The sequence below is a fragment of the Diadema antillarum genome, unplaced genomic scaffold, assembly GCF_040938485.1.
Source record: "Diadema antillarum isolate AM-2024a unplaced genomic scaffold, OU_Dant_1.0 scf00000221, whole genome shotgun sequence".
Taxonomy (NCBI): Eukaryota; Metazoa; Echinodermata; class Echinoidea; order Diadematoida; family Diadematidae; genus Diadema; species Diadema antillarum.
This window is the reverse complement of record NW_027271110.1, coordinates 210,777-488,700: the sequence shown is the minus strand read 5'-3', so window position 1 is coordinate 488,700 and position 277,924 is coordinate 210,777. Positions and strand designations below refer to the sequence as shown.

General features: G+C 38.4%; 10 protein-coding genes across 10 annotated transcripts; 6 read left to right on the top strand and 4 right to left on the bottom strand.

Annotated features, from left to right (window-relative positions):
• Positions 1-13,851: 13,851 nt before the first annotated feature.
• LOC139724563 (regulator of chromosome condensation-like) lies at positions 13,852-31,200 on the bottom strand (the record flags this gene model as incomplete). Its single annotated transcript, XM_071635696.1, has 8 exons — positions 13,852-14,021; positions 15,488-15,646; positions 22,785-22,898; positions 23,720-23,875; positions 26,753-26,969; positions 28,905-29,084; positions 30,115-30,308; positions 31,170-31,200. Coding segments are annotated over 8 exons (1,221 nt in total), but the record flags the coding sequence as incomplete, so codon positions are not given.
• Positions 31,201-38,741: 7,541 nt separating this feature from the next.
• Positions 38,742-93,172, top strand: LOC139724569 (tyrosine-protein kinase STK-like). The gene is made up of 12 exons (XM_071635701.1): positions 38,742-38,899; positions 47,182-47,749; positions 54,205-54,322; positions 67,497-67,592; positions 70,254-70,357; positions 74,160-74,315; positions 75,167-75,322; positions 77,512-77,657; positions 81,178-81,291; positions 83,403-83,556; positions 88,404-88,535; positions 92,515-93,172. The coding sequence occupies exons 2-12, from the start codon at positions 47,584-47,586 to the stop codon at positions 92,721-92,723; spliced, it is 1,551 nt and encodes a 516-aa protein (XP_071491802.1). The 5' UTR covers positions 38,742-38,899; positions 47,182-47,583; the 3' UTR covers positions 92,724-93,172.
• A 9,617-nt stretch (positions 93,173-102,789) lies between these two features.
• LOC139724562 (uncharacterized) lies at positions 102,790-103,635 on the top strand. Its single transcript, XM_071635695.1, has one exon. It carries the CDS (start codon positions 102,790-102,792, stop codon positions 103,633-103,635), a length of 846 nt encoding a protein of 281 aa, XP_071491796.1.
• A 3,911-nt stretch (positions 103,636-107,546) lies between these two features.
• LOC139724561 (transcription initiation factor TFIID subunit 2-like) lies at positions 107,547-143,465 on the bottom strand. The gene is made up of 28 exons (XM_071635694.1): positions 143,407-143,465; positions 142,687-142,741; positions 140,748-140,820; positions 139,704-139,794; positions 138,094-138,212; positions 136,973-137,076; positions 135,479-135,717; positions 134,598-134,700; positions 134,024-134,142; positions 133,066-133,279; positions 132,374-132,700; positions 131,766-131,858; positions 131,164-131,340; positions 130,663-130,772; positions 129,631-129,696; positions 126,947-127,079; positions 122,519-122,638; positions 118,954-119,094; positions 117,279-117,389; positions 116,244-116,354; positions 114,538-114,754; positions 113,916-113,985; positions 112,902-113,006; positions 112,088-112,187; positions 111,400-111,495; positions 110,307-110,486; positions 109,501-109,609; positions 107,547-107,815 (listed from the first exon to the last, which is right to left on the bottom strand). The coding sequence occupies exons 1-28, from the start codon at positions 143,463-143,465 to the stop codon at positions 107,547-107,549; spliced, it is 3,711 nt and encodes a 1,236-aa protein (XP_071491795.1).
• Positions 143,466-157,888: 14,423 nt separating this feature from the next.
• Positions 157,889-174,559, top strand: LOC139724554 (gamma-aminobutyric acid type B receptor subunit 1-like). Its single transcript, XM_071635686.1, has 18 exons — positions 157,889-158,218; positions 158,577-158,714; positions 159,369-159,539; positions 161,557-161,658; positions 163,593-163,658; positions 164,254-164,469; positions 165,337-165,426; positions 166,083-166,235; positions 166,945-167,008; positions 167,628-167,705; positions 168,528-168,678; positions 169,270-169,411; positions 170,654-170,767; positions 171,381-171,506; positions 172,430-172,607; positions 173,004-173,173; positions 173,666-173,791; positions 174,302-174,559. The coding sequence occupies exons 1-18, from the start codon at positions 157,889-157,891 to the stop codon at positions 174,371-174,373; spliced, it is 2,487 nt and encodes an 828-aa protein (XP_071491787.1). The 3' UTR covers positions 174,374-174,559.
• A 2,645-nt stretch (positions 174,560-177,204) lies between these two features.
• Positions 177,205-200,689, bottom strand: LOC139724560 (gamma-aminobutyric acid type B receptor subunit 1-like). The gene is made up of 18 exons (XM_071635693.1): positions 200,345-200,689; positions 198,378-198,515; positions 197,771-197,941; positions 195,505-195,606; positions 191,039-191,104; positions 189,474-189,686; positions 188,623-188,712; positions 187,936-188,088; positions 187,432-187,495; positions 186,233-186,310; positions 185,258-185,408; positions 184,176-184,317; positions 182,300-182,413; positions 181,671-181,796; positions 180,295-180,472; positions 179,887-180,056; positions 178,264-178,389; positions 177,205-177,279 (listed from the first exon to the last, which is right to left on the bottom strand). The coding sequence occupies exons 1-18, from the start codon at positions 200,687-200,689 to the stop codon at positions 177,205-177,207; spliced, it is 2,502 nt and encodes an 833-aa protein (XP_071491794.1).
• A 31,181-nt stretch (positions 200,690-231,870) lies between these two features.
• Positions 231,871-238,652, bottom strand: LOC139724552 (cathepsin L-like peptidase). Its single transcript, XM_071635685.1, has 6 exons — positions 238,416-238,652; positions 236,513-236,668; positions 234,762-234,986; positions 233,925-234,090; positions 233,181-233,286; positions 231,871-232,068 (listed from the first exon to the last, which is right to left on the bottom strand). Exons 1-6 carry the CDS (start codon positions 238,650-238,652, stop codon positions 231,969-231,971), a joined length of 990 nt encoding a protein of 329 aa, XP_071491786.1. The 3' UTR covers positions 231,871-231,968.
• Positions 238,653-238,795: 143 nt separating this feature from the next.
• Positions 238,796-245,340, top strand: LOC139724559 (uncharacterized). The gene is made up of 4 exons (XM_071635692.1): positions 238,796-238,832; positions 240,436-240,532; positions 244,682-244,950; positions 245,048-245,340. The coding sequence occupies exons 1-4, from the start codon at positions 238,796-238,798 to the stop codon at positions 245,338-245,340; spliced, it is 696 nt and encodes a 231-aa protein (XP_071491793.1).
• A 296-nt stretch (positions 245,341-245,636) lies between these two features.
• On the top strand, positions 245,637-246,248 carry LOC139724558 (uncharacterized). The gene has a single exon (XM_071635691.1). It carries the CDS (start codon positions 245,637-245,639, stop codon positions 246,246-246,248), a length of 612 nt encoding a protein of 203 aa, XP_071491792.1.
• Positions 246,249-266,364: 20,116 nt separating this feature from the next.
• LOC139724551 (uncharacterized) lies at positions 266,365-277,146 on the top strand. Its single transcript, XM_071635684.1, has 2 exons — positions 266,365-267,503; positions 276,268-277,146. Exons 1-2 carry the CDS (start codon positions 266,985-266,987, stop codon positions 276,919-276,921), a joined length of 1,173 nt encoding a protein of 390 aa, XP_071491785.1. The 5' UTR covers positions 266,365-266,984; the 3' UTR covers positions 276,922-277,146.
• The last annotated feature ends 778 nt before the right edge of the window (positions 277,147-277,924 follow it).

The following is a 277,924-nucleotide window of genomic DNA, read 5'->3' as shown; positions in this document are numbered from 1 at the left end:
ACGTATGGTATGATCTCTCTCTTTCTCCTAGTATCGTGCCTCGTGCGTAGGCATGTTATATCTTACTATCTGCTTTTATATCTATGTAATAAGTCAGAAGGTGAAATAGGGAGCCAGCCAGTTATAATTGCCATGATATCATGCCGTATATTGATCCCTTTCAAGCTTTCCCTTTTCCCTCTTGGTCGTGGAAGATATCACGATGTTATGCAGTTGTAGTGTGTCGTGTATTTAACATCTTGTGCAACACGTTCAATTAACATCATGTAGAAGTTGCTTACTTATCTTTTCTTCTTCGTCGACGTCGTCTTCTTTCTTTCCCTTTTCTTCTTCTTCTTCTTCTTCTTCTTCTTCTTCTTCTTCGTCGTCGTCGTCGTCGTCGTCGTTTTCTTCTTCTCTTCCTCTTCCTCCTCCTTCTCCTTCTCCTTCTCCTCCTCCTCTTCTTCCACTTCTTCTCTTTCCTCATCCTCCCTACAAACTTCACCAGTGGTGATATTATAAATACGAGGAAATTGGTTGAACCTATAGACAGAGAATAATTAGGCCTATACGAAAAAGGACTTGTCTAATTGACCAGATTTTGATGCTCAGAGTGCTACATTGTGATAGATAGATAGATAGATAGATAGATAGATAGATGTAGATAGATAGATAGATAGATAGATAGATAGATAGATAGATAGATAGATAGATAGATGATTAGATATATTTCTAGTCCGAGTTCACCTTTCTCTTGAAAGTGTAATCCAACACTGACCACATGATGGAATCATTGTCTTTTTAAGAAAAGATATGTAGAACCATTAATGTGCAATGTGCACAAGTTACGACTTCCCGTAACTTACCCTATATATGAATACAGAATTACATTGATTACAATAATTACGATTAAAAAGCGATATGTTATGATGACGACTATTCATGTATAGGACCTAAATCATATGTTCTAATTGAAATCCCAGGACTCATATTTATAGATAACACATTTCAAAAGCAACCACTATAGAAATAATAGATAACGTCGATAACGACATCAGCAAATAAAATGTCTTTTTTCATTGTGTCAATAAATTAATCGTGTCATAAACTCGTGAAAGTGATATGTTAACATCAGCTTTTGATAATGATGGCATGTCATCAGAACACCAGACAGCTCGATCCGTTTCCGTAGGATATTATACGCTGTTCACATTGCAATGACTTACTTCAGGTTACCTGTGAATTCAGATTATATAGTTTAGATTCAATCACTGACAATTGTATAATAAAAAGTTTTCATTTTTGAAGGCGTGCTTTAGGAGATAAAGCATATTCTTGACCGCGTCGAGCTTTTCAGAGTTTGTTTGTTTGGTTTTTTTGTTTTTTTTTTTTTTGTTTTTTTTTTGGGGGGGGCAGCTGAACGCAAATTGAAAGTGATTGCAGACGATGCATTTACGTATGGAACATATCGGGTCTTCTTTTTCTTTCTTTCTTTCTTTCTTTCTTTCTTTCTTTCTTTCTTTCTTTCTTTCTTCCTTTTTTTGTAGTTTATAGTCACAAATCGCGTAAAACTCTATATGCACTCATCCCAATTCTTAGGCGCGAATATAACGTTAACGTAAAAATCATGCTAGAACATAAGTATGAAGCGGTAAACCTATATCAGGGGCCGCGGCTGCAGCCCCCTCATCCCCCCCCCCCCCTCCCCGCCTCCCCCACCTTATATTGCCACTTCAACAAAACAAAAAGAACATAAAATATCTGAAAAAAAACAAGAAAAAAATCACAAAACCAAAGACTCTGCAAGAGTTCCGTTCGGAGATTCTTCCCATCAAAAAAAAAAAAAAAAAAATCACAGTTTTTAAGTTCCCTTCTATCGATGTACTCGATATGAGATTTGCTAAAGGGCGTGGTATAGGAACACTCGTATAAATTGTGTTATTCAGAGTTCCGAAGCTCTAGAGCAGCGTCGTTAGGGGGTTGAACCAATTCTCTTTTCCTCTGTTTAGGAGGTTAATTCCCAGTTCCGTTTTATTCAAGGCACGCACGCAGGGGCAACTTGCGCATCTGAATTACACCTATATGTACACTGACTCCGACTTTATTCAGCAATGTATACACAATGGAATTAGAGGTTTACTTTGTGAAACCGAGAAATTACGAATGAGATGATATTATGAATATGAAACAATAGACAAATCTAGACTGATAACACAAACATGCACACATTATGTTGGTATTATACGCAGTTGATTTCGTTGGTTGCCTATATATGAGAGCGAGTTAAAGCAAAATGTCGTTGTTGTGAAGGGGAAAGTTTCGTTTTGCCACTCTAAATCCGTATCCGGGCAATTACCCCGAGAGGGCAATTACCCCCCGGCTAAATACTGGTTAGTGGTAAGCTTAGAGTAACGATTAGGGTTAGGGTTAGGGTTAGGGTTAGGAGTTTGGGTTAGGGATAGGATTAGGTTCAGGATTAGGATTAGGATTAGGGCCAGGGGAAGGGTGCGGGGTAATTGCCCAGGGGGTAATTGCCCTAGACCCCACTCTAAATCAGTCAACGATGTGAAGAGCACGCTAGAGGTGTTTATAGTTTCAACTTCGACAACTTGTTGTCAATACATTTTATTGTATGATAGAAATACCAGTAATCATGACATAATAATAATAATGACAATACAAAGGATGTGACAATAACAACAATGAGAATGGGCGCCACAGTCGTGAAGTATGATGAAAGTAGTGCTAGCATAGTTAAAAAACGAAGCTTATGAATATGAAACAATAGGCATATTATATTCTAACAAAGAAATTTAAAAGAGTTGCATTCACTTTGTTGAGCCAACAACAAAACAGATAAAGATAGCAATAGACCTTTCGAGTGAAACAGTGGTGATCTATTATTAAAATATTAGGTTATTCCCATGAAATGAAATGAAATGAAATGAAATGAAATTTATTCATATTCCACATAGTGGACATTATATCATAAGTATACAGGGTATAACAAATAGTGAACATAATATCATAACTATACAGAGTATAATATATACAAAATATCGTGATATTTTTAGACAGAAAGTACAACATGTACAAAATGTGGAGGGGACTAGCAGCACTGCTTGTTAAATGTGGTCCCCCTACAGAATATAGACAAACTAATATAAAAGATAAGGCGAAATGGTATAACGAAAACACCATATATATATTATTTACAAGGGCACAATTATGAACCCTGCTATGGATATAAAATAAGTCATGTAATGTTACACAGTACAGGCTTATGTACAAAGTGTTTACAGTGTGCATTATATACCATTAGAATAATGAATGAAACAGAAGATAACCTTCCGAGTATACTTAATGAAAGTACTTCTAGAAAACATTGGTTGAAATATACAGACATTTAATTACCATGAAACCGATTATTAGTACTTATCAAGAAACATATTTTTTAGCTTATACTTAAAGCTACAATTCTCATTTACACAGGCCCTATTTTTGTGAAAAGGACTAGTGTGAAACATGGTATAGTAAGTGATGTCCATGTGCAGTACTTGAACAGATACGGCTAACCTCCAATTTGATCAACTCGGATGAGTGTTTATCATATATTGCATGGTCTTTTCCCTAAGATCTACCGTGGTCGCATGGTAGAGATTTGCTTCTTACCATTAAATTACCCTCTTTAATCTTAAGACTAACAGAAACAAAGAAAGAATACGTAATTTCTAGGTATGATTATTGATTCAGTCGTTCACCAATCTGTTCACACGCTATGAAATGAATTTTAAAAAGTCGCTATTTCATTAGTTGTATGTTCATTGCCCCCCCCCCCCCCCCAATTCATCAGAGATGATATAATGCGTAATATAAACTGCAACGCTCTAATTTAATCCCTGCTGAAAGGGCAGGCCATGCAGCTCCGAAAATTCGGGTAAGAATATAAAACGTTGGCTTTCGAATGTATGCCAACCTGTGAACGATCTAATCATGATAAGGTATGAAGTTGAGCAAGTTGTTCTCCTTGGATACCAAAAATCAAAACATGGTAAGACAGACATATAAATTACAGTTCCCCTAGGCCACCCCATTCATTCTATCACAATTTTTACACCAACCGTCTTTCATGGAAAAATGACATCAACACAACGTGTCTACACTTAATGCGCATTGCATACATTCACACGAACGACATGTTACACATTCGAGACACCAGTTAGCAACAGCCAATCAGGAATCTGGATTCTTGCCGTTACCATGACAATTGCCATCCCAGCAAGAGTTGTTATCATATCAAATTTTTATGAAACGGCGCCCAGAACATTGACTGCATTGGTCAGACTGAGCCGTAGCGCGCGCACGCCATCTACGATGAATATAAGCACAGTCAACAAAGACCGGAGTCTTTATTCGGAGGCGGGACTTTGAAGCTTGGTAGGCCTATATTCATGGTTTCCGGTGTAGAGGAAACTTGCATTTGAAAACAGGAATGTCGCTCTTTATTCTCAATTAGACTTCCGCGAGGGAAAGATAAATGCGTTGGCCGCTCCTTACACTAAGGTACAAGTATTCAAACTCCAGGGGATTACATAGCTTAATCTTTGCTGATCATTATGAAAATATTGCCCAAAGGCCTTCAAGAGTGTTGCTAGCAAGGAGTATAAAGCGCGGAGAGGGCTTACTCTCGATTTTACACGAAGTGGGTGTAGTATTCCATGGAGCCAAACAGCGGCCATTTCAGGAAGCAAACAGCAGGATTATCAAGGGCGTAGATTACAGGGCCGGCGGAACAGGGTGGGGGTGGGGGAGTGTGGGGCTCCCCCCTTTTTTTGGATAATACATAGGAATACATAGGGTCTAACCACTTGCCCACCCCCCCCCCCTATCACACACACACACACACACACACACACACACACACACACACACACACACACACACACACACACACACACACACAATCTCTCTCTCTCTTTACCCCGGAAGTAGCATTAGAAAAAAAAAAATGTACCAGAGGGCTTATAGTGTAGCAAGGCTTTTTGTTTGTTTGTTTGTTTGTTTGTTGTTGTTGTTGTTGTTTGGCTTGTCAGCTGAAGAAACCCGGTAGTGGCAGAAAAGTTGCTCTGAAGGGTTTTTTTTTTTTTTTTGCTTGTCAGCTGAGGAAACTCGAAGTATCTCCAGAAATATGAACTGCCCCCCCTTTTTTTTTTTTAAAAACGTGGCGCCGGCCATGGATAACTTGATCCTATTTATAGTAAATTCTGCATCCCTGTCATTTCCTCCGTTGTAACCCTATTCCCACCAGGGGGGGCGGGGGGGGGGGGGGGGGCATTTTTTGCCCCCCCCCCCCTCCGCAACGCGTGATGCTCTCGCCGCGACATTTTATGATTTTTTTCTTTCAAGTATCGCGCAACTTTTGAGACCAAATTTGTCACTCCCGGGCATACCATTTTGAAGACACGCCCCTTTGAAAAAAATTCGTCAACCCAAAAATTGCTCAAAAACATGATTTTGTGTACAAATCCAATGTTAAATTGTCTTTTTGCAATTAATTCATATAAAAATAAATATTTTTACTTTCAATGGCTGATAATGATTTATTTTAGCCTGATTTTGCTTTAAAAAGTTTCTGCGACAAATTTTGACAAAACAACAAAAACAAAAAGTAAAAAAACAAAGAAATACATAAGAAATTCAATAAACAATAAAATAATAAGAAATAATATTATGAAGCCGAATTTTTGCTTCAATATTATTGTTGAGAATATTGAAAAGAATGTGTTCACCAAAATTAGAAGTCTTGGAGCTTTATTTTTTTGTCTATAGGCACACAAAAAAAATATTTTTGCATAAATTAGCATAAATTAATATAAAATACATGAATTAAAATTTGAAAAATCCAACTATACAGTCTTGTAGATTACATTGGCCTCTACCTTAGCGCAAATTTTCGTGAGGATTGCGCTATCCACGACCGAGTGGTTTCAAGTCCCTCAAAAAACCCGGTGGGATTAACTTACACCAGTTGAAGATGCACATAGACTGTGGATCCTAAGAGGCCAGGAATAATTATGGATTTAGCCATTCACATTTCCCAAACATTTCCTTTTTTTTAAATTGCAAATTGCAAATATTCCACCAATTTGCATCAAATCGTATAATATCAATTCTGAGAATACAAAAGCCCTCTCGTGTGTCGGAGGGAGATATCCGCCATTAAGTCCCACTCCCTCCCCCCTCCTTCCCCTCCCCCCCCCCCCCCCCCCCCTCCAGCCCGGGTCCCCTTTGGTCGACTTTTAGTCCAAACTCAATAATATTGTAGAGCACATGCATCGTGACGACGGACAACGTGGATCAAAAGATGACAGATACCATCATTCAGCTAATCACATTGTCCTAGCATTCTCTTTGCACTCTCTTTGATTAAAAACATTCTATACATTATTCCACCAAAGTGCGCACCGAGATTGCTGAATATTTATTTTAAAAATCCAAAAGCTTCGAAGGGATGGAGGGGGCAGTGACGTTGACAAGTCCTCAGACCTGGAGATATGCGTTGCGGCCAAGAGATTCAATCTGAAGATTGCATACGAATCAATCACAAAGGTGGAGATGGGTACATAAATGAATAAATAAATAAATAAATGAATAAATAATTCTATAAATAAATAAATAAATAAAATGAACAAATAATAAAAATAAAATAAGCAATAGCTCGACTTCAATTCTGATCTCCACCCTGGCACAATCAATGGACAAAATTCGATTCCACAGCTGCCTTCTCAAACAGAGAATTTTATGAGCACGGAGAATCGAAAGATTGAAAACTCTACCAGTGCAAAGTCGACTTTGATCTATCATATCATGTTGGTAATACAACATTGTATTAGAATAATAGTCATCATGGCTGGTACATGTATCATGTTTCAAAAGTGTGAACAATTTTTCTAAATATTGAAGGCAACTCAAACTTGATCGATTTTATCTTTTTAATACAGTATTAGAATAACCATCATAAAGTTTGGTATCAACTGAAAACTTTGATTTTTATACAAAAATTTAGAAAAATCCTCTTTATTTTTCTGTAATATTGATAGTCATCACATTTCAGTTGTCACATTGGGTATTAACAATTCTTACAAAACGTGAGGAATCTCAACTTAGATTGATTATATTCCTGTAATATTAGAATGATAGCCATCATGTTTGATTTATAGCCATCTTAAACCTTGAACAATTCTTATATAAAAGGTAAGAAAACAAAATGTGAGGAAACTCAATTTTGATTGATTATATTCCTGTAATATTAGAATGATAGCCATCATGTTTGATTTATTGCCATCTTAAACCTTGAACAATTTCGTATATAAAAGGTAAGGAATATTGACTTTTATCGATTATACACGTATTTCTGTAATATTAGAATAATCGTCATTGGTATCATTCTAAAGCTTACTGTCTTCACTACCGTATGGTCCGATCTATGGGACGTATGTCGAGGTTCGAAACCGTAACTTTGGCTTAAAGGGATGGTACAGTATTGGTGGAGATGAGAATTGGGCTTTTAACTTTTTGCGAGATACCAAGAAAACACTTATGATATAGTACAGAGCATACCATTTTAAGAGGAATTCAAAGTTTATTTGATGAAAATCGGGTTTTGAATGACTGAAACATCCAAAAACAAAGTAAAACAAAGCGATCGTAATAAAGTGTGCGTCCCACACTTTATAAGAATCGCTCTTTTTTTGATATCTCAGCCATTTCAAAACCAATTTTCATCAAATAAACATTGAATTCCTCAAAGAATTACATGCTCTTTCATATTTCATAAGAGGTTTCTCATTATCTCACCAAAAAATGTTAGAAACCTGAAATTAGCTCTCAACCAATACTACACGATCCCTTTAAACCGTAACTCGCCGCCTACGCTACCAGAAATAAAATATCTGCCAGTGCGTACGCGCAGGCAAGCAGCACATTCGTGTATGCATGTTGAAGAGCTTACACGGCAAGTTACGGAATAAACCAAGTTCTGGTTTAAGGGCGCGACAGACATACGTTGTGTTCTTGTAGTATCCATCCATTCAAACTTGACTATGTATTTTGTTCCTTATAACTGGAGCCAAACATTTTCGGGACAACTTTATTTTTGGACATCTCAGCCATTACAAAACTGATTTACATCAGATAAACTCGGAATTCCTCTAAGAATTGTATGCTCCTTCATATTCCTCGAGTGGTTTTTCATCATCTTAATATAGAAAAAAACTAAAAAAACTGAAATTAATGTTTTTCTAGCTCCCCAAAGTTCATTGATCCCGCCTATGACCTTTGACCTTGTGGTGACCTTCAACTCCCAAGGGACATTTACCAGCCAAGTTTGCTCACAAATGGACATAGGGATCAAAAGTTATGAGCCATAATCGAAACGCGCCGTAAAAACTTAACATTGTGCCCAAAAAGTTTGTTGGCCCCTGTCTGTGATCTCTGACCTTGTGATGAACTTCAACTTAACATTGGGCCCTAAAAGTTTGTTGACCCCTGTCTGTGAGCTTTGACCTTGTGGTGACCTTCAAATCCCCAAGGGACATCTGCCATCCAAGTTTGGTCACAAACGGACATATACATCAAAAGTTATGAGCCATAATCGAAACGTGCCGTAAAAACTTAACATTGGGCCCTGTTGTTCATTGACCCCTGCCTGTGACCTTTGACCTTGAGGTGACCATCATGTTTTGGAAAATGTGTAACTTTATATAACCACTCTTCCCTCCAAGGTTGATTGAAATTGAAGTCCTCAGTAGAGAGTTATTCAAGTTTTTGTAGCGTTGACGACGGACGGACGGACGACAGATGGACAGACGCCGCAGGCGATCCCTTAGTCTCCCCTCACCTCTGGTGGGCTCGACAAAACTGTACCATACCTTTAAAGTGAGTCTGGAGTTTCAGTTTGTGAGATGGCTTACATCCATGCAAGATGGAAACACACGCAGACAGTGGCAAACTGCACATCAGTTATTGAACCAACTGATTTCACACAACCACACTAAACTCGACATGAATATTTTGCCAAATTTGTTGATGAAAGGGCATGGTTCTTGTTGCTCTTTTGTTTTTTAACAACCCAAAATTATGATATAACTTCTGATTAGGGAAAATCATACATTCATACACTCCCTAGCCAGACATTCTATTCATTCACACACTCATTTACACTTCGTTTTGTGTAATATACCTTCATTTTTTTTTTTTTAAACACACTCAATAGAAAATTGAAAATGAATAGAGCACTTCATACAAAATATTCACATTTAATCAAATGAACAAGGTGTCTATCAAACAAATTATTTTTTATAGTCTGAAAGGGGGTAAGCTTGGGTCGTATTTAAAGGCACAGTGCAGGATACACAATTCACATGATTAAAACAAATATACAAAGAAACGGATGTCATCTCTAAAACGGCAAGGGGATCAATGACTAGGAATCCATTCCATTTGCACACGGGCCAGCCTTCACCCACAAGATTCCCAGAGTTGAGCACGCCATATTTTGCACCAGGAGTACACACCACATCGTAACATTCTGATTCTTTCTGCTCAGTTCAGCTGAGCTGGATTCACAATCGTACAACTTTCTGGTGGGTCAGTAGCCTCCCCCAAATGTTGAACTTAAATTTGTTCTCAAAATTGTGACATTATTTAGCTTCATTTTGAAGAGTTGAATTAGGTAAGGTGAAAAAGAAAATGATAAATAGTTTGAAATTGGACTTAGAAGCTCTGTGTTCAAATAGGGGAAAATCTAGTGCACTATATTTTTCATTCACATGTTTTAGTTACATGAATGACTGTGATGAAAGCATGCTGAACCTGGCAGCTAATGTGCAATGTGAGGTAAGGTGGCTGTATGCATCAAATAGCAATCGAATACTCACAGTCATTATGCAGTACAATATACACAGCCCTGCAGATCTTTGCTTGATAGGACTGCCCAAGGCAGCTTAGTCCTAAGTTGTTTTCTACATAACCTGCCCAATAATGCTGCAGCATATCATGAAAAGAGGTAAAAAAAAAAAATCACAAAACTTCTGGATGCTAAATTCCTTGGAGCTATTAACCCGCTTAGGACGAGTCCCGAGCATACTCGGGCAGGTGTCTATGGGAAATGCGTATTGTAGCAAAATCAGTTCGTCCTCAATGGGTTAAGAGAGAGCCTCCCTATAAATACGGCAGGTGCTCAACTGACTTCGTTTTCTTTTTGTTTGTATGTTTGTTATTTCTAGGAATACCCAGACTGATAAATGAGATCACAACACTTTCGAGTTTATCACTCACCCTCTAGAATAAGTCTCTGGTAACCATGGAGATAGAAATACATGTACATCACAGAGAATACATAGAGCATCATGGGAAATTTGATTGACAACATCAGCAGTATCAAAGCCCTGTCAACTGTTGAGGAACACAATATTCTAATCTGAACAAATTTTTACACAGAGAAGTTTCATAAACCAACATCATGTGAGATGAACCCTGTGGATTAAAGAGAAGATTTGGAATCTTGTTCAGACTGGTGGAAGCAGATTTTTCAATGGGAACTGCCAAATCAGGTGCTGTTAACTTATACTATTCTGGACTTTCTGGTATATATGTGTGAGAGGTTGGTAACGGTGGATTGATGGTGAATTTTACTGTTAATTAAATTGATTTCAGGGAGGGATCACATTCAGTGGCTAGTTTCTAGTCTAGGTTTAAGATCCTCCCTCGACTGAATCGTAATCTGTTGAGGACGAGTCTCGAGTATACTCGGGCAAGAGTCTATGGGAAATGCATGTTGTAACAAAATTGGCCCGTCCTCAATGGGTTAAATGTGAAAGGCAGGCTAACCTCTTGCCAAAACGGAAAAAAAAAAGAGAAAATTATAAAGATGAGATCAACAAATGAAATATACAGGTATGAAGATTTTCCCAGTATCATTACTCAACTTTCTCTCATGCCAAAGCACATACAGTGGATTCCCGTTATAACCAAGTCCTCGGGACCAGCAGTTTTCATTTGTTATATCGAAATTTCGTCATAATGGAACAAATAAACAAGAAAAAAACATAGAACAGATAATTTTGCGGCCTGAATTACTACTTCGTTGTAACCGGAATTTCGTTACAACTGTGTTCGTTATAACGGGAGTGCACCGTATGATTACATTTTGGACAGGTGTGAACCTTTTTCGTCATGAGATTATTTCATTAATGCACGACAAAATATATGACCCAGCAGTATTTTCTAAACATATTCATAATAAAGGCGACACAAGATGCAAATACTGCAAGTAATGTTGGTATGGTTCTCATGTATGCATGTACAATTGTAAATGATAGAGAAATCCTTATCAAACTCACCCAGTCCCATGTATGCTATTTCATGTATGTAGAATCTCCCCTCTTCCCCCCCCCCCCCCCCACACGAATGTATCAAACAAATGAAAAAGCATGCATGCATACATTGTATAATGCTACTTTGAGCACATTTATGGTTGCGCCAGGTATGGCTAATATCATTCTTCCTTGGACACATCTCCATACTGTTTGACCATAAAATGACAATAAAATAGAATGAGAGAGATATACAACAGAATTATGATCATACCACTCATATATTACAACTACAGTTTTGTATGCCCACTTCTCTAGTGCACAGCACTATATCAACTGCTAACCATCCTACACGTACAGCACGAAGGGACAGCGGTGCTGAACAACTATGTCTTTGCCGATGGTTTGAATGAACTGCGGATTAAGGTACATGAAAAAGTTTATTCTCTTGTTGACGTAGCCAACAAGAAAATCCCTGAAACACATACTTAATGATTGCACTAGAGCAGTGGCACTGTACAATACCCTCTTTAAGACTACATTGCATGCACTCATATGTAGGATACACCGTTTTTCTTTCTTTATCTTTATCTACAGTATAATTTCTGTTCACACATGGTATCACAAAGGGATTCCAATGTAACTGGTGTTGCCAGTGTCGTGCTTTGCATTATGCCGTATGGTATTGTGTGTTCGGTCTTTGAACTAGTATTTTCACAATGATAGTCTTTTACCAAGTCTTAAGTTGTATTCCCTTCCCTGTTTCAGTTTAGCAAAAATAAAAATAAAACTAGTGGAAAAATACTATGAAAACTTGATTAACAAAGGACTATGAGGCAGAATTTGTTGTTGAAACTACTTTGCTACATCAGGATGTCAGCAAAAACAAATAAATGGCAAAGGAACTGATGTCAATGCAACCAAGGAAGACAAATTGCTTTATCAGGCATTTTTTACATCAGATCTTTTCGTACCAATTTTCCAATAAATCATGGACGTTACCACTGCCTGTAAAATACGAAATGAACTCGCACCCTATCATCCTTTGTTCTATCCCTCTACCTCAGAATCAGAGCACAAAGTCCGTACAGAGATCCTATGGGAGGATCCCAAAGTTATATCGTACCTGAAGAAGTTTGTGCCCACAGTAACATTTGGGCTACGTCATGAGACCAATGGATTAATACGGACATTGCCACTGAGTTAATACACAAAGACACCAATTACGCTTAAAATCTGACAAAACACAACATGAAGCCCACATACAGAGAATGCAGAGTGTACGAAAAGCTGGCACACATCCACGCATTTCCACCAAACAGCTGCATGTCCATCTCTAAATTTCTTGCCAGTCATGTTTTAACCATTCCTGTTTATGACCCCCAGAACTGGTACATACCTTCTTTTTTTTCCATTATGGAAGAATCAAAACACAGAGATATCAATATACTGTACACTTCTTTAAAAACTGACAATTATATCTAGAAATGGTAGCCCTCATTTGCACACACACACAACAACAACAAAAAAAACGGTGAACAAAAACAAATAAGTGGACGGCGTCTTAGTCTTCACCAGAAATATATAATATTTTTGGAACTCTCAACATACACACACTGCAATATTTGGGCTCATACCTACTACCACTGTATTGCAAAAAAATCTACAACACACTTCCATGCAGGTGGAAACCACTATTAGCTCTGAAATACAATGAGAGCAAAAAGGCATCAAGTACAGCTTTACTTGTTGCTGCTTCGTCACAATGTACTGTAAAAGCTGCTATTTTCGCGTCCAGATATTTTTTTTTTTTGCGAATGAGTTCACAGACATTTTCGCAAGATGTTGTTTTCGCAAGTTTGACACCGAGAATCTCATAAGTGCACCAATGCCTGTCTGTTTGCAACATTTTCGCATTTTTTTTAAATTCGCGGCCAAACAGTGATTCGTGAATTTCGCTAAAATCACTCCCTCGCAAAAAAATGATAGCTTTTTAGGACAGAATTCAGAGCACTTGGGATTATCATCAGCTAAGAATCAGAAAGGCGTTATCACAATTTTGGCGAGTATTGAGTTATTGGTACATGCATCACGTAGTAGAGCACTGTCTCAACTACAGTATAGTGTTAATTCATTTTCAGTAAGTTGTTTCAAGTTGAAACCACAAGAGCACTATTCTATCCTATATTTGAAATGATGCTTATTAATTCACTCACTTTTGATTACATAGACTTTGTATTTTCTGAATATTGACAGTTTTCTTAAATTATTCATGCTCAAATCTTAAAACACAATAGCGCCCTTCTGGTTCTCATCTGATGATGTGCAAAAGTGTATTTTCCAGTGCAGAAATCCTCCTTCAGATAAGACCATTGAGATATTATAAATGATGTTGATGATGATGATGATGTTGGGGAGTTTGCAAATGAGGGCTACCACAATCAAACTTCCTCCTATCCATACAAAAGAAAAAAAAATGATTAGGGTGTGGCCGGTCTCATTTCTCCACCGCTAGGAGCACGGTGTGCTGCCCCCCGGCGTCAACTTTGATGGCTTTCCTCGTCTCCAGCTGTTTGCTGGCGATCTTCGTTGGCACGTGAAGGTCCTCGTCTTCGTCGCCGTTGCCTAGCTGCAAGTTGCTGCCCATGCCGCAGGCGTACACGTCACCTGAAAGGGGGATTTGGGGATGGATGATGTTAAGTGATGATGTCTCTGTCTCTATATGTGACCCTGCACCTCAAAACAAACAAAAAGTCGCCAGACATGAATTTTTAGTTAAGACCATATTCTGAAAGAGCAGACTTGACAGCTTTAAAATGATGTATAACTCAAATCAAATGGACTCTCCTAACCTATCTAAATATTGGAAAGAAAGCACAAACTCAGGAAAAGTGTGAACTGAGAAAAGAGGCTCTGAAGTACAGTGCCTATTCAAGCGCTTAATCTTTACCAAACCGTGCTGGCTGTGCGATGAATGGGACAAAAAACAGGAAGCAAACCACCAGAGTAACAACAATGAAGGGATTATCAGATTAAACTGAAATTAAGCATGCCTCAGTAACACATTCTGTCCATAATTAATGCCAACTTTCAAAGCAGTAGCACTATCCTTTCAAAAGTTATTAGAGTTGAAAGTGAAGAGTGTGGACAAGGTTTTTCAGAAATGAAAAAGGGATTCTAAAGACACACATAATCACACTATTCTACCAAAAATGGTCGAGATAAACTGCTAAAAAAACACACTTTCCTGCCTGTTTTATGATACCAAATTGCAGCATAATGTAAAAGAAGACCCGATCTTTCAGAAAATATGAAAAAGTCAAGTTCGGCTAGGTTGACCCATTTCACTTATTTTCAGTCCTCATGCAAAATCAGTGTGTGCGACTTCATGTTCGTTTTGAGGTGCACGGTCACATATTGCTGCACCAACGTGCTCTCTGATGGTATGACGACAAAGTTGTGGTGCAGATGGAAACCTAGAATCACATCACGTTTCAAACTGTGATTCACCGATCTGCCATACAGCATTCATAACCACACTTCAAACTAATCAATGTGTGATAAATTCAAAGTTTACAATATTCATGATGTGCTAAGGTTCTATCTCTTTGTTTTATTTTGCTCGATTGCTTCTGTTTTTATCCCCAAAGTGCATCGAAAGAAGCTACAGTATCTTCACTTAAAGCACACTGGGACTGATGTATTACAAATCATCATTCACATCAGGGATAATTTGCATCAACAAATTAAAAATATAAACAAATTAAAACAAAAAAACAACAACAATTCTTTCTACATAGTAGTTGAGCATAACAATCCCTTAACACCCTCCCCCCATTAAAAAAACAAAAAAACAAACAACCACAACAAAGCGGGAAGAGCAAGGATGTAAAAAATGTCTGAAGAAGATCTGGTTTTTTTACACCCTGACTTGATCAATTCATCTGAAATAGATTGAAGATTAAGCTAAACATTTCCATGAAATATAAGGCGGCAGTAGTTGGTATGTATGAAAAGACATTCATCAAGACCAAATATGGTCCTACACACTTTCATCATGGCCAGCCCCCTCTCCCCTCCTCCCCCCCCCCCCAAAAAAAAAACAAAACAAAAAAATGAATAGTCCCACATACCCGTATCTGTGCAGGCTAAGGTGACACTTGCTCCACACCCAATGTCGACAAACTTCTCCAGCTTTACTGCAGACATGAGTGCAGGTTTATGTGACTCTTCGCACTCCTTCCCTAGACCAAGGCGCCCATAGTTGGTGTTTCCTAGGGCATGCATGTGACCTGTTGAGAGATAAGTAGAGGACAAGCAAAATGTGGATGAAATCAAACTACTATCAGGAGACCAAAAGATGTGTTAGAAACTGCAAGTAACACTTCAAACTTTTTTTTTTGTCCTGAAAGATATCAAACTTTTGTGAGCAATATGTGTTGCTGAACATAAAAGGAGTAGTTTACTTTTCATGGGAGTGTTTGACAAAAATGCACAAAACTTCAATAAGTTAAACTATGAAATTTGCTTTCTGTTGAAGGTATGCAAGCAATAAATGCACATGAGTAACTAAGTCCACTTAAAAAGATCATGCAGTAAGAAAAAAATTGTCTTGCCGAGGGGCACAACTACTGCTGCCTTGGGACTTAAAAAAGGGACTTATAGTCTGTGGTCTTATCCACTAACCTACAACAGCTTCTCAAAACGTTACCAGCAAGTGACAGGAGACAATACCTGAAAATTTTCAATGCTGTTACTCATATTTTATACACACCCCTATTAAAGCTGTGCTAAGGCCCCAGTCACATATATACACCGATCCTCAAGGCTCTACACAGTGATCCACGTTAGTCTCGACCTCGATGGAGTGTCGACAAGCGTTGATATGACTGTACACATGGTATCAACACAACAGCTAGACGGATAAGGCCGGAAGAGCACGGCATCTACACGGACAAACACGGCATCTACACGGATCAACACGGCAGCTACACGGATCAACACGGCAGCTACACGGCGGCCACACAGACCATCCCGGATTGCTCTGCCAACACAGCAATCCCAGGATGACGCCGGATGTTTTTGACCTCCAAAAGTTCCCGTCGTGTTGGCCTCTTGGATGTCCCTGGATCTACACGGACATACACGGATGTCCAAGGAGGCAACACGGATCTCTCCCCGGATCACCCCGGATTAGATTTTTTCTGTCTTTTTCCCCTTGTCTATGACGTATTTTGCTCCTGACATTCAAGATTAACAAATACTTCAGAATACACTGACAAGGTCACGTTGTGATCCAAAGCCAACTGTGAAAATAGCATTGATTTTTTCCTCTGTACTGTACTTTTGGGTACAGTGGAAAAGCTAAAGCCCCAGTCACATAGACACAGAGCTACCAAGTCTCACGCATTCTGCTTGAGACCCACACATTTGGGGTCCGTCTCACGATCTCACGCATGGCACCCATTTTTCTAACGCATCGGGACATATAGCTCAAAGGATTATGTGATAGTTGCAATTGAAGGTATATTTCCCTTTTTTCTTTTAAAATAAGTAAAAAAATAGTCACTTAAGTATGCACCAGATCGCACCATTAAGAGCTAAAGATTGAAATAGCTCCCTACCATAGGAGGGGGGACACCCCCCACACCCTCTCTGCAATCGGTCGCTTCGCTCCCTTGCTTGCGCGCATGCACACGCGCCGAGATGCCGAGTTGTGAAAATCTCACTCATAAACAATTTTAAAACTTGGCATTTCTGTAGACATCTCGGATCACCCTGGATCACCCCGGATCAGATGCCAAGTTTTAAAAATGTTTATGAGCGAGATTTTCACAACTCGGCGTCTCGGCGCGTGCGCATGCGCGCAAGCAAGGGAGCGAAGCGACCGAGTGCAGAGAGGGTGTGGGGGGTGTCCCCCCTCCCACGGTAGGGAGCTATTTCAATCTTTAGCTCTTAATGGTGTGATCTGGTGCATACTTAAGTGACTATTTTTTTACTTATTCTAAAAGACAAAAGGGAAATATACCTTCAATTGCAACTATCACATAATCCTTCGAGCTATATATGTCCCAATGCGTGAGAAAAATGGGTGCCATGCGTGAGATTGTGAGACGGACCCCAAATGTGTGGGTCTCACGCAGAATGCGTGAGACTTGGTAGCTCTGTGTCTATGTGACTGGGGCTTTAGCTTTTCTACTGTACCCAAAAGTACAGTACAGAGGAAAAAATCAATGCTATTTTCGAATTTGGCCTTGGGTCACAAAGTGACATTGTCAGCATATTCTAAAGTATTGTTAATCTTGAATGTCAGGAGTGAAATACTTATAGACAAGGGGAAAAAGACAGAAAAAATTGTGTGTCCTCCCATGTTTCATATCCTCTGTCTGTGTCAATAGTGTCTTGTACAGAAAGCTTTGTACGCAAGTTAGTATGGCCAATCGTATAGCTACAAACACAAAACTATGCATGTCATTATACCAGCTCACTGGACACCAGTACCTCTCTCTCTGCCCCTTCATACTGACCTTCCTTGTCTAAAAGAACCGTGTGATGTTGTCCTCCCGCAACGGACTCGACTTGGACATCGCTGAAAGACAAGATGGGCTGGGGGGTGAACCAGGACTTGACATCCTCCAAACCTGCAGACAAAATGTTTCAATATTGAGCAAGTGTTACCATGCCTTCCCCACCAGTAGAGGCACAACACTCTGTCCCTTGAAAATGTAGATATTTGGTAAAGAAGCTTATAATGTCCATCAATAAAACCCTGGATTTTAAAAGACTTGAGGAATTTTGAAACAAGAAAATTATCAGGTAATAAAATTTGAAGTGTATAGAACATTCTAAAAGAGAACTGACTGCCATCCTAAGTTTAGTTACTTCTACAGTCATGGAAAATCACAAAATTTAAACTTTCTCTGCTTTTATGTTGTCTGAGTAAGATATACATAGGCCCTTTACGCGAATCACGACCATGTTCGGTATGTTATACATATGAAATGCATGCCACATAAAAAGTGATGCCCTCTCCTGTTCAATATCAGTGATGTCATATTGTGTTTTTCTGAGTAAATAACTCAAACTGGGTATCCATGATGTGGTCAAGGTTGGTCAACAAAAGATTTAACCCTTCCACAACCACTAACTCAATACCCAACAGAGATTATGATACTGTACCATAGCTGTCAGAGGTTATTATTTCTTTAAAAGGGAAAGTTTCCCCAAATATACATGTGCATAAATACAGTAAATGTAGCCATATTAGTAACACAACAACACTTGTTGTTTAGTCTCATCCAGTGATGGCGACACCAAACCTTAAAAAAAAAAATCATAACTTTTGATCGGGTTGTCCAATTTTCCTCAAACTTTCACTGATGTGTTCTACTAACATTACTGCATTCATTCAATCCACACATATATTTGGGGACACCTCCCTTTTAAACAGTCCCAAACATACCTAGATGGTGATAGTTGTTAAGTCCCCAGCCGTAGTATCCCCCTCCCTGCACCCTGGCAAAAGTGCAGTAGTTGGAACACCAGATTCCGTCGAAGAGGACTTTTCCTTTACCCCTCACCCTCTTGCAGTAGACAACAGAAGGATCTAGAAGAATACCTGTACAGTAACAAAGGGGAACAAGGAAAAGTAGAAATTACGCGGTGCGTAATATATGTCCCCGCCGGAAGTAGCATTTTGTAGCAAAATGTGCAATATAGGTAAAAAATCAAGGTCAAAGGTCAAAGAAGTCAAAGGTCAAAATTCTGTGTAAAAGTTTTGAAGCCCTCACCTAGTGCCATCACATAAAGCAAACGGAAGGAGTAGCATTTTGTAGCCAATGTACAATACAGGTCAAAAATCAAGGTCAAAGGTTAAAGAAGGCAAAGGTCAAAATTCTGTGTAGAAGTTTTGAAGCCCTCACCTAGTGCAATCACATAAAGCAAACGGAATCGAAATCGGGTTAGAAATGGCGAAGGAGTAGCATTTTGTAGCAAAATGTACAATATACATTGTAGGTCAAAAATCAAGGTCAAAGGTCAAAGAAGGCAAAGGTCAAAATTCTGTGTAGAAGTTTTGAAGCCGTCACCTAGTGCCATCACATAAAGCAAACGGAATCGAAATCGGGTTAGAAATGGCGAGGGAGTAGCATTTTGTAGCAAAATGTACAATATAGGTCAAAAATCAAGGTCAAAGGTCAAAGAAGGCAAAGGTCAAAATTCGGTGTAGAAGTTTTGAAGCCCTCACCTAGTGCCATCACATAAAGCAAACGGAATCGAAATCGGGTTAGAAATGGCGAAGGAGTAGCATTTTGTAGCAAAATGTACACACATAGGTCAAAAATCAAGGTCAAAGGTCAAAGAAGTCAAAGGTCAAAATTCTGTGTAGAAGTTTTGAAGCCCTCACCTAGTGCCATCATACAAAGCAAACGGAATCTAAATCGGGTTAGAAATGGCGAAGGAGTAGCATTTTGTAGCAAAATGTACAATATAGGTCAAAGGTCAAGGTCAAAGGTCACGACTGAAATTCTGTGTAGAAGTTTCAAAGCTCCCATGTAGTGCTATCATATAAAGCAAACAGAATCAAAATTGGCTCATAAATGACAGAGAAGTAGCAAATTGAAGATTTTGATCACACACGGACGCACACACGGACACACGGACACACGGACGGACGGACACACGGACGGACGGACGGACGGATGGACACACGGACACACACACGTACGGAGCCCGTTTCATAGTCCCCTGCTCGAACTCGTTCGGCGGGGACAATTAAACAGACATCATGTGGTGGTCATCTTTGCAAGTCATATTTCAACCAGGAGAGAACTCTCAAGTGTGTTTTGCATAAGGTGCGATTACATTCTCATACCATTTCACAATAATGCATTAAAAGCCCATTTGGATTGGACTGTCAAACCAGAAATTAAATTTTCGTGAATAGGAACGCACAGCCTTTTTCGCAACGTGAAATTTCCGCAAATTGCCACTGGCATTTAAGGCATATAGTGTAGACTAGAACTTTCATGCGCATTTTAACTTTGCAAATTTTGGCTTCTTGCGAAAATTTTGGGTACGCAAAAGTTTATGGTTTTACAATACTTTGTGCAGGAAAAAAAAAATGAAGAAAGAGAGATTATAAATCAATAGCACAGCTTCAAACAGCAAGCAGATGAAACATAAGAATCTATACGAGAATAATCATTGGGAAATGTCACTAGATTCAAAGTTTCCTCATACAGAAAAAAAAAAGGCCTAGGCAATGTTCTTGCAAACTTTCACGTATTTTCCAAATTGGTGCAAATAAATTAAATTGACTTTATCTTTTTCTGTCTTCCAATCTTGTTCTCTTCATTCTAGCCCTTGACGTTTTACAATACCATTATAAGGAGTGCACAAAAGAGGAAATTTGGGCTGAAAGAGTCCATCTTGGTAGCGAAATTCCATCTCTGATATTCTTCACTTTATTTATCAGACATCAAAGTGATATTAAGATGAATATGCCATGTTAAAAACAGTGATATCAGTATAACAGTCTGAGCTGTCATTGATGGTGTGCAAAAAAAAAAAGCAGGCCTTATCCACTAACCTACAACAGCTTCTCAAAACGTTACCAGCAAGTGACAGGAGACAATACCTGAAAATTTTCAATGCTGTTACTCATATTTTATACACACCCCTATTAAAGCTGTGCTAAGGCCCCAGTCACATATATACACCGATCCTCAAGGCTCTACACAGTGATCCACGTTAGTCTCGACCTCGATGGAGTGTCGACAAGCGTTGATATGACTGTACACATGGTATCAACACAACAGCTAGACGGATAAGGCCGGAAGAGCACGGCATCTACACGGACAAACACGGCATCTACACGGATCAACACGGCAGCTACACGGATCAACACGGCAGCTACACGGCGGCCACACAGACCATCCCGGATTGCTCTGCCAACACAGCAATCCCAGGATGACGCCGGATGTTTTTGACCTCCAAAAGTTCCCGTCGTGTTGGCCTCTTGGATGTCCCTGGATCTACACGGACATACACGGATGTCCAAGGAGGCAACACGGATCTCTCCCCGGATCACCCCGGATTAGATTTTTTCTGTCTTTTTCCCCTTGTCTATGACGTATTTTGCTCCTGACATTCAAGATTAACAAATACTTCAGAATACACTGACAAGGTCACGTTGTGATCCAAAGCCAACTGTGAAAATAGCATTGATTTTTTCCTCTGTACTGTACTTTTGGGTACAGTGGAAAAGCTAAAGCCCCAGTCACATAGACACAGAGCTACCAAGTCTCACGCATTCTGCTTGAGACCCACACATTTGGGGTCCGTCTCACGATCTCACGCATGGCACCCATTTTTCTAACGCATCGGGACATATAGCTCAAAGGATTATGTGATAGTTGCAATTGAAGGTATATTTCCCTTTTTTCTTTTAAAATAAGTAAAAAAATAGTCACTTAAGTATGCACCAGATCGCACCATTAAGAGCTAAAGATTGAAATAGCTCCCTACCATAGGAGGGGGGACACCCCCCACACCCTCTCTGCAATCGGTCGCTTCGCTCCCTTGCTTGCGCGCATGCACACGCGCCGAGATGCCGAGTTGTGAAAATCTCACTCATAAACAATTTTAAAACTTGGCATTTCTGTAGACATCTCGGATCACCCTGGATCACCCCGGATCAGATGCCAAGTTTTAAAAATGTTTATGAGCGAGATTTTCACAACTCGGCGTCTCGGCGCGTGCGCATGCGCGCAAGCAAGGGAGCGAAGCGACCGAGTGCAGAGAGGGTGTGGGGGGTGTCCCCCCTCCCACGGTAGGGAGCTATTTCAATCTTTAGCTCTTAATGGTGTGATCTGGTGCATACTTAAGTGACTATTTTTTTACTTATTCTAAAAGACAAAAGGGAAATATACCTTCAATTGCAACTATCACATAATCCTTCGAGCTATATATGTCCCAATGCGTGAGAAAAATGGGTGCCATGCGTGAGATTGTGAGACGGACCCCAAATGTGTGGGTCTCACGCAGAATGCGTGAGACTTGGTAGCTCTGTGTCTATGTGACTGGGGCTTTAGCTTTTCTACTGTACCCAAAAGTACAGTACAGAGGAAAAAATCAATGCTATTTTCGAATTTGGCCTTGGGTCACAAAGTGACATTGTCAGCATATTCTAAAGTATTGTTAATCTTGAATGTCAGGAGTGAAATACTTATAGACAAGGGGAAAAAGACAGAAAAAATTGTGTGTCCTCCCATGTTTCATATCCTCTGTCTGTGTCAATAGTGTCTTGTACAGAAAGCTTTGTACGCAAGTTAGTATGGCCAATCGTATAGCTACAAACACAAAACTATGCATGTCATTATACCAGCTCACTGGACACCAGTACCTCTCTCTCTGCCCCTTCATACTGACCTTCCTTGTCTAAAAGAACCGTGTGATGTTGTCCTCCCGCAACGGACTCGACTTGGACATCGCTGAAAGACAAGATGGGCTGGGGGGTGAACCAGGACTTGACATCCTCCAAACCTGCAGACAAAATGTTTCAATATTGAGCAAGTGTTACCATGCCTTCCCCACCAGTAGAGGCACAACACTCTGTCCCTTGAAAATGTAGATATTTGGTAAAGAAGCTTATAATGTCCATCAATAAAACCCTGGATTTTAAAAGACTTGAGGAATTTTGAAACAAGAAAATTATCAGGTAATAAAATTTGAAGTGTATAGAACATTCTAAAAGAGAACTGACTGCCATCCTAAGTTTAGTTACTTCTACAGTCATGGAAAATCACAAAATTTAAACTTTCTCTGCTTTTATGTTGTCTGAGTAAGATATACATAGGCCCTTTACGCGAATCACGACCATGTTCGGTATGTTATACATATGAAATGCATGCCACATAAAAAGTGATGCCCTCTCCTGTTCAATATCAGTGATGTCATATTGTGTTTTTCTGAGTAAATAACTCAAACTGGGTATCCATGATGTGGTCAAGGTTGGTCAACAAAAGATTTAACCCTTCCACAACCACTAACTCAATACCCAACAGAGATTATGATACTGTACCATAGCTGTCAGAGGTTATTATTTCTTTAAAAGGGAAAGTTTCCCCAAATATACATGTGCATAAATACAGTAAATGTAGCCATATTAGTAACACAACAACACTTGTTGTTTAGTCTCATCCAGTGATGGCGACACCAAACCTTAAAAAAAAAAATCATAACTTTTGATCGGGTTGTCCAATTTTCCTCAAACTTTCACTGATGTGTTCTACTAACATTACTGCATTCATTCAATCCACACATATATTTGGGGACACCTCCCTTTTAAACAGTCCCAAACATACCTAGATGGTGATAGTTGTTAAGTCCCCAGCCGTAGTATCCCCCTCCCTGCACCCTGGCAAAAGTGCAGTAGTTGGAACACCAGATTCCGTCGAAGAGGACTTTTCCTTTACCCCTCACCCTCTTGCAGTAGACAACAGAAGGATCTAGAAGAATACCTGTACAGTAACAAAGGGGAACAAGGAAAAGTAGAAATTACGCGGTGCGTAATATATGTCCCCGCCGGAAGTAGCATTTTGTAGCAAAATGTGCAATATAGGTAAAAAATCAAGGTCAAAGGTCAAAGAAGTCAAAGGTCAAAATTCTGTGTAAAAGTTTTGAAGCCCTCACCTAGTGCCATCACATAAAGCAAACGGAAGGAGTAGCATTTTGTAGCCAATGTACAATACAGGTCAAAAATCAAGGTCAAAGGTTAAAGAAGGCAAAGGTCAAAATTCTGTGTAGAAGTTTTGAAGCCCTCACCTAGTGCAATCACATAAAGCAAACGGAATCGAAATCGGGTTAGAAATGGCGAAGGAGTAGCATTTTGTAGCAAAATGTACAATATACATTGTAGGTCAAAAATCAAGGTCAAAGGTCAAAGAAGGCAAAGGTCAAAATTCTGTGTAGAAGTTTTGAAGCCGTCACCTAGTGCCATCACATAAAGCAAACGGAATCGAAATCGGGTTAGAAATGGCGAGGGAGTAGCATTTTGTAGCAAAATGTACAATATAGGTCAAAAATCAAGGTCAAAGGTCAAAGAAGGCAAAGGTCAAAATTCGGTGTAGAAGTTTTGAAGCCCTCACCTAGTGCCATCACATAAAGCAAACGGAATCGAAATCGGGTTAGAAATGGCGAAGGAGTAGCATTTTGTAGCAAAATGTACACACATAGGTCAAAAATCAAGGTCAAAGGTCAAAGAAGTCAAAGGTCAAAATTCTGTGTAGAAGTTTTGAAGCCCTCACCTAGTGCCATCATACAAAGCAAACGGAATCTAAATCGGGTTAGAAATGGCGAAGGAGTAGCATTTTGTAGCAAAATGTACAATATAGGTCAAAGGTCAAGGTCAAAGGTCACGACTGAAATTCTGTGTAGAAGTTTCAAAGCTCCCATGTAGTGCTATCATATAAAGCAAACAGAATCAAAATTGGCTCATAAATGACAGAGAAGTAGCAAATTGAAGATTTTGATCACACACGGACGCACACACGGACACACGGACACACGGACGGACGGACACACGGACGGACGGACGGACGGATGGACACACGGACACACACACGTACGGAGCCCGTTTCATAGTCCCCTGCTCGAACTCGTTCGGCGGGGACAATTAAACAGACATCATGTGGTGGTCATCTTTGCAAGTCATATTTCAACCAGGAGAGAACTCTCAAGTGTGTTTTGCATAAGGTGCGATTACATTCTCATACCATTTCACAATAATGCATTAAAAGCCCATTTGGATTGGACTGTCAAACCAGAAATTAAATTTTCGTGAATAGGAACGCACAGCCTTTTTCGCAACGTGAAATTTCCGCAAATTGCCACTGGCATTTAAGGCATATAGTGTAGACTAGAACTTTCATGCGCATTTTAACTTTGCAAATTTTGGCTTCTTGCGAAAATTTTGGGTACGCAAAAGTTTATGGTTTTACAATACTTTGTGCAGGAAAAAAAAAATGAAGAAAGAGAGATTATAAATCAATAGCACAGCTTCAAACAGCAAGCAGATGAAACATAAGAATCTATACGAGAATAATCATTGGGAAATGTCACTAGATTCAAAGTTTCCTCATACAGAAAAAAAAAAGGCCTAGGCAATGTTCTTGCAAACTTTCACGTATTTTCCAAATTGGTGCAAATAAATTAAATTGACTTTATCTTTTTCTGTCTTCCAATCTTGTTCTCTTCATTCTAGCCCTTGACGTTTTACAATACCATTATAAGGAGTGCACAAAAGAGGAAATTTGGGCTGAAAGAGTCCATCTTGGTAGCGAAATTCCATCTCTGATATTCTTCACTTTATTTATCAGACATCAAAGTGATATTAAGATGAATATGCCATGTTAAAAACAGTGATATCAGTATAACAGTCTGAGCTGTCATTGATGGTGTGCAAAAAAAAAAAGCAGGCTTATGAAAAAGAATGTGTGTTGAGAATGATTGCTACACTTGTTATTTGCACCAAAATGTTAAAATTTCATCATCTGTGCCTGACTAAAAATGTTTTACAACAGTTTTTCTAGAACACCTTTTAGTAGAATAGTGTGATAAGGTATGTCTTCAAGAGGCCCCTTTTCATTTCTTAAAAATCCTTTACACACTCTTCACTTTCAACTGTAACAACTTTTGAAAGGATGATGCTGCTGCTTTGAGAGTTGGTATTGGTAATGGATAGAATGTGGCAAAAATAGAGCAATATGCTTAAAGGGATGGTACAGTATTGGTGGAGAGGAGAATTTGGCTTTTAACTTTTTGCGAGACACCAAGAAAACACTCATGAAATAGTACAGAGCATACCATTCTAAGAGGAATTCAAAGTTTATTTGATGAAAATGAGGTTTGAAATGACTGAAACATCCAAAAACAAAGTTAAACAAAGCGATCGTAAAAAACTGTGGGTCCCACACTTCATTAGAATCGCACTGTTTTGGATATCTCAGCCATTTCAAAACCAATTTTTATCAAATAAACGTTGAATTCCTCATGGAATTACATGCTCTGTCATATTTCATAAGAGGTTTCTCATTATCTCACCAAAAATTGTTAGAAACCTGAAATTAGGTCTCAACCAGAACTATACGATAGCTTTAATTTCAGCTTAATTTGATAATCTGAAGAAAAAAAAAAATGTTTCAGGGTTTTTTTTTTGTACATTTAAATATCATAATACAGATCCATCAGCAAACTGGGACAATCTATGTTTTCTTTCATTACGCTACCATGATGTTCAATGGGCTTATTTTGATGATTTGCATCCAATGCCTTTCCACTCAAGCAGTAATACGGAGTGAGAATTCTGACCCCAGGAACTGAAATGCCTCCGGACTCACCGACTCCTTTCCTGCCTCCTCGTATCGAGAAGCACTCGGCTATCCTCCCTAGCTGGCCCTGCTCCCCGCAACCCATGGTGTAGATTTCCCCTTTACCGGTCAGCATGCACAGGTGGTCATTGCCGGACGCTATCTGGACAACGGTCTCCTCAAGCGGCACGAGGTACGGCGTCTTCTTCAGTCCCTCCACTGTGAGGCCTATAGGACCATTGCCATCCTGTGAAAGACGGTTCATCAACAAAATGGATGTACACATAGAATTGACAAGATCTCACAGCTTAAAGGGATGGTATAGTATTGGTGGCGATGAGGATTGGGCTTTAATCTTTTTTGCGAGATACCAAGAAACCCCTTATGAAATAGTACAGAGCATACCAATCTAAGAGGAATTCAAAGTCTATTTGATGAAAATTGGTTTTGGCTGAGACATTCAAATACAAAGAAGAACAAGGAAAAGTAGAAATTACGCGGTGCGTAATATATGTCCCCGCCAGAAGTACATGTAGCATTTTGTAGCAAAATGTATAATACAGGTCAAAAATCAAGGTCAAAGGTCAAAGAAGTCAAAGGTCAAAATTCTGTGTAAAAGTTTTGAAGTCCTCACCTAGTGCCATCATATAAGCAAACGGAATCAAAATCGGGTTAGAAATGACGAAGGAGTACTAGCATTTTGTAGCCATTGTACAATATAGGTCAAAAATCAAGGTCAAAGGTCAAAGAAGTCAAAGGTCAAAATTCTGTAGAAGTTTTGAAGCCCTCACCTAGTGCCATCACATAAAGCAAACGGATTCGAAATCGGGTTAGAAATGGCGAAGGAGTAGCATTTTGTACCATTTTGTAGCAAAATGTACAATACAGGTCAAAAATCAAGGTCAAAGGTCAAAGAAGTCAAAGGTCAAAATTCTGTGTAGAAGTTTTGAAGCCCTCACCTAGTGCCATCACATAAAGCAAACAGAATCAAAATCGGGTTAGAAATGGCGAAGGAGTAGCATTTTGTAGCAAAATGTACAATAGGTAAAAAAATCAAGGTCAAAGGTCAAAGAAGTCAAAGGTCAAAATTCTGTGTACAAGTTTTGAAGCCCTCAACTAGTGCCATCACATAAAGCAAACCGAATCGAAATCGGGTAAGAAATGGCGAAGGAGTAGCATTTTGTAGCAAAATGTACAATATAGGTCAAAGGTCAAGGTCAAAGGTCACAACTGAAATTCTGTGTAGAAGTTTCAAAGCTCCCATGTAGTGCTATCATATAAAGCAAACAGAATCAAAATTGGCTCATAAATGACAGAGAAGTAGCAAATTGAAGATTTTGATCACACACGGACGCACAGACAGACAGACAGACAGAGGGACGGACACACGGACACACACGCGTACGGAGCCCGTTTCATAGTCCCCTGCTCGAACTCGTTCGGCGGGGACAACAAAGCGATCATGATAACAGGTGGGTCCCATCTTTTATTAGGATTGCTCTACTTTGGATATCTCAGCCATTTCAAAACCAATATTCATCAAATAAACATTGAATTTCTCTTGGAATTACATCCTCTTTCACATTTCATAACAGGTTTCTCATTATCTCAAAAAATAATTTTTTGAAATCTGAAGCAGTGTCTCAGCCAACACTATACAATCTTATTGACTTAGTGAATAGCGTTACAGACCCGTTAGCATGGAGAAACTATGCTGGCCTGATTGAACCAATCTTCATCTGCTGCCCACCGGGATACATTTGAAGAATTCATCTCGTGCAGGCCTGCTAGAACGAAATTGCTCTTCAGCTAGTATGTGCAGCGAAATGTATGCCTACAATTGTATCAGTTGAGATTCTTCAAGTGCTGCGTGTAAAGCTGTAGACAATTTGTTGGAGGGATTGCTGAATATATCCGAGTCACCCCAACCTTTACAATTCACAGTCTCCCAAAACTACTGCTACAAACTTTAACACAACAGAACAGTAAATTTTTGTTGAAACCCGACGATGAATAAGTTACGAAATTCTTTAGTTATGCATATTTTTCTTCTATTCTTTTAGCATTGTTTGCATCAGGCTATTGTGACTGATAACAAAGACATCTTTCACAATAACAAACTGAAATGAAGGCGTGATGATGCGATGGTAATATCATCTGCCAGCAAAGGAGCAGAGCTCACCCGAAATGTTCCCCAGGCGTAGACCTTGCCCTCCTCAGTCAGGGCTGCTGTGTGCGAGTCTCCCGCTGACACCTGCACGATCTTCGCGTCCAGTGAGACTAACCCCGCTGTGAACTCTGACCCCTCCTCGCTCGTGTCGCGACCCAGGGCTCCTTCGTCATTGCAGCCAAATGTGTAGACCTAGGAATAGGATGGGCAAACAAGGCACATATTTTTGAAGACCTTTTCTAAATCAACATGGAGATGATTTTAAAAAATCCAATCTGTTATGTAAACTTTAATGCAAATTTAAAATGCATTCAATTCGAATATTACAAATGAAGAAAATATATCCAAGCATGATTCTACTTGTGTGGAGGTTATTAAAGAGAAAAGAAACTATGTGTATTGTTGAACAACATACACTTCAGTTTCCTTCAGGAACAAAAAATAATAAAGTATGTTTCATTCAAACAAAGACTTGGACATTGTGTTCCACCACAGATGAATAAAGTAGCTTGACTCAAAATATGAAAATACAGTTGAACCTCTCGTATCCGGACAAGTCGGGACCGGGGCTCATCCGGATAAGGGATTTGGCCGGATACGGGAGACTCAATGCTTTATACATGTACATATACATACACATGTACTGATGTAGCCCATTGTAGTACCACATGTAGTAATGTGTATACTGCAACCTTTTCATTGTTACACTCAGTAACAGACCCCAAAATAGAGGTTTGTGTTTGCAAGAATGAAATCATTTTCTTTTATAAATTCTTGAGATGATTTACCTAAATAATTATTAAGAAATGTATCAAGTATATGTAATTCATGTGTGTTTGTGTAGGAGTTCTAAAGGAGTTGGGAATCCCCCTTTCCTCCCGTAATTATTATTTTTAAAAAATCACGGCGAGATTGCGTCCGTATAATAGAGAGATACGGATAAAGGGAGGCCGGATAAGAGAGGTTCAACTGTACATGTATGTCAGCTTCCAAGCTGCATACTGCATGGTGTAATTCTCATTCTCATGTTTTCTCTTTTTAAGAAACGCAAGAGTAACACAAAAGATATTTCCCCACTTGCCCAAAAGAGCACTTTGGGGAAGTGCCATCTTATATCAATTGCCCCAACAGAGCATTTTTGTTGCTCCGATCAAGTGGGCAAGAGGGCTTTTAACACCCAGGCAGTACAAAATTAGTTATGGTTTGCGTCAGCTTCCCTTACCATCCCATCCTCTGAGATGGTGACGGTGTGCATACCACCAGCCACAACGTCCACCATGTGCTTGGAGTCACCGATGCTGGGCAGTGCTGGCTTCTTCCTCTCCATAATGTCCTCTCCCAGACCAAGCTGACCCACATCGCCCTGACCAAAGGTCAGAACGGTGCCGGGCTTTGACCGGTGGGACCAATGAGAGACTGAGGGTTAGACAAAAGAAAGTTAAAGGTCCTGTTTACCTTTATAAGCAGTGATTTTAAAAATGTTCGAGATATCACTTTTGATCCATACATGTACATTTTGTACATGTATATGTATGTCAGTTGTATCATAAAACATCCTACCATATAAAATTTTTGCAATACAGCCTAAAATATAAGGAGATACAGAATGTATCTGTATTCTTCTCAATAAACCGTAACTGTGGACGGTTTAGTCTGGAAACATTTTTATTGTAACTATTGTTCACATTTTGTATATTTAACAATACTTCACATCGATTTTACCGATTCAAAAAGTTTCTATCCCTAACTCACATTTTAGAACTATTTCAGAGCACTAATGCTGGGTTTTTGTTTCATCTGCAAATGGTAAATTATGCCTTTACAGCGTAAGATGTTTTTCTCGCAAAGTTGTTGAGCGTACTACAACTCTGCAATAATTTGATTGAGGGTAAAATCTTGATTTCATCTCAAAATTGTGCAAAAATTTGTATTCAGGTCAGTGGAAACAATGTGAGGCAATAACATCATCACCAAATTCGATTTGCATAATACATACATTGTAGTGTACCAATATTTTGTGAACATACAAGTGTACACCCTACTCAAAATAACTTGGTTAGATCATCTACTAAGAGAAGACGTCTTGGTGTGTACATGTATACAATTGTGCTCCTGTAGGCCTACAGTGTACCTAGCTTTTTATTCTTTTATGTTCAATTTCAGTGGAAAACTCAGATCACCTGATCATGTTCAATTTATCAAAGTAAATTTGTAGAAGTTGTACATGGAGAGGGCAAGGTGGGAAGTGGCAGTTTCAAATGATGTTGCTCTGCTTACTTTTGACTTTTTTGGCAGGCACTTCATCTACATGATTCTCTGTTGTAGGTTTGGGGGTAGACTGCGTCTTTCTCTTTGGAGGCATTTTTTGAAGACCAAGCGAGAGGCGTTTGATCCGAAGCTGTTATTCACTCGACTCGTGTATCTGTAACAGAAATGAGGACATCAAATTCAAATCACACACAGAGACAGAGTTACATGTACACTGGTTTTCACCTTTGCTTTGGCCCAAAGAGTACATAACAGTACATAATAGTCTTTAACACACCAGAAGGTAGACTGTACCTCACAAGAAGAAACAAGTCAGCATAAGGTAGGCTTACCAGAATTCACTTCATACACTGGCACAGTCGTTCACAACAGGAGAGTCCCTTAGTCCCCTCTAAAAATCCATCCAAAATCCCAAATCTTGCTGTCAAAAATGCAGTCTGTGCAACTTTACCAAAGTGAGCGCGAATTAAGCCCAGTTCTAAGAAGAGTCAGGGTCGCCGAAAAAGCCCTAAAAATCGAGAAATATGCCATTCTCTTGCGAGATTTTTCGCCTATCGCAAGCTCCGAGTGTGACGGTATCCACAAAACGCAAAAGAAAAAAAAAAATCTCTGTGCGTGCTGATGCAGTAACTAAATGTACAGGGGTCGAATGCAAGTACTGACTTGCCAGAATTCGGTCATCAACGGGCGCCGCAACGTCCCCGATGCAATTTCGCACCAACACAGTATGGCGCTGCGCATTTTTCAGCTGCCTTGAAAGCGCATTGACAATGAACATGTCAAATTCTGATCGTGTTGACTGTATTCTGGGGGATTATCGAGGTGATATATTTTGGGATTTTGTGAAATTGGTATGTATTTAACAAAATAAAAATTTAGATAAAAGAAATTTGATATATTTCACAAACATTAATAATTGTTATATTATGACTTTGTATTATTTTATTTAAAAGAATATTGCAGAAAAGCTTTAAGTTAATGACCGAATAGCAGAATAGATCTACTGACACTGCCATAACTGGGACCAAGTGCTGGTTTAAATTTTACCCTATAGATGTGTACCTACATGTATGACCTATCGCCTATACTGCAGTGTCTACCACTACCAGTACACAGTAGCACTAGTAGTAGTCAGTTGGGCCTCGGGTAGCTCTACTACTACTAGGGTATAGTACTTTTCAAGTACCAGAGATGCCAAGTTCAAAAAATTTTTACGAGTGAGATTTTAATGACTGGGCATCTAATGTTAGGTGCAAGCGAGGGAGCGAAGCAACCGAGTGGGGGGAGGGTGTGTGTGGGAGGGAGTCACGTTGTCCCCCCTGCCACGCCACGGTAGGGAGCTTTTTCAATTTTTAGCTCTTAATGGTGTTATCTGGTGCATACTTAAGTGACTATTTTTTATTCATTTTGAAAGACAAAAGGGAAATATACCTTCAATTGCAACTATCATTTCAATCCTTTGAGCTATCGTCTCGATGCGTGAGAAAAATGGGTGCCATGCGTGAGATGTGAGACGGACCCTAAATGCGCAAGTCTCAGCAGAATGCGTGAGACTTGGTAGCTCTGAAGTACTCAGCTCAGGTCCACAGTCTCTACACTATTGTTTACACACACTACACTCCTGCAGAGAGTTACACAAAGTGTAAACTTAGTCTACTGTTACGTAGTGTTAGACTAACGTTAGAGAGAATTCCTTTGCTCTGCCTGGAACTCATAACAATCAATAAGAAGACATCTCATTCTCAATCTAGACAGTCCCTAGATCTGACCCTATCTGAAATGAAAAAAAGGCTCCATTGGCAATGACATCGCAAAAATTTACCTTTGTAAGGGTAAGACAACTTAGGCAGGAACTATGCATCAAATGCTTACAACTTTGCAACCGATCAGCCCCAAGATAAACCACAATAATGTCAATAGAGCTAGATGGAGCATTCTTTCGCGTCGCGTCGCGTCGCACCACTGCTCGCACTGCATTGCATTGCATGCATGCTGCACTGCTCCTTGCAGCCTGGATGGCAAATGCATTCACACATACACATTGTAACTGGTACACGTGTTACCACTGCTCAAGTTTCTGTGTACTGTAAAAGTACACAGCAGTACCGGTGCGAGAGCTACGGAACCGTACACGAAATCCAAAGACCCACTTCAAAGTCCAATTCACCATCACATCGTAAGCTTTTCAAATAATTTACATACCCTCGAGAAGCAAAGATTCAGCAAAGTTCACTCTGTGGTGCTGTTTCCCTCACGTCACTGCATACGACTAAAAAATCACGTCAATTACTGCAGTATTCGGCACTTCCGTACGGAATGTTGGCCTGGACTTCGTACCGTACAGTACGTTTACGCTTGAAAGTACGTGCAAAATTTTGCGTATGCCGCCTTGTAGGAAGTATGGATCGCCAGGCCTGAGTATCCACTATGGGTCGCCATATAGGTCAAGTTAATTTTGATAAAAAGCGAAGAACTAGTCTTGTTATCTGTTCAGAAAAGCTGACTTGAGCCTACTATTACAATGATACATGTACTTTGTTGATGCTTCATGATGTTTGAAATGCCTGCAGCTTACAAAGCATGTTTTAAGACTGTACCCATAAATTTAAGATTTAATGCTGTAATCTTCACACTGGGCAAATTCAAAGAGCAATCATATAAGTATATGCCATTCAACAACCTCTCGAATATTAAAAAAAAAAAAACATACACAGCGATGGAAAAAGAAAACTGAACGACTGAAAATCACTGTTCAGATATTGACCATAATTTTAATCCAAAATAAAATGCACACGTTACAAAGGTTTTGCACAGTGGCTAAGATTTAACAACTGGAAAGAGGTCCTTTTATTTTATACATCATAGAAAATGCATTTCAATTCAGCCATTTTTTTTTTCAATCCAATTCGGTAATTCATTTTCATCAAAAGAAAAGTAATACACAGACTATAGGGCCTACATTCGGCAAATTCATTTTGAAAACTCTAAAGAAGTATAATGAGTATGATGCAAACTTGTATACAAATTAGTATTAAATTAGAAAACAATTCACAATTTGTAATGGTGTCAAAATGCTAAATAAAGCGATGGAAAAGAGTGATCTATTGAAAGCCGGAACTTATAAGAAGTGGATCACTTTCAACTGATGCCAAAAACTTATTATATGCAAAATATATCGTTCTTGTTATTATTACCGATGTGAATGCCACGCAGAAAAAGAGGAATCACTAATGATAAAGTTTAGAATGTTCAATTTTCACCACATATTTGTAATTTTGACATAGTTATATCTATAGTGCTAGTTATTAGATTAATGAGTTTGGTTGTATTTCCCCCTTTCATCCAGCATGAGTCTCTTTTTTTCCGGGTTTGAAAGACATTATGTTAACTCTTAGGCCATTGTTTCTATTTCAGAATCGATCTTTATGACTACTATCTCATATACAAGCATTACAAAGTCTCGACAAAAAAAAAATAGTTAAAAGCATCGTAGTGATCTTTATGTCAAATATCTCTCACTGCGTGGGTTATTATCATACTAAGTTGCAGAAAGAGTAAAAATCAGACAAGCCAAACTCTAAGTCATGCTTTAATCGGACCATAACAGCTTCATCACACGGTTGCTGACTTTTACCGCTGCATAATCACTTTTTTCACAAGCAGTCTTCATGCTTGGCAAATATACTGCATATTGTGAGCTTCGTATTATGATACATGTTATCACATTGTATATCATCTGGTTGCAAATGACTCAACGAGGGTGATTTTTACAAGAGGAGATTTGTCTCTCTTTTTTTGTAAGGCAAATCATTTACAAATAAGTTTCGATTATTGTTGAACAGCATATGAATGAGTGTATTGGGAGTAACTCCAGCTGCAAATGTACAAATTTATATGAATTATGATATTACAGAAAATGACATGCAGAGTCTGTTGCACTACTGCGAGATTAGCGCCCTCTATTATTAAGACCTGCTAACCAATACTGTCTTGTATTTTTTTTTTTTTTTTATTCTCTCTTTCTGCTATTCTTTCAAAACTAAGCCGCGATCACTCTGGCAACACTTCTCGAAGTTTACTCTTCCGTTCACACCGGCGCTCAAACTTCTCGAAGTTTTCAGCAGTGTTCTCGATAAGTTCTCGACTTTTTTGGTAGGTAGTGCGCATGCGCTCAAAGCACAAGCTTACATCCAAAGAGATAATCTCTTTGCTTACATCAGGGAAGTGATCACCTCCCTGCTTACATCTTTAGAGAACGCTTCGGAGGCACCGTCCGCAAACCGTATCAGGGCAATTACCCTCGAAGCTATCACCCCACCCCCGGCTAGATAATGGTTAGTGATAAGGTTAAAGCAAAGATTAGGGTTAGGGTTAGGTTTAGGGTTAGGGTTTAGGTTAGGATTAGGATTAAGTTCAGGATTTAGGATGAGGGTTAGGGTCAGGGGAAGGGTCTGGGGTAATTGAAGACCTGAATATAAGAACGATCCAAGTCCAATTTTTGGCCAAATTCAGTTTGACATGGGAAATTGTAGCTTATGCATGGACTCAACTTGTGTATAAATGATAAATCCTAATTACCCCCGGAAGTGCCTGAAATGAATGAGTTAAATCTTATATGAATGTGAGAATGAAGGACTTGGGTCATTTTTACATTCATATCATAGCGCCCTCTCTCATCCTTCTCTCATCTCTATAGCAGAATATCATGTATATGATTTAAAGACCCAAGTCCATAATTATGATTCAAAGAACGACCCAAGTCCATCACACAAAATGGCCTCTCCACAATTAATGTAAATGTTAATTTTCATAATAATAAATGTTCTAATTTGTATATACAATGTTGCTTTCCCATCACAGTTAAATAGAATATTATTGAACAAATAAAAAAGATATGAAGTTTTTTTTTAAAGTTTACTCGAAATGGTCTTCCATGGACTTGGGTCGTTCTTATATTCAGACACTCAATTGCCAGGGGGTAGTTACCCTAGACCCCCGCAAACAGGTGGTATAATCGGAATGGTCACGGGACAAACTTTTCAACGTTTCAGCTGCGAGCGTTCAGGCTGCAAAATAATAAGAGAAGATTTGCACTGGGATTCTTTACAATTTCGCTAGGTTAAAGGAAGAAGTTTCGAGAACGAGAAGTTTCAATTTTTAAGTACTAAGTCTTCGAGAAGTCTTCCCTCCACGGTGGCGCGGCCATACTTCTCAAATTTTGGGTCACTGGACATACTAACAGGTGCTCGTGTGCAACATAGAAGAAAGCGCGTCACGTCTGACAGCTAATAATTGTGACGTATCAATGCAAACGCATACATCCCAATGATCGCGCTCTTCGGAGCCACGGGGGCGCGGCGCAAACAGGTGGGAATGGTCACGTGACTAAGAAACTTTGCAAAGTTTCATTTGCGCGCGTCCAGAGTGCAAAAACTTTGCTGCTATGGGCTCGGGAAATTTCCCGAGTTTTAATAATAAGTTTAAATATGCGAGAAGTTTCGAGATAAGTTTTCGGAAAGTTTGTGTTCACACTGGCAAACCTTTGAGAATTTTAATCTTTGCGATGTTTTATAGCCGAATGTCATGATTTAATGTGAGCTGACTTCTTGCAAGCATAGTAATAAGCCAGTTCCACTTTGCGCATGAGCAGAAGAAAGGTCATTCGTACCAACAGGCATGTTGATTTTAAAATTCACTGGGGTAAGCATTTATGATGTAATAATTATTCATATATAATCCTTATAAATGCTGCTTGCCAGCACATCCGCCTGACAGAGAAAAGTGGTATTGGCAATATTAATAGAAAGAGATTGCCAATACATTCAATGCAAAATAATGAAATGGATGCTTTCCAAAGTGTTAATTGACGGATCATTCTGGTCATCTGGTCTACGCAGGTTCATTCTTCGTTTGGACAGGCTCAATGAATTCCGTAATATTTGTTACGTAAAGTTTACGCATTATGTCGCTCAAAAACTGAAAGACTGAAAGAAAAGAAAGGTCATTCGGACCAATAAAATGTGCCCATGAGCTAACCCCGAATTGGTTTATGAAGATGGTGACTGGTATGAGCTATGCTATTGAACTCACGTAATACTCTCTTCTCCCATGACGCTAAACAAGTCTAACAATTTCTTCATTTTTCGGGATACAAAATACATTAACAGTATAAATGTCTTGACAGCATGATCAATGATTCTCTCACTGTAAAAAAAATAATTTTCTCTCCAAGATAGTTGGATCAATTTTGTTTGTCTGCCACAAGGGCTTTAGGTGAATTAGACTCTGATGAATCAAATCTGACACCAAACCTCGTTAGTCGTAGGTACAATTATGGATGTACGAACAATGTATGCATTTATTTGATTGAATATCTGTCTGTTCTTCTACTCTCGATCATTGATTGAATCGTGTTTCTATCATTTGTATCATTTGTGGAGTAAAGTGGAGTCAAAGGGGGCCTAAGCTTTCGATTCCAGCTGAATCTTCATCAGAGGAAAAGTGACAAATTTTGCCTCTGACGAAGATTCTGCTTCGGATCGAAAGGTTAGGACCCTTTGTACGCCATATAATAATCCTCAACTGAATCTACAAAGTTGTGTTACCTTGATTTTTTTTTCGATTTTTTTAAAGGAATGGTATAGTTTTGGTTGAGATGAGGGTTCAGATTTTAACTTTCTGTGAGATGATAGAAACCACATAAGGAATTTTAAAGAGCACACAATTCAAAGAAGAATGCAAAGTTTATTTGGTGAAAATCGATTTTTAAATGGCTGAGATAATAAAAAACAAATTGAAATCTCATAAAAATGGTCCTTGTAAAAGGCGGGTCCCACCTTTTATTAGGAGCTCTCTGTTTTTGGATATCTCAGTCATCTATCTCAGTCATCTCAAAGCCAATTTTCATCAAATAAACTTAGAATTCCTTTTAGAAATTGTATACTCTCACAATTCATGTGATGTTTCTCATCTCACAAAATTAAACCTAGTTGAAGCCCCATTCCAACCAAATCTATAGTTCCCTTTAAACACGACTCTCTTCATGCAATTCATCCCCTCATCCTTATCCGTCCAACTGTCGCCTCTCCTCCTCCTCCTTCTTCTTCTTCTTCCTCTTTTTCTTTTTTCTTTTTTTCTTCTCTTCATCTTCTCCTTCGATCTTCTGACTTCTCCATTCTTCCTCCTTCTCCCATATCTTCTACAGTCATACGTCTTTCGTTCTGTTGAATCGGTGATTAACGGGGTAATGTTGGGGACACACTCTTGTTAGTCTGTAAGAACTTGTATGATGAACTATACAACTCTCTGACATGTTGGAGTTTTTAAACTTTTACTCAAACACGACGAAAAGATTATAATGTTGGGGGCGAACATTGCCCGGGCGGTGGTTGGTCGCGGGATCTGATAGGAAGCGGTACTACGGTAGTGATGCGGAAGTGCGCAAAAACAAATCCTTGTGAAGTGACACAGGGTGCATAGTGTACGCACTACCACCGCAGGAATGTTAGCTATTGAATTTCACCGACCTGTCATTACTTCGTACAGTGAAGTAGTGTACGTCCGACTCTAAACCGTATTGAACTGCAGTGATTCGTTCAATGATATCTACCAGCCTTTCCTGTAACTCTTGTCCACTGGAGCTAGCTGGGATCTAACATCGTTAATAGTCAAGTTTGTCGAAATCCGCTTCGCCAGACATTTGCTCCCAAGTTTGGGAACACGGATCTGCTCACTTAATGGTGAGTTTTGTCGACGAAGATATCGGAGTTGACTAGACTATCTATCGGTGTGTGGTGTAAACTAAAGTGTGTAAAGTTTCGAAAATAAACGATAATGGATCTTTTGGAAGTTATCTCTCGTATAAATGTGTACTCGTACTTATCCTTCCTACTTGTATTTGACTAGGTAGCTGGGATAGAAATTGAAAACCTCAGGCTTCGAGAGGGCATTACTTTAAACAATTTGCCACACGCTTTATCTGATTTCAGGGCACCACTTCAATCCACTATTAAAGTAAGACGAGTCTTCCACTAGCATGACTTGGGTTTCCTATACTATATAATAGTGACACCTGTGTGGTGCTGTGGTAGATGGTGCATGGTGGAATTTAATGTCTGCGTTGTGCACACTGGGTCACAAATCATGAAAAGGCAGGATATGGCGGAGGAAGAGAACGCCATTAATAATGATTAGCATACTGAGCTTTGTAAAAGTTTAATGGAACAGCTGTGCGTGGTTTGTGTGTTCCTCACTTTAGAAGTGTGTCATTTGTTAATAGAACCGTATGGTGATCACTCTCGGGGAATAAATGCCAAGATTTTATATTTTTGTTTCTGGTGGCCTGCCTGCTGCACTAGTGCCAGCTGATGTAAAATTTACCAAAAAAAAAAAAAAAAAAAAAAAAAATTATTAACCCATTGAGGACTGAATGATTTTGCTACAACATGCATTTCCAATAGACCCCTGCCCGAGTATAACTCTGGACTCGTCTAGGGAAACTTTGAAACATATCTTTGATTAAGGGTGTTTTGTAAGTTTATGTAAGACACTATCAATGCTATTAGTGTACTACGTGACTCATGTGCATTTAAACTTGCCCAAAAGATCGGTCTGTATCTGGCCGTCAGGGATATGTTCCGTGGAGAGTGCGTCTGGCTTCATGGAATCCCTTCCGAACTAGCCTATATACGGAGGAGAGCTGATAAAGTCAAAAACTAAAAGACTCCTCCGAACAGACAGATTTTTCTGTCTAATTTAAACAATCAGCACAAAACGAGCAACTTGTCTATTTGACAGAAAAATCTGTCTGTCAGGAGGAGGTTTTTTTTAGCATTATTTTTTTGACATTGATGGCTCTCCTCCGTAGACAGGGGGGGATTCTGTGAAGCCAGATGTTCAATGTGTAGTCTCTGCAGAACATAGGCCTATCCCTGATGGCATAGACCAATCTTTCGGTCAACTCGTCTCTGTACAGACTCTAGCTTACTGATGTTTTTCTGAGTAGCAGGATCCCAAACACAGGAGGCATACTCAAGTGCTGGTCTTACAAATGCCTTGTACGCTCTTTCCTTGATCTTACTGGAACTTATTTTGAGGTTTCTTCTGAGGAAGCCCAGTGTTCTGGCTTGCTTTATTGTATCTGAGTAAGCTATGTCATGGTTGTTATATAACCTCGTCCCAAACTATTCTTGAGATATTAATATGAGATTCAACTAATAGACTCGTTGCAGAGGACCTATCCCGCAGTGCAGTGCATATTATTAAAGTGAGGCAGTCCTCAGGAATTTCAAAAAAATATGTTGTTGTTGGTACCTCCAATGAACTTTTTTCACCAAAAACAAACTTTCAAATCATCAAATAAGCTCATAAATTTTGATTGAAAAAGTGTGAATCTGCATGGTGAATATGCTAATGAGCAAGTCTTGGCGGAGAGTCAGACGTCACCGAGGCACAACTCTTCCCAGCCGTGTTTTGCTCGTCATGCGTACGCTCCCTAGTTATTTATAAATTCATGTTTACTCTTTATTTTTATATCAATTATATATATAAATAAGCTTCGAATATTTTGTTTGAAATAATAAAACCACATATGGTAGTGTCCCCCGTGTGTGGTTTAGGTCCTTCATCTAGCTCTCTCTGTTGTCCTTCTCAAAAGGTTTTTGTGGGTCTCATCCCTCTTCCTCTTCCCCTCTGGAGTCCAGAAGAGTGCTTTGTTGGTAACTGGACTACAATGTATTCCCAATGGGAAGGGCAAAAATAGCAAAATTCAAAGTAAAGACAATGCTCAGAAATTTTGTTTCCAATTGTATCTAGATGGATTGTTGTATATTTCATAGAAAAAAAACACTGAACTTTCTTTATTTTTGTTGTACACACTTTTAAAGTTGGAATAGTATTAATTGTGTTTACCTTAGATTTGACAATATCAAATGAAAAACAAATTTAGACAACTTATGTTTCTCTGCTATGTCTATACTTTGACGTTTATTTTTTCTTGTAATGCTTCAATAATCACATTTTATGAGCATTCAGTGACCCTCAGTATGATATTTTTTTGAGAAATCTTCAAAATCTACTGACAAAGTGATTTAATTCCATTACTATGAAATTGAAATATTAAAGTTCCCCCCTGAACAAACTAATCACTAATTTTGCAAAACATTTTTGAAGGTGGGATGGGATGGGGGATGGGATTTGCAGATTTGCAGGTCATTGATTCTCTACCCCCCCCCCCCATGGCACAATTATAGCTAACATGGTATCAAAAATATTGTAATCACCATTCATAGTTAAAAGTAAATATAAGAGAAGTATTCTCATGATCTGAGATTGATCAGGAAATTCACATTTTAAAAGTTCACCACAAGAAATGAACTGTAGTGAAAAATAAATATAAACCACCCCAAAATGAAATCTTTATGTGTTCCAGTCTTTCACACAGAAAAGAAAACTGGCAGCTGGTATCAAGGGAAAACATTCACCCACAAAGTTTGATATAGTTGTGATGTTTAGTGTAGACAGATATACTGTTCAGTGTGTCTTGTGGCATGAAATGAATTTTCTGTGAACAACTTAAAGGAGGCAATATTATTCCAGGAATTTATTCTTTATCACTCAGTTTTGTCATTTTGTACAGGGAATAATTTTACTCGTCAAATTTGATTAGCATTTCTGATAAATGGGAAAATACTTTTAACAAAGTTCCGTACAGTCCTATGTAAAAAACCTGCTATGCACAAGAAATTTTGTATTAGCAGTCATATAAAAAAAAAAATGCATAGCAAATTGCGATGCGATATTACACAGGAAAATTATTCCTTGTTGTAGTAAGTTGTACTGATTGTGTTTTCTCCAAGTTATGGGTGGGGAAGTTACAATGTACAGAGTGCAGACATTGGTATGGTATCCATACAGTTTGTGGCAGCGTGTGCTTCACTGTGAAGGGATATCCTCCTGGTGATAACGATTGTGGTTCTGTTTCCTCTGCCGTAGTATCCTTTCACAAACACCGCTCGTCAGTCGGTGAGGCCGCATATGTATAAAGGATGGATGATTCATGCCGCGGTATTTTAGCAAAACTCCCATTGTCCCAAATAAATCAAGAAACTGATCAAATTCGGCCGTGAGCGACCAAAGCCTGCGGAATCTCTCTGTGTTCACGATGTGTATACCTGCAGTTGTACGTGTACCAGGTGCGCTCTTACCAATCCACTTAAACATAGGCTTGCATTAATAGTGAAGTTTTGACAGAAACGCCACTTTATTTTGAGAGAAAATTTGAGTATATTTGGTAAAAGTGCAGTGCCACAGGGAGCTCAAATTTACAAGGTTGACACGACATTTTCTCCAACGACAATTGCTCTGGTCTTATTTTCTCCAAGGACTTAGGGTTTATTTTCTCCAAGGACTTAGGGTTAGGGTTACTGTTGTGATAGGGTTCTAGGTTTAGTTTGATGCGAGGATTAGGATCAGGGTTAGGGTTATGTTTGTTGATAGAATTTATATTTGGCGTAGCATGCAGGTATTTCATGGGAGCAATATTGTTGCAGGAGCAAATGCCATGGAACCCAATTTTGCTTTCGAATAAACAGTGACTATAAAAGTCAAAGAAACAGAGTGATTAAAGTTCATGAGACGTAAACTGAAATAAGAAAGATATATGGAATTGGTTGAAGTACATTGATCTGTACAATGTAGCTCACATTTTCACAACACTTGATATATTTTTTGTAGTCTCATAAGACCTCGCTAAGAACTACAGTTTTCAGAACGAAGGTTTTAAATGAATATGATGAGAGGAGGGAGGGAGGGGATCATGAAAATGTTTGCAGTATTATGGGATAGACATGATAACCAATTTTAGTGATAAACATTTAAATCCACCCTATTTGTACCATGTACATTCAAACATTTTAAATCAAGCCTGTATCAATGTGTCTATCTTAACTCTTTATGTGCCATGGTGGAAACCCCCTGTGTGCCACGTTATTCTGAGACACGAAGATAGTCATGCTTAGAGAAAGAATTCTGTTTTTCCAATCTGTATAACTTCTACAAATTTCTGTTAAGCTGGACATAATAGTGTGCAAAGTTAAAGAGGAATGCCAAACTTTGCTTCCATATACAATGTATAACAATTCTATTTTCAATTTTTCTTTTGAATTACCAGTTGCTACATTACTGTAAAGGAATGACTTTTGCACATAAAATAGTGACAGAAACTTAGTGTACATGCAAAATCTAGTTGGGAACACTGCTTGATAGTCATTCACCACATAGAATGCAAGCAGTATGTGAGAGGAACAAAAGCGCGTGAAACGCTTTGATTGTACTGCGGGATTAGCGATTTATCAATCGGTTTTGGCGGCTTTGTTTGTTGAGCAGAATATGCGAAGTTGGCACGCCGTCGAGTCAGACGTGCGAACGTGGCACATAAAGAGTTAATGTTGTATTGGAGAGCCGCCAAGTCTTTCTGATCCTGTAAGAGACTTTCTGAAAAATGAATATGAAATAAAATGTATTTTAAATGTCTATATGTGACCCACCACAACAAAAGGATCATAACGTCGCTGACGGCTGAGTCAAGAAAATCAAGTTTGAGGTCAGATCATCAAGATTGGTCAAAATGATCGGATTGCTCTTTATGGTATAATTTTGTAGTGTAATGTATCGTGTATCATCTGCCACAATTTCAAAGATCAAAGGAAAGGCAAGAAATCAGCGTTTTTCTGGGTCATGATTTTCTGACTTTCAACGGAACAGAAATGTGTCCAAAGATTTGGATTTAGCGTTGCAGCTAGTCTCTGCCCCTAGTAACGAGGGAGTGATCTTATTGGTCAGTGCGTGGCATCCTGGTTACTAGGGATTGGTTGTGTGTAGACCGCTGGGGTTAAGCTTGAATGAACATCGCGTAGGTTGCTGGGAGCATACCTTCTATTGTCAAGAGGTGAAAACGATCTTGCCTCCCCTTGATCATGATAGCGTTGGAAGGAAAACTTTGAAGGCGGTTTTCTCGAAACCCTGATTTCCTAAACCACTCAACATGTGCTAATAAATTCATTGATATCTCCGCAACCGAGTACTTTTAGGAGTGGTGTTATCAATTATATGAAAATAAAGTGGAAGGGTAAGAGAATAAGGTCATGTCATTTTCAGAAAATTGCCCTGTCCTGACTTTCGGATCGTATATTGTAGCGGGTCACATATATATGTCCTGACATGAGAATATTTCTACAAACCTGAGCTCTATTTTCAAAAATCATCTTGCATGATGTACATATTGAGATGCACAGTGAGAGACATGTATGTACAAGCATATATCTACCTGTGAGATGAGAGCTCTTTGGAGGAGTGCTGAGTTTGATATACAATGTGAGTGTTGATGGCCCTTGTCTAGATAAGTGATTTTAAGCTTATTGTCCCCGCCGAACGAGTTCGAGCAGGGGACTATGAAACGGGCTCCGTATGTGTGTGTGTCCGTGTGTCCGTCCGTGTGTCCGTCCGTCCGTCCGTGTGTCCGTCCGTCCGTCCGTGTGTCCGTCCGTGTGTGCGTCCGTGTGTGATCAAAATCTTCAATTTGCTACTTCTCTGTCATTTATGAGCCAATTTTGATTCTGTTTGCTTTATATGATAGCACTACATGGGAGCTTTGAAACTTCTACACAGAATTTCAGTCGTGACCGTTGACCTTGACCTTTGACCTATATTGTACATTTTGCTACAAAATGCTACTCCTTCGCCATTTCTAACCCGATTTCGATTCCGTTTGCTTTTGCTGATGGCACTAGGTGAGGGCTTCAAAACTTCTACACAGAATTTTGACCTTTGACTTCTTTGACCTTTGACCTTGATTTTTGACCTGTATCGTACATTTTGCTACAAAATGCTACTCCTTCGCCATTTCTAACCTGATTTCGATTCCGTTTGCTTTATGTGATGGCACTAGGTGAGGGCTTCAAAACTTCTACACAGAATTTTGACCTTTGACTTCTTTGACCTTTGACCTTGATTTTTTGACCTATATTGTACATTTTGCTACAAAATGCTACTCCTTCGCCATTTCTAACCCGATTTCGATTCCGTTTGCTTTATGTGATGGCACTAGGTGAGGGCTTCAACACTTCTACACAGAATTTTGACCTTTGACTTCTTTGACCTTTGACCTTGATTTTTTGACCTGTATTGTACATTTTGCTACAAAATGCTACTCCTTCGCCATTTCTAACCCGATTTCGATTCCGTTTGCTTTATGTGATGGCACTAGGTGAGGGCTTCAAAACTTCTACACAGAATTTTGACCTTTGACTTCTTTGACCTTTGACCTTGATTTTTTACCTATATTGTACATTGGCTACAAAATGCTACTCCTTCGCCATTTCTAACCGGATTTCGATTCCGTTTGCTTTATGTGATGGCACTAGGTGAGGGCTTCAAAACTTCTACACAGAATGTTGACCTTTGACTTCTTTGACCTTTGACCTTGATCTTTTGACCTATATAGTACATTTTGATACTAAATGCTACTTCCGGCGGGGACATATTTTACGCACCGCGTAATTTCTACTTTTCCTTGTCAGTTATGAAAGAGGTTGCTTTCAGACAGTGAATATTTGATGAAGAGAATCATTGTTGTGTGGTGAAATTCACTAGTAAGCATCATTCTTGTGTGGTGAAATTCACTAGTTAGTATCATCATTTTATGTGGTGAAATCCACCAGTTCAAAGAGAACAGAGTCCCTACATTGTTGATTCATTCAGTTATTTGAATTACTAAGAAAATTTACATTATATGCTTTAATAGCTGAATTTATGTCTTCAGAAATGAATTGTCCATCTCAATATGCAAGATGTCTTCAGAAATGAATGTTTGATCACATGAATTGAAGCTCTTTTCCGTTAAAATTATTGCTGTTGATTTTCACAGGTATAACCAAGGTAATTAAACAGAAATACATTGTACCTTCGTGACATACATGTAGAACAAATGAAAAACTGTTCAACACATCGGTCTACATCACGCGAGTTTCAAATTTCTTTTTCCTCTCCAAAAAACTTCCACATCTCATAACTTTTTTTTTGTGTCCAATCCCCCCCCCCCCCCTCGGAAAAAAAAAAAGAATTTCACTGATCTACTTTACTGTACTTTTCTGTTTTCATACAAAGCAAGTGATTTATCTAGATGGAATTTCCTTTTATACACAACACAAGTTTGTACAATGTTGTTTTTTAAAAAAAGATGTTCCTCTACAGACCACTCTTAACCCATTGAGAACAGGCTGATTTTGCTACCACACACATTTCCCATAGACACTTGCCTGAGTATACTTTGGACTCATCCTCAATGGGTTAAAATCCTGATGATAATGTAAAGGAATATGTTACCCATGTTGCTGAAAAAAAGTGTGTACAAGTATGCCACTAATTTAAAACATTTGTAATGCCAGTAGGCAAAAAAGGTAACATTATTTATGAAGATCCTTGCCACTGCAGGGATCAAAAAAGTCTACTACATCTATCTAACTTCAATAAATCGCATGCTCCTAAAACAAATTGTAATTCAAAAAGTGGGTTAAAGGGGATGGCTTGTAACTGATCAGTGGGAATCAGTGGGAATGCTGGGGGATGATTGTTCCAATTCTTGTGGGATTCATTTAAGAGCACATTACATATCTATTGTTCTGTGAAAATTATTTGCTTCAGAACGGTTTCATATTCAAGTAATGTGCAGTTCAATGCCCCGTCACTGTACAGGCATGCTAACCTGGAAACATTAAACTGCACATTACTTGAATATATAAGACCATTCTGAAGCAAATAATTTTCACACAACAATAGATATAAATGTACTCTTAAATGAATCCCACAAGGATTGGAACAATCATCACCCAGCATTCCCACTGATCAGTTACTAGCCATCCCCTTTAAGCATTTGTCATGATCCCATGTACATTGTGTTGTTGACGACCTACAACTTGTATAGAGTATAATGATGTTGTTTTTCTCACCATTTCACAATGAACAGGATACAGTACATCACGGAAGCATGTGAAACAAATCAACCATGGGAATTCATTGATGGCGGCGTCTGGTATTGGTGCGACTCTTCCACCATGCACAATGTCCAAGCTTTGTTATTTCCAGTTCTCGGAAGGAACTTTGTGACCAGTTGGTGAATAATAATTTTTTGCAGAAGAGGAAAATCAAGTTGCAAAGGCAATTTTGACTGATTTTTATGTGTGTGTGAACAAAAACTATTTCATCAAGACCGACAGACCGTTAATTTGTCTGCAATATGGTAGCAGTGTAGGACGTTATGTATGCAATGAGTCTGACTGACTATTGACTGCAGTCCAGCCAGGTTGTTTTGGCGCATTTTTGAGTGGAACACGTACTCTCTGTGGGATCTCGTGAATGTTACGTGAAGATGGGGCAAGCGCTGAGGAAGCTATTTCGGCGTGGAGACGACAGCGCGGGCCCGCCGAGGAAGTCAAACGATGTAGCTGCCCGCAAGATGAGGCCAGACAGAGAAACGCATTATCCGCAAACAAACCCCCCGCGTACTCCAAGGCAAGAAGATCCACCGCCCCCAGGTGAGAAGAAACTTGTAACCAAAGATGTTAAACATTTGAAGAGTTTTGTTGCAAAACGAGCTAATTCCATTCTTGTTAAGTTGAGATATTTGTGATTAAAGCTGCTAAAAATATTTTTAATCATATAAACTTCTAGAATATTCCTTGTTATGTCACAAATGAGGTATTACTGGAAAAGTTTAATTTTGTTTCAGCTGATGATTGACTTTGAAATGTTTGAAAATGGCGCTTAGCTCATTTTGCAACAACAAAAAAAACCTCTTCATTAGTAATCACCACCCATAGAGGGCAGACTATGTGATCATATTAAAGGAGATGTTGGCGTTTCCCTCTTGGTAATTGTGGACTATGGTTAGTGCTCCGCGAGCTCACCGTACTATTTTACAGGGGATACGGTGAGTCTACACTTCTTGTCTGCTAGCAAGGAGTGCTGCCCGCCATTTCTAAGAGGGACAAGATGACTCTCGTGCCTTAAAGGGGAAGTTTCCGTAAATACATTCGGGTTGAGTGAATGTAGCAACATATCTCAGTAGAAGGCGTCTGTGAAAGTTTGAGGAAAATCGGATATTGTGTTCAAAAGTTATGAATTTCTAAAGTTTTGGTGTTGCCATCACTGGGTTAGAAGACTACAACAGTCTGTGATGTCACTGTGATGTCTGTGATGTCACTGCTGAACAGTGATATACTGTGGAGAGAACAAAAATATCCAAAAGATACTGCAAAACTTCCTTTTTCCACCATAATGAAAGAGCCATTGACCTACCTCTTTTAGAAAGCAGGGGGAGTTACCCTTTAATGATATCAACAAGTCAAAGGAATGTATGCTTTTCTTTATTAAAAAAAAAATCAGATTTGTAAAATTCTCTTTATCTGCTTTATTGTACAGTGTATATGATGGTTTTGCAGTGATTCATAAGCTGTAAGTTGCATCTGATTGACAAATTGCCCTACATCGACGTTGCAAGGCAATTTGTCAATCAGTTGCATTGAAAAACATCTCGACGGAAGAATTTCATGAATTTGAAGCTGTAAGATGTAGTCTTCTCATCCAGCAGTAGCGGCACTAAATCTTTAAAAATTCATAACTTTTGAATGATAAATTAAGGCATAGAGTTAGAATGATTAAAGTCTTGCCATATGTTCTACAGTTTCATATATTTTCATTGTTTTCATAAAAATTGGAGGCAAAATTGATGTCATATGACCACAACTTTCTTGTTGGTTTGTAATGCTAAAAAAAAATCATTCAAATAGTTTTTTCTCAATGTAGCAGAGCTCTGCAATATCTTACCCCCTCAGAGCCATCTCATTTCCTGATACATTACCTTATATAAAAAAACCACAGTAGAGTGATGCAAATTTTGCATACTTTGCATACTTTAGTATTGACTTCAGATAAAAGAGCAAACTTGATGACATCATCCTCTGTATAAGTGTAGCTGCCCCTGTGCCAGGAATGACAGCATGTATGAAATGCTATGAGGGTTTTGTTTTGTTTTGTTTTTTGTGCTACTTTTTGTGCTAATTTAATAATAATTTGGTATGTTTTCTTGCTGGGAAGATGTACAGTTCAATATGCATTACCTATTAAGCAAGAGACTCTCTGAGAAACAAATTTTCTTGCTAGTAAAGTCACTTGTGAAATTGGTAATTTGCCAAGAAGGTGAATGTATAGAAATTTTAACTTATTTACTATTGATTTGCTTTTAGACCAATCCCCCCCCCCCAAAAAAAAAAAGAGAAAAAAAAAAGAGATGAAGATAAAACTGGCAAGGTAGAATCACTTTGAACAGCAGACATTTTTATTTCAGAAGAGCAGCTCTGTAAACATGAAACAGTTTGTAGCTCAGTCGAAGCCAGTCCATGAAAACTTTTAATAGCCAATCTACCCCCAGTGATTGTCACGCCAACACCGAAGATGCTACTCCATTGAATTGTTGGATTGAGGGATGGCTACTCATTCCAAGGAAGTGGTCAAATGCCAGCTCTAGAGCAGGAAAAGTGGTAATACCAGACCGCAGTTACATGTACCTTTGTACCTCCTTCTATCAACAAATAAAATACAGAAACGGGGAAAAAATTTGGCAACTACAAACTCTCAAAAAACAAAGATGTCCATAACAACATAACATCCTTGTCTTGTCCAAAGAATAGAAATAATTTCAAACAGCCAATCTCAAGGGGATCAGATCTATGAGGACTTGAGAACTCTGTTTGTGACCAGTAAGTGATGTTATCTCTGACAGTCTAACTTGAAGTCATGCTTGTAATATTGCGGAACATGTCGCCTCGAGACATAACCAGAGCAGTGATCTTATCGGGTCTGCTACATGGCGGAAGTTAGATACATACAGAGGTGACTGTACTCTGGTCATGTGACACTCGCAGCAGTTTAGCTGAGGCCCTCTAGATTGTAAAACCCCTTGGAACATACTTGGCACATGTGTTACATGTAGTGTTCGAAAGTCGCAAGTTTGTTGAAAATGGGATAGTGGAAAAAGCAGTCAAGGGAACTTTATTGTAGATCATAGAGATAAACACAGACATATATGATTAAGGTCCAAAAGGTTGATTGTACACCAGAGAACTGTTTAACGGCATCTCCACTGTATTCTGGTTGTGGTTTCAGAGCCTCTATAACATAGACAAAAGGGAAAGTTTATCAAAAGTCAGGCAGCAATGTGTGTGTGTGTGTTTTTTTTTTTAATACAATACAATACTTCAAATGCTCTTTCAGTGAGGCTTATAGAATACCCTTACAAAATTACAGTTCCAAAGGAAACATACACAGACAGGATGAAAACGAAAGAAATTACATGAATGTTTGTGTGCAGGGCAATGAAAGATTTAAATGTAGTAAACGTCATTATACATCCATAACTTTGCATAACATGGTTTCTACTGTACTAACAACCACTGTCTCGAAGGAGGTATGTGAAACTTTGGCAAGTCCATAATTATAGATAATGAAAATAAGATCTTATTTTATGTCAAGTTTTGATGAAACATTTACTATCCCATTGTGCACTTGAAATTAAACTTGCTCCTGAAGATGGCATATATGGTTTCTTTGGAATTTATACCAAGCCACCTAAAATGTCTTCCCTTATTTTTTTCCATGACAACTGAAATTATATTGATCAGAATTTTGTTGGATTCATCATGGAGTAGGTGTAAAAGGTGACAAAAGAATAGGTTAGATTCCAGGATATTTTAACTTGTGCAAATCTTGTATCTAAAACAAGGCTACCATAGATAAAATTCAAAGCTCATGTACAGTGTATGACACTTTGGAAGGTCAGTATTTTTTACCATTATCAAGTGACCTGGAAATACAGGCTTACTTTGAAAAGTTAAACTCATTTGTAGTTCTAGACGTCCTGTAGAGTTGGCAATGTTCAAGGAATTTTTGAATTAGATATCGATTGGTGATATTGTAGCATTCACGTCACTTTCATTTCAAATAAGCAGAGATAACAAATACAATGCATGCCATACTTAAAAAAGCAGGGGGAAATGAACAGAGAATTTGAGAAGACTCATTACAGTGGCTTTACAGAGCTGTGTGAAGAAAACAAAACCTCTGTAAATACTAGAATTACATAGTAACTGTAAAACAAGGAACGCTCGCGTGCATTTTAATTTCGCGAGAGCCAAGATGCTTGCAAAAGTTCTCGACATTATCTCGGTACTGAATGTTAGAGGCAACTTGTGAATATTTCATGCCACGAACAAGGTCGTCGACTCCAATTCACAGAAATTTCATGCTGCGAAAATATTGTGTTTTACAGTATTGTTTGTAGGCTACTTATAGACAGTCTACTGTTCACATTGTCTTAGAAAGTACAGGGAGAGGTCAAAGACCAAAAAGCTTTTATGATGCTGCAATGTACCATTGGGAGCAGTGATTTTAAAAGTGTTTGAGTTATCATATTTGATGCATATGTGTAGGTCAGTTGTATCACAAAACATCCTATCATATGACAATTTCACAATAAAACCTATTTAATATTTAAGGAGATATCACTATGTTTCTCACTAAACCATGACAGTAGACTGTTTATACTCAAATAATTTTATTAAAACAACTGTTCACTTTTTGTATCACTAACAGTGCTTAACATTAATCATCCTGATTCAAATTTTTACACTGGTTGTTTTTATCCCTAACTCACATTTTAGAACTATTTTAAAGCACTAAAGCTGGGTTTTTGTTTCAGATCTGCAAATGGTAAATAATGCCTTTAAGGACGAGTCCCGAGTATACTTGGGCAGGGGTCTACAATGGGAAATGTGCGTTATAGCAAAATCAGTCCATCCTCAACAGGTTGATAGCAGTATACATTCAAAACTTGTTTTGGACCGGTATCACAAATGTGTATCACATAAGCTGTGAGGATGGGAGCCTGATAAATTTGTTCTGTAGTAGATATAATGCATACACATCATAAATTCTCCTTTATTAAAATCTTTTTTAAAAGATTTGGGAGAATTATTGGGAAAACTTAGAGCTTTCCAATGATACATGGATATTTAATAGCTTCCAATTTGTTTTCTTGATCCTGTGGCATGCCACGAAAATGTATAGAAAGTTTATCATCAGATGAGACAAAGTTTTGAGAAATGAGATTGTTATACATATTAACCTTTTGAGGACGAACTGATTTTGCTACAACACGGATTTCCCTTAGATACCTGCCCGAGTATACTTGGGACTCATCCTCAACAGCTTAAGTTTCCAGAGCATGTAGGATTTGCTTAGATCTAAAGAGAGTAAGGAAGTAAGAACATTATCCAGCATGCTTTTGAAAAGTGAGTAAGTTTTTTTTTTTTAAATATTGTATTATATTTTGAAACATTGTACTGTTTTGAAACCTAGAATTGAGGTATGTACATGTATGTAGTTGTACATTGTATGTCACATGATATTGTACGTACAGTATGTATTCTATTTTTTAAAAGGGTTTAACTAATGTTAACTACATGTAGTTTTTCAAACTTCACCATTAATGTACATTCTCTCTGCTTTAAAAGTCTGAAAATTATCAGGGTAACAAAATGATGGTCACGTACCACACGTGAACTAGTATTTGATTGACAATGTGAACTTGAGAATTTTCATGGTTTGAGGAAAATTCATGAATCTTTAATTTCCTTATTAAGCTTTCAATTCAATATGAATAGAAATAATATGCAAACTGCCAATAATACAATGAAAGTAAGCCAAGCTCATCCAAATGTGTAGTGGCAATAATGTGCGTTTATTTTGTGTAAAAATGAGCTGGGTATCTATAATGTGTGCAGTGACGGGTATCGTAATAATCCTGGTTTTCAGACCAACTTGAGAAACAATGATGAAACTAGACACCGATGACATTTCGTTCAACAGCAATAACAGTTAATTTCACAATGCTTGGACCTCATTTTATCCCACTTTATTTTAAGTGCAGTGATTTGATGTTGATTTTGGCTCCATCGGATGGCGTGAATACATTTGTATGATGGGTTTGGCTGTCTTGCAATATTTTTCACTGAAGTGAATGTACATTGTATGTCTCCAGATTAGAAACTAAGTGCACTTGTTGAGTCCCCACTGAGAGGGAAATTCCATTCTGATAATAGTTGTATTGCTTTGTATGAAAACAGAATTTAATCAGAGAAGTAGATCATTGAAAATTGTGGGAAAAATTAGACATGCATATCGCATGTAACAGGAAAAAAATTAACCACGAATTGCAGAAGTTTAGAGAAAATGACAAATTGACAACTTTGTTATCTAGGTGTTGAGAAGGTCTTCAGTCAGTTTACACAAGAAATCATCAATTTTCATTTTTTTCCCAAGAAAAATTTTCTTAAGACCTGCACTGTGTATGTTGTTGCTATACATCAATATGAGTAATATGTGAAGAGTTTGTTTGCAGAAACCGATAAGTCAATTTTTGAAAATTTTGAAGTAGGGTCTCTGTTATAAAGTACAAAATAATACCTTTTAAATTATATATTGGTCACTACATATAAAGGTACATTTTTGAAGTTATTGTCAAAAGAAGCAAAAATTTTCTTATTATTCTCTTTATTTTTCTTGACCTTTAATCGCAAATATCTCCATTTGACAATTTTGGACTTTTCGGTTTTTGCAAACAAACTCTTCATGTTCTTGTGTAATACTTGTAGTTCTCTGGTGGATAAGTTTTGTCTATGTCCAAACATTTGAGAAAAATGAAAGTTAATAATGATTTTTTTTTTGTGTGTGTGTGTGTGAAACAAACAGAGGGCTGCTCAGTACTTACAAATTTGTAGATCATACAGAGTTCCCAATTTGTCTTACCATTTAAACTTAATTTTGTATCACTGCACTTTAATAGCAATGATGAATTTGCAATTGATCTCAATTTGATATGACTGAGATTTGGTGAATGTCTTTTTTATTAATTTGGTCTTCCTGTCTTTTCTAGCTGTGCCATGGAGGCCACAAGCGGAGCGCCATTTTGTGGCCCTGTACCCATTTGATGCCCGAAATGACGGTGACCTGTCCTTTGATAAAGGGGAGCTGCTGAAGGTATTCGACACAGAGTAAGTGACCGCTTGATTTGCTTCATATTTCACATTTTCATTACCTCTGACCAGGTGAAACAGTCCTTGCTGATTAATGTTGGTACCCTTCTAAATATTTTTTTTATACCCCAGCCAAACGAAGTTTGAAGGGGGTATATAGGAATCAGCGGACGGTCGGTCGGGCGGTTGGGCGGTCGGTTGGGCGGTCGGTCCGTTGCAAATCTTGCGTCGCGAACTACTTCCTCAGTTTTCAACCGATTCCCATAAAACTTGGCACAGATGTGTGCCTTGGGTTGTAGATGTGCAAGACGTATTTTTTACAGTACCCAAAAGTACGTTGCCATGGTAACGGCATATTATGGGCAAAAATGGGTACAAATCTTGCGTCGCGAACTCCTCCCACAGTTTTTGATCAATTTTTATGAAATTAGGTACAGATGTTCATCTGAATATGTTAATGTGCAAGACACATATTTCCGCAGTGGCAAAAAGTGCGTTGCCATGGTAACAGCATGTTATTGGTAAAATATAGGGCAAAATGCTTCATGGCAAAACTGCTTCATCAGTGTTCTTCCAATTCTCATGGAATTCATATTGAATGTTTGTCTTAGGATATAGGTCAGCATGACACATTTCTTGACAGTGACAAAAAGTATGTTGCCATGGTAACAGCTCACATATTATGAGCCAAAATGATGGAAAATTTTGTGTTGCAAACTACTTCCTCAGTTTTTGCCCAATTTCCATGAAACTTGGTACAGATGTGTGCCTTTGGTTGTAGATGTGCAAGACACATTTTTTGACAGTACCCGAAAGTACGTTGCCATGGTAACGGCATATTAATGGCAGAAGATCAAGGAAAGATCTTGCGGATTTAACTACTTCCTCAGTTTTTTTACCAAAGCTTATGAAATGTGGCACACACCTTGATCTTGGTGGGAAGATGTGGAAGACATATTTTTCGGACGTGTCGGAAGCTGCGTTGCCATGGTAACGGCATATAAATGGCAGAAGATCAAGGAAAGATCTTGCTAATTGAACTACTTCCTCTGTATTCGACTGAAGCTCATGAAATGTGGCACACACATTGGTCTTGGTGGGAAGATGTGCAAGACATATTTTTAGGACGTGTCGGAAGCTGCGTTGCCATGGTAACGCATATTAATGGCGGAAGATCAAGGAAAGATCTTGTGGATTGAACTACTTCCTCAGTTTTTGACAAAAGCTTATGAAATGTGGCACACACAATAGTCTTGGTGGGAAGATGTGCAAGACATATTTTTCAGATGTGTCGGAAGCTGCGTTGCCATGGTAACGGCATTTAAATGGCAGAAGATCAAGGAAAGATCATTCCTTGGGTAAGACTGTCGTCACGGGGCGGGGGTATTAATCACCTTAAGTGATATTTCTAGTTTTTTTTTTTGGGGGGGGGGGGTGGTCCTTGATTGGGAGACATGACATTTGCTCTTGTGACAATTACTCCAGGGGGTGTTTCATAAAGCTGTTCTTAAAGTTACGAATGACTTAAGAAACGACTGGTGATCAGTTCTTGTGCTGAATTATTGAAATTCTGATAAGTATAGCACATCAGAAGTGATCACCAGTCATTCGTAAGTCATTCGTAACTTTAAGAACAGCTTTAAGAAACACTAACAGGTAGGGTTAGGGTTAGGGTTGTGATAGGGTTTAAGGTTTAGTTTGATGTGAGGATTAGGATTAGGGTTTGGTTATGTTTGTAGATCGGTTTTATGTTTGGCTTTAGCGTGCAGATATTTCATTAGAGCAGTTGTCGCAGGAACAAATGTCATGAAACCCCTTGAATGGGAGTCGAGTAATTTCAGGTTTAAGTGAATTCATATTTACTTACATTTTGTGATCTGTCATATTTTTGCCTCATAGCCAAACAGATAACATCTGGACAACAAACTGAAGAGCAGATTGAGATGTCTGACCACACCCTCACTCATTATTACATCTAATGAGTCTTCGATTGGTGCCATTATAAGTTCATTTTATCCCCATAACTGTAATTCCCCTTCCACATCTTTTTTTCAGAACCAAGTAGCTGTAAATGAATTGTAAACAGTATATGGTGCATTGCTTCTGCTGCACAAACCACTTCCTACTATATTAAAATGAAACAGAAACTGAGAGAAAATGGATGGTTGGCTCACAACATTCTATTCAGGATTATTTATGTCAAAAGGAGCACAATGCTACTCCTTTACTGCGTGCAAACTTGCTGCAGGGTTGCTGTACAGTAGCTTTCATGCACATTTTCACATGGATAAAAACAGGAGAAAAAAACACATCTTGAAACAGATAGAGACAGGTTCTCTAAAGACTATACTGATGAAATGAATGTACTCTTACAGTATACTATTTGTCCTTGTTTTCATGTTTTCAAATTTTGAATTCTAATAAGAAAGGGTTACTCTGTCTGAAAATACACCAAACCCAAAGGCAGCTGGGTTTACCCATTATACCATTTTATAAGACTCTGTTTTAAAACTCTTTATGTGCCACGTTCGCATGCCCAACTCAGTCGACGGCGTGCCAACTTCGCGTATATAATACTCTCTGCTCAAACGCATAAACCCGCCCAAACTGATCGATAAATCGCCAAATGCCACAGTATACAATAAAAGCGTTCCTTTCACACATACGTTGTAGCTTGCAGTTTATGTAGTGAATGACCAGCAAGCAATGTTCCCAACTTGGATTCTGCGTTTAAATTTTTGGTTTCTTTCACTGTTTTGTGTGCAAAAGTTATGTCTTTACAATAAATGTATCTCTTAGTCATTTGAAAGAAAAACAATCATAGATTTGTCATACAGTTTACATCAAAGCGAAGCTTGGCATTTTCTCTACAACATTGCTCACTACATGTCAGAAATCTATAAAAGTTACATAGATTTGAGAAACAGAATGTTTTTCCCAAAGCATGGTGATGTTGCTGTCTCGTAATATGGCATACTGGGAGTTTACAACATGGTACCAGTACATAAAGAGTTGAGCAAGATCAAACCTTGTAACATTTTTTTGTTGGATTTATGATGCAGTGACACTTGCAGACAAAGATTCATTGAAAGTCATTCAATGTAGAGGACTTGGAATGATGTTTGTTTGTTTGTTTTATTTTTCCACCTGAGAAGATGGCTACATGTAGATAGCCCACGTTATTAGCTGCAATAGCTGGTCTTCCATGGGGTCCAGTTGGATGTGAGTTGGACCACTTCACCAGGTTATGTACCCTGCTGTTTGCAGTGAATGAATGAAGCAGGATCTTTTACGTCCATGAGTTGTTACTCTCTCAAACAATTACTCTAGACCTCCATTTTTGTCCAATCCAGGGGACAGAGTGTTTTGCCTCTTACTACAGGGGGCAGGACGATTACACACAACACAATTATTGCTCAGTTATAGACTTTGGAACTGAACCCGGGTCCTTTGGATTGGGAGGCAGATGCGCTGCCGACCGAGCCACGTCAACACCCATAGAAGGGTCATTCCATGGGGTTGGGCCTGCTCTAGATTTTCATGTTGTGCAGGGAATAAAAGTCATATTCTGAAAATTTTATCAAATAATTGCTTGTGGTTTGTGGTTATTCTTGGAGAGAGATGTGTGAAGAATTATTTGATGAATAAAAAACAAGCCTGTGTACAAATTTATTTTGTCTGTGACTGTTTCATTGTTGATGTCTCATGGTTTTTTTGTGGTACCAGTTGTGACAAAAATATATGCCATTTTCATGGCAATGTAATACAGAAATACACAACCTTTCAGCATTATGCCTATCATAATTAAGAGAGGCAAGGTGACTTCTACAAAGACTATAAGGCACATAAACATGTGTCACAAAATAAGAACACCAGAGCATCTTGAAGCAACCTCATACCGATGTTACAAACGAAGTCCGCGGCGATTTTTGTTGTAACATCGGTATTGCATGGTTTTACATACACTTATAATCATAATATGATCAGAAACTTGATTTCTATAATTAGACTCATATTTTAGGAGTATTATTGTCCAAAAATTAGCATCAAAAAGCTCCAAATAAAAGAGAAAACACAGAACATATTACCGTACTTCCGTCCAAAGTCCGGCCTCTTCGTGTAACATCGGATAAGAAAGTCGCGCTCGCGACAAAAAGAAGAGCTACTAACTTCAGCAATCGTATTTACGTCACTGGCAGTACTTCCCCAACGGCGGGAAGACCACTTACAGCCCGTTCACACCTACCTGGACGGCGCAAGACCCGTTTTTCTGCTGTAGTCCGTGTTACATCGGTACGTGAATTTTGATGTTTCCGATCGGGAATTTCAATGTTTCCGATGTCAATCAGTAAGCTTGTACGCTATTTTACGAAGTAAATAACTTTTGTCACATTTTGTAAACTGTATTGGAGGAAAAAAACGATATTAAAACCACTAAACTGGCCAAATATACGGTGGACGATGATGCTGTTAACTTGCTGTAGTCCCACATACTGAGATATTTGTTACTTGTTCATGTTTGTAATTGTGATCGCCAAATTTCCCCTTTTATGCCCGTCTCTGCAAAAGGAGCATGTGTCCCTCTCTTAGAAAACCGTACAAAAGTATGTCCAGTGTATCTTCACGGCAATATAACATTATTTTACCTCCCGATTCTTGTGAATTTTGGACCTTACTTATGTCATTCGTATCTACCAAGGAGACGTGCTGAACGTTAGTACGGTACTATGAAGTTGGAATACGTAGACGTCCAGACTGCGTCTGAGCTAAAGAAAGAGTTTGCCCAATTTTGTTGTTGATATTTTGGGAATTAAGAGCTGTTAGATTCTTTCTCTTGAACAGATTTACAATGTCAGTGTTTTCCTTTCAAGATTTCACTGACCTGTTAATAGTAGTGTTAGATGGCTTTACGGTGCTCTGATGAAGCAGTACATGGGTTCACCGTTTCCATTCCACGTTCACCCACTGTAAAGTCTCAAAGCTAAAATGCCAGTTTCGTATTCATTTTGGGTAGGTAATTGGTAGGAAATAGTTCCATATGTACCGCAATCAAAATTGGCATTTTATAATATTGGTCTATCCTATCCTAAAAAGAGGGCAAAAATTTTGAATTTGATGGGGATTGAGTACCGTAAAAAAAAAGAAGGGGGCCTAGTATTTTGTTTGAGGTCTATTTGGAATAGGACCGTAACCGTAAACCTAACCCTATCCCTAACCCTAGCCATGACACTGGGGGCAGCGCCCTGCCCTTGGCCTTGCTAGCTTACATAGATGTGAAAAAAAAAAATTAGCGTAGAATATTAAAATGATTTTTTACATGCTATATTATTATTACTATTATTAACATTACTGCTGTACATCATTTTAAGCGTAACCCATATTTTTTTTTTTTTTTTTTTTTTGTGGTGGATGGTACACATGGAACTGTAGCCAACTGGTATGACAAGAGGTAGAAAGGTAAGCAAAATTGTCCAAATTATTTAATTCCATTCATATATACACAGATACATCAACAGGAATATAAAGAGTACACAGACACAAATTTTCTGTTAATTCTTTCATTTTATTTCTCTTCACACCTTTTGTCCAGTTTGTCGATGAATCTGCCATGGATCCTCCTCTGCCGCCGCTACGTGATTAAACTACGTGAAAGAGTGAAAAGGGCACAGCCACAGCACTCCACAAACAGAGAGAGGAAGCTGACAAAGCAACACCAAAGAAGAGCGAACATAACAAACTAGACAAAAAGAAAACTGCACGGAGGGAAAATGGACATTGTAGAAAAGCGCAGAAATTAACTTCAAACAAAGAACATGGAGAAGACAAGAAAACTTGTATGATTTCTCTTTATTAGTTTTCATAGTTGAGTTGACAGTTGATGAAGTTGTTAGTCAGAGTATATAAGGTCAAATTGTGTAAGGCTCGACATCATTCTTCTTCTTATTATTAAGTCTACCTTCTTTCATACCAGAGTTACAAAGAATTGAAGTCTGTGTAACATAGGTATTGTTCCAAAGGTATACAGCAGGTATAATTCCAAAGAACTGTTACATTAGTGTTCTTCATGGGAACATACATAAAGTCTATGTGTGTAGGTTTTAACATCTGACACCACAACAAAGGAAATCAGTTGATATGTCGTAATGTACCTATGTTACGAAGACATACTGTCCGTGTAACATAGGTAGTATACTGTGGACAAGGTTGTAGTACGAAAACCCCTGATGATAACAATAAAATCATGTTTTCACTTGAATGTCCATACAACTCACTTGCCTCGACTGTAGTTTTTTAAAGATTGTTGTTATTGTGTCACTCTTGAGGAAAAAGTTAAACCTTTGGTTAAAATTGTAAATGGTTTGTAGAAAAAACATGTTAATAAAAGTGTCTTGCAGTTGATATCAGAATGGACAATCTTACTAATAATGATCTCATGTGCCTGTCAGATAACATGTTGATGTGTTATGGTGGAAAAAAACTGGGATATGTTCATTGTTATCATTTCAGAACACAAAATTATTGAGGATGTCACAAAATGAAGTCCATGTAACGTAGGTATTTGTCATACCTGTTTACCCATGCTGACTGAAAGTGTGCGAAGTAATAAACAGATTTCTAGTGGAATAAGTTGAAGAATGGGAGTAACAAATCAGGGGGAAAAAGAAAATGTCAATTTACCCAACTTGAATTTTCAACTTGTATGTCACAATTTCAGTCCCAACCCCATGGAATTACCCAGAAACCTTTTTAATGATGTGAAGAGTTTGTTTGCAAAAACCGATAAGTCCATTTTTGAAGATTTTGAAGTACGGTCTTTGTCATAAAGTACAAAATAATACCTTTTAAATGATATATTGGTCACTACATCTAAAGCTACATTTTTGAAGTTATGGTCAAAAGAAGCAAAAATTTTCTTATTATTCTCTTTATTTTTCTTGACCTTTAATCTCAAATATCTCCATTTGGCAAATATGGACTTATCGGTTTTTGCGAACAAACTCTTGATATCATTCACACAGTATCACTTTGAAGCGTGGAAGAGAAAGGGAAAAGTTAACTGTTGCGTGCAAAGATGGTTTGAGAGAGATCTATATAATTGTATGTCACAAGATTCATTTCAAAGTTCATGACTATGAAGTGACATGACAATTATTTTGAAATTTGATACTTTTACGTCAGGGCAACCATGTGATGCCCTGCAGGCATTCAAAAGAACAGTCAGACATTCATGACATCCATATAATTTACACAATAGGACGTATGTGCATAGTTCCACCCCTCAGAAACTTGAGCACAATCTGGCTTGCGTGTTGTGCACGCTTTTATGGAGACAGTTACAGGGCTATTAAAAGTGTGTTGCTAAATGCTATTGAACCTGTACTCCATAATATGTTATCATAAAGATGGCTAGCCACAGTGATATAAAGAATGGATGAGGTAATATTATCATAATATGTACCTGTCTTCCATTGATCTTGCTTAGATACAAGTTGTCATAAGATTTCTGGTATCAAAGGGAAATTGCTAGGAATACAGCTGTATAAATGTTGATTATCGAACACATCTTGTCACACCTGTAATTGTGAAAATCTAATGATGATGATGACATTTAAGAGGGCGTGAAAACATGTGGAAGCTCAAAATTTCATAACCTTCTCACTTTTATCCCATTCTCACAAACCTCTACCAGTCTTGCTATCTAATTTTTACTTTGTTTGAAGTTGTCATGAAGACAATGTGCAGACTTTGGACTTTGAACTTCCAATGGGGGTGGGGTGGGGTGCATCATCACATGGTAGACATTTAGGGCCTCGTGGGGGAAAGCCCCATACCATCAGAAAGCCCTTATTTGTTGTACCATTCATTGAGCATGTTTGGTGGTGGATATGTAGGTACCCTATCTACACTGTATGTGACTATTAATCAGGGGTCGCACTTAACTTTTTTTTTAACTAGCCAGGCGGACTACTTAGAATCAATTTTGACACTGAAGCAATATTTCGGCTAGTCAGACGGACTAGTAACTTCAGAATTTTATGATTTTTAGCTAGTCCGATGTGATTTTGGGTGGCCAATGGCCAGCGGACCATCGCTAATTTCGAACCCTGTTAATGCCAGCCACATTGTATGTACCTAGCTTGTCTGTTTACACGGTATGCAGCATATTATATTTGAGTATTGAGACCAAACAATATGTAGAATTGCAGTGAATTGTGAACACAATGTGATGTACACATCACTGCAACATTTTTTAGTTGGAGGTATTGTTATACAGTGTGATTCATTAGACCTGACGCCTACATACATACCGTACCTTCAAAAACCCATCAAATCCATTATGACTATAAAAACTGGTTTTGATATCACTTTTTTTCACACTTGATGATTATTACTTGCCAACAAAGGTGCATTGTATACCCATTGCGACTTTCATAATAATGTAGGGCACAAATTCATACATGTAAGACTTCACTGGCAGTTTGTATTTTGCGCGTATATACTCTCACACCAATGCATCCATAATTAAACGATTTAATACTAGATCTACTTCTGTGGTCTTTCACACATGAAAATAATGCTTCTGAAAGATCAGTTTTTGTATTAGTGTGATGAGAAAGCCAGTATTAACTATTGTGTGTGAATGGGTCTACAGAAAAAGAATGAAGGGATTCATGTTACATCTTCACAAGTTTGTGCTCTATCCATAAACCATGACACAACATTTGCTCCTGCCACAGTAAGTTGCTGCGGTCTTATTTTCCCCAAGAACCTACGATTAGGGTTAGATTTGTGATAGGTTTTAGGTTTATTTTGATGTGAGGAGTAGGATCAGGGTTAGAGTAAAATGTTTGTAGGTGTGTATTATATTTGGGTAATAGAGTGCAGGTATTTGAGGGGAGCAGTTATCAAGGAGCAACTATCATGGAACTGATCTAACCACAAGAAAGTTTGTTTTTAGGAGGCAATTTAAATGACAAGTTCACCCAAGATTGAGTGAATGCAGTGCTCAATATTAGTAAAACACATTAGTAAAAGTTTCAGGAAAATTAGACTGCCCATTTAAAAGTTAAAGGACAAGTTCACCTTCATAGACATGTGGGTTGAGTGAATGCAGCAATATTAGTAGAACACATCAGTGAGAGTTTGAGCAAAATCGGACAATCCGTTAAAAAGTTATGAATTCTTGAAGTTTCTGCTCAGTCACGGCTGGATGAAAAGACTACTATAGCTTGTGATGTCACATGAGTACAACGATATACAGAAAGAATAAAGAAAATTCAACATATTTCCATTTTTCTCGCATAACAAAAGAACACTCGGCTTCTCTCTTTCAGAAGGCAGGGGGAATAACATACGTCAGTAGCAAGTCGAAGAACTGTGCACTTTATTCAAAAAGTGAAGTTTTGTGAAATTCTCTTTTTATTTTCCTTATATAGTTGTACGCATGTGACATCATACACTGTAGTAGTCTTCTCTTTCAGCAGTGACTGCGCAGATACTTAAAATATTCGTAACTTTTGAACGGATAGTCCAATTTTCCTCAAACTTTCAGCGATGTGTTCTACTAATATTGCTGCATTCTCTCAATCATTATGTATATGAAGGTGGACTTGTCCTTTAAGGAGTTTTTAAAGTTTCTGTGTGCTGCCATCACTAGATGAAAAGATTATAACTGCAGGTTGAGATGGTTTATGAACAGTGCATGGACAAAGATAAAAGAAAAATGTAGTGCAAGAGAATTTCACAAAATTTGAGTTTTCATGAAAATTATACATTTCTTTGACTTGCTGCTGACACATATGAAGGGTAATATTATTTCCCCTGCTTTTTGAAAGAGGCAAGTTATCTTTTCTTTTGTTTAAAATATGGAAATATGTTGAATGAAAATATTTTCTGAATAGATTGTTGTACAAACTGTAGTACATCGTAGTTTTCTCATCAAGCAATGGCTGCACAACATTTTTTTTTTTAATTCATAACTTCTGAATGGATTGTCTGATTTTCTTTTTTAATAACTTTCACTGATACAATGTCTGTACTACTATAACATTGACATGCATTCACTAATGAAATTCATTGTATACTGGTATATTTGGGGTTAACAGACCCTTTGATAACTCATAACTTTATGAAACAAAATTCCCACGATCCCTCAAGCACTGAAAGTTTCCTTCCTTGGGACTCTACCATCATCAAAACAAGCTAACCTCAGAGTTATATTTTACAAGGAAGGCTCAAGGGTTACATGCAGTTACCTCATGCTTTGCAGTGGTGTGTTAGTGTGTGATGTGTTCCTTTAAGCCTTTTAAAGCCAGCTCAGTGTGAACTGAAAGTATGAATACCTGTAATGTAAAGTTGGTAATGACATGTCATTTATCTCCATGAATGTTATGACGGTGAATGGTCTGACAAGCTTTGTACTGTAATGAATTATTACTCTCATTCACCGTTCTGGTGTGAGTTGATGTGGCTATTTGAAAGGCATGTAGATTGCATTTAGTTAACTATACATTTCACTTTCACTGTGGTATGAGACATGTATATAACTGTATAAAAGGCTCATTAGGAAAAAAACAAAACTTTTTAAAGCTTGAATACATGCTGTTTAAAGTATGCCCTGAGATCCAGTTCAGTTTGATATTTGAGACTTAGTACCCTCACTTGAAACCAGACATTCAGCAGTTCTTTTAAAACGTGCAGCCCCTGGGCTCATGTACTCTCTAAAAAAAATCGAGTGAAAATATTCACTCTTAAAAGAGTGAACACAAAAAAAGAGTGAATTTAGAGTGAAATTGGAATGAATTTCGAGTGAAAACGTTCATTTTCACTCATTTTGGAGTGACCTCAGGGATCACTCGAAGATTTGGGAGTGATCCTGACGTCACTCTAAAACGAGTGAAAATGATCATTTTCACTCGAAATTCACTCCAATTTCACTCTAAATTCACTCTTTTTTGTATTCACTCCTTCAAGAGTGAATATTTTCACTCGATTTTTTTTAGAGAGTGCACTGATCACGTTTGATGCCTATACCTGACAGTCTGGGGTTACTAATACAATGTAGTGCATAGTAAGCAAATGGTTAAAGTAATGTAGCTCTCTGTCATATGTGTGTTTGAGCTCTGCTTTCAATGCAGTATGCTTAATTTCTCCTTTTTTTTTCTATTTTTTCTTCTCTCTCTTTAATGGTGTGCTATATAGAGGTCAGATAAAGGGATATCAATATATTTTTTCTTTAGCCTGATCCTATGAGATGCTCCTTCCCTTTTTATTTCCATCATTTACTTTTTCCTCTGATTTTTTTTTTTTCATGTGATTATTCAGTGTGATACTCTGCTGTCATACAGCTATTCAGATGTTGCATTTTACCTTTCTTGTTGACATTAATCATTAGAGATTATGCTGATAAATGATTTGCTATCTTGAAGGAATCATATAGTTTTGGTTGAGACCTAATGTCAGGTTTATATCATTTTTGGTGATATGATAAAAAGCCTCTTATAAAATATGAAAGAGCATATCATGTCAAGAGGGATTCAATGTTTATTTGATGAAAATTGGTCCTGAACTGGCTGACATATCCAAAAAAGCATCCGCTAATAGAATTGACAGGCCAGGATCTCTTTGTTCTTTTTTGTTTTTAGAAATCTCAGTCATTTCAAAACTGATTTTCATCAAAATAAACTTTTGATTCCCCTTACAATTGTATGCCCTTTAACATTTCATAGAGCATATCTCGCAAAAAAAAAACAACTATAAGCTGAATCCTCACCTCAACCAGTACTGTACAGTCCCTCTCCAACAGAATGTTTCAGAACCCTGTCTACAAAGGGGCACAACCCCTCCCCCCAAATTCTTGAAAGAAGAGTAATGAAAACAAAATTAAAGTGGTCTGTTTAATTTTCGATTGTAGTGACAAATTATAAAATTTCGTTGAAGCCTTTTGCTTGTTTTTTAATTGTTTCGATTTTTTTTGCTTGTCAACCGATGATACCCATACAGAAGTGGCAGCACGGTAGTCATTATTGTTTTTGTTATTTCTATTTGTCAGCTGATTAAATCTGCTCCCCCCTTGTGGAATTGTTAGATCCCCCTCCCCCTTGAATGGAAATTCAAAGGAATCAAACTATTTCAAATGTGCATAATCAATGCTTTCCCCCTTTTTTAAAAAAGCCAAAATTGTGTGTGGGGGTGAGGAGGAGGAGGGCGACCAGGGGCGAATTCAAGGGGGGGGGGGGGGTTGTACTGGGTGCGCATCCCATCTTTATATGTTCTTTAAAACAAGAGAAATAAAAAGAAAAATAAGTTGAAGCCGGGAAGTACCAAAAATAGTGTTTGCGCCCCCCTTTATGGCATTTCTGGATCCGCCCCTGGGGACTACTTTCAATTCTTGTGCATGCCAATACTGCATGCACAGTACAGTGTATGGTCCTGTAGTTGATCATGTTCTCTGGTAATGATTGAATATCAATGTGTACTTAAGACACCAAGTGACAGATGTTTTCTGATCAATTTATGCTGTCATTTGTCCAATCTGACCCCCTTATCTTCTTAGTATGAACCACTTACAATAGGCTATGTCTTTAGCATACTGTAAAAGTGGTTTCTTTCACGGTGGTTTTATTTTTCGCGCTTTTCGCGCTTTTCGCGCTTTTCGCGCTTTGAGGTTGAACCGCGAATTTAACATCAAGCGAAAATATTTTAAACTCGCTGCTTGTTACAACGCTATTGCGCACATGCCCGTGCATTGAGTGTATCGATGGTCAACACACACACAGCGCAATGTAGGTACAAGCATGTTGTAAAGTACTCGAGAGACGGGATTTCAGGTAAGTCTGCATTTAATTTCAATTTCTATTAAATGAATAAAAGAATAATTGATTATAGTTTGGGTTTTCATGTGCAAAATGAAACAGTTTTTGCCGACTGTGAATTCACAGATTTTGCCGACCACGAATTTTAAACACACATGAAAAAGTCGGCACCAATGGAAACTGCGAAAGTATCTGTACATGAAAGAAACCACTTTTACAGTACAATGTCTGTGATGCATGTAGACTGAGTTTCTCTTGTTACTGGTATGAATTTGTGTGCATGTAAACATGCATGAAAACACAGCTGTAATGCATATGATTGTGATATTCATGTAACTCCTGTTTGTTTGTCTGTTTCTTTATCTTTCTGTTCCCAGTGGAGAATGGTGGCTTGCTGCATCAGCATCGACCAACCTCCAAGGCTACATCCCCAGCAATTATGTTGCACCAGTCAATTCATTGGAAGTGGAGGAGTGAGTGCTATATCCAGATGCTGTAAAACGAGGAATTTTCGCGTGCATTTTAATGTCGCGAATTTCGCGAGCGCCAAGATTGGCGAAATTAAAATGCACGCAAAAGTTTTTGTCTGCACTATATGCATTGAATGCCAGTGGCAGTTTGCGAAAATTTCATGCCGCAAAAAGGCTGTCGGCTCAAATTCGCGAAAAATTCATGCCGCGAATATATCATGTTTTACAGTAATATTTACATCCACAAGGGCATGCCTGGGGGTTAAGTTACTTATATATGAAAATATGTATTCTATTAACCCATTGCCTAAAATTGATCAAATATATTCATCAGCAGTTAAGACAAAAATGATGTACATAGTACATATTTTATATGCATGAAAGTAGTCTAGAACTGGTGTTTTTGTCATATGTGACCATGCAACATAAAACTAACAAAAAAGGCTTGAATTTACATGACTCAAAATAGGTGAAACAGGTCAACCTAGTCAATATTGTGTTCTTTGTATTTTCTAAAAGCTGTTCTTCTACATTATACTAAAGTTTGGGATCATGTAACAAGTGGGAAATTGTGTTTTCATCAACTTTACTAGATAACTTTTTGCAGAATATTGTTCTTGGATAATAACTTTGAATTCCCTTTCATTTCTTAAAAACCCTTTACGCACTCTTCTCTTTCAACTTATAAGTCTTGAAAAGGGAGATGCTACTGCTTTGAAAGTTTGTATTAGTAGTGGATGAAACATGTTAATAGCAGACCATGGGCAATTTGCACGTAATCTGATAATCCCTTCATTGTTGTTGCTTTGGAGTGGTTTTACATCCTGTTCTTTGTCCTATTCTAGCACAGAACTGACTTTAAATTAAAGGGCTTGAATGGACTCTTAACTTCAAAGCCTCTTTTCTCTCACGGACACACTTTTTCAGAGTGTGTGTTATCTTTCCAGTATTCAGATAAGTTCGGAAAGTCCATTTAAATTGAGTTGTACCTCATTTTATAACATAAAGTCTGCTCTTTCAGAATCTACCCTTAAGTATAAATCCATGTTTGTCAACTTTTTGTTAGTTTTGTGAAGCAGGGTCACATTTGATAATAGGGAGCTTTAGATTTGCTGCACAGAAATTTGAGCTGGACATTCTCCTCTCCCCTGCGTCGTGCTGAAAAGTAGCTTTAGATTATGCTGGGACGCAACGTACACCAAAAATAATGGCGCCCCCATATGATCGGTGCATCAAGTAACTCTCTACGTCGTCAACTGACGGGATGTAAAAATAGCCCCGAACGCGTAGTGAAAGCTCAGGTGTGCGAGCTATAAATTGATTGCATCTGATACGTGATTCTGCACAAGCACAGACCAGGTTTTTCTCCCTCTGAACATCCCAGGCACAAAAATCTAAAGCTCCCTAAGAGCCATGAGGATTTCTCATATATGTGTGGTGAGATAGAGATAGACAGAGGAATGTATAGAGATAGAGGAATATATAGAGATAGAAAGAGGAATATATAGAGATAGACAGAGGAATATATGTGACCCTGCATCACAAAACAAACAAAAAGTCGCCAAACATGGATTTTTAGCTAAGAGTAGATTCTGAAAGAGCAGACTCTAAGCTTTAAAATGATGTATAACTCCATTCAAACGGACTCTCCTAACCTATCTAAATATTGGAAAGAAAGGACACACTCTGGAAAGTGTGAACTGAGAAAACAGGCTCTGAAGTACAGGGTGTGTTCAAGCGCTTAATCTTTTCCAAGCTATGCAAGCTGTGTGATGAATTGAACAAAAAACAGGATGTTGACCACTGGAGCAACAACAATGAAAGGATTATCAGATTAAGCTGAAATTGAGCATGCTTCATTAGCACATACTGTTTATGAATAATACCAACTTTCAATGCAGTAGCATCATTCTTTACAAAGTTATTGGAGTTGAAAGTGAAGTGTATGGACAGGGTCTTTGAGAAATGTGAAGAGGGTTCTATGAGAAACATCTAATCACACTATTCCACCAAAATGTGTTCAAGAAAAACTGCTGAAAACACAAGTTCCTGTTTGTCTTATGATCCTAACCTTTAGTATGATATAGAAAAAAGACTTGCTCTTTCAGAAAATATGAAAAACTCAAGATTGGTTATGTTGACCAATTTTACCTCTTTTCAGTCCTCACACAAAATCACTGTGTGCGACTTTTTGTTCGTTTTGTGGTGCACGGTCACATATATGGTGGGGAACCATTTATATAGAAATCTACTCACTTCTCTTTGTAGTGAGCATCAATTGACAGACAACTTACAGTATATCACGAGCTTTTATAGCTACTGTACAGTGCTGGACTGCAGTAGTTAGTTCTAATATGAAAGAAAGACAAGAAAACATAAATGAGGGATAAACCAAAGTTTCTGAAGTAAGGAATTAGGGGTCTATGTTTTCAATGAAGATTTACCAGTGAGATTACACTTAAAGATAAAATCATTGCTGCCTACTTGTTTGTACACAACACAGGAAATAAACTATTCTATAATCTGTGGTCTAGTGCCATATTCCAATTGGCCTTGGACCTCATGGAATATGGCACGAGATTGTAGATTTTTCACATATTTCATGAATAAGTAGGAAATAGCTAAATGTTACTGGTAGTAATGTTAGGTCTGTTTCCTTGGCAGGTGGTTTTTTGGTTCCTGTTCGCGGAGTGACGCAATCAAAAGGTTACAACTTCCGAGATTACTGAAGGGAACGTTTCTGGTGCGAGAGAGCGAAACCAGACCAGGTAGTGTATTTATTCTGTCTGTTCATTCAGTTCATTTTCCATCTGAGAAGATGGCTGGATAGCCCATATTCAGCTATGTTAAAGGGATTGTGTAGTTCTGGTTGAGACCTAATTTCAGATTTCTGGCATTATCTGGTGAGATAATGAGAAACCCCTTGAAATATGAAAGAGCACGTGATTCCATGAGGAATTCAACATGTATTTGATGAAAATTGGATTTGAAATGGCTGAGATATCCAAAACAGAGCAATTCTTATAAAGTGTGGGACCCACACTTTAGTACGATCACTTTGTTTTACTTTGTTTTTGGATGTTTCAGTCATTCCACACCCGATTTTCATCAAATAAACTTTGAAATTCTCTTAAAATGGTATGCTCTGTACTATTTCATAAGTGTTTTCTTGGTATCTTGCAAAAACTTAAAAGCCCAATTCTCATCTCCACCAATACTGTACTATCCCTTTAAGCTGGTCTTCCATGGGGTCCAGTTGGATGTGAGGAGGGACCACTTCACCGGGTTGAATACCCTGCTCTTTGCGATGAATGAATGAAGCGGGATCTTTTAACGTGCATGAGTTGTGACTCTCTCATACAAGGGACCTCCATTTTATGTCCCATCTGAGGGACATTGTTCACTCTGTTCATTTGTAGTTTAATAGGCTGTTGCTTCCAGGAACCTGGTATATATACCAGGTTCCTGTAGCATCAACTTCCATGGGAACCTGGTATACCATGTTCCCAAAATGTAGACAAGAGTGTCTGTATTCATAGCGTAGGGTCATGTTCATTTGTGATATCCTGACCCAAAAATGACTTTGATCAAAATTTTAGTTTCTTCTATCAACGTCTGTTGTTTTTTGATATGAAAAATGTGTGTATTTTTGTTTGATTTACCTTTTCCAGTGTACTAGTGCACTTGTTTTGCTATCAAAACTAGTAAGAAGATGTAATTAGCAATCAATGCTGAGCTCACTAGATTTTGACTGCCACTGACTTCATTTGATTGCCCGTAGAGTATTATAGAGTACTGTCTACGCCGAATATTTCGTGAGGTTTTAATTTTCGCAAATTTCGCGAATCGGGTGCTATACGCGAAATTAAAGACACGCGAAAATATTGACTTTATGATCCCGATGTGAATGTGACGTACGCATGTACATTTCTCCGTTCAGTACAGGACTCCACGATCGCGAATTTAACCACTCGCGAAATCGTCGGGAATTCCCGATTCGCGAAAATTTAGACTTGCGAAATATAAGGTGTATACAGTATTAGACAGTATTATAAAAGAGTTTGGGAGCCCAACATATGCCATATTCATATCGTGACTGCTTTCACACAAGGGGATTACCAACCTGTCAGTTCCTTGTCAACGGGCAAAAAGAATCGTTTGGGAGCGTGTGAAAAAAGAAAGAAACAAGAAGTGACAATAGCATGGGAAATTCCAGGAATAATGGTGTACAGGAGGGCTGTGTGTTGAGTCAGCCGATAGCGCATCTGTCTTGCGGTCAGATGGCTTGGGATTAATTTCCATTGAGGCGAGTTGAGCAATGTTGTGTGTAGGAATAATTATGCTGTTGCCTCTAGTAAGAGGCAAAAATGCTCCTTCGTTCAGATGGAACATTGAATTAAAGACCCAAGTTTGAGGGAATCAGGACTTGTGCAAGTAAAAAAAATGTTCCTCACTTCTTCATAGAGAACTGTATGCTATGAACCTGGTAAAAAATTCTATCCCACATAAAAGTACCCATGCCAGAAAACAGGCGATTGATGCCAACCTGTGTGGTCCGCCCCAAGTGACTAGCAAGAGTCAGCAAGCTGTATTAACTCTGTACTCTGCACACCCATACAAAAGAGAAATTGATGATTTGCAGTTCAATATTAGCGATCTCTGTTAAACCTTTTCTCACTTCAATCTGCAATGAAACACGATGAATCTTACAGCATCAGCTCAATGACTTCGGCACTGCATATGAGGATGAGGATATTTATAATAATATAGGAGTAGAAATGAAGGGTTATTTATATAGGGAACCTACAATATATAGAAAGTGGGGATTTCAGAATCTAGTTTTGGAATGAGTTAGATTTCATTCGATTCAAACTGTCAAGTCCAGGGGAATTCTTGCTGCAGAGGTTATCAACATTTTGATCATCTTGTCCTTTAGGAAATTAGCACCTCTACATTTCACTGCATATCTTTATATTGGACAAAGATTAGATGAACTTGGTTAAATCCATAATATCTGCATAAAATTGGAAATAATGTTACAATTTGCCCGTTTCATGAGGAGAAACAGAAACTTTGATGTTGTAAAATGTGTTCCTGATTGCAGAATGAGTTGTAAATTTTGGAAAACAAAGGCTTTAAAAAAAATCTGCAAAACTGAAACTAATGATCAGTAGTGACAGTAGAGAACAAAAGAGTTAAGTTTGTATTTCAGGCAGCTATTCATGCCATTCAGAACCTGTGTATGTTGATAGTCTTGACACACAAAAGCTTCTGACCATGTGAATACAGCAAGCAGTGAAGCGCTTCATACCAGTGGTTTATAAGCTGACTATGTAGTGCAAAAAAACCCCAAAAAGCGTTGACTTGTATTGAGTCATAATACCCTGATTATTACTCAATATGTGGCCGAAAGAATATCTGATTATGTTCCATATAATTTAATGTAACATTTGTACCATTTTTCTTCAGATATGGATATGCCCACAAAAGAAGAAAAAAAAACTTCTAAACCAAGATTCTTACAGTGACACCATCTGTCAATCATTGCTAAAGTACTAATATCATTAACTAAAGACATCGGAATGCACCTTCCCCCAGACTGAGCACAACTTGCATATTTTCCTGTAATGTCTTTTGTTTTTATACATATAATCATAATCTGTAGAAAACATGCAAGTTATGCTCAGGCTAGGGAAAGGTGCAATATGCCAATGTCTTTTGTTAATCATAATAATACATCAGCAATGATTGACAGATGATGCCACTGGTAGAATCTTAATCTGAAAGTTCTTTTTTTTTTGGGGGGGGGGGGGCATGTATCCAAGTAATCTGAAGAGAAATAGAAAAATTATTATGAAATATATGACACATATGTTTATTTGGTATCATAAGCAATGTTAAAGGTATCATGAATCAACACTACTCAACATGAATTTGCAGTGTAGTTCCTTGAAGTAGTGCCAAGAGAGGGAGAGATTCTGAAGCTGGGGAGTTGTGAACATTCCATGAACATCACAACGTCTCATGTCTATTAATCCGTTGAGGACGAGTCTCGAGTATACTCGGGCTGGTGTCTATGGGAAATGCATGTTGTAGCAAAATCAGCCTGTCCTCAACGGGTTAAAGTCACATGACCAAGATGGCTATCTTGATGAACCTCTCAGACAGCCTGGCCCTTTTTCACTCACCACATTGTTAAAATCATCCATATGATTTGGCCAACTACACTGGAATTATCCCAATTCTGTTGCTTTGTTGTGCCTTATCCTGTTGAGGACGGGCTGATTTTGATACAACACGCATTTCCCATAGACACCTGCCCGAGTATTCTCGGGACTCGTCCTCAACGGGTTAACCATTGAACAAAAACAGCAACAACTCATAATCATAGTAATGCATTTTTTTTTCAGAACCCCTATCAATTTGGGTATATTCTTCTTTGGGAATAGCAATGTCACCAACATGCATGAACTTTATGTCAGAGATGTTGTTTTGAGAAGGGGTTCCTGAAAAGGTTATTGTAACTATCTGACCTAATGACCTATGACCTTTATTGACCTATCTTGCCAGGTACGTACGCCCTAACAGTGAGGGAGACAGACCACGGTGATCCACCCACAGTAAAGAACTACAGGATCGACAAGACGAAGGACGGCAGCGAGCTCTTCTTCATCAACCCTCAGAGGAAATTCAACACGGTGCAGGATGTCATCAAGTTTCACACAGGTTGATCTCCCAGTCCTGATCCTTGCTTGCAAAGTTTTGCTCTTTCTCTTCTATTGCTGGACTAAGCCCTCCCCCTTCACCCCAGCACTCTTTATCCCCATTTTCTCTTACTATCCCCCCCCCCCCATCCCTTTTCCAACATCCATCCATTAGCCCTACCACACTTTACCCAAACACTCTTAAACCCCACCATCCCTAATCTGATTTCAGATTATAGTCCTCTGCCCAAAACCAACTCTTCCAACTTTTGGGCAATTGAAATGCATTGCAATGTTCAGTGCAATGCACTTCAAACATTTTCTTCATAACATTGAGATTTGTTTTCAGATTTTTTTTCTGCAAGTATTCTCACACCCATTAAATGTCTTTAAGGGTCGATGAATTAGGATAGTCCTTAATTGATCTGGTTGGATTGAATTTTTGCTTCCTGTTGATCTTGTTCTAGCTGCTTGTCTTTTTTGTCTGTCTGTTTATCTTTCTGTCAATCTGTCTGATTATTAGTTTGTATGTCTGTCTATCTGTTCACCCATCTGTCAGTCTTGCTGTCTGTCAATAAATCTGTCTGTCTTTTATATCTGTCTGTCTATCTACATGTACCTATCTTTCTATCTGTCTTTCTATCTACCTATCTTCTATCTGTCTGTCTGTCGCTGTCTGTCTGTCTGTCTGATGGACTGTTTGCCTGTTTCACTGGCACTTTGTCTGTCTCTTTTGTCAACCCTGTTTGTTAACTAATCTGTTTCAGACCTTGTTTCATTTTGGTACTCACTTGTCTCAATGAATGTTTGTTTGTCTCATGGTATGTCTCATGGTATGTCTGTCTCTCTCTCTCTCTCCCGCTGTGACTGCAGGTCAGCCTGGGGGCCTGTGCTCCAAGTTGGTGTGCCCGTGTCCGAGGCAGGTGCCCAACACGCGGACCCTTGGCCACCAGATTTGGGAGCTGCCGCGGTCTTCCCTCAAGCTCTCCACCAAGCTGGGCCAGGGCCAGTTTGGTTCCGTCTGGAAAGGTGAGATCAAAGCTTGCGTAGATTCACACTTGAGGAACTCAGGGCCCCGTTTCATAAAACTTGTTGTCAATAACAAGTTAATGATAGTTGTTACAAGCTACTGAAATCCTTGCATCTGATTGGCTGAGAGCAAATTTGTCATAGAAATGTGGCAGTTGTTACTGATAACACATTTCATGAAACAGGACCCAGGTGTCCTTGCAATTTCAGTTTACCGTTGCTTGTATGTTCTCTCTTCGTTTGTATCTCCAATAGGCAGTTTTTGTAACATATTCAAAGTTTATGCAAACCTTTTAAACAGAGGTTGTTCTTGACAACCTGAAAGCTTGTCCGAGACTTGTCTAACATAGCAACAAATATTATATTATGCAAAGTGGATTTCAACAATTGAATTTCATTTGAGAAGAGTAGGTTGATGGCATAGCACAAGTCATCTCTATGTTCCCAGAAATGCAACATCCGTAGATTGTAATACATTATGAAAATGGCCCATTCTTGTAGTCAAAATTAGGAATGTTTCTTTCCTGGAGTCCGAGTGAACAAGCTTCCCCATTAACCTTTTTCTGATGAATACTTGGAAGTCACCCTGCAAGCATGAGTTGTTGCTATGTCAGGCAAGCCTCAGGGTAAACTTTCTAGCTGTCAGGAACAACCTTTGTGTAAAAAAAATGCAAAGAATATTAATGTGTTTTGTAAAAAGGTCTATTACAATCAAAATGTACATGTGAAGAGTTTGTTCACAAAAACCGATACGTCCATTTTTGAAGATTTTGAAGTACGGTCTCTGTCATAAAGTACAAAATAATACCTTTTAAATGACATATTGGTCACTACATATAAAGGTACATTTTTGAAGTTATGGTCAAAAGAAGCAAAAATTTTCTTATTATTTTCTTTATTTTTCTTGACCTTTAATCGCAAACATCTCCATTTGGCAATTATGGACTTATCGGTTTTTGCGAACAAACTCTTCATGTGTAATGAGTACATAGCATCTACAGCAGTGCAGTAGGCTAGAGAGTTGTATATCAAATCAGCTAAAAGGGCTTGTAACTTTAGACTTGAGGCTGGTTGCTTGCCAAAGTCAGCCAATGACTCTTCCAGTTGACTCATTTGAATTGAGTAGTGAAGCAATTTGGAGAGAGATTGTTATTATGATTTAAAGCAGTCAATTGATTGCTGTAAGTCTGGATGCCAGACATGGCTCTGAGAATTTGCATGATCTTGACTTCATTTCCTGCTTTCTGCAGTGGGGAAAAATATTCCCATGTACTCATCAAAATGATAATGATATACTGTCCTCATATTACATAATGATGTATGTGTTTAATATGGAATCAGTATCTGCGTACAATCCCATTATGTTTTACTGCAAGGGATTTGGTGCCAAATAAAATCAAGAATGGAATAACAAAGGCCTTGAAGTTGCAAGATATATAGTGGTATTCAGATTGGTCTATTTGTCAATCTCTCATGTACTCCTTGCCTTCCATGGGTATGTAACTTTTCATTAGTGAAAACAAGCAAAACAAGCATAAAAAAACCAAAAAAAACCAATGCAAATTTGGAACAAAAGTTGGTCACAGTTTTGAAAAATTGGCACTGTAAGTTTTGGTGCATTTAAGTGGGTAGGAGATTAGGTATTTTAACCCTTTTTTTTGCCAGGGACAACGTTTTAGTGAAAAGTGCCAAGATGGAGATACAATCTATAACACTACAGTGATGTCCAGTAAAATGCTTGATATGTTTGTTTCTTTTTTCATTTTCTTCTTTCTTGTTTGAAACCTGTTGCCTAAACCGTCTACCAGGTATACACTACTGGCTGTTTGGGTTTAGACATAGGAAGCAACTTAACCCATGCCAAGGAGTATCCTTATGAATCCTGTATAGTTTTAGAATCTTGTGGGGATGGCATAGTTGTAGGATGGTAAATTTTTGCATTCTGACTCATTTGTGTCGCCTTGTATGAGTCATTTACTTACTGCTGTATATGATTCCGTTGATCAGGTCAAAATTTGAACCTCTGTGAAGATATTACTGTACGTGAAGATATTACTGTACGTGAAGATATTACTGTACACATCCTGTGGTGTTGCTGTGGAAACATGCACATTTACTAATTAAGCTGCTGAAAATGAGGTATAAGTCTTGTGGTTACCCTGTCGCTATGGCAACCCTTCCGTGTGCAGGCATCTATGATGGCAAGGTGGAGGTGGCCGTGAAGACGTTGCGGCCTGGTACAATGTCCCCGGAGGCCTTCCTTGCTGAGGCAAACGTTATGAAGGAGCTGAGGCATGAGAAGCTTGTCAACCTCTATGGTATCTGCTCTGATGAGGTAAGGTTGTTGCGTACTCTTTTTATTATTGTTTCGTCTTTTCATGCGTTACTATAACAGAGACACCAACTCTCCCACTTTCGACGGGAGATCTTCCGCCAAAAGACCATTTTCGCAAAATCTCCCATCCTCCCGCTTGAGATTTAATTTCTCCCGCTTGAAATGATCTTTCTCTCGCCCAAGCACCTTTAATGGTTATGTAGATGCCAATCAATTTCCATGCATGCAAGAAAATAGCATCTGCATAATTATTATATATCTTAATGAAGTTTTATCAAGCCAAAAATATATGATTTGAATCATTGAATAATTACTTAGTGCCATCGTATGTTGAAAAATAAGCCTGAGATCGCATGAGAGAGCATCTAGAACCCTTGAGTTTCTGTGGCCCTTAACTCTTTATGTGCCATGGTGGAAACCCCCTGTGTGCCACGTTATTCTGAGACACGAAGATAGTCATGCTTTGAGAAAGAAAAGATGGGCGTAATAGTAGGCAAAGTTAAAGAGGAATGCCAAGCTTTGTTTCGATATAAATTGTATGCCGACTGTATTTTCAATATTTTAATGACCAGTTGCTACATTAAGACATGACTTTTGCACATTAAACCATGACAGAAACATAGAATGTACGAGTAAATCTAGTTGGGAACATCGCTTGATAGTCGTTCACCACATAGAATGCAAGCCGTGTATGAGAGGAACAAAAGCACGAGAAACGCTTTCATTGTGCCGCGGGATTAGCAGTAATTAGCGGTTTATTGATCCGTCTTGGCGGCTTTGTTTGTTGAGCAGAATATGCGAAGTTGGCACGCCGTCGACTGAGTCGGAGGTGCGAACGTGGCACATAAAGAGTTAAAAGCGGGCCCTGGGGCATTGGACCCACTTTTTGCCACAAGGGACTTCGCGCTCGTGATGTGCGCTTACGCACATCAAGTTGGATTCTCCAGTTTGCTAGGGGTTTCAGGTGGGAGAATCTCTAGATCAGAAGGTGCTTGGTGTTGGAGTCTCTGCTATAGTTAGCCAGCAGGTAGTGCTGGCTGGTCTTTCTTTCGTTAGTTGGGCCTTGGACTCAAGCAGTTTTTGAAGATGGTCAGAATGTCACAAATCTCTCTGCTACTCTGCAAAATATGTATAAAAATGAAGATTCATTGCTTAACCCATAATGTGTCCAGGCTCTTAGCATATTTTGCCAAGCTTTTCCACCAGCAGTCAGTAACCCATCTAAACTTGTCCTAATTGTAAAATTAGCAAGCCTATTCAGGTGTAGCAATGTGCCTCAGTCCAACAGGAAGGCCATGGTGACACAATAGCAATTAGGAGGATTAGGTAATCTCTATTCGTGGACAATTACCCAAGTAGTTTCCAGACATCTGAGCTAATCAGTGAAGAAAGTACTCCAGCATGTGTGCCAATTTGCAATCAAAAGTACAGTTAACTAGGATTTGAAGCATTGAGTCAGAAGTTTTCTGTGCTCAGGATCGAGAAATCAAAATGAGGGAAGTTTGTTGTATGCACTGAAAAATAAAATTTCTCTTAAAAGGTCTCTACTTTGGTTTACTGTGTTCCCATGTTATCTGTACGAGTTCAGCTTTAACCCATTTAAGATTAGTCCTGAGTATATTCGGGCAGATATCTGTGAAAATGTGTGTTATAGCAAAATTAGTTCGTCCTCAGGGGGTTAAAGGGATGGTATAGTTTTGGTTGAGACCTGGCTTCTGGTTTAATGTGGGGGTTTTTTGTGAGATAATGAGAAACTTCTTATGAAATATAACAGGGCATGTAATTCCAAGTGGAATTCAATGTTTATTTGATGAAAATTGGTTTTGAAATGGCTGAAATGATCCAAAACGAGTGATTCTAATAAAAGGTGGGACCCACCCCTTTTATTAGGAGCACTTTGTTTTACTTTATTTTTGGATGTCTCAGCCATTTCAAAACCAATTTTCATGAAATAACCTTTGAATTCCTCTTAGAATGGTATGCTTTGTAGCCTTTCATAAGTGGGTTTGTATCTTGCAAAACAAAAAAATTGAAAGCTAAATCCTCATCTATACCAATACCATACCATCTCTTTAAGTTTTATAGTTTCACAAGTTTTATTGCATGTACTGTTATAGTAAGTTCATCACACATTGTTATTCTAGGTGAAAATTCCCTGCCAGATCACTTACCAAGAATCAAAGTCCATGAGATGTCCCACCCAAAGATTTGCCATCCATTAATGTTCTATTGGGTAAATGTAAAGTGATCTTTGTATTCAAAAGTCTGGGCACCAGGGAATGATATTAAAGTCCCTGAAGTCTTGTGGTGTGTAGAGATATCCCTTTGTCCTCACTTGAAAAGTGAAAGTGTTGTAAAGAGTGTGGGTGGGGGAAGGCTGTACGTTACAGCCTTTTTTTCCCCAGGCTCCTACTACAGATCGTGAGCAAGAAAAGCTGATGCTGCAAGAACCTTTTGAGCTCTGTTAAAGGCATTATTTACCATTAGCAGATGAAACAAAACCCAGCTTTAGTACTTCAAAATAGTTCGAAAATGTGAGTTAGGGATAGAAGCAACCAATGTAAAAATGTTATTCAGTATAATCAATGTCAAGTATTGTTCAAAATATAGAATGTGAACAATAGTTTTAAAAACTGTTTTTAGAATGAACCATCTACAGGTATGGTTTATTGAGAAAAACAATATTTCCTTATGTTTTAGGCTTATTGCAAAATTTTTATGGTAGGATCTCTGATGATCTTGTGCAAGAAAAGCTGATGCTGCGAGAATCTTTTGAGCTCTGTTAAAGGCATTATTTACCATTTGCAGATGAAACAAAAACCCAGCTTTAGTGCTTCAAAATAATTTTGAAATGTGAGTTAGGGACAGAAAAAACCAGTGTAAAAATGTTATTCAGTATAAGCAATGTCAAGTATTGTTCAAAATATAGAATGTGAACAATAGTTATAATTCACTGTTTTTAGAATGAACCATCTACAGGTATGGTTTATTGAGAAAAACAATCATTTCCTTATGTTTTAGGCTTTATTGCAAAATTTTTATGGTAGGATGTTTTGTGATACAACTGACCTCCGCATATGCATCAAATGTGGTAACTCGAACATTTCTTAAATCACTGTTTCGGATGGTAGACAATACCTTTAATGTGAGTACAGGTATTATTCATATAGCCAAGAGAAAGTCAGATTCCATGCACCATAGACTTCTACTGAAGAATCATGATCCTCATTATTATTCAGTATAAAGATTTGCCCAGCCACAGTCCATGCAGAGTTTATCATGCACATAATTCCTTGAACACAGCTCTGCTGAGCATGATGCAGGTTGTGATTGTCACTACTGAACGTTAAATTTGGTATCAAATGCAAATTTTGGCATTTCAAAGTGTGAGTTCAAACATTGTGGGACGAGTCTCTAAAAGGTCTCCTTCGTCTAGGGACCTGCCTTTTTTTACTGGTGACTTTGGCTGTGTCTAACGGTCCTTACTTTCTCTCTATTTCATTTTCTCTGTCAACTCTAGGAACCAATCTACATTGTTACTGAACTAGTGTGCAATGGCAGTCTCTTGGGGTACCTGCGGGATGGCATGGGGCGGTACTTGGGGCTGAGAGACCTCGTGGACATCGCAGCACAGGTTGGTTAACTCGTACAGAAACTGTGTGTGCTATCTATCAAACACATATGAGGAGTTACTATATCTTATTGCAACTGATTGACAAATTGCCCTTCATCAATATGAATATAAACACCAGTTATTCAGTGTGTAGAGTAATAGCCATCGATGATAAATATCATGGGCATGTATACTCATGAGGGATTTGAACCCATGACATCCTGATTGCAAGGTAGGCGTCATATCCACTAGACTACCAAGCTTCCACCCCATAGCCAGTGATTGTTTATCCCTTTGAAAGAATCCTCCTGCTGGCGAGGAGGGTCTGCTTGAACAAAATTGATCTTTATCTTCCTCATGTTGCAGTGAAAGAATTGAGTTTTTTTTTGCACCTTTGCAACTTGGATAACTAGGCCTATTATTCAAGGTGTCATCTTGTGTTTTTTGACTGAAAAAATTTCCTACTATTCCACTCAAAACGTGCGCCAGATCATTGAGATTATTTCTAGGAATGCAAAAGCTCCCTTGTGGGGGAGGGGGATACCCTCTTCCCAAACCCTTCTATGCTAGAGTCACTTCACCCAATCCCTACAAGTACGGAATTGATTCATCATCACATATACACAAGCTTTTCTGTCATCTCTTTATCAAGATCATGCTATATCCTCGCTCTTTTGTTTAACCCTTGCGAAGATGAACAACAGATAATGTTTTCTTGAGTGGTCATCCCGATTTGACCAAGAATGACCTTTAGGTTTCACTCCGCCTTGGCCAAAGTGTAGACTGACCGTGGGAAATGAAGGGGGAGGAAACTTGATGCAAAAAATGTTCTGTTTTAAATGGCCTCATTGTATGATGACATGATGCCTTTAAAAACTCAGCAACTTCCAAGTGCACTCTTGTGGTTATTAGACCTTTGTTTAGAAGTCGCCTTCTTTCAGACTCGTTTGCAGCCATTCCAAAGCATATAGATGTGAGCTTGCTTTGTGCTGCTTCATAATGAAAAAGATATGGTGTTTTATGAGTTTCGGTTCTAGTCGTGAGTGATCGTTCTGTGATCAGCTTACACAGATTACTGCTGCCCGTCTCATCACTCATCGCATCACCCCTGTCATCCGCAATCTACAGTCTGGCTGTTAGTCCCACAACAAATTAAGTTCAAGATCCTTCTTATCACCTACAACATCATCCATAACTGTTCACCCTCATACTTAACTGGCCTGATCTCATCGAAACCCAGACTGGCTACACGCATATGGACCTCAGATCCTCATATCTACATATGTACAGCTCGGCTCAAACTTGGCCCTCGCACTCACAACCGTTACATAATATATGGTGATCATGCTTTTTCCGTTTGTGCCCCCCCCCCCCCCCCCCCCCCCCCCTTCTCTGGAACAACCTCCCTACTCATATTCATTCCTCCACTTCCATTGACATTTTCAAAAAGAAACTTAAAACCCATATATTTCAAGAACAGAATTATGTAGGCTTTATTGTTAATTATTTGTATTACAGTCAAACCTGCCTATAAAGCGGCCACTTGTCTATAGTGACCACCTGTCTATAGCGGCCACCTGTCTAACACGGCCAGCGGCCACAAATTTTGTTTCCCGCGGTAGATCTTAACCTGTCTATAGCGGCCAAAAACCCAATGGAGCCATAGCCGAGCCTATAATTCAGCATGTTTTTCTGCTTTGTAGTCGTGCGGGCAACGTTCAGTGATCGCCACCGCTGCATTCATCCCTTATTAAGTCATGATAATGCACTAGTGTAAAGCTTTCTTCACGACAATACATATACTGCTGTGCAACAATTTCATATACACCGCCATATTAATGCATGAAACACATGGTGATTTCATACGTACACACATATATGTTAGGATACAACGATGTTACATGTACATGTAAGCAATGCACACAAAGTTGGATTATCTGTCTATAGCGGCCACATGTCTATAACGGCCACTTTTCCCGTCTCCCTTGGGTGGCCGCTATAGACAGGTTTGACTGTATATAGTGACTACGTAGTTGATTTAAACATAAATTGTACTGGTACTTTCTTTGATAATTGTAAAGCGCTTTGAAACATTAAATAAGTGCCATATAAATGTCCATATTTTTTATCAGATTGCGAGTGGAATGCACTATCTGGAGAGGAAAGGGTATGTACACAGAGACCTGGCTGCCAGGAATGTCCTCATCGGCGAGAACAACGAGGCTAAAGTGGCCGACTTTGGTCTGGCCAAGTTAGTTCAGGATGACAACTACATGGCCAGAAGAGGTGAGTGTTTGCTGACAGTTCTTTTATATAAAATCAGATTTTGACTTAAAATGAAAAAAAATCCATATTAAATTAGATATGTGTAATATCGCATAGTTTGTTTAATAATTCACAGAGACCACCACATACAGGATATCCCATAGTTGAAAAACAACATGCAGCCGCTCACTTCGTCAGTTGTGATGACTGCTATAGTCACTGAATAACTTCTACAATGTACATGCCAGTGATTTATGTAAGCAGGGCTCGACACTAACGGTGGCCCGGTGGCCCGCCTCGGGCCACCAAAATTTGTTGAAAAGTATGTCAATAAGTTTGTAACTTTTTGCGCTGGAAATTAGCAGTTAAATCTGTTTAAAGCATGGATGAAAAGGACTGAATGAGTGCCTGAGAGTGAGTTTGTTGAAGTTTATTTATGAGTAGATAATATGTCCAACTTCTAATTCTTACTATCATAAAACTTAAATATTTGACTCCTTGAAAAAAAGGATTTTTAATTTTTTTTTTTTTTTTTGGGGGGGGGGGGGGGGACACCAAATTTTTCTCTCGGGCCACCAAAAATTTGAAATTTAGGATTTAGGACAAAAAAGTTAGTGTCGAGCCATGATATAAGTATCAAAGTACAGAGAATGTTCTCCTTTTTGAAGTGATGCATAGCTTGTAGTGGGGTGGCTTAGTGACAAATATACTGATAATCGTGACACGCCGGACAAAAGTGTCATTTTTTCCTCAGACATTTGTATATATATGAGGATCAAAATTAGGGGGTGCTCCAAGAAATCCGCCAACAGAAAAAATGAGAAAATACCCTTAATTTGTACATAACAATAATGTCTGAATTTATAGACTATAAGCAGGGCGTTCGCCAGGTTTCTGTACAATGCAATGCAATGTACATGGTTGCTAGTCTTAAAATTCAGACCCTCAATACGACATATTATGTGCATGTTTACAATAATACACCGTTTTTACTGGTTTTCCTATAGCAACAGGTGGTTTAGTCTGTGTTGCAGACCTGAGGGAGGTGTGTTGGAACAGTCCAGTTTTCTTAAGCACCTTTTCATTAAATGATTTGATATTATTTCTGGTAAAGGATTTTTTTAGTACTGTCTACCTCCTGTAGAGAAATGGCGAAGAGTGAAGTGTGACTCTGGCTCAGATACTTTAAATCTTGGGCAATGACTGAACCAGGTGTAGGACGTATGTCACAGCTCATTTTTTCTCCCAGTACCACTACTTTACCAGTAGAAGAGCTGCATATTCCATTGAGAACTGAAGGTTTTGGGTATTGCCCTACATATTTCCAAACAAATTTAACCCGTTTCCTCCAAGATTGTGTGAATTACATAATATTAGCGCAGGGATTACCGGTTCCCGCAAGCAATTTCTATAGTCCGCACTTCCCCTCTCTATATGTTTCTTATTTCTTATGGGGGTTATTCAAATGTTCAAAAAGGGTAAAAGTTTGTTTTCACAGATGAAGTTGAATTTAGACAATTTGAATATCTTTAAATATATATTTATATTTGTAATTTCACTCATAAAGACTTAAAGCGGTTTGAATATTTTTGGTGTGATAGCTATGTATAGACATGTTATTCAAAAGTAAAAGCAATGTTTGATTGGTTCACATTATCCAAAGGGGGTGGGATGTAGTTGGCTTGTGAACAAAGTCTATGGGGAAGTTTACAAAGTTGATAAAAATAAAACAAAATCGGCATAGAGCAGAATCTAAATCACAATATAATATGACAAAATTCCCGACCCCAAAGGCGGTTGATTCTATGATGCTTTGTGTCAAAGTACAATGTACATTCCACCCAAAATACATGTGATTGATAGGAGGAAAAAGTATGGTACATTAAAGAGAACAATAGTTCAACTAACCCCTAATAGTCCAGCAGCATATATGATTGTTAAGTTTTATCGCCTTGTCAATTGAAGATGATGTTACATAATGACAATTATCAAAGTCAGCTAGATCTACTTGTATATATCAAGAAACCAAAAAGAAGGGGTGGGATGGGGTGGGGAGAGAATAATGAAGTAAGTTATCGGTATCCGTAGTTTTGGTTTTCAGTATATTCATTTTAATTTCCTTAATTCCCGTTAGGTCACCATGGATTGGAGAGTTTGTGTACTAGTACTCTGCCAGGAACAAACACAAGAAAAACTTAAAGGTCCTATGTATACTTTTGGGAGAGTGACTTGAAAAATTTTTTCAGGATATCACATTTGATGCATAATATGTGTAGGTCTGGGGGCATTTCATGAAGCATTTTGTCCGACGAGTTGTCAGACAAATTTGCTCTCTGCCAATCAGATGCAAGGATTTCTGTAGCTTGTAACAGTTTGTCAGAAAAATATCCGACCAAACTGCTTCATGAAATGCCCCCCTGTTGTATCACAAGACATCCTACCATACAGTTTTTGCAATCAAAGCAAACATATAGGGAGATATCAGTATTTTTCTCATTAAAGTATAAATTTCGGACGGTTTAGTCTGGAAACATTTTATTATAAAAATATTGTACACATTTTGTGTTATTAACAATACTTAAAATTGATGTTTATACAGATTCATTTTTTTTTAACAGAGGTTCTTTATATCCGTAACTCACACTTAAGAATAATATTATTTTCAAGCACTAATTCTGGGTTTTTGCCTTTAATTGTCCACAAAAAGGAGGACTCAATGCATAAAAGGTGTATGCTTTGTTTTTGGAAAAATGTTGAGGAGATCAGGAAAATTACGTATATTGATGTAGATTTTGGACCTGAAGGAGCAGTTGAAGCATTTTTACGAAACAATGCCTTGTGGCATCGTTCTTATCATCAAAAATTAATAATGAATAACTCAAATGAAAATTTGAGGGGGGAAGAAAAGACGAACATAATGACATGAGACAGCTTCGTAAAGATTAAACGCTAAAATAGACAATGCAGCCTCTTTTCTTAGTTCATACTTATCCAGAGTGTGTGCTTTCTTTCCAGTACCGGTATTATTATTCAGATAGGTTAGGGGAATCCATTTGAATTGAGTGATACATCATTTTAAAACTTAGAGTCTGCTCTTTCAGAAGCTGTCCTTCAAGGACAAGTCCACCTTCATGCGCACGTGGATTGAGTGAATACAACAATATTAGTATAGGACACATCACAGAAAGCTTGGAAAAATCGTACAATCCGTTCAAAAGTTATGATTTTTTAAAATGTCTGCACAGTCGCGGCTGGATGAAAAGACTACCACAGTGTATGATGTCACATGCGCACATTGTAAGGAAAATAAAAAGAGAATTTCACAAAACCATACTTTTTGAGTAAAGTTCACATTTCTTTGACTTGCTACTGACGTATGTTAAGGGTAATATTATTCCCCCTGCCTTCTGAAAGAGAAGTCGAGTATCCTTTTGTAAGTGAAAACATGTTGAATTTTCTTTATTCATTCTTTATATCGTTGTACACATGTGACGTTACAAGGTACAGTAGTCTTCTCATCCAGCCTCGACTGAGCAGAAACTTCAAAAATTCATAACTTTAGAACGGATTGTCCAATTTTCCTTAAAACTCTCTTTGATGTGTTCTACTATTGTTGCTGCATTCACTCAACCCACATGCTATGAAGGTGAAAAATCTTTGTCTGGCGACTTTTTGTTGATCAATTATACCAACCCTGATGGAAATCTCTTCAAATTCATGGACGTTCTAAAGTCTCCTTTAAGTTTAACCAAAATCTATATATGTAGTTGCCATGGCAACGTACCACTGAACACTAATCAAAAGTATTTCAAACCTCTATACATCCCGTCGATCAGTTGTACCTATTCAAATGGAATCTCTTCCAAATTGAAAAATAGCCTCCTATATAGTATAACTAACTTCAACTAAAAATCCTAGTTTTGGGTTGCCATGGCAACATACAAATCAACAATTATATTTGACCCCTGCTTTATACTCTTGGTACCTTCTATATAACGTTCATATCAAATTTTGTGAAAATTGAATCTTCCTACCTGGAGAAATAAACAAAAACATGATTTTTAGAAAAAGTTCATTGACCTTTGACCTTTGACCTTTGGAAAATTCACTCCAAATTCAATCAAAATATTTTACTTGTTCTCAATATTCTTCCTGCCAAGTTTTATCCAGATTGGATATTCCTGACCTGAGAAATAGCCAAAAAACCTATTTCACAAATAAAGGTCATTGACCTTTGACCTCTGACCTCCTTCCCAGCATCAATATTTTTGGAGCACCCTATTTTTTGAGAAGGTACATCATGAAGTACCTTTGGTGAAAAAATCATGCTTTTGTCCGCCGTGTCACGATAATTTCACTAAGCTACCCCACTATTGCCCATGTTTCATTTTTGGTTTGCCAATAAAGAGCAGTTGTTTTGAGAGCTATTGGTTTCAGTGTGCTCAAGTGGGAATAAAGGGCTGGCCTCCCCATACAGGTATTTGTGTGCACATTGGTACACTGGCCTGATTTGGGTTAAACTAGTATCCAAATGTTCTTGTGAAGATGTTGACCATCGCGGTGAATTTTATAATGAAAGGGGAATTAATCTTATCTCATGCTCACTACCACATCCGCATACACGCGATAACATGCGTGCATGCACCACCGTGTCTCATGGTACCTGATGAAGCTCAGCAGCAGCAAGCGAAACGCCATACACCCTACTACGATTTCTTCACGAGACAAAAAATTAATTCCCCCTTTCGTAATCCAAATGTTGTAGTGCTGCTCTTTTTGAAGTGTGTCCAAGGTTTAAGAACTTACGGTCACATTTTTGTTATCCTGCTTGTTTAAAAGAATATTTTTCCATAATTTCTCCACTGTAGGAAGCAAATTCCCTGTAAAATGGACTGCTCCGGAGGCTGCCCTCTACGGAACGTTCAGCATCAAGTCTGACGTCTGGTCCTTTGGTATTCTACTCTCTGAAATTGCAACAAAAGGGAAGACACCTTATCCAGGTAAGTCAGAATGGCAGAACTTCTTTTGTCATCAGAGAAGTTTGGAGAACTTTGATATTTTATATTTTCTAAAAAAAAAAGGCCTAACATTTGATGTGAACTAGAGATGATAAGGACTAGGTAATCATATTATGTAGCCCAACTTCTTAATGGTAGGCCTATGCAGTGATATCATTTGTGACCACCCAGCTCAAAACCAACAAAAAGCAGGCCAACATCAATTACCACTTTTCTACATAGTTTAAAAAGTAAACTCTAAGCTCTCAATTGATATGATTACAATAATATGAAGAGTTTGTCCGCAAAACCGATAAGTCCTTTTTTTTTCAGATTTTGAAGTACGGTCTCTGTCATAAAGTACAAAATAATACCTTTTAAATGATATATTTGTCACTACATGTAAAGGTACATTTTTGAAGTTATGGTCAAAAGAAGCAAAATTTTTCTTATTATTCTCTTTATTTTTCTTGACCTTTAATCGCAAATATCTGCATTTGGCAAATATGGACTTATCCGTTTTTGTGAACAAACTCTTCATATGTGACCGTGCATCACAAAACCGACAAAAAGTTGCACCCCTTGATTTTATGTGAGGACTCAAAAAAGGTAAAATGGGTTATCCAAGTAAATCTTGAGTTTTTCATATTTTCTGAAAGAGCTATTCTTCTACATTACTCCTAAGTTTGTGATCAAGGAATGGGAGAGTGTGTTTTCAGCAGTTTTTCTACAATCCTTTTTTTTTTGTAGAGTGTGATTACGTATGTCTGAGAGGTGCCTTTTCATTTCCTGAAAATCCTTAGAACGCTTTTCACTTTCAACTCTAATAACTTTTGAAAGGAGAAGGCCACTGCTTTGAAAGTTGGCATTAATCATGGATAGAATGTGTTGATAGAGCATGCTCGATTTCAGTTTAATCTGATAATCCCTTCATTGTTGGTACTCCAGTGGTTTACATCCTGTTTTTTGTCCCGTTCATCGTACAGCTAACACGGCTTATAGTAGGGCAGATATGTAACAAAAATTGGTCGAAATGCTCACATCCGGCGGAAAGTATGAAATTTTGCATATAGGGGTATTTTGGGGCGCTGATTTCAAATATTGCCGGATCCAAGAGATTTGACCACGGGGTCGGCCGCCATTTTGAATTCCAACATGGCCGCCATCACAAAAGAAATTCAAAGATCCCTATCTTCAGTTCTGAATGACCTGTGGCACCAAAATTTGGTACACATGAGCGTTTTGACACATTCAATTTGATGACAGATTGATTCGGAGTGTCTGACAAACATCGAATGGCCGCCATTTTGAATTCCAATATGGCCGCCTCGACGAAATATTCAAAATCTCTATCTCGATTTCTAAGTGGTGAGTGACCCTGAAATTAGATGTAAACAAGTATTTTAACATACTGAGTTAAACTATTAACTGATGTGATGTGTCTGACAAACACAATGCCTGCTATTTTGAATTCCAATGTGGCTACGAAGACAAACATCACGTCTAACAATTCACGGCCATGTCAAAAAGTGCAGCAAAAAGGAAGCATAATGCAACTTTCACTGACGTCACAATGTAAATACATCAGCGCGCACTCTATCAGTTACAAACGCGCGCTCAATCAGGTAGCCTAATTTACAAACCCGAGATAGAGATTTTCAACACTCCAACATGGCAAATATGTATTAAATTCAAATTGGCTGCCGTGCAGCTTGTCAGACATATCAAATAAGTCTGTTATTGAAGTCATCATATCTTCATGCTTTTATATATCAAATTCCAATGGCTAATGTCATTCAGAACTGTAGGGATCTTTGATGGCGGCCATTTTGGAATTCAATATGGCGGCCGACCCCGTGATCAGATCTCTTGGATCCGGCAATTTTTGAAATCAACGCCTCAAAATACCCCTATATGCAAAATTTCATACTTTCCGCCGGATGTGAGCATTTTTTTCACACATCTGCCCCACTATTAGTAAAGATTAAAGCCTTGAATAGACCCTGTACTTCAGAACCTCTTTTCTCAATTCACACTTTTCCAGAGTGTGTGCTTTCTTTCCAATATTCAGATAGGTTTATAGGAGAGTCCACTTGAATTGAGTTATACATCATTTTAAAGTTTAACTCTTTATGTGCCATAGTGGAAACCCCCTGTGTGCCACATTATTCTGAGACACGAAGGTAGTCATGCTTTGCGAAAGAATTCTGTTTTTCCAATCTGTATAACTTCTACAAATTTATGTTAAGCTGGACATAACAGTGAGCAAAGTTAAAGAGGAATGCCAAACTTTGCTTCCATATACAATGTATAACAACTGTATTTTCAATTTTTCTTTTGAATTACCAGTTGCTACATTACTGTAAAAGCATGACTTTTTGCACATAAAATAGTGACAGAAACTTAGAATGTACACGCAAATCTAGTTGGAACACCACTTGATAGTTAAATCACCACATAGAATGCAAGCCGTATGTGAGAGGAACAAAAGCGCGAGAAACGCTTTGATTGTACCGCGGGATTAGCGATTTATCGATCGGTTTTGGCGGCTTTGTTTGTTGAGCAGAATATGCGAAGTTGGCACGCCGTCGACCGAGTCGGACGTGCGAACGTGGCACATCAAGAGTTAAAGTCTGCTCTTTCAGAATCTGCCCTTCACTAGAAACACATGTCTAACAACTTTTTGTTCGTTTTGTGATGAAGGGTCACATATAGTAACTTGTTAAAGCAATCGGACCATCCTTTGAAACCCATTCAAAAAGTGATTGAAATATGAGAGAGTTTGGAGGTGCAGTTTCATAGAAAAGTGAAAAAAAGACGATTAGAGTCACTCAGGCATGCTATTATACATTATGTGACCTGCATTACAAAACCACCAAAAAGTTGCCAGACATGGATTTTTAGTTGAGGGCAGATTCTGAAACACAGACTTTACACTTTAAAATGATTATACATTGTATAACTCAATACAAATGGACTTTTCAAACCCATCTAAAATGAGAAGAAAGTACACATTCTGGAAATATGCTTTCGTACTGAGAGAATACTGCAAAAATATGAACTTTCCTTTAATACCCATCTAAAACTGGAATGAAGTACACATTCTGGAAAAGAGTTAAATGATAAATAAAGGCTTTGACGTTCATGGTCTCTATTCAAGTGCTTAATCTTGCCAAGCTGTGCTCTGTGTAGTGAATGGGACAATAAAAGACAGAAAGTACAACTCTGTAGCAACCACGATAAAGGGGTTATCAGATTAAGCTGTAAATTTTCACTCTAATTTTTAAAGTACATTGTATTATTGACTGATACCAACTTTAAATGCAATAGCACCATTCATTCAAATGTTATCAGAGTTGAAAGTGAGGAGTGTCTAAAGGGTTTTTAAGTAGTAAAAGGGGTTTCTAGATCACACTATTTGACAAAAGAAAAACTGCAAAAATTACAATTTCCAATTCATTTTATGATTCCAAACTTTGAATTATGGAAAAGAAGAATTGCTCTTTCAGAAAATACCAAAAGCTGAAGATTGACTAAGGTAACCCACTTAACATTTATAAATGAAGAGTTTGTTTGCAAAAACCGATAAGTCCATTTTTGAAGATTTTTAAGTATAGTGTCTGTCATAAAGTACAAACTAATACCTTTTAAATGATATATTGGTCACTAAATATAAAGGTACATTTTTGAAGTTATGGTCAAAAGAAGCAAAAATTTTCTTATTATTATCTGTATTTTTCTTGAACTTTAATCGCAAATATCTCCATTTGGCAAATATGGACTTATCGGTTTTTGCAAACAAACTCTTCAAATAGTCCTCACATAAAATTACTTTGTGCAGCTTTTTGTTGGTTTTTGTGATGCGTGTTGACATATTAATGTAATCTTTGGTTGGCAAAATATTACACCGCTGACACAAGCAGCTATGAACGTTGCGCTGAAATGAAAACGCACATTTTGCATAAAATTCTCCTCTATCAAGGTATGGACAACCAGACGACGTTGCAAGAAGTGAAAGATGGCTACCGCATGCCGAAACCTTTGTACTGCCCCGACTCGCTCTATGACCTCATGATGAAGTGCTGGAACGAGCACCCGGCGGACAGACCGACGTTTGAGACTCTCTACAACTTCCTCGACGACTACTTCATCTCCACGGAGCCAGACTACCACGACCCCGACGGATTCTAGGATTTTTCCAGAAACTATTTTTAGCAGGTTGACTGTTAGAGTGCAGTTGTGTAGCCACAAAGAAACACTTCTCATTCATTCATTCATCCATTCTGTTTCTTTAGACTATAACAGGGTGTGTACTCGGATTAGCCTTTTAACTTGTATTTTTCAATCATTCGGAGCTTGTGAAAAGTCATGGCATATGTGCTGCTAAAAATGTCCATGGAGTAAAAATAGATTAACTACGTGAATGTGGACATGTGCGTGATTAGATGCACACATTAGTTTCAACGTCTCTCTGCAAAATTAAGGTAGAGCGTGGCTGTCAGCTACGCGGTAGATCAAATTACAATATGACACTCCATCCAGTGTTGATATTTTCTCTGTTATTGGAGGTTTAAGTAAACAAGTTTTATTTTGTCATGCATCGGTTAGCTCAGACATTGTCTGCATGCTCCACTGTCATTCGATATGAATGAATTACTCAGCACTATATACTCACCCAGATTGATTTCCGGCTGTGCAATGAATGCAGTGTTGTGTTAGTTTCAGTTTCAATTTGGAGTTTCCTATTCTAGGAAGGAAGTATATTAAGCTTTCTATGAAAGAAGCGTGCATTTGCTTTCTTAATGATGTAATGTTTTTATTTTGTGTGTGTGTGTGTGTGTGTGTGTGTGTGTGTGTGTGTGTGTGTGTGTGTGTGTGTGTGTGTGTGTGTGTGCTCACACACCAGACCTGGACTTTAAGCCCTGTACAGGGAAAGCTAAGCCAGCCAATCAAACACACAGGAATGATCCCAGGTCAGGGGAAATTAATTCTGTTGTTATCCTTTCATACCAGATTTTCATTTTCAACACCACTTTGTTTGGGTAATTCTTCTTCTTGTTTGGTTTTTGTGCATTGCAGGAGGTCTTTACAACTAGATTTAATGACTGCATTTGAAGATTGACAAAATCATTCACTTTCTGCTCATCATTTGTCTTTAATAACTTGTTCTATTTCTTTTTTTTTGGGGGGGGAGGGGTGTGAAGGGATGAATAAAACACAATTTTGTTTGATGCGAAAAGTTTGAAGATGTTGATAATATGAAGAGTTTGTTCGCAAAAACCGATAAGTCCATATTTGCCAAATGGAGATATTTGCGATTAAAGGTCAACAAAATTAAAGAGAATAATAAGGAATTTGTTACTTCTTTTGACCATAACTACAAAAATGTACCTTCATATGTAGTGACCAATATATCATTTCAAAGGTATTATTTTGTACTTTATGACAGAGATCGTACTTCAAAATCTTCAAAAATGGACTTATCGGTTTTTGCGAACAAACTCTTCATATTTAAGCAGTGTAGGCAAGGTAACAACTGTGTGTACTGACGTCTTTTTTTTTTGCTGAGCCCACTTGCCCTCTCAGTATACATAGTCACCAGCTGTTCAATAAGTCCAGCGAATATTTCCTTCCATGCAATGTACAGAATGACTATAGAATATTGCATATTTTGAAAACTAGGTGGAAAAAGAAAATTTGAATAGGCATACACTGTATTTTTGCTCCAAAGCATGTCTCTTTGTCTGAAAGCCAGCTGATCCTTCAAGCAGGGTCATGTTTGTTATTCTTTAATAGATAAACATTTTATCCAAGTAGAAATGACGTACATGTAGTAAATATTTTGGGGCCATCTGACTATGAAATTCCCCACAAATACATCTAGCAGAGTTAATCCTACAACACCTGGAGGTCTCTTGCAATCGACACCAACCGCTTCTTTATCCCTCACACTAGTGAATGTCATGCAAGTTTGCTGGGGTTTAGCTCATGACATCCAATATTGTGGGTGATTAATGTCAGCGAACTTCCTACACTGTGGCCAAAATCCGAATGAAAATGAATTATTATCCATCTGCCCATTGGCCATGTATGATGTATAGAAATGGAATTTTACAGTAGAGTGATAAAAAAAAGATATATGAACCGGACAAGAAATGTACATATGTATATGTTTTCATGCACTGCCCTCTGCACATGCACATGCTTCACACACAGACGTACAAAGACAGCTGTAGACATTGAAGTGATTTTCAAGCCAAGTGGTCTGGTGTAGTTTGGGGGCGAATGGTTTATACATGTACCTTTACATGTACCTGTACATGGACCTGCCACAGGTACATAGAGAGCCTGCAAAATGCAGTATCTTGGCCCTGAATTATCTCTGTGTTTATTAGAGAAAACATTAGATGTTTCTCTTCTTCCAGAAATACAATGTATGACTCTGTCATACTCCTCTTGCCATGGAATATAAATGCTGCCCAGCGTTTGAGGATGTATGGCTGCAAAGTTTATTTTGATGTGACTGTAATAATAGTATGGATGTATTCTTTAGAGGAAAGAAGACAGACAGGCTTTTGTATATATTCTTGTTTGCAGAGTGAGAAACAAACTCCCCCAATGTAAGTTTGACAGAAAGAGAGAGTTGTATTGCTATTTGGTTGGGAGATAAAAGGGAAATGAAAACCATTCTCCAAATTTTGATAGGTTTGCTCATCATTTTTTTTTCTCTTGAATCAATATTTGTGCTATTAAGAGTGACTGGTTACCTTGAGCAGTATATTCTGCAACATGACTTGTTTCTGATACTCAAGGAGACAGTCTGAAGAAAGATAAACTTTTTTTACTTCCCCGGATGAGTAACCACCTTAGTTTGTCCCTTTGATCGTTGTAAACTAAAGTAAAAAGTTTAATGAATCAAATTTTACCACTGGGTCAATTTCAGTGGCATTTCATTAGTTTAAAATGTTTATCTCCTAGGTACTGTATATGCCCCACTGAACAATGACATGTATTTGTTTCATTGTTCATCAACTACAATATCAAATGGCTGAAAATTCACATGACAAAATATTCCATGTTTAAACTACATGCAGGGCTTGACACTAACGGTGGCCCAGTGGCCCGGGGCCACCAAAAATGAAAGTCGGGCCACCAAATTTCAAAAAAGTTCAAATTTGGTGGCCCGCCTCGGGCCACCAAAAATTTTTGAAAAGTAGGGGCCTATGTCAATAAATTGGTAAATTTTTGTGCACGAAATGCATAAATGCATGCAGTGAGTGTGTGACTCATTTAAAAAAAAAGGACTTTTAATGTTTTTTATTGTTGTTTTTTTTCGGGCCACCAAATTTTTCTCTCGGGCCACCAAAATTTTGAAATTGATGATTTTGGCGGCCCCATCGGGCCACCAAAAAAAAAAAGTTAGTGTGGAGCCCTACTACATGTATATATCTTCAAACTGTGAGGGAACATTTACATGTGATGGTTCATAAAGCGACCATGGTGAAAGTAGCATGAATACACACCTGAACAACACTCCCTCATCTCTTTTTCCCCCACCCCCTCCCTCGATCCCCCCCCCCCACCCACACACACACACACTTTGGGATACCAGTCATGCAGGACTGTTTTTATATACAAGTCAAATTTGGACAAACTGCACACCAGGCATACGGATGAATGGAGTTCTTGCCCTCCAGATCGTGGGCATGCCCAGTTGAAAATTTTGCTTGCCTCGAAGCAGTGCTCTCCCCCTTAAATCTGTTCCCTGTACTCTTCAAGTTTGGAAGGAGTTTGGGGGTGCTTTCTTTTTGATGGCTTACATGTAGAAAGCGGAGGAGAATACAATGTAAAGGGTTCCCACAGTCATGGAAAATCCTGGAAAATCCTGGAAAAATTTGTGGTCATGGAAAGTCAGGGAAAAGTCAGGGAATTTGGAAAATTTGTGAAAAGTCATGGAGAAGTCATGGAATTGCATTTACCTCTTGGCTATGGCAGCTTTCCAGTTTGTCGTGTCTCGCAACTCTCATACTCTGTGATCATACTCTGCTATTATAATTGGTGTTCATGATTTCTATTTTTCCCAGTTTTGTGACATCCCAAATTCTACATAACTCCCGGGATACAATACTAATGATAATAGATGTACATGTCATGAGTAAGATAGTGGGTGGAACGGATGGCTGTGAGGGGAGGTGGAGGCCATCATAACGTGTCTGATTTGGGAAACCGTGCCAGAAAGGAAGTCATGGAGAGCAGCAATTTAGTCATGGAAAAGTCATGGAAAAGTCATGGAATATTGTTTTCAAATTTCTGTGGGAACCCTGAATGTACCTCTACTGAGGTTTTCACATGGACTGGGAGACCCCAACATCAATGCAGTTTCATTGCATTGCGCTGTTTTGAATAACTCTTTACATGTACATGTATGTGCCATATGTTTGCACACCCAACTCAGTCGACAACGTGCCAAGTTCGCACAGTTTGGTCACTTGCAATATTCCATTCCTGTCACGTGTAGTTTGCAGCACGTGATGATTAAATATCAAGTGGTGTTAGCAGTTTTGCGAGTAAATTCTATGTTTCTGTCAATGTTTTAGTGTGCATAAGTCATAACCGGACAATAATGTAGCTATTGGTTATTTGAATGAAGAAAAGTTATCAAAGCTCTGTCATAAAATCTACATCAAAGTACATGTAAAGCTTGGCATGCTTATATTGCAGTCTCAGAATAATGTGGCACACGGGGGTTTACACCGTGGCACATAAAGAGTTAATTCACAAAAAGTGTGATACTCTCTTGATGGGCATACAAAATGTATAGCTTTGTGTTTGACGTAATGTTTAATGACTTCTGAAATTTTTGTGGCACCTTGTTTCCTCCCTGTGTACAGAGGGGATAGGAATCAATGGGAGATAGAGAGGGTGATATTCACACCCTATCAGGGCTATTACCCGCTGATGACCCTGGCTAAGATGGTGATGATGATGATGATCCACATCATTTGTATAGCACCACATATCTGTCATAGAAACATTCAAAGGCGCAGACTCCTCCAAGACAGTTAGCAATTAAATGTCTGGTGAAAAATGTGATTAGAGTAAAGATTAAGGTTAGGATTAGGTTTAGGGTTGAAAGCTTGGGTTAGGGTTAGGATTAGTTTCAGAATTAGGATTAGGATTGGGATTAGGGCCAAGGGAAGGGTCCAGGGTAATAATTGCCCAGGGGGTAATTGCCCTAGACCCGTTCACACCATTTGAGATGAGTCTTGCCATATAGCAAGGTGCATTCAGTGACTCTAGATGCTCAAACAGCCAAATTGATACTGTCAAGCCCGATCACTGATTGCCTCGCTATGGATTGTACTCAAACTCGGACCCTCTCCCCCCCCCCCCCACCCCCACCCAAATGTTGCACCTGACATTCCCTCGCAACTGACATTCCCCTCATCAATTGAAATAATGTTATAACATGAGATGGACAAAACAAATGTTTGTTTCTCTAAGTGGAAATTGGACTAAACGGTCATTAGACGACCTGTTTGTAGACGAAACAAGTTTAGACCATGTGGGTCAAGACTAAATGGCTATTAGACCAAGTGGGAGTAGACGAAGTGATAAATCACCCTCTGAACGGATAAATGGTTGATGGAATGATGGTATATACATGGTAGGAGCTCATGAATATTCATGACTGTAAATGTCGTCAGACACCTGTAGACATAAAGTTTTGTTTGTTTTTGTTTGTTTTGTTTGTGTTCTCTCTCTTGCATACAAGATATGCATTGACATTCCAACTCTTTACTGTACAGCAGTGAATAACAGGCGAAGAAAAAACATATTATATGCTACCACAACCCCCAGGGGCAGCCAATACCTGAATGATTGAATTTCAGGTAAGGTATATTGTGTCATGCTTCCCAGTTCAGATCGATTAAAAAAGATGGAATACTGTAAAAGTGGAAATTTTCGCTGTGTTGAAATATTCGCGCATTTTGCGCAAACAGAAACTAGCGCAAAAATAAAAGCTGGCGAATATTTCTGCTTGCCATATGTTCCTGTAGTTGATGTCTTGATACCGCGGAATTAAAAACACGCGAAACTCTTCTTATTCGGCCTAGCGAAAAATTAGTTGCGCGAAAATATCCACTTTTACAGTAGTAGAATTGTCGTGAACCAGATGCTAGTCAGTGCAATCAGGCCATTAGAAATTATCCCCTGTAAATACGCGATGTATTATATTGTGTAGTCCATCGTACGTGTGATGTATCTTCACCGCAGACTGTACTTTTTTTTTTCGTACCATTTTTTTTTCCAAGGAGAAAAAGCAACAACGAAAGTTTTGTCCATTTAAAGTGAAGAAAACAACCATGTTATTTCTGTTGGTAAAATCCTTGTTATATTCATTCACGTTTTACATATACATTTTATTCAGAATCAAAAGCAAGAGAAATACTCTTCAAACATGTTAACCCGTTGAGGACGAGTCCCAAGTATACTCGGGCAGGTGTGTATGGGAAATGCGTGTTGACGCAAAATCAGCCCATCCTCAAGGGGTTAAGAAATGGAGACCTTTTCATTTACAGCCAATTTTGATGTTCTTTTGTAACTACTCAAGGATGTTGTATTGTGTACAGTATTTAGTGGTGATTTTAGGAATGGAGAAACAATTCTGTGTTGACAGAAAATGAGATGTAATGTTGTATGGTGGTGATTATCATTTGACAAAGAGACTGAATAGATCAGAGCAGAAATATTACATGAAAATGATATATATTTCTTATTATTCTGATGACATACAAATGTGTATTTTTTTTTTGTGAAACTGTTCATTGTGATCAAGTAATGATCGCTATGCTCAGAACACACTGACTATATAAATCTGTTATTGAAAGTGTTGTTTACAACGATATATTGCCAGTACTACATATATCAGGTTGAAGAGTGTGAAATATTGTTTGTGTGTGTATATGTGTGTATGGGTGTGTGTGTGTGTGTATGTTTGTGTGGGTGTGTGTGTGTGTGTGTGAGAGAGAGAGAGAGAGGGTAAAATTAGCGAGGAATAATTTGGGGGAGACGAAAACGTAAGAGGTTTGAAAAAGAAACAACAATGAAAATATTGATATTGTACATGTATGTTCAATTTATTTTTAATAAATTCAGTGTTACTGTATGTGTTAAGATGCTTGATTTTTGTGGTTAACATTTGAATATAAAATTTGTATATTTTATACTGTATATGTCTCTGTCATATGTTGACATGTTTCTATTAAATATATGTTATCAGGTTCTGATGACGAAATAATATACATATAGCAGAATGTGTTAAAGAAAATAAATTTGTGATACTTTTTAATATATTGCAGTATCATGTTAAATGTAGATGGAGAAACAGCTGATATACAAAACATGTAAGTCATACATTTCATGCAGTAGGTCAAAGTATACTTCAAAATGGCATATATCATGTTAATAATGTCTTTCCAACTCAAAGAAGAAAGTGCCGGCAGTGTTTTGTTGTTGTTTTTTCCAGTAAAAGTGAGTTTTTCAAACCCACCAGTACAAAGTGTTGAATCTGAGCTGTGTCTGATTGTAATTGATGTTCACGTACATTGTAGACATTTTGTTTATGCACTTACGTTGTGCATTTGGGGCATGTAAAGGCAGTCAATCTAAAATCATAAAGCTGTGAGTCATGGATAAAGTACTCCTCTGTCAAGAGCTTGCTAGATTTATACTACATGATATATGTCATGTACAGTACATGAGCAAGCAAAAAAAAAAAAAAAATGCAAAGGAATTTTTTTTAGCAATTAATCAATTCCCATGTGCATGAAATTCATTTTTAGTGTACCTTGCACCTAGCACACAGGTTAAAGGCCTATTGCAGTGTCATCTTACAGTCAAACCTGTCTATAGCAGCCACCCAAGGGAGATGTAGAGTGGCCATTATAGACAGGTGGCCACTATAGACAGGCTCTCAGACATTTCATGTGTATTACATACATGTATAATCTTTATATATACATGTGCATGTATGCAGTGGCAGATCCAGGGGGGGGGGGGGGGGGGGGGCGCACTGGTCGTGCACTGGTCGCGCGCCCCCTCTTTAGTTCTTGTTAAAACAAAAGAAGTAAAAAGAAAGAATGGGGGGGGGGAGCGTATGCCCACCCCCCCCCCCCTTTAATTTTGTAAAGGCGTGCCTCCCCTTTACGGAATTCCTGGATCCGCCCCTGCACGTACATGTATGTGTCACATTCATGCATTCAACAATGCCATTATTGCATGTGAGCATGTACTGTACAGCAAACACACTTTTCACAAGTGCATGACTATGCCTATATTGCAGGAGAATGCCATGGTGGTGACCTTTGAACTGTTAGCCATGCAGGACCGGCATGGCTGCAAAGACAAAAAACGCGTTGTATGGATCTTGGCCACTATATGTATACAGGTTAAAATCTACCACGGGATACAAAATTGGTGGCTGCTGGCCGTGTTAAGACGGGTGGCTGCTGTGCGCGGGATCTTTAACATGGCTTTTCTCTCGGGAGAGTTTTCAGTGGCTGTATATGGCATGTGGCTGCTATAAAGAACGGTTTCGCTGTATTTTTATGCTGATCTACATAGCGTCGCTGGGGTGACAAGACCTCGTATCTCAAAACTGTCAAAAATTTTTTTTTTAGCTTAATGGTCAAATAATGGGTCAAGTGATGTCTTGGCCAAATCCCAACTGTCTTACTCCAAAAATGAAGCCACCATGACATGTCAAAGAGAAGGCTTTCCCATTCACTATAGTGCTTTGGCCGCCATGTTTTTTCGCTCTCCTGAACATTTGACATTTTTGAGATACAAGGTTTTGTCGCCCCAGCGACGATAGGTACATTGATATCAAAATGTTTAAAGGATGCATTTTCCAGCAAAGTGAAAATGAAAGGAATAAGTCAAAATATTGCACACAAAATTTTGAGAATGAAGTATAGGAATATCGACATACATGTATTTTGTGGATGTCATACACTGTATGTTGTGCCCTTAATTCTTCATATTCTGAAGCATTTCACATTCTATACTCCAACCAAAAACTACTGCTCTTTATGAAAGAGAGACAGAGCTGTAGACCCTTTAATTTGTATTTGCCTGTGGTTAGTCCAGGATAGTGCATATTTCTGTGTGAAGTATGTCAGAATACAAAATGTTCTATCAATGTATTGTTCTTGTGCAACAGCATTGCAAATCTGATGTTAACTGTGAAGGTAAAAATGAACATGATATGACTGTCTAGTACTTTTTTATCTCTTGTGAATGCCATTATTTGTTATGTCGAAATACATTTGTGCATTTTGTTTGTTCTCATACTGGGAATATATGAACCAGAGTGTACTCTGGCAAATGAATGAACCAAAAAGGTATATTGTTGTGTTGTAGTTTGTCAAACAATAATATGATGAAAGTTTATACCCAGTACATGTTCTTGCAATATATGCAGGATATGTTGAAAAAGAAGGAGAAAGACAAGAAAAATAATGTACATTTTTAAAATGTGTCCAGAGAAATAAAAATCATTTGTATTTGTGCATCTTATATTTTGTGGCAGTACAATGTATTTATTTATGTTTAAACCACAAGTCTTAAATGGATGATATAGTATTGGTTGATGTGAGGATTCAGCATTTAATTTTTTGCCACATACCTGTACTTAGAAATTACTTTATAAAATGATATAGAGCATGCAACTCAGACAGAAGTTTATTTATAAGAAGTGTATTTGATGAAAATTGGTTTTGAAATGGATGAGATATCCAAAAACAGTAAAACAAAGTGATCATATTATTAGGATCGCTTTGTTTTGGATATCTTAACCACTTCAAAACCAATTTTCATCAAATAAACTATGAATTCCTCTTAGAATTATATGCTCTTTCATATTTCATATTGAAAGGTTTATTATCTCAAAAAATCATCATGAAAAAAAAATGTTGGAAACCTGAAGCTCCATCTCAACTGAAACTGTACTATCCTTTTAAAAAGAAGTTGGATTAATGATATTAGTATACCATGACACCACTGCGTGTGCAACGTGTACCACCATTCATAACCTGTCCATGAGGGATCCAAGAGGGATATAGTCAAATACTAAGCAGTGACTGGATGAACATGATCATGTGAAAACAGACCATTTTATAAAGGCCCCTCCTCCTCCCCCTAAAAAAAAAAGAAAAAAAAAAGAAAAAGAAAAGAAAAAGTACTGGGCCTCTTGATGTTTCTGTTGTACATAAATGACTTACCAGACAATCTTCACAGCACAGTCAGACTGTTTGCCAATGACTGCATCCTCTACACAAGCGGCAACTCACAAGAGGACTTAGACTCTCTCCAAGAAGATCTTCACCAACTAGAAGACTGGCAGAATAAATGGGCGATGTCATTCAACCCGTCTAAATACTCGGTGATGAAAATCTCAAATAAACAGAATCCACCAGACAGGAACTACACCTTCTGTGGACAACCTTTCCAAGAAGCCACCACGCATCCATACCTCGGGGTAGAAATTGACAACAAACTGAGATGGGACACCCACTACAAAAAGATCACCGCCAAAGCCAACAAGGTTCTCGGTTTTCTGAGGAGGAATCTATGGTTCTGTCACAAGTCCATCAAAACCACTGCCTACACAACATTAGTTAGACTCATCTTAGAGTATGCCAGTAGCTCATGGGATCCGTATCACAAAGGGGATATTCACCTCATAGAATCTGTTCAACGCAAGGCAGCTAGATTCTGTATGAATGACTACAAACAACAGAGCAGTGTCTCTCAAATGTTAAAGGATTTGGAATGGGACACCCTGGAGAACAGGAGGAGAATCTCGAGACTTCAGCTACTGTTCAAAGTCATGAATGGGGAAGTGGGAATTGATCCCAACGTCTACATTAGAGTTAATGACAAAGGGGGGAGAATGACCAGAGGGAACAGCAGAAGAATCCAAAGAACACTGACCAAGAAAGATGTACACAAGTACTCTTTCTTCCACAGGACAGCAGTAGACTGGAACCTACTTGACGAGGAAACAGTCACGTCTACATCCAGTACAGTCTTCAAATAGAGGCTTCAAATGTGAAACATTCTTCCTGCCCTGCACATACGACCATACTACTAGTAGTTCCAAAACGTTGGTGGAGTACAGTTAATTCTGAGTATACCGACGGAACCGGAACAGAAACAGAAACCATGCAAACAAGTGGCAGCCAAGGAAGGCATAGTAAAATTGGGACATGCAATTTGGTACCAGCTGTGGGCATGTTGCTGAAGGAGGGACTACCACAGGAAATTAAAGCAACATAATCAATACCAAGACATGAACACATAGGAATCACAGCAAAAATGACTTTCCTACTACCTTTTCAGTACCAACCTACAGCAAAACTGTGTGCCTTTTTTCAGCATGTAAGGCCATAATGGTAGTGCATTGTATTAGTACAATGTAGTGGATAAACGTGTTAATCAGAGCATGGTAATCTGATAATCCCGTCATTGTTGTTGCTATTAACCCGTTAAGGACGAGTTCCAAGTATACTCGGGCAGGTCTCTATGGGAAATGCATGTTGAAGCAAAATCAAACCGTCCTCAACGGGTTAAGGAGTTCAACATCCTGTTTTTTTTTTTTGTCTCATTCACTACATACCTACATGTAGCACAGCTTGGTAAGATTAAGCGCTCTAATAACCCCCAAGTATTTTGGAGCCTCTTTTCTCAGTACACACTTTTCCAGAGTGTGTGCTTTCTTTCCAAAATTTAGATAGCTTAGGAGAGTCCATTTGAAGTGAGATACATAATATGTATAATTATGTAGCTTGTATATAATTTTAAAGCTTAACCCTAAAAAGACTGGGGTATTTTGGTAGCTCGAAAGACTGGGGGGGGGGGGGGGCCTAAAGGGCCCCCCCTTAAGATCTCAGCCGTGGATCGCGCGATCGCCGCGGAAATTTGCACAATGGTAGTGTGCGATGTAATCTACAAGATCGTATATTTAAATTTTACAAAATTGTCTTCTTTTATTTTATTTTGATTAATTATGCTAATTTATGCAAGAAATCAGACTCTTTGATCTAAATCAGTAAATAAAGCTCGAAAAGTGCTCACTTTTGGTCTAATTATTCTTTGTGGCATTCTTAGCAAATGCACTTGAAAAAAAAATTGGTATCAAAATCAATTTCTTATTTATTTTATTGTTTTAAGAATTTCTTATGTATTTCTTTGTTTTTTCGACCTTTTGTTTTTCTTGTTTTTTTTAACAAAATTTTTGGCAGACACTCTTTGAAGCATAATACTCCTAAAACAAATTAATTTTAGCCATTGAGAGTAAAAATAAGCATATTTATATGAACCATGTGAAAAAACTCAATTTCTATTGACTTTGTACACAAAATCACATTTTTTAGCCATTTTCGGCCTCGCGTGCATGTAGAAAAAGTTATGTAACTTCAGAACCGTACCCCCGGGCGTCACAAATTTGGTGTCAAAATGTGCGGGAAACTCGAAAGAAAAAAGTCATAGAGCTTCGCGGCGAGAGCATTGCGCGTTGCAGAGTAATCGCGCGAAATGTCGAGGGGGGGGCCTTTTAGGCCCCCCCCCCAGTCTTTTTAGGGTTAAAGTCTGCTCTTTCAGAATCTATCCTTAACTGAAAAATCCATGTCTGGCGACTTTTTGTTGGTTTTGTGATACAGGGTCACATATGATACATAATGACATCTGTTGTTTGGTATATGTAGAATGTTCCAATTACAGGGTATGAAATACCAATTTTTGGGGAGGTTTATACGATATAAGTCCCTTAATTTCATCTTGGGGTCCAGTGTACCTCAGTAGTGTTGAAACCCTTTGGATGAATCATAGGCCTACAAAACAATTTTCCCCCAACATGGAAATGTCATTGTCCGTTTGCATATTTGTGAAAAACATTGTTTCATAAAAAGCTCTGAATCTTGACCAGAAAGTCTATAAGTATATAATGTTTCTTTCACACTGTTGCCTACAGGCTGTATACTTGTCATACACATGCATACACTCAAAGGCTTACACTCTCGGATACTTCATCACGCAAAACTGCATTAAGTATAAAAACCAATTTTTCTATTGTCACTGAAGAGACAGACATAGAATGTATGCTAGAATATACACATCAATATCAGTCGCACAAAGTCGCATTTTGGTAGAAATCATAATTTCTGCCCAACAATTTAATATGCACAGCTAAAAAAAAAAAGGATATTTACAATACAATGTACAACAGAAATGATGCAACTTTGTCATTAGTCTTATGTTAAAAGCCATTTACATCTTGAAGAGAATACGACTCCTGAACAGTCTGCCGAGTAGACAAATTACCCACAGCCCATGCTTTTCTCCCTCCTTTAATCATCCACGCTCACATTGACTTGGATTAAAGAAGAAAAATCAATCACGAAAATCAGAAATATGAAATTAGGAAATTAAGAAATTTTGAATGTCCACATGCCTTCATAGAGCTGTATTTTCCATAGCAACCACATATGCAAAAATTATGTTATGTAAATGAGATGTCATTGCCGGACAACTATCTATTGGTGTGAACATAACAATATATTATGTAAACCACGTTGACATCATCATACCATCTAATTTGTATATATAATTTGGAACAATATCTCTGTGTCTTGAAAACGTGACTAGTCTCGAGTGAACTCGGGCAGGTGTCTACAAGAAATGCGTATTATAGCAAAATCAGCCCGTCCTCAACGGGTTAAAATCCACAGCTTTCTCACCTTAACCCTAACTAGGCTGGGCTATTTAGGTAGATGATAGAGACGGAGGGGGGGCCATCGACCGCGCTATCGCGACGAAAATTGGCACACACATTGCCCATGATGTAATCTAAAGTACCATGAAGTTAATTTTTGCAAAAATCATCATTTTCACTAAATTATGCTAATTTATGCATAATGATGCATGAAATCAGACAATTTGGTATAAATCACTAAATAAAGCTCAAAACAGGCACATTTTTTGTGTAAATATTCTTTTTAGTGTCCTTAGCAAATGTAAGAGAAAAAAATTGTGCAATTAGAAAAAAATTTCCTAAGTATTTTATTGTTTTTTGAATATCTTATGTATTTCCTCGTTTTTTCGACTTTATGTTTTTCATTGTTTTTTCGATGAAATTTGTCCGTGACATCGTTCCGAACAAAAAAATATGTTATTAATTGATTTTAATCAATAAAACCCCAAAATAATCATGCTTTCATGAAATTTGCCTGTAAACACAGTTTGCATTGAAATTGTACACGAATTCACGTTTTTGAGCAATTTTGGGTCTGACATGCACGTGCATATTTATGCGCAACTTCAGAACCGCGTGCCCGGGTATTGCAAATATGGTGTCAAAAGATGCGGGAGACTCGAAAGAAAAAAGTCATGAAACGTCGCGGCGATAGCTTCTCGCGATAGCTTCTCGCGATAGCGATACATAGGGCGAAACGTCGAGGCCCCCCCCCCCCCCCCCCCCCCCCGGCCTAGTTAGGGTTAAGTCAAGTCTTTGATGAATTGTATTGCTCTGTTTGACCATACTCTATCGATTAAATACTGATTCAAGTCAACTAAGAGACGAGTGGAGTTTCATTTTAACCTGTTGAAGATGAGTCTCGAGTATGCTCGGGCTGGTGTCTATACGAAATGTGTGTTGTAGCGAAATCAAACTGTCCTCAACGGGTTTAAAAATATCTTGTTTAATAGTGATAGAGTGAAAACTCTGAAATCCGAGTTCATACAAAGTCAGGAGCATGCAGCCTTCTTCTCAGCTGTGTGGTGTAAGACCTTGGAAACCATTTGCAGGCATTACATTTCAGCAAATTCCTTTTCCTATAATATTAATCTCTCACTGATGAACAAGCAACACAAAATAGTTACTGTCTGGTAAAATAGCTGGAGCTGTTGGATGCAAAATTCTCAATCAAATGCATATCCCATATTTTTTTCAGATCAGTCAAACATGTGAGGGATTGGAGACGGCTGGTCCTGCCTGTCGGGCCTGTCGTGTCGGTGTTTGTGTCGGTGCTTGTGGTGCTTGCTCTTCTTCTTCTTGTGGTGGTAGTGGTGACCGGCGGCGCCCTTGCCGGGGTCGCTGGCGAGGGACGAGCGGGAGTCGTCTCGGTGGAGGCTGTGTATGGAGGAGGAGGAGGGGGAGCTGGGCTGAGGGGTTGCCTTGGCGACGGCGGTGAAGCTGTCCCGGGAACTGTCATCCAGCTCTCCTGGTGTAGGAGAGGAGAGAGAGAGAACACAAAAGCCTTATTATTAGGGGCAACAGGGATGGGCAGTCATTGATGGTTTTTGATAATTTTGAGTTCATCTTGACAAGAAAGAAATGGCAAACTTTCGCCTTCATTTCATTTTGGCCTGGGCACATTTGATTCTCACAGTCACCAGCAAATACTAAACATATTTGAGAAATAGTGGCTATGAGTTACTGTAAAACGAGGAATGTTCGCATGCATTTTGATTTGGCGAATTTCGCTAGAGGAAATATTCGCGAAATTACAAATGTACATGAAAGTTCTTGTCTACACTACATGCATTGAATGCTAGTGGCAACTCGCGAAAATTTCATGCTGTGTAAAAGGCCGTTGCCTCCAATTCGCCAAAATTTCATGCCGCGAAAATATCATGTTTTACAGTATCCACAAGTCAATGCATATCAACATGGGTATATTAAACTCATACAGTCTTTTCATAAGTGACATTCCTAGACATTGGAGTTTTTAGCATTCATTCCATTCATAAGGAATATCCACTCATAATACTGGCTATGTTTTTAGAGTGCTATATCCACAGAAATGTTCAAGTGCTCAAAAGAAATAAAAATGGAAAATGATTCAAATAGAGAACAATGCACACAAATAAACAGTACAGAGCAAAACAACTACTTACGTGCATGTAAAGACGTGGTTTTAGTTTCGCTTTATAAATACATGTACTTCAATATTGACCTACAACTATAGTCAATGATGGGTCATATATCTCACTTGTTTCATTAACGATTCCATTGTAAAGCGCATTTGAACATGAAGAGTGTATGCATACAGAAAATACGCTGCATAAATGTACATGTATCGTTATCATTATCATTATTACATCATGTTAAAGCTAAGAATATTCTCTTTCACCATCTGAGCTGAGCTAAAAAAAAAAATTCCAACGTGGCAAATTATTATCTTAAGCGTGATTTCAAGATCACTTTAAAGGGGGAAATCTAGTCTAAATATGCATATGAAAGTTTAATAGTCTGATAAAAAAAGAATAAAACTTTACGAGTTCAACGGTAAAAATTAGACTGAAATGGAATGAAAAGTAAGGAAGTTATGACATTTTGAAGTGTTGCTAATTTCTGCAAAACAGTTCTTGTACAGTGGATATGAATATGAATATGCAAACGAGTGAGCTAACCATGTCATAACCTCACAATTTTCCATTGATCGTGTACAAAAAAAAAATGACAAAAATTCAATGTTTCTGTCATTGAAGTCTGAAACATTATGTTATTCCTGGTTGGATAACTTCAGAATAGTGATCAGTTTATAGATAAACGAGGATTTGAGCCTCGGGCATGATTGTGTTTGAATGAAAAACTGGAATGTCAAAATTTTTTATACAAACTGTAATGGTACAATGTAAGTTTGAGGGGATGACATGCTCACTTTGCCATTTGCATATTCATATTGACCGTTCATGAAATGTTTCCTGAAAAAACAGCAAAATTTCAAAATGTCATAACTTCCTTATTTTTCATCCTATTTCGATCAAAATTTTACCGTTGAACTCGTAATATTTTACTCTTTCTTATCAGAATAACTTTAATTTGGACTGGATTTCCCCTTTTATAATTCCACGACACCTGCCCTCAAAGTTCTTAGGGAGGAGAAGGATTAAACAAGCTCACCTGGTTCAAGAGGAGATGATGGTGACCTCTCCCTGACCTCCATCTTGACCTCAGTCTGACCTAGACTTGACATCAGAGGGTCAGCTTCCTCACTGTCCAACCTCTCTCTCTGGTGTGTGGGAAGGAAGAATTCACATCAGTTTGTGATAGTGCCTAACATTCAAGCTTTAAAATGATGTATAACTCAATTCAAATGGACTTTCCTCACCCATCCTAATATTGGAAAGAAAGCACACACTCTGGGGAGTGTAAACTGAGAAAAGACGCTCTGAAGTAAAAGGTTTATTCAAGCACGTAATCTTTACCAAGCCATGCTAGCTGTGTGATGAATGGCACAAAAACCAGGATGTAAACCATCAGAGCAACAACAATGAAGGGATTATAAGATTAAGCTGAAATTGACCATGCTTTATAAACACACTCTCTCCATGATTAATGCAACTTTCAAAGCAGTAGCATTATCCTTTCAAAATTTATGAGAGCTGAAAGTGAAGAGTGTGGAAAGGATTTCAAGAAATGAAAAGGGGCCTCTATTCAAGACACACCTGATCTCACTACTTTACAGAAAAAAAGGGTTGTACAAAAACTGCTGAAAACACACTTTCCCATTCCTTTTACAATCCAAAACTTAGAAGTAGTGTAGAAGAAGACCAGCTCTTTTAGAAAATATGAAAAACTCAAGACTGACTTGGTTGACCCGTTTCACCTATTTTGAATCCTCACGTAAAATCAAGGCATGCGACTTTTTGTTGGTTTTGTGATGCATGGCCACATATGTTGGGGTGGGGGGGGGGGAGGGGTGTGACATTACCCACCTTTACTGGCAGGACAGTCTCCACCTCCATCTCAACATCAATTGGTGAGGACATTTCCCGCTTGGCAACCCTCGGCGAGGCGACGCCCGGCGATGAGGAGGAATGGTTTCTTGGGGCATTCTCCTGGTCGCTGTCACTGTCTGCATCAACATAGGCATCTCCCTGGAACACCTGGTGCAGAAAAATAAAAGAAGCGTAGACAAGATTTATTGTCTGAGTAGGTTGCTGTTATCAATCAGTTTTACAGACCAAAAATGGTATGTTTTGTAATCAGTTTTACAGACCAAAAAATGGTATGTTTTGTAATCAGTTTTACAGACCAAAAATGTTATGTTTTGTTACATCTGTTTACTGTTCTGATTACTGTACAATGAAGTTTCTTGAAGGCTGGTTTTCTTTTCAAAACGAGCGATGCTTGAGATATGCTGATTAATTATCAAAGACAAATAAAGGGGAATTCTACCATATACATGCAAATTTGTTTGTGTGAATAGAAGTAGAAATATACACAAATGGGACACTGAAAGTGTGAGCATACTCTGATCAAAACTCAGCAAAATTACAGTAATCTGAAGTCTTGATCAAACACACATTGCCAATTCTGTAATGTCGCAATGCCCTCAACCTCCCCCCCCCCCATTCCCATTTGCTTTGTACTACTATATGTACTCTGAAGTAAGAACAGTTCATTTTCCCACGTAGTAAATTTCCACTAGTATATGCATCTGTATTACAATCATTGAGAATATTTTTCTTGACAACTCCTCCACGCAAAGAAATATATTCTGTCATCAATAACAACAGTTTTTTTTTCCAAATTGTGTTTGATTGATCATAGCCCCTAAAAAAATTATAATTTCCTTACTATTGCTACGAATTTGATCAAACTGTTTCTCTCAAAATTTTGCTTCTATATATTTGCACAAAACCAATTACCTGGGTGGAGTTTAAAGGTTGATCACCCTACCTCTATGACATTCTTCTCTTTTGCGAGAAAGCGCAGCAAACTTAAACGTTCTTGTCTTACCGACAACTAGATGATGCCTCAGGAGGAGAAATGAAATGTTTTACATCTCCTACTCACCCCAGTGTCCCCGCTGTCTCGTTCTGTCGGTTCGTCGGGGATGATGGACGGGTTCACGGCAGTCGTTCTCTCTTTCAGATTAACTACAAAGCCAAGCTGGAAGTGAAGGGTGAGCGACCAAAAAACATACAGCTTTGAGTCAAACATATACAATTCTATTCAATTCAATTCGATTTTAATGTCCATTTCTGAAAATGTGTTTGGTCTAAATGCATTCTGAAACCTTTGTTTTGTCATCTATTGTATGTACTTGTACATGCACTTTTTTCAATGATTTGCAATTAATAATTTATTATGCATATTTGAGATATGTCCATAATTTCAGCCTAAAGAAGTACAGTATAAAACATATGGAAACTGTGTAAAAATGAAGAATACTGTTTCCCAAATGAGTAATGAATCAATATATATATATACAGTATATATATATATATATATATATATATATATATATATATATATATATATATATGATATATGACTCATCTCTGTTTATAAAGACTCATTTTTCCCACTCACAACAACAAACCTGTCACTTTTGATCTTATGTTTTGCACTGTATATATTTCTTATGTTTTTATTATTTTCTACTTCTCATGTATTGGTTAACCCACAAATAGCTTTCTGCATCGATAGGACCTGACCCATGGGAAGAAAAGAGTTAAGACTAAAGAGGTAGTACATGTACCTCTGGCAGCGGCAGACAAGCCGGTCTCGTCTTGCCATACAGCGTAAAGAAGAAATCCACCACATCACAGCGAAGTCTCGAGTCATGTGAGGTACCAGAACTAGCAACGAGAACACAGTATAAAAAAAAATAAAGAAGTGAAGAATGACATCTGAGTGTAAGCAAATGTGATCTCCTCATGGTAATCAGTGTTAAAGTGTCAAATGAGCAGACTGTGGTAAATACATGTTTTATGATATCAGAGTTCTTCAAAAGCCAAAAGCAAGAGAAGAACAAAAAATTGCATCATTGTTTATTCACCAGCAGTAAGATTCTTTCCAAATTCTAAAGGGAAATCCCATCCTGACTTTATGTTGCTTTGTATGAAAACATCAAATGAGATTAAGTAAAATTAGTGAAAAAAAAATTACCCACTCACAAAAACGTTTTGATCTGTTAAAGTTTAGAAAGTAAGGCAAATTGGCAACTCTTTGCTGTAGATGTTGAGCAGCTCTTCATTTACTTTTGTCCACAAAAATTCACTAATTTTTATTTTTCTTGAATACTACATTGAAATACACATACATATGGATATAACCAATACATTACAAATCCATACTGTATTAAACTGTTGATAGCATTTTCTGATTTTCCTCAAACTTTCACTCAGGGGTGTGTTGCATTTAACTTTCTTCATTCACTGAATCCTCCCATGTATAGGTGGAATTTCCTCTTTATGGTTGTTGTACATGGAAAAAAAAAGAAGAAGTTTCAAAGTACAATTCTGAAAGAAAAACATGCTTAAAACTAGGAGAGAATGTGAAAGAGGCTTTACTTCATGTAGGCCCAGAGTCTTTCCACCAGTTCATCGGTACTGAGTTTGGAGTCATCTCGATATCTGAATGGAGGGTTGTCTATCAGCAGCCTCAGGAGCTTGTGTCTGGGGGAAGAGAAAATAATTATCAACTATCAAAATCTCGATCAACCAACCCTTGGCAGCAATCCATGCTACTCTCAGAGAAAATTAACATTGTCCAATGTTAAAACTGTTAGTAATGCCATAGAACTTTGCACGCATCATTCAAGAAACCAAATCCAGTATTGCCGATCACCATCCAGGACTAATCACCTCTTCTTTGAATCACAACGGATCTATCAAAAAAAAAAATGTCATTAAAATCCATTCATATCTTTTCAAGTGACATATAAATATTGCCAACAGGCAAACTAAATAAAAATGCTCAGCCTGGTAAAAGCATAACCTCCTGGGGGGAGGGGGGGGGGGGAGGTACTTGTAACAAAGGTTCGCGCATTAAGCAAGCGTTCGCGCACTCAGTACGAGATGCCTACTGGCTAAAACAACCATGCATCAGTTTTTACTGGATGCATGGCTGGCCGTGCGTCCAGTAAAAGCTGATGAATGCTCGTTTACAGCAAGCCAAAAGGAAATGCATCCAGTAATTTTGTCAGCGGGTAACACGACAGAAAAATGAGTTTTTGGCAAGAAAATTACCCATTCTATAAATCAGATGAAGCACATGTCTTTGCGTGCGTCAGTCGGAATATAGTGTGCATGTAGTAACTATGGAATTTAGTCTCAACTCACTCGGCTTCGCCTCGTGGGTTAAGCATTCCATAGTTACCTTATGCACACAATTCCGACTGACGCACTCAGACCTGTGCGTCATTTGTATAATATTAGATGCATTCTCACAAGTGACATCAAGTTGGAAAGGGGGACACATACCCCGACACAGTAACGGGAAAAGAGTTTCTTCCTAGGTTTGAGAGGAAGGAGGGAAGGAGGGAAGGATGGAAGGAAAGAAAGAAATAAATTCAACAAACTCACTTGATGACTGGTACAGGATCCTGCTCCACGATGTCCAGGAGCCAAGAAAAGATGTCTGCACTCGCTTCAACTGGGGGAGGGGATGAAAAATGGGATGGTTTATATTCTGTAAAACATGATATTATGGCTGCATGAAACTGTCGTGAATTGGAGCCAACAACCTTTTACGTGGAAAAAAAAAATGAATCTGTACTCATTTAGTTTTTCTGTTAAAGCCCAGCTATTTTCGACTAGAGTTGTAATTAGACTTTGCATATCCTTGTTCCAGAAGAACAATTCTAAATGGTATGTGAAAATAGTTCAATATTACACTGTACCTGTTGAAAAAAAAAAAATAAATGCCCTTTTAGATCTATATTGCCAGTTCATCATACAGTACATTTTTTTTTTTTTCTTAAATTTGAGTATCCCCCCCTCCCATTCTGTTGGCACACGTTGTCAATGTGCAAAAATACAAAATGTTCTAAATCTCACTCCCTCTTAAAAAACAACAACCTAGTGACATTTCATTAAGTACATAGAGCTGTAAAAAGAGGTATAACTACCAGTGATTAAGATGGAATTACGAGGGCCCAAGGACATAAAAGTTGGTAACTGCCGAAAGAAAGAATCTTTGAGCTACCTTTGACATAGTCCACAAGAGCCTCTAGGGCAGCCAGCCGGACCTTGATGAAGTGGCCGTATTGAGCGTAGGCCTGGAAGAGTGTTGGCTCGCTGGGGAGATGGCTGTTCTTCTGGAGTAGACGTATGGCCCGGAGGCAGCTGATGGTAACGGTGTGCTGGTAGCAGGGGAGCAGCTTCTCCAGGTTCAGGCATCTTGTTACCTCCTCCAGCACCATCTGGGTAGGCAAGGTGGTAATTGTTATCATCATATTCATCATTATCATCATTGTCATATCGTCATCATCACCATCATCATTCATCATCATCTTCATCATCATCATCATCTTCATCATCAACGTCACCACCATCTTCATCATCATCTTCATCATCAACTTCACCACCATCTTCATCATTTTCATCATCAACGTCACCACCATCTTCATCATCATCATCATCATCATCTTCATCATCAACGTCACCACCATCTTCATCAACGTCACCATCTTCATCATCGTCATCATCATCATCGTCATCTTCATCATCAACGTCACCATCTTCATCATCGTCATCATCATCATCTTCATCAACGTCACCACCATCTTTATCATCGTCATCATCTTCATCATCATCTTCATCATCAACGTCACCACCATCTTTATCATCGTCATCATTATCATCTTCATCATCAACGTCACCACCATCTTTATCATCGTCATCATCATCATCATCATCATCTTCATCATCAACGTAACCACCATCTTAATCATCGTCATCATCTTCATCATCAACGTCACCACCATCTTCATCATCATCATTATCATCATCATCATCATCAATCAATTTATCAATCAGTTGCAATAAAAACAACTTGACTCAAGAATTTTATTAATTTGAATATCAACCATTTAAGAGTCGTGACAAGCAAAATAATCACCTCAGATAATGCTTTGCTCCATATATCTTTCATGATTACAGCACTGTCATTCAAAGCATAAAAACATTACCCAGTTGCTCGAAATTTCTTATATTGCATCAAGAAAGTTACAGATGGATCACAACCAAATTAGAACACAACTGTTATTACTTTCTGTGAGAAGATTAAAGGTGACATTTGTATGCCACAAACACTAAATTTGAGAAGTTAAAGGACAAGTTCACCTTCATAAACATAAGGACTGAGAAAATGCAGCAATATTAGTAGAACACATCAGTGAAAGTTTGAGGAAAATTGGACAATCGATGCAAAAGTTATGAATTTTTAAAATTTTTGTGTTGGAACTGCTGGACGAGGAGACTACTACAGCTTGTGATGTCATATGAGTACAACAGTATAAAGAAAATGTAAAGAAAATTCAACATATTTTCATTTTTTTCGCATAATAAAAGAGCATTTGACTTGCCTCTTTCTAAAGGTAGGTGGAATAATATTACCCATGACATATGTCGGTAACGAGTCAAGGGAATGTGTACTTTTTTCAAAAGATGAAATTTTGTGAAATTCTCTTTTTATTTTCCTTATATTGTTGTACGCATGTGACATCGTGCACTGCAGTAGTCTTCTCATCCAGCGGTTACTGCACAAAATCTTCAAAAATTAATAACTTTTGAACGGATTGACCGATTTTCCTCAAACTTTCACTGATGTGTTCTACTAATATTGCTACATTTTCTCAATCCTTATGTTTATGAAGGTGAACTTGTCCTTTAATATCTGAGATTACTCACCTTTGTCTCTGGGGAGAGGTTTTCCACACTGGTGTTCACCATGGCAACGGCGGGGGTGATGGTGTTTGACAGAGCATCAATCAAGCTGGCACGGTAGTAGCAGTCAGAAAACTGAAACACACAATGAGAGGGAGTAGACATATACTACACTGTAAATTACATCCTACATGTATATATCACACAACCCTCGAACCACACTTGAACTGCAAGAATCACAATGAGCATATACACAAAAAATAAAATTGTTCTGTTGACTTGAAAATGCAAACATATACATACGATTCGTGCCAATTTTTTCATTGAAATACACATAACTGTGCTTACTAGAAGAGAAGTATGAGCATATCACTACTCACAATTGAGGGTATCGCCAATACGTAGATGCCATGCGCAGAGCAGCGTTTTAGATGCATTATGGGATAGCTCATGGGACAAACTTGCCCCGGTTTTGGCTGCACATGCACTTACATCACGCTCTGTCTTTATAAAGAGGTATTTTTTCTTGAAGATTTCTTCGCTTTCCATCATGTGACCAGCACATTGAAGCCTTGCAGTAGTGAACCATGACTCTAGTGACCGCATATCAGTAAAGCTTAGACACTTTCAACTCTTTTAAGCTGAATTATAGCCGAGAAAAAAAGAGCTAACAACGGAAAAAAAGACAAAGAACTCCATTGAATCTTATGGAAACTGTGACTCGCCTGAGACAACCGGAAGTGATCAAGGGACCGAGGAATCCCACAGTGCACCTGTCACAGAGCTCTTCAGCGTGCGCAGGAGTTTTTTACGTCATTGGCGATAGCAAGAATTCTTCTTTTCTCGCACTCTTTGTTTTATATTTAATCTATTTTTGTTAAAAAAACAAAGTATCAACCCAAATTGTTACTGATTCCATTTGGGATCACAAACTAATTCAGGCACAGACAAAGTGTCACATAGACTCTGGCACCACTCTGTAGCAAAGGCATAAAAAAGCAAACAAACAAACAAACCATATGAAATGACAAACGGAGAAGCGTATAAGTCTTCTCTTACCTTATTCTTGGCATTGTCATTGTACTTGATGAGATCAACCAGGAAACAGAGGCTCTCTCTCGGACAGAGAGAGTGGTTGTTGCGAATCAAACCAACTGCCTGAGGGATCACCTAAAGAACAAACAGAGGGTATGACTTGATGACCAGCAGTATCTTTAATGCTTACAATCAAATGTGTCAGGTTAGGACAATTACTCCCGAGGACAATTAGCCCCTGGCTAAATACTGGTTAGTGATAAGGTTAGAGTAAAGATTAGGGTTAGGGTTAGGGTTAGAGTTTGTTTTAGGATTAGGTTCAGGATTAGGATTGGATGCTACTGTATACGGCAAATATTTCACGAGGTTTTATTTTTGCGAATTTCGCGAGTTAGGTGCTTTTTGCAAATTTCAAAACAAGCGAAAATATTATCTCTGGTCCTGAAATGAATGTGGCGGGCAAGCATACTCCATTCAGTACTGTACTCCACAATCGCAAATTTAGTAACTCGCAAAATCGTCAGAACTCCCGATTTACAAAAAAATTAGACTCGCGAATATATCTTTATCATTTCTGTTATTCTAATTATCATTATCATCATCACTGTGTGTGTATATACACTTTGATATGTTAGATTAGTACTTTCATTTTGTTGCCTCCTCCTGGTACACCTTTCAGGGCTCACTGTTTGCTCAACCCCCCTCCCCTTTCCCCTTGCTGTTGCTTTTTCACTCTTTCCCTTTCTTTATCCTTCTGGTGTTCCTCATCTTCTTTGATGTTGCCTCCCTATTCATCCTTTTCCTTCAATGGTTGCCCCTTGATCCTCATGATCATTACTGACCCTCCCCTGCCTTTTGTCTGTCCACCCTCCTGCTCTAATCCCCCTCCCTTTACCAGTTGGGCTCCTTGCCCATGACCTCCCACCCTCTCCTTTGTTTTCTTTGTTCTGTGTACCCAGCCTGTCCCTGTCTGTTCTTGTTGAATGAAGTCCTTATATGTGATTGCTTTCCCTGCTTGTTTGTCATTCTGCCTCTGACAAAGATTCTGCTAGGATCAAAAGCTCAGGCCCCATTTGACTCCATCGCTAAATATATAGCGTATACAGTAGAGGATTAAACCTGGTCAGATCTTCTCTTTATTTTGATGTCCAACTGGATAGATAGTTGGCATCTGCCTGAAACGTAACAAAATCCATTCACCATTCTCTATATGTAGCTCCTGTATATGTGGTATTCTCTGCATTCTTATTTTAACAAATTTTGCAAATCTAGTGATATAATTTTTTTAAAAGGTCAAAAGTCTTACAACCCAAAATGTTAATTCCCTTTATATCCATTTTCAAGGTGGGTAATAAAATAACTTTCTCCTAAAAAGAATCACACTTATTTCTCACATAGATATTGCAGTTCTCAGCTGCCAATTCAGCATACTTTTTATAACCTAATCCAAAATGGACACAGAAATAAACTGTAAATACAAAATTGAGAAAAGCCTTATAATATGCACTTTATATTCTATCCCCACCATTTCACAATGTCTTTTCATTAAAGAAAAAACAAACAAACAAACAAACTCACAGAACAATAACTTCATAAAATATGATGAAGAGGAATAAATTATAAACCTGACTTTCATTATCTATAGATATGCTCACCCCCTGTAGAAAATATATCACAAATTGTATAGCAAAGGATTTACCTTCTGCATGAAGTAGGCCCTGAAGTCGGAAAACTTGTTCCTCTTGACGATGTCCTCACAGGAATACGAGCTGTAGAGTTTCCTAAACATGGCAATGAGGGCGGTATGACCGCTGAAGGACTCTGCCATCTCGTTGGATACCTGTTGACGTAATCACAGCAGTGTGGGAGAAATGATAAGCTATACTCTCTTACTGTCACTGACACCTATCCCATACCAATGTGTTTTTGGAATTTTAAAGGTCCTGTTTACCTTTGGGAGCGGTGATTTAAAAAAATGTCAAGATATCACACTTGATCCATATGCGTAGGTCTGTTGTATCACAAAACATCTTACCATATAAAATTTTCACAATAAAGCCTAAAATTTAAGGAGATATCAATGTTTTTCTTAATAAACAATAACTGTATACGGTTTAGTTTGGAAACATCTTTATTATAACTATTGTTCACATTTTGTATACTTAGCAATTATAAATATTGGTTATACTGGACAGGTTCAAATTTTTTAATTGGTTGTTTTCATCTCTAACTCATATTTTAGAACTATTTTGAAGCACTAATGCTAGGTTTTTGTTTCATCTGAAAATGGTAAATTATGCCTTTAAGTTGCGGTCCCGTAAAACGAATCAAAGAAACTGTGCTCTCTTAAAGGTAGGGAATCCCATTTGCATGCCTTAAATGAAGAGTTGTATAAATACAGTAGTATGTTGAAGAGAGTATCATTTTAGAAACTCCCATAAAGTATTGAAAGTGGAAGGAAACATTTAGTACATTTTTTTGACCGTTAGATTTTGAATTGAATTTTTTTCGGGGCTCACCGTAAATTCCAGTACATTACTAGGCTAGCTTTGCAGACCCATGCACTGCATGTGTGTTCATCATGTATATTTTGTGAAGAAAGTTCATCAACGCAAGCCTCATTTCTATATACATTCTTGCCACACACTCTATATGTTATTACATCAGCTCTTGTACTTTTAGATTTGTGTTTATAGATAACAAATACAGAAGACTGCAACAAAAAGGCTTAAGTGTGGCTGACACACAGAACTACTGAGTAGTTGAGTTTTGTGCATTATTCAAATTTTAGATAACTGTTGACTTCCAAATTTCTAAGCAGTAGCCTAAGCAAGTCCCCTGAGGTTCATATTTAATGTTTTGCTGCATTTTGGGAGGTCTGTAAAAGGTATCCCCTACCTTTAACAAGTGAGAAATGATGTCACTTATGTTCAATGCCGTGCCTTTGAATGCACACTGGTGGGTTTGTCAAAAACTTTATGAGGAGCTTGAACAGAAATAATTTATACAGACTCTAAGAAGATGAGTTATATTTTAAAATCTATCACAGCATCAAATTCATGGTACTACAACATAGGTAGATAAATTTTAGCAAATTTAATTCATATGGACCACATGCTGTATTGTTAGAAGTTTTGAATGTTCATGTTCCCCCCCCCCAAAAAAAAAAACCAAAACCAAAACAAACAATAAAACAAACAAACAAATAACACTGAATTCCTATATAAAAGAGTAGAATATGCAGGCAATGATGTAAACAAATGCAAAAAAAAAAAGTTCTGAATATTCATTTTATATAATTCCAGCAAAACGAATTGAGTGGTAGCTCAAGCACAAGAGTGAGCATTAACAGTAAAATCAGCGTGCTAATACAATACGGCAAATGGAATGAGGATTTTAAAATACTGGACACATTATGAGAAGAAGAGACCATGAAAACAAGAATTTCACAGGTAATAGAGAAGGAAAACTGAAATAGCAACTCAAACACCTGGAAGCATAAAGAGGAATGCAAGGCCAAATGACAGCTAGAATGCAACAAGTCACAAGAAACATACAATAAATGAGAGGTCATGATTTCGACGTCTGTAACAAACTACATGTGTAAGCACTCAGTAAAACAAACATATATTTTTATACAGAGTTTAAGACGTCAGTGTAGAGTAACAGAAACAGCAAGGATCTATTCACAGTCTTAATGTCTCCACGCCTACCAGCTGGAAGACCTTGGATATCAGTGGGTGAAGTAGAGGGCATATAGTCATACAGACATAGGCGCCGGAAGTGGGGGGGCGGCCGCCCCCCAATCCAAAAAGTGGGGGGGCAAAACGCATTTTTGCCCAACCAAAAAGCCCCCCCCAAAAAAAAATAATTATAATAATGATAATAAAAATAAATGAATAAACAAAGAAAATACAATAAATATGTATATAAAAGAATAAAAGGGAAAAAATATGGCTACAAACGGCAGCTTTTGGACTGTAAAATGTCAAAATTTTCAAGCTCGCTCGCTTCGCTCGCTCGCATCCAGCAGTTGAGCCCGGTGCGCCTCCCCCTTAATTTCTAAAGCGAAAAACATAGCTACGGCGGTAGTTGTTGGACTCTAGAATGTCAAAATTTTCAAGCTCCCTTGCTTCGCTCACTTGCATTGAATCGTTATGCCACTCTCCTAATGTTGCTGCCAGTAATTGCCAGCAGTTGCGTCCGATGCCCCTCCCCCCTTAATTTCCAAAGCGAAAGATATAGCTACAAACAGGAGTTTTTGGACTGTAAAATGTCAAAATTCTCAAGCTCGCTCGCTTTGCTTGCTCGCATTGAATCGTTATGCCATTCTCCTGATGTTGCTGCCAGTAATTGCCAGCAGTTGCGCCTGATGCGCCGCCACATTAATTTCCAAAGTGAAAGATAAAGCTACAAACCCCAGTTTTGGGACTGTAGAATGTCAAAATTTTAAAGCTTGCTCGCTTCGCTCGCTCGCATTGAATCGTTATGCCATTCTCCTAATGTTGCTGCCAGTAATTGCCAGCAGTTGCGCCCGATGCGCCGCCCCATTAATTTCCAAAGTGAAAGATAAAGCTACAAACCCCAGTTTTGGGACTGTAGAATGTCAAAATTTTAAAGCTTGCTCGCTTCGCTCGCTCGCATTAAGTCGTTATGCCATTCTCCTAATGTTGCTGCCAATAATTGCCAGCAGTTGCGCCCGATGTGCCCCCATCTATTTCAAAGCGAAATATGTAGCTACAATTAAAACTCCAGTTTTGGAACAGTAGAATATCAAAATTTTCAAGCTCGCTCGCTTCGCTCGCTCGCATTTTATTGTTATGCCATTCACCTTATGTTGCTGACAGTATATAATTTGTCGATCGTTTCACACCGTCATTCCATAATCCATGTAAGGAAAACTTACAATGTTCCTCAATGACTGCGTTGTTGAATGTATCACATTCCGTAATGTATTGTAGTCCCATTATTGCTCATGCACACACGCACAAGCATACAGACCGTCAAAATTACTTTATGGTTCCCCCCATGTTTCGACCCACCGTACGCCACTTTACATATATATATATATATATATATATATATACATATAAATAATAGATGTGTGTGCGTGTGTGTGTGTGTGTGTGTGTGTGTGTGTGTGTATGTGTATATTGTGTAACATATGCATGGTCTAATCTTGAGCCCCCTCCAATGTTTGCCCCCCCAATCCAAAACTGCTTCCGGCGCGCCTGCATACAGAGGAATAGGAACAAACTGCTCACCTGAGCGTAGCAGAAGGAGGCGTTTATTCTCACTTTGTAGAAGCAGCAGGGGTTGAGGATGATATCACTCAGAGCGTTTGTCGTATCCAGACTCGGGAATTTGCGGAGGCATTCCAGGGCCTGAAGGCAAGTTTGAAGGTAGTTGGGATTTATTTGCACAAATTCATGGTCAATTGTAGATATGATATCAGAACCCATCTTTAAACATACAAACATCAAAGCTACAATCATGTGATTGTGTGTGTGTGGGGGGGGGGGATGTTATAAGTAGATCTACTCTGACATGCAAAGTTTTGAGATGTTTGAAACACAGCAACAAGTGCATCATGCACTTACTTTATCTGATAATTTCATGGAAACAGAAAGCTATTAATATGTTTTTGCAAGACTCAGCCTCAAACCATTTTCCTGTTTGAGACATTTCTATGCACTGCCTAATCAAGATAATTTTCATGATTTTTTTCTGTCTATTACCTTTCAATATTTGCAGAAGACCAAAACTTTATACATAGGTTGTGCATTTCCATACTGAATACACTTTGTGATTTGAACTACTATTGATTTAATGGTCCACTCTTGGTATTTTTTTTTAAATTTCTTTTTACTCTACTATCATGTAAAGACAGAAATCAGTGGTTAATTAGGTGATACGCTATCAGCGTATCACCTATTGTGATTGCCAAAATTTCTCTTTTTTTTTATTCTTCTTTCTTTCTGCCACATTTTGTGTCGTCAATATCTCAACAATGACATTACGGAATGACATGACATTTTCAGTCAACATGTCTCATAACAATATCTAGCCACAATAAGGTTTTCATGACAGTAACATATCTATGACGTCATCTAGGCGCCATTTTGTGATTTTCGGACCTTGTCACATGATCGATCATAACTTCATAACTAGATATCATTTCTGTATCATTTTCGGTGGACATAAAGTTCAGGTCACGCTCTATCTTACTTTTTAACGCTAGTTATCCAGGCCTTCATTACGCGCGCGTACGCGCGCGTCAAAATTTTAAAAGGCTCAAAACGACTTCCCAATGGGAAATCTCGAAGTTTCAGACAATTTTAAGCGTTTCAAACATTTTTTCGCGTGCGCGTCCGTCCGCGCAATTTCGCGCGCAGGGGGCGTAACCAACATGAAAATGCAATTTTTTTGACTGATTTGGATTTCTGATACTTTGAGTAACAATATCCATTGATATCCCATCGATTTTGACCTATAACAAAGGAATGCACTGGCGTCAAAGTTGAAATTCCGCGCGCGCGTCTTTCTGCAAATATAGTGAAAAAACATGTTTTTGTTTATGTCGCCATAGCTCTTTAAATCGTCCATTGACCCTATATTTCTATTGCATATTACAAAAGCATATGAATTGGAAATAACGTTTCAAGTACCAATATTGCCAGGAAAACTCATGACGTCATCATATCATCATCTGAAATCAAAAAAGTGGAATTAATTTTTTTGAGGTACTCTTTCTGACATTCATTTACTCGTATCTCTATTGTTTAAGCTTAATATCACCCCAAATTCAGATATGTTGTACTTTGAACATTTGCCTTTCAAGTCCATGTCATGGTTTTGAAATTTGATGACGTCATCATACTTTAAATTGTGATTAAAGGTAAAGACGCAAAATCGGACAAGTTTACGTGTTATGTCTATGGGAGGTGATTTTTTAAAAAAACATACATTGACTTGACAACGTTTAAGCACCTTTATCTCAGATGATTTTGCTTCATTTCCTCTGAAAATTAAGTATGTTGTAGCTGTGACAATAAGCTGCAGTAATCGTGCATTTTATTCTTTGAAATCTCCTCATCAGGTTGACAATTTTGCAATTTAAAACTGAAAATGAGAATGGAATGCGGACGAAACGATTCCTGATTCATCTTTCACGTACATAAGTTTACGTTCCTCTAATTTTCTCGTCGAGACGTATGGTTGAGTGGTTAGAGGTGTCGTCACAGAAACGTGAGGTTGCACACGTACGGGTTCGAACCTCACAAGAGCACGAAAGAAAATAATATTTTTTTTTTACTTTTTTTCTTCAATGGAGTACTACACCTTCGTCCATGTAGAAGTCACGTTCGCATGTAAACACACCTATACGCACACACTCACACAGTATCCCTTTGTTTATCGTTGGAGACTGCATTGCTTCGACTGCTGCAAAATATTGCAGGCTGGGCTTTTCAAGCTGATCATGGTATATTGTAACAAAATGAAATTTGTTCATATCAATTCAGTAACACAATGTAGTCATGGTTACTTTGTGCTGATTTTATACATGTAAGAAGCTATACATTGTAAAAAAAGGTATTTGAATTGTTCCTTTAAGTCAGTCTTCTGTATTGATGATTATTTGTCAATTAGTGGTTTTTGTGGAGTTTCAGATAATGATAAAAAGTATGTATGATAAGTGCAGCGATACTTTCTACAGTTAGTTCAAAGTTGTGTTACAGAGGTTTGATACATACATTTAGCATTGTGTTTGTGTGTCCACGTGTGTATACAGGTTGGCCATATGGCACATTCTAGACAATAAATCTTAATTAATTAGCAAACGCGATCAGCTATGGAACTGAATATGGTACTAATGTATGATGTTTATGATTCTCATTAAACTGTGACGAGTTTAAAGAGATAGCTTAACTGTGTGTAAAAATAAAGCAATAATAAGGAAATTTTAAGGGAATTTGATAACCATGCCTATAATAATTTCATACAGGTACTGATAGCTGCCTCATTTTCATGTGATTGATCGTCATGTCAATAGCAAACTGACAACGTACGATTGATATATTATACATTAAGCAACTGTCTTTCAAATCCATATCGATGTTTTCTACTTTGATGACGTCATCATACTTTAAATTGTGATAAAAGTAAAGACACAAAATCGGACAAGTTTACGTGTTATGTCTATGGGAGGTGATTTTTTTTAAAACCATGCATGGACTTGACAACGTTTAAGCACCTCTATCTCAGCTGATTTTGCTTCATTTCCTCTGAAACTTTAGTATGTTGTAGCTGAGACAATAAGCTGCAGTAATCATGCATTTTATTCTTTGAAATCTCCTCATCAGATTGACAATTTTGCAGTTTAAAACTGAAAATGAAAATGGAATGTGGACAAAACGATTCCTCATGTATCTTTCACATACATAAGTTTACGTTCCCCATATTTTCTCGTCGAGACGTATGGCCGAGTGGCTAAAGGCGACGTCTCAGAGACGTAAGGTTGCGGGTTCGAACCCCACAAGATCACGAAACAAAATATTTAGCTATTTTACTTTTTTTTCTTCAATTTTGTATTACATATTCGTCCATGTAGAAATCACGTTCGTATATAAACGCACCTATACACACACACAGACACACACACACGCCATATCCCTCTTTTTTGTGTGTTGGAGACCACATTGCTTCGACTGCAGCAAAATTTTCCAGGTTGACTTTGTCAAACCGATCATAGTATGTAATGACGACGACTGAGGTGTTGTACTTTGAACAATTGTCTTTCAAGACGATGTCATTGTTTTGTAATTTGATGACGTCATTACACTGAAAATTGTGATTAAAGGCAAGGTATCAAAACCAGCCGATTATAGGTTTGATGTCTGCGGGACGTATTTTTCCCAAGTTGCCAGAAATGGCATAGCGACCTCAGTCGTTATAAGGCCGCTTTTCCGTCTAGCAATCCAATAGATGTTCACACGGCCACGTTAGTTAAGGGGGCATTGACTTTCCCCCTGTTACATCTATACATTGTTTTTTTTTTTGTCTTACCATTTCCGTGGATGACCCGTGGCCGAGTGGTTACAGAAACGGTTTCGCATGCACGCTCAATATAACTTCAAGGTGCCTATATCACATTCTTTTCTTGTCGATCACAGATGACCGTCATCTGATGACCACAAGCGTATCACCTAACTCGTCCTCAATGTGACGAGTTTTCATGTCTCGTCTCTCATTGAAGACGGTCAACACCAGAGCAGAATTTGTTATACATGTAAGAGATAATTACTGCATTGCTGCAAGCAACAGGTGCTACATTTCACTTGTTCTTTTGTGTAATCCTCGCTTGAGTGGCATGATGTGGCAATAAAATTTCCCCAAACTGAGATGGACAAGGTTAACCCTTACAACATAGAAGACCAATGGCTGTAAACTGCTAATGCTTTATCAAATGCACCAAAGATCAATATTTTGCAGTGTTCGATGGCACATGCAGTTGACCGTGGAAAGAGGATACCTGTACCGCTTGACTACACTGTACTTTCACACAGGTGGATTATCAATCAGTCTGTTCTCTGTCGAAGGGCAAAAAGAATCTTGTTTGGGGGCATTTAGGGCTCTCGGATAATTGGGGGAAGAATGGGTTAATGGAATTCATGAATAACCAGAAACATCACCTCAAGCTGTGCCACCACGTCCCTCTCATACCGGAGCTGGCACTGGAACTGGTAGTCCGGCTGATCAAAGATGACCTCCCTCAGAAGGGTCATCTCTGTGTCGACGCGGATCCAAAGCACAGGGGAGTCGGGGCTGGGCACACAGAGAGAACGAAAAAGAGAGAACCTTACAGGCTTCTGGCCAGACTAATTTGCTGAATCAAAAAAAAAAAAAACAACTTGCTTGAAGACTGCATTTATTAAAGGAAACCTCAACCCAAAGAGAAATGTTGATTGAGTAAAAGCAGCAACATTAGTAGAACACATCAGTGAAAGTTTGAGGAAAATTGGACAATCGATGCATATGTTATGAATTTCTAATGTTTTGGTGTTAGAACCTCTGGATGAGGGGACTACTAGAGATTATGACATATGTGTGGACAACAATATAAAGAAACTAGAAATGTCGCTTTGGCGACTGGTATGCCTCCGCCATAATGCATGATTTTCCTAATAGGTGTAGATAGTACATGTGGACAATGTGTGATTACATTTTCACAAAATTGGCAAAATATTGAAATGACAAGTTTGTCACAAATGTGTTGAATGTTCACCTTCCTTGACCTAGGTTTAATTGGATGAATAGGAGAGCATGTATCTAGGGATTTAAGGGCTTTAACTTGACTTTGACCCATTCATACATTTAGGCATTGAGTAATTTTCAAGGTACAGGTGTGGAGAAAAAGTGCAATTTCTGAATTGAATAGTAAATTGTTACCATTTTCATCTGGCCCTTGACCCTAAAATTCATAAAATAATCATTTTCAGGTAGAACATGCATAATATGTACTAAGTTTCAGGGGAACTTGAGCCACTTCCGAGATATGGAGGAAAAAGTTAGTTCAGCACTTTCACTTGATCTTTGACCTTTTGACCTTTGAGGCAAAAAAAGAAGAAAAAAAAAACTTTCCAGAGAATTTCTATTAGGTTACACATGCATACACCAAGTGTTAAAAAAAAAATAACCCTGCTGGCATTGCATAAATATGAGGAAAATAGTAAAATTTTGAAGTGTTGCACTTGACCTTTGACCCCTGACATTTGACCCCATGAACCCTACATTCTCTAGATAATCACTTCCAGTCAGTACATGTATATACTATGTTCCATGAAGATACCTTGAACAATTTTCCAAGGTACGGAGAAAAAAAAAGAAGTTTTGATATTTTTACTTGACCTTTTGACCTTTGACCTCACGACCCAAACTTTCACCAGAGAATCTTAATTGGGTAATACATGTATACACTAAGTTTCAAGAAAATATCTTCAGGCATTCAATAGATATGGTGGAAATAGTGAGATTTTATGTATTTGACCCTGACCTTTTGACCTTTGACCTCATGACCCAAACTTTCACCAGAGAATCTTAATTGGGTAATACATGTATACACTAAGTTTCAAGAAAATATCTTCAGGCATTCAATAGATATGGTGGAAATAGTGAAATTTTCTGTATTTGACCCTGACCTTTTGACCTTTGACCTTTGACCTCATGACCCAAACTATCACCAGAGAATCTTAATTGGGTAATACATGTTTACACTAAGTTTCAAGAAAATATCTTCAGGCATTCAATAGATATGGTGGAAATAGTGAAATTTTATGTATTTGACCTTGACCTTTTGACCTTTGACCTTCAGCATGTGCACCCAAAGGTTGATAGGCACAACTTCACCCCCTAATACACATACACGCCAAGTTTCATTAGGATACCTCAACAGGTTTTGATAGTTACCTTGTCCACAAAATTCATTACGGACGGACGGAAGGACGGACGGACAGATGGAAGGACGGACGGACGGACGGACGGAAGGACGGACGGACGGACGGAAGGACGGACGGACGGACAACCTGAAAACATAATGCCTCCGGCACCACTTCGTGGCGGAGGCATAAATATAAAAGGAATTCCAAAAAAAAAAATTTTTCATGAAAATTACAAATTCCATCAACTTGATACCGACATAAGTATTTTAAGGGTAGTAATTATTTCCGCTGCTTTCTGAAAGTGGTTAGTCAAGTGCGCTGTGAATTTTTGTGGAACTCAGTCCACTGTAATGTCAGCAGATATGCCCTAAAATTAAAGACAAGGCATTTCACAAACTGTCTATTATAGGGCTTCCAGACACACTAATTTAGCGTATATTCACACGACGTATGGATATACAAGCTGTGCGATGTATTGATAAGAGACAATTCAGACCCAATGACCTGAAATATGATAATTGTATGGCACTATCACTGTGTTTTTACATTGCATTGGATTGAACTGGATTTATTTGGTAGTTTGCAGACACGATTCATATGTCGTTTGAATATGCCAGCTACGGGTCATATGTTTTATCAATATACGGCCATTCACACACATCAAAATGTCTCATATTTTTATTATCCATATGTCGTATATTCACACAAGAAGACTGCTGTCTGAAAGGGGGATGGGATAATGAATAAATGAAAGTATTTCCACATTATACACAGTGTGATTGAAATATATGAGCAAATACAGTACTCTCCCAAAACACAAACATGCTATGAGTTTCAATTTTCTATGTAAATAGGCAGGCTATTCCTGTTGAATAGAAGTACAGGTGTGAGACTTTCACTACTATCATCAATGCAGATAAGGCATAGTTAGTACTTACTCCATTTTACTCAGGTCCATGTCAACTTCCTCACCATTCTTGAGTGGAATCTTCTTCTTCTTGTGTCTGCGTAATATCATGACAGAATGTTCAACGAACAACATTGATAAACCACATTTCAAAGATTTTTGGTCATTCTTGCACCGCGAAAGCAGACTAAACTTCATTGTTCCCTCTCAGAGTAGTGAAATTGGCATATAAAGTATGTGTATAATTGTAGTGGGATCATACGGTAGGGCAGTGTGGTATAGTGTGATGACAGCATCATAATACATGTAATTTAAAGGTTTCACTTTACAGTATAAAGAAGGGGTCTAATAGTGTAGTGGTTGGGACATAAAATCTATCAAAGTGTGCCAATTTAGCATTACACATATTTTCTTCAAAAAAACACACAAGACAAACATATTCTCATAAATTTGTTTTTCAATAGCTACATGTACATATGAAGAGTTTGTTCGCAAAAACCGATAAGTCCATTTTTGAAGATTTTGAAGTACGGTCTCTGTCATAAAGTAGAAAATAATACCTTTTAAATGATATATTGGTCACTACATATAACTACATATAAAGGTACATTGTTGAAATTATGGTCAAAAGAAGCAAAAATTTGCTTATTATTCTCCTTATTTTTCTTGACCTTTATTCGCAAATATCTCCATTTGGCAAATATGGACTTATCGGTTTTTGCGAACAAACTCTTCATATAGTGTAGATACACACTGTCAGATAGATACATATTCATATAAACATTTTCTCCAAAGAATGACAGACATGTGATATTTGTTTTTAATAGTGAGATACAAGGATAGATGAATCTATAAAGATAGATAGATAGATAGATAGATAGATAGATAGATAGATCAAAAGACTGACAGAAAGATAGATAGGTACTCGATAGACAGACACACAGAGAGACTGATAGATGGATAATCATTCAAATGGATAAACAGAAGGAAAGTTAGACATTTTCATACATTTATTCTCTTTTGAAAGAAGGCTATGATATATATATATTGTGCATTCAATCACCTTCTACTCTTGGAGTGACACGTTATTTCTCCTTTGGTCACATTATCCTCCACCTGTAGTGTGTGCTCAAAGGATCCGTCCAGCTCCTGAATCGTCACTTTTAGGGGACCCTGCAGTATAAAGAACAGTAGCGGGTCCCAAACAGTGAAAGCATTCAAAGTTTCTCCAAATTGTTCATATTCCATACAGAATCTGTGTAAGGCGAGTAAAATGTGAGTATTAACACATTGTCATTTGCTAAGCTGCATGTCCAATGCTCTACTCACTAATTCGTATTTTGACACAATTTTCTGTGGTTAATACTGACGGCTGATATTTCGCACTTTCGTCACTCCCAAACTGACACTATGAAATCACAGCATTATTTTACACATTTTTTATGCAAATGTTTACATTTTAGAGCAAATACCAACAGTTTTTGCCGGCATATAAGAAAGTTCTATGTTTTCCCTTTTCAGTGCTTGAGAGGTAGGAAGGGACAAAAGTTGCGTTCATACTCACCACATACTTCATGATCCCAGGCCGGCCCGGGTCCTGCCTCAGCTCCAGCTCCACGATGTTCCTCTTGCGGTTGAAGTGGAAGTTGCCGTGGAACTGGGCCATCCCACCCTGGCACACCCAGCGGTCGATGAACAGCCTCAGGTCCTTCCCCGATACCGTCGATATCGACTTCAGGAACTGGGTTGGTGAAGAGACCGAGTGGTAGAGAACGTGAAGTGATAATTACCCATCATGCATCAGCAATGCAGAACAGGGGGGCATTTCATGAAGCATTTTGGTCGGATATTTTTCTGACAAACTGTTACAAGCTATCGAAATCCTTGCATCTGATTGGCTGGGAGCCCAATTTGTCCGACAACTTGTCCGACAAAATGCTTCATGAAATGCTCCCCAGGCACACTGCTTGCTGTGCTGTCTCTATGAACACACACTGATCGATTTAGAAACATTGTACACTCAACGGTTTAACAGACAAGTACCCAGTTATTTCACAAGCCCCACAGTAAGACTCACTTGCCCCAGATACATGTAAGTGCATTTGTAACATCATACATGACAGGAGTGAGATGACAATTCTGTCACAGAGTTAGAAGAGAACTCACCCCAGTGGTAGACACCAGCATGTTGCTCCAGGCATTACTCATGAACTTCTGATGGGAAGCTTGCGTGGCCAACGAAAGCAGCTTGTTGAACACCTTTAAGAGATAATACAGTTATGGGTTACACAGATCTCAGCAAATGTGATGATGATTTTTTTTTTTCATTTCCATTTCATTACAGTAAGTGCTATTTCTCCACTTGTATAAACGAAATCAGCATCACAAGGTCAAAAATTTTCACAAGTCATGCAAATATGAACAAAAGTGCTAATAATAATTACTTGAATAATATGTCATGCAGATATCAACACACTTCATCTTAGAAGAGGCAAAAATTTGACATACTTTCAAACATTTACAGAAGAATCACTATTGATAATTATGTGAATGATATGTTATGCAGATACCAAGAATACCATTTTATCTTAGAATGGGCAAAAAATTGACACACTTTCATACATTTACAGAAGAATCAAAATAAAAGAAAGCATGAAAAGAAATGTCTAGTGGTATATGACAGATTCAATCCTTAGTCTTAATAGTTAGATTTTTGGTGACAAAGTTGTCAAGAGACCTTTATGATGAGTTTGGATGAGAGTGTACAACTGTACCTTTAAGAGGAGTTCCTGCCCCACCCTGATCTCAATCAGCCTCATGATGAGATGCGACTTGAGCATGATCATCTTCCAGTGTCTCCAGGAGACAGTGTGGGGGTTGGCACATGGGAAGTGCAGGTTTGCCCCCCACGAGCGGGGCTTGCTGGTGGACTGGGCCGTGGTGGAGGTACTGGGCGTGGCCGTCTTATCCCCCCCAGAGGAGGTGGTGGTGCCCCCGGGAGTCCTAGTGTGGTCGGTGGAGGTGGAGTGTTCCTCCATCGGGGTTGGGTGGAGCACGATGCCACCCGTCTCCTGCTCGTATTTGCAGAGTTTGGTCAGTTCCTATGGCAACAAAGATACAGACAGCTGGTCTACATTTTCCCATGAAACAACATCAACTTTTTTAAGTTCATCACATAAAAGAGTCAGATGAAAATACCATGAAAAGGAGATACATGTCAGCAATATAGAGATACCGTGTGATAAGATTCTCATAATTGCTGATAAACATCAACTCCCAAAAACACAATTTCCCAATCTGTAGGATATCTTACGGGCAATGCTTGATATCATTGTGCATGAATATATCTATGCAAATTCAAAATGGCTGCAGAATTCTGCACAGAAAGCTCTCTCTAATGATTTCCCTTGAGCGGCCTTTCTATACAGAGCTGACAGTGTCCTTTGTACCTGCAGTCTGTTTTTACCTCATATATCTGTGCTCTGTACTCGTTCGTGCCAAACATCTTCTTTAAGCAGAGACCAGTAAGGTAGCGGGAGATTCCCTTCATCAGCCAGGTGTCGTCCCAGTACTCCGGGCAGATGTAGCAGCCAAAGAACTGGGCAGCCAGGGCCTCGGAGAGCAGACGCCGCGTCTCAAACGTCTGGTCGATGATCTGCGCTGAGTGCAACAGATTTGTGCTGCAGGGGGACAAAGAGATAGATCGATGCAGATTTCTTGCACTTTGTAATTTTCTAATGTGCAGTATCACACAAATGTTGCTCTATTCCTTATTTACGTTCTTGCTCCTTGTAATCTTAGTTTTGAAATTAAGTTGGATGAAGAGTTTTGATTTTGAAAAAAATAGATTACCTGATGATGAATTTTTTTTTTTTTTTAGACAAATGTGAGACACAAAAAACCCCTAATAATGTCAAATTGAATGACTACTTCATACTGTATGACACTTCTTTAAGCTGAAAAAGCAATATTAATCTAGAACTTATGTCAAAGATTTTTTTCCCCTTTGGGGTGGGGTGGGGGGGGGGGGTGGGGTAGGGAGAGACAGGGAAGAAAGAGAAGAGGTAGGTATCCTTGGCCATGACTCTTACAGAATACAAATTTATCTCATGTCTGCCACACCTGTTTCTTTGCACCTGTACACTGACATGATCACTAATATCAAGATTGTTTGCTGCAAACTTGATTTTACCATTGCTATTTCCCTCTTTCTTAACAATTATCATGGATATGACAAAATCTGTCACAAAATCATGTCTTATCTTTTTAGCTTTAGTAATCACTGGGAGTGACTTTGGCATATACATGTACCATCTACCCACTCATTATTAACAACATCAGTTTGTAATAATTGATAATTTTCACTGTGACTGCATATTCCTTCCAGCATTTTTAACCAAGAAGAATGGCAACCTCCTTTATACCTAAACACAGCCATGGAGGCATAGATGGTGCTGTCATCGTAGGCCTCGTCAACAAACACCTGCTTGTAGCAAGTGTACGGGAAGCATGTTCCAAGCGTCTCTTCATAGAACTCTACCACCTGGAAGAAAAAGAAGGTAACGAAATATTTACCCTCTAAACACAACTGTGCTCAAATAATATTCCTTCCTTTCAGATGGAAAAAAAACTCTTATAATCAAGATAATTGTGATCTCTAGTTTGAAGAATTGTGATGTAATTGAAATATTTCATGGGTTTGAAAGCAAATTATTGTGATCACAGTTCTAGAATTTGATTATAGCAAATTGAATTGCATAAATGGAGCCATTGCAGCTCAATAAGGAGGTGACATGTTTTCAAACATTATATCCCTGGTTTGAGTTATGGCTTGGCTTCTGCCACCGCACCCCTGGGAAACGAATATCATCATTGCCTTGCTCTTCCGAGTACCATTGGTCCCATCCCTGCTTGCTTTATAGAAGCATTTGATGCTTCCTAAGCAATCACGTCAAACAATATCACTTCAAGTCAAATCAGTGTGACGGTTGTGGTTACCTCATGGAAGAAGGCAGTGGTGTGTTCCAGGAGAGGCTTGAGTTTGGGCAGACAGAAGTAGGTGAACTCATGCATGGTGGGATCAACCACTATCTCAAAGGGACTGAAAGAGAAAAATGGTAGAAAGGAGAAATTAACTATTGAGAAACCACTGTACAGCCAAGAAACGACAAAAAAACAAATAAAAGTAATTGCTTCAGTTCGTGATAATTCCAAATTTTTATTACACAGTTGTTAAACTCTCTGTTACCTACGTAAGCTTTGTCCTAACAAAAACATGACAGGTCACCTACTCCTGGATGGAAAAGTTCACCAACGCATTCAAATTCATTGATATTTTTCCACTCAGGATCTGGTAAAATACTATTCCATCCAACTGTACATACTCATTACATTTCAATTTTAACCCCTTCAGGACGAGTCCAAAGTATACTCGGGCAGATATCTATGGGAAATGCGAGTTGTATCAAAATCAGTTCATCCCCAACGGGTTAAGGTAATGTAACTACATTTTCATGTTTGGAAAAGTTCTCGCTATGTTGGGCAAATTGTGAGTAATATATAGCTTACCGGTAGTATACTAGGCCAACCATTGCTATATACAATGTACATCTTGTAAGTATGCCTAATACCTAAATAATGTCAAGTTACGTTATCTTTTTATTTGATAGAACCATGGTGACTGAATAATCAATCCCACTTCTTTCTAGCAAGGTGTTCCAATTTCTTTATTCAAATCCACATCATTTCTCCCTTCTTCAATTTTACAGGAAAAAAAATAGAGAGTGATACAATGTAATGTGTGGATTCCCAGTTATGACACCTTAATCTCAAGGCTTCTCATACTTGCATAACAAATTAGATTTTGAGTGAGAACCTACCCAACAGCCAGGGCAATATTGGAGGCCGAGGTGGGAATGTTCAGGATGTAGTGATACGTCTTCTTGGACATGTCCGGCGTGTAGACTGTCTCAATGAGCTCGCCGCTGGACACGGCAACCATTTGGGCATCCACGGTGAACTCCAGTTTCCAGGTGCACGGCTCAGAGAAGGAGTCGATGCAAGGGAACCAAAGGCGGGAGGAGTTCTCGTGGCTGTAGGTGAACATGTGCGCAGCTGTCTGTAACCAAAAGAAAAAAAAAAAAGGTTTCACCATTCTGTTATAATCGCTGTTATTGTCTTCACAGTTCATTTGAATACAAGACTATAAAAATCGACTTTGATTGCACACATTGCAGTGGAACACCATCACAACATCAAACATAGCAAGATACCAAACTTTAACGAGGTAATTTTGCAGGTCCCAATCATTTCATACATGTATCCTATTGTTTTCATCCCCGATATAAGATCCCTGATATGAGGAAATTTCAGTGGTCCTTAGCCAGTTTTTATAGTGAGGTCCCCCCCTCCTCCCCCCGTAATAGCATTTTTGGATAATTTCATTTGCAGTAGGTCTTCACTGCCATGGCACCTGTTCATTACTTTTCATGGCTTTGATAATTCATTCCAACCATTTATACTTTGGACCATCACATTTTCTTTTCTTTTATTCGTCTTGGAAAATTAATGGTGATTCATTTCATTCATCTGTACTCATTTGCATTTTTAATTTCTATCCACTTGATACTTACTGCTTTTGTCAGTTTCAGAACCTTAAAAGCATGCATTGCCACCCCCCCCCCCCAATACTGCATTAAAAAAAAAATGTCCATTGATAGGATAAAGTACAAGAGTGATACAACCTAAATTCACTGTTCATTTAACTACTTTAGTTGGACAGGAGTACTGGAATATTACCATAGCATAGTGCAGGTTCCCGTTGCATAAAAGTTACTATTATGGTAACTTTGCCATCCGATGGTAACTACCATGGCAACAATACTAAACAGCCAATCAAAAGCAAGAATTCTATGGTAGTTACCATTGGATGGCAAAGTTACCATAATAGTAACTTTTATGCAACGGGCCCCTGTAATAGCTTTCTCATTGTCCTTCCCCTTCCCCTACACACAAACACCACCTATTACAGATACCGTTTATCAAATCTTGTAACTGTCAATCTATAAACTGATTTCTACATGGCAAATCATGATACTATGATGAAATGTTTGATGTGAACAGATGTAAGGGATTACATCCAGTACCATTCCTTATTTACGTTCAGACAGTGATCCTTAATCATGAGGATGAGCTAACCTCAAGGATATATAATCTCCATGGGGCGCCAAGTGCCGAACAGTCGATTTTGTTATGAAATCAGTCATTTCATGATGAAAGAGACTGTGCGACACTTGATGCCCCATACAGCTTATACTCAAAGTTAGCTTTATCCTTGAGGTTAGGGATCGCCATCACTCATTCGCACAGCATACCTCAGGCATGTTGGCAAATTCTTCCGGGTCAGATACCACAAAGTGGATTCCTCCTGCTGGCTTCTCCAGGGAAAACTCAATGCTCAGTCGCATCGTCTTTTGTTCTAAAAAAAAAAAGAAGAAAGAAACAAAATGCCACCTTGTTCAAGAATTTTTCTCATTAGATACAGCAGAGTACAGCATACTAAGTTATCAATGGTTGATCAACCCTTCTGCTGCTTCCTCTTCTAGTTATAATACAGTTTATTTACACAATATTTGCAAGTACATGAATAGTAGGCAGGAGGGACAAAGACTAAGCACTGTTATCAACCCTTAGTCGATTATGAAAGGTTCCCACAGATGGCACAGCAACAATTTCTGGGACATTACAGGCTAACACAAAACCCGTTCTGTGCTCTGTTTGCAGTTTGGTATGCATGCTGGAATGCTTTCTTCCCCAACATTAGGCACAAACGTTCAGAAACTAACGGTTAATGAATACAGATTACCTAATCCCCCTAATTCCTACTGTAACGTCTGAATGGCCTTCATGTTATATTGAGACACATTGCTACACCTGAGTGGGCTCCCTAACTTTACACATACACTTCGTAGATCAAGTTTGGAGGGATTACTGAATGTGGATGAACAAGGTTGACAAGTTTACATGCCTGGGCACTTAAAGATTTTAACAAAAAAGTGATGACAATGAAGACCATACAAAGTTGATGACAATGATGACAGCAAATCTGTGTTTACACATTACATGACATCAAATCATCAAGCTGTGTCATCAATCATATGCCTTTATTGTTCTACATATTCCTGCTTTAATCATCCATCCATTTCATTGTTCACCAAGTCAGCCAATAAAGACATTGCAGGCTTAAAACAAAACCTTGCTTGCTTTTAACAGTGACTGGACATTTGAGTAGACTAAGTTAAAGTGTTCCAGGGCCTGATTCACAAAATGTAGTGCAAAAATTGCGATTAGCATTCAGCTGCAGTCACCACAATCTTCACCTAGGCAACAGCCAATCATCTGGAAGCCTTCTAGCTCTATTTACGGTAACTGCAGTGGTTGCATTAAACATGCTGTCATTGCAAAGAGTTGTCATGAAATGACCCTTTGGTCTCACCGTTCACAAGGTGCATGGCTGCCTTCGGTATCTTGATGACGAGTTCCCCGCATCCCTGGTCGGCATCGACAGATGCCACCGACTCCTGGTGACGGTTGGAGAAGAACACAAGATTTCGTCTGCGGGAGGAAGAGCAGCATTGGAAAATGTCATTACCAGTTGATGGTGAGGGTGGTCTTTTGCAGGTACAGTAATGTCATTTGCTGGCACCATTTGTCCAACACTCAGCAGAGATGGATTAGTTGTTGATGTAGAATGACTAACATAACAAGCACGACATCAATTTTATATTCTTTTTCTTTCAAAACTTGTCCTAGAAAGAATACTCTCCCAATTTATAATGCACAACCACATAGGGTCCATTACCAACTATCCATAATAAAAGTAGATCATATCCTCTCATGAATAAAAGAACCAACTTCAAAGCAACACATGTTTGCTATTTGTTCCTTTATTGTGTTGCCTGCTTTTTATTTTGCTTGTGTTGAAAAACATCTGCAAAAAAACCCCCTATAATTAGAATGTGCAAGGTTTGTCTAAGTACTCGTATACGCCATATATTTCGAGAGTCTAAATTTTCGCAAATCGGGAATTCCCGATGATTTCACAAGTGGTTAAATTCACGATCGTGGAGTCCTGTACTGAACGGGGAAGTGTACATACGTACGTCACATTCACATCGGGATCAGAGTCAATATTTTCGCATGCCTTTAATTTTGCAAATAGCACCTGACTCGCAAAATTCGTGAAAATAAAAACCTCGCGAAATATTTGGCATATGGGTAATTCCATGAAGTTGGGGCAGTGTCCATGTAGCATCGTGATATTTGAAAAATACATTTCAGCATAACTCAATATTAATTATGCTATACATTTATTGTTTGTAGGCTTTACATTTGCATTGAGGCCACACATTTTCTTGGAAACTTTGTGCCATTCAGACTCAATTTTGATGAAGTTACTAAACAATATGTAACGGTGTCCTGTAGCATCGTGACGTGTCCATGTAGCATCGTGATATTTTAAAATTTGGTCTTAAGAGACAAATTATGGCAATTAGCTTGACCAAAATTTGATGCAATATGCATATTTACTAGATTAGTCAGATAGCTAAATATCTCAAATTTCCTGTACACAGTTTTAATTTTAAAAGAAAATTACAAAATGTATCACGATGCTACACGGTGTCCTTTTTTGTTACATTTGGTGGACACCGCGTAGCATAGTGACATTTTTTGTAATTTTCTTGTAAAAGTAAGAGTGTGGAAAGGAGAGTAAAGATATTTAGCTATCTGACTAATTGAGTAATTATGCATATTATATCAAATTTTGGTCAAGCTAATTGCATTAATTTGTCTTTTTTGACCAGATTTTAACTATCACGATGCTACATGGACACGTCACGATGCTACAGGACACCGTTACATTTTTTTAAAATAACTTCGTCAAAATTGAGTCCGAATGGCACAAAATTTCCAGGAAAATGTATGGTCTCAATACAAATGTAAAGCCTATAAACAATATATGTATAGCATAATTAGTATTGAGTTATGCTAAAATGTAACACTTTGTGCCCCAACTTCATGGAATTACCCATATACAATACTTACTGCTTCATTTCATGCTGACAGATAGCGAGGGTGGGGTCGCTGTAGACGAACTGGGCATCCCATTGGTCATTGATCAGGATTCGATAGACTCGTGGATGGTCAGTGCACAGTCAAGGAGTCAAATATAAACCTCTAGGGACAAACTCTGTCATCCTTTCCATTTGAGCCCTTTTAATTTTTCTTTCATTATCAATGATGCATTTCAGGCTCAGAATAGAATGTTTGTCAAGTAAAAGGGAAAAAAAAAAGAAATCTGACACTTAAAGCAACATGATGGATGCTAGGTCCCAACACAAACAATTGCAGCTCATGTTTGGCTACAGATTCACAAGTCAATGATACATGTGGTAAACCAGGGCTTTGTATTGCATCGAGCTGTACTAATTAGAAAGGCAACATCATTAATACACTAATAATACATTTGTAGTGAACACACATTACCTGGAATTCCTTACACAATACTGCCAATATCTTTTTGTCGCAACATCACCAAATACAGACACACTGCGTTCAAGTACAACTCAACAAGTGCCACATTTACTTCTGAATTCAACCACAATACTTGCTCTGATGTTGTTTATACATAATAAATAATGAATAACCAGATTTTTTTCATTCAGAAGTAATAGCAACTTCATAGCTTGCTCCCATATGTCAAAGAAGGAAAATAAAACATTAGGGCCTATAATGAGTTGTATACTGTACATTAATTTTTGTACTATGCAGTGTGACAACAGCTAAAAAAAATAAGATAAAAAAGAAGTGTGTATAGCCCATTCTAAAACACATCTAGTAGAGGAGGACAATAGGGCCTACTGGGCACTCTGTTATTACAAAGTCAGTGGGTTCAACAGTTTTCTTTCGTTATATCGAAATTTCATTACAGCCGAACAAAGGAAGAACAAAAATATAGATTACAATTTCGGGACTTAAATTTTCACTTCATTGTTACAGAGTTTCACTTTGTTTCACTTTGTTGTAACAAAATTTAGTTATACCCATGTTCGTTATATTATGGGAGTGCACAGTATCTGAAAAGGATATTGCACTGTTTGCAGTTCAGCTTGATCCTGTTGACATTGGACCTGAGAGGCAGCAGATGCAGCTCGGTGTATCCCTGCCAAAAGATACGCAGAAAATGCAGAGTAATAATGAATCAAACTAGTTTCCTCTCTTCAAAGATGAATGGGTAAGGGGTAGTAAAAGTTTTGTTTGGTCAGAAGGTTTGAGCATAGTTTTATACAGATACACAGTGTATCAATTTTGACAATTCTTTTGTCAACAATTAGATACCCTGGTACAAATTGTAGTCTTCTACTGACACTTGGCACACTTTTGATAGCATGAACATGGTAGCAAATATCGGAAAGATTTCCGTATGTCCCCCCTCCCCCCCCCCCCCCCAACTCATTTTGCCATTCCACTCTACATTACCCTACCCTAGTTAGCTTTGTATTGGCAGGTGGGGGGAGGGGGCGACATAAGAAAGTCTTGCCAAAATATCTACAGAAATTTCTCATTTACATACATGGTTTTCTGTAATGAGTATAACATCTGAAGACAGAATTAAAACAAATGATTTGCAGAGAAATTGCTCATATCCTCTCCCAAATGAATTATATTGAATCCCAAATAAATCTCACCATATGAATCTCACCTTCTCCCAAGTAAGTTTAGTAACAACACAATCAACCAATCACATGAAGGTTAAAGGGACTGTACAGTACTGGTTGAGGTGGGGATTCATGTTTTTAACATTCCTAAATGAGATAATGAGAAACCTCGTATGAAATATGAAAGAGCATGTCATCTTAAGAAGGATGCAACGTTTATTTGATGAAAATTGGTTTTCAAATGATGAGATATCCAAAAAAGTGATAATAATAAAAGGCGACAGGCCACGCCTTTTATTAGGATCTTTGTTTCACCTCGTATTTGGATATCTCAGCCATTTCAAAACTGATTTTCATCAACTAAACTTTTGATACCCCTTAGAATTGCATGCTCTTTGACATCTCATAGAGTGGTTTCTGAATACAGTGCACTCCCGTTACAACGAACACGGTTATAACGAAATTTCGTTATAACGAAGTAAATCTTCTGGTCCTAAAATTATCACCATTAAAGTCTATGGTGCAAAATTCGCTTATAACGAACACGGTTATAGCGAAATTTCCGTTATAACAAAGTCTTTTCCGAGCGCCACAGACAAAGAAAAACAAAAGAAATGTGCTCCGTTATAACAAAATGCGAATTGCTTTTGAAAATACGTAGCGGAACAAGCATTTATAGCGTCTCTGCATGGGTGAACGCTTCACACCACTGTGTGTTCGCTCCTTGCGTCACGCACAGTTTCTGAGGGGAACTTGCGGTTATTATTGTAATACAGTTACCCCATCACATTTCACACAGCTTTCCAGTGTAATATGAGTATTCAGCAAACAGAATATGATATATATACGTGGTTTCCTTGTTTTTGTTATATATTGTATTTGTTCGGTTATAACGAAATTTCGTTATAACGAAAGGAAACTGCCGGTCCCGAGCATTTCATTATAACGGGAGTGCACTGTATCTCGCAAAACGTTCAAAGCTAAATCCTCACCTCGACCAGAACTGTACACACCCTTTAATGTCACATTGTCCTTCATTGCTTACTTTTAGTGTTTACACACTGCAGGTAGCAAGAAGTACTGAGATTGTATATCCTTTCACTTTGCATTTCCCTTAAAAATCTTCATGCAGAAGAAAGCAAAACTTGTAAATCCTAATGAATGTGATGCTCAAAATACCCACAAACAATCGGCAATTTGCCGCAATGCCCCTCCCACTGAGCGGAAGGCCCATTTCAAAATCTAATTGACCATGGCCACAATATCTCGTAACTCCCTTGTGCTCCTTTGAGTGGATTTGTGCCCTCTTTAAAAAAAGTAGCCTTGACCCAAATTTGATGAAATTTGAGGCTTGTGAATGCAGTACTTACCACCATAGACTTCTTTGAGAAGTTGATTGCAGTGATGCATAGTATCTGGTGACTCGTGATATAGAAACCAAAAAATGGGAGAGAAAAAACGAATTAATACTCAGATTAAGCAAAAATTTTGCTTCCTGCATGGCAATAAGATTGCATTAAAAGAAATCCTCAATGCAATGTATATTATATCAATAGAAACAAGTCATCCTACATTCAACATTACATGCTCAAGGTTTAAGATATTTGTGACTTATCTCCTTCATCCTGGCTATCTCAAAATAAAAGGGGGGGGGGGTAGGAAGTGTGAAACCATGTCAAACTAAGTAGTGGTCTACATATAGTCTAGATCTACACGGAGATAGAGGTCTAACTCCCAATTAAATAGACTCAGGCAACTCAGTTCCAGAATTCCAAGGGCAAGGCCAAGGGCAAGGCATTACTAGTTTAGAAATCTAAATTTATATAATTGTGTTTAATCAAATGAGCAATACAAACGGACTAGAACAAGATTTTACACCACCACAGCGCCGTGTGTAGAGGCTACGTGTAACGTTTGAGTCTTAGAGGTCTAACGTTAGAACTACAATATTTACAACCAACTTGAGTGCCACAACAATCCACCACGAATTTCTACGTATGGGACTACACACTCATTCAGATCGTGCCACAACTCAATCTACAACACAAAACGGGATAATTTAGATCTCGGGGTGCGCATTTGATACTTATAATCTGAATGGCCTCGGAGTCTCAAAGGATTTATCCGGTTTCTTTGCACTTTTGCTCATGACTGCATCATGTAGACTTATTTTCAGTAGGACGACTGGCTGGAGTACACCCGCTGATCTACGATGGAGATGGACGACGCACGCATTGACGCATCGCATTGAGGCACCACGCAAGATCGACCAGCGGTCGGTAGCTACAGAGTAGTTGCGCTAGCAGCGGTGTTGCTGGTTATAAAGTGGTTGATCACACAAATAAGAGACGAAACTGTGAGTTCGAACAGGGAGCTCACCTCCCTGGTTCGAATGAGTGAACGCGAGTCCCACCATTAACCGATGGCGAGGGCACACATTTTTTTTTTCTTTTTAAAACCGCGCATGAACTTTTATCAATAATCTTAGGCCTATTTCTTGAAAATCCCTTGACAGATTTTTACTTGACTTGGCAGGTAGCATTCTTTTCTTATCTTTTCCAGCAACTTTGTGAATGATGTGTGACACTTTTTGGGAGCAGCTGGGCGCCTTTGAATGTTTTTACAGATAAATGGCGCCATACAAATGTTGTTTCATCATCATCATCATCATCATCATGCATCATCATCATCATCATCATCATCATCATCATCATCATCATCATCATCATCATCATCATCATCATCATTCCTAGGGTGATGGGATCTCAAAGGGATAAAGGTGATAGAGGTAATAAATGTGATAAAAGTACCCTGCATCGGGCGGGGGAGGGGGAGAGATGACAAAACTGTCACATTTCCAGCTCCTTCTTGAAAACCATATAATACCTGTAATATATTTTCACCAAACGTGTATTTGATTTGTTTGCTTTTTTTTTGTTGTTTTGGGGTGTTTTTTTTTTGTCTGAATGTGCATGCCACCTCGAAAGCCTCGAAAGCCTCGAAATCACAAAACTATGGATTTTATTCTAATCTCCTTCTTTAGAAACAAACGAAAACGAAAAGCAAAGTCAGAGCTGTGAAAACATTAATGACTGTTTTTTACCATTTTAAGTTTACTTATGGCGGATCCAGGGGTGCATGCAAGGGGCAGGGGGCGGGACAAAACCGGAAAGTTCACAATTTCAAGTTCCTTCTTGAGAGCCCTTATCAAATATCACAGACTTTCACCAAACGTTGCAGGATATCCCTGCATTGGGTAATAGAATCTCCTTTTTCAGTTTGAAGGGGCACCAAGTCGCGGGGGGGGGGGGGGAGGGCTGCACCGAAGTGATAGAAAGATTTTTCATCATAGTCATAGGGAACAGCGGCCATGATGAATGATGATGCCGTTAAATCTCATATCCTCTCTCCTGCATAAATCTTCACTGTTTTTTTTTTCTTATTTGATGTGAAAATACCGGTTCTGTAATGTATATTCAGATCTTATGCATGCTCACTATTCACAAAAGTTGCCCCCAACAACCACAAAGTTTGCCGAAGGCCTGCCCTACCTAACAACAACTTTGTGACCATTATAAGTTCATTTTGTCATTGTGGCTGGACCCATCTCGTCACTTTAGTCTTGTTTGCCAAAGCTTGCCTCAAACGGCAACCGGCGCCAAAATTGCTTTCGTAATCATAGAATTCGATTTTTCACAGGATTCATTTGACACTCGAGCCCCATGTCAAACACAAGCTGTTTTGGTTGCGTAACATTATGAAATCGAACGAATCTCTGGTTTGTTAGCTCTAAAGAATTAGACATGGAATTTTGTCTCGACATACTCGAAGGCAAAGAACAGGAAGGTGTTAGAGAACGTGAAGAAACAAGAATCTCCCCGTGGTATGACATGACTATGTGTATGATGCTTCGTACCGCGGTGAAGTAAATGTGCTCTATCGAAGGTAGTGACAAATTGCTTTGGACATTTTAAAAGACGGCAGTATTTATTTGTGGTTAAGTATGCATCATTCCTCAATCAAAACAAATCGAGCTAGCAGCACTTCGCTGTTCCTTTCGATAGTTTTTGGCAGCAATTATTTTGGTGCGTATAGAACAGGACACGCGAACAAAAATCAGTCACCTAACAATGTACTTCTTTAACTGTAAAATGCTATTAAACCTGTTAAACACGCAAAAACGTGCATTATCCAATTACTTCAACCGAAAGATTTCACATTCAACTACTAAGTCTTAACCCATTCCGTACTGAATTCTGAAATTCATATAGACTTATTAAATACACAGGCCACCAGGTTCCCGTATGGAACGGGTTAACCTGGCGAAAAAAATTCTTCACAAGTCTATGTGCGCAAGATGGTTTAAGTACTAGTAATGTTAACTTTTTATGCTAATAAGCCTACTGATGTTCTTTTACAGTTTTATTCAGTCCTTTTGGTATTGATAACAAGAAGATTTGAAGAAAAACTGAAATTATTTTTTAAATAACATGTTATCAAAAAGTTCCATACATGCAGGATGCCAACATTTCCTCTGGAATACAGCATAAAATGGTTAAATCAAGATCCTCTTCTTTGGTCTCGGTATCCAAACTCCATGTGGAAATGCGGCTTGGAGCATGGAACACCAAAGCCAGAGCAAATGCTATGATAGAATACGCATTCAGTCGTCATGCTATATCTAGGAGCCTACGCATAGGTTATATGCAAACGGGTAGGTGATTTCACTCCTTCTCTATAACGCCTCCCTGCAGAGAGTTGATGTTTTGCAGGGAGGTGTTACAGAGATGGAGTGGCAACTCTTCGTAATTCATGCAAACACATGTTTGGGTTCAAGGAATTACAATGGGATGTCTAGCACTCCACTACGGTTTTAAGTCATGCTCGGCACCGCTCTAGTTGCAAGACGAAGTTCGGAGACGAAGAACGCATTTCACCTTTCGTTGAATTACAAGCTTTATTTCACCGTAAAATTTTAAATGAAATACTCGAATTGATTTAGAATAGTTTAGGAAAGAATTCAATATTACAAAGATGTATTTCTAGTTTCTTCGTAATGCGCAAATCGAAATGAAATGAAAATTAGGCCCTCCTAAAAACCTAATATTTTTCTATAATGCGCACATTTCCGCATGTTAGTTTTCTATCTTTTAATCTGGGATATTTTGATCTTTCAAATAAAGTACTCCGCTAAAGCGTGTTCAATTGTCAGTTTTACACTGCATTTTGATTCGCTGCTCCAATTCAAGGTACACAAATTCATTGTTGCCATCACATTGAAAGAGAGAGCGAATTGCAGTAGGGGCAAGTATTTCTAGATGTGAGAGCGCTAGTCCCGATTATTGATGCTCTCTTTTGTCAAAGCACATGGGTAACACCTGTAGTTGAACGCATAACTTCTCGGCGGTGCCGCGCATGACTTCAAAGGAAAGCAGTAGTTGTCTCTCCTTCTCTGTAACACCTCCCTGATATTTTGATCCTTCGCAGTGTTCGCCGTAGCTTGCCTGACATAGCAACAGGCGGTCAGAGTCTGCATGAATTTGAATAAAATTCAGCTTTGATAGAATTCACTTGACTAGACAATATTAACCGCACCCAGTCGGCTGGTGTAATTAGTCCATGGGCCAGGCCAGATATTGGTACCATCTGAGGTGGCAATACCTTTTTGGTGTCATTTTGTTTGTCGGGCATAGATATGCTTATCAAGCTATGATAGCATTTCCAAATGAGTAGCTTAGTCATAGTAAATGAATTTTAAACCAATTTGGTCTCGTTGTTATATCCCTGTACTTCTGAATCGAGACCAACCGCTATACAAAGAAGAACACTGTCTTCTGTATGTTCACAGGTATTCTGTTGTAAACGCGGTGCGCTTAGTCTTTATTCAAGGCAGCAAAGGGAATATCCAAGGGTTATGATGTCCACAGCGCTTAGTCTAATATTCAAGACTGCGAAGGGAATATCCAAAGCTTATAAATACAGTGTATATCCCTTTATCTAAAAACAACAACAACAAAAAAGCAATTTCTAGTGAATTCTAGCGTATTTTTCAATTAGTTATCATTTTCCGCTGAAAACGCTACGGTGAAAACGCTAATAAACCACGCCAATGTCGCTTTATTTCCATCCAACAATGAAAGATTATGCAAAAACAATGTACCGGTACACTACAATACATTATAATTAATAATGTTGTCAATGAACAGAGTGATTTTTGTTTAAAACTGATGTATTTGTTGAGAGGGTGGTATAAAAACGGTATAGATAATCCCTTTTATTAGGAACTTTAGATATGATTAACGGTACATTGTTCCAGATAAAGACTAAGCGCACCGCGTGGCAGCTGTGGACATCATAACCCTTTGGATATTCCCTTCGCTGCCTTGAATAAAGACTAAGCGCACCGCGTTTACAACAGAACACCTGTGGACATGCAGAAGGCAGTGCTCGTATTTGTATAGCGGTTAGTTTCGATTCGGAAGTATAGGGATATAAAAACGAGACCAAATTGGTTAAAAATTCATTTATTATGACTAAGCTACTCATTTGGAAATGCTATCATAGCTTGATAAGCATATCTATGTCCGACAAACAAAATGACACCAAAAAGGTTTTGCCACCTCGGATGGTACCAACAACCCATTTTTCGGCTCTTGGCCCATGGACTAAATAGGCAGGTGTTAAAAGGGAGTGGTATCTATCTATTCGCAATTTGGACAAATTTATGAGTAGGCTCGATATCATGACAATTGAATGCGTAGCATTTTCCTCTGGCCTTGGTGTTATGCTCCAAACTGCACATGGCTGATTATGGAGACCAAAGAAGAGGTTCTTCATTTTAACAATTTAAAGCTGCATTTCAGAGAGAATGTTGAAATCATTATGGAACTTATATTACGGAGAAAAAAAAATCCTTCCATTTTTTTTCTTTCAAATCTTCTTACCAATACTCAGAACAAAAGGAATAATTATTAGAATTTGATAAGAAATAACATTCAAAACCATCAAGTGCACTTTACATATCTTATGCATAATTTTGTCTGCCAATTTTAGTCCTTGAATGTTAAATCTTTCTGACTAAGTAATGCCATTTGATGTTCTGCTTGTTTAGTATCGTTTTACAACTAAAGAAGTAGGCCTTCATTTTCTTTTACCGCTTTTTATTCTCATGTCCTGTTCTCCGCACTATATAATTGCTGCCGAAAAAGGCATGATAGCGAACTGCTGCTCGCTGAGTTTTCTGTGATTGATGAATGATGCATATATAAACCATGGATCTACTGCTCATGATTATGTCCATGTGCAGTAGTTCCATGGTCTTAGCAATTCATTAAAACCTGCACCTGTGACAGAGCGTTCTCCGCGGCACGCGCGGAGCATGGGTGTAAAACAAGGAGAGATTCTTGTGTCTTCTCCTTCTGTAACACCTCCAAGATGGATGGCGTGATAGGCGATTTTGAAAACTGTCCTGATTTCGATAGCGCCAATGAAACACGGGGTTTTGTCAGTATCGCACCCAGGGGACATCTTGTCCATTTTGTATCGTTCGTAGTGGATTGCCTCACGTAGCATCGGGAGGCAGGGGTTTGCATGTATTTGAATACGATTCGGAATGTTTTGTAAGAAATCATTTATTTGACTAGAAATGTTAACCGCACCCAGAGTGGATTATTGGGCGACTTTTGAAGACTGCTTCCTTAATTAGAATTAATAAAGACATGTAGGTAATTTACTTCGATTATAGTTCCACTATCGATTTTGGCATTACCTGACGGGCGATGTAAAGCTAAAATCTTGAAGCATAAAAACTGAATGCAAGAAAGCTCTCCAATAAATGTATTCAGACCGTTCTCTTGGTTTCAATGATTTCTCTGCACGAGAAACCAAAATAACGTGTTTTGCGATGCAGGTAAATACAGTACATTAAAGTCTTAAAGTGATGTTATAGACATTTTCCACCTGTTTGCCTTGAGACGTTTAGATGAATCGACAGAAGAACATGACGCACCTACAATGGCGACGGCTTTATCTTTAGTAGCATCAAGTCTTTTGTAGCAAAACAAATGTTTTTATACTGGACTTCTTGTAGGTATCTTGTACATTAAGTTGATTGCAATAAAGAAGAAACTAAAATATTCTTACGAAATGAAAATAAAGTTTATTTTTAGAACTTCAGTTTAGTCTTGTGATTTCAGAGTATACAAAACGAATGAAATTGACACCCATTTTATTTTGTATGGAGTATAATGAAATGAAATTATGGTCAAGTGCAGAGTGTGCAAACCCCGGGGTGTGGTGTCACAGTGGAGACCTGTTTGCCCTGTGACACCACACCCCAGGGGTCTGCACACTCTGCGCTGTGACACCAATTTCATTTCCTATACAGAGTATACAAAATAAAATGAGTGTCTAAGTGCAGAGAAGTCTGGACGACTATGTGTGTGTGTGTGTGTGTGTGTGTGTGTGTGTGTGTGTGTGTGTGTGTGTGTGTGTGTGTGTGTGTGTGTGTGTGACGGTGTGGTGAGTGTTCTATATCATACAAAATAGTGAAGAAAAGTTACTTTGTATATTGCAATAGTATAAAAAATATAAGATTACACATATGCACTACATGCTATTCAAAAAGAACACGTCAAATATCGAGTATACACAGTAAAAAACTATTTTTTTTGGACATTCTTTGGGGTGTGGTGTGACGCGAGTGTGCCAGACCCAGGGGGTGTGGTGTGACGCGAGTGTGCCAGACCCAGGGGGTGTAGTGTGATGTGTGCCAGACCCAGGGGGTGTGGTGTGACGCGACTCTTTTTTCGGGAGGGGGGGGGGGGTGGGTTGGTGCCAGTGCCAGGGGGTGTGGTATGACGCGAGTGTGCCAGACCCAGGGGGTGTGGCATGACGCGACTCTTTTTTCGGGGAGGTGGGGGTAGGTTGATGCCAGTGCCACAGGGTGTGGCGTGACGCGACTCTTTTTTTCGGGAGGGGTGGGGGGGGGGGGGGGTTAGGTTGGTGCCAGTGCCACGGGGTGTGGTGCGACGCGACTCTTTTTTCGGGGGGGGGGGGTAGGTTGGTGCCAGTGCCAGGGGGTGTGGCGTGACACGACACTTTTTTCGGGGAGGTGGGGGTAGGTTGAGTGCCACAGGGTGTGGCGTGACGCGACTCTTTTTTTTTTCGGGGGGGGGAGGGTGGGTAGGTTGGTGCCAGTGCCACGGGGTGTGGTGTGACGCGACTCTTTTTTCGGGGGGGGGGGGGGTAGGTTGATGCCAGTGCCACGGGGTGTGGCATGACGCGACTCTTTTTTCGGGGAGGTGGGGGTAGGTTGGTGCCAGTTCCAGGGGGTGTGGTGTGACGCGACTCTTTTTTCGGGGGGAGGGGGTAGGTTGGTGCCAGTGGCAGGGGGTGTGGCGTGACGCGACTCTTTTTTCGGGGGGGGGGGGGGTAGGTTGGTGCCAGTGCCAGGGGGTGTGGCGTGACGCGACTCTTTTTTCGGGGAGGGGGGGGGGGTAGGTTGGTGCCAGTTCCAGGGGGTGTGGTGTGCCAAGACTCTGTTTTTTTTTCGGGGGGGGGGGGGGAACTTGGTGCCAGACCCAGGGGGGTGTAGGGTAACAACTCTTTTTTTTGGGGGGGGGGGGAGGTGTTGGAAAGCCTTTGTGTGTGGTGAGATAACACCCTAATTTTATGGTGGTGGAAGGGGAATTCTAGAGGTTGTGGTATGACATCTGTTTTTTTTTTTTTTATGAGGGGGGCGGGAGGGTGGAGGGGTGGGGCGGTGCCAAAGAAAGGGGAGTAGCGTGACATCTAGAGGGAGGGTGGTGGGGGAAGCCAGTGGTTATTGTGACACCACCTAGTAATTCTGTGCTCTTTCTTTTTTTTTGGGGGGGGGGGGATGCCAAGCCCAAGTAATGTTGTGTGACAGTGTAGTGTGACCTCTGCGCATAATCATTTCTTGGGGGTGGCAACCAAGCTGGTGTGGTGTGACTTTTTTTTATTTTGTTGGTTTTTTATTTGTTTTTTAATATTTGTTTTTCTTTTTTAGGAGGAGGGAGGGGATGTGGTGTGACATCGTGTTTTTCTTTTTATTTGTGGGGTGGTGTGAGGTTGGGAAGGGTTCCATGTGACATGTACTTTCTCTCCTGAACAATTTATCAATCCATCCAACGTAAACTTGTTAAAGGAAAGTAAACAACACATTTGTGACAAACCTGTACTTTATCTATTTCTTTTTTTTGGGGGGGGGGGGTGCCAATCATGGGAAACTGTCATCTTACATTGTCAGACATACTCTGTGGAGACATATTGGGAGAACCATGCATTATGGTGCACATAAGTCGCAATAGCGACATTTTTAGATATGTCATGCATTTTGATGCATTGTTTGGCTTAATGTTAAAGGAAACCAAAATCCTAATAAAAATGTGGATTGACTGAAACCAGCGATATTAGAAAGTTTGAGGAAAATCGGACGATCGGCCTATTCAAGATCTATGAACTTTCACAGGCGTCTTCGCTGGATAAAAAGACTACAGTTCATGAGGTCATGTATGGACAACATCATAGTGCAAACATTAGAACAATCAACATAGTTGTTATCTTTTCTTCAGCATAATACAAAAAACAAACAAACACTTGACTTACCTCTTGTGTACTTGTGTACTTTTGTGAAAAATGAATTCTTGTGGAATGTTCCTCATATTTTCTTTCTATTGTTGTCTACAGATGACGTCATGATTTCCAGTAATCTTTTTTTAGCCGGCGATGTTGGCACCGGACTTTTGAAATTCACAGCTATTGAATAGAGAATAAGAGAAATACATATATGAACGAGTGTGTATGTGCGTATTTGTGCGTGTGTGTTCGCGTTTGTATGAAAACTGTTGCTTCTGAAATAGTCATTCCAAGTATAGGCTTGCATGAAATTTATGATACGCCCTGAACCCATATTGTGCACCGGGTTGATATGGACAATGTGTCCGCTTGTAAATTGTGCGCGAGTGCATCCATGTGAATTATGCCATGGGCGGGTACACGCTTGTGTGCGTGTCCGTCCGCTTGTCTTTATGTTTTTGAAGGAAATTTTCAGAATCTGAGAGAGAGAGAGAGAGAGAGAGAGAGAGAGGGTGAGGGAGAAGCAGGGGAATGACATTAAGAAAGAGCTCATGAATACCATCCTGCTGTATTCAAACTCAGAGCCTTTATTTGCCACTAGTACGGAGAGAGGATACCATTCGTGTTTCGTCTAGAAGTGGTGTTGGAGGTTTCCAGCTCCCACCATTGTTCCGCTGCCTTCAAGCTTGTTCGCCGTATATATCTTGGTATCGCAAGGTAAGTAAACTCTGCACGCAGGGAGCATCCATGCAGTCACGCCTAATGCACAGATTCTAATTCCTACGGGTATCTTTTTCTTTCAGTTTTTGTACCAACTTTTGATTTTTTTGTGTGCAAAATTTGATAATAATGACGAGTTTACAAAGTACATGTAATAGTAATAACTACTCAGCCCCACGAGTGCTCAAAGGAAAAGAGAAATTCCTCAGCGTGCTTCTTAAGAGATATTCTTTGTAATATTTATCTAACAATGCCGACAGCGATAAGGTATTTTTGTTGGTTCTTCACAATGTCAAGGTAGCCAAATTATTGTGTTATCCAATGTTGGTGGACATAATTTGACTGCAGATGTATAGGCATGTTGTACGCATCCCATAAAAAGCGTGTAACATCACAGTTTTGTGTTATCGACTTGTGCCTTTTCAGTTCTTTTACGAATCTTCACCTATACCTGAGAATTATTCAGTGATATAATAATTTCTCAAGGTATTCTCATCTATTCTGAGGACACGGATATGGTAATAATGGGAAGTAACCAACGGAAGTTGGGTAAATATTCCAGAATTTTTTAGATTCAAAATCATTTACATTACCGCAGTAAATATATAGAGTGATAAAACACCGGTCAACATCTAAACTGAATGTTTACTCGTCAAGATTTCCGTATACATTATATTTTAAAGGGCATGTCGTAAATCTTAGATACTTCTTGAGGCATCGCGGGTTTTTGTTTTTGTTTGTTTGTTTGTTTGTTTTTTGCTAGCCGTACAACTAATCTCAACTGAAGATAACACACAAAAAATATGTATTGTAAGTGCAGCTAAAGAACAGACCGTAAATTTCTTTCAGTATTTTCAATAAGTCACCTGGTAATGTATGCCCTATGCTCTTGAATATATCATTAGTGATTATTTAAATAATGATAACTGTACAGTGTTAGGTGACAGCATTAAGTAAATAGGTGAATTTGGGGTCATAAACTGGTGTAAGACAGGGACCACGGAAGGGGGGGGGGAGGGGAGAGATCGGGACTGCACGTTCCCCCCCCCCCCCCCCCCGCACTCTTGGCTTTTTGAAAAAAAAAAAAAAAAACACACACACACTCGCAAAAACGTATGACCCCATGGTACCAGAGGGTTCCACCTAGAGATTCGGGGGGGGGGGGGGGGGGGGTCTTGACGCAACCACGAGCACTTTAATAACTGTCAATACTGCTATCACAGCAACTGCTAATTTATGTCCAACATCTGCTCTAGAGTCTCCTGTGATTGTATTTGAGAAGACTCTTCTATACCCCCGGGTATGAATGATCTTTTTTCCCCTTAGTTTGGACTTAAAGAAGAAATCCACCTCAAAATTATATAAACTTCAAAAGAAAGATAAAGGGTATCTCCTACAGAATGATACCAAAAAAAAATCGGATAAGAAATATTATAGCCCTAAGGGAGATATGACATTTTGAAACTTGACCAGTCCTTATGAATATTCAAATGAGCGAGTTGATGATGTCATACCCTCACAATATTTTATGAATTTTTTCAAATTCGCAAAATTTGTTATTCTTAGCTAATGCATGTAAAAACATGTTTCCATTAAAACCTAAAGATATATCAGAGTTAACATTTATTCTTTTTTTATTTTGGGTGGTTTTTAGACAAGTTTTATATCTATACAGCTGAAATATGAGATTTTTGCCATTCCTGTATATGAAATGAATACGAAATTGTGAGAGCATGATATCGTCAACTTGCTGATTTGAATATTCATAAGGACAAGTCAAGAAATATTTTCCGAAAAATGTGAAATCTCAAAATGTCATATCTTCCTTATTTCTTATCCGATTTTGTCATATTTGTATCGTACTGTAGGGAATATTTTTCCTCTTCTTTTTTTTGAAGTTTATGTATTTTTGGGGTGGATTTCCTCTTAAAGATGTAACCGTCCTCTTCATTCTGTTCTTCACATTAGACTTCTGTTTTTAAGTAGGTTCCATCGCATTTCGCTACAGGATTTTTCCTTTGATCGAAAATCAGACACACCGACCGCCATGTTCCATGTCAGTGATTTTGCATTGTTTAAGGGGGACGTTATGTATCATCACATTTTGTTATATTTCATGAATCTTTCATTGAGAAGTAAAAAGAAAATGAATTGATATTGAATTACAATTGAAACTGTACCCCCCCCCCCCCCCCTCCTTGGCCGGAGCGCAAATACACTAAAAAAAAATAAGCATTCCGCAACCCCTTTTTAAGAAATGGATGTGTGCACATTTCAAAGATATCTTGACAAAGGTCATGCTGATCCAAGGCGCATGATGATATGAAAGCTCGAACAAAACAACCTTCAGTCGACATTGCATATTTCTATACGGCATGAGTCTTGGTCACTTTATGACTTCACAAAGAGGTCATTGAGACTTGACAAGGCGCCATGAGAAGATGTGAAGTCTGTTGTTGGATGAAACATGATTGACGGTCCGGCAAATGCAAACACCCTGTTAATAATGCTCTGCAATTAGCGTAAATTGCCCCATGATTAGTTCAATAGAGCCTGTCTAAATGTCGTGCAACGCGATAGAAATCGACACTTTACATCTCATTACGGTGTAGGCCTACTGCATGCGCCCAGTCCAGTGGATTTGCCGCGGCATGTAATCTGCCAAGGCACCTAAAGCAGGGAGGTTTAAAGAAGACTTCCAGATGACTTTCAGGCATTAGCATTTGAACGTGACTATATTTGTTATACTAGGTATACAGAGCTTCAGAATTCATAGTGATTGCGATGAGGAATAAGAATATTTTCAAAAGTCATTAACAAATCACAGTGAACTAGGATGATGGCAAGGCAGCTTTAAAAAATGCATGATTTGATGCTCAAGGGAGCAGAACAAAAGAAGAAATTATGCATGAATTCTATACAGGGGATTATGTACTTGTTCAATATGTGGTATGGCAGGTAATAGAATTACATATCACTTGAATATGTGAGCCTCCTATGCCATCATCCTTGTTCAGTGTATTTTTTTTTTTGTTCAGATTATTGGTTTATCTGCTCAAGGACAACAATAAATTCCACAAATCTATACATTTCACTCGATTTAAAAGATGTGAAATTATGAAAACATTTGCAATTTCCCTTCAATACGTTTGTTATTTTTGGCTATTTCACAATGTCAAGGAATAATTAGTACTTTGACAGGTTTGAAATGTAAAGAAAATTGAAGTTGAAATCTTCATTACATCAGTGGTGATTTTGTCTTTCACATTTCCCTTTATTTCGGTTGGTGACTGTAGGACCTTCATTATGCCAGCATGCAATGAGTGCATTTGAGTTTATTTGAACTTAATGACATATCACATCACTCATTGGTCAGGTGAAGCACGTAAAGCAAATGAACAATTATGAACCCCATGAAAGCACAGATTTATTATGTAAACAGATCTGCAATGATCTGGAGATTTTTGTGTCGATCGATGAAATTGACTGAGGGCGATAATGGTATATTTAGCTAGATGTTTTCAACGGGCATGGTGATAATTATAAACACAATTAACCCAAGACACTAGGTGTTTTGAAGACCATCTTCACGTTAAAAATCAACCTGTAAAATATGTCATTTGAGTTAAATCTAAGTTGAATAAAAAAACGGTGGAAATATATCATCTTGATATTATGCGAAATTCCGGGACGATCGCAATTTACGTGCAAAAAAAAAAATATCGCGCGTGAACGTGACGAAAAATGAACTCAGTTTAATAATTTCTTTTTTTAATCGGTTACCGACGAACTGAATAATAAACCAAGGTAAATCCTATATGAATGAGTAATCATAAGCATTACCGGTTCACGCAGAGTCCTGTCATCTGATTTGAAACAAAAGAGAGAGGGACACAGACGGGTAGACAATAGACATCATGGTGCAAGGATGTAACCATGGAAACGGTCTATATGACACATCAAGTATACAGAGGATCAGTACGGTATAGCTGTAGGCACTGCGCTTCAGAATGTGTTCATTTGCATTGATCTATTGCTTCGACTGATATTTGCATTGTCTAAGTCAAGAGACATCCACAACAATGGAATTCATGTCTACCGACTAGGGGAAAGAATGATTGAGAACAAACAATGAATTCACTAGATTAATATTGGTGATAATCACAAAAGCACACAAACCCACTATTTTATTTAACAATACCACCAATGTTAATCATAAGACAATGATGTATATCTCGCATATCACTTTAACCTCTATGCGCTCAGGAATAAACACATGTCAAAGAAGCGGGTATAACTATTCACATTGAATTCTCTACCTAAACAATGAAATTTAAACAGTAATGTTTTCACAGACTGTTTCCCCATTCATCCAACGAACCTGCATTCTCCATTATAGTCATGTGATAGTCTAGCAATTTTTTTCATAGTTCTGGACAGGCAGCTTGAAATAAACGTGAAATTTTCTATTAATCTTTGAAAAAAAAAACAGAAATGAGGTATCTCACGTGTTTATACGTATATGCACGTGTTTGCAAAAGATGTACACTTAAGTAACCCCAAAACACTCTCAGCCCATAAATCCGCGATACATGCTGGCCCAGATGTTTGGAATAAACTTCCGCTTGAGTATAATATTTAAAAAAAAATGTTGAAAATCGATGCAATAGTAAAGCTATGCCATAAGGAGAATAGATCAAATCAAATCGAATCGCATCATGACGACAACGACTGGAATTCACATTTCAGAATACAGTATGTGGAAAACCACAATTGGTCGAAATCACTGTTTCAAAATTTAAGTGCATGGAGAAAGCGAGAAAGGCTTTGCAGTTTTAGTAAGAATTTAGATGCAGTGCATCACTCGCGGCAGCTTAAAGACGGATTCACATTTAATCAAAAAGTTAGGAGTGATACAAAATGTATGAAGTGACGTTAAAGCAAGACGTACTGGTCGGTACATCATGACGATTAGATCTTCTAGAATAAAATTTCTTCTTGTTCTAGATTTCTTCGACAACAGGCGGTCTTTCGCAGCAAGTCCATACAGAGAAACGAAAGAGCTGCCACAATCTTATTCGTCTGCAGAAAGTGAAATTAGGTGAAATAATAATATAGTGTTTATCAAGCAATGATTAGATTTCACAATTTCAAACTCTGTCATTTTATAAATGCAGCGATCGTCTGTCAGCCAGAGCTATGTGGAGACAACTACTTACATTCGAAATCGTCCTTCTCCTAGTTGCCACTTACATGGGACAGATCAATGCTGCTTCGACACCGACTTCGACTACCGCTTCGACCACGTTGGAGCGATGGCGAAATTGCACTATGTACAAGGACCTCTGGCCCGACGCAGCTCGGTGGTCCGACGAGCCATCGTCGATCGAACTCGCTGACGAAGGGGAAGGAACGGGGCACCCGAAGGTGAAGATCCCGCTATACATCGCCGGTTTCCTACCCTACAGCGAAGTCTACTTCGACAAGCTGGTTTGTACCGTCCTTATTGCCGTCGACCACGTGAACGCCGAGCCCAACCTCCTGAACGACTACGAGCTAAGAATCATTTGGAATTGGACTCAGGTATGCTCATAAGTCGTCGTAGTGTGGTAAGAATTCAGTTAAACTTTTATAATTGATTCCGAGTATTCAACAAATTAAGTTTTATCAATATGTAACTTTAAATTATCGGATTACGTTAGTATAATAATGTATCAATAAGTTACATTAATCTGTTTCTCTTTGCAATTCATGAATGAAGTGTGATCTTATACTTGCTTTAATCGTGGCTAACTCACAACCGGGGCCCAATTGTTGACAAGATTCATGGGGTAGTCCTTTACACTATCCCTGTTAATCTTATTCAGCAGAAACAAATATATTCACGTATAACAAACTAATGGTACATATTTTTTCATTTACTTTTTTTTTTTTTGCATAGGCTCGACCAGGCCCTGCCCTCCGATATCTTTATGACGTCATTTATAATTCTCCCCAAGTGGTGATGGCTTGGGGACCGACCTACTCCAGCGTGGGGGAGGTGATCAACCGGGTGGCGGCTCAGTACCATCTCGTACAGGTGATGGAGAAAAAAGTGGAATAGGGTTCAGAAATAAGTATTTTGATGTTAACAAATTCACGAAGTCATCATTTTGTCTTGCAAAAGAGTTACGGATCTTCAGAGACATCAATTATGTTGTAATACCGTTGCGGCGTTAAGAAATAGGCCTACACTATTTCGCTTTCTTTATTCTAAAGTCAATCTTTAAAGGCATTACTTACCTTTTGCAGACGGAACAAGAACCTAGCTTTAGTGCTTCAAAATAGTTCTAAAATGTGAGTAAGGGATTGAAACAACCAACACGTGACCAATGTAAAGATGTTAATCAGTATAATCAATGTTATGTAATATTGAACATACAAAATGTGAACAATACAATTGTTTCTAGAATAAATCGTCTACAGTTATGGCTTATTGAGAAAAATAGTAATAGCTCCGTATATTTTAGGCTTTATTGCAAAATTTTTGTATGGTACGATGTTTTATGGTACAACTGACCTACACATATGTATCAAACGTGATAACTCGTACACTTTTAAATCACTGCACCAATGGTAAACAATATCTTCTGTAAACAGGAAAAACACATCGACACTATTGTAGGTCAAGGATTTTAGCCAGAATATAGATGGATTAAGTTTGATCATGTCATGCATGTCATCTATTCGATAGGTTGGAATAGCTCAGTTTCAAGCAGATGACAAACTAGTGGAACGTTACCCCTACACGGTGCAGATCTACCCAGCCAACTCGGTCTTCAACCCGGCCAGGGTGGCCCTCCTGAAGGCCATGGATTGGAAGAGGGCTGCTATCGTCTACCAAGACGTCAACCTTTTTAGAGACGTATGTATAGACTGGATTTCTCTTTTCCGTTCATCAGTTATAGGTGGTTTTAGTGAGTAATGAAATTCAGTGAATAAGTCTACCACCATCTTCTGTCAATAGCAAAGTGTTTATCTTTGAAGAAGTATCTATTGTTCAGAGTTTATGGCACTAAAGCCAAGGAAATCTTTTCCCCTTCATTTTGGCTCCGTGTTCAGTGGCTATATGATAAATTGCTGGACCAATCACACCTTAAGACTACATGACAGTCCCCCCCCCAAAAAAAAAAAAAAAAACAACAACAACAACAACAACAACAACAACAAAAACCAACCACACACACACACACACACACACACACACACACAAACCAAAAACAGGTCCTTCCTTTATATCAATTAAATATTTCAATGCAACGAATTTGATAAGATACTGCATTGATATGGACTTCCCACACGCTCATGTGAAAGATGATTGTGCTTGTGCTTGTAGGCCCTATACGTAAAATGTTTATTATTTTGGTGTTGTTTTATTAATTTGATCATGCTCTACTGTTTTAATCATAATGGCCATAATTTCATTTCTGTTCAAAAATACCTTGAATCATCACAATTACTAAGAGTTTAGTGGTAATAGTATAGTATAGTGGATAAGATTTTGAACGATTAAAGAAGAGATTCCAGATTCGAGTTCTGCATGGTACGACGTTTACGTATCATCGAACCAAATGCTTTACCCACAGACTACATTCATAATGGCACAATCGTGGAATGACTCTGTCATACTTGGGGGTATCGGGGCAAGACGTTTAGCATAGATTTCTCGTAGTGCGCGGTTATTCCACTGCGGATGACTCCCGATCCCTGGGTATAAAACTGCCTCCTCATTTTCCAAAGCTGATTAAAATCTTTATTGTCAAAAATGTATATGGCAACGGAACCATGTCATCAGCTACTTGCGCCTCGTGCATGTTGCACCATTGTCAATATACTCTCGAGTGCGCCGCACCTTCACTAACGCACTCTTTCCTGGGCATCATTAGTATAATAACAACATTGTCTCTTCTTCTGGCTTTCAGTCTATGCAAGATACAGTTTGACATGTCTATATTCTTTTTCTTCAAACCGAAATTTAATGGGTGCTTCCTATCAAGTAATGGTAACTTTTACCTCATTTTTTCTCTTTTCCGGCTTTTGATATTCTCAGGTAAAATAAGCAAAACTTGAATATCTTCATTTCTTGAATGACTTATGTTACTTTAAGAATTGTGTTCTTTATGATTAAATTTACGGAAGCACTCAACAAGAAACCGACTAGCACGGCTAATAAGCATTGTTTAGTTTGTTCCGTCATATTTCACACACTTATTCGTAATGGACTAAAAGCTTTCGTGCTGTCATTCATAATCATAATCTTGTGTTATCTACCTGCTCGTACATCATCGCATCTATTGGTCTACGTTTGTTTGTTTGTTTGTTTGTTTGTTTGTTTGTTTGTTTGTTGGTGTGTTTTTTTTGCGGGGGGGGGGAGGAGGAATAGATATGCGTCGACTCTTAGAGTTCACATGTTAAACTCACATAAGTATTGGTTAATCACACACTCATGCATGTCCTGAAAGAATGCAGCAAACATCTTCAAATCCAATTTGATGAAGTATCGGGCATTTAAAAAAAAAAAAAAAAAGATAGATTTGATCCAGATGAGTATTTTCCTGTCCATGTTCTACAGCTGTTTTGTGACACTAAACAAAAATGTTTCCAGATTCCGACCTCGGCACCGTTTCATGACGATCGCCATAGTAACAGTCAGTTACCAATGGTTCTTAACCAGTCAAAAGAAAAAAATACTGAAATTGCCAGAGACTGACAACTTGTCAGGGCTGACAGCTTTCATGAAACGGTGCCCTGATGTCAACAAGAGGCAAATATGTTTTCAAAACTTAAATGCCTATATCCACGGTAGGCCTATCATCGAAAGTATAATATTGGAAGATGTTTGCCATAATATCTTATGCCCCCATTTTTTTTTCTTTTCGCAGGAGATGATAGAGTTGGCAACAATGATGCAAGCTGAAGGGTTGAATGCCGTTGCCGTGGAAACAGTCAACGATGACCCGCGCGTGAATATTGAGAGCTTGAAGGTATTTAAGACATACACACACACACACACACACACACACACACACACACTCACATCTATATATTTATGACTGCAGTATTCACACTATGATCTTGCGGTATATCTTTTTTGTCCTCTTGAAGTGAATTCCACTAGAAATGCTGCAAATCCAAAGCCAGCCTTACTACATACGCAAGTGAAATTCCGAACTTCGTCTTCAGCAACGTCATTTTAAAAAAAAAAATATTTTGAACCTCACTTTTATCTGATTGCACTTAATGCCAAATTGTTATCCCCGTCCTTCCCTCCGACAAAAAAAAAAGAATAAAGTAAAATAAATCAGTAAATAAGACATAAAGAATAAAACGTTATATAAAAAGTTACATGAATTCAACTCTTCGCTCGAAGTAAAAGCTTTCAATTGAGCAAGCTATTAGTCGGAAGAAACATCAAGGTAGAAGATGTACGTGCAGACTAGAAGGGCAAAATAGAAACTGAGGAAGGAGAAAAAAATCTCTGAGAAATATCCGGATCCTTGAGGGATGCAATTGAAGAAAATATCACGTTAATGCAAAATATTGATTTCTTGCCAGAGCAAACCCTTGGTATCAACTGGTTAGATTACAGTTATTATATCAAATGCCTACCTGATATTGATCGGCTCTTATGGACTGCGGTATGTTATTGTGCTCTGTAAGAACTTTCATCGTCATCTCAAAGAAACCTCAGAATCATCTTATTTGCAGGGGAAGAAATTGAGAAAAAAAAAGAGTAGAAATACATGACCTATTAAAGGCCGACGATAGTTAAAGATTTCTATTCATGTACTGACAACATTTTAACGCAAGATGCGTTCTTCTTAAAAAAAAAACCAACCCAACAACAAACAAAGAAACATAACCTTAGGATACGCTCAACTCTGTTGTGAATAATTGTATGACTAAGTTCAAGTTCAAATTTTATTTTCAGTTTATTTTTTTTTCAACAGAATATATAGATCAATGATTGAAATTATACAAACATTTGAAAACAGGTAATACATGAAAATAAAAAAAAAATGATAGTAATGTTTATGTCTATGATCAATGGAAGTGGAGACAAATTTTACAGAAACACTTATTTAATCTGAGAAAAAAGAAACCGGCGCAGAAAACCCAAAACATTTGGATTATAATTGTACTATACGATGTAAATATGAAGGGCCAGAATATAGATAGCTTTTATAATGTCATCATACCATATTCCAATTTAAATATATCAATATATTCTTTTATTTGCATCCTGTGCCCCTTCTCTCCAATTCTATACTCCCCATTCTCCAGGAAAAAAAAAACCCCAGCAGAGTATCACAGATTCGTATAGCCTATTAAAGTCTATTTCATGTCATTTGTTAATCAACATTTGTTAATTTACTGGTATGCGATGAGAGATCTATGCAACAAACATTCTCCTTTAAAAAAAAGAAGAAGAAATATTTTGTTCTCTTTAGGTTTAATCTACTGGAGCCTATGGAACCCCAAATGTGCATTGATTTTAATTCGTCATCACTGAGTCTGGATGTATGTACGTGACACATTGAATTCGGAAAAAAAAGCATCTTCCGACATAACGGTGATATAAAATGACGATTTCTATTTGCTTGCGGCAAGGATATAATTACAGTAACATTGCTCATCAATTCATTCATTTTCGTGAGGCTGCCCTCACCGTTTACGTTTTTCTATTGGGGCTACAATGATGTCATCCCATCTCGAACTATCTCGAGGACATTATTTCATTATCATGTTATTTCTGTTAGTTATATTTTCTTTTAATAGAAAGTTAATATGGAAAAGATTATTTTGCTTTGAAACTCAATTTCGAACTGGATAGTAGTCTTATAATAATCTTGAACGTGTATTCTCTGCATATTTTATGCTATATAACAATGTATTTTTATTCTTTTCGTTACCTCAGCGACACGATGCTCGAATCATTTTTCTCAGTGTGTACACAGATATGGCCGCGAGAGTCTTTTGCGAGGTAAACTGCACTGTCATTTCTAGATGACTTTCATTCTCTTTTAAAACAGACAAACTGAGATTTGATTTCCTAGTTCACAAATTGATTAGGGATAGATACGGTGCTTTACAAAATGAAGGTTTACATTGCTGTATTATTAGGGAGCCTTTTTGTGACGCGGACGTTCAGAGGAAAAAAGAAACTCTTCTGCGCACGCGCAAAATCGCTTATCGAAATCGATGTAGAGTCAACTGAACACTTTTCAGTTCTGGGCCAATTTTTGCGTCCGCTCAATTCACAACGCAGAGAGCAGCTACTTGAATGAATTTCCAGAGCTACATAGCATCATTGATGTACTGATCTTAAGGGGGCGCCATTTTACTTTGTCTAGGTTGCGTCTTCGCATAATCTTCCGTTCAAATCTAAAGCTTCTTATCATTGTCACGACGAAAGTTTCAGTTTGATTTGGCAGTCGTTGTTGTTTTTTCTTTTCCCTTGCATGGGTTTTTTCCCGCAAAACTCATTAGATTATAAACAAATTATTATCATTGCCATTTCAAATACCGCGTTTTCTGTTTAAGAGTGAATATCGGATAAATCCTATCGTCCGAAACAGGTGTACCGCCAGAATCTCTACGGTCCCAAGTACGTGTGGGTGTTGATGGGTTGGTACCACGCCCACTGGTGGCGGACGGAGACCAACGCGATCCTGGACGGGGGTGAAGATTCGTTCTGCTCCGTGCAACAGGTGTTTGAAGCGGTAGACGGATATCTGAGCATGCGCGGCTTTGAGGTGCAGGAAGATTTATCAACGATCAACTTCAATGGCGTGGTGAGTTAGTTGTATGGGACATTTATTATGTTGATGGTGCGTTACTGGTTGTATCAATGTGTCATGAAAACATCCATTACTTTGACATTGTTTGATGTAACTTTAAATTTTGATAAACCTGGTGTAAATGTTAACATGCTCTTTATTTTTGTGTATGTTTACCAATAAAGACATGATTACAACAACAAGATTATCCATTGTCGACATGAATCTCCAAAGAAGACATTAATATTAAAGACGCATGACGACAACAGAAAAAATGATAATTCTTCCGATAACGACAGAGGCTAAAAACACGTTTTGAATAATATTATAATCATATATTTCACAAGAGTATAGCTCCCTCTTTTTTTTTTCATTCTGACTGTATAACCAAACAGCGCCCTCGGTATGTTGAGCACGCTATTATTATCCGTCGTATCAATAAATTGTACGAGCTTTTGTAAATATCATAGTAATGATAATAGTTTCAGTGATGAAAAGGACAGTGGTAATGGAAGGTAAATGATATTGATAATAATTGGATGATTGTTATTATACTGATAAAATAGTAGAGTAGTAATGAATATAATAGTAAAAATGATGACGGCTTTAATCTTATTTTCATTATATTTGTTGCCATTCAGTCCATGAAGGCTTGTACCTTTAGGTAGGCCTACCTAAATTTATATCGTCACTTTACAGATATGAAAAAGGCTTGCAATGAGAATATTATAAAACCAAAGAGCAAAGTGTACAGTTATGTATCCCTATAATGTGTGCCTCACCAATAAGCTATGGCAATCCTACCACCACCCCCATCCACACCGCCTTATGCTTTCGCAGTGACGAGGTGTCCATTTCCCGCCTTTTCTCCCTCTCTATCAGTACCCTGACAGCGATCGTCTGGAATTCTATCGTCACCTCCAGAATGAACTCGTCACGGCTGGAGCGTGCGACTCGTATGGGTATGATCAGGTAGGCATGACGGAAATAAAAATTGCAGTTCCATCCAAGTTTAATGGGTGGATTAGGAAATACGCCTATGCGGGTATGAAACAAATAAAAAGGCTCGTATTCATTTTACTTTTTGATTGAAACACACGTGTGAATAATATTGTATTATATTGATAAAGCTGTCAGACGAGACGGCTTTGAACAACATACTGGGTAATAAAATGAACATATTTTCAAATGATCCAGGTGCCCAGTTGTCATCGATGTTGGATTCCACTCGTTGCAGTGCTTTAAGTTAATGTACTTGACCACAACAATTGCTTGAATAACAACAGTGATGACAATAGAATGAACAAAAATCAAACAAACACACAACTGTTAACATTCACTGTACTACACCTGATAATGAAAATAGAGCAGTATCATTAAAGGAAATAATAGCATTCACGAAGCAAACATTCTCCTCAGACAAACTATTTGAAAGGACGTGTAACAGGTGATTGCTCTATAACTATACTACACGTCTACTAGTAAGTTAAATTTGAAGACTGCAAGATAATTTGTAAGCACTTGCATACATGAATGAAGGCCATCACTAAGTTTTATTAGTTTGTTAGTTAGTTTGTTTGTTTGTTTTTTATTCATCTGAACGTGCCATGCATATTGCCTTCGCTTAGATCATGACCATAGCCCTCGCCCTGAACGCTTCTAGTCACGTGATCTCATCTCAGTATCCCGGCCTCTCATTGGCTGACTTCACTTACGACAACAAGATCCTGGCGGACATCTTGGTGGAGGAAACGAAGAAAACACGATTTGTCGGTTTGACGGTTAGCATCTTCTTTCTATAAACTTCAATTGTAATAATTTGAACTACTAACTCTTTTGGTACACTGTCAACTTGTATGTCTATTTTGACCTTTTAGTCGGTAATTTCTGCAATTATGATGTCAATGACCAATGACAGGCAATTAAAGAGTTGGATTGGAAAACGAGTTAAGCCCCATTTTCAAAGCTTTTATTGTGAGTGTAAGTCTGTATCTTCAGGTAGAGCAAAATAAAACCTTTCCAATGAAACCTCATTTGTTGCGTAACAATATACTTTCTTGAACTAAGGGGCGATTATAAAATCCCTTATTTTCTTTTCTTTTTTTTTGGGGGGGGGGGAGGGGACTGGTTTCATTGCAAATAATTGTCTGAATCGCTTTGCAAGTAAATTCGTCAATAAAATTCTGAGAACAGGTTTAAAGTCTTCAGAACCAATACTATTTTGGATCGTGACCTTGTTTCATTTGGTCTCTTTTTGCAATATCTAGTTTAGAGTCGTCCTTTTGATGATAGTGTGCTCATATCATGCTCTTGTTGTATTTTGCAGCTTTTGTTTTTCCTTGCACATGTAAAGATCTGGACTTTGTTTTGACAGAAAATGTTATTTGGATGAGATGGGTGTGTGAGGCTGTTTCTGGTCTAGAAAGATGTTGAACTTTTGGCGATGATTTGACAGGGGTGTGTGTGTGGTTTTTTTTTTCATGTTTATAGGGACAAGGAGCATTTGATTCATTCGGCAGCAGAGAGAGCGATGCTGTGATACAGCAAAATCAAGGTAAACGTGTGCCCGAGAAATTATCTTTTTTTTTTTGTAGCAATTGATGGTTTTAAAAGTGCCACTCCCGTCGGAGAAATAGACAATTCTATGAGATGCCAAATTTGCTACAGCTCAACAAAAGATTGTATGAACCGGGGTGTGGGGGTGGGGATGGGGGTGGGGGGGGGGGGGATAAAGAATCAAGAATGTCAGAAGTTTGATATTAAACAAGTTAGTAACCAGCTACTTGTTATTTCGTTTTATAATTTGTGTAGAAATTTGCGTGGATGTTTGCAGTCTTCATTAGTAAAGAAAATACTTTTTAATGTTTCATTCCAATGGAAGCAACCAAAAAGGATTATATCAAGCTTAGAGTAAGAAACCTATCGTACAGTGAAGAAATTTAAGATTGTATTGTCAATAAAGTACCGATATGACGATGTCACAGTCTAATGAGGTTGGAACTAAATGCGATCATGGTTACCAGTAATAGTGTGCACAGATATTCGGGCCAGGTGAGGTTGTTTAGACCCAGTTTCCATGGCGATGGATGACTATTATGACATCACTTGTTAGTACTCTCTGTTACGAAATCGTATTTGTTAAGTTTGTGTGTGTTACATCTTTTTATACGCAGATGGAACGGTACAGCAAATATTTGTGTATGACCGGAAGACGGACAGAATTCGATGGAAAAATAACTTCCGGTGGGAAGGTGAGATTGTGCAAGACAATTCAATTCAACTTCAATTTCAATTTTTATTTCATTAATTTTCGACAAGAAAATATAGACATCTCAAATGTGCTGACTAAAAGAAAAATGTAAGCTGCTGTTAAGATGTCTTTATACAGAAGGTGTATAAAACGAAAACGAAAACAAAGTCAAAACAAAACAAAACAAAGACACAAAACAGTCTACCAGTTCTGATACAGATAGTGTTCACCATGGTTTAATTGTGTCTGTGTGATAAGTGCATTAACGCGGTTACGTGCAAAATAAAACTTATGTCATTTGGGTCAAGATAGTGGGGACAGATTTTGGTACGTTTAAATAAGTGTGAATGAATTGAACAAAATTGTGAACAGCAGCGGCACATCGATTATTAGTACCCTAAGTAAGACTGTGTGCATTCATTTCATGTCACTTCTAATTCATATTGTCCACAGGAAAATCTGTAATACGTAATATCTAGTTAACAGTCGATAGAACGATATACCACTACTGGCAACACGAGGAAAAACAAGAAACACAGGACGATAGCAGGTTAAGCTAGGCCCTTTATTCGATTTTCTGGGTGACAACGCGTCGTGAAGTGAAATTGCGCCTTCTCAAGACTATCTACGGGCAAAATATACATCTGAATCTTTGGATTCTTACCTTTCCTTTTGATATCGAAAAAAAAAAAATCCCTAGATAATTTCAGCGCCCCCACTCCATCCTAGAATGATTAATTTTTGATCTATTGAATTGAACCCCCTAAACAGACGTTTGAATGAATCTACCAAAACATCAAATATTCCATGCACCCTCTTTCAGGTTCTTTTGTCCCCGTTGACGGACCCACAAAGGTTCAGATTGACATCAAGATATCGGGTGCAGCTCGTACCACTATCTTCGCCCTCGCTTCGTGTGGTATCGTTCTGGCAGTTGTATTTCTGGCCTTCAATATCACATATAGAAACAAAAGGTAAAATCCCCACAGCAGACTTTCAAACAAATTGAGAAAAAAAAATCGTTCTAAACATTGTGCTAGCTAGCAGCAGCAATGATAATATTTAAATAAAGTTTTGAATGTTGACTGGACAACGGCAAAGATAACTGTAAAAAAAAAAAGATTTTAAGTATCTATTTATTTGGTTGTTTATGAACCTATTCATGTATTTATTTATGTGTCTATTCATTTACTTATTTATTTGTCTATTCATTTATTTATTTATTTATTTATTTATTTATTTATCTATCTATCTATCTATTTATTCATCGGAACATGTTTATACAGGATAAAAAAGATCAGCTAACAGCTGTTTTACATCGAGGTCTTGTAAGACATTGCATTTTTCTGCACAGGGGATAACTGTAAGAAAGACAAACACACCAAAAAAGAATAAAACATTTTCCAAGCAGATTTAAATTGACAGAACTGCCCGACTCAGGTACTTTCTTTCCTTCCCTTCCGATGCTTCCTTTCACCTCCTTTCCTCTTAATTTCTTTTGTTGCCTCTAAAATTTGAAAGTGACTTTTGAATGATACCCTAACAAATTTATCTGAATGAAACAGAGCCGTGAAGATCTCGAGTCCTGTGCTAAATAATGTGATTGCTGTCGGGGGCTTCCTCCTATACTGTTCCACCTTCCTGCTGAGCGCTTCACTGGAGGCAAGGAGCCAGGGAAGTCCAGTGTACGTCACCTTTCAGTGCCAGGTGAATGTCTAGAGCACAACCAAAATCTTAAAGGGGCATTCCAGACATTTTTTTAATAGTTTCACATCATGTAGTACATAAATCGAAATCTCCATGTACAGATTAGTGGAATTTATTGTGGTCCTTGAGAAGAGAAACCAATACTCTGAAAAATCTTAAACAAATTACACTGAACAATGTTGATGACATAGGAGCCTCACATATTTCAGAAATGTCAGTGCAATTCCGTAACAATACCACTTGCTTAACAAGTTCACCTGTGTAGAATGTTTGCATACCGTCTTCTTTTGTCCTCCTTCCTTGAGCCCCAACTCATGCATTCTTATGGCGAGGCCATGTCATCATCCTTGTTCATTGCAATTAGTTATACATTTTGAAAGCATTCTTATTCCTCGTCCAAATCACCATAAATTCTGAGACTCTGTACTTATTATTCAAATGTAAAAGTCTGAAAATCATCTGGAGGTCTCCTTTAAAAGCGACGAAAGTGCAACCATGTATTGTTATCGCAATTTTCTGTAGAGTCGGTCGGATAAGCGACTTTTATATAATATTTTTATTTGAAAGGATAATCACTATGTTTAGGATATTTTGTGAAGTGATACCAAGATGAATAACTAGAAAGAAATGCTAGCTTTGTGACTGGTAAATGCTTGAAAGCATGTTGATAGATCATTAACTGAAATTGTAAAATGCTTGACTGTTGGTGGATATACAGTGAAATTGATTCTCTAATGCTTCTATTTTGAATGAGTAATGAAACTTACAGGGATGCCAAGTTCAAACATTTTTTATGAGTGAGATTTTCATGACTCGGCATCTCGGCGAGCGAATGTGCGCGCAAGCGAGGGTGTGGGAGGGGTCCCCCCCCCCCCCACACACACACACACAACACCGTCGCCTCCCACGGTAGGGACCTTTTTCAATTTTTAGCTCTTAATGGTGCGATCAGGTGCATACTTAAGTGACTATTTTTTACTTATTTTGAAAGACAAAAGGAAAATATACCTTCAATTGTAACTGTCACTTTAATCCTTTGAGCCATGCTCCTTATTATGGGCCCAAATTGCAGACTTTGCCCGATGCGTGAGAAAAATGGGTGTCGTGCGTGAGATCGTGAGGCAACCCCTAAATGCTTGAGTGTCACTCATAATGCGTGAGACATGGTAGCTCTGAACTTAGTTTTGACAGAGCAATGACGAAAACAGTTATGGTTCAATTTTTCTCGTGATGTTTTATTAGGGCGCTATACTAGTTGCCAGCGTGGGACTTTCCCTGACATTTGGCGCCCTTTTCATGAAGACGTACCGTATTCATCAGATCTACACGAACGCTATGAAAGCAAGGAAAGTGCTGGTAAGTTTGGCTTCTGTAATTACAAGGAAAAGGAAAATAAACATTAGTAAATCCTGTTCCAATGTTGCATGAATTGATGGCATCATGATTCAGTTGGCTATTTTGTTCAAGTAAGCCTAGGTTCCAATTTCAACAATGTTTATAGTGAATATGTAGTCATGTTTTATACAGCGCGTTTCACTAATAACGTTCAATTTCTTCATCAGTATCCATTTACCCTCCTGTGCATCATACAGGAGGCCGTGCAGATAAAAGATGTCAGGGACACGAGTTTCATTTGGAGGTTCGAACCAGGGATCTACTTATCGAAAGGGCATCGCACGATCCACTAAGCCACACCTATGCAAACATGAGTGTCGATATGACATCTCAAAAGAATTTCTTAGCTGACCGATTTTTATAATTGTTTTAAACGTCTCTCTAAAATTAATGTAAAATGTACGCCTCAATTGTAAATAGTAGAATGCAGGTAATTTGATCTCGCTGTGATTTTTTTTTTTCAACTCAATCTTAAAGTTTGATTGCACAATGGATACATGACAATGCTTGCGAGGTTTCAATCACTCATTAAAGCAGTAACTCGAAGTACTTTTTTTGGTTGCTTCGTCTTCAGAGAGGACTGACTGACTCCCGTCTCTTGATTGCGATCTCTTGCTTCGTGGTCATCGATGTCGCCTTCTTCGCGCTGTGGATGATCTATGATCCGATGACGACGCAATCGGAAACGTACACGCCCATAGTACGTAATGATCGGACAGTTTCACAAGCAGAGGAAGAAAGAGAGAATGGGATTTTGTCTTGTGTCTTATCATGTTGTGTGTCCAAGGAAGTAGATGAATAGATAGACAGATCAAAAGATAGATAGATAAACATATTTAGTAGATATGTATTTAATAGATAGATGTGAAGGTATATTGGAAGATCGTCAATAAAATGCGGATAAAAAGTGCCAAGGAGAAAAAAAGAGGATCTCAGTAATGTCTGTCTTTGTGGAGAAAGAACCGACTTGAATGAAAATTCTTACAGCCATGTATTATGACACAATTAACAACCTTATTGAATAAATGGAGAATATTATGAGGGAAAACATCATATAACAAGATTTATGTAAACTTGAAAAGTGGATAATGATATGTGTCAATACTATTGCAATGTAAATGTAAATTATTCACTTAAACAATAACGCTTTTGTAGAAACATTTTGTAGCAAACATGGCAAAAGAGAAGGCTTACGTTAAATTGATGATAAAACCAATATTTCTTGTGCCCGCTGTTGCAAAAGCATCTATCGCAATGTGATGGATATTAATCTATTTGTGCTACATTCAACTTTGTAAAACCCACTCTTACCCCAGGGGCGGATCCAGGAATTCCGTAAAGGGGAGGCGCCTTTACAAAATAAAAAAAGAGGGGGCGCACGCCCCACCCCAATTTTGTCTTTTTATATCTTTTGTTTTAACAAAAAATAAAGAGGGGGCGCGCGCCCGGTGCGCCCGCCCCCCACCCCCCCCCCCCGATCCGCCACTGTTACCCTTAGTTTCTAACTGCATGGGTGAATGAAAATAACTTGCGATTATGCCATATTTGAAGAAGGACGCTACTTCAATCAGTGGTTTAAGAATTCATCATTATCGACTGCAACATTTCTTCTTTACGTTCTAGTTTGACGAGACTGAGCCCGAAAAGGAGATCTTTAAGATGCCAACTCTAAACACGTGTACGTCAGACCACATGATTCCCTTTTTGGGAGCTCTTGGGGTATACAAGGGTGGACTACTTATTTTTGGCGTCTTTCTAGCCTGGTCCGTGAGGAACATCCGCATCATGGAACTCAATGATAGTGAGTTATCTTGTTGCATCATACTACAGAATGAAAGATTGATCCTGTCACTACAAAATCGACAAATTCATGATTTTGATGATAACGACAGAATCATTTACTTGTGTGATGAGACTTACGTAAGTAATGGTGATGCGATGAGAAGTGATGCAATAATACTCATAATAATGATGGCAAATGTATTGATTAGATGATACTGTATTGACAATATGGTAGTCACTATAATTGATACGGAGAATGACATTTTTGTCCTCATGCATGCACCGTATAATTTTATGCCCAAAGTTCTGTTCTGATTGTTTTCATTTCTTTTATCATTTCATTGTCTTTTATGTTGTTTTTTCTACTTACTCTCTTATAATCTTTCGCATGGTTTTTGTTTTCGTTTTTACCAAGGTAAATACATCGCCTTGTCAGTGTACACCGTCTCTATCACCTGCGTCATCATAATTCCCTTCGCCTACATTTACTACGGTTTGGGAGACATCGATTTCGTCTTTTCGTTCGCTGGGGGCGCTATAGTGGTCGCCACGACGATCGTTCTCTGTCTCGTGTTTGTGCCCAAGGTCAGGCCTTATATCGTATCAATGCACACATAGTATATGGAAACTGAATCGTTGGTCAATTTTCAGATCTTCCGAAATACCAGATATGTATCAGACTGAACTAGATCCGTTAGAACTAATAACAGTATACAATCGTGGTATAATAGTCTCATTTATTGTTGGGGGGGGGTCGATGTTATTATTGCAAATGCAACTTAAAGTTAATACTATTATTTCGATGGAAACAACAAGACGCAATCGTATTGGCCTTCAAATGCCATCAAATCCGATTAAATGAAACCCGCACACTTTGTCCCTCCAGCAGGTTAAAAAGAAATATGTCCACTCCATCAGCAAAATATACTTTACTTTATAGCTTGCTCTTATCGTCCAGTTTTGTATTTCAGTTGCTGATTAACGAAATAAATGCCTTCTTACCTCTTGAATTGCACTTTGCATTATGTCGATTACCTTCAGTGGCAGAATATTTTTTTTCTCTTGTCTCTTTCTCAGTTGATTGCACTGAATCAACCCCAGAGCGACCGAAAGCAACATCACGTTCCCATGGCAACGGGGACGGATACCATATTTGACGACAAAGAAGCCGTTATTCAACGCCTGCAAAACACTTTGCAACAGGTATGGCCCTTTCGATGACGATATTTTAGACTCGTAACAGTGGTATCCATTCATTTCAATTTCACTTGCAATTTAAACCAGACTGTCTCCTTTTATTTGTCTATCATCTTGACGTGGTTGTATACTACTAATACACAGGAGATATCATTCCTCACATTTTGTGCATTCTATTTGTTGTTATACACTATATTCTTCATGTCATGATGTTGAAGCAAAATCTGTTGTAAGCTGAAGTATACAATGAATTATCTTGCATATCACGTTCTTGATGTTGAAGCAAAGTCTTTCGCAAGCCGAAGTACAATAAATGCTTATGCCTATCACCTTCTTCATCAGCTTTTTTTCCTTCATTCTCAGCTCTCTCTCTCCTATCTTTTTTTTTGCCCCTATCAATATCACAAGATTATTAGCAACGACAGCAACAAGTGTTTATTAATGTCGCATGGTTCCTTATATCCTGTTTATTTGGTTTGGTTTATTTCGTGTTTTTTTTTTTTTGTTGTTGAAAAGAAATTGCAGGAGAGGCAGACTCTGCAAGAGGAACTGGCCCGCTTGGATCGAATCTGCATTCACGGCGAGTGAAGCTGCTCGACTTTGCTGTAGTCATTCTTCGGAAATCGATTATTTTCTTCTGTTTTCAGTCGTAGTGTAAATATTGACCTGCACACTCTGGTCCACTGCAATCGTGTTGAGCGCCATTTTTAAACATTTTAAAACAAGATATTATCTGATAGAGCAAAATCAAACCTTTGCGATGTTTCCTCACTTATTGCATTGCATGGAATATCACTTATGATGATCATTATTTTTGTTGTTGTTTTCTTAGCAGATTTAATCACAAATATCTCAAATTGACAAGAATGGACTTGTTTTGTGATAACGCTTTTTATATGAGTATAGAATTTTTTTTTTGCGTACATTCTGTGCGCATCGGTGTATTTGAGGATTTTCAAATATGATATAGTGAAAACTAATAAACTTATGTGCATGTACATTGTTGTAGGCCTACATGCTTTAGATTTAGAACAAAACAAATGTATAGTGTTGATTGTTTAGATTAGATGTCTAATCAGTGTACAGTCCGAGGTATAAACAGATATATTAATGAATATAATCGGCACCACATCAATGTAATTTCAAAATATTTTACCTCCATCACATCAAACGTGTACTGTTTCAAACGATACACAATGGGAATCAGCAATCTTTTACAGTGATGCTCACAACCTGCCAAAATAAAAGTTGATAAAATCGAAATTATGTCTTTGTAGCCATTATTTCTGTAACACTCATTTCCTCTTATTTCGTCATCTAGGTTTAGTATAATCTGGCTGTGAATGGAATAACAGTACCTATATTCACCCCAACCATAAAAGAATAAAATTTGTGTATTTTTTTATTTCATCGTAAAATTAAATTATGCGTATTTCAATATCTAAATAATATATGTATTGGCCAAAATCAGTTATCAGGATCCTATAATGTTAGATGATTAGCATATCCATACACACCACAGAAATATATTTTGAGAGTAAATCTCCATGATTGATACCCCACATACACCCTTGTACACACACATGTATACACGCACGTACGCACACAGACACACACACACATATCTTAGCACAAAACATTTACCTGGACAAGTCAAAGAGAACTAACCGCTGACCGTGTGTGTATTCTTTAATCATAATGTGTACATTTCCTCGTTTGTGTGAGAGAAACTCCTTTGTCGTTATGCGTGTATGTTACTGTAAACTGTGCGATGTGCGTCTGTGTAATATATATTATGTACATATATATATATATATATATATATATATATATATATATATATATATACATATGCATATATACCGGCAACTAGTGTGCTCATTTACAAGCAGAGGGAGACCTTATCACTCATCACTCAGAATATAATCTGCTCTCCATCACTGCCATAAGGTCGGAGTCGTATCCAAGACGATATGCAAAACTAATCGTGCTTTTATTCGTCAAATAACAGCGCAATGACCCTGAATACTGAATTCATCTACTTGACCCAATTGGGCAAAGACTCAGGGCGGTTTTGAAAAGGACTTCGCAGTAGTGCAGCCTTGAATGGCGATACATAGACAAATATTCAATACGATTACCCGTGAGTATTAAGCTGTGAAATTGATGTTATATTATTTTTCTACTCTGAGAGCAAGGACTAATTCACAATTTCTTTATGACGATAAGTGGCATTTTCACGTTTTAAAGCTTTTATATCGTTGTATAATATGATGGTACTATTCGCTCACGTGCATATTATTATTCTGAAAATTAACAGGCGAAAAAAATATTCACATCGTTTGTAATGCAACTTGTAACAAACTATCTCAGGTGGATGCATAGGCCTAGAATGTAGTGAAAAGAGCTTACTTCTAGCCAGTTGTAGCAAGGTGTATGACATGTTTAATCATTTATGACCTTTTCTCGATCTCGCTATGAAGTACTGTATAAACGAAAGAGGAAACTTAAAATCTCCCTATCTTCAGATTCCGCTATTTGCTTTGCATTTCTTAACTCATGATTACAGCCTGCTTACCGTGAAACACTTTTTCTCCAGAATTCATTCGAAAATTGATGACGCTTCTCATGTGTCATGAGGATAAGAATATCATCAAACTCTGTCAGAGTCATTGTATAAGAGAAAATGGTAGTAACGATAATAACAAAACTTATCATAACTATATAAAGATTTTGAGGTGGTCCAGCAATATGCTACTTGATGAATGACCCAGACAAAATATGATCATTTAAAGAGTAATACAAGTAATGCAAAAGAAGGGCAAATGAAGAGCGTGAAAATCATTGTCACGTTTGCAAGTATTTTACAGACAACGATGACTAAGACAAAATGATATGGCGAAAAAGATCTATGTCGAGAAAGAAGCCTCGACACTGTTTCTAAAAATGGCAAATCAAAACTTAATAATTCAGTAAACAGTGTTTGGCTGCGTAATATCTTTTAATGATTCATTATTATAATTATACATTTATGCAAGTATCTTCATATCTCTGTGATTAGTTGTATATCCATCTATTAATCAACAATTATTTCAATGGGTTAGCGTTAGACATGACTGGTCTTTGAGAGCTTATGAAATGAACGAAATCAAAGTGAAAGAGTAGCCGTGAAGTACGCGAAATGCAAACAAAATATCCTCCTGTGTTTTTTTGTGTGTGTATGGAAAGCCATAGTGAAAAAAATAAAACAAAATGAGTAACTTGTGCTTATCTTCTTTCGTCACGATATGTGCAGCTGTAATTTGTATAGGTGCCTGAAAATAATTGCAGACTCTGAGGTTAGATTTTAAGGCAAGAATGACAAATTGCGTCATTTCTGAGGATGACCCGTATGTCATCGAGAATAACCCGGATGTCATTTAATAATCACCAAGGAGACAGAGTCGATCGAGTCTTGCCAACTCCTCCTCCAGCTCCTTCCGTTCTTGTAGTTTCTAGGACGAAAAAGAGGATAAAGAGAAGCGAGGCAACACCGCCATTAATCGTTATGGTTAGCACGTTAGCGTTAAGTACTAAATTACGACTGATTGACACATTGCTCTTCGTCGAAGTAAAATACACATCGATTATTCAGTGATTTTGAGTAGTAGATACACCTCTATCAGATACAACAGGTCCACTAAGTTCTATGTAGATTCCCCCCCCCCTTTTGCCTTTGTTTCTTATAAGTGAAAATAACGAAACGCAAAATTTTACTCGACTAATCGATCATTATGCTTACTGGGAAAGATTCTCTCTTTCTCTTGAAGGGAGCTGTAGGGGCGCGGTGGCATAGTGGATAAGACTCCCGACTCCCAATCGCGGAGGACCCGAGTTCGATTCCCGCCCAGAGCTTACGTCCTTGGAAAAGATGTTCTTACCCACAATGTCCCTCTCGACCCAGGTGTATAAATGGGTACCTGGCAACGCTGGGGTAATGATAATTGCAGGGCTCTCTGGTAGAGCAGTGATAACACTCAAGAGGCTACCCTGGGTAAATAAAACCTTTAATATATCAATGATGTAATATGCGAGATGCTGTTTGGCCATTTGTGGTAAAATGTGACCCAAGTTATTGTTGCCAATGTCATTGTCACACACACACGCACACACACACACTCATATATAAACAAATGGAACGTCGAACACCTTTAAAAAAAATAGCTCCGCGGCACCAGATTGTGTGCGTGTGGGGGGGGGGGGGGGGCGCTAATTCAGAGGGGGAAGTCAGTGGCGGATCCAAGTGGGGGCGCATCAAGCTCGCGCCCCCTCTTTAGTTTTCGCTAAAACAAAACAAAAAAAATGATAAAAAGGAAGAAATGGGGGTGGGGCGCGTGCCCCCCCCCCCCACTTTGATTTTGTAAAGGCGCCCCCTCTTTACGGAATTTCTGGATCCGCCTTTGGAAGTGTAACTACTGCAGCCTATGAAAGCTCTTTACCTGTTGCAGCTTGCTATGAAGATGCTCTAACACGGCATCCTTATCCTTGAAAGTGTCTTCCGTCGAAGTTCCCATGCCAACGCGTCGCTGTGTACCCACGTCATCCGGGTTACTAAGGGCTATAATCTGAGGTCAGCGAAAAGAATTGAAACAATAACTTTTTCCAATGCTTACGAGTTTGTTTGTTTGGTCTTTTTTAATGAAAAGTGCATGTTAAAATGGTCAATAAAACGTTGTAGTAAAAGGATACCCTTTCTCGAGCTGGGTAGGAAATGAAGAGTTTGTTCGCAAAAACCGATAAGTCCGTTTTTGAAGATTTTGACGTACGGTCTCTGTCATAAGGTACAAAATAATACCTTTTGAATGATATATTGGTCACTACATATAAAGGTACATTTTTGTAGTTATGGTCAAAAGAAGCAAAATTTTTCTCATTATTCTCTTTATTTTTCTTGACTGAAATCGCAAATATCTTCATTTGGCAAATATGGTCTTATCCGTTTTTGCGAACAAACTCTTCAAATCTTGATTGGAGGCTTCACACTGTCTCGAAATTGTGCAAAAAATGGACACAAGATAAAGGAAATGTTTAAATTTGCCTCTCTGCATATTTACATCAAGTCATTCATGAGTGCATTCTATGCTATCGTGATGGTCGCCAATGGAGTTTCTCAAGCTCCAGCAGCAGCCTCGTGTGTGCTACGTCTTCTTGTAGCCATTGTGTTGTCTACGTGTTTCCTGCTGGTAAACTTCTTAATATAGATTCACATCTTTTGTGTAGGCCTACACAGTGTAGAATTCGTTTGTGGCTCGGGTGCCATCGTTTGACCTTTTATAGGAACCGTACTTGATATTCGGCTGTTGATTTGATTTTGACCAAGTTTAATGGGGCCAACTTCGCACGAAAATAAAAATTCCATATTCGTATTGCTGTCCTGTGTCAATTTGGGGACAATATGAAACCACCATTATAAAGATTATACAGAGTTGTTAACCTCTGTTTCTTCTATTGCTGCACCTATCTCCACCGTAAGGATCTGCAGCTGGTTTATTCCAAAAGTATAAAACCAATTTGCCCAAGTTTTGCCTCAAATATGCCGTGAATACTGTATTTTCGAATCTCGTGACCGTCTTGTTGATTCTGAATCTCCGTAGCCAAATAGCGCTCTCTTAGTGTGTGCGATGCGTTTTCTTCTCGCGGCTTAAAATGGTACCTAAAGATCGGCACCCCCTCCCTCCATAGGTAATGCACGTTAATTTCACAGTCGTGCGTCGCGTTCGTAATTTACTAAGGGATGTGTAATTGAACCGTGTTTAGTTTAGTTTGTTAGTTTGTTTATGAATTTGTTTTTCGTCTCTTCGTTTTTGTTATTTTCATAGCTTACACGGCGCTTAATCCCACGCGTTTCGTTTCGTTCTATACGCTGACAGCCATGATACGCAGGGTGCCGATGTCAAGGTACCCTGCCGATACGTGGTACCCTTACCATACTAGTTACCACTACTGTGTTACTATTACCACGATATGCTGCTAATTGAAGAAAAAGGTGCAACAATCCAGTAAGTTTCTCCCCCAAACCCAACCCATCTAGGCAGGAGACCGAGATTCCAGTGCTTATTTACCTTCGGTACGAAAACTAGGCAAAGGACGACAGTGGTCGCTATAGAGATGGCGCCCCCAACGAACGTGAAGACAAAGTTGATGTCTCCTTGGCTGGAGTATACGTAGGCGAAGGGGGCGCTGATCACGCACGTCAAACATACAGTGTACACCGACAAAGCAATAAATTTACCTGGAAAAGAAAGAGATACACACCAGCTATTACAGATGTTCGTTTTTTTTTTTTTTCTATTCATGGGCTTCGTCTAATAAGGGCGCAAAGATATTCATAAGTAGTAAGTCAGTTAGACGTATCTGAAACACTATACTATCCAAAGACGAATACATCTTCAACTCTTGTAACGCACGTACTTTAAATCAAGGCGATATCAAAAGGTCAGATTAGAAGATTTCGTTGTTTGATTACGTACTGTCATTGAGTTCCATGATGCGGATGTTCCTCACGGACCAGGCTAGAAATACGCCAAACAAAAGCAGTCCACCCTTGTACACCCCAAGAGCTCCCAAAAATGGAATCATGTGGTCAGACGTACACGTGTTTAGAGTTGGCACCTTAAAGATCTCCTTTTCGGGTTCCGTCTCGTCAAACTGCGAAATAAACGGAATTTGGTACTCAGAATAGTAAAATATTTCTGCAAAGATCGTAAGTTGTTGTTTGCTTGTTTTTTACCATCACGATGTGCATAGTATTATTCACGTGTAATAAAAGTATGCTACTAGATGATAACGTTAAATCTAGTCATTGTGAAACATTTGCAAAAGCATAATGGAGCTAATTCATTGCGTTTTTCTGCATCTTCTTAATGCTTGTCTACATGTAGTTATTGAGAATAAATTGATAGATGTTCTTGCTAGAACACATGTTCCAGTGGAAGCAAAAATGATATTGATGGTGGCGGTGGTGATGACAACAACGATACAAGCACTGTAACTACTATCGCAACAAGTAATGATATCATCATTCTAACCATTACAGCGGTAAATATCGATTGTGATAGCAACAATGACAAAAATACCTATAATCACTTATGATTTGAACATCAAAATCATCATCATCATGGTCATCATCGCTACCAACCTCAACCTCAACATGAACATGAACATGAACATCAACGCCAGCGTCAACATCATCACCACTATTATCATAATCGTTAATGACACTATCATCATTATCAACATCAACATCAATATCAACATCAACATCAACACCAACATCAATATCAACATCAACATCAACATCAACACCAACATCAACACCAACACCAACACCAACACCAACATGCACCAACATCAACATCAACATCAACATCAACACCAACACCAACATCAACATCAACATCAACATCAATAACAACACCAACATCAACACCAACACCAACATCAACACCAACGCCAACATCAACATCAACATCAACATCAACACCAACATCAACATCAACATCAAGATCAACATCAACATCAACATCAACATCAACATCAACATCAACATCAACATCAACATCAACATCAACACCAACATCAACATCAACACCAACACCAACATCAACATCAACATCAACATCAACACCAACACCAACATCAACATCAACACCAACATCAACATCATCATCACCATCAACATTATCATCAGCATCACTATCATAAACGCAGTTATTTGATTTATTTTGTAACTTTTATATTTTTGGAAATCGTAGTAGCGTCCGTGGCAAAATATCAAAAATTGAACAAAATTTTCAATCGATACATAAGTTATAACAATCGCATAAGAAAATTATCATATGCTTACGATTGGTGTGAATGTCACCGTCCGTATCGTCATAGGGTCGTAACTCAGCCAAAGGGCGAAGAAGATGAGGTCGATGACCACGAAGCAGAAGATCGCCATCAGTAGACGAGAGTCTGTTAAACCCTTCTGGAAATGCGACGATGGTAAGCGAAATGCGAAGGCGACGATATGATAAAGTTTGATACAAATAGAAAGAATTTTGTATACTCATATTTTTTGTTTGAATTAAAAATAATTACATACGTATACTATGATATACACACAATCAAACAAACATTCTTAGTAATAGTATTTAGACTACAGAACATTTTACTGTATTTGATAATAACGCAATATTGCCTTGCAAATCTGAGGCCTGTTTCATAAAGAGTTGCGATTGATCTTACGCTCAATTTACTGAGCGTAACTTGGTGAATCGAGCGCAGTTCAATATTGAGCGTAAGTCCTGTTTCAGAAAGATACGCTTGATTTCATGAAAAAATCAAGCGTAACTTTCAATAGATCGCGCGTGGCTTGCGATCAATCGCAAAGTTGTTTATGAAATACAATTTGATTGATCGCAACTTACGCTCAATCTTTATGAAACAGGCCCCGGGTTTCAAGGGAAATGTCATATTTAGTCTCTTTACCAGCACTTTCCTTGCTTTCATGGCACTGGTGTAGATTTGATGAATACGATAGGTCTTCATAAAAAGGGCCCCAAACGATAAAGAGAGTCCCACACTGGCGACTAGGAGAACACTCTGGATAGATAGATATGAATAATGGGTAGATAAATCAACTGATAGACAGACAGATGTATTGACCGATTCTGTGACGCGCTGTGTGTATTTTTGGCATGGGCAGCGCCATTAACGCGGTGTCTTAGCCGACCCCCCCCCCCCCTTCTCTCCCCCACCCCCTTCCGCGCGCGGAATGAAAAACTGATGCATGACTGTTTTAGCCAATAGGCGTCTCGTACTGAGTGCGCGAACGCTTGCTTAGTGCGCGAACCTGTGTTACAAGTGCGTGAGAAACATGCTGCCCGGGGGTGGGGGAGAGGAGGGGGGGGGGGGGGGGGGTCGGCTAAGACACCTCAAAATGAGCTCATGGCTGCGCCCAGTGCCACAGTCTGCTGCCCTCAACGAAACCGAATCGGTCTATAGGTAGATAGGTATAGACGGACGTGACGGGCTGAGAGATGGATGGATTTATTGCTAAATAAATTGGTGAGTGACGGAGAGATAGATGTATGGCTTAAAGGGATGGTACAGTATTGGTGGAGAGGAGAATTGGGCTTTTAACTTTTTTGCGAGATACCAAGAAAACACTTATGAAATAGTACAGAGCATACCAATTTAAGAGGAATTCAAAGTTTATTTGAAGAAAATCGGGTTTGGAATGACTGAAACATCTAAAAACAAAGTAAAACAAAGCGATCGTAATAAATTGTGGGTCCCACACTTATTAGAATCGCTCTGTTTTGGATATCTCAGCCATTTCAAAACCAATTTTCATCAAATAAACGTTGAATTCCTCATGAAATTACATGCTCTTTCATATTTCATAAGAGGTTTCTCATTATCTCACCAAAAAATGTTAGAAACCTAAAATTAGGTCTCAACCAAAACTCTACCATCCTTTTAAATTGGATGAATTAAATGAATGAATGGGATAAACAGATAACATAGAGAAGAAGACAGATGATAAGAAAAGGAGAGAAACAAAAACATTAGTTTGAATTTCGGCAAAAGTCACGAATGATGTTGATATTAGTGCGATTTCATTTTACGTTGAGATATCGACGAATTACCAACTCAACTCAATGTTCAAACTAAGCTTTCGTCTGCTATTTGATTCAACCAGATGACGGGTGGGGGCGCACAAAGTCGTTGATATTTCAAATAAGGATTATTTTAGAATCTGTTCATGAAAGACGAAAACAAATTGAAAATAATGAAAAGGATGCCATTACAAATGTTACATTTCAACTTATATGTAGAGAAACAGCACTTAAAAATCTTTTTGATATGAACAAATTTACAATGATTATTAGGACATCAGGAAATAATTCATTGTAAATAAGGAATAACGAATGACCAATAAGATACCGTGATCGCTAGGCACCTGGACGTGGCAGGAGCCCGGATGTTACCTTTTACTGCTAGCTGCAGCAGTCTGATGCAGCTGGAAACTTCCATGCCAGCCATGATGGTAAAAATATCATTATTCAGAAGAACTTTGACAGGGGCAAAGAAGACCCACGAGACCGACATTACATCTACGGACATAAAATATGTCCGTCTCGTGGGCCTTCTTTGCTTTATAGTGTCCAACTCGTGGGTCTTGTTTGCATAGTGTCGGACTCGGGGGCCTTATTTGCTTACTGTCGGACGCGTGGCCCTTATTTGCCTAGTGTCGAGCTCTTGGGCTGTATGACTCATGGGCTTCTTTTATGTTGATCTCGTGGGCCGTATGACTCATGGGTGTCGGTCTCGTGGGATAACCCCGATTCTGACTGCTTACCTGGCATCGCAGTGCGAGGACGATTGGGTCGCCTTCGTTGGGGACTTGGAGGGCTTCGATGGTCAAAAATATGGAGGAGTAGAGAAGCACGCCACCAGCGGCGATCACGTTGTTCAACATGGGACTCGATATCTTCAGGGCTCTAGGAGAAGGGGCAATTAGACGGATCGACGTTTGTTACCCAACGTGAAAGGTACAGTGTATTATTAAATGGGCTATAGAATCTCTGCAGTCTGATTGGCAAGTTATCATGCATTTATTTTTTTTTCTCATTCATTCAAGCGTATGGCATGAATAAATGAGTAAAAATCATTTTACTCAAACCAGCGATATTTGGGTGAGCTTTCAAGTCTCTTCCAAAGGACCATGCAAAAAAGGATAGAGTATCTTGCCTTTGAGCACAACGGCTGCTTCGAATCAGGGTTGAGAGGTCTTGTTGAGAGTGTCTTTGCTTTGTTTTTGTTTTCATTTTTCATAAAGCCACAAAGGTTGCTCAAAATGTGAAGTAAGGTCTGCCAAATCACGCAAACGTTTCCAGAAAAGCACAATGATTCAAAACAGATCAAAAAGTCGTGATCTTGACATCCTACTAGATCATAAATAGGTCTACCAAGCGCTCATCCACGAAATGCGTTGATTAGATAGATAGGTGTTTTCAAGCATAAAAGGCGGACCGAGGTATTTCAAGTGAAAGCTTCCTAATTTGATATTCTGAATTAGGTCACAGCCTTTGATAAAGTTTTGGCAATTAATTAGTATTTCATTTGACTTTGCTCTGAACGGCAAATTGCATGAAGTATATCAGAGAAACAAAGAGTTACAATACCCTGCTGTATGTCTTGCACTCGTAACACAAACTAGGAAAGGTGGGACTAGCACTTGTGTGATCAAAAAGATTTCAAATTAATTTCTCTAGCTTGATGTTTCTTTGACCACATAATAATAATATTGCATGATCTCTTTAATGTCACAATTAGAAAGTATATCGAAAGAAGGGCATAATCTTTCTTAGCTATATCATAGTGGTTTTAAGAAATTAGCTACCAACTCTGACAATTAAATTTACGAAGTAAACATTTTACTTCTTGTTCCTGTGTCCGACGTTGATAGCCAAGAAGGCGATGGCGAGTAGAATTCCCAGTGAAGCGGCGGTTAGAATGATGATTGTATTGATGTTGCCAATAGCAACATCGACTTTGATCTCTGTTGGACCATCCACTGGTACGAAGGAACCTTGAATGTAAAGAACGACAAACACACACTCGAGATTAAAAAGATGCATGCAAGATCCATGTTGAAAACACCCCACCAACAACTGATAGCTGCGTTGATTAACGCAACAAAGTGTTATCGTTTTGTTGGTCTTGCTCTGTTTTGTTTCGGATTTTCCAAGATATCTTGCAGGATGCACATCATAATAAACCTGAAATGTTTCTATCCGCGTATCCTGGCATAGCAATTAACAACAATAAACCGCACAAAATCCACCAGCTTATCATTAGTAAGTCGCTCACACATTAATGAAGAATATAGATAACAAATCACCCTTAATGCATTTCGAAAATGTTTGAAATATTACCCAATACCAATGGAAAAAGAGGGGAAAAGAAATGCACTGGATAAATTTTCGTTCGTAGTTAAAGGATACTTTCCTAAGTCCATTTCAGGCATGTAAGGTGACGATTAATAACGCAGTGCATTTCGGAGTGACATATCCTTATATCTATCTAATTTGACGTTCATGATGAAGAGTTTGATCGCAAAAGGAGTTATGTACATTGTTGCCAATTTAAGGTATTTCGACTAAACGTATTAAGTGACCTTAGAAATAATAAGATATATAGGATATCTTTCATTATTGTTTGAAGAATAGTACTTGTTTTGCAACAATAAGGTGTCCTTGGAAATATTTCGTTTTGCTCCAATTGATGATGGACTTAATCAAAAATGTTCAAAAAATGGCGCTTAACCCATTTTGTAGTTAATTTCTTCATATATCTTTCGATGTAATGTTAGTAGGACGAATTCAGTCGATGTTGTCACTGAAATAGTCATACCTTCCCACTTAAAGTCTTGTTTCCATCGAATACCATCAGTCTTGCGATCATAGACAAAGATTTGCCGAACCACGCCGTCTGTGTTCGGAGAATGATGAGATAAAAAGAGAAGTGAAACCTCAATTTCATGTATATGAAACTAACTTGAAATACGTCAAGATCATAGATGTTTTGTTCATATGTGATTCTGCGTCACAAAACCACCAGCAAGTCGCCTGACATTGATTTTCAGTTAAAGGCAGATCATTACAGAACAGACCTTGAGCTCTGAAATGATGTATACTTCAATACAAATGGACTTTACTATAAGCTATCTAAAGAAACGAACAAACCGGAAATAACGAATTCTGGAAAAGGAAAGGAGTTTTAAAGTTTTGGGTGTATTTAAATACTGAATCATCGATCATACCAGGCTGTGCTCTGTGCAAAGAATGAATCAAAAACCGGATGTAAATCTCCATAGCAGCCACAATGAAAGGATTACCAAATTGAAGTGAAATTTTCTATATTTATTCAACACATTCTATTTATGATTGATACTAACTTTGAATGCAGTAGCAGCATCCCTTCAAAAGTTATCAGAGTTATAAGTTAGGAGTGTATATAGTTTTTAGGAAATAAAAAGGGGCCTCTCAGACTTTTATACAAAGGGTGTTCTAGAAAAACTTAAGAAGCACAATTTCCCATTTGTTTCTTGATCCGAAGCGTTACAATTATGTAAAAGACGAAATGCTCTTTCAGAAAATATAAAACACTGGAGTTGACTTGGTTGACCAATTTCACCTATTTTGAGTCCTCATCTAAAAATAAGGGCGCGGGACTTTTTGTTGACTTTGTAATGCACTGTATATCATTCTCATCATAATGAATACTTCAATAACTACCAAATTTCATTTTGAGGCCATCCTTTACGGTAGTTTAGTCAAATTGGTAAATGATTGTAACTTGTAACTGTACTTTTTTTTATCTTTGTTGCAATTGCAAATATATTGACGATCCGTTTAGTTACCTTTTCGGCACCTTTAGGATGAAACTCGCGCCAATACTTTATAGATAGTTTCGTTCTGGATCCTAAGAGACTATACTCTTCTATTGCTCCTCAAGTTCATTCAAATATCCAACAAACAAACAAACAAACGAACAAACAAACAAACATCCTCCACCACCACCAATATCACAACAGTCACAATTTATTTTGCCTTGTATTTGCTGGATTACTGCGTCACTCTCTCTGCTCCCGTACTCATCGAAAGCTCCTGGTCCCTAGACGAGAAACACCAATAAAAAGTTGCGATCATATCAACAAGGACTAATAGATGACGCGACAAACATGAGGACAAGTGTTTGAGTACGGAAGCCAATAAACCTATAATCTAATGACCCTTCTCACAAAGTTTGATAGCGATGGCAGAAATGATAAAGTGTTTGACAAAGATGTCTACAATATAGAGCAATGAAATAAATGAAAATGTCTGCAATACAAAAGTAGGCACCTACTGTCAGACTGTTGAAATAATACTATTTGAAATAAGAATTATTATGAACATCGCTAATTTTCTATTATGTAATTGAACATCTACATCTATTTTGTGTATATGCAATAACCGTTTATTGTCATATTGTACTCTATACTTTTGTCGGATATGAAATGAATTTGTGTTATCATATCAACAATCATGGCCGTGTCACTCAGTTAGGCTCACCGTCAGACCGACAAATCGTGTTTTCTTGGTCTCCTCCATCATGATGTCTGCAAGGACCTTGTTGTCGTAAGTGAAGTCAGCCAATGACAGGCCTGGATACTGAGATGAGATCACGTGACTAGAAGCGTTCAGGGCGAGGGCTATGGTCATGATCTAATAAAAGACAATATGGATGGTACGTTCAGATGATCTAGGCCAGAAAACCAATGCACACAACAAAATTAGTGTCTGAACTTTGTATCTTTAATACGGACGACAAGCAATGTAGAACAGACAGATATAAGAAGTCAGCGGTCAATAAATTATGTGCGCCATCAAAGTTGATTGTAAGTGGCACCAGGACAGGAAAAGTTAAAGGGGAATTTTACCCCAGATGTAGGCCTATGTATGGATTTAGCGAATAGAGTAATACTATATGAGAAGGACACATGAAAAAAAAAGTTTGAGGAAATATTGGGAAATCTGTCCCCCAAAAGAAAATTTAAAGTTATTGAATCGACTTCGTTAGACAAGAATGCTACAGCAGACGATGACGTCAGAAGAGGAAGGTATTGAGAAAATTGTATTGATTTTAATGATATTATTATCCAGCGATTTATTTAAGGGATGGATTCGATAAAAACCTTCACGATTTATAACTTGTAAATTAAAGTTGATATCATAATCAAGACTGATATATTTTCATACCTGATCGTACCCATAGGAGTCACATGCACCAGTGGTGACAAGCTGCCCCTGAAGAAACTCGAAAAACTCCAGGCGATCCTCGTCCGGGTACTTTGAGTTTGAAAATTAAAGACGCGAACAAATAAAGTTTAAAAAGTCATTTGTCCATGATATCAAGAAATGAATCAAGTATACACTAAAATACTAAAGTACAAGATCAAAGCTTAGGATGATACCAATACCAAATTATTGGTAATGCTCAGTTTACATAATAATAATCTACATCAATATTTCGTCTAACAAACAAATCCTGGATTGTAAAGTCACACACAAGGCCCGAATTTACGACGCGTTCCATCAAAGTATAGATGTTAGATACTGAGTATCACGTTTGTTCCATATATCCTCAAAACGATTTCTATTTTAATTTTTTTGAAAGCTACACTTATCTCTATGTAGTCTGAACTACAATTTGACTATAGTGGATGTTTAGCGATATACCCTCATACAATTAGTTCATGCAAGTCATGTATTAAAGTGGATTATAGAACGACAAGTAGTAAATTATCCCGAGTCCCGTTTTGGGTCACCAAGGATGCATGCCAAGGTCAAATACAACTGAATAATTTAGTTTTTTGAAGTTCTATAGTCCAGTACTTGTGCATCAATAGAACATGCGCTAACTTTTATAATAAATAGACTCCTCGACCTACAAGAATTTTCCATAGGTCTAGGCCCTACTAGACCTATATGGCCATATATCGAAATGTTTACATGATCACGTGATGCAATCTAACCAATCACAACCCATATTATACTTGACCTATTTACTGTAATACGATAATCAGACAGACTTTATTGGCAGGACCTACTATTCCGTTGAAGTTTATCGTTGATAGATCTTCCTGAACCTCAAAGCCGCGCATGCTCAGATATCCGTCGATGGCTTCGCCCACCTCCTCCACCAAGCAGAAATCTTCACCTCTGGCCAGAATTTTATTGGTCTCTATCACCCACCAGTTGGCGTGGTACCAACCCATCAACACCCAGACATACTTCTTACCATACAAGCCCTGCCTGTAAACCTGTTGATTGGAGAAAACAATGGTGATTGGAGAAAACATACTCAAACATTTCACTGTATCCTCAATTTGTTGGAGATGAAATAAAACAAATTGACTTGACTTGATAATACCATATATAGAATGCAGCATAATCTATAAAATCAAAAGCATTCCTCATCGCATAAAATATGTAATTATTGACAATTCGTATCTCATTGCAAATTAATGATTGACAAATTGCCCTACATCGATGTGAATAAGCACTGAATTGATTAGTGTTTTAGTAGAAATGAATTTGAATTCGTATCTTTCAAGAAGTTTGCTGCATGAGACCAATACACTCTTAATCAGAATCCACGTAACCAATTAAACTCAGATTCATCTTATCCTATGATGATATCCTGATATACAATACTGATAATACTGGTTTATTAGACAATGACTGATCCCAGCTGACATTTGAAGCGATAGATAATTTCGTCCCCTTATGCCCCTTTTCCATCGATTGCCAAGTCCCGAATCATTTAACTGGAATCAAGTGATATTCAAACAAAACAAGACATGGCTTGTTTTATCCAAGAAATGAAAAGCCAATGAAATAAATAGGTACTCTATCAAGTGAGTGACTGAGTGAATGAAGAATGAATTAATAATTTGATCTATTAATTGATTAACGTATGGACATTTGTTGAGGTGGGGTATTCAAATTATAGCAAACCCTGAGTTCAGGTTGGATTCGATATACTTTCAAGAAGTGTACGTGTATTGAGGAAATTTTAGGAGTAAAAGCACTCACACGCCTTCCTCGAGGTATAAAGCCATTAAGATAGTTAAGAGAATAGGGCATTTGTCTCCATTAATTGCGACAATAATCAATTATATGACTATGGATAAATAAATGATTTGATGATCCATGACAAGAACAAAATTAAGGATGTTTCATTCGTTCTTCCATACATCAAATCCTCGGGAATTGTAACAATCCACCAACCAGGTTGGCAACGTGTTAGTAACGAGGGAACCTCTCGTCTATCCTCCCCCTTCTCTCTTTCATGAGATCTACATATTGGTATTCGTTTACATTCACATAATGTATATACTCCTTTCTTGCCGAACAAGATTCATTTAATTTATACAGTTGCCTATGATATATAATTTAATCGTTTATACAAAGAAAAGAGAAAGATAAGAGAGAAATAGATGGTCTTGTATATCAGTCTCTATCTATCTATCTATCTATCTGTCTATCTATCTATCTATCTATCTACCTATATATCTGTCTATCTATCTTTCTCTCTCCATTTCTATAAATACATCAATCAAACTTTAATCGATATCGACTTGTGATAAACCATATTATCATTGTTATATACCTCGCAAAAGACTCGTGTGGCGGTGTCGGTGTACACGCTGAGAAATATGATCCGCGCATCGTGACGCTGTATATAAGTAAAAACAAATTGAAAAGGGAGAGTAACACTTGTCATTTCATGTGATTGTTTTTTTTTTTAAATCTGATTTATCAGAAGTACTGTATATACCAATAGAGATACCGAATCCTTTTATTGAAGTCTAACGGCATATCTTCTGCAATAGATAACACATATATCTGTAATCTTCACATCTGAGTAAGTTTGTGAGCTGAACGGATTTTGAAGGTTCATTTCTTTTTTCAAGGAGTCACATAAATAGCATCATCGAAAGAACATCTTATATCATCATTTTTAGCATCATTATTTTCTTTGGGAAATACAACTATTTGAATCTCATTTTCAGGAGGACGGACATTTGCTTCAAAATACTATTTTAGAACATTTGTTTGAAGTCCCGCACCCTGTACAGCTGTATGGATAGGTCTATCATTGCAGACTGTGGGGTGTACACGGAACTTCCAATTGAGCATAAGTGACTGTGTCGCAGCATTTACTATATTTTAGACTTTGGGGTAGAAACAGTATCACATCTACCTCCCTATAAAATAGCGATATTCGAACACTGTCATGTGTAAACTGAAAACATCAAAATCATTGCAGTTCTAGATCAACGTTCCATATCTGTCAGTTGGTGCACTTTAATATGGACTTATGACTGCACACAAGTTTGACATGAACGCTATGGAAGTTTCTACAGAGATGAACTTAGATTATTTAAGGCAGATAACATGAAATGTCCTTTTTAAAATAACAGTTTCAGACAGGCGAAACTTCTTAAAGGTCTTGATAACGGAGGCTGGTGACTGAATTCTTTAAACTTGAATTAAGAGAAACATTATAAGATTGTTTGAAAGATTATGACCATCTTCGCAGTTTATTCCTCATGATGTTTTCGGAAGACCAGAATCTAACGAGTATTTTTTAAAGTTACTTTCAATGCGAATGATTGTCTCTCTATGTATGCAGAGTGCATTACAAACGCAACGTTCTACGTCGCGTGCCATCTTTACAAAATAAGCCCTCTCACAGTACCACAAGCTTGTTATTCTATGGACTTTGTACATAAACATAATTCCGACGGGACTCAAAGATTGAAAGCACAACGACAACAAAGACAAATATCCTTTACATTTTAACTTGAGATTTCAGTTTCTAGTGTCAATGGAACCTCAACATCGTAAGCAACTAGGAGCAATTCTAAGACTTATGGAGAGATTCGTGAAGAAAAAAAAAGCACCAGTCTATTCACTTCTTATTTCTTTTTCCTAAAAATCGATTTCTGCAGCATTTCTTTAGGAGAAAGCTTGGTTAGATAAGGCCGCCGGACTTTTATCTAACAAAATTGTCAGCGGGCGTTTTTTATTAAGAAATGGGCATTATTGAAGAAATTATTGATTTGAAAAAAAAATGGAAAAAACAGGAAAACCTTTCTATTATTTGTGCCTCTGCTCTGGCTGAATATCTTTTATATCTTATGAGTCTCATGTCTTTTTTCTCTCTTCTCAAAACATTTGATCTGTAATGGCATTTTCCAGTATGTCTGATTTTTCCTTCTTTTTTTTTTTTGGTCAAAAAGCTAGCTGATTCAGTTGATAGGGATAAAAAGGATAAAAATCAAGGTAAGCTGAGTGGTCTTAAACAATAATTACGCAATCACGCAATTACGCGTATAATGCAAGTTGTATACGTACAAGAAGGTATGAATGAATTAGTGTGTAAACAATATCGGACTGAATAATACTTTTAAAAGGTATATTCAAATAGATTAAAGAAACACCGCGATAGCTGCTACGATTAAAATAATTTTCACGAGTTCTTTTTTTTTTCATTTTGACACAGACAGAAATTAAATGGGATGGCTAGTAACTGATCAGTGGGAATCAGTGGGAATGCTGGGGATGATTGTTCCAATTCTTGTGGGATTCATTTAAGAGTACATTATATATCTATTGTTGTGTGATAATTATTTGCTTCCGAACGGTCTAATATTCAAGTAATTTGCAGTTTAATACAGGCATGCTAGCCTGGAACCATTAAACTGCACATTACTTGACTGTGAGACCATTCTGAAGCAAATAATTATTTTTCACACAACAATAGATATATAATGTACTCTTAAATGAATCTCACAAGAATTGGAACAATCTTCCCCCAGTATTCCCACGGATTCCCACTGATCAGTTACTAGCCATCCCCTTTAAGTGAAATGTGGTGGGGGGAGGGGTTTCATTTTTTTTCGGGTAAAAATGAAGAGTTTGTTTGCAAAAACCGATAAGTCCATATTTGCCAAATGGAGATATTTGCGATTAAAGGTCAAGAAAAATAAAGAGAATAATAAGAAATGTTTTGTTTCTTTTGACCATAACCTCAAAAATATACCTTTATATGTAGTGACCAATATATCATTTTAAAGATATTATTTTGTACTTTGTGACAGAGATCGTACTTCAAAATCTTCAAAAATGGACTTATCGGTTTTTGCAAACAAACCCTTCAAATCTTGCGGTAGATGTTTAATTCTTGTTTAACCCACCATAAGTCCATTATCAACGCCACAAAGAGGTAATAGCTTCTTATAAGCATGTAATGGACATCGATTTATTGTGCATTTAACGAATATTGATTGGAATGCAGTGTAGTTTCAATTTGCAAAGCTTCTCAAGGACGTCGGTCCGACTGATTTTATTGATTTAAAAAGTTAAAGACAAAAAAACTTTCTAGAGGTAAAACAGATTTTAGCCAACAATTTAGTGGGAAACTCATCTCATCAAAATGAGACGTAAAGGGTGGTGCGTCACTGAGCACAGAGTTTGCTTCAGGATTTTGTCTCTTTTAGAGCCGTTCATACATTTAGTTTGCCAGCATGCATCAAATTTATTTCATGCCATCATATTTTGAATGATACTCTAGTCGATATTCATTGGCATTCACAATTAGATTAAAACATACCACTTGTGTTGAAGTATAGATATATGTACACAGGAAAAAAAAAGAGACGATCATGTAATTCTGTTTGTCTGTCCAACTGTCCATCTGTCTGTCTGTGCTGCTATAATTCTCCTTTTCTGAAATTTCTTTTCCAAACCGCTGACGTCAAGGACGTAGAAATTATTCTGCATCATATACCATGTATACGTTTTCATTGTCTTGTTTGTCGCGTGCAATTTACAGCCTGGCTATCATCTCCGTTGAACGGTTATAGGTCTGGGTGCTATCTCGATGACACTCCGTGTCCCGATTAAGTCTTTCACCACAAAATTTTTTTTCAATACTGTCTTTGTGCTATGTGCGAGTGGCACTTTAAAGTGGCAACTCGGAAAGAGTTAACGGCATTCATAATGAAGTCTGTCAGTTTTCGATTTCAAGCATCTTCTTGAGTTAGCTGCAGTGAATGCCTCAATTCAATTGCATAGGGGCTATTATGAAGAGTTTTATCGCAATAATGAGCTAACTCCTTTCTTGTTAAAATGAGATATTTGTGACTAAAGCCCTCTAGAAAACAAAGAAAATGATTAAGAAAATACAGAATATCTTTAACTTTAATCCCAACTTCTAAAATATTCCTTGTTATGTCACAAATGAGGTATTACTGGAAAGGTTTAATTTTGCTCTATCTGATGATGGACTTACTTGAAATGTTTAAAAATAGCGCTTAGTTTATTTTGCAATAAAACTCTTTTAATGTACATTTTTCGCGGAGATGACAGTAAGTTCAAAAGGAAGCCAGATCTTTCTTCCTTGTTCTTTGTCAGTCAGAATTAAATGTAAGTAGAACGCGAAATCACAAATGCATTCAGAGTTTTTTTTTTTCATCTGTATGTGCTACCTTGTCTGAAAGGAAAAAAGCTCAAATTATCTTTCCAAGGTTCAGAGTAATGCAGCGCGGAAAACGCATGCAGAAGTTCCCCGTCGCAAATATTGATCATGCCGGAGTGAAGTACTGTCCTTCATCACCACATAAAATTTAAATGCATGGAATGTAATACATCTCAGCGTTCATCTAATATTCTTCCTGAAATGAACTTCATTGGCACAAAGAGAGCAAATCACATAAATATTTCAAATGACATAGAAGGCACAGCACACTAATGCACCTGTCAAAGAGCACAATAATCCGACAGACTATAGAGACTAAGATGAAAAAAAAATGTAGATTGAGCCAAAATATCATATACAGCCATAACTCTTGGAGAAAGTCATATTTTTCATCATTCGTGTGTAATATGTTGTCATGAGCAGTTCCAACGTAATCATTAGGTCTATTAGATTATATATATTTTTTTTATTTCCTGTTGACACAATCATTAAGCCATTTCCTTAATTGTCAATTAGAAAGTAATTTGTGACCAGGGGAAAAATGCTGATATATCTGCGTTGCCATAGTTACAGGTTTGTCTGGACTTTACCTTTAGACTCTCGATATTGGTGCGCGGGTCATCATTCATGGTTTCTATGGCAATGGTGTGCATTACTTCCTCTTTCATCATCGTAGCTAACTCTATCATCTCCTGGAATAGAATTCAGAAAGTTGAAGCAGCCAAGTATTAGTATATATCGAGACTTGTATTAACGGCCGTGTAAAGTTTTTCGTGGAGGAGGGGCTTTGGGAGACAAAGGTGAATGGTACCCCCTACTCCGAACCTGATCACCATGTCCTCTCCGATCATCCTTGGTTCTGGCAAAGTGGCAATCATGTATTTTCGAAGGCAGTTTGAATATAAGTCCATGGTTTATGCACGCTGCCCTTAGAAAAGGGCTTGTCTCCGAAAGTGGGTGGGGTGTCTGTGACCCTCGGAAGGAAAGCAATAATTGACAGGTGAAAATGACTATATGACGAAAGTGTAGGTCTCATCGTATACATTAGGTAACACTCTCCGCTGCCCTCAATGTAGTTTTGATCTATTTTGGCGGCATAGCTGCGCATTAAGTAGTAAATGATTAACGTAATTGCCCGCAGGAGCGAGTGCTTACACCGTCTTCATTACGCCGCAATGCGAAAAGAGTGACAAGGCTGAGCTGTCATTTAGCATAATTGACAACCAATCATCATATTTTATTTCAGCACAAGTAAGACAAGAACACAGCGAAAACACACATATATCACACACACACTCTAAAACAAACACACATAAATGTACACACACACACACACACACACATGCACATAATTGTCTACATTGTATTAGAATGTGGCATTTGATATACAAGGGAAACTCGTAACAGACTGTGGCATTTTTAGTTTTCTCTTTGAACGAGGTTCCCAGTAGCTGACAATTCATCGAAAAATATCTCGCTTCAGAATTTAAGTTTCGAGTAGGAGGGTTTCATATCATATTTATCATTTTCATATACTTTGTGGAAATCGCTTGAAGTCGTGCTTTTGATATCAACGCAGTTCAATTTGAATGAGTAACCGATGTATATCTGAAATCAAACTTTAATAACGTTCCTCAAAAACATGTCTATCAAGTCAGGTTTAGCCTATCGAGGGTTTTCCACTCAATATTTCGCACAATTGTGAGTGAGTGTCCGAAGTCGGAACGGTTTCACCTCTGGAACATAAGAGCGAGAGGTGATTGGCCGTCTATACAGTTACTTCAGCCATGGTGCAGGCATATCCGTGATATACGTATTAGCGTATACTAAGATTCGAGCGTTTGATAGACACACAATGGCTTCTAATGGAACAACCGCTGTATAGCGTGTTGAGTGATGTTTGAGTGAATGAAGGCCCTTGATAGGTGATCGAATAGAAAAAAGGAAAACTTGTTTGAACAAATCTTGGAACACGACGTTTGATTTTGATATCATTAAAGGGACATTTCGGACGATTTATATCATTATGTTCATGTAGTACATAAAGCCATGGTGCAATGTAAAGATTTGTGAATTTATCGTGATCCTTGAGCAGATAAACCAGTACGACAAATCCAACCAATACAACAAATTCAACCAATACAACAAATTCAAATCAATTCAACAAATTGAAAGCAAAAACAAAAACAAAATGGCAATACTGAACAAGGATGATGACAAAGGAGGCTTACATATTCCACTAATATAGCAAAGTCCTTTCATTACAATACCACTTCCTTAACAAGTTCACATGTGTAGAATTCATGAATGCTTTCTACTTTTGTTCTGCTTCCTTGAGTACCAGTCCCAGTCCCAGTCATGTATTCTTATGTGAAGCTGTTATGTCATCATCCTCGTTCATTGTGATCTGTTATGAATTTTGAAAACATTCTGGTTGGGGTTAGTTCTCATCTCAATCACTACAAATTCTGAAACTCTCTGTATACATGGTATAACCAGTTTATAGTCTGAAAAGTCTGAAAATCATCTGGAGGTCTCCTTTTTAAACAAATTTCAAATTTAACATTGGTCAACTGGAACATGACTTCTCGAAAGAGGTTGACGTCTCGGCAGACGATCCCCACCATGTATTATGTTTTATTCCTCAATCCACCCCGTGACCCCTTTCTCTCATTCACTCACTTTCTCACTCACATTATTCTGAATCTTTGCTCCATGGTGAATTACGATATCTCTAGTTAGTTGTCTTTTTTTTGCGAGGAGAGACCACTTATAAAGTGAATCACTGTACGTCATGACTCACTAATAAAACAATTCGATAAAGGGGAAAGAGAAATCAAGTCTGTTCAAACATACGTCTCTAAAAAGGTTGACGTCTTGGTAGACGATGGCAGCCCTCTTCCAATCCATGGCCTTCAGGAGGGCCACCCTGGCTGGGTTGAAGACCGAGTTGGCTGGGTAGATCTGCACCGTGTAGGGGTAATATTCAAGCAATCTGTCGTCTGCTTGGAATTGAGCTATTCCAACCTGTCGACAGATGCATTGATTAACCGTCAACTTTGATGCTGCGTACGTGCTCTATCACTTTCAAATCTTCATGTTCATGATGCTAGGTGCTGTTTACAAAGTGAGGAGAAAGCAATTTGTTGCCGGTGATGATGGTGACGAAAGTTAACATTGATGTTTGATGGAGATGGAATCGTGGACCTTCCAGGTCTCTTGCTTTTTGGTTGTTGTTTTTTTTTTTCACGTCAACAAACCGATGTAGATACTCGCCACCATTTTGACCCGGACAATTTTCGTTATGTTCATTATGCTAGAATTCAGGCTTGTGATGTAATTTTCACCGTCTCCCCCACATAATGATAACAATGAGAATTATAATTACAATTGGAAGTATGGTAACGACAGTAGACAAAGAAGTAGCTATAATAGTAAGAAAAAAAACGAACACCGCGCTCACCTGTACGAGATGGTACTGAGCCGCCACCCGGTTGATCACCTCCCCCACGCTGGAGTAGGTCGGTCCCCAAGCCATCACCACTTGGGGAGAATTATAGATTACGTCATAAAGGTATCGGAGAGCAGGGCCTGGTCGAGCCTAAACAGGATACCCAATAGAGTATGAAATGCACAATATCATTTTTTCCTGTAGGTAAAGTGGAGGCGTTGGTACTGATAAACTGTAGCTTCTTATTCAAAGGACTGGCGGGCTGATGACCGGTTCAAACAGTCTCAGATACCGTAATCAAAAGAAGATATGAATACACTGATAAAGCTATCTCGAATGGATTTTTTATCCATAAGTACTAGATTTTTTTTACCAAAAAGAAAAATATAATGGTGAACGGATAATCATGTAATGTGATGTTTTCAGAAGACTTGAAAGGGGAATGGACTTGTCACGAGAATGTCATTGTTATCGCTTTATAAGGCGTCAGCATATTATTAGCATAATTTCTAGAATCAATCAAGTTTGGTATAATGATCCCTCCCCTAATCCATGTCAGAGAACAAGGAGATTTTTATTCAAGGGTCTTCGAGAGTTTGTGTTCAAATAAATGATATTCTGAGGATATTAGTTGTCTGTCATTTGTACTAGGTGTTTCAAAAAACATTTCCCACTTTTGATCATTAATAGCTCAATAACTATTCATCCGATAAAACTGTCATTGACATAAATAATAGCTGAATAATGTACAATTTGGTTGAAGGTGATTTGAATGTGAAAGCATAAATCAGTTTCATTAAATCTAAGATTGATTTTGAAGTAAGGTTTCAGATTTTGGTCAAATTTTAACCCTCAGTACAAAAATTGAACCTTGCACAGGAACTAATGATGTGTATGTGAGTGTGTGCTGACAATGGCCCTTAACAATGGACATGCCTGAAACCTGTTGACTAGGCGTCAGTCTCGTGCTCCCAGGCACATGAATGCTTAATCAATAATTTATGTGGATTGCCCTGGGCACTGCTAGTCTGGATTCATGCACGGTAAAGGGTAAACTGCATGCACATGGAAAAAGGAAGCACACGTTTCCATGTGCTTGCAAACACCACATTCCATTCCAGCTGGCAATCATCTTCAATTTTTGCTTCACATATCACTAAATTTGGGATATAAATAAGCATAAATGATCTAAAGTTCCTCATTTTAATACAACTGTCTACTAATTAAATAGTATGACAAATTTTTCGCTTTTTGATAACAAGAAATCATTTTTGGTAAAGAGTTCTGCAGCATTTATCATTGGGGCGATATGTTTCACAGTAGATTTATTCAAGGCTCCATTTACACAAGTGTATACTCTAATCTATTAATTTTCTTTGCTTCCTATCACCATGTTTACGATAGAACAGAAGGTATTCATTGTAATTTCGTTTTTCAGAAGTAGACGGGAGAGCACTGTCGAGACCCAACGACAGTATCGGCAGGCGTTTGACTTTACACAGATACTGCCAGAGGCTGAATAAAGACTAGTTGTGATAGTGGAATTTCTCATGAATAAATAATGAAGCATTCAAACCCTAACCATTGTTTAGGATCATTGTCAGGGTGTTAACCACACACTCCCATACACATCCATTGACCCCTGTGCAAAGTGATATTTTGTACAGAGGGTTGAAAATAGAGCAAAATCTGGAACCTAACTGTGAAATTAATCATGGATTTCATGAAACTGATTTATGTTTTCATATTTAAACCACCTTCAACCAAATTGTACACTATTCAGCTATTACTCATATCAATGACAGTGTTATCTGATATATAGTTTATGAATTATTAAGAATCAAAAGTGGGAAATGTTTTTTGAAACACCTAGTATTTAGTTACAACCTCTTTTGAATGCAACTTATTTGCAGGAAAATTACTCTCTATGACAATACGTTGAAGTCAATAGCCATAGTCGATAATAAAGGTCCTGGTACCTGAGTCCAGTTCCAAATGATTCGTAACTCGTAGTCCTCCAGAAGATTCGGTTCAGCGTTTACGTGTTCGACGGCAAGGAGGACCGTACACACCAGCTTGTCATAGTACGTGGCAGAAAACGGGAGAAATCCGGCGATGTACAGCGGAATTTTTCCTGCACTTTCTCCGCCTCCATCGCCCGCGTCATTGGACCAGCGGGCTGCGTCGGGCCAGATGTCATTGTAAAGTGTGCAGTTCCGCCATCGCTCGAGTGTTGTCGAGGCAGCGGCGCTGTTCGGCGTGAGAAGGCCCAGCGCCGCGGTGATAACGATGATGACTAAAGTGACGCCTGCTTGAAGTCTCATCCTTCCGAAATGAATCATCCAAGGGCATAAAGCATTAACGTTCTTTCCCTGTCCAGACCCTGATTTGCTATCTTTATCACAGCAGAGACACCGGAGGATAATGTCTCGTTATTGGATGGTGGATTCGATGACAGAGCAATATGCCCTGCCAAGTTTTTGCCTTTAGACAGGTATGTCGCCTTTATACACGAATGGGATGTGGCAGTACAGAGAGTGCATTAAGTCGTGATGGGGTCTTTCATAAATTGAGGTATACGCAACGCAATAGAATCAAGGCAAGATGTGTGGCATGATGTGGAAAAGAGGTTTTTATCGAAACAGGTAAAATGTACAAGAAAGAATGCATGAACAATATTTTGTATGCGAAGACACAGAGTATCACAATATCAACTCCTGGGCACTTTCGTCTTTCCCCCGCTGTGCTGCGTATGATAAACATGGCTCCTACATATCGTCTGAGAGCCCACAGAAATGGCTAAAGTAACCATTTCGATGTGTTATAAGCTAGCGTATCTTTTGGTTGATACATTTATCTTTGAGCGATCCAAACAATAATTAGATACCTTTCGATCACCCTACTGGTTATCGGTGTTCTGACGGCTGACCACTTTTCATGGTTGCGCTTCTAAACAGTGTATTGCACACAGCAATTTCCGTCACTTTGTCATGGTAACTGAAGAGCATTAACTTACTAAGATTAAAAACCTTCCTCCTAACCTCTGCGAAGGTCAAAATATTATCAAAAGAAGTGTAGGATGCTCACGAGCTCCCTGGTGTCAATATTCACAAAGTGTTTAAAATATGCCTCCATGTAGCTACTACATGAATTATGATACGGACTGGTGAAATGACATTAAGTGGTTTGACAAAGACTGCATCTCGCGATGACAGACCATTTGTCATGTTTGTAATAATGTTCTGTCAGAATGGGACATTAACGGATAATTATGAACGAATGACAAAGACACGGGCACACAAATGCTCATACATTATCTATTGACCTGTCTCGTTAATTGACGAGTCAATATCCACCCGTGTCGACTGTATGCGTCCAAACCCGTGAGAAGGTCAAATAATCCTGCATGTCGCATTTCATTTTTCCTGTCCATAGGTATGTGTGTGAAAAATTGTGCACATTTTACTCACTGGAAAAGAAAGGAGAGATCCATGAACTTTTCTCTTGTCTGTGTGTATAATGTGTTTGAGAGTGTATTTTATGAGGTAGTTTAATGATCTGATGCTTTCCAATCAGAATATGCAACGCATGAAAGTTTAAATTATCTTCCTTTCGATTTCTACTCAATGCACTTGCAGGCATTTCTCCAGTTCAATCCATAAAAGATGTATTTCTCATTGTAGAGCAGAATATGACGAAGACCGATAGCCGGTCACACAATACAACGTGATAAGGAATATTTCCTGCCGATGTCAGTTTGAGCCATCTATTGATACTGAAGATTATAATTCAAAAAGATCTTCCATAAATGTTCACTGGATGGTAGTGTAATTAAACGCATTATGTGTAGTATATACTGCTCTAAGTTAATAATTTGGATGTTAATTCGATGAACTCTCATGGGCAGAGAAGGAAAAAATATTGATTATATCAGATATCTCTCGCTATCAATCACCTGTAATGCTATCAGTTTATCAAATCATGGACCTACAACACATAATCATGGACCGTGAACGGAGGTTTTTATTTGATCCCATCACCATCGCCGCCATCTTATTATGTTCACCTTGATCATGCGTACATTCAGATGCTTGGCCGATGACGATTGTGTAATCGTGCATTGTCACTGACAATAGAACAGTTATCCTAATTTCGTCACATATTGGCAATTACTGAAGTGGACACTTGTGCATACATACGCATGTAACGTTGCTTAATGGTAAATCTTTGACATACATGTCGTCTACTGTTTCTAACCATGTTTATTCTGAAACAATGTGAAAAATGGGAAATATCAGAATACCTTTTTATGGTAAAGTATGTGTATTTCGCAAATGAAATTGCTTGAACAACGATTTTCTAAGATACACTTCAACTGCCGCACATGGTTTATGCATTTTTTTCTTTAACTTTTACACATGCAGTTTTAAGATTTCTCAAAGCGCCGCCTTGATTTTGAGGCCGGCTGTCGAGGGTGATGTTGAGATCAAAGCAGGAAAGCACACTTGAAATATTATTGTGACCCTTTTGATAGAAACAGGTCCATAAATCAATAAATGTCTGTGTGATGTGCAGTAGGTCCGTGATCAAATTAAAGGTCCTGTTTACCTTTGGGAACAGTGATTAAAAATTTTTCAAGATATGACATTTAATGCATATGTGTAGGTCTGTTGTACCACAAAACATCCTATCATACAAAATTTTTGCCATAAAGCCTAAAATATAAGTAGATATCTGTATTTTTCTCAACAAACCGTAACTGTAGACAGTTTAGTCTGGAAGCATTTTTATTATAACTATTGTTCACGTTTTGTATATTCAACAATACTTAACATCGATTTTACCAATTCATATTTTTACAGTGGTCGTTTCTTTCTCTAACTCACATTTAAGAACTATCTTAAAGCAGTAATGCTGGGTTTTTGTTTCATGTACAAATGGGGAATTATGCCTTTAAAGTCAAACCATGCGGTGTTTAATCGCCGGCGACAATGAAACCTAGTCTGATTAAAGAAAAAGAAACAGAAGAGAGAAAAAAAAACATGGCGAACAACACTTCGCAAGATTCAAAATTCAAATTCAAGATTCAGTAGTTTATGACCAATGACTGATTCCATTCTCATGACCAATTTTTGCGTAACATGGCCTGCAGCATTTTCCAAGATTCAAAACGCAAAGTCAAGATTGAACATATTCTGAACATTAGCTGATTACGTAATGATATAGATTCGCGTTTTCGGAAGTTTATGAAATGTGAGGAAATAGTAGCTGCGCTTTTAACAAAGATCTGAAAATTCCAACGAGCTTCTAAAATCGATAGGCCTAGTTGCATGTTTGATCATATCTTGATATGCATCGGTATGTCAAAAAGAAAAATTATTTAAAAAATGATCAAACGTGTGCAAACCAAGCTATATAAGGCAATTATGAACTATGAAATAACTAGTATAAAGAAGAAAATATCTGTTGATACATAGGACGAGGAAATGCGATGCAAATTTTTCGATGCAGAGTGCAATATGAAAATAATGTTCCCCTGCTCAGGGCCACCAACTCAAAATGTCATCAACAAGGTATACAAAATACGCTGCCGATGATGATAATTTAACGGAATAAATCTGTACGAACATGCATGCTTTTTTAATGCATTCGTGCAATTGATAGCATTCCTTACTTTGAGTCCCCAGCGTTCTGGTGTGTATAGACCTCTCCTGGACGGACGGCCTCCGATACGTCTGCGGGGAAGGTACAGCAGGAGCTCTCGATATTAAGCACGGATTGATGTGTTTTTAATGATATATTCCAAGCACAACACTGCGCCACGGTACACAGTCCGACGTTTGTCAGCGACAAACATTTTGTGAGGGGAATTTATATTCATCCGAAGATTGGGAGGATTTGCGCATGCCCAAAACACCCGGGGCTCTGATTCGGCGATCTTCAGAATCTGTCATTTCCTTATACACCGGATGCAGATATACATGTTGTGTGTGATATGATGGAAATAATATAATTGCTGTATTCTACTCGCGGACCTTCACAAGACTTCTTCAGGAAAGGTTGTAAATATGTTTATGTGATCACTCTCAGATGCTTCTTGTAGACACACACACAGACACACACACACACAAATAAATATATATATATATATATATATATATATATATACATACATACAGTGCACTCCCGTTACAACGAACACGGTTATAACGAAATTTCGTTATAACGAAGTAAATCTTCTGGTCCCAAAATTATCACCATTAAAGTCTATGGTACAAAATTCGCTTATAACGAACACGGTTATAGCGAAATTTCCGTTATAACGAAGTCTTTTCCGAGCGCCACAGACAAAGAAAAACAAAAGAAATGTGCTCCGTTATAACGAAATGCGAATTGCTTTCGAAAATACGTAGCGGAACAAGCATATAGCGTCTCTGCATGGGTGAACGCTTCACACCACTGTGTGTTCGCTCCTTGTGTCACGCGCAGTTTCTGAGGGGAACTTGCGTTTATTATTGTAATACAGTTATCCCATCACATTTCACATACCTTTCTAGTGTATGGTGAGTATTCAGCAAACAGAATATGATATATATACGTGGTTTCCTTGTTTTCGTTATATATTGTATTTGTTCGGTTATAACGAAATTTCGTTATAACGAAAGAAAACTGCCGGTCCCGAGCATCTCGTTATAACGGGAGTGCACTGTATATATATATATATATATATATATATATATATATATGGGCCGTGACGCGAGAAAAGGGCCCTTAGGCCGTAAAATACCGAAATTGAGTTTTCACCGCCACATTGAAGAGCGAGTTCTGGTGTATCTAAATATGCAAACCGTTTTCTGAAATTCCACTCCTAAGTGCCCCAATTATGAAATTTAAAAAAGCATGTTTTGCCCAAATCCTGCCACTTTTTAACGCGTTCATGCATGCGCGCGCGTAAGTCATGGACGGGGAACACTGTGCCCCATTAACAGCTCATAGTCCCACAGTTTGGGTCCGTTATTCATCAAAGTTGGAATCTTTCCCCCAAGTCTTGTCATGGATGATATGATGTAAAAAATAAGTATTCTTATGAAATCATCGTTGCCATGACAACCACAAAAATAAGAGTTGCATTTCAAATTCTAAACGACTTTGGGCTTTCAGTATAAAACACGCATGCATAGAGAAACATGTTGTTGGATATGGTAACAAAATGTATCCGATTGAGAAGTGGATTTGTGCGTGTGTGTGTACTTGTGTGTTACTTACGTGTATGTACATTGAAGATTTGTGTGTCTGTCTGTTTGTGTTTGAGTGTGTGTAGCTTGTGTGTGAGACAGGAAGATGATAACAGACCATGTTTTTGTCGAGAGTTGTCTAACGTAAACTATACAGTCATGCAAGTTTAACACTTATGTTGGATTGTATGTTAAGCCATCATTGCGTTCTCCAGCATGTGAAAGTGGATGAGTGCATGTATGTGTGTACTTCTGTGTGAACTTGTGCGTATGTATATTGTATGTTTATGTGTCTTTCTGTCTGTGTTTTAGTGTATGTGTGTGCTGAGACAGGAAGAGGATAAGGGACCATGTCGTTTGTCTTGCATGTTTGTACACATGTAAATAACGTTTGAATGTGTTTGAATGTTAAGCCATTATTGTGTTCCACTGCATATGAAAAGGTCTATAAACAAACTTTATATTCTAAAAAGTTGCATGCATGAGTGTTTGGCTGGGTGTGTGATATAGCTGAAATGCTACGAACAGGGCCATGGTTAAAAATGAATGCAGCCACGTTTGTGCAGGCCTAACGGAACATCCCGGCACTGTTACACATATAAGATGTAATGTGTTTTTGCAAATATACAATCTAGATGTAGCAAATGTGCGGATTTTATACTTGCAATGTAGGATGGAATTAATCATGGCCTACTTTAACCCTTCTTTTACAATTACATTACAAAAGTAAACTAGAATTATGTCACTGGGGTAAGAGTACTCCAATTATACATTCATTCATTCAACATAGGCCTACATGTGCAAAAACACACACGCATACACACATATGTACAAAGAAGCACCGGTACACAGCATGCACTATGCAAACAAAACTGTAACATACATATTCACACATACTTCTAAGACAGTATCAAAATGAAAATGAAAAAGAATACATACAGAATTGTAGGCACATGCTCCATATGGAATTTGTTGGAGTAAAGAGTTATTGCACTGGCAGCACTTTAATCTCTTCTAATACCACTTAATGGATCTCAACTCCAAAGACAATGCATCATTGATGCAGTGTAGATAATTCAATTCCTTTTTCTTCATTCTTCTTTTTCTAACAAAACACAACACACAGAATAAATCAGGAACTATATCATAAACGTATACATTCGACTTCGCAGAGGATAAATGATACAGATAAAGATATATGTATGCATACTGGCAAAAAGAAAAATGCAGTTATGTTTCAATTAAGAAAAAAAAAGAATTGAGAGGTCCACTAAAAAGTAAGCTTGTGTATTGTGATCCACTCAAAGAAAAATGTTATGAAATACTTATTTGCAAATAAGGGACACGACGTGACAGAATAGATGGAAAGAATGGAAGAAAGAAAAAAGAGAATGCCTCCACACTGAACAATCTACATGGAACTCCAGGAAGATGGATGCAACTTCCACCAAAAGCAGATACAGAATGAAGTAGTCTACAAGTAAAATTCAATAGATAAAGTAATGGAATTCAACTATGTACCCTAATAATTGTCTTGTATAATTGTACTAAAAACTATGTGTCGATATACTGTTTGTTATATTCAAATGACTGTAAATGACATGTACATACTCATATCTGATGTAACGGAATTAAGCAGAAATAAATCAAATCGAATCAAATCATATCAAATCAAAATGTTCCCATTGCTGTATGAAAACTGAGGTAATTTTAACGTCTGTTCCCTGAAAAATGAAAAGAAAATCATACATGTATAACTCTTAATTATGTCATGTTGCCATACCCCCGAAAAAAGAGTAACATCTACAGTTGTACTCACGAAAAAGATCCAGTGATTCTTAAGTGGAAAGTTTTAAGTGAGATTTCTGTTGGTTTCCATGCTTCCCATACCATGATGAAACAAGGAAAAGTAGAAATTACGCGGTGCGTAACATATGTCCCCGCCGGAAGTAGCATTTTGTAACAAAATGTGCAATATAGGTAAAAAATCAAGGTCAAAGGTCAAAGAAGTCAAAGGTCAAAATTCTGTGTAGAAGTTTTGAAGCCCTCACCTAGTGCCATCACATAAAGCAAATGGAATCGAAATTGGGTTAGAAATGGCGAAGGAGTAGCATTTTGTAGCCAATGTACAATATAGGTCAAAAATCAAGGTCAAAGGTAAAAGAAGACAAAGGTCAAAATTCTGTGTAGAAGTTTTGAAGCCCTCACCTAGTGCTATCACATAAAGCAAACGGAATCGAAATCGGGTTAGAAATGGCGAAGGAGTAGCATTCTGTAGCAAAATGCACAATATAGGTCAAAAATCAAGGTCAAAGGTCAAAGAAGTCAAAGGTCAAAATTCTGTGTAGAAGTTTTGAAGCCCTCAACTAGTGCCATCATATAAAGCAAACGGAATCGAAATCGGGTTAAAAATGGCGAAGGAGTAGCATTTCGTAGCAAAATGTACAATATAGGTCAAAAATCAAGGTCAAAGGTCAAAGAAGTCAAAGGTCAAAATTCTGTGTAGAAGTTTTGAAGCCCTCACCTAGTGCCATCACATAAAGCAAACGGAATCGAAATCGGGTTAGAAATGGCGAAGGAGTAGCATTTTGTAGCAAAATGTACAATATAGGTCAAAAAATCAAGGTCAAAGGTCAAAGAAGTCAAAGGTCAAAATTCTGTGTAGAAGTTTTGAAGCCCTCACCTAGTGCCATCACATAAAGCAAACGGAATCGAAATCGGGTTAGAAATGGCGAAGGAGTAGCATTTTGTAGCAAAATGTACAATATAGGTCAAAGGTCAAGGTCAAAGGTCACGACTGAAATTCTGTGTAGAAGTTTCAAAGCTCCCATGTAGTGCTATCATATAAAGCAAACAGAATCAAAATTGGCTCATAAATGACAGAGAAGTAGCAAATTGAAGATTTTGATCACACACGGACGCACACACGGACACACGGACGGACGGACGGACGGACACACGGACGGACGGACGGACGGACACACGGACACACACACGTACGGAGCCCGTTTCATAGTCCCCTGCTCGAACTCGTTCGGCGGGGACAATTACAGTAATCACGTTACATTAATATCAGCCTAATCAGCTACATGTGAAGCATAGTAAGTCATTATATGTATCCTTTTTTTCCCCCTGGTATTAGACACAGAAAAACAGAAAAGAAGAAACATGTATGTCAACTGCTTCAGGATGAGGCTAGCTACATACAAGTTTTTCTCTCTTGGGCTCACTAAAAAGACTGAATTTCACATTGATATCGACCACAGTCTACTAATACATGGGCTGATTAAATAACAATATCATTTGCACATTATTGGTAAGCTGATAGCAAAACAGTGGAAGTGAAGAGGAAACTTTTATGCTTATAACTTGTTTGAACAAGTCAACTATGAATACTTGCTATTGCATTGTGCCATTTATAAACACATGTCAACAAAAGACAATACATAAAGGATATGGTAACTACTGGAAGAAAACCTAAGAATGTTAAGTTATCTGAAGATGCATTTGAAATTGTTACCCATAAATTCATAGCAGAGTACTGATATGCCATGAGTATTAATAATCTTCCACAGCTAGCAGTGTCTTGAGGGCATGATACTGAGTAATCACACCTGCCTTCTCGGCAACGACATTCAGTATAGGGTGGAATTTTTTAGCTAAAACCAGCTGTACTCGAGTACATTTGTAGGTTATGATAATGTGCAGCATATATGCTGCATACATGCATGGGGCGAAACATATTGTCAACCATGATCCAAGTTTCCAAACCAAAGGGCAATACCAGTGTCTGCTCTAAGAGTGAAATACAGTAGGCAATACAAAGTGGTCAAGTATGCCAATAAGTTGAGGATGACACTTCATAGCTCTATCATGAGGCCTCAGTCTCTCGGACTGGGGGCAGGTGACACCTTGGAAGAGGAAAGGTCTGATGTGCTTGAAGATATTCATAGCGCTCTGTCGAGTGTTGATCCAGTAGATATCAGCCTGGATGGGTAAATGCTTGTTTTGAGGAACCACTCCAACTGTCTTGAGTAAATCCAATTATAGTTTTTCTTTCTTTTTTCATTATCCCAGAGGTTTTCCCTCACACAAACAATTCCTGGCTGAACATGGTAGAAGTGAAAGTACGAAAATTTTCTGATCTCAGACAGCTCCCTGTAAACAGGATAGGTACGCCTTCCAGTCTTACAATTGCCAACCCCACCAGAATCGTGAAGGAAGATGACTTGTGCACGACTTTTGAAACTGTTGAAAACTCCTCAAGGCTGTCACAGTCAGACCTGAAAATCATGAATATTTTGAACGTTGATATTATTCTATTTCTTTTCTTTAAGGTCATACTCAATACTAGAGTGTCATTGCAGAAGAAAAGGAACCATGCAGGTTACAGAAATGGAATGATTAAAACAGATTAAGTCAGATTTGAAATGTAAACTCAATGAATTAGTTCTATACCTCATCAGCCAGTGCAAGATGCATCTTAATACAAAGCATATTATGCAATTACCAAAAATACATTATGACTGTATGATTATGTCTTCTGATTTGGTTCATAGATCCAGGTATTCATAGTAAATGAAAAGGATAGGCCATAATAAAAAGTGATTTCTTTCTTTTTTTTTAATTCAAATTGTAGTTATAGTTCTACTTTACAGTCATTCGATTGTTACTAAACTCAACATTCGATACTATTAATGCAATTAGCTGATGCACAGCACAATACAAACCTGCAATTAGTTGTTTGCTCCTGCCAAATTCTTTATCAACCAGACACCAAGTACGTCTCCTCTCCATCTGACGGTTCTGTTCCAGTTCTGTGTGCAGCCCAGTGTTGTCTGCTTGTTCAGCAATACTAGCACAGCCAAGTTTTTATTCTGCCCTAAAATATGAGAACAAATGCTTGATTAATATGGGTTTGAAAGGTGGACTGTACAGTGGGATTTTAAAAATCAAAATAGTGGTATTGATGCCTACAACTTTGTGGACTGCTGTTGTGTTCTCCCAGTGTGATGTATTACAACAATTATTTATTTCAATTGGAAAGAAAGAAAAAGAAGAAATGAATACCGGTACTACACCCAATGATCAGAGATATGACAGGTGAAAGAACCTTCACAGTCACTAAATCATTAGGCCTACATGAAATCAGGAGAATAATCTCCCCTTGGCATTTAGACAGTGAGTACCTACCCATAAAACTTAAAAGGCCATAAACTCCTATAACAATGCTCTGAAACATATGTTGACAATGAACACTTATTATGAATAGGCCTATTTCTACAGTACCAAAATAACAAATGTAATGGTAATACTTCTAGTGTGTCGATGAGATGTCTTTGTAACCAAAGTTTAGCACTTAGACTTCTTTTGTGGAAAATATGAGAGAACTGATTTTGTCTTTTGGGCTTGCCCTTTGATACTTCAGCCTCATTAAGGTTCTAACTGGTTAGTACGCTAGTCCCATTATTGTTTTTCGGATTTTTGTTTTTAAGTTGATACATGTAGAACAACCCGGTGTGTATCTAATAATTATCAAGACTACAATAAGTAGACGTCTATTAAGACCTAGTTTGATTTACCAATGTGGAATTCAGTTATGCAGTATAACTGTCAAGGAACAAATGTAACGCTAGTTGCAGAACTATCTTGCTTACAATGACATTACACAAATGTCACAATCTCAAGTAGGCCCAACCTTGTTTGCCTTTGGGTGCAGAAACCTAACGTTACACTAGAACAAATCAGACAAAACTGAACCACATGCATGATGCAGTTTACGTTGTTGCCTGAACTAAAGCACTCCGAAATTATCCTCACCGCTAAAATACAGGATTGCTAAGGACAGTGTGAACACTGGCTGTAGCTTATTTCGACATTTTATATGAAAGGAGCATTAAAGATAAATGTAACAATGTCATACATCTACGCATCGTCAGACACAATGTAGGCTTAACACGTTACTACTACGGAAATTTTTGATAGCGTCAGCAGATCCCCAACAAAAAATTAAAAGATTGGGACTGCGCTGAGCACAGGCCTGACCGAGCACGCCGAAATTCAAATATTTTTCCATGAATTTAACATCAAATTCAGTGTATGTTCTTACCATTTCATCATTGGGGATCCAATATGTTGATGTTCACCTGGAGATAGATAATCAAAATACTGCACACGCCGTAGAAAAAGACGTTGTGGACGGGTTGATAAGGTTGATTCGAGCTGACTCCACGTGAAGGAAAGGTTAACAACGAGCTGAAATCTTTTGGATTGCGCGTATTGCTTTGTCAAACTTCCGCGCCGTTTTCTGGCGTTTGTGCGCGTCAGAGCTAAGGGCCCTTTTCTCGCGTCACGGCCCATATTATATAAATAGTGCATGCTCTATGATGCACTATACTGGATTAGAGAACGACAAATACAAAATTATCCCGAGTGCTGTTTTGTTTCACCGAGGCCGCAGGCCGAGGTGAATAGAACTGCACGAGGGATAATTTAGTATTTGGAGTTCTATAGTCCAGTACTGGTGCATCAATAGAACATGCACTAATTATTATAGTAAATAGGTCCCTCGATCTACATGTATTTCCGTAGGTCTAGGCCCTAATTTAGATCTAACAAGACTCACCGGAGGGGACCGCCGCCGCGGCACTGCACTTGTTACACGCAGAGTTAACAACCGCAACCTACCGTACGTAGTTTACGTGCAAACTGTACACAGCGTGCGACGCTAGCTAGTACAGCCGTGTATGCGTATTGCACATCACAGAGCAGACTCGGTTATAAACTCCTACATTCTGCGTCCAGGCGGCTGTACGCGCGCATGACGTTGAAATGCTTGGCCTTGCTTACTACGTCCATCGGCCGCCTAGCTCCCTAGGCATTGCGCGAATCTCTTCGTACATAAAGCGTAGGCACGCACTGTAATCGTTCGGTATAGTGGCACGGTCGTGCCACTATACCGGAATTTTTGCACAATCACGTGATACTATCCAACCAATCACAACGCAAATTTCACTCTACCTATTTACTATATATATATATGTGTGTGTGTGTGTTAGTTATCTACTTAATTATTCGTACACACACATGCACATATTCATTCATTTTATACATATGTAATCATTGTAATATATGTATATATATATACATGTATATATATGTATATATATATATATATATATTATTATTATTATTATTATTATTATTATTACTCATGTATTATTGTATGAAATGTAGTCATGAGCCCAAGTAAAGTTGCATTGTTGTTATAGAAATGAAGTGATACACTGTAAATCTTGCTCATACGGAGAGTAGTGAAACCCTTATAAAAACATAATAAAACACAATATGCTTAGTTTAAGGAACAAAAGCAAAACATTATTTTAACAACGAAAACATGAAATAATTAGGGATTATACAAAATTACATAGTAGCCTACATTTCTAGACTTTGTATGACCTTGGACCTACTAACGAATGGACTTTCAACGAAACCTACCACTTTGAAGAACGAGATCCGCCGCCACCTGACTAATATGCGCATCTCAATGAGTATACATTCAGGTGTCTTAAAAAATGATGATTGCATAATCATGCATCGTCACTGACAAAAGAAATGTTTCCCTAATTCTGGTTTTGTTTGGCTGATGCGCCTTTTCAGACTGAAAAGTCTTTGAATAAACGCCAATGATGAGAAGCAGCAAACCTCAGAACAAGACTGATCTCGTTTCATTGGATTGGAAATTACCGCTCACACATATGATTTTGCCTAACAGTAAGACAGACATCTGTTTTTAACCCTGCAAAAATGTGCGAGAAAGATGCAAAATGAGATGACAAATCATTATCAATTAGCTAAAAACTTGGCTTTCTCTACTAAAGTACCTGTATTTCGCAAATGAAAATGTCTGAGCGGTGATATAGCAACACGTACCACAGTCAACTGCACATGCATTTTCCTAGATTTAAGACAGTTGTTATCTTCTGCGCATTAAGTTTATAGATTCTTCAAAGCTGCAATGTGTTTTGCCCCGGCTTGCCGGCGGCGGAGATCATACGATCAAAGTGGGAAAGAATGTTTAAAAATGCTTTTGTGACACTTTTGCCATGGACAGAGGCATGCATCAATTAAGGAAATGATGAATGTCCATGTGTATTAGGTTCATGATGGTAGGACTGTGTACTCTGTGTGTGTGTATGTGTGTGGGAGGGAAGGGGGGGGGGGTCAGTGAATAGGAGAGAGGTGCCTTTGGAAACTGAAGTATTGTGGTGATTTTATACATGTTTATAACGCGTGCCAAATATGCCACCGATTTGTATGTTCAATTCAATTCAGTTCAACTTTATTTTAATTTCCATTAAATAACATGCATTAGCAGAACATATTTGTAATGATTCCCGAAACGTAAGTTTTAACAAAATACATGTGATCATGAGTAACAACATACTTTTTTAAGGTATATGTTCGTGGTATGTTAATGGATACTTCTCATTTGTAATTGTAATGTCGGGAAAACGAGTACACGTGCTCAACAGAGATGTCTTCTGTGGGTTTTCCTCTCTCCCTCTCCCTATCTCTCCCTCTCCCTCTCTTTCTCTCTCCCTCTCCCTATCTCTCTCTCTCCCTCTCCCGATATCTCCCTTCTCTGAGTAACTCCTCTATTTCTCTCTCCATATTATTATGCTATAAACAGATATACATTTTTAAGGTATTATCAGACTAATGGCAAAGAGAGTTTAATTGGTAAATTCTCTCTCTTTTGGAGTAGATATTAGCTCTGCGCGAATTCGACACATCAAATGTATTCATCGTGAGTGTAAAGAGAGCGTGGTGAAAAGGATAGCTATACACTAAAAGCTGTCGAGATCTTACGTGGCCGATCAGATTATAACACATCAATTTGATGGTGTCGGTAGCGATATGCGGGATCAATACAGACTTGTCAAGGCTAATCGAGGGAACATATTATGAGATGACCATTCTGCTGTTTTGGTTATTGAGCGAATGAGGCCTTATTTCCGGACTGACGCTGAAAGAACTCGTCGAACACCATGCCAGCAACAAACGCTCTTTGGCACGAATGCCGGGCCTTCGCCTTGGGTATTGGTTACGAGAAGGGCAGGATTTACTCAATGGATTTCAGAACAATGTAGCTCGCTTACCGTTTGAAATTTGCCAATTACTACCATGGTTCTGATAGAACGTGAGCGAGCTAATTTATGAAGAGGCTATGTTTTATCTGTAGCCAGTTCGGGCATCTACATGTAGATACACCGCACACGGCCGCTGTATTCTGAGGAATTGCAGACTTGAAATTACAATGATCAAGATTTTTAAAAGGAGAGGAGCTTTCCTTACTGTATAAAAATGCCCCCCCCCCCCGTGTGGTAATTATTGGAAGGAAGAGGATGGAGTTATGTAGAGATGGCTTCTTCAGATTTGAAACCTTCCCAAAGTATGCGTGAACTTATGCGTCTGAATTACATTACCGAATGTCGCTCCTATAGTGATAGTGTTGGACAGTAGAACTCACGACCATCCGGCAGAGTTCCGTTCAGAGAAGCTCATGAATAATTAGATTCATCTCGCACTCACTGACGAATCAATCAATTCAATTAGTGGGATTTTAGCGTGAATGATTTCGCTTCATTTTTCATTTCATTTATCATTTCCCATTTCTAACAAAAAATTAACTCCGTCATAAACACAACATTGTTATCTGAATACAAAGTCTTTCAAAATGAGTATAATATACGGTAACGAAGTTTGAATCATGGCATATCGAATTAGACATTTCAATAAAGTCATATAAAATCTAGGTTGTATCAAATAAAAAATATGACGTGTTTAGGGTAATGCTGTATTAAACAATGGGTAATTAGGGTAATTTTGTAGTAAGCAATGGGTAATTATTTAGTAGGATCACATAAGTAGACCTACTACACGACCTCAACTAAGCTATTTACTAGCTATTATAAACTCGGCTCACTGCATCTAAAGAAGAAGAAGAAGAAGAAGAAGAAGAAGAAAGGACAGAAAAAAACTATTAAAGTGCCGAGGGACTCATCGCTGAAGATCTGTCAATGCTAGGGTAATAAATGCCCGGAGAATCTGCCATAAGAGGTGCCTTAATTTATTAGGTACATCTTCAGACCACATAGTGATTTTCTTTACATCAAATGTAAATATATAACACGGTTCCATCATTATTTCTCATGTTATAGAGAATTGTCTCTAATGTACATATGTATGCTGGCACACTTTCTAGTCATGACCCGTTTAATATCATATTTTGCATCTTGCTTGTTCGTATTTTTCTTACTTAGTATATGTATAGATGTCAAGTGGTATATAAAAATAAACGTGCTGGAACTGTTTACTGTGCCTCGAGTGTAAGACCAGTGAAGTTTCAGTAATTCAATTCAAATACGGTTTATGTATACGTATATAAATAAATGAATATATATATATATATATATATATATATATATATATATATATAATGTAATCATAAATATATACCTATCCTTTTTTTCAAAATTTTAGTAAAGATATTTTGACTTATCATGCTTATGGAGGGCAAGATGACATTAAAAAAGAAATAACAACCAACAATCACGTAGCAAAGAAGCAGAAGCCATTACCCCCCCCCCCCCTTACTTGTACGTCCTGACATACTCGTGAGAATAAACATAATACCCAAACAAGTATATACATTGTATTTGAAGTTCACAGCATGTTAGAATCAATGTATGACCTACATAATGAGTGGATTTGTGTGCATTATAACTCAAACGTGTAAATAAGAAAGCCGCGGTTTCATCGCAATACATGACGATGCCTGCCAATCAGTGTTATACACCCATTCATACATAATATCATGTAGAGAATATGCAGCTATATATAGAGAGGTACTCGGTGAAGCCGGCCGAACTCGCAGCTCACGCAGTAAACATTTCTTTTCTTTTTCCCGGTGCGTGACACTGAATTATCAGCTTAATTCATCCGGAAAGCAATACGACATGTTCATGGATCAACGTGGCTAGTAGGCTCCCAACTGATTGGTGGCATTTAATCAAATTACACGAATGTCCTCTATCTCATTCTAATATTCTTTCTTATTTTCTGCGTATATCTACGGATAAGAATACGTACAGACATATTTGTATGTACAATAAACAGCACATACATACATGGCAAACATATAAACAAATACATGTATGCAAATAATTATACACACAATTATAATAAGAAGAGTATTATCGCGAAAACGAGCTATATCCATTCTTGTTATTTAAAAGTTTAGATAGTTGTGATTAAAGCTGTTAAAAACAATGAAAATGATAAGAAAAACAGGATGTTCTTAATCATAACTTCTAGAATATTCCTTGTTATGTTACGAGTGAGGTTTTACTGGAAAGGTTTAATTTTGCTCTATCTGATAATGGACTTACTTTGAAATGTTTAAAAATGGCGTTTAGCTCTTTTGCAATATATTCAAATAATACATGTACATAATACATGAAGAATTTGACCGCAAATCTTGTTGAAAGCCATTCTCAAAATTTCTTTTTTTTTCGTTAAAATCTGTACATTTTCTTCAATAAGTCTTCTTTCCGACCTTTCTTCCATTTTTTATGCGTCCATGCAAGATCCAGTTAGTAATAACTGCGATAGCTTGAAGTTTGGTATATGCAATCCAATTATACAACACATCGTCCCTAGGAGGTTCTAAGATCCCACCAGAACACTAAAATAAAATTGAAAAGGCCTGCCAGATTTCAGTTTTAAAGGGCCCTTGTAATCCAAATGCATGTTGATTTGTGTTGATTTATGATACCCTCAACATCACTTTTGCGGTGAAACGAATATCTAGAAACATTTTGTATATTTTTAACGATTTTTTTCTTCTATTTTTCTTCAGATTACTTGGGAACGCCCACAAAAAATCCTTCCAAACCAATATTCCTCAGATGACCTCATCTGTCAATCATTGCTAAAGTACTGAAATGTTTAACAAAAGACATTGGAATGCACCTTCCCCTCGACTCAGCATAATTTGCATGTTCCCTCGCCATGTCTTTTGTTGTCACATTAATATCACAGAAATATGCAAGTTATGCTGAGTCGAGGGGAAGGTGCATTCCAATGTCTTTTGTTAAACATTTCAGTACTTTAGCAATAAATGACAGATGAGGTCATCTGAGGAATATTGGTTTGGAAGGATTTTTTTTTGTGGGCGTTCCCAAGTAATCTGAAGAAAAATAGAAGAAAAAAAAATCGTTAAAAATATATGGAATGTTTCTAGATATTCGTTTTACCGCAAAAGTGATGTTGAGGGTATCATAATCAACACATATCAACATGCATTTGGATTTCAGGGACCCTTTAAGGCTCTCCTGTTTATGGTATTAGTGTCATTTTTTTTTTACATAAGTATGTTTTCTGCATTGCTTTATCATTTTAATACGAGATCCCTATTATTGTCCTGTCTGGGCAGCACAAAACCTAAATACCAATGGTGTATCATCCAAACAGCAACCCCACGTCTATCTGCCTATCAAAGAGAAAATAGTTTTAGATTACACGAACAAACTATACAAACAAAAAGATAGGTAGAATATTATAGTCTTGGATATAGACACAGAAATAAGAAGATAGAGAGATAGACGGATAAGCACTGTCAGAAGGTAAACAGTGATGAATAATATAGAATCAAAATCATTAACAGCTTCAAACTTTAATTGCTTCTAGCCTTGAAATTTCAATGCGCCTGGACCACGACTGATCTCTATATTACTATCTACCTAAGATAGTTACACGCAGAGATCTCAGTGGCCCCATCTAAACACGAGCATGACGGAACAGGAACGTAAGAGGGCGCTAGTAGTCAAACATGGAGCGTGACTTTTCATGATTTCAAAACAAAAGTGGCTTCAGCCGCGGCGGCTATTTACAAGTATCTCAGGGGCAGAACAATTTCATCATATCCTGAAATTTATGTCTCTTACTCAATGCCGCATACTGTATCAACAACTAGCAGAAGAATTTGCAATTCTAGTTATATTCGTCGGTATTTTTCTCGCACTTAACACTTGCAATTGGACCAAAGCAGTAAAGTGGAGGAATAAGACCGTATCATCAAACTGTGAAAAAGTCTCAAACGAGTCAATAAAAGAAGACGTTAGCGCAGATCGACAAATTATTGGCAGAGATGACCATGTAAAGTGAAGGTAGTTTGATGCAGGAGACAGTGTAAAGGCTTTTATTGGTTATATCGAAACATATATTTGGCACGTTTAGATTCACATCAGATTGAAACAAAAGGTAATTTTCAGATTGCGTCATTATTCTTACAGCCTTTGCAAGTGGAAAAGAAACAACCTATGTCATTCAAATTTCAAAAGAAAAACAAAATATATGCTTAAAAATGTCTGACATCTTTATATGTACAGGTAGGTCTATATTCTTATTAGAGAATGGAATCCGATTTCTCAGTAAGATGTAAAATTGATTTTAAATTCATAAACAATGTAAGATTTCCCAACTTTCAATAACAAATTACATAGACTTCTTACCTTATGTCCCCTTGAAGATAAAACATGGGATCTGAATTAGCCTTCCTCATGTTACGACAACTGTTTGTTTATATTTTATTTGTTAGATATTCTAACTAAGTTTACAGGCATAATGGACTTTTATATATTTTGAACAGAGATTTTTCTCTAATTTCTTATTATGCAGTAAAGTTTACGTGTGCACTGATTTTTCTCAGCAGAGCCTGTGTCTTGGCCCATTTTTTCTTTTTCTTTTTCATGTTTATTTACTTTTCGCCACCATAATTTCAAACTCGATTTGTATTATCATTTCTTGGTGCTTGTAACATCATTGGAAATGTCTAGATAAATCCAAAACTGAAAACTCTACTTTTGCTACATTTCAGTGATTTTTTTTTTTTTTGTACCTTTAATCTTGAGGGATTTTACCCAGACGTTAATCAAAGCATCTAAGCTTCAGTTAGTATATTCGGGCCGGGCAAACTTTGAATATTTGATGTCGTAGTAGGGGAACAGTATACAGAAAATTTATTCACAAGGCGGGGGAACAATGTCCAAATTAGCAAGTGTCAGTGACATTCAACATGTTACAGAATTACACTTTAACGGGTAAAGGACCTAGTTTATACTCTTTCCACATGACCATTCCCACATCCATTCAGCCGCGCAGCCATACTGCGTAAGAGGTTGTACATTTATGACTGCAGTTGGATCGACTTCCATTTGATACGGAAGGCTCAGAACTGGCCGCTGCCGCTCTTGTATACCCAACACCAAACGGCGGTCTTCAAAATCGAGCCAAAAGTGGACGAAGCGCCACTCACTGCACACGTTCGGATGCTCAAACCAGTGTCTCCAGCCGCAATTTCTGTTTCCAGTGGGACACTCGTAGGGCCACTCCCACAAGATATGCCTATCCGACCCCTCCGACGATTGTGAGACGCAGATGCCTAGGCAGAATTCACATGTTATGAGACACTTTTGTCAGTTCCACAGCCTGATTCGGTTTATTCATTTAAAATACACTGCAAAAACATCGGTGTTAGATTTAACATCACGGGTGTTAAATGTAACACCGATCAAGTGTCAATAGAGGACCACACCCACAGGGTGGTGTAGAAAGTACGTTGTAATGGTGTTGAAAAGTATTCACCTGGCACTTCATGGTGCTAAACTGTAGCTGGTGATATTTTGACACTGCGCTGGTGTTAATTCAACAATGACACCACATGGTGTTGATTTGATATTGCTGGTGTTAATGTCAATGGTATAACACCAGCCCAGCTTTAATAGGAGACCATACCAACTGGTGGTACTGTGGTGTAAATGTGTTCACACCTTTTTTTTTTTCAAAAATCAATTACTTTATCGGAAAAGTGTTAATTGTCTTGTTGAAGTTCAAAATCAACAAGAAAAACAGTAACTAAGAAATTATTAAAAACACAATTTTATATTTTGAAGTGACATCCGAAGGTGTTTATCTAACGCCACAAAAGAGCACCGAACATTTAGCACCAGCTCGGTGTTTCATATTTAAATCGGACTTTTTGCAGTATACGGGAGATAATAAGAATGCACATTGTGGCATTATTGACGGCCTGTCAAAATTTTGTGTTCTTATTTCAATAGTGAATTCAGTACTTATCAATCCAGAATGTGAATTTGGTTGATTTCCCTTGAATCTTTAAAATCAAGATGTCAACAAGTGAAGCCATCGAAAAAACAAACAAACAAACAAAACAAAACAAAAGAAAACACGCACACATACAATTTACGTGAATCTCAGAGAACGGCAGAAGTCGCTTATTATGTAACTATGTAAAGAAATATAGTCCATTTCATGAAGTCTCTCATAAGTGTGTCTTATGAGCGAACAGGCTGTCAAAAGAACTTCATGAAACGGAAACCTAGACTAGGGTTCAGTGGGATCAAAATCTTACTAGCGCGAAGAATAAGTCGTCGTCCAACATCCATCATCACAGCAAAGCATCGTCCCCTCACACTGAATCTCAAGCGACGTACTGTGCCGGGCACACGAGCAAGTACATCATTCATTCTACTGGTCAGTTGTCCCCGAGAGGTAAAAATCTGGCAGACTGTTTGTAATTGAATGAAATGGAAGAAAGACCAATGATTAACAATGCCTAAGTGATAGTGACAAGGAACCTTGCAAAAACGAGTACAAATACGATGAGAAGCATAATGATCATTTCTGCATTTGTACACTGTATTTTGGATTAGAAAACAAATAATGCCCTAATGACGGGGGGGGGGGGGAAGCTTCACGTGGTTGTATGTACGTTTAACTATTTCAGAATGCTGGCCTGCTTGACACTCCGTGGTATACTGTTTACAAAAAAAAAAATGAAAAACAAGTTATTGTTTGTAACGGCATTTTCCAAAGAGCGCACTATTGGTGGAATGATGTCACAAAGATATTCTAACATAGCGCGCTTCTCCGTACGGTCACTAAGGACTTTTCGATTGTGTGGACGTGGCCGCCAGTTTCGTACAAGAGCGGCTATGGCTGCAGTCCATTCTTCACGTCCGCGGTGTTATCACCCGATTTTCAGTGCACACCGTAAAGGCCGTGTCACACCATTCCGGGCAAGCTAGGCGGGCTTGTGGCGAGGAGGTAGTTTCCAGCACGTAGAAGATTTTCAGCGGGCGAACAAGAATGTTTGCAATTTTCATTTATGCCTTGTCATACAGTACGGGGGAACTTCTGCGACTTGACTTGCGGGGAAACAAATTTACTCCCCGGAGCTCTCCGCAGTTGGTCCGCACCTGACAGTATCTAGTGCGTAGTTGCCCGGAGGTGCTCACGCAAGTCCGATTTAACCGCAGCCAAGTTTTGAGCATGACCAAAACTTTTTCCGGGTGAGTCGCGGGAATGCCCGTAGAACGCCAGTAGGAGACCTTTAGCGGCAGTACTTCCCAGGCAATTCCCACGCAGGTACTTCGAAGTCCCGTATGCAGCCAAAATAATGAAATTCTGTGAGATTTCAGCCATTCCATTAGAGGAATTCCTTCACTGAGTTGTCAGCCCCCACGCGACTGGTACAAAGGTCACACAGTATACTCGCAAGTATAACGCGTCCAGCAAGTAAGACACATGCGCTGACTCGCACAAATCCTTTTCCGCCCTCAGGAATGTCCGATATGCTAGAAAATCCCTACACGTAACAAGCCCGAGTAGCTTGCCCGGATAGGTGTGACAGGGCCTGAACACGGTTGCGGGTAAAAAAATATGCGTGCGCACCTCCGGGCGACTACTTTTGAAATACATGCTAGGTACTGTCATGTGCGGATCATCTACGGGGACCTCCGGGTAGTCAAAATTGTTCTTTGCAAGTCGCACGCAAGGCTGGTGTGACACGGCCTTTAGCGACGTACTGCTATGACGTCATGGTCCCCTTCCCCTCGATCCAGCGGGCTGGCGATTGGTTGCGCCACGCAATGACGTCATCACGTCATGAATCCGCGGTGGCCGTGAAATTCCTGGAACACGCGATTCTGACGTTAGACGTGTTGGAGAACCTGTAACGTGCGGAGTTCCTTGAAATGACGTCAATTCCTCGACGGCCACGTCCATGAGGTGAAATCCAAAAGTCCCTATCAAACGACCGTTCACAAGCCTATAATCTTGAGGAGTGTATATCATAGAATTTGTGACGTCACAAAGCAATTCTGCTTCGCCAAATTGTGGTATCGCAACCGGCTTCAAGCGGTCACTGTAGTGTCCATCCACAACATCACATCCACCACACGACTTCTTGCCCGCCTCACATTATTATCTTCCTCCCGAGTCTCTTGTTTACATTTTTGTACCTGAATGTAAAACATATTTTATATAAGCCTACAATGCCTAACTTGGAAGTGTCTTAGAAAACCTGTGGGCCTCGGTGCGTCCAAAAATTATATTCTTTGGAGTCACTCCCCCCCCCCCCATTCTTTTAATCAGAAACTATCAAGTCAAAGTATATTTGTGTAATACAATGCATAGTATAATGGCAAATAGCCTACACATAGAAGTATATAAGTTCCAGTAAAATCAAATGTCCAATATATCGATGATGACATGGATCAGTGTATTGTTGAAAAAAGATACAAACGATCAAACTGTACTTGTGACGATTTTAGCCCCTAACTAGGGCCTAACCTGATATTTTTTTGCCCTTATCTTGCACAGTCAAACTCACGAGATCAGTGAACGTTAGAATTGATCAGGATGAAGATTTAGACATTTAATAAGTTGTCACATTTTTCTCTGCATGTTCTAATCAATGTTTTCACTAACTCCATTTCTTCACATTACAATGATGTCTCAAAAATGCATATCATTAAAGCAAAACGATCAAAACTCTTCCCCTATAGCAGGAGCAGGAGCAGTGTGCCACGACGTGATATTCGAAAAGTAAACGGTGGAAATGATTTTTATGTTTGCTGTGTGGGAGATGTTGTGTTTTGCTAAAAGCATTTCGTTAATCCCCTGCGTCTGATTAATTATTCTTGTTGTCATGTTGTTCGTTTTAGTCAACTTGTCAGCTGTTCAACTCACACTGGTGATAACTTCCTGTGTAGGGAGACGTACAGATGAAGCGGTAAACTCGGTCGTCTGCAGGCCGTGATCTCCCAAGTTGGCAAGGATCTTGAGACACAGAAGAAGAATTTTAGTAAAACTGAAACTTATGATTAACGTGCCACACTATCCACTTGTTACATTATCGATTCCTGCCTGATTCGGTACCTTCAAGCTTGTTAACAACAAAGAACTCATTCGATAGACCGACTGACGGATAAGGCAGGGCTCGACACTAACGGTGGCCTGGTGGTCCGGGGCCACCAAAAATGCACGTCGGGCCACCAAAAAAGGTCGGATGTTTGCCTTTGGGCCACCAAAAATAAAAGTTAGTGTGGAGTCCTGGATAAGGTTATATCATTTGCACTTACGATGTACTTCCTGTTTTACAGAATACGAAAGCTACAACATTTCCAAATGCGGTGGGTAAAATTATTGGTAAATTTTCCCAGGACAGTTATCCTACACCCATACTTCTAAGATTATGTCTTCTTTGCTGAATATGAATTTCCATTTTCGGAAGTGATCAACAATCATAACTATGATTCATTCATTTCATTTCATTTATTTCATTCTTTCTTTCTTTTTCGGCAAACATAACACGAAATGAGTCAGAAGATATAATATAGGCATGTATTCGACTTTACATGGTAGATAACGGTTAACAAATACGAAATTATACATGCATACCGGCAAAATACAAAGTTATGTCTGAAGAAAAAAGAAGAAGAAAGAACTGTGTAAATTGTGAACCACTCAAAGGATTCTTGTGAATATATTTGTTTACAAAGACAGGACAGAACAGGACAGGACAGAACAAGACAGGTCCAGAAACACAACGACATTGCATGACTTTACGGAAGGGTATACCGCTGTTTATGTTTATGTTGTTTCTGTTGTTCTGTTACTGTTTCTGTCCCTTGTTTGCGTTCTTGTCTGCTATTTTGTCTTCAGTTCGTCAGTCTTGTCCATCCCGTTTTGTCCTTTACAACCTTTTCTTTAGTAGTTGTCTTGCTGTCTAGTCCTGTTTTATGTTAGTTCGCGTCTATGTAAATGTATTTATTTGTTAATCTAATTTCTAGTGGGCTTCCAGACTTCTTCCACTTTGTTATCTGTTTGTATATACGACGGTTCAATTTAGGATTTTTTCGTTGATGTTCTTCTCCAGAGGGACCCACATACTACAAGCTCTGTCTTTTTAGTGGGTCCCTCCATTTTTCGCATCTAAAACAACGGTATACATGTTTTTCGCTTTGATCACTTATGTTTCTTTCTTGCAATACAATGTATGATTACTTTAGGTCCTCAATTGTTATACTCTTTTTATTTCACTATGTTCTACTTACCTTATTTTCTGTTACAAAATGAAGTGAAACATATGTTTTTTGTTGAAAAATGAAATAAACTTTGAACTTTGAACTTTGAACTTGAACCATGACAGTAATAAAACACAAAAGAATAATGGAAAGAAAGGAGAGAAAGGAAAAGGAAATGAAAGGAAAAGCCAACACGCTGAACATCGGGATCAGAAGAGGGAATTAAAGTGCTTCAGAGCTCGAGCAGCTGAGCAAAGTTTGCACAAATAAGATAATGTAAAGAATACACAATGATGAAATCAATGAATGACGATGAACCCTTAGGCTGTAGAGACGCTCTAAGTAATGAATTGTATATATCTTAGTATGAATTAAAAAAATACTTACGCTTAAACGAATTCAAAGATAAAGAATTTTTTATATCACAACTTAAAGAATTCCAGAATCTAGGGCCCGTGTATATAAATGTATTTTGAGCCAAAAACGTTCTCAGAAGGGGTAAATGAAACTCATTAGATCGCCTGGTGGGATAATCATGAAAAAAATTGATTTCGTGGAAACATTTATACAAAAATGCTGGGAAGTGAATTTGTGTTATAATTAAATGATTATTGTCTAATTGCATATTAACTTCCTTTCAGCGCTGCCTTCTGTCTATTTCTGCTTTTAAAACGTCTAAATCTATCGATTCGAAGTCCCCTTACGTCATGTACGTACAGAGTTTGACACAAGCTATTGCTTCTTGCGACGTCGTCAGGTTGGAAGATCGCAGCATTGCCGCTGGGACGGTCGACATTGTAGTTGTCTGAACCGGTTGAACTTCAGCGTGTGCAAACTCAGTCCAGACCGTCGGACGTGTGACGCTCTGCGTGCTGCCGGCCACCGAAGTGATGCCTTCGCAAGACGTACAAGGCAGGACAAAATGCATAGAGAGTTTTCTTGCAAAATTGCCTCCATCCAATTTTGCTAAATCCTAGTAGATCATTGGTTTTAATCACATAATACAATGTTTCCATTCAAGATCCTATCATATTTGATGGTCATAACCAAAGGTTAACAAAAATGACAATCAAAGAAAAACTTCCTGAAGCTTTCGTGAATATTACATCATGTTTATACTGATTTTCATTTTATTTAGGCCTATTTGTAAGGAAAGTCTCGAAGGGTAATAACTATACATATTCTAAGAAGGCTCATCAAGAACACTTTCCCCTACCCTTTCTTTGTCAGTTGGTCTGCTTGGACTGTTTACTTACAGTAGCTACTAGAAACCTTGCCTGACATAGCAACAACTTAAAATCATTTGAGAATCTGATCCTCGGTAGCCATATATGCATGCCACTGCAACTACATTACAACTAATAATCAGTTCCTCTTAAAGCAGCGTATGACTTACTGGGGATATTAGTCCATACTTACACTATATCACTTGATTAACAGATTCACTTCTGTAGAATTTATACAAGTTTTATTCTTTTATTCCGCTTTGTTGAGCACCCAATGATACATTTTTATTTATGCGAAACTGCTTCATCATCATCATCCTCGTTCATTGTGATTTGTAATATATTTTGAAAACATTGTTTCTCATCCCAAACACTGCAAATTCTCAAACTCTGTACTCTGTATGACAAAGGTATAGATTTCAAATGCTTGTAAAGTCGATCATCCGAAGGTCAGGATCACAGGCACCGTCCATTCATGTAAGTAGGCCTACAAAATGTACTTGGAAGAACCTGATCGGATAAAGGCCGCGTAACACTAGAGCGTACCATAAAGTCTTGAGATATATGCATGATTAGTGTACACTGCAGTTGAGATAAATTTATGCATAATATATGAACACTTTTGCTCCCCCCCCCCCATAAAGAAAAAGAAACAAGAAAGGTAAACAATTCAGAAGAAAGCTATTTTTGTATTAGAGTGTGATCCCCTGTGATGCACAAATACAAATGCTAAATGAGCAATAAAAATAACTTCAAGATTACACAGCAATGTTTTGATAACACAACAAATATCATGTAAACTGCGTGTATCACGACGTTATACCGACGATTGTCCTCAGGCATTTTGTCAGGTATTATGTTCTTACCGCAAAGGCACACAATAGACAGCAAATTGAATGCCGACATGATATGTTCCTGGCAGTTCTGTTCGCCGACAGCGGTGCAAATGCTTCCGTGAAAATCAGCACAGAATATATCACAGGGTTTCTTTGATTAGACGCTGAACTAGGGACAATATGCACGTTTGAATATCATTATTCATTTATATTGCCAGAATGATAACAAACAGGAATCATCTGGAACGTTGGGCCATCATAACTAAAGTAAATCAAGAGATTAATATCACGCTTTATTACAGCTAACGTGCAATATTGATGATATCACCAACGTGATAAAAGTGTGACGGCCCCGCTCAAACGTGATGTAAAGCGAAGAGATTTTATGGGCACAAGTGGAAGGAGTGCAAGGTGGTAGCCGCGGCCGCGCAAGGGAGGTGCCATTTTGAGTAAAGGAGCTTGTCTTGCCTGGATCCTTTACAGTCGCGGAGCAGTAGATGGCAGCACACTGTTCAAATGCGCTCAACTAACTTCGAAGCAGTGTCATTCATGTGCCGTTCTAGTTACGTCACAATGTTCATGTAATGATGATTCTAATGATAGTATTCGTAATGGAGTATGGTTCAAATGATCTTCTAGTCCGTGGTCAAGTTTTTATGATTTTGTAAATAAAAAGGGAAGACAAGACTCTTGTAGCAGTAATCTTAATGATACTGATATTGATGATATCGTCGTGGAAACTTTTATCTAAACAATGAAACATAGACCCCGTTTACAGTGCGGGGCTGGGCCGAGCCGCGGCCGAGCCCCGCAATTTTGTCCGTTTACAGTGGCGGATCCAGAGGGGGGCGCAACCGGCGCACGCCCTACCTTTATTTTTCGTTAAAAACAAAAGAAATAAAAAGAAAAAAAAATGAAATGAAACCCGGAAGTGGTACCAAAAATAATTAGTCACGCCCCCCCCCCCCCTTTACAGAATTCCTGGATCCGCCCCTGGTTTACACTGCCGGGCTCGGCCGCGCTTTTGATTCAAACCTTTCAATATTTTGTCGTAGTGGCGCTCTGCTTGTAAACAAACGCAATTTGGTATTGTCTGGTTTTCAGACCCTTTGCCAACTGAATTCCGTGGCGACGAAGTCGCCGTTCGGGCAAAGGCCTTTGCCGAAGGAAAATCCTTTGCAGGACAAAACCACCTTAAACTATACTAGTTTTCGACGTTGAGGGGGTTACTATCTTGAACAGCGAAATAGTGCAGGCAGAGGGTTTGGAAGCCAGACTAAAATTGGCCGCGCATTGGCCCAGTTTGCGTTTACACTGAGAAAAGGCCGGGCTCGGCCGCGAAACCACCTCCAGAGCGTGGCCAAATGCGAGGCCAATTTTGGCCTCGCATTTGGCCTTTTGCGCGTTTACACTGAAATGAAGGTGGGCTCGGCCGCGGCTCGGCCGCGACCGAGCCTCGCACTGTAAACGGGGTCTATATTGCTTATCGGAAGTAAACATTGATTTGTCCAAAAAAAAAAAAAAAAAAAAAAAAAACACCACCCCCTGATATGAATCATAAAGTAGACGTGAACCTAGATTGCCATCAATTTCCTAATCAGTTTGTCTTTTCTGGGTACACATATCAATTCCTATAGTGTCTGTAGGTGGTAGCACTGTTATTATAATCTTAATTGTATTTTTCCTTTACTCCAAAATGACATGTTGTTTAAAATGATGATGTCTTTACTATACATGAATCAGTTCTACGTGTTTGATTCACGTTACATAAGATTTATTTTCTAGTGGATTACATTATTTCCATTGTTATACTTATATCTTATATCACAAAATACGCATTGTTATTCTTGGGCATTTTACGCAGTTGCATAAAAGTTAGCATATCTTACTATATACTTTATGATCCTTACAAGTTCTTTTCTTACAAATGATCAAACGATACTACTTGAGAAACGTATGCTTTGTATTTTGTCACAGCTTTGGTTCGATGGAAATAAATGACAGATGGAATTGATCTGAATTGAATTGGACTTTATTGTGGGCGAGGTGTTCAGTTGAACCCGAAGTCCGAGCGGTGAAACAGTTCAGGAACATTAGTCTTAACCGGGGAAGAATTCTGTTGGTCAAAATACATGACAATGGACGTTGGATGGAATCTAAATGATAGGGGCATGTATATATGCGAGTTGCACAAAAACAAAAAGACACATGTTAGTTTTTTTTTTTTTGCTTTTTTGTGTTTATATTTTCATAAGGAAGATTTCAAGTTCAGGGAAAAGCAAAATTCCAAGTTAAATTTTCACAATCACGCAGATTTCTATTTCAGCACTATTACATTGAAGGCCATTTCCATATTCACCGTTACACTTCATGTTCTTATGACTTATAAAGGCCTGCAGAATTTTGTTTTTAAAAGGTTTGAAATAATCAAAGGCATTCTTACGAGTTTTTTGTTCCTTTATTTCGACATTGACATTTCTCTATTATAGTCCCTATTGGGATCTCAAGAGTCTCTCCCCCCCCCCCCCCCCCGATTCCGAAAAGTCTGCACAACTTATTGACTTAATGCGGACGTAGGGGAAACACTAGGCGGAGCTACGCGCTTAGCGCTTTACTTGTACTCTCCTTAGAATTTTCGCGCGTGGATCACCGAAGTAATGTTCTTCATGTATCACCTTGAATTACAGTAGGACATTTCTGTTGTCAACTATGATTAATCATTTCGTCGACAAAATCGACCATGCGACAATGATCTCCGTCTGAACCTAGGACTGTTTTCGAGGAGCCCCGATCGTGAGCTATTTTAAAAGAATGCGAGATTTTCTGAGTGTAATGATACAAGTGTGAGAAGGTGAATGTTGTTCGTAGTTGGTGAATAATGGGCGCTACATCTGATGACGTGACTTCCCCGATTTCTATTGTTTTTCCATTTTGTCACTCTCTAGGAATTTCTCGGTCATGATAAATGGAATCATATCTAGACGCAAATCTGAATGTTGAATCGGAATGAAATCTGTATATCTTATACATATCTTATATACTATATACACACACAAACATGAACAGGTTGTTGTTTCACTTTACTATCACATTGACTAACGAGGAATTACTTTTTAGTGGATTGAATGATTAGTCGCTGATGTAACGAGTTTCAGATGCATGTACATGTGTGATGAAGGCTATCCATGTAGTGAACACACATAATATATATTATCTTTTTTTCCAGTGAAGATTGTGGTAATAACAGGTACGAAGAGTTGCCATACAAAATCAGCGATCAAGCATGCATGTAGTTATAGATATGTCTGACGCGTTTATACAACTGTACACGTTTATTCATTGAAAAAATCACATTGAGTTTTTTCTTCATGTTTATGTTCCAGTGCCAGTTCAAAAGTTTATTTCCACTTTTTTTCGACGAGAACATACATCTCACTTTCTTTAGTGACAAAAATAATGTAGACAAGACAAAGTGAATTGGACAGACTAAACAATTAATATAAAACCTCATGAAGAGTCAAAAAGGCGTAAAATACAAATTGCATATAAATTTCATAGACAGATAAAAACACTAAAATAAGCTTTAGAGCATTGAGTTGTTCTTTTACAGTTTCAAATTCTTTTGACTGTAGAAACCTACTGAAGAAATTTCAGATTGGTGGATATAAAGGTAAAAACGTAAGATGATATCGTCATATTTTTTTCTTTTTTACCAAGATATTGATTGCGTATAATATGTGAGGATTAAAGTCTGCTTTTTGCCAATGGGATGCGCTTTGGTTTGGTCTGTTTGGGTTTGGTTTTATTTCTGCATTTTTTTCTCTCCAAATGCAATAACAAATGAAAATAAAATGAAACAGAGTATGCATGTAATAAAAGGGAGAATAAAACACAAAAATCAATACGAGAATTGTCAATTTCGTAACAACATCATCCTAAAAAACATATGAATTAACATGTTCACGCATACTGTAATCGTATGTGTACCAATAAACCTACATATATGAAAAAAAAATCTTGATAAATTCAAACGTTGTATACCTAACACGTATTCCTATAAACAAAACAAAACAAACAAAACAAAACCAGCGACTGCTTGTTTTAAAGGGAAAAAACACACGCAGCACCATTGACTACAATTAGATAGAAGTGCTGGTGTATGCAAGTGACAGGTAAACATCAACATGGACAGTTATCCCTTTCATGTCAAGTCCTCTCCATCTATACTATAAAAACATCGGTGTTAGATTTAACACCATGGGTGTCAAATCTAACACCGATCAAGCTTCAATAGAGGACCTCATCCACAGGTGCAGAAAATGTATTGTGACGGTGTTAAAAAGTGTTCACCTGCACTTCGTGGTGTTAATTTGACACTGGCTGGTGATATTTTTGACACTGCGCTAGTGTTAATTCAATAATGACACCGCATGGTGTTGATTTGATATTGGTGGTGTTAATTTCAATGGTATAACACCCGTCCAGCTTCAATAGGAGACTACACCAACTGGTGTTACTGTGGTGTAAATGTGTTCACACATTTTTTTTCAAAAATCAAGTACTTTATCTGAAAATTCTTTATCGTCTTGTTGAAATTCAAAATTAACAAGAAGTGCAGTAACTAAGGAACGATTCAAAAAACACTCGGAGGTGTTAATCTAACACCATGAATGAGCACCGGAAATTTAACACCAGCTCGGTGTTTCATATTTAACACCGGACTCTTTGCAGTGTATTATCTTTCAATCCATCTCTCTTCCCTCTAGTCAATCACGGTAAAATGAGACATATTAAAACGTTGGATAAGTCATCTTTATCGGCATTCATCACGGAGGCGGCCTTTCATTCTTGTTTACACAAGGGGGTAGCTGGCTTTGGTGGCTATACCACACTGGTTATCCTTGTTCCTTGACATCCAGATGTAACCATCCATTCCCCAGCTCGTGCCCCAGCTGAAATGGAGAATATAATTATAATGAATAAAACCACCGTCCTTCAGTCACCAATAAAACTTTTATACGAGAACGGTGTTTCTATATACTGATTCGCCAAACGAGTCAGCCATCATTTTTTTCCTTCTCCAGAACTGCCAGATACACACATTTCTATGCGGCTGAGTGGAAAAGGTCACTAGGGATAATAAACTAATAATAAATGAATCTTGTCCAAAGTTGACGTCATCAGGAAGTTTCGAACCTAGAACTTGCTGTTTAGAGATAAAAAATCTAATCAAGATGCCACTGTGCTTCCTGATGTTAAGAAGTCTCATACGAAAGTTCAGGTGCAATTTCGATTTCAGTTTGTATTCAATTTATTGTTTCATATTTCTAAACTATGCAACTTTAGGCAAATGAAGAAAACATACATCCGTTTAAAATAGTAAAGAGAAATATTTACTCCAAAGATTACAAATAATTAGTATTTGAAATAGAAAAAGATGATGGAACATGAAGAGGAGGAATCTTGTTGAGCTGCTACAGGTCAAAACCTTAAAGGGATGGTATAGCTTGGTTGAGACGGGAGATTCAGATTTTAGCTTTTTGCGAGATGATTATAACAACTTATATAAAATATTAAAAAGCATAAAACTCTAACAGGAATTCACAGTTTATTCGACGAAAATCGGTTCTGAAATGGCTGAAATATCCATAAACAAAATAAAACAGTGTTTCTTATACCCACCTTTTATTAGGACTATTTCAGAACTGATTATCATCAAATAAGTTTTGAATTTCTCTTAGAATTGTATGCTCTTTAATAAGTGCTTTCTCATTATCTCGCAAAAAGTTAAAACCTGATTCCCCATCTCAACCAAACCTATACATCCCTTTAAATAGCAACGAAAGGGATATGCTCTAGACCAAAGCAAATTATCCATTTTCCTTGCTGACTGAAAACGTACCAGTACACTATTGTTCCATCATGTAGTTAAGAATGTAGTAATAACAACAGCGCTTCTTTCCACCAACAGAGAAAAATATATTACTGATTGCACATGATGAAGCGGGGGTATTAACAATTAAGAGGAGATGTCGGGGCGTATGATGTCAAAAAATGACGTCACCTGTTCTTGACGATCCAGTAGTCGTCGCCTTTGTCGGAGGAGTAGCCAACGGTGAGCACGCCGTGAACAAGTTTCACCGAGCTGCAGTTGGGTTCGTTGTAAACACCTGTCGGCATGAGGACAAAGTCAGCTCAGATCATTCTGAATTTCTCTTTTACATCTCCACCACAACCTATTTTTCCTACGAAAGACCCTTTTCGCACTAAAATCCTGGAGCATGTGGAGGGGCTATCCATTGGCTTTTTCTAGTTTCATGCTGTGCGCCGTGCTCCAACGGAGACGGTATAACAAGAATGAGGCATTTCAGTTGTACTCCCGTCGTTTTGATTATTATTAAAATACTCAATATGCCTTATGTGCAAAGTCTTGGTAACTGAACTTGTTCGACGACGTCCGCCAATGAATTCTCACCGGATATTCATACATCTTTTTTTTTCCCTTTTAATTCTACAGACATAAAACGCTCTTATATTCTGTCTCTTAAAATTATTTGTGTTTTGCTTGAGTATATTGCTGCATAAAACTGAAACTAGCAATACAATTATTTTCAGACTCTGGATGGAGGACCCATTCGTACACAGCTTATAACTCTTTTTCTTCACGGCCAACTCTCTTTTTTACAAATTTGATTTACTGTCTTTGGTACGAATCAGTTGGAATATAGAATATACTAAAAACTGATGTCACAGGTTAAGGACGAAATTGATGTCACTGGTGTAAAATATCACCCTACGGGAACCGCACCTGATTCGTAATGCCGGAAAGAGACGTGACTGGCATCAATGCCAACTGAAATGGGGCCCACAGTAGCAACAGCCTCCTTCAGTGCGCTCTCGTTACCAGATGCGATGTTTGTGTAGCCAGTACAAGTCGCACCCACGCCCGACTTGCTGAAGCGGCATGGACCATCCTATTGTAAGGAGAATGCAGACGTCGGGGATAAACAAACAAACAAACAAACATAAAAGCTTGTTCAAATTTCAGAGGTGTTTTGGGTGTAAGAAATGTTGCACTCCACGTTCAATATTACTTTAATGGAGAGGAAAAAAAAAAGGAAAAACTGATAAAACAGATGAGAAAGCCTTAAAAAAAATATAGATTCTGGCCCATTATCACGAGTGGGGATAAAGGGTAGGGGGACAGGCTAATACGAATGGCACGTAACTAGAATTTTTATGGAAGGGTTCAGAATTAGAAAAAGTGGACCTTTAAAGTTCAAGTTTATGTTCAGTTAAGTTATTCTACACAATTGGGGCGCAAATGTGCCACTTCCGGGTTTAATCAGGTGACAAGCAAAAAAAAAAAAAAGAAAAAGAAAAAAAAAGGCTCCTCCATGTAAGTGTTTTTTCTGGGGTAACTACAATGGCCTCATAAACAAAGATGGTTTCTTTAACAAATGAAAAAGGGGCGTACACGCCCCTTTCATATTTCCTTTTTATTTCTCTTATCTTTTATTTCTTTATTTTTTTTGCTGCTGACAAACGGGGGAGGGGGAGGGGTTCCGTGGAACCCCCTGACCCTCCCCCCTCCAGTTAGCCCCCCCCCCCCCCCCCCCCAGTTACCTGTCTGGGTAGCGCTCACCTGGCCCTCGTACGGATAACTCTCCTCGGTGTCGATACCATTGCTATCGATAACGTATTGAAAGGCCCGGACCGGCAAACCACCATTGCACCCGTCGTTGCCCTCGGGGCCAGAACAGTCCACTAGGTTCTGCTCGCTGAGACTGACCAGCTTACCAGTCTTCCTGAACTGCTGACCCTCCAGGGAGCCAGTGGCACTAAATGCCCAACAGGACCCACAATGTTGCTGGAAGGGAATTGACAAGAAGCGCTGTTCATTATTATAGACCTTTGTTTGTGGTGGAGGCCATCATTGATTACCACGGTCCATGACCAAACTCATTTTTTTTTTCACAAGCACCAATGTGGAAAAAAAATGGTCTACTGAAATGGTTTGTTGATTACTGACATCTGTTGCAAGATTACATCCTTTTGTGCTTTATATTAGACCACTGTTCCTGAATTTCTGTGACACAAAACTATGGCGATTGATTAATGTTGCCCAGTGCATTGCTCTTCTTAGTTGGTTCTAGTTGTGTTTCCGGGACTGGCATTGTGTTCTGTTCACCACGTGAATAAAGGCCTACTTTGTTCTTCTCTTTGCGGCGTTTAAACAGCAGCAACTTTTTATTCTCCACGTGCAACTTAAACTGCAGTGAGACATTTCACTGTCACCTCTAACCACAGCAATTCTTTTTCTTCTTTTTTTTTCCTTTTTTTAGCCCTTATTACCTCCGCCAAGGGGGGAAGTTATGTTATCATCAGGACTGGTTGGTTGGTATGTCTGTTTGCACAACAGCTCGTAAAGTTGTGAAAGGATTTGAATGAAACTTGCACGAAAAGTTGATGATGACACGAGGAACCGATAATTACGAACTTGTACATTTTGATAGTGATACGGGAATTTGTATGGATTTTTGAAGGATTTTCCAAAATTTTTGCCACATAGGGTCAATGCAATTATTGTGAGCTTGAGCTGCGCGTACTTGAGGTGTGCATAACGCGCATGCTCTGATCGGATGTGGCGCCACCTTACGGTAACTTGAAGCTGATGACATGGATGACGTAAACAAAAAGGCTTCAATACTTGGAAATTGGGCACTTTTCAGCATGCGTCTTTATGGGTAGAAATGAGCCGCTTGGCGGAGTTCTGAGCTCTCCGAACGCTTTTGTAGCACAATTTGTATTCTCGTTAATAAGGAGATAGATGGATAAATGGATAAAGAGAGAAAGGACGGGAGACAGAGGAAAAGAGAGAGAGAGAAAAAAAAAACAAAAATCAGCAAGATACAAACCTCAGAACAAATGATTCCAATATTCTCTTAATATGATCATAATCATGTTAGTGTACAGCTGTTATAAGCATGGTATAGGGGTAAACCTTTGCAGTGCAAGCGATGCTCTCTTTACTAGGTATGGCCCTGTCGTTTTAACCACCAGTACCTTTCCATTGCTTTTTTTAACACTCAGGTGAAGAGAGGTATATGGTAAATAAACATTTCAGAAAAGGACAAATAGTAATAGGCAAAAGATTAAAGGGATGGTCTGGTATTGAAAGAGATTATAAATGGGCTTTTAATCTTTAGCGAGATACCAAGAAACCACTTATGAAATAGTAGTACAGAGCATGGAATTCTAAGAGGGATTCAAAGTGTATGTCGATAAAAACCCGTTTTGAAATGGCTGAGACATCCAAAAATAATTCAGCCGTGTACACAAATAGACAGATAGGCATAATAGGCCTACATCAACACACAAGCCTCTAAAACGTACCTGGTTCTTCACAGCTGTAACGTATCCTTTGGTGCGCCAATCAACAGAGTCTGGAATTTGAACATTCTCTGGGGCCAGAAAAACGGAACCAGTTGTTGCCTTGCCGGAAATGTTACGTTGGTATCCAGTCATCAGTTCCACAAATTCGTGATTTTGCTGTCAAAACATAAACAAGTTTATGGTGAACAACTGCGACACAGCATGTTGATTAAGTAAGTAAAACAAATGCTAATAACTTGCTTGTCAAAATGCATATCTTGTTCGAAGCAATTGTTGTGAAATCTGAAATGATCTAAGCACATAACTTATGCAATTGAAGCAGTAAAGTCATACTAGTATTAAATTAATAATGTTATGGTTCTTGTTTTTGATGTCATTTAGCTTGAAATAGCATGCTATCAACAATATTAGTAGCGTTGTCATACACGTAGGGCCTATGCCGTAAAGCCACGTCAGCAAATGTATTGTATTTATAATACACGTCGTTGTTTGTGTTCATGTGTCAATCACCTCCGAGAGGAGAAAAGAAAATATGAATACACATCGCAAAAAAAATTGAAAATTTTGAGTTTACTCTACTATTTCTCTCTTATCTCAGTAATATTTGACGCATGTTTGGTATCAACAGAAATGTTATCAAATATTCTGTGACATATTACTCCACTTGTGTTGATTATAACTGACATGGTGACACGACATATTTTGCTCCTGCGATAATTGCTCCTTTCTTGTTTTCCCAAGGTTAGGATTAGGGTTGTGATAGGGTTTTAAGTTTAGATTGATGTGAGAATTAGGATAAGGGTTAGTGCTATGTTTGTGGGTAGTTTGGCTTTAATAGCGCGCACATATTTAATGTCAGCAATTGTTGCAGAAGCAAATGCCATCGAACGAGTTTACAGAGGCGCAGTACTTAAAAATATTACGGGTAAGGTCAAAATGGAAAAGTTTCAAAACGACCCAAGTTTAGTGAGTTCGTGAATTGTTGTTTTTTCCCGTCACCACATTGACACAATTATAGGTCATAGACACGGAGTGTTGATCAGAGGCCTGATTTGCCTGAATTTTCATCTTTATTGTCATAGAGATCTTTGATTTCACCAATGTTCAGTCACTTCAGTGATTTCAATGACAATGTTCCTGCGGAGAAGTCCATGGCACTAAACAATTGGAGTCATTGCTGGCTTAAAGAAAAAAAATGCAGTCTGCTCTCGCATTGCTCAAGGATCGAAAAACTCGTACACCACTATACTGAGGACAGCACTACTTTTAATGATATAATACTGAATCAAAATGTTATCAGAAACAGTACAACAGCGATTGTTCAATTTTTTTTTTTTCAGGGAGTATAGTATGTGACTATTAACAATAGATCATGCTACAGTAAGAGAAGAAAACCAACTCACGTCTTCTGGTCAGGTAGGTTTTGAAACGCTCATGAGCTGATATTTCCAGTACAAAAATTATTCGGACTGCTTGATCTGTCAAAAAGTAGTAAGGTAATGGTTCACTACTGCAATGCTTCAATGTGCTGGTCAAATGATAGAAAGTGAAAAAAAAATATCTTCATTAAAAAAATAACTCTTGATAATGACGGAATGTGACCTGAGTGCATATGCAGCCAAAACCGGGACAAGTTTGCCCCCCAGCTATTCCATGATACATCTGAGACGCTGCTCTGCGCACGGCACCTAGGTATTGGCGATACCGAGAATTCGAGGAAATTTTGAAGCTTTTGCCATTAGTCCAAAAACATTTGAAGAAAAATTCAATCAAAATTCTTTTCTTTGAAGTTGCATTCGAGCATCTAGTGTAGGTCAATTATATTATAATCGTGACTTTTACACACAAAGTGTTCACATTCGGTCAAAAGTGACAAAAATGAAGACTGAACGGGTCTTCTCACCAAATCAGAGTATTCGTTGATGCCAAGCTTGTACGTGAATTCGCCGAGGTCGTATCGGACGTTGTGCTTGGTGACGAACTCGAGGTTCTCTCGCCAGATCGAAGATCTCTTCGACTCCTCAAAGTCGTCAGCGTAGACCTTACCGAACTTCAGCTTCCAAGCCGTCCATTCCTCTTCGAAGGCTCCAAACACGCCCAGGAGACAGGCGGACAGGACGAGTGCACTCAGGTATTTCATTACGAAGGCCGTAATACCTGACGACAGAAATTATCTTTTCCTACTTAATACATACAAACATGCAATACTGAGTGTCACATTGTAAATGCATTTCTACGCTGTTTCATGTATTTCATCCATACTGGTCATTCAACTAGGCAATTATGTTTACGTGCAAGGATAATGAGACAAAGAGTGAGAGTGAGTGAACGAGAGAGAGAAATCGAGAGAGAGAGAGAGAGAGAGAGAGGGAGTGCTAAGACAGGCGTCAATGGGTGCGTTTATCAATTCCCTTTCTCGGCAGAAACAGGTTTTCCAAACAGCTTTCAAGGAATTTGTACGAGTTGATAAACGCAAAGCTGTTTTGAAAGCCCTTTCGGAAAGCCTTTTCGAAAGCCGCAAATTTGTGGCTTTCCAAACAGGTTTCCTAAACAGCTTTTCAGAAACCTGTTTGTAAAAGCCTGTTGAAATTGATAAACACAAAGCTGTTTTGAAACGGCTTTGTAGTATTGTACTGCAGTTACGAACAATGCACGCCTTATATGACCTCTTCTCCTCGGGTCGAATTGCGCAATGCAGCTGTGCAGTGACAGGCCAGTTATCGTGTTCGCGAAGAGAGTTGATAAACGCAACTATTTTGGAAGCCGTTTCTAAAGGGCTTTGGAAAGGGCTTTGGAAAGGGCTTTTGAAAGCCGTTTAAACAGGGGAAAGTTGATAAACGCAGCCAAAGTCTCATGCCGCCACTCAGAAATATTTGAAGTATGTGCTAAACTGGAGCTGCCTCACAGATAGGAAGACAATTGATTCATGTGGCATTGCATCATGACTCGTCACTCTCAAAGGAAGATACAAAACGTATGTCTTTATGATGGTAATTGCTTTTCGCCGTCCCTTCCTATAATAGAAAACAAGCGGCACATTAATAGTACAGGGCTTTGGAAAGGGCTTTGGAAAGGGGTATGGAAAGGGCTTTCGAAAGCCGTTTAAACAGGGGAAAGTTGACTAACGCAGCCAATGTTATGTGAGCCATGCCATCGATGACCGAGACCAGTTTAGTTTTTTTTTTAGTTTTTTTTTTTGCATGTCAATTAATAGCTAGTATGAATAAAGGAAAGACAGAATTTAGCTCCAGTACCGGGAGTGTGTTGCAGATATTTTTCCTTTCAAGTCCCTTTAATTGTATCAAATATTTAAAATGCCTCGAAAAGGAGTGCCGTGGCCGAGTAGGCAATTTAACTGTTGAGTTGGATCCTTTCGTTGCAGATACCATTTTGATTTCATCGGGAATACACTGATTTAGCTCCGTGGCAGGAAACCGACCTGCCACATCCAGGCGCCAGGTGGCACGATATTTTAACCGGAGCTCAATTTCGTTTGCGGCCAGAAGCCGTACTCCAACAGCCTTTTTGCAACCTTACAGCAGACAGCGCGAAGAGGCACTTTGGTCATAATTACACCGGTCATTGGTAAACTAATTGCGATTTGAATTTTTTGTCGTGTATGAAGATGTGAATGTACTTCAGGGCACCACATGTAGCCCCGGAGAACCCTGTAAATAAGTGATAAAGTATATTATAATGGTGTACAGCTTTTGAAAATGAAGCGGTGATGTTTAACAAGGTATGCACTGTTATATTTATAATTCCTGCAATATCTCATTATGTGACTGTTGTATGTCAAATGGATAATAACGCAGTTCTCAAATTTTCACTGTGTTGTCAGGATTCTAAGCTGATAACCATTTTGTGTGTGTATGATTATAACACACCCCATTGGTATATGTCGCATTTAAATAATTTTGTAGATGGCGCCGAGGCCGAGGTCGAGTCCACTCCCAGGCAGATGCATTCCCCACAGAGCGACTGTGTCCGCCCCTCGCTAGGGAGAGCCTTTGGACGCCAGTAACTGTACGGAACGCGGGTTCCTCGCGACATTTTGGAGTTGGACCATGCAGGTAGAGTGCCGCAGCGTCCCACCTCAACTTTGAAATCCACGGACGGTCTACCCACGAGGTTATGTGCGGGAAGTGACAAATTGTTGACAACTATATTGTGACTTTTTGGACGACGCAGATGAGAGATGAACCGCGCGAGTATAATGACACCCCATAGACATGATTTAGAACGATGTGACGATGTGGTTTGATATTCCAAGGTGAATGGAATGTGAACACAGTTCGAATATTGGTACTTCCATAATCAATGATAATTGTGGGTTAGTACAGAACCCTGATGTTAATGGAAGTAATGTAGTAGAGGACTAATGTTATAACCGCGGTAAACCGGATCGTCGTGCGTGCAGGCTGGTCACCTCAGGATCAGCACTACGGTGATGTGAATTTAATAGTGCTGTGTCTGATGGTGATAGGTGTAGTGATTTGATAGTGAAGTCGTTAGTTATATCTCTTCAGGATAAAGTGATAAGTTAAAATCACAGGTGAAACCGGACCAGGCCAGGGTCCCGTTCACACAGATGTGAAACATAGGTGGTGTTACAATTTAATTAATCTCACACATAATTTTGGCTTTGTATTTTATGTTGGTCACAACCCCTTGATTTCAGTTTTGTAAATACTTCACAAATTGTTTAAATAAAGTGTATATAAGAGTGAATGGCACGAGTGTGATTGAGTATCATTTAAGTCCGCCCATGTGACACTGAGACATACATACATTTTTATACATCTTGTATTATACGTTGCCACCACATAACAAAAAAAATCCTCTAACATGGAGATAATGATCAGTGAAGACGAATGCTTACTATGTAAGTGGCCAGCGCCATGTTTTCAAAAGTAGGGGAGGCACTTCCGGGTTTCATGAGCTAACGAGCAAAAAAAAAAAAAAAAAAAAAAGTCCTTCTGCGCAACTTCTCTGGTGCCACTTCCGGGTTTCTTCAGCCGACAAGCAAAAAACAAAAAACAAAAAAACAACAACAACAACAACAAAAAGTGGTGAGGGCCCAAAGTGGTGACACCCTATGTATTCTTATGTACGGGTGCAAAAAAGTGGGGGTGGGGGCGGCGAGCCCCTCCCGTTCCTCCGGCCCTGTATACTCAAATTCATGCTGCAACAAAGAACACCGTATAAAACTCTCCTTCAGGTGTTCTTTCAATAAGCGCTTGTAAATCTCGTCTTTGGAGAAGACGGGAATGACCATTTTTCATTTACAAACTTTATCCAAGCAGGGAGGTGTGGGTATAGAGACTCCCTGATCCAAGTCTCCACAGCACTAAAGCTAGACGTACTGTGCGGGGAAAAAGTGTGATATGGCTATAACACTATAAATGCAGCATACAGAAATGCAAAAGTCGTTCTATTTGAACGCTACTTTTCTTCATTCATTTGGAATTGGTGGACATGATGTAGTTAGAACTTTCTAAATACAAACTTTTTTGACAAACGTCGGTTTTAGCTTTGGATAGAGCTCGGGTTTTTTTTTCAACACTAATTACAGGCTCATTGTTTCAAATAAACTAGTTTAATTGGGTTTTATGAGTGTCACTGGTAGATTCTGTTTAGTCGCACTCACAGTGTGTTGAATCGATTGAGCTTATGACAAGTACAAACATCTAGTGTCTGCGAAATATGTCATAAACGTTAAAAGCAGTTTTCTCAGTCCCGTTCAGCATGGAAACTATAAAAAACAAATATTAAAGTACTCGAGATTACTTATTCGTAATGCACAGTCAGCTAACTCACAATCAAGGCAATATGAACTTACCAACGAGTGGTGTGTGTTGACAAGGAAGGCTGCGTATGAAATGCCACAGGCAAGGTTGCCTACGAGGTTTTAAAGAATTTTGTTACAAGACAACTGCATTGCTTGGCTACACAGTGTCCATGTTAAGTTTGATTAAGCACCTCTTTATTTGAAACCACAGTGCCAAGATGATTATACGAAATGACTTACAGAAACTGAAAGACTATAATTGCGAGGACGGGTTTGCAATTATCGTGTATGAAATGAGTTGATTGGCTACACCAGAGAGTGTCTTCAAGTAGGCCCTATTTGTGTGTTATGTGATACCAGGCTTCCAAGGCAATGAAAGCAGATGGATTACAGAAACTGAAGGACTAATTGCGATTACGGGTTTTGCCATAGGTATCGTTTAACGCGTATTATACGACCTAATAGTCTTGTTATTCTGTTTGGCAGTGTTTGGTCTAAGTTTCAATGGATCATGCTTATTTCTGGGTACACGCCGAATGTTCCTTTGATATGATATATGACGAGGGGGTGCAAAGTTTATTCTTCTGTTTCGTTGCTTTTTACTTAAAGGGATCGCATTGTTTTGGTTGAGACCTAACTTATGAAATATGAAAGAGCGTGTAAATCCGAAAGGGATTCAACGTTTATTTGATGGAAATTGGTTTTGAAATGGCTGAGATATCCAAAATAGAGCAATCCTAATAAAAGGTGGGATCCACCTTTTATTAGAATCGCCTTGTTTTGCTTTGTTTTTGAATGTCTCAGCCATTAATTCCGAACCTATATTCATCACTATAAACTTTGAATTCCTCTTAGAATGGTATTCTCTGTACTATTTCATAAGTAGTTTCTTGGTATCTTGCAGAAAGTTAAACCCCAACCCTCATCTCCATCCACACTCTCCCCATCCCTTTAATCTATAAACGTCCCTATCAAGCCAAAAAGGGTCTTTTAACAAGGCAGAAAGTGAAACACAAAGAGCGTAGATTACGTTCGCACAATGTATAGATATGCAGGAAGCAGAAAGTATTCCATTTGGCAATGTTTGGGTTTAAAGGGATGGGAGTTTTGGTGGAGATGAGGATTGGGCTTTTAACTCTTTGCGAGATACCAAAAAATCACTTATGACATAGTACAGAGCATACCATTCTAAGAGGAATTCAAAGTTTATTTGATGAAAATCGGATTTGGAATGACTGAGACATCCAAAAACAAAGTAAAACAAAGTAAAACAAAGCAATCAAAATAAAAAGTGGGTCCCACCTTTTATTAGGATCGCTCTGTGTTTGGTATCTCAACCATTACAAAACCAATTTTCATCAAATAGGCCTAAACATTGAATCCCTCTTGGAATTATGATGCTCTTTCACATTTTATAAGAGGTTTCTCATTATGTCAACAAAGAATGTTAGAAACCTGAAGTTAGGTCTCAACCAAAACTATGCTATCCCTTTAATGAAATTCCAAGGGAAAGACGACGTTAGTTTTATAAACAGAATAAAGGGAAAACTGAATGGAGAGAAAGTAGTACTGTATGAATATAAGTTCCATTACATTTGCTCCAACGACAATTGCTGCAATGGCATACTTTCGAGCTAAGTCAAGTATAAATTCTGCCAACAAACATAACCCTAACCCTAATCCTAATCCTCACTTCAAATTAAACATAAAATACTATCATGACATTGACTCTGATCACCCTAAGTCCTTGGAGAAAATAAGACCGGAGCAATGTCGTAGGTGCAAATGCCATGTCACGATGTGAAACTACGAATGGGTTGAAAGATTCAGCGTCTAGATTTGGGAGGTTTATGTTGTCTTGAACAGGACTAATAGTTGTGTGAAAGTGAAAATATTCTTGCTTCAATTCCATGTGTAACAACAAAATGGCAGGGTGTGTCTCCTTTGAAAATCAGGAGAAATCTATTTAACACCTTGTGTATTTCATGAAATATGTCCGTTTGTTGTGTTATGAAAGAGATAAACAATGTCACACAAGAGCACAGAGTGAGAGAAAGCTCTCAACATGTCACCTTTTTCCACGTATTCTTTTTTTAGTATGTGAGTGGCCCTGAAAAGGCATGTTCTCGCCGTTCTCCAGAAAGAATACGTGGTGCACCGTGAAGCCTTCTACCACCCAACGTTCTACCACAACGGAAGCCTTCAAAGATTTCATCATACGCCTCTACGGGGAGCAGACCTTCATGAATACAAGAAGACTACAGCGAGCGAAGATCAATTAAGCCAGACTTGTCAACAATCTCACCTTCCTCAAGAGGTGCAGAGATACTGGGGGTCATCCCCCGGGCTTTGGTGCTTCATGCACCTGTTCACTCCAGACGGGCAGCGGCTATACTTCAACAAGCTTCAGAGAACCTCATACGAGAACGGATCGGATTCACCCATTGCCAGCTCAGACGACTCAAACAGGGCATACAGGCGACTGAACACAACCTTCAGTCCACACTCTCCGAGGAGGACTGGTGGAAGGTTGATCGTTTCAACGAATTTTCTAGTGAATTTGTCTTCCAGACCACCAGGACTCGACAAATGAGGAAGTTCAAGAAACTGATCCCTCGCAACCCCACCACCAACAAACCGACACGCGGCCCAGCAACACTGTTGTAAATCTGAGTCGACGTCAGTTGACTAAAGATGAACATCAGGTTCTTTCCCTTGGACTGAACTTTGCTGTGGCCCCTAAGAAAGTCAACCGGAAGACTTCATCCAGCGAATTGTGCCTGGTCTCAAACACCTCAACCGATCGCAGGCGGATTCGGTTCGCATCCAAATCACCCAGGCACTGACTTCGGTCATTACAACTCGGCCTAATCTCACTAGAGCCGAGAAGTCAGGCATCTCCAGTCTTAGAGCGGACAATTCCATCCACATCCTCAAAGCAGACAAAGGGAATGCAACTGTGGTGATGGATAAAGAGGACTACGAGACCAAGATTCATATTTTGCTGGATACCGACACCTACAAGAAACTACCCTGAGACCCTACACCAGCTCTAGAACGAAGGGTTAATGACAAGCTCTTCTCGCTACAACTGAAAGATGCTTTGTCCCAAACCCTGTACCACAAACTACGTAGCTCATCGGGCTTGTGCCCGATACTCTTTGGGCAACCGGGATTCATAAACCGGACATCCCACTTAGACCCATCGTCTCGACCAGGGGCTCTCCCACGTACGCACTGGCTCAACACTTGGCTTCTATCTTGCAGCCTCTTGTTGGCCAAACTGTACACCATGTGAAGAACTCCAAACAATTCATCGACCAAGTCCGTCAGATGAAAGTCTCCAATAGTGATCTCCTCGTCAGCTTTGATGTTGAGTCATTATTCACGAGTGTGCCACTTAAGGATGCGTGCGCTACCCTCCTCAAGAGACTTGACTCTGATCGAACTCTACCAGACAGGACCAAACTGTCTCCAACAGAGATCCATGACTTGCTTGGGATGTATCTCAATGCCACCTCTTTCAGATGGAGAGACACTTTCTACCAGCAGACAGAAGGCGCAGCGAAGGGGTCCCCACTGTCCCTTATTGTTGCAAATCTGTTCATGGAAAACTTTGAAGAGACAGCACTACAGACAGCGACGATCCGACCCAAAGTGTGGCTTAGATACGTGGATGACACCTTTGTGGTCTGGCAACATGGTGCCGAGGAAATCAACAACTTCCTTCAGCACATAAACTCTCAACACCCAACTATCAAGTTCATCATGGAAATGGAGAACCAAGGGGCTATCCCCTTTCTTGACACCAAGATCACGAGGGCGGCACAGGGATACCTTTCCCACCAGGTTTACCGTGAACATACTCACACGGACCGATATCTGAACTACCGTTCATATCACCATCCACCTGTAATTGAGATCCATCAACAAGACCTTGGTTAAGCGAGCCTACGAGGTTAGCAACCAAGCCCACCTACCCGGGGAACTGAAACACATCAAGAAGGTGTTGAAACGCATCAGCTACCCCCAGACAAAATTTCCACAGAGCTCTCACCTGTGCGGAATGATAGTGGAACTCAACCGAAGTCGAGAGTGATCCTCCCATACATGGGAGAAGCCTCTTACAAGATCCAGAGGATTCTGAGAGAAGCCGACATTGAAATTCGTCACAGTTCTTCAACCAAACTTCAATCCCGCCTCATGCACCACATACAAGGACAAACCACACTCCAAGAACCTTCCTGGAGTCTACCGCATTCATTGTGAATGCGGTAAGGTCTACACTGGAGAGACAGGCCGATCCTTTGCCACCCGGTTAAAGTAACATCAGGCCCATGGCCGACGGGACGAACGGGACAAGTCTGCTATAATCCACCATACCCACACCTGTGAACACAGGATCCTATGGGATGAAAGCAGGCTCATTTCCAAATCCCCAACTGGTATCAACGACGAGTCAGAGAAGCTCTGGAAATGGAGGTGCATGATATTGTCCCACACAGGATAATGGCCTCCACCTGAGCAATATATCTGGCTAACTCTACTTGGCAAACAGGCTAATTGTGACCGTGCACCACAAAACGAACAAAAAGTTGCACGCACTGATTTTGTGTGAGGACTAAAAATAGGTGAAAAGGGTCAATTTGGCCCATCTTGACTTTTATATATTTTCTGAAAGAGCAAGTCGTCTTCTACATTATGTCCAAATTTGGATCATAAAAAAAAAAACCTGTACACACTCTTCACTTTCAACTCTAATAACTTCAGAAGGGATGATACTACTGCTTTGAAAGCTGGGATCTAAAATGGACAGTTTGTGTTAATAGAACATGAACAATTTCAGCTTTATCTGATAATCCCTTCATTGTGGTTAAACTGGTAGTTTTCAACTTGTTTTTCATCCCATTCATTGCACAGGTAGCACGGGTTGGTGAAGATCAAACGCTTGAATAGACCATGTGCTTCAGAGCCTCTTTCTCAGTTCACACTTTTCTGAAGTGTGTGCTTTCTATCCAATATTTAGATAGGTTAGGAGAGTCCTTTTGATTTGAGTTATACATCATCTTAAAGCTTGAGGTCTGCTCTTTCACAATATGCTCTTAACTAAAAATCTTTGTCTGGCGACTTTTTGTTTGTTTTGTGGTGCAGGTCACAATTAACATCCATTCGCCCCCACACAATAGTGACGCTAATTGATACTTACAGTTAGACAGCCACCACGATGTGTGCAGCCAACCGTGACAACCCCCCTCCCCCACACACACACGCACAGGAAGTGACTATGTGCACTCAACCCTGACCTGCCTCCCTTTGTACTGTGACCCATTCAGCTAATCAAGGACTTTCCCTCCAGGAAGCCAAAGTCCCTTTGATCCTTCCTGATGGTATTTAAGCCGGATTTTCCTCTCACTCGCTCATTTTTTTTTTTTTTATTTAGGGGCGGTGTGAAGCTCATCTCTGGACTCATCTACGAAGAAACCCGCGGAGTCCACTTGCTCATTCCCTTGAGAACCGCGAGAACATGCTTGCCGAAGCGTCGGGATTGGGTAGGCCCTTTTCAGGGCCACTCACATACTCCAGAAAGAATACGTGGTGCACCGTGAAGCCTTCTACCACCCAACGTTCTACCACCACGGAAGTATTCAAAGATTTCAAGGATTTGATGATATGAAATTAAAAACCTGATATACAAAGTGACGTTGACACCTCAAAACCAAAAGAGAGATCGTTGACTGTCAAATCACAACTTCAATCTCTACGAGCTGAAAAAGGAGTGAAATTATCTAACTTGAATTGTTTGTCACTGACCAAAAAATATTGATGAAATACGTAATATTGTAAATTTGTCTGATATTGATGTGATGACTCTCAGTGGAACACATATTAAGTATGAGATAATTAGTATGAAATATTTAGTACCTAAATTGATATCGATTCATATGATGAAATTAGAAAAGATAGAAATTGAATGGGTGGAGGAAGAGCACTATACATTAAAAAACAAATCAATTAGTTATAATCTAAGGTCAGATTTATGTGATGAATCCTTGGAAATGATTGCAGTTGCAGTAAAATCACCGAATGTAAAATCAATTGCTGTTGTTGTGTGGTCCAGACCACCTAACGCTAATGCTCGAATGTTTGATTTGTTTAAATCTGTACTTCATAAACTGGATTAACCCAAGTTGTATCTTCGTCCACACAAGTTCCTGTTGATACTTCTAGTTTGGTTGATGTTATATTGGTTAATAGCCTGGATAAAGTTGGAAGAGTAGATATTATTTCAGTCTCATTAAGTGACCATTATATCGGCTTTCTGTACATGGGGTGAAAATGTGTTAGAACACTCACATGCACATAAAGTTCCCAGAAATATTCAAAAGTTGACACCGCTAAACATGCAAAAGATATAAGTAAATTGCGCTGGTGCAAGGCTGATCTGTAACATACCCAGGTTCTCAAGGATTACTCCTCTTCTGAATGACGTACACTGGCTTCCGATTCGTAAACGAACTTGTTTACGATTTTGTTGATTGCATTCAAGTCACTCATCTTTCAAGCCCCAACTTACATATTCTCTGAATTATTAGTGTTTAAATCTCACAAACAAATTCACAAATTGCGATGTTTCAAGGACACGTACCTTACAAATGCCAACACGTAAATCAAAAGTAACATTGGGAGACAGAGCATTTGCCTGTGCAGCTCCAAAACCCTGGAATGACCTACCATTAGAAGTCAGGAAATCTTTTCATTTTAACTGTTCATTATCATCAAGCACATCAGAAGCTTTTGCAGTGCAGAAGACTATAATCATGTCTATAGGTTTTGGGCTTTATAAATTGATATATTATTGTTATGATGATGATGATTATTATTATTATTATTATTATTGTCGTTGTTATTATTATCATTATCATTATAATCATTATCATTATTATTACTATATACACTGCACACAAGAATGCTGAATCGGTGGTCGATACTCTCAACAAGGCTTTGGAAGCAGGAAATCACTGGTTTAAAGAGAATAAACTTGTACCTAATGTAAATGAATGTGAGTGTTTATTACTTGGTAATAAAAAAGTGTAAAGCATTTTAATATGTACATTGAATCATGTAAAATTAAGTGAGTACCGCATAATACATATCTCGGCGTTATTATTGATGAACATTTAAAGTTTGATCAGCATATTTGAAAATTATCAAAGGAAGTAATAAGCAGAATATAATTCATTGAAACGGATACAACCTTATACAACACAGCAGACAACATTGATATATTATAAGAGTGTTGTACAAGGAAGATTTGACTACTTCGATATAGTGTGGCCAAATTGGGGTAAAATTTTAATTCATAAATTGCAAAGATTACAAAATCGGGCACTGGGTACCTTTCTGAAATTTAATTGGAGGTATCCATACAGTTAATAAATCATCAATCAATAAGTATTTTAACATTGAAGTAAGACAGAGCCACAGAGTGTTACATGCCATGCATAAAATTGCTCATGGGGTTTTATCCCCAAGTTTATGAGAGTTGTTTTCATTTAAATATGCAATTTTTTTTTTTTTCAGATGCAACATGCTAAAATTTGAGTGATGTAGCTGTTTAAGTAAGTTTAAATGGAGAAGTTTACAATACAGGGGATGGAAAGTGTGGAATGATTTTCCAGATGATATCAAGATTATGAGTTTTTATAGGTTTTCTCGCCCAATTTCATCAGATTTGCATTCGAATTAATGACAAGGCGTTCAAATTCAAGGTATTTTTGTCATTGCTCTACTCTCACGGTTCATTCTAATTCTTTAAGTATTCAATTTCATTTCATGGCATTCCTTTTAGATTTTATTTCATTCAATCTAGAGAGAAATTCATTCAATTTAACGGCTCAAAGTTGGCATTCAATTTCGCGCCAGCTGAATAGACGTTCAAATTCGCACCAAATACCAGTTTCAATTTCATTTATAGAAACACAACTTCGACCTTTGAACGTTCAAATTCAATTAACATAACCAAGTCCTGCAATTTTATGTAATTCTTACCGATGTTCTTACGTTGATAAATGGCAAATTCATCAACGTTCAGTGTTATCATTTCAATTTCAATATCTCTTTTTCATTTTATTTTTAATTCGGCTAGTTTCACTTTATTTGTCCATCAAAATGGATATCACATTATTTTACGGAATGGTTAAACTCCGACTTTGCTAACATAATGAGAGATCACATGAGAACATCGATATGTCAAGTGTGATTATATAGTTGTATTACAGATTTTGTTTTCCGTCACGTTTGAGATATGAAATGTGTGTGAGATACATTGCATTGGGATTACTTTATTCATAATTTTGATGTTCAGTCTCTCAGTCTCTTGAGCCGTCGATCTGTTGACGCGCCAGGCACCTTGGCATGCACGTCTGAAAATGATTGTACCATTATTGAAACTTATGGAGAATATACAATGAACACGAACAGCAACGAAAAACACTGCCCAGATGCTGTAAACGTTTGCCCATTCGTTAATTTAGATTCCTTAACGTTCACCGCAGCTGCGCTGGTGCGAATTTGAATGCGTTTCACGTGCATTTTTAATTTGAACGCACTGTTTACACGTTTATATGACAAAATCAGGAATTCGAATGCTGATGAAATTAAATCAAATAAACTACTTAGCTTTTTGAATGTTGATCTCGGTGATCATTCAAATTCGCTGGAAAAAGAATGCTCGCATCATTAAATCGAATGCAAATCTGATGAAATTGGGCGGGAAAACCTATAATAATGTCAGGTTTCATTTCAAACAGCAGTAGTTGTAGCCTAATATTCACTGTATTATAAATCTTATCATATCAATATATTATAGATATAATAAAGTTTCCTACTAAATATTTCCTATAGAACGTTAAGTGATGAGTATTAGTTTGACATTTGTTTTTATGTCAATGTCTGTATTTTATTTTCATATGGCCTCATATATATGTACATATATTTTGTCTCTCCGTCTCTGATTTTTCTCTTTTTTTCTTATTCTTAATCATTATCATACGCTGAAATTACCGAATCTATGTTTCTGTTCTGTTATATATGAGCAAGTTTCCTTTTATTACCGTGTTGAAACAAAATGAAAATGAATGAATGAAATAAAAGTCTGGGATAATAATAATAATAATGATAGTAATAGTACTAATATTTGAGATCGTATAAGGAAAAACGAAGAAATCAAGCAGTTCAGAGAAACTCAAAATATCAGACGCAAGGTATGCTTCTGCATTTTATGCCTCCGCCACGAAGTGTTGGAGGCATTATGTTTTTGGGTTGTCCGTCCGTCCGTAATGAATCTTGTGGACAGCGTAACTAGGAAAAACCTTTTGAGGTATCCTAATGAAACTTGGCATGTATATGTATTAGGGGGTGAAGTTGTGCCTATCAACTTTTGGGTGCACATGTTGAAAGTCAAAGGTCAAAAAGGTCAAGGTCAAATATATAAATTTCCACTATTTCCACCATATCTATGCAATGCCAGAAGATATTTTCTTGAAACTTAGTGTATACATGTATTACCCAATCAAGATCCTCTGGTGAAAGTTTGGGTCATGAGGTCAAAGGCCAAAGGTTAAAAGGTCAAGTAAAATATTAAAACTTCACTTTTTTCTCCGTTCATTGAAAATTGTTCAAGGTATCTTCATGGAACATAGTATATATACATGTACTGACTGGCAGTATATTAAAACTTCACTTTTTCTCTCCGTACCTTGGAAATTGTTCAAGGTATCTTCATAGAACATAGTATATATACATGTACTGACTGGTAGTATATCAAAACTTCACTTTTTTCCTCCGTACCTTGGTAATTGTTCAAGGTATCCTCATGGAACATAGTATATATACATGTACTGACTGGCAGTAATTATCTAGAGAATTTAGGGTTCATAGTGCCAAAGGTCAGGGGTCAAAGGTCAAGGGCAACACTTCGTAATTGTATCATTTCCCTCATGTTTATGCGATGCCAGCAGGATTATTTTTTTACACTTGGTGTAGGCATGTATAACCGAATAGAGATTCTCTGGAAAGATTTTTTTTTCTTTTTTTTGCCTCAAAGGTCAAAAGGTCAAAGATCAAGTGAAAGTGCTGAACTAACTTTTTCCTCCATATCTCGGAAGAAGCTCAAGTTATCTTGAAACTTACTACTGGACATATTTATGCATGTTCTGCCTGACAGTGATTATCTTATGAATTTTAGGGTCAAAGGCCAGATGAAAATGGTAACAATTTATTATTCAACACAGAAATTGCACTTTTTCTCCATACCTTGAAAATTACTCAATGCATAAGCGTATGAATGGGTCAAAGTCAAGTTAAAGTCCTTAACTCCCCAAATACATGCTCTCCTATTCATCCAAATGAAGCTAGGTCAAAAAAGGTGAACATTCAACACATTTGTGACAAACCTGTCATTCTGATATTTTGCCAATTTTGTGAAAATGTAATCACACATTGTCCACATGTACTATCTAGACCTATGAGGAGAATCATGCATAATGGCGGAGGAATACCAGTCGCCAAAGCGACATTTCTAGTTCTTCCTTATACTTCTGTATCTTGTTCCTAATTTTTCTGGTGTACACTACACTGACGAAGGCCCGAGGCGGGCTGAAAATTTTGTGAATAAAAACCTTCTGGTTGGATCTGCAGATGGCGTATTTGAGACTCATTCTTCTTATAATTATGTACATGTATATGTATATATATATATATATATATATATATATATATATTATGAAGACTTTGTTTGCAAAAACCGATAAATCCATATTTGCCAAATGCAAATATTTGCGATTTAAGGTCAAGAAAAATAAAGAGAATAATAAGAAAATTGTTGCTTCTTTTGACCATAACTTCAAAAATGTTCCTTTATATGCAGTGACCAATATATCACTTTAAAGGTACTATTTTGTACTTTATGACAGAGACCGTACTTCAAAATCTTCAAAGATGGACTTATCGGTTTTTGCAAGCAAACTCTTCATATAATATATACATATATATATATATATACATATATATATATATATATATATATATATATATGAATATAGGCCTATATTGGGGTTCCACACATGTTATTTCAACAATTACAAGTATAAACATTACGTACTACAAACTGATTGAAGTGTATTCTGGAAACTGAATTGTTAATCAAAGTTGCTTCTGGATACGCGGGATTTCCAATTTCTTGCCACTACTATTTGATCTGCAAACGTATTTTACAATACGCAATTCGTGTATAAACTCAATAATTCATTTCTAAAATGACATGAAATTTAACGAAACAAACTGCTTCTACATTTTTCTAAACAATCTTATTATCTCCATAAAAAAAACACACCTCAAAGCATTCAACCATAATCTCCTTTTTTCTTAACATTTCTCTCATAAACATTTACACGAACAAATGTTGGAGTGACTGCCACTTTAAACTGAACTTGTTGAGAGTACCCGATACAGAATAGATATATCTCTCATCTGCATAATAGTCAACATTTTTCCTTCATAGAGTTAAACCAAGGGACTTTATTTTTTAACTTTAGTACAAACAATTGTCGCTTAATCAAAATCACAATACAATTTAGAGCATCGTTTCTCTTTTCTCTGAAACCAAAAATATCATTTTCCAGGCTAAATTTTATCTGTGCTCTAGAATGCTTGTACTTTTAATGTTAATCATCCTACTTGAGTAATACTGTGCCATTTAGAACATGGAAGTCAATGCACTTCGTGTCATGAGAAAAATTCATATCAATAATGTACCCGCCTAAACCAATCTATAAATCGCCAAATGTCACTGTACAATGAAAAAGTCTCTCGCGGTTCTATTCCTTATTGATTGAAAGCAGCAACATTAGTAGAACACATCAGTGAAAGTTTGAGGAAACATCCAGCGGCTCCAACACCAAAACTTTACGAATTTATAACTTCATCATTGATTGTCCTACTTAGTCTACTCAAGTAGGATACTCACCTGAGTATCAACACTTGAGGAAAAGTGAATTGCGCGAAATTTGTGTGCAGAAATAAACTGCTGGGGAAATGCAGCATAAGCTTTGGTCCAGTTTTGTTGATATATAATTTATATCATCAAAAACAAAAATGAAACAAAGTTCATGTAATCATACAATTTCTCACTATTAACCCTTGAGAAAGAGCGAGTCGCTCGAAACTGTTAGTAAATACAGCATGAACGTTGTTTCAGTTTTGTTTTTGACGATGTTATCACGCCAAACCCTGGCTTATCTATTAATCGAATCTAATTTCTTGTTAACATGGAAGATTAAAATGTAAGACAGCGTACAGACTCACAAACACACACATATGAATGGGTGGCGAAGGAAACGCAAAAGGACATTTTAGTCCGAATTCCTCACGTTCGAGAAGGATATTAAGTAGATGATAAGGTTTCATCAGTATCAGACCTACAATAAGAGTATCAAGAAATCGCATTAATATTAACTCAAAAAAAATCAACAATCACTCGATTTAAATGAAGCGATGTAGGGTCATGCTATGACATTCCTCCCATCGATTATGTAAGTCCATTATAATATACTGTTCATCACTAAATTTCTTTCAGAAAAAACAACCTTGGTACCACGTTGTCGTCGTCGTCGTTGTTGTTGTTGTTCTTGTTGTTGTTGTCATTGTTGTCGTTGTGACATAGCAGTGATTGCAACCAGGTATAGAAAGAGTTGTAGTTGCTGAATCAAAACAATCGTTTATGATTATTTTGTGTATAAGCAAATGAGATGTTTTTTTTCCTTGTTAGCATGACAATCTCAAGTAATTTGCACATTTCTTTTCATAGTTATATAGTCACTATATGCGGTGGGTAATTATGTCGGGTCTAATGAATATACTGTTTGTTTGGTTCTACCAGGGATTGTCTCACCTCCCTGGTTCTACTCTGTTGATCGAAGTCAACTTGCACTGTTGTGCAGTGTAATTCACGTTAACCTAGTTTATATTCTTTCCACATGGCCATTCCCCCAACCACTGGGCTGCACAGATATGCCTCGTTAAAGGTTGCAGAGATATGACTGCCGTTGGATCGACGGCCATTGGATACGTAGCGCTCAGAATTGGTCTATGCCGCCCTTGTGTTCTTATCACGAAACCGCCGTCTTCGAAATCGAGCCAAAACTGGACGAAGCTCGAATCACTACACACTTTCGTACGAGTCCAGCTTATCCCGATACAACCGGGGGTTTCACGGACACAGTCCCACAACACGTGTAGATCCGGCGACGATTCTGAGTAACAAATATCTAAATAGAATTCACACATAATGAGACACTTCTATCAGTTCTACAGCTTAGATTTATTTATTCTTTTAACAGAAGACAACTTCGTTATCAGAATTTACATTGTGGCGTGTTCCATAATGACAGAGAGTAAAAAAAAATACTCTTTTCTGCGGAATGAGGTGAATCTAGAATATTCTAGAAGGTAACCTCAGTGGATTTCTCACTAGAATCACTAAAACTATCGAACAGGAATATTTGCAGGCACAAGCATTACCAGTGATAATAAAAGCAAAAATAAAAAAGGCACCCAAAATGTCATTTACACAATATATGGGATTTTGCCGTGTCAAAAAAGGATCCCCCAGAAGAAAAAAAGAACAACCAACCAACCAACCAACCAAACAAACAAACAAACAAACACAGACTGTCCATGCTTTTACCTTTCGTTTTGCAATAACTGCTTAAAATCCCTTTTAGATGTTATCAAAAACAATTGGTGAACATGCAGAATATAATAACCTAGTAGTCCTATGTATTAGGGTCTTTTATACCGAATTCTGAGTGATATGATCTTATATAGTGTGTACATAAATTTGTCGGTTTAGGTTGAAGGATCACGACTTGCAGTGCGGATAAGGCAGAAAATAATGTACAAAACAGCAGAAGAAGTTACGGGGACACTGAGATGAAATTCCATTGACCAAAAAAGCTTTGAAGTCAACAATTTTCTTAAAATTCATGAAATTCTTCCGTCGAGGTGTCTTCATTGCAACTAATCAATTCAGCGCTTATTTACGTCGATGTAGGGCAATTTATCAATCAGTTGCAACTATTTTCTTTGCTTCAAGATATATACAGAAAATTGTTCACTTTCGGAGGTCATTCAAAAGAGGTTTTTATACCAGCTGATAATATCACGGTAATGGAACTATACCAAGGTATAGTCAGAAATATATCGTAGACTATTAGGCCTTATACACACATGCACCTAGACTGGCGCTATAATACTGTCATTCTAGAAACAAAGCGCATGGGGTTCAGAATCTTACGAGCCCTATAGGTCGGTAGTTGCCCAACACCTATCTTCAGACCGAAGCAAGGTCCTTTCACACTGAATCTCAAGCGACGTACTGTGCTGGATAGAGGACCAAGTTCATGTAGTCTTGATGGTGATGGTGAAAATTTTGCAGACTGTTTTTAAATATTACAATAAGAAACAACAACAACACAGTTATAACGCCAAGGAAGTTTGCCAACATAGACAAATGATAAACAATTATAATACACTATTTAAACAGCATGTCCTTTTATATGCATGGTACAGTAAACATTACACATAATAATGAATAAGTATATCCATATCATTATGAGAAGGAATTAATGGAAAGTTCCGGTAGGTCTATATTACATGATTTACGTAATATATACTGTATACATGCAATGAAAATTCCAAAACAACAATACCCCTGGACGATTACCTTCCTCAAAACAATCCCCAGGAAACGTATGACACCTGACAACTTGATACCCCCATAACAATTGTCCCGAGGACAAGAGACTGTGGTTGTGATATCATGTATTTTCATACAGGTACTTGCCTTTCTTTTCCAATGTCACCTTTATGTCAGTTTCATTATCACTGCTACTTTATATAAAAACTGCAATTTAACTGTTATTCCAACGTTTACATTATTCCAACATTATATGTCACTACCATTTAGTATCAAATATCAAAGTTTCACAGCCAAGTGAAAATGCCGATTTTTTTTCTCCTTGCTTCGGAAATTGCTCAAGGCATCTTCGTGAACTTCCTTTTGTTTTTGTTTTTGATATAGGCATTATACACTGCCCGACAATGAGTCTCTTTGGATTCCCCCCCCCCCTTTTATGGGGGGGGGGGGGCAACAGTCATGGTCAAAGGTCAGGTTGAAGTGTTAAGATTTTATTACAGTGTATTTAATGCATATGCCTTAAGGACACAATCTCTTATGTAGTACCTTGGAGATTACTTAACGCGTAAAATAAATCAAACTATATACATGCATTACAGCACAATGATTCTGTAGGGAAAAATTTTGGCCATGCGGTCCAAGGTCAAGTGAAAATGTTAAAATGCCACGTTCTTTCCCGATATTTTGAATAAAGCTCAGTATTTGCATGAACAGTTAATGATTCTTTGAAGAATTGTTGACCATGTGGTCAAAGGGCAAGGGTCAAAGGTGAAGAGGAAATTCTCCTATCTCCCTAATGCTCTCTTCAATTTAGCCATTTATCTGACTGAAGCGAAGTCGAAGGAAGTAAACACTCAACACATTTCTGAGAAAACATATTTAATATTTTGCAAATTTTGTTAAACTATCGTTAAGACATTGTCAAAATTTACTCTAAGCCTATCAAAAGATCCATGCGATATAGCGGGGGCATACCATTCGCCGTATAGCGACATTCCTATTTTCATCAGTAGGTGTGTGCGTTTTTCTAAAATATACATTAATCTCTTGCTTTTATCATTCAGTCGTTCTTGCTGTTACGTTGTTGCTAATTGAATCGTCTTTTCATCTGTTCAACTCACACTCATAATACCTTCTTGTACTAGGCGACGTACAAATGAAGTGGTTAATGCGGTTGTCTGCATTCCGTGTTCCTTCGCGAAGGCAAGAATCTTGAGAAACGAAAGAAGAAATTTAGCAAAACCGAAACATGTGATCGGCATATTTTACACAAAACTACTTGTTACATTGATTCCCTCTAAAAGTTTTGTCACATTCTCAACTAGTGTATTGAACTCATTCAACAAATGTCCATATGGTCCTATTTTTTGCACGTAAGTCATGTTTGACAGCATATAGGAATAATAATGTTTACAACTGCATTGAGTTATTTTACTGTTTGAATACATTTTTTTTCATATAAGTTAGCCTCCTACACTTATATTGCTGGTTATGTCTTTTCGTGCTCAAAACGAGTGTGATTTATTACAAATAAAGTGACTAATAATCATAATTGCCTCACGGCATAATTACAGTGGACTCCCGCTCTTACGAAGTCTTCGGGACCAGCAGTTTTCTTTAATTATACCGAAATTTTGTTATAACCGAACAAATACACAATAGAAATACAAAAAGGTGGATAGTACGTGTTCCGGCCTGAATTTTTACTATGTTGTAACCGGAATTCCGTCAAAACCGTGTTCGTTATAATGGGAGTGCACTGTATTCACTTCCTTTCATCGCTCTCTCTGTCAATTTCTGTTTTTGAAGTGTCGGTATTAATTTTTCTGATTAAAAAATCTCACTTACAGGGTTTCACACAAGCTATCGCTTCTTCTGTCGTCAGATTCAACGATCGGAGAATCGCTGCGGACTCCGTCAATGTTATAGTATTCTGAACCAGTTGAACTTCAGCATGTCTGGAGTCCATCGAAACCATGGGACGGGTGATGCTCTCAGAAGTAATACCAGCGTTAGGACTGATGCCTGTGCAAGACAAGGAAAGAGAAATATACAAGTTCTAACCGGTACAGCAAAACAATTATTTTCCTTAAAGGGATGGTAAAGTATTGATTGAGGTGAGGATTCAGTCTTTAACTTTTTTTTTTCAAAATAGTTAGAAACCACTCTATGACATGTTAAAGATCATACAATTGTGAGAGGAATTCAAAGTTCATTAGATGAAATATTGTTTTGAAAAGGCTGAGAATGAATTTGTAAGAAATGCAAGTCAAAAAGTACAATGTAAAATATGCAGCAGAATTCAAAGTGTGATAGATAATGAGAGAAACAATGTATGCTTTCCAATGGTGAATATGTAAATGTGGCGTTTGAAAAGCTTGATCTACCGAAAAACCCCACTTGTATGACGGGAATGTATAGCTAAAAATGATAATAAAAAAAATGTGCCAATAACATACACATCTAAAATTTATGTATGTCGTACGTCTTTAGGACGTCTTTTTACTGTACCAATATACGTATATGGTCATAAATTGACGTGTAAACGATATGTTTATGACTATATTCTGACGTGACATCTTTTTTTGTTGTAATCAAACGTCATTTAGACGTCTTTGTATGACCATCTATAGACGTTAGACACACGTTACAAATATGACGTATGTTGGACGTCTTCCATTTGAGCAAAAGTGCGACATTTTGACGTCAGTTCAAGACGTCTAAATGACGTCCATTTCCTTTATTTATTTACGACAAAAAGACGACATGTATGACGCCTTTTTGACGTCTGAACATGACGTCTTTTTTACGTCTTCCATTTGAGCAAAAATTCGTGGATGTGGATGAATTACTGTAGCAGCGGGTGCAACGATCATCCCTGAAGTGTCAGGAATAACAAAATAATCGCTGATCATAAAAACAGTAATAGTTATTGTCAGTAACTCAACTTATGAATACAACTGTAAAACTCAACGCAAAAGTCATATAGATGTGAAATCGTCGGGACTACATACTGGAGATTATTAGACTATAACTATAGATCGATTCTTTTGAAATCATCTGATAAGAAAACATACAAGAGTAAAACAATTCCTCAGTTTCCCAAACCAAACATGAATTGGTTTCCCCTACGCTCACTGGAAGTGTTTTAAGATGACAGGTCATACAATCTTCATGATGAGTTTAAAGTTAATGGCCCTGTTACACCTTTCCGGGCAAGCCTTGCGTGTGATTTGCGGAGAGCAATTTTGGCTACCCGGAGATCCCCGCAGATGGCCCGCACATGACAGTACCTAGCACGTATCTCGCCCGTATCCGCCCGGAGGTGCGCACGCAAATCCTTTTTACCCGCAGCCATGTTTAGGCCCTGTCACACACTCACACCTTTCCGGGCAAGCTACGCGAGCTTGTTGCGTGTGGGAATTTTCCAGCATGCCGGACAATTTCTTAGGGCGGTCAAGGATTTTGGGCGAGTTTTGCATGCGTCTTACTTGCTGGACGCGTGCTACTTAAGTTCTATTTGCGGGTATTCTGTGTGACCTGTGCGTCAGGCGCTTGGGGACTGACAACTCAACCAGTGAATGAATTCCTCTGATAACTGTCTGAAGGAATGTTTATTTGGCAGAGATCCCAGAGAACGTCATAATCCTGGCCGCATCCGACTCTCAACTAACCAGTAGAAAATCTGTAACTGACCCTCAACATGCTCGCGGGTTAACTGCCTGTGACTTGCGGCAGCTACGGGTCTCCTACTGGTGTTCTACGTGGACCTCTTTTGAGCATGCTCAAAACTTGCCTGCGAGTAAATTGGACTTACGTGCGCCATAGGGGGAACTACGTGCTTGGTACTGTCATTGTGCAGGCCATCTGCGGGTACCAAAATTGTTCACCATAAGTCACAAGCAAGGCTTGCACGGAATGGTATGACTGACCATAGAGCATGCTCAAACCTGTTCCGAGTGAGTCGCGGTAATTGCCCGCAGATGTCCACGCAGAACACCAGTAGAATGGCCGTAGCGGTACCACCTCGCAGGCAACTCCCACGCAACTTGCCTACCTAGAACGTGAGTAGAACGTAAGTGGCAGGTAAGACGTCCTGAAGGTAAGACGCAAGCGAAACTCGGCCAAATCCTTGTCCGCCAGCAGTAAACGTGTTTCATGACGTTCTACGTTACTGACGATTGTCTTTATGTATTATGTTCTCACCGCAAAGGCATACAATAGACATGAACAGCAGCGCCGACAGGTTACTAGTACACGCTTTCTATAGTTCTGTTCGCGGGCAGCGTTGCAAATGCTTCAGTGAAAGTCAGCTTTCAATTATATGACAGTAAAATAAATGGCACGTTTTACTGCAGCCAATATTATTTGAATATTGTTGAATTGAATTCTATTTTGTTATTGATATGTCCAAAGTGATAAAATTATCTGGAACGGAGAAAAGCCATAAACAAAACGAAAACTCAATAAACTCATCTTGGCACTGGTACGTCAATAAACCTCTTTCCTTCAGCTACTTGAGCTACGACTGTCGGCCACGTTTGTAAATAAAGGTATTTGGATTGATTACCATAGCAACTGGTGCAACAATCTTCACCACAATGTCAAGTAGAACAGAATATTTTGACGGCCATCTTATATCATGATAACAATAGCAATTCGATTACCTCGGTGTTCACGGAGAAAGAGAGATCTTTGTAAAGCATTTTAGAATAACACTAGAATAATTATGTTTGACAAAGATACTTCGTGCACTCGTATAGCGCATGTACACGGTCACCCTACACACCGTCTGTACATACAGCTAGATTGGCAACGCAGGGCTCAGTTCGCGTGCGGGTTATGATTTCTGCCAAACACGACGTATTTCTTCAAATCTTTCAGGGGCGGATCTAGGAATTCCATAACACACGGGGGGGGGGGGGGAGGAGGGGAGGGGGAGGCGCTAAAAAATTCTGGTGCCACTTCCGGATTTTATCGGCTGACAAGCAAATAAAAAAAAAAAGACAACGCTTCAGCGATTTTTTCCGTTTCTCAGGCTTCATGGGCTCTGACAAGCAAAAAAAAAAAAAAAAAAAAAAAAAGATTTAAAAAAAATGATCTGCCGCGCAATTTTCTGCTGCAAAAAAAAAATAAAGGGGGAATGCCCGCGCACCTTCTTCTTCATTCTTATTTTTTTCAAACAAAAATAAAGCCCCCCCCCCCCCCCCCCCTATCTCCATATACAGGATTTTTGATATTTTGGCAGGTAGGCCGGGCCGGATCAATGAACTTGGGAGTTCAAGCTGCGCGTATTTGAGATTTGCATGCGCGCACTATGTGCCGTTTACTAGTATTCAATTCAATTCAATTCAATTCAATTCAATTTATTCGGCACAAAATAAATCAAAAGTACATTATGTACACAGTAAAAACAAAAACAATGTGTATAAACATACATGCACATATTTGGAAATTAATTTATACATTTATACAAAACCTAAGAATGAGATCGAATTGTGATTGGCCAAGAGCATGTAACGTGATTTCCAATAGTACCTGCATACAAATAATGAATGTTTATGAGTGCAATGGACAGAATATTAATTTTCATGAGGTGAGAGATGAATTAATGATCCATTCAACGAGGCGCAGCCGAATTGAATGGATCAATAATTTCATCTTTCACCGAATCATTATTCTATCCATTGCACAAATGAAAAACATTTGTTATTTGTTTTATAAACACCTAAAATAGATCCTTGTCATTTGATGTTTCATGAATTTAGAAACAAGAGAGAAAATGTGCGGAATCTGAGATCGAGCTGTCTCGAATACACACTGCAAACGCAAGCGTTTTACATGAGTAGTGTGCCGGGCTCTCGGCATGCGTGCAGTGGAGCAAATCGTATGGATCCAATAGCGCGGTAAATGGAGCCGCAATCGCACGGGTGATGACGTCTTAGTGAAATGGGACAAATGGTCAATGTCAAACAACCAATCAAATAACAAGGATCTATTTAGGCGTTATAATTATAAAAATACATCAATAGCTCCTTGACAGAGACAGCCGTGAGTGGCGCAACTTCGTATGTTTATGATAATTGAAGGGAAAGTCGAATGTAACATTACACGCAGCTATAACGTGTAACTGCCATTTCTTGCAGAGGAAAAAAAAAATAACCCGCATATTCAAAATTCATCATTATGTTCTCTTGCCTATCAGACTTGCTTCGGATTGACAGCTGAAAAGTCGTTCTGCTCCTTGGATGAAAAACCGCACCTTGCGGGTTGAAGCCAATATTATTCTATTTCAAAATCATCGATCGTCACAGTTAACCTGTGCAGTCTAGCGCCCTCTCTCGCTGCTGATCTTTCTTAAAAACTTATCTGGGCGCGTGGAATAATGTCAAGGCCGTTTAGGTTGGAAGTTCCCTCAGACTTCCTAAAGATATACGTGTTTAATGTTCGTTAATTCAGCTATTCCTCACTAATACTTATCTATCAGTCTATGTATGTATGTATGTATGTATGTATCTATCTATCTATCTATCTATCTATCTACATATCTATCTATTTCTTTGTCTTTTTACATTGCTATTAAGCCATACGATGTATTTTATTTTCTCTTTCGGTAAGTAGGCGAGGACAGTTCTCTTTGAAGGGTTCACCATAAATTGTTTCTTTTTATGTCTATTGATGCTCTTACATAGCAAATGCTTAAGATCCCGTTTGAAAATAATGTGTTGTAGAAAATTGTGACATTAACATGATCAACAAACATTATCATCAAGTGGTACATGACACAAAAACTAAGGAACGAAAATTTTATACAAAATGTATAAACAAGAGAACGCTAGGACAGATAGCTTTATATCACTTTCATTTTAACTTTCAAATTTCATTGTCAGTCCTGCATACGTTTGATCTGGACATTACCGTGTTACTCCCCCCCCCCCCCCCCAAAAAAAAAGATGGTAAATCCAGAAAATCCCTCGAAACATTGATTCTTTAGAAGTTAGTGCTGATTCGTAAATTCTATTCAGAGGCGCATTTTCTTGATCCCATTATAGAGTACCTTTTGGAAAGGAACGTATAGTATGTATGTATGTATGTATGTATGTGTGTATGTATGTATGTATGTAAAGTTAGAGAGATAGGTGAACTTCCATCCTTTTATTGTTTCATGCCTCGTCATTATTCCATGCAGTGACATCAGCATGCCTTGCCTTCAACTTTAGAGGGCGCCAGACTGCACATGCCATGGGTGCTTTTCGTCCAAATACAACTTTGTAATCATTATTGCCAGAAAATATAAATTGTGTTCGACAAGGGGATATCTGATAGATTCGATTTATTGTATTTTTTTCTTTTGCATTATGCGCATTTTCCCTTTGCAAGAACTTGTTGTTATGTTAATATGTATAATGCACAATGTAATCTAACTTCACTGTTCAGAATAATATGAAGTTAGCATTTACATCTCACTACTGTATTTTCAGTGATACGTTTGATAAACCCAAGTCCCTTACTCATTACGTTTTTTTTAATGTCATATTCGCAAGTTCTTGAAGCAGAGCTAAAAAGCTGTATGGATCATTGTCTCAGCAATATATGGCAAAAACGATACATGAGATATTAACATTCGTCGATAACAACTTTTGACATTAGTTTTTTTTTTCTAGTTTGAACGGGAGAGAGAATGATCAATTAAAGATTGGAAATTAATTTAAATGGGTATCAATTTCTGCAATATTAATTTCAAAATTCAGTTATATTCTTAAAAACAAGGTGAAGTACAGAGTTGTATATCAAATTGTCTCGAAAGTAGGGTGACGAGATAAAAACGAACAACAACAACAACAACAACAACATACAATGTACAAACCCCTAAATCGTTGAATGTTTGATTTTAGGTAAATTTAGTACGTAGTGCATATGCAGACGTCTCGCGTATGTATAATTTTCATTATACTTTATGTGTTTATGTGTGTTTGTGTGTGTGTGTGTGTGTTTGCGTGTGTGTGTGTGTGTGTGTGGTTTTATATGTATAAATTTTTAATGTATCATGTGTCAGTCATAGTTACATAGGAATGTATTCTTCGTTTATGATTTCACAAAACTTTGGCCTGTATCAGAGTAGAGAAGATTTACTAGCCAACGGCTAGGTCACTAGGTAGTAATCACCGTCACACCTTTTCCAAAATAAACCTGTACACGTGTTCCTCATCAGGAGCAGGCGGAAAATATCCGACCATAGGCCTGCGTGATTTAATAGCATCTTGTGGTCGAGCTATGGCTCATGTTATTAATCCCCTGGAACGTGCAAGTACCGTAACTTATGAGGATCATCCTCTCCTATAATGACAGGCATGATGGCACCGTGAATGAAGCGAGCTATACGATACGTGAATGGGTGATGCTAGGTGGCAAAATGCCTGCTTGTCCTTGCTCGAGAGATTAAAGTCATGATACAGTCAAACCTGTCTATAGCGGTCACCCAAGGGAGACGGAAAAAGTGGCCGTTATAGACAGGTGACCGTTATAGACAGGTGGTCGCTTTAGACAAGTTCTTTAACATGCTTTTTTCTGTTGGAGGGAATTGTTTTTAGTGGTCGTATACGGCAGGTGGCCGCTATAGATAAGTGGTCGCTAATACAGGTTTGGCTCTACAGTTGATTTTGAGTAATGTTATCAAATGAATGCTGATTATACGATTCATACATGTGTAGGCCTCTGACTACAGCCTTTTTCATAATTTTCACTCCTAATTGTGGGAACTGTGCGTCCTCATTGGATTTCAAAGGTCCGTAGAAATCGACAGCATCTCATTTTTCTTCTTAGACATCATCCTACTATTCCAAGGTTTCCTTTGCTAATTTTGATTTTTGCAATTACTTCTGAAGATTTTGAACAATGAGCGAGACATAGAGAAAGGAAAATCTGCACAGTGAAAGGCCCTCTAAATTCTGATAAAAGTCAACCATCTTGTAGTACCCCGTGACGTCACGTCTGATGTGTTTGTCTAATTCTTCGTCACTTCATGGAATGTCGTTCGACCAGTAAAGCCCCCACATTCCCCCACTCACTGTCACCCATCACTTTCCGTTTCCTCATTGGTAGGCCGATCAAAATACTTGAACGTCAGGGTATAATGTGCGCGGGTGTCCACTGTCACTTGGAAAAAAAAAAAAACCAAAACCTCTCGCACGTGTGTGCTGATCGTCTGCGGATAAAGCGCACGCTTGCAGCAAGTAGTCGCCAGTAGAACGCAGTGTCGAGGTGATGACATGGTTTCTGCTAAACGCGCGGATCTACATGATTTTGAACTCACCGTAAACCTTATTTCTCTAACGTTCTGATCTCATTCTCGGCTCAGCAGTTGAAAGAGGTATGACCTGACGAGATTCTCAAACAAGTCATTTAGGTCTGCAAAAGTCATCGAGTATTAGTCACTTATCTTCAGGGATCAACACCTCCCAGATTACGACTTCCTTTTTAGTTTGAGCGTCAAGTCTGAACATACGATCAGAACAAGCAAAAGAGTCAAAGTAGATAGGTGCCGTTGATACTTTCCTCGATATAAATCGCGAAGTCACAATCTTAGATCAAGTTATTGATTCTGTACAAGTTGCCGTCAGACTCTACAGGGTTATACATTCGCTGACATGAGGATTGAAGGGCATTCAAATGTTTACTTTATCAGTGCTTGCCAAGAAAGTGCGATGAAAGGCTTCTGAGCGGAACAGGACGGAGACTTAAGTGGATACACCGCATTCTGTTGGGGATCATACTTTGTGTCATTAGACCTACTGTGGAATATTATTGAATTTCAGCGTAAGTCCCTCGGCAAAACTCTGGGAGCAAACGTCTTGGGATCAAGCTCTGTGCTTTTTTTTTTGTCGGTAAAAGTTGCAGAGTGAAAAGAAAAAATCTGAGGATTCGAAATGACTGCCATGGCATGTAGCAATCTACCGGGGCAACTGGCCCTGAGCTACTCCCAACCTCTCATCAAGTCGCCCTTCTATTCCGACATTTATACCGTCCAGGAAGAAATCGACACCAACTCTAATCACATATCACAAAGCATCGTCAAGCAGAAGTCTGCCTCTTTACACCGCGGCACGGTCCGGTTCGTGCAGACACCGCCAACCGATCTCAGCATCACCAGCGATCTCTCGAACTCGAAGGACTCCGGCATCGGTTCCGGCGACGACGCCAGTCCCAGCCCGATAGAGATCAGGATACATCGAGACTATGACCGCGAGGAGGAGGAGGTCGAGGAGGTCATGGTGGAAGACGCTGTTGAGAAGGAGCAAGATACGGAGGATCAAGAGGAAGATGAAGACTTCGTGAATTTCTCGAGGACAGCCAAGGAATTTACCGACGTCGACGTCGAGAAACTTTCGTGGAAGGAGAGGACTGAACGAATGGATAATTGTATCAGTTGGCTGAGAGAAGAAATAGTAAGTATTCCAGATCCCTTCTTCTTCAAATATCCATAAATGTTTGTGATATTGACAATAATTCTAGCCTGTACAGGCACGTGAATAATATCACAGCAAAACGACGATTTAGGCTACGATATGATGTTACATTAAATTCCGCTCATCATAGTACATGGAAAACGACGGTAGGACACGAAAGCAATGAACGCGGAAGACAGTGTGTACTTGGGGAATTGCCAGTTAGATCACAGTAGCATACAGCCATGTACTCTACAAATATGTGCCAAACGCACACACACACACACACACACACATGTACTCATAAAATCATGCCCATGTACCCTGTATTTTCATCGATTTTCACAGCAAGTACAGGTTTGCAACTGATTGACGAATTGCCCTACATCGACGTAAATAAGCACTGAATTGATCAGTGTTTTAGTAGAAGCCATGATAAAAAAATCATGGGCGTACATACTCGAGCAGGATTCGAACCTACGACCTCCTGATCTCCGAACAGGCGTCATCTCCACTAGACCACCGAGCTTCCTCCCGACAGCAAGTGTTGGTTCCAATCCTCATAGCATGAAGCGGGTACTGCGTATATTCAAATTCATGAAATTCTTCCGTCGAGATGTTTATTTACGTCGATGTAGGGCAATTTGTCAATCAGTTGGAATAAAAACATCTCGACGGAAGAATTTCATGAATTTGAAAAAGTACAGGTTTGCATATCAAATATATAACAAAATAATATTATCTAGCAGATAATTCGTGAAATTCGGTCAACTGTTGTTGTTTTTTTCATAGATAGATGCACAATTAACCCTCCTCGCATCAAAGTACTCCAATAGGATAGCTGAGCTTAGGATATGTCAAAGATATGATGCAGCTACTCAGAGAGAATGTGGAAATCACTTGATATATCAAGGTTTTGATGACAAATTTAAAGTCACTTAATGTTTTGTCACATAATACGAGCGACGTGGAACGCGGGGTGTGTACCCAATTTACACCGGAGGTGCTGGCGGTGCCACTTTCAGCACATATAACCTGTCAACGCGGCATTTTCGACTACAACACTAGCTGATTCATGTCCAATTACTGTAATCATGTGATTTCCTTTCATGTTGTGCACAAAGTCCGCGTGATGGGCAGAGTCAGAGAGAGACGAGAGCAGATGAATAGAAAAGAATTCAGAAAGAGAAAGGAGAAAACGGAGAATAGGGGGAGAGTAAAGCCCGCCGGACACTATACGACTGACAGACTTTGGATCTGAAATAAACAAGTGTGTCTATTCCGAGGCTATTGTGATTTATTTCGGATCCAGAGTCTGCCAGTCGTATAGTCGTGAGTCGTATGCTAGCAGTGCGGTGCGGGCTTTAGAGAACCTGAGTGTCGAGAGGGAGGAAAAGATAATAAACTACGAGACTAGTGAGTGTGAGCCATCCTCATCACGTGTCTATACGAGATTAATGTCAAATTAAACTTACTTTACCTTCTAATAACACAAACCTAACTGTCATATCATATTTCAATTTCAATAATGACACATTGCTTATTACTCATGTTATATCGAAGGAGAGAATCGCATTCCATTCGATTTAGAAATGACTGCAGTGCGGCAACGCCTTGACAGCAGGTTCTGACTTTATGGACAGGATTAAACGCAGTATTCAACGGAAGATAAAATAATTGGAAAGAACACAGCGTACCACAGTGTACCACAGTGTGAAACACAATGTAAAACACAGTGTGATCATATCGTGAACACAGCGTACCACAGTGTACCACAGTGTGAAACACAATGTGAAACACAGTGTGATCAGATCGTGAACACAGTGTACCACAGCGTACCACAGTGTGAAACACAATGTGAAACACAGTGTGAACACATTGTAAACACAGTGTGAAATCTCTTCACACTGTTAAATTCGAGCGTTTTCACGTAGTCAACACTGTGAACACATTATGAACACACTACACTGTGAAACACCCATGTTCTTTCTAGCAGGGAGGATTTCTTTGAATTAACATTATGACAGAAGGATTTAATTGTTCGGTGCCACTTTCGTTTACTTTTCAAGGTTGTTTAATGTAAATGGATGTCGCAAGAGATTTTGAAAAATCGCTAGGTTTTTGAGAGACCACCTCTTCGGTAACTACATGATTTGTAATAGCGTAAGCGCATGCAATTGCGCTGATGAGTTAACAAAACCAACAAAACATTTGCATCAATGTTGGCGTTTTAAAGGGTCATCCAGACGATTTTCATAATTACCATCATGTAGTAAACACAGAAATCAACAGCTGCATGTATAGACTTGTGGAATTTATTATGGCCCATGAGCAGAGAAACCAATAATCTGAAAATCTTAAACAAATTTCACTGAACAGTCTTGATGACATAGGAGGCTCACATACTTCAGAAATGTAGCAGTGTAATTCCATTACGATACCGCTTGCTTAACAAGTTCACCTGTGTAGAATCTAGGCATACCTTCTTCTTTTGTTCTGCTTCTTTGAGCCCCAACTCATGCATTTTATGCTGAGGCTGCCATGTCATCATCCTTGTTCATTGCAATTTGTTATGAATTTTGAAAACATTATTATTCCTCATCCCAGTCACTATAATAAATTCTGAAACTCTGTACTCAGTATAACTTATTTATAGTTGTTCAAAAAGTCTGAAAATCTTGCGGAGGTCCCCTTTGAGAGAGTTCAGGAAAGGTCGCTGAATGTGAAGTTACGGGGGTGGGGTGGACGTTAAGACATAACTGACATTGAGCTCTAAAGACCTTGATAACTAACAGAAGTCGGAGATCATTCAAGGCGATGTCATCATGCTTTGTCATCTTAAAAGCACTCCTCCCCTCCTCTTTAAAAGTACTCCTCCCCTTCTTCTTAAAAACACCCCCTCCTTAAAAGTATAGTCCCCAACTCAACCCCCATCAGCCCCACATATGTCATTAAGAAGGTCATTTAAGAAACACTTGGACAGAGATGTATTGGATCAGCTGTAATCCTGGCAGAGTCAAACTCATGATGATTACATTTAAAAGCCTTTCAATTTCAAGCATTTGATTTGACTTGATTTTATTTGATTTGATACGATACGATACGATACGATACGATACATCGGTCGTACAGTTGGGACTCGGGGACAGTCCGCGCTCATTTATTCACATATTTCATCTGACATTGAAAAATGATAATAATTTTAAAACCAGCAATATAAAAAATACAAAATATATAACACACTATAACGAAGAATTTTGTTTACAGTAGAAGCCTTTAACATTAGGAAACCATAATTCTTACAAAATGGGAAATGCAAAAGGAGCCACAAAAGGGATTCGAACAGTTCGCCCTGGTCAAGCATAGTGATTTTATAGTATCTATCTTTAAAGAAAGATATCCATAACAATACAAATATCTCTCCTATAGGGTTGTCGAGAAGGAGAAATTTGAAGAAAAAAAAATCTGAATTTATTGGCGAAAGAAGCGTACAAGTTTGGCGACGTCAAAAAGCGCATGAAGCGGAGGTTACATGTTTGTTTTCACTGAATACTTTAAGCGAACTCTGACCTTGGAATGGTCAACACGTTTATGAAATACAACTGTATCTTCAGCTGTATAGACTGCAGAATTAATCGAAATGTTCCGATGTTCGCCTGTTGTTATTGTATAGGACTAGTTTAGCTTGGGGCTAAATTATCAATGAGCTCCATGACATTTGACTCGCCCTCCTCCTCCTTGAATGTATTTATAAATATAGACAACAAAGGATCATCCCCGCCAATCGTATCTTACCCCCGGAGTGTAATCAGTATATGGGGCCGTGCGTTGTCGATGTTATTCCGGAAGTTGACTTCGCGCCAGGAGCGACAAGTTGATTGCATCGTCAACGTTCGAAGCTTTGTCGTGTTGTCACTTTGCTAAACGGAATAGCTTTCTATAGGGAGATTAGGGACCGAAAAAGTAATTACACTGAAACATCAAAAGATGGGGAAGATGTAATAGCGATACCTATAAGCATCAGTTACGAAGTATCGATATCTTTCCCTGCGGGATGGTACAGTAACGATTACATTATGTCTGTGTACAACGTTTGTAATAAGCTCCACTGTATCAACCCTCTGCTGAGTGAGGTTTGTCTCGGACAGTAAAGGCCCTATCATTTGTATGGGCGTTTATAGTAGATGTACAGGGCCTGTACATGGTGGGCTAAAAGTGTCGAGTTAAGACCGAAGGGAAGGTATTAATTTAACGGCTATTCGGCTAACGCGGAAAATGCCCCTGTTTGGCGTGTGGAGTGGCAGGCACGTCATGTATATCCAATAAATCCCTGGGCAATTTTATGGACGATCTGCAGGAAAGGTATCAAGATCAGACCTAAAAGACCACACTCTCTCGACTTAGCACCATTAAATGCGTTTTGGCTCGGTGAGGCATAAACTTGTATATACTATACTATTCAGTCGGGATAAACTAAGCGTAAATTCTAGTTCACCTATAACCTCATTATTTGCATTATGATGTTAACTTCTCCTTCAAAATAATGTTTGATGGATATTCATGGGCATGTGAATTCACTGATTAGATAATGAGATACTTCTAAAGGCTATTCTATTGAGTTTTGTTTTCTTTCTTTTTTGTGTGTTTTTTTGCATTGTAGTCGTACATAGTTATATATACAAAACAATTTTTTTCTAGCTTAATCTCGAGTATTCAGAGACGAGAGATACACGTAAGGGTATTAAACATCGCAAGGCGATTTAGTCTAACCACAATAAGTAATGATTTCTATCATTTTTCACATAAAACTGGCAGATATGTTGAAGCATTTTACTTGTTATTATCCATGTTTACGTTGATAGAGGTCACAAATGAATTGGGTAAGTTTGAAGTAAAGAGGAGAACAGGGGGGAGTTATAGTAGACCCTATATTCACCCAACAGAGGACATACACAATCTACTCAATTCGATCTTTTTAGAATGTATTGTAAAATTGATCGTTAAAAGGCGATGCAACAACTAAAACTGAAATGAAACTTCAAATCAAAGCGAAATGTCTACTTTTTTCTTTTGTTGCGACTGACACTTCAGGCTTGGAATGCATTCGCGTGTGACCCCAAAAAGTCGATGAGTGTAAACACTTTTTACGATTCTTTTCCATCATTGTCTTTCCAAGATTGACCACATTTCATACAGCTGAATAAATATGAAGACAAAATCCTAACCCGACATGCAAATATCCGACTAGGAAGGACTGGCTCTGATTAGATTATTTGTTCTAACCTGTTGAAATCCGGTGGTTTTACGGGGGCAAGGTCAAACCAAACTGAATTCATGTTGTCTTTTTTGGGGAAACTATTCCGTTTGCTGACAACTTCATAAAACCTACGAAAGTGGAAAAGACGAGACAACTTCTCGACTTTTTGATCTTTTCAGTCAGAGAAGGTCAGCAGGCGAGATCCGAGATCTATGGCTCGTCTTCTCGACTTCTCGCCTCCTCGGACCCGAAAATGTCGAGAATGTAAGAAACTATTGAGTATCTTGTCTTCGGCGGCACTTACAGACTTATAAAAAACTTCAGTAGCTTGTACTGCCTTGTATATAGTGATGCTAACTACATGAAGATGCCCAATCGCGAGCGAAAAAGCGAAGAGGAGAAATACGGGCGAAGTCAAGAACGAAAAGACGCAATAAAGTTGCCCCTTCAAGTCATGAAACTATAATAGACACACCAGCAATATTATGAAAGATACCAAACTTAATTTATTCATCTTTATTCTATGTGATAAATCAGCTGATTTATCACTTAGAAAGAAGATGCATGCATTGAAAAAAAAAAAGGTGCATGCACTCTGGCCGCTTGGACCCTATTCAACTCTGAACGAACGCAATGACATTAAATTCTCATGGTGAAGCTACCAAGTAACGGGAGTGGGTTCACGTTGGTTGGTTGTTTCCATCTGTTTTTGACACTGACTTTGACTATCTTATTAAGATACTCACGTTCACTGGCACACACAGACACATACACACAAGCACACACACACAACAATAAAAACAACAACAACAACAACAACAACAACAATATCAACAACAACATGCACACGCACACGCACGCACACGCACAAAAGTATCCTGATGCAATGTTTGAGCACACAATCCCTCATCAGTATCTCTTGTGACGACCTGTAATTTAGTCTAATAGCTGAATAATTCTCACGAAGGTGACGAAACCTCAATAGCTCTCTTCGGTTAGATCCGATTACAACTATATGGTATACGTCTGTCAACGGATGTCTTAATAAGTATCCCTCTATCATAACAATGACTCATATGCATTCATTGACAACCTAAGTTTCTTGCCAATTATATCTTTGCCCTGCGTAATCGTGATATTATTATCTATAAAGAATTAGACACAGATTAATAGGCGGGGTGAAGTACTTCAGTTTACTTGAATAGAAATGAAACCGAAAGAGTGTCAATGAAAGCACTCTGAAACTAAAATCTGTTCATTTTGTTTATAAGCATGTTGGTCACTACATCCTCTGCATGTACTTTTTGCTCGGCTCCATCGCGTGAGCTTGATTGCACAACATATTTTCAGTCTAAAACCAAATTTGAGCCACACTCGTTCTAACCAGGGGTTCATGATCCCATTCCACACCCCTTCCCCCCCCCTTCCCCCCCCCCCCCCCAAAAAAAAAGAGGCGAAACTACACGTACTCGCTGAATACATGTTGTTATATGTGTGTGTATTATTTACCCAATTTAGAAAAAAAAAAGTTTGTGCTTACACACATAACACACACACACGCACGCACACATACGAATACATGTCAACCTATAAAACATGAACTTAATCAGTGGATTTTGGCCGACAGAGGTTGTTGGCCCATAGCGTAAGGTACGTATTTCACGTCCGTTAAATGACAGGAAGATTGTCCTTTTATTTCCTTTTCCGTGGTTCTGCTCCGAGTCATTCTCGTCCTGTTTTCCAGCTATTTTGAAGAGAGTTCAATAACACACCAACACACACACACACAAACACACACACACACAAACACACACACACACATTTCATTTGAATACTTTCATACAAAGATATCATATTCATGTATCTTTCTCGCTAAACCTTTCTCTCTCCATATTATATCCTACATGCAGGCCTATTATGTTTGTATTGCATATACATATAGGTGCTAAATGTAACAACAGTGTGTGACTGTTATTCGCTCTGCTTTCAGGACACAGGCCACTCTATGTATAAAGATGGCCTTCACAAAGTGAAAGTTTATATCTATCTACATATGATTATCTAGTGTAATTGTATACCATGGTATACATTGACATGTTTGTGGGGATGTGTGTTGTGTGGTACATAGAAATCTACGTGAGAATATTGAAAGTAAAACTGATATCATGAACTGAATCTCACAGGACACGCACAGGGGTGAGAAGCCGGAAGGGAATAGTGGCCAGTAGATGTTTTCAGAGTGTCCTCTTTCAGTCTTTAGGATGACAAAAGATATAGTAGATACAAAAATTTACATGTAGTGCTCGTAGGCCTACCAATTAAGAGTGGTAATACACGATGCGCTAACTCAATGGAATGAGATGCTTCAAGCGAAGCCGCTGCGGTATATTGTCTTTGACATAGTTACATCTCCGAAGAAAAGAGTAAAGAAGTGTGTGTGTGTGTGTGTGTGTGTGTGTGTGTGTGTGTGTGTGTGTGTGAATAATTATTCTGTGAAATACATTGACCAGGTAGGCCTATCCGCCTTCAGGCAGGTCTAGAAAGGTTTGGCGAATAAAATATTTGGGATCGATAGGGACAACCACCTATTTTAAGAAATTGAACAGAGATCCAGTGCAAATGATAAGAAAGAAAATCGAAGTTAATAAACGTTGAATACAAAGATGATAATATAGAGGACTCATCGGCCTTGTGAGTATGGCCTACTTTAGAACCCTGCACAAAATTTCTTGAACATGCAGATCATACAAGACACGCGTCTACGTACGAACAACACAGTTTTACAAAATCAATGTGGAATTTTGAACGAGGTCTGTGAATGTGATCTAGGGACATACTACTTATCAACGAAATGATCTTAACCTATACGCATACAATACACGGAAATATCTGTATAAGCTAAACTAAAAACTCCTATATCCTTCCTGGCTTAACAAAGATAAACAAAAGAAATTTGCCTGACCAGAACACACACAAAAAAAGAAAAATGACGAGTCAAGTTCCAGGTTCCCCTTTGGTTTCCTTGTCTCAGTAATACCGACATTGAGCAATGACACATTTCTCCTGCTTGTCAATGTTTCCTCATTTCGATTTCCCTTTCAATCTCATGCATTTGATTCATTATTGACCATTCATTTAAGTACGCATTGCTCTTACATTAAATTTCAACCCTTGTAAAGAGTGTGATTACTTGGGAAATGATGACATGGCGATTGATTATTATAGCATAATTGAATATACCATAATTATCGAAACCGCTGTAATCAAACACTACTTAATCATTCTTTCTATCAGCACAAATGCACCGACTGCTGATAATTAAAGCGGTAACAGCCGTGTTTAGATTGTATACAAAAATAATCGAAAATGGGAGGCTGTCATTTAGACAACATGTAATGTTACGTGTATTGCAATGATAATCCCGATTGATATTTTAAGTAATGGTGATGAATTTTAAAAGTCACCACATCCCAGCTAATAACTGTTTTCCCTTCTTGTATCTTTCAGGCTAAGATGAAGAAACAAGACCAGTCTCTGATGCGGCAGTTCATGGGGCTGCGTTCGACCATACATCAGTTAAAGAGGAGCAGCACCCAGAACAGCCTTCGCGCAACGTACCTGCGCAAACAGCAGTCATGCGCCAACTTCGGCAGTGACCAATCAGCGCGAGGCAACGCACCGCTCGTCCAATCACAGTCACGGAGCAGTCTCCACCCACTCGCGGCAGCGAGTGAGTCGATGTCGTCGAGCGGTAACCTGTCTTCTCTTAAATTCAAATCGAGCAACAATTTGAATTTTGGGCAGTCTGCCTCCCGCACGAACCTTGGAAGTTTCAAAGTCACGAACAGCTTACTCCACCTCGAGGAATCGAACTTCGATTTGGACACGTATTTCGCCGACGTCGAGCCGGAGACCGATTCATTTTTCGACGACGAAGACTCGGAAGCTTTCAACGATCACCTAATACCTGAGGCAGGTGGTAAACTATCCGCTTTATCCGAGGATCCGTACATGCCCCAGTATCGTACGCGAACTGTGTCTCTAGTAACTCCGCATTACCTCGGTCGGCCGACGGTGGCGGGCTACCTCGCAAGGTCACGGTACATGTCGTTTTCCAGCGCCAAAGGTCGGATGGAAAGTGAACGAGCCATTCTGGAATAGATTTTAGTGGAGTTAAGAGGACTGAGAAGAGGACATTAAAATGAAAAAAAGAAAAGAAGAAGAAGCGAGAAATACCAAGAAGAAAAGACACCAGAATAGCATGGTGCTTGTACCCTTTACAACCGTTATTGATCACAGGAATCAGGATTTGATTTTAAGGTCAAGGTCAAGGGGATCTCATACAAGTCACACTTTCAACCATAATACGTGACCGTGTGTTGGAAATTTGACACCGGTAGACAAATTCTCGCATGATTAAGTCACGTATCAATGTAGACACTTTAATAGTCTTTACAAGCTATAATGCAGTGTTTCGATGTCTTAAGATGTATCAAGTTCAATCTGAATTTCATATGTCCTTAGAAAAAGTTTACCTCGATGCTTTAAGAGAGCTGGCGCATCAGCTAAGTGTCCTATTATTACCTATACGAGGTAGTTTTGCGAGGCAATTACAGGTGGTATATTGCAGGGTCATGGAGTTCAGCAGGCGACATTAGAGCATATCACGAACATCCGGGTTTTGACATTTATATACAGTGGACTCCCGTTATAACGAAATTCTCGGGACCGGCAGTTTTCTTTCGTTATATCGGAATTTTGTTATAACCGAACAAATAAACAATAGAAATACATAGAGTGGATGACATTGCAGCCCAAATTTTTACTTCGTTATAACCAGAATTTTGTTATAACCGTGTTCGTTATAACGGGAGTGCGCTGTAAAACAGGGAGGTGGGAAGAGAAGGAGTGGAATCTCTCTTCCCACCTTCCTGCTTTACCTGTAAACATTCCGATCGACCACGAAGAGAAAACATTCAAGGAGGTCGCTGCGTGTCGATTACACGCACCGCAGAAGAACGCCGATAAATCAACTCTTACAAGGTCGACCACTTCCAGCAGCACTATGCGTCAAACGATGACTAGTTCATTTTTGTGCTCAAGAATTGCACAGTGACCATCAGTCACAACTCTCCAAATTGAAACAGAAGCAAAAATAAAGTGT

Bases quoted from the DNA above. Each gene is read 5' to 3' on its own strand.
- LOC139724569 (XM_071635701.1), top strand. From the start codon at position 47,584: ATGGGGCAAGCGCTGAGGAAGCTATTTCGGCGTGGAGACGACAGCGCG. The intron at 47,750-54,204 runs GTGAGAAGAAAC...TGTCTTTTCTAG, and splicing joins AGAAGATCCACCGCCCCCAG to CTGTGCCATGGAGGCCACAA. The intron at 70,358-74,159 runs GTAGTGTATTTA...CTATCTTGCCAG, and splicing joins AGAGAGCGAAACCAGACCAG to GTACGTACGCCCTAACAGTG.
- LOC139724562 (XM_071635695.1), top strand. From the start codon at position 102,790: ATGTTTCTGTTGTACATAAATGACTTACCAGACAATCTTCACAGCACA.
- LOC139724561 (XM_071635694.1), bottom strand. From the start codon at position 143,465: ATGAGCAAAAGTGCAAAGAAACCGGATAAATCCTTTGAGACTCCGAGG. The intron at 134,701-135,478 runs GTAGGTTCTCAC...TTTCTCTTTCAG, and splicing joins AATATTGCCCTGGCTGTTGG to TCCCTTTGAGATAGTGGTTG. The intron at 129,697-130,662 runs GTGATTGAATGC...GATATTACGCAG, and splicing joins TGTCACTCCAAGAGTAGAAG to ACACAAGAAGAAGAAGATTC.
- LOC139724554 (XM_071635686.1), top strand. From the start codon at position 157,889: ATGGGACAGATCAATGCTGCTTCGACACCGACTTCGACTACCGCTTCG. The intron at 165,427-166,082 runs GTAGGCATGACG...GCCTTCGCTTAG, and splicing joins ACTCGTATGGGTATGATCAG to ATCATGACCATAGCCCTCGC. The intron at 167,706-168,527 runs GTGAGATTGTGC...ACCCTCTTTCAG, and splicing joins AAATAACTTCCGGTGGGAAG to GTTCTTTTGTCCCCGTTGAC.
- LOC139724560 (XM_071635693.1), bottom strand. From the start codon at position 200,689: ATGAGACTTCAAGCAGGCGTCACTTTAGTCATCATCGTTATCACCGCG. The intron at 187,496-187,935 runs GTGAGCCTAACT...TTTCTCGTCTAG, and splicing joins CACGATTTGTCGGTCTGACG to GGACCAGGAGCTTTCGATGA. The intron at 178,390-179,886 runs GTAAATAAGCAC...CGCTGACCTCAG, and splicing joins GCCTAGTTTTCGTACCGAAG to ATTATAGCCCTTAGTAACCC.
- LOC139724552 (XM_071635685.1), bottom strand. From the start codon at position 238,652: ATGAAATACCTGAGTGCACTCGTCCTGTCCGCCTGTCTCCTGGGCGTG. The intron at 234,987-236,512 runs GTACGTTTTAGA...ATTCCCTTCCAG, and splicing joins TTACAGCTGTGAAGAACCAG to CAACATTGTGGGTCCTGTTG. The intron at 232,069-233,180 runs GTGACGTCATTT...TCTCCATTTCAG, and splicing joins TACTGGATCGTCAAGAACAG to CTGGGGCACGAGCTGGGGAA.
- LOC139724559 (XM_071635692.1), top strand. From the start codon at position 238,796: ATGTTTACGTGCAAGGATAATGAGACAAAGAGTGAGA. The intron at 238,833-240,435 runs GTGAGTGAACGA...ATAATTTTGTAG, and splicing joins TAATGAGACAAAGAGTGAGA to ATGGCGCCGAGGCCGAGGTC. The intron at 244,951-245,047 runs GCCCAGCAACAC...GTGGCCCCTAAG, and splicing joins CACCAACAAACCGACACGCG to AAAGTCAACCGGAAGACTTC.
- LOC139724558 (XM_071635691.1), top strand. From the start codon at position 245,637: ATGAAAGTCTCCAATAGTGATCTCCTCGTCAGCTTTGATGTTGAGTCA.
- LOC139724551 (XM_071635684.1), top strand. From the start codon at position 266,985: ATGACTGCCATGGCATGTAGCAATCTACCGGGGCAACTGGCCCTGAGC. The intron at 267,504-276,267 runs GTAAGTATTCCA...TGTATCTTTCAG, and splicing joins GTTGGCTGAGAGAAGAAATA to GCTAAGATGAAGAAACAAGA.